This window comes from Callospermophilus lateralis, chromosome 10 (assembly GCF_048772815.1).
Source record: "Callospermophilus lateralis isolate mCalLat2 chromosome 10, mCalLat2.hap1, whole genome shotgun sequence".
Classification (NCBI taxonomy): domain Eukaryota; kingdom Metazoa; phylum Chordata; class Mammalia; order Rodentia; family Sciuridae; genus Callospermophilus; species Callospermophilus lateralis.
The window spans coordinates 1,885,307-2,165,953 of NC_135314.1; the positions used below are offsets into that span (position 1 = coordinate 1,885,307).

Genomic DNA, 280,647 nt, shown 5'->3' on the forward strand with positions numbered 1-280,647 from the left:
AAAACCCGTGGCAAAGGCTTCGGTGTCTTAGAAACGCTTGGCCGCACGGAGTGGACCTGAGTCGGGCCCCAAGGCTTCCAAATGCTTCCCTGCCCAGCCTGATTCCGGGCCTCCACTTGCCGGACCGGGCTGGGCAAGAGTGTGGTTTTTCAGGTTCTCTGGGGTGGCCGTGATCTGTCCGCCCCCATGAGGTGGGCTCAGAGAGGCCCTCCTGCTGTGGCTGAGCTGGCCGCTGGGGGACGCAGTGGCAGAATGGAATTGAAAGAAAACCTGCAGCCTTCAGGACGTCAGGGAGTTTGCAGGACCCTGGAGGACTCTTGCCCACGGGCAGCCCCTGGGGAGCTCCTGGCTGAGGTCTGGCACTGCTGGGAAGGTCAGTCATGGGGTGGGGGGTCTTCCAGCCACGCGCAGAGCAGACGGCCCTGCCCTCAGCCGAACCGGGGGTGCTAAGAAAAGGTGGCCCTGCCACCAGAGTCCCTGCTGAGGGCCAGCAGGTCAGTTGGCCAGACACCACTGGAGTCCCTGGGGACGGTGGGTTGCCTCTGGGTGATGATTACATGCAGCGTTAACGAAAACTGCTGGCTGATCTATGATGTGTGCCTCTTTCTGTTTATCATGTATTTATTTACTCCCGCGCTCTGAAGTCCTGGGGCCTGTTTGCCTGGTGCCTGCCGGGCAATGACTCACCACGGAGCTGGCATTCCCAGCCCTTTTCTTTTTTAAATAGGGAATCATAAGTTGCTGAGTCTAGCCTCAAACTTCAGTCCCCTTTCCTCAGCCTCCTAAATTGCTAGGATCACAGGCCTGCGCCACCGTGCCCAGTTGGTAAGCGCATTCTTTTACTTAACATTCTGCCTTGGCCCACCTAAAGACTGGAGACACAGGAAGTGGCCAGCTTCCCTCTCCTGTCCTTCATTACCGTCAGGAAGAGCTTGACACACATAAGCCATTTTGTTTTGTGTTTTTCCTTTTCCAGTGTTATTTTGAAGATAGCATTCGCTTTTAAAATTTGTTCTTTTTAACTATACATGACAACAGAGTATACTTTTTTAAATATTTATTTTTTTAGTTGTAATTGGAGACAGTACCTTTGTTTTCTTTATTTATTTTTATGTGGTGCTGAAGATCAAACCCAGGGCCTCACATGCGCTAGGTGAGCGCTCTGCCACTGAGTCCCAGCCCCAGCCTGACAATAGAGTATATTTTGACACATTTTTTTACAAACATGGAATATGTTTTATTAGGATCCCAGTCTTGTTGCGCATGCTGTGAAGAGTCACTGTGATACATTCACATATGTACGTAGAAAACTTATGTCACATTCATTCCACTGTCTTCCTATTCCTGTCCCCCTCTGTAACAGGGGTCTATTTTAGGCTTTGAGTTAGTTAGCCCTTGCTGTTTGGCCACTGCAACTTTTTTTTTTTTTTTTTGTGAGAGAGAGAGAGAATTTTAATATTTAGTTTTTAGTTTTCGGCAGACACAACATCTTTGTTTGTATGTGGTGCTGAGGATCAAACCCGGGCTGCACGCATGCCAGGCGAGCGCACTACCGCCTGAGCCACATCCCCAGCCCAACTGCAACTGATTTTTAAAATGGTCATTTTGGAAAGCACTATGGAGATTTCTTGGAAAGCTGGGAATGGAACCACCATTTGACCCAGCTATTCCCCTTCTCGGTCTATTCCCTAAAGACCTAAAAAAAGCATGCTACAGGGACACTGCTACATCCATGTTCATAGCAGCACAATTCTCAATAGCAAGACTGTGGAACCAACCTAGATGCCCTTCAATAGACGAATGGATAAAAAAAATGTGGCATTTATACACAATGGAGTATTACTCTGCATTAAAAAATGACAAATCATAGAATTTGTAGGGAAATGGATGGCATTAGAGCAGATTATGCTAAGTGAAGCTAGCCAATCCCTTAAAAACAAATGCCAAATGTCTTCTTTGATATAAGGAGAGTAACTAAGAACAGAGTAGGGACGAAGAGCATGAGAAGAAGATTAACATTAAACTGGGATGAGAGGTGGGAGGGAAAGGGAGAGAGAAGGGAAATTGCATGGAAATGGAAGGAGACCCTCAGGGGTATACAAAATTACATACAAGAGGAAGCGAGGGGAAAGGGAAAAAAATATAAGGGGGAGAAATGAATTACAGTAGAGGGGATAGAGAGAGAAGAGGGGAGGGGAGGGGGGATAGTAGAGGATAGGAAAGGCAGCAGAATACAACAGACACTAGTATGGCAATATATAAATCAATGGTTGTGCAACTGATGTGATTCTGCAATCTGTATACGGGGTAAAAATGGGAGTTCATATCCCACTTGAATCAAAGTGTGAAATATGATATATCAAGAACTATGTAATGTTTTGAACAACCAACAATAAAAATTAATAAAAAAATAAATAAATAAAATTTAAAAAAATAAAATAAAATGGTCATTTCTTCCTCTTCCTCTCTCCCTGCTTCTCCCTAATCTCAAGGGAAACAGGGTGACCTTCCCCACCCTAGGCAGAATATCTGTCCCTGAGTACACACCCCCATGAGATTGAAGTAATCCAGGCTTGGGGATGGCACCAAAAGATCTCAGAAAAGACTATTTCCCAAGTTAAGGAGTGAGTCACACTCCAACAGAGAGCGCTTGGAAGGTAGCCTGAGTCACCTCTTTGACAGCCCCTACTCCTGCTGAGGGGCAGAATCCCAGCCCTGGGTCAGAAGTCCCTATGTTTCTCCTTTGCTAGCAAAGCAATAAAGAGCTCTTTTTCACTTTTCTCAACACAGTCCTCATTATTGGGTTGGCATCAGGGACAAGGACGAGCTTTCAGTAACACAACACCTCCCTTCCCTTCATTCCCCTGGGTCTAATTCACTGAACTTCCATCTTCCCCTCCCACCGCAGTTGTGTTAGCAGCCACCTATCAGAGAGAACATTCCGCCTTTGGTTTGGGGGGATTGGCTTATTTCCTTCACATAATTGTCTCCAGATCCATCTACTTACCAGCAAAAGTCATAGTCATTATCACTGAGTAACATTCCATCACGTAGGTACACCACATGTTCTTCACCCGTTCATCTGTTGAAGGGCACCTGGGTCGGTTCCACAGTTTAACTACTGTGAACTGAGCTGCTGTGAACATCGATGTGGCTGCGTCACTGCAATGTGCTGATTTCAAGTTGTTTATGTATAAATCGAGGAGTGGGATAACTGGGTCAAATGGTCGTTCCATTCCAAGCTTTCTGAAGAATCTCCACACTGCTTTCCAGAGTGGTTGCACCAATTTGCAGTGCCCCCAGCAGTGTATGCGTGAACCTTTTCCACACATCCTCACCGCATTTATTGTTACTTGTATTCTTGATTGTTGCCACTCTGACTGGAGTGAGATGGAATCTCAGTGTGGTTTTAATTTGCATTTTTCTGATTGCTGGAGATGTTGAATACTGTTTCATATATCTGTTCACCATTCATATTTCTTCTGTGACGTGTTTGTTCAAATCCTTAGTCCATTTATAGATTGGGTTTTTTGGGGCTTTTTAATTTTTATTTTTTTCGTTGTAGATGGACACAATCTCTTTGTTTTATTTTTATTTATTTTTGTGGTGCTGTGCATCAAACCCAGTGCCTCATGCATGCAAGGCAAGCGCTCCACCAGTGAGCTATAACCGCAGCCCTGGTGTTGAGTTTTTTGAGTTCCTCATGTCTCCTGGAGATAATGCTATATCTGGGGTGCAGGTGCCAAAGATGTGCTCCCATTGTGTAGGCTCTCTTCACGCTCTGTTTCCTTGACTGTGACGCTCCTTCGTTTCATACTATCCTGTTAGTGATTCTTGATTTTACTTCTTGCACTTTAGGAGTCTTGTTGAGGAGGAAATCAGTTCCTAACCTGACATTATGGAGATTTGGGCCTGCATTTTCCTCTAGTAGGTGCAGGGTCTCTGGTCTAATGCCTAGGTCCTTGATCCATTTTGAGTGGATTTTTGTGCAGAGTGAGAGACAGGGGTTTGATTTCATTTTGTGACATATGTGTGTTAATGACACCTTGTCTAGTATGAGATAACTGAATTTGTGTAAGTTTGTCTCTGTGTCTTCTATTCCATTGGTCTACATGTCTGTTTTGGTGCCAATACCATGCTGTTTTTGTTACTATAGCTCTGTAGTGTAGTTTAAAGTCTGTTATTGTGATTCACTTTTCTTGCTGAGAATTGCTTTGGCTATTCTGGGCCTCTCATTTTTCCAAATGGATTGCTTTTTCTATCTCTATGAAGAACATCGTTGGAACCTCTATAGGAATTGCATTAAATCTGTATAGTGCTTTTGGTAGTATGGCCATTTGGACAATATTAATTCTGACAGGCAATGCCAATCTGAAACACATCCTCCATTGTAGAAGAAGAGTCACATCAGAGTCACTCTGACTGAGCCGGGCCTAACCCCAGAGACAAAGTGAAGAGGGCTCAGCCTCGTGGGCCTGTGGGCAGGCAGTTTAGTCCTGTAGACCTGTGCTCCTGCTGAGCTGCCTCCCCTCCGTCTCCCTCCTTTGGTCCTTCCCTGCAGTTACCCTGTCTTCAGAGCCTGTGAGCAAGCCTTCCTAGGGTTCAACCCCACAGACGCAGGCCACGTCGAGGCCCTTGTAAGACTGGTGTACCCCTGGCGTCAGGTGGGCTCACTTGGGAGCAGTCGTCCTGCACCTCCAGCTTCCTAGCAGCTAAGAACCACGCAGGTCCCAGGAGGTGGCCAGAGCCCAGCTGTCCTCACCACACAGCAGGACAGGTAGAAAAAGGAACTTCTGCAATTGAGATCTGTCAGAGTCAGATAAGAATCTGGGCCCCTCCCAACCTCAGGTTTAGAAGCAGAACAAAGGCTGGAATGTGGAAGAGCCCTGGACCTCAGTGCCCTGAGGCTTGCTGCCCAGGATGGACCTGGCCCTGCCCGGGTGGGTGCACAGCCTCTCTGTGGAACCCCAGCACCAGCCTTTCCTCCTGCAGCTCACAGTCAGGGCCCACAACTCAGCAGCCCCCTGGCAGGGAGCATTTTTTAAAGACCCTGCGTGACTCCACCCTGATGCTTGCTCGCAGACCTTCAGGTTGGGCATGTTTGCCTGCGGAGAGGCGAGGGCTCCGCCTCCCTCCCCTTGCTTGCAGCCTTGCTGTTGAGAGTCACAGCCATCCCCAGGCTTTGGCACACAACTTGATGTTCCTTTCCAAAAGAGGCAGAACCTCTGGGTGTAGTGGCTCACGCCCGTAATCCCAGCAGCTCAGGAGGCTGAGGCAGGAGGATTTCAAGTTCAAGGCTAGCCTCAGCAATTTAGCAAGTCCTTAAGCAACCTACTGAAACCTTGTCTCTAAATAAAAAATAAAAAGGGCTGAGGATGTGCCATAGTGGTTTAGCGCTCCTGGGTGCAATCCCTAGTATCAAAAAAATTTTTTTAATAAGTGGCAGAACCAACTTTTCAGAATGTGTGAACCCCACAACCAAGTGCCTCCTGTGGTGGGTCTGCCTCCCAGTGCTGACTGGGCACCTGGGCTTCTACCCAGCTTGGCCTCCGTCTGGGACATGACCTGTGTACCAGCTTCTCATCCACCAGGACGCCCTCTGGGGGCCCATGATAACTGCCCTCATGCCCCTGGCTCGTGGTCTGTGGGGACACTGGAAACACAGGCCTCGGGAGGAGCTGCAGAGTCGGGCAGGGCTCTGCGAGGGGAGGAGCTGGAGGGGCTGTGAGCCCTTAGGGATTCTGCCCTTCCCCCTGCAACATGGAAACGCCCACGGGTTTTGTTTTTGTTCTTGGCTGTCTTTCCTTTTGCTCTGGAGAATGTCACGTGTGTGCCTAAGTAGAGCAGGACCCAGGGGGCTCAGGGCCCCTCCCCACCCCAGCACCTGTGAAGGTCCCTGCAGGACCCCACAACAAGCAGTCGGGAACACTATGAAAGATGGCGGGACTGGGGGTCACTGGGAGTGCTTCCTCAGGCCAGAATGGGTGTCCCCTGTTGGGGACTTCCTCAGGGTAGGGCCAAGGATGACCTTCACCTGGGCCGCCTCTCTGTGGGCCAGTGGCTCTACCCACCCTGCAGCTCAGAGCCAGGGTGCAGGTGGGCAGATGTAGGGAAAACTCAGATGGACATCAGAACCTGAGGCTCAGTCTGCCCCGCCCTCTGGGGCTCCGGTCCTGAGAGCGCTTGGAATCTGCAGACCTGGCAGAGGTCAACAGACTGAGGACTTGGGAGCTCAGTTACAGGGCAAGGCTGACAAGTATGCTCTCAGGCCAGCCAACCTTCTTAGCCAAGAGTCCAGCCCTGCTTTGCCATCTTGACTCTGATGATCTCCAGAAATAAGTGAGTTTCCTTGAGCCCGATGGGCTGGCTGACGTCCTCCAGATTCTCCAAACCCAGAACCTGACGGTCCCACATGGGTCTTGGGCAGGATGATAATTGCTCGTAGATGATTGACACATCTGGGCTGAGACAGCTGAGCCGGTGGCCTGGCCCACAGTGGTCTCCTGGGGTGAGAGGAGTCCTGTAGGCCTCATGGGCTGGACTGTGTCCACTGTGACAGAAGCACTCACAGTGCTGGACCAGGCAGACTTTTTCCTAGAGGGATACTATGGTTTGGGTCTGGAAGGTTCCCAAAGGCCGGTGTGTCGAAAGCTGGTCCCCATGGAGCAGCGGGCAGAGGGGGCTCTCGGGAAGTGTGGGTCCTGCGGGCTCCGACCTCATGGATGGAGTGATCCACTGATGGATCATAATTTGACGGCATCTGGGGAGGGGGTGGAAACTGTGTGGAGGTGAGACCTGGAGGTACCTCCCCTCTGCCTCCTCCCTCCCCTCCAGCCCACAGTGAGCTGCTTCCTTCTGCACCTTCCACCGGGAAGCTCTGCCTCCCTCAAAGCAAGGCACCAGCCAACCATGAACTGAACCTTGACCCAAATCAGAGCTTTCCTCTTCTGCGCTGCTCGGACCAGGCACTTCTCCTATGATGAAGGCTGCCACCCAGGGACCACTGCAGTGGTGTCTGCAACAGAGGCAGGAGAGGACACTCAGCTCCAAACACACAAGGACCAGCAAGGACTCGCCGCCCAGGAGCAGGGGGCCGCGGCGGGAGCTCGCTCAGCAGAGAGGTCAAGGGCAGGGTTCTGACCAAGCCCAGCTGACAGCCCTGCTGAAGGCAGCAGTGGGGGTCAGATTCCAGGTGTCAGACTCCGCACTGCCTGTGCAGAGCTCTTGCTAAAACTGGACTATAGGCCAAGGACAGAGCCCAAGTTCAAGGCCAAGTCTAGAACTCACAAGAGGCTGACTCAGGTGTGGTCCCAGAGAGTCCCAAAGCCCCTCAGAATGCAACTATGGAAGATGTAAGATAAAATGAAGCCACTGGGTGGGCCCTAATCCAATCAGAGGCCTTTTAAGAACAGATCAGGACACAGAAATGACAACCCTGTGGGGACACAGGGGGACATCGCCGTCTCCAAGCCAAGGAAGGGAGGCCGCCTCCCCGACCTTGATTTCTGTGTACAGCCTCCAGAATGGAGAGAGATGGGCACCTGGGACCCGAGGCCCTGAGGCCCTGAGCTGTGGCCCTGGGCAGCTCAACACAATGGGCCACCGGCCACAGGTGGGGGGTGGCTCTGAGATAGACAGCCTGCAGGTCCAGCTGGTTCCACCTCGTGGGCACCCGCCCGGGGCTCAGTCGCAGACACTGGGGGCTGTCGCGGGCAGACCTCCTTTTGGGCTCTGGATGGTGGATGGACAGGCAGGACAAGTAGACTCCGGACACCAGGGGCTGCAGCCTGGAGAGCGAGCCAGGGCTGCCCAGCCGCGGTCCTGCCTCAGAGTCAGGAGGCTTGGGGGTGGGGGCTTTGATTTCTCTTTTCCTTTTTCCAGTGCTGGGGATGAAACCCTTGCCCTTGCAGATGTTAGGCCAGGGCTCTGCTGCTGAGCTGCTCCCTCAGGAGGCTTGGCTAAGGTGACACTATTATGCAATGAGGGACATTGGCCACCAGCAGTAGGGGACTTCCAAGAGCAGCGAAGTCCATGAGAGGGCCCCCGCAGCCTCCCTGGCCCAGGGTCCAGAGGGGGTGTCACCCTGCACCTCCCTCCACGCATACCCTGAGCAGGATTCGTGGGGTTTCTCACAGGACTGAACAGTGCTGGCGGGGAACCCCAGCTGGCCTGCGGAGCCCACTGCGGCTAGACTCAGAGAGGCTGGGACTCTGCTGGGTCCCCTGGAGCAGCAGGCTGCATGGAGGAGACAGCACAGGTGCAAGACAGCACAGGTGCAAGACAGCACAGGTGCAAGACAGCACAGCCCCAAGAAAGGGGGGCACTGGGCCCGGGGAGGCCCACCCAGCCCCCGCCGACAGAGGAACTTGGGGAGCCAGCTCTCCGGTGTCCCCAGGGCCCCCAAGTGAGCCCCAGTGGAGCCAGCCCTCCCTGAGCTGAGAGGAGGGCCAGGCACTCCTGGGAACGGGCTGGAGGGTCTCCTGGGCCGGGGAGGGTAGTGTGGACACTGGTGGACAGGACTACATAGCTCCGACCTTCTCCATGGCCTCTCCATCTCGCCCCCAAGGCTTGTGAAGAGAGGTGGCCCCTGGGGGTGGCGGACTGAGTGTCCTTTTGTCACCTCTAGCTTTGGCTCCCTTCCTGAGCCCTTCCAAGGCAGCACAAGGACACAAGCCATGTGGCCCACATCCGGGCACATGTCCCAGCTCCGCACGCCATGCATGGCGAGGCCTGCAGGCCCTCCCGTCCCTCCCAGGGTCTTTGATCCCCACCTGGGCATTCTGTCACAGGGTCTGCAGGTGGGACGTCACCAAGGTTCTGTCATCACCTCCACCTGGGGATGTGTCCAGGAACTGGGCGAGGTCCTGTCCCGAGCCCATTCCCAGCAGGAGTCAGACAGAACCAGGACTGAAGTCAAGTGCCAGGGCAGGCACTGTGATAAAATAAGGCACAGCACTGGCCCCTTGTCCCCGTCCCCATGGCCAGCTGGGCCCAACCCATAACCTCGTGTCTGTCCTGCAGACAGTCCCTGCTGGCTCCGGCAGGGCAGGCCCCCTCCTTGCTGTGCCCAGACGGATCCACCGTCCCCATTTCCTCTCCCCTCCAGGGAGCTCCAGCCCAGATCCCGTCCTCTCTGGCCCTGCCCTGGTCTGTGCTTCACAGCAGTCACCCGGGTGAGGTCACTGCCCTCCACCAGAATCCCCCTCTGGGACCCCAAGGCCTGGGAAGTGTTCTGCACATAGAAGGTGTGCACACAGGCTTCTCGCACGAGCGAGCGAGCGAGCCTCCAGGTCACCAGCCCGCTCAGAGCCCCAAGGGAGGAGACCGGGCGGAGAGCAGCGCCACACAACCCCCGGCTGCTCTGAGCTTGGCCATCTGAGTTTAGGAGGGAGGCCTGGGGCACCGGGAGGGTGCTGGGAGTGAGGTAGCGTGTGACCGGCCCCATGGGCCTCGGGGGCCACACAGGGCCTAACGTTGCTGCAGGGGCACAGGAGCTGTTCCCTTCCCTGTGGGCTTCTGCTGGGACTTTCCAGCCGCAGGGCCTGCATTGCAGGAGCAGGAGTCCACCCCACAAACCAAGGCAGTGCAGCACCTCCAAGCCCCACAGAAGCGGTTTTATTTTATTTTTTTTTTATTTTTATTTTTTTAACTTTTAACAAATCTTATGAGTTTTATTGAGTAAAGAAGATTGACAATTCTGAAAAGGCTGTTAAAAATACTTCTAATAGATGTAACCAACATACATAGCTCAGAGTACTTGATAATTTTTAAGAGTAGGAAACCGTGTTGAGGTCTGCTGTTACAGTAGATACAAGCATGGAGTCTAAAGCTTTATTGCTTGGGTTTTATCTTTGCTTTGTTAGTAATTAGTTGTGACTTTTGACAAATTACTTAAATTCTCTGTTCCCAAGTTTAAATCAGGTGATAATAATAGCAAGGACTTTCTGAGGATTAATAAATAAATGTAATGTACTTACAGCATTTCCTAGAATATGCATGGAATGGTTTGATTTTGCTATAGTTATTACTACTGAAAATAACTATAGCAAAACAGTTGGTATAGTATAGTGCTTCACCTACCTAACCTAATGCTTTCCCCTTTCTACCTCCAGTGCCATCAGGTACAATTTTTGTTTAAATTAGGGTTTGGTATGCATTACTTAAATGTACACATTTTCCAGAAACTGTTCTGTACAATGCAGTGGTTTTCTTTCTTGCACAACTTTTGTTTTTCCAGAGTTAATAAGTACTTTTTTTTCCTTTTAATCTACTACATATCTCATTTCCTTACTTGACAAAAACTGTGAACCTTAAGAGTCTATCAGTCTTCTTTTCTTCTTGGAGTCTTGCCCTTTTTGTCCTGTCTGGCTTGGTTGCCATCTAGGCTTGCTGGACACAGAAGCGGTTTTAATTTCAGGACACAGGATGGTCTTGTGTCTCCCTTAGGCTAGCATGGCCAGCACTTGGAACTCTCCAGTTCTTCTTGGCCCCAGCCCGGCCTGCACATGTGCCCCTCTGTCCTCTGAGAAGAGCCCCCCGGTGTGAGTGCAGGCTCAGATCATCCGCCATGTGGTCACGGGGTCCTGGGCTCCCTGGATCAGGAGAACGGGGGCGCCTCGGCCAGCGGGCGGGACATGCTCTGTATGGCCCACTGCAAGATGCCCTCGAAAGAGTGCTGCAAGACAACAGGCCCTGGTGGGTCCTCAGAGAGGACTGCCCGCACCGCCCCACCCCGAGTCACATCCTCTGACCCTCTGGGTCCAGGGGAGGGAGGAGGGGCCCTGGAGACTCCTTGTCCAGTGCTCCTCACTGAGCTCAGAGCAGGGCCTCCACGACTGTTCTGCCTCTTGGGTGGCCTCTTCCCTGTGGTGAGGCGGGGCCGGTCCCTCCTCATTCCGCTCAGGGGTCTGATGCTCCAACAGGACTGGGGAGTCCGGGGAGGCCCTCCAGTTCCCCAAATATCTGCCCCGCCTCAGAACTATGACACCCTCATCCAGGGCCTGAGTCACCTGTCCCTCTCAGGACCTGGAGTCTCTAGACATCTGCAGTGTTGGGGGTCTGCCTGTATATGACCCACCGCACAGGGCAGGTGGGTGGGTGGAAGCCTGAAGGACCAGGCTGACACTGAGGAGGCCATGTTGGCCACTTGTGGAGAAGGAGCAACCAGAGGACTCTGTCCTGTAAAACAATGAGGCACCTGAAAAACAGGCTCTTCCCAGGAACCCTTCCTGCTCCTCCTAGGAAGCAGCGGGCTGAGGGGAGAGAGAGGGACAGAGGCGCTGGGTCCAACCTACCCCGGTGCCCCGGGGAACAGGGTGGGCTGCAGCACCGTGAGCGGTGCTGAGAGCCCGTGGCCATGGGCCTCTGGGTCCTGGCTCTGATGACCTAGTGTGCCTGCTGGGAGTGGGAGGGGCCCAATGTGGGGTGGCAGCCCCGGGCTCCTGTGTGGGCATGGCAGGGCCAGCGCCCTCCTGGAGGAGCAGCTGCAGGGGCAGGGACGACCCTGATGTCCACTCTGGGGAGCCCTGTTGCCTGCAATGCTCCTACTGCCCACGTGGGGACTGAGGTCCTGGCTGAGGTGGGGGCAGTGGGGAAGTAGTGGGCATCTCCCAGGCCAGGTGACCATTACCTCACTCAGGAGGGACTCCAGGTCATCCCTGTGCAGAACCGGCTCCTGACCTGCAGAGTCATCTCCCGCCTGGAACCCGAGAGGGGGAAGAGTCAGCCCCACCCTGCAGCTTTGCTGGGAACACAGGAACAGGCTTCCTCAGAGGGTTGGCAGGCCTGGGGGCCAGGGGGCGCTGCCGCCGGCGGGCACAAGAGCAGATTCTAATGCTGAACCCTTGGGGCAGCAGCATGCGGCAGGGTGAGCAGAAGTGAGCTCAGGGCTGCCTGCCCCCAAGGGTTCCACAGGCCTTCTGGGACTTTGGGAACTGGCCAGGAGACCCAAGGCCCAGAGAGAGAAAGTGGGGTCTGGTGCCAGCCGGTCACTGGCCTACGAGCATGCCAGGCCCGTGGGGATGAGGCCCCAGCCATCCCCAGGCTTATGGGTGAGGCAGGAGAGGGCCCCACATGATGCTGAATCATATGAAATTGCTGGGTTTGTAGCTCAAAATTGCTGAATCTCAGCTCTTCCACACTGTCTGGTCTGGTCTGGGAATACAGGCCCCGAGAGGTGGGGCTGGCCCTGGGTGGTGGAGCAGGAGCAACCCAGGGGTCTGCATGGGGACTGTTCCTGCTGCTTTCCCCTGGTGGGAGGGGACCCAGGAAGCAAGGGCCCAGCAGGCTCTATGGTGTCCCTGAATACACCAGTGCCCACGCGTGGGACAGGAGACTTGTAAAACAGCAGGGAGCTGGCCCAGGCCAGGGTTCCCCTGGAGCCCTGGGGGTCAGGGGCAGAAGCACTGCAGGCTCCTGTGTAGGCCTCCTTGTGCATCTGACATCACGCGGGGCATGGGGACTGGAAGAAAGAGCTGCTGGCTGGGACCTCGGGCACTGTGCCCTCTGAGCGCCCTGGCTACAAAAGGCCCCACGTTCTGATTCCGTGGACGACTGGGGTCAGCACCAGATTCGCGGCCTGTTTCAGCCCCAACCCAGGACCTCCTCCCCTGTCCCTTCACCCCTGCCCTGGGCAGCCCTAGGGGCCGAGGGCTCGCAGGCCCTGGGCCAGCTCTGCATCCAAGGACTTCAAAATCGCTATTTTTTTAGGACGTTTCTTTTTAAGTAGATTTAAATTATCAAAAGAGTCGATTTATATGAAAAATACTTTATGAAAATAACTAACACACGGTCAGTGGGTACAGCGTCTCCGCTGAGATGCGCTCCCCTCAAGGTACCGCCCCCCACCCGCCCCCGACCCACTGACCTTGGCCGGCCCAGCGGGCGGGCAGGCGGGGCTGGGGGCTGGCGCTCCCTCCCCGGCGGCGGGGCCTGGGTCTCCGGAGCAGGATTTGCAGTGCAGGCGGGTGCTGGCGGAGGGGAGGAGAGGCCTCTGCGGTGGGGGCCACCGACCCTCCCTCCCCAACCCTTGCGTCCGGGTCGGCCGCGCCACTCACCCCAACTCACCCCAACTCACCCCAACTCACCCCAACTCACCCCGGCCCGGCGGCTCCAGCCGGGAAATGGCAGCGCCAGTGGAAGGCGGCGGCGCAGTGCGCGCACCGAAGCGTGTCCGTCCCGTCCCCGCACACTCCACACCGCGCGCCGAGCGCGGGACCCTGCGCAAGAGCGATAGAGGGGGGTGGCTGGGAACCCGGGCCCTCCACACCCTGCCTCGGGACCACCTCAGGGTTAGATGGCAGGTCAGTCTCCACGGGACCGGGGCGCCCAAGGGAAACTGCAAGGCTGCGCGTGGCAGCTGGAAGATAGTGAGTTTGGCGGCTCCCACATCCCCAGGGCGCAGGAACAACCTCAGCACCTTCAGGCTGTGCCGTGCAGACACCAAGCCCCTGAGCTGGCCCAGAGCCCCTGGGTGGGGGTGCGAGAGGGGCTGCGGAGGGGAGGAGCCATTGGGTCCTCACCGCCTTGCCTTCAGAGGGGCGCCTTGGTGATGTCCCGGCTCCCGAGTTGGGGAGGGTGTTTGGAAGCAGGGCATGTGTCGCCCCTGCTGCACCCCCTCTTCCACGTTCCAGAGCGCCTGTGTCTCCCAGCAGCCTCCTCCATCGTCCTCCCCTAGCCGCTGTGCTTCCTCCTCCCTCCCCAAACCCTGAGCCCCTCTGATTCCTACTCCAGTTCTCTCAGGTTGGAGGTGTGGCTTCACTGTTGGCATAATCCTCTCTCCTGTTTCAGGTTCATCCAACTGCCCTGAAAGTTCCTAGCCCCCTGAAGACAGTGCCCTGCCCCCAGTGCTGCCCCTCACTCACCTGCTGCCCCTCTGGGTTGACACGCATCAGGGAGGGGCACAGGGCAGGAGGGTCCAGCACTGGCGGGGTGACTGTGGGAGTCGGGGCAAGCAGGTGTGTGTGGGCGAAAGTGGTGTCCACAGCAGGGAGTGGCTCCCTGGGCAGGCCTCTCACCTCCTCTCCTGCTGGCCGCAGTCCCAGAGGGGCCTGGAACCCAAGAGTCAGCACTCCAAGGGCCGCAAGACACTGCTCAGCCCCTTCTGGGAGTCAGTGACCCGAGGGACCTTGGAACTTGGGCCTGGGGAAGGGGTGACGTGGTGGGAAGAACCCCATAGTGGGTTCTGGGATGTAGAGACCTGGATGCAAGTCCAGGTTCCGTGGCCCTCAACAAGGTCTTTGGCCCTTTCCCCACCTGAGAACAGGGTGCCCTGTAGCCTTAGGGCCCCAGAGAAAACACTGGGCATGCACAGGGCACGGTCATAGCCCTCAGGGTTTGCTGCACAGAAGGCTCCGAACACCTTTGGAGAGTGTTATCAGTGGTCACAGTGAAGCCCCAAGGGTGCTAGGGGGACGGAGTTGAGGCCCCCAGTCAGAGCAGGGTAAGGGTAGTCTCCCACGCCCTGGACCCTGCAGGAAATTCATGGAGAGTGCCGACTCTAGGGTCAAGTTGATCAGACAGGGGATGGGCCCAGTTCTACCCTGGGGCAGGCCCAATGCAGGGGTGGCCAGGAGGTAGGACTCCAGAGGGGCAGGACACAGGAAGAGGTCACTCAGCCTGGGGGCAGGCCTGGGCATACCGTGGGCTCTGCAGGTGGCTCTGGAGGCCGGTGCTCCTCAGCCTGGGGCAGGCCCTGCTGGACTCTCCCTGGGAGGCAGCATGCGCACCTCCAGGTGCCGCTGCTCGTGTGGCCACCAGTCAGAAGCATGCAAGACAAAGCAGAGACTATAGATGGACTCCCAGATCCACAGGCAAGGGAGGCCTGGCCACTCTGCAAGCCAGGTGGGGAAGTGGGGCAGGCTGCAAGTGCTCCTGAGCAGGAGAGCCCAGACGTGGGATAGACCCCTAGTGGGATAGCCTTGGCCAGCGTGGTCAGGGTGCCCTATGAGTGCTTCTCTGATGAACCCCCATACTTTCCAATGCCCAGTACCCTGCAGTGGTCTGTGCCTGTGTGTCACAGGGTGCTCAGCTGGTGGGCCCCCCTCAGCTGGACCACCCACATTTCCACAAGGCGATGGTTAGGGGCAAAGGGGAGAGGAAGAATGTGAGCGTCGGAGGGGTGGAGGGAGGGCCTGGCTGGACCTTCCTTTCAGAGACAGAAGGGCTCAGAGAGACCCAGCCAGGAGCGCAGGGCAGAGCTGGGCTGGGTTCCCTCGGCCACCCCCCAGACTGCTCTGCTCAGACGTGGACTGAGAAGGCTTCACACCCCACCAAGGTCAGGGTCTCATGGCGTGGTCAGTGACACCAGCCCTTGGAGGTAGTGTCAGCCCTTGGGGACTGGGGCTCTGTGGCCTCTGTGTCCCCCAGTCCACCTGGGAGCAGGACTCTGGGGTGCCTAGGAAGGGGGTGGATGCCCCTAAGGCAAGAGGGGATGGGATGGCCACCTTTGCCTTGGGCCTCTGTGCTTGGGGCATTGCTGCCCTCAGGGGTCCTGTTGACCTGGGTAAACTATGTGGACAAGCAAGGAGGCAGGTGACCTGGTGTGAGAACCCAGGCCCCGCTCGCAGCCAGCCCCTGAACCAAAGCCCCCCAGGAGGGCCTCAACGCCCCCTTGGATCCAGAGTCCTCTGAGTGTCTTCTCATTCAGGGTCAGTGGATGGCAGTCTCCATGATGCCGGGCGACGCGCTCACCTGGGGATTTCTCGCAGTGGTGGGGACAGGCAGGCCAGGTGGAAGGCCCGGGGGCAGCCGTCACAGCAGATCAGCTCCCCGCCGTCCCGGCACACGGCACACTCGTCCTCGTTCTTCTGGCGCAGGCAAGAGTGAGCCATGCAGACCCTGGAGGGGGCACCCTCCCCGAGATTCCCTCCCCTGCAACGGCCCCGCCTGCAGCGCCTCATCTCTCAGGACTCCCAGGGCCCTCCCAGCCTTCTTGCTGGCCCACAGCCTGTCCACCTCTAGGGTTCTAGCTCTGACACAGACCTGCCAGGACATCCCTCATGGAAGAGGCCCTTTCACTCGCGGCCCCTGGGCTCCTGGTGGCCCCCTGGCCTGTACTCCACCCTCAGGCAGCCCCTGAGGAGGGGCCCCAAGAAGTCTCCTATCAGCCCCAGGCACCTGCTGCTCCCTCCCCTGGGCCTCCACCCTCCCGGGCCTCTGCCTGGGTAGGGTGCCTCCTGCGGCCAGGAGTCGGGACAGCACATCCTCCAGGAGCACCAGGCCACCAGGCTGGTCCTGCAGTGGCCTTCACACTCAAGGCAATATTCATGGGCATGGGACAGCCAGGACACTGCTACAGAGCAGGACAGGACTATCCACCCTGGATGCCCAAGGCCAGCAGAGCGCCTGGAACCCAGTGCTGGGATTTGTGACCAAGGATGGCAGACACTGGCCACACCTGTCCACCTCACCAGGAGGTAGTGCTGGGAGCCAAGGACAGCTGGACATCCCTGAGGACCCTCCAGCTCTGCCTGGCAGCAGTCCCGCCACCCGCTAGCCGAGAGACGCTCACTCAGCCTGGGCCAACACTGATTTCAAAAGTCCAAGAGGATCTCACTTTTCAGACTCACTTGAAACTTGTGTTTTATCAGAAAAACCCGCAGCCGGGAAGGGGAGGGGCATGGGGAGGAGATCTTGGCCTGGGCAGAGCTCTGGCCTCTGTGCTTCTGGCACCCAAGTGCCCAGGACAAGCGCAGAGGCCTCGGGGAGGCGTCTCCTCTCACGGCCTAGGGCGTTACCTGGTGCAGCTGGGGCTCACCCGGGAGGGCTGGAAGGACTGGGATCCTCTCTGGCTGCATAATCCTCTGCTCACCTCCACCCTGCAAGGAGAAGAGGCCAAGTGGGGGGACCCTGGGCACTAAGGGGCACCTGTGGCCACTGGCACCAGGTGCGTCTTGACAGCAGCCCCCAGCTGCCTAGCAGAGCCCAGGCCCAAGGGCAGCCCGGTTGCCAGGTGGGGAGGGGGACGGGTTCCACCCCAGCTCCCCCAGGGCCCAGCCTTCCTCAGGGGGTCAGGGCAGTGCTTACGGGGACAGCGCCCTGGGCTCCCTTGGCTCGGACCAGAGGCTTCAGGCCCCCACCACTGCGCGTCTTGCTCTTCCCACCTCCGCCAGGGTCTTCAAACTTGCTGGGAGTGTAGAACTCCCCCCCAACCTGGATGCACTTCTTGGAGCCCCCTGGGAGGAGATGCCAGCTGTCCTGGGCTCACAGCCTCCCACCGCCCAGCCACTACTGGGGGGGGTGTGGCAGAGACGGGCTGCATGAGCTGTGACTTGCTGCCCCTCTGCCACCCCCTCCCATCCCAGCCAAGGCAGGTCCCCACATCCACTCGCACCCAGAGCCTCACAATAGAACCCCATCTGGAAATAGGGTCTTTGTAGATGTGATTGATAACATGAGGTCACCCTGGATCCTAAACCCAATGGCTGGTGTCCTTATCAAAAGAGAGACAGGGAGAGGCCATGTGACACAGGCAAAACCTGGGGTGAAGCCACCACAGCCCAGGGCTACGGGCAGCCCTAGACAGGAGGGACCTCACAGAGCCCGCAGAGGGTATGGCCCTGCCCACACCTCACCCTGGGGGTCTGTTGAGGCCACCAGTCTGGCGGTCATTGTAACAGCCCTAGCTCACTCATACAGGGCCCTTGGGACCACCCCTGATGGGGAGACCAGGGCTGGCATCTGCTCCCAGGCCCACTCTGGCCGTCCTTGGTGTCCATAGCCCGTGTCCAGCTCAGAGAGAACTCTGTGGCAGGGACAGTGGAGTGGATGACGCGATGGCTGGTGGTCTGCCACCAGTAGGCCCTGCTGGGTCCTGGTCAGATGACACACTGGCTCCCGATAGCCAGAAACTGGCTGCCTGGTAGGTAGGTCACTCGCTAGCTTCCTGGGGCTCAGGAGAAGGGCCTGGCCAGGGTGGGGGAGGACTGGACACCTCGTCACTGGCGGCACCAGAGCAGGGATGGAACCGGGGGCAGCAGGATGTGAGGCTGCAGGCCATCCCCAGTGGAGAGTGAGGTAAAACTGAGGGTGTGACCTGTGTCCCAGCAGGACCCATCTGAGGAGAGGAGGTGACCTGGGGCGATGGGCATCCTGTGCTGGGGGTGGCCTGGACCGCTGGCTGGGCAGAAGTCCCTCCCACTCAGGGAGGTTCAGCGTCTCAGCCCCTCCAAAGCCCACGGAGCCAGTGCAGGAAGCTGGCTGCCTCCTCTCTGGGACCACCAGGGAGCAGAGGGGAGGTCCCCGTTCCATCCTGGGACCTGGGGCCCAGCCACCCTCTCCCCACCCCGTGCATCTACCTGACCCAAACACCTGCTGGATGAGGATCCCCTCCACGGCCCCGTGGGCTCCTGGGATGTCCCCAGAGGACACAGCCACAGTTCTCTGGACTGAAGCAGACATGGTCTGAATTCCTGGGGAAGGGACCACCCAAATGGGGGTTGTCGCCTGGAAAGAGGGTCCCTGAACCCCACTCCATCCTGGGCAGCTCTGAGCACAGGGCGTCTGTGGGCTGCTGTCCTGGGCAATGGGAGAGGAGCAGGAGGTTTTCCTCACACATGGGTCTGGGCCTTGAGGATGGGACCACAGGAGGGCGGGGGGGGGGGGGGCTAAAGGAGGGTCCCAGTGCAGGACAGTGTGGAGTCCCTGGAAGGTCACGCTAAAACCCCAGGCGTCCCCTCTCTCGACATGTGCCTGCACAGGTTGGCCCGTAGGGCGGGAAGTCAGGCCAGCCTGGCCCTGCTCCCAAGACAGCCCTTCACGGGTGTGAGCCCTTCCATCCAACCCCAGCCCCCCAGCTCCCTGTTCCCCAGCTCCCTGGGCCCCGGCTCCCTATTCCCCAGCTCCCTGGGCCCCGGCTCCCTGTTCCCCAGCTCCCTGGGCCCCGGCTCCCTGTTCCCCAGCTCCCTGGGCCCCGGCTCCCTGTTCCCCAGCTCCCTGGGCCCTGCCTCCCTGTGTCCCCATCTCCCTCGGCCCTGGCTCCCTGTGTCCCCATCTCCCTGTTCCCCGGCTCCCTGTTCCCCAGCTCCCTTGTATCCCCAGCTCCCTGGGCCCTGGCTCCCTGTTCCCCAGCTCCCTGGGCCCTGCCTCCCTGTGTCCCCAGCTCCCTGGGCCCTGGCTCCCTGTGTCCCCAGCTCCCTTGTATCCCCAGCTCCCTGGGCCCGGCCTTCTCACCGTTCCCCAGCGGGAGGCGCTGTGGCTCCACGTGGCCCTCTGCCTTCTTTGGCTTGGCTTTCACCTGGGAACCTGGAAGGAGAGCTGGAGGCAGGGGGCTTCCAAAGGGGCAGGGGCAGGGGCAATGCTGGTGGCCAGGTGGGAGGGCAGCAGGTGGAGTCAGGTGCTGGCCCTGACTCCCTGTGGGCTCCTTCATGGTACTGGGCTCTGGTTTCCTCACCAGTAGAAAGGAAAACGAGACCCTTCTGCTCCTTTACCACTTAAAAACTCAGACAGACCCGTCCAGGGTATGGCTCTCAGTACCCAGAGTGGCCTCTGCAGCCTGGACAGGCTGCTTCTGTGCCCAGGCAGGTGGGACAGATACTCTGGAGCCAGAAAGGGAGCGGGGTGGGACTCCTAGGGGAGACTGTGACCATGGCCGTCTCCCACTGGATACCTGGGCTGGAGGTGCCCCTTGGGGCCAGGGCTGCTGATGGGGCGGCTCGAGGCTCCTCGGGGGCCTTCCTCTTGACGGGGGGTCTGGGTGGCAGTGCTGAGACTTTGGGGCTCGTAGGAGGCTTCCTCCCCTTCCGGGGCTGGCTGAGGTCCACATCTGCAGTTCATGGGCAGGAGCAGGGTCTTAGAGCCTTTCCTTGGTATGGAGGACAGGACTGGACATCCTCAGAGCAAGGTGGGCAAGTCCTCTGCCTTTGCCTCTTAGAATCCAAGAGTCCTCGAGGGTCACCAGGGGCCCCCCCAGACACCCCGACACACACCTTCCACCTCACACCAGCTGCCCCAGTCCCCCAACAAGGCTGAACCCAACCAGGAGCCCAGCCCAGGGCTGGGCACACCTTTGGGGAAGCTGTCCAGGATGGGCCGCAGTCGACCATAGCGCTCTAGGTTGTAGTCCTTGAAGAGAACCCTCCAGAAGTCCAGGATGGCCGCAGTGTCCTGGGTCAGGAGCCAGGACAGGAGGGCATGGAAGGCCTGGGAGCAGCCCTCCTTCTCCTTCAGACGAAGAGTCTCCTGCAGCAACAGCCAGGTGGGGCCTCTGAGTGCTGGCTGCTCCCCTCAAGCTGGGAGGCAGCCACGGACTGCAGGAGGTCTGGTCATCTGGGGCCCGCCCCCCGCTGCTGGGGTCGGTGGTCCGGGGGCATGAGGCTGAGGGGCAGGGCCACCTGCACCCAGTCCTGGAGAGTTCCCCTGGCTCCTGGGGCAGGTGGCAGGAGGGCTGTGGCTGGGTCCACACCTGGCTTGTGGGCAGGGGGAAGGGGAGGCTGGGAGGGCTAGGGCAGCGATCCTGGGCACTAGTCCTGGGGTCATCTGCTGGCGTGTGGGCGGGGCCCACCTGGAACTTGTCCTCAGGGACCACGTCGTGGTCGGCCAGCGCATGCAGCAGCGGAAAGGTGCTGTCCACAGCCACCGCGATCTCGGTGCGGTACAGTCTCAGGAGGCGGCGCAGCGCCGAGTCCCCAGCAGCCCGAGTCTCGCAGGCCATAGGGCCGGGTGGGGGGTCCCAGGGCTGGGAGGCTGGCAGCCCCTCTCCCCACCACAGTGTCCCTTTGCTTCAGGGTCCCTCTACCTTGGAGTCCCTCTGAGCTCCTGGGCTGTCAGAGGCGTCTGCGTGCCCGCCTGCGCTCCCTGCCGAGAAGCCCCTGTGGTCAGGCAGGGAGAGCTGCCAGCTCCAGAGAGCCCGGCAGGCCCGGCCCAGGGGCTCTGTTATACTGGCCCACCCTGGGAAGGGCAAAGGCCGCTGCCCAGGAGCCAATCAGGGCAGGGGCTTTTGCTGCAAGGATTGCAAATTGGCCTGTGATAAGGGAAGGTGCCCAAGGCAGCCAGGTGCCCGCCTCCTCTCCCTGGAGGGCTGCAGGCCAAGCCCTGGACCTACCGACCTCAGGGCTACTGCCTTGGGGCCTGGTGCAGCAGAGGAGCTCAGGGGAGGGCTCCGGCTTCCTTCTGTCCTGGGTGAGAAGTCAGGACAGTGCCCCTAGCCTCTTCTGAGCTGGCCAGACATGGTGGCACCTCCAAGTGGCACATTGAGAAACGTCCACGGGGGTCGGTGCTAGATGGGGGCACTGACCCCCGGGGACCTGCACACTGGTGGACGGTCCCTCCTCAGTGTTCCAGGTCTGGGGCTGTGGGGATCAGGTGGAAGGCCCCAATTTGATGGAGGAGTGGGGTGGGCTTTTGAGCTTTGCCCTCCCTGGGGTGACTCCGGGCAAGTCCACTCCTTCTCTGAGCAGCAATTGTGAAGAAACAAGAGGTGGACACAGGCCACCCTCCTGCAATCCCAGTGACTGGGAGGGAGGCTGGGGCCAGAGGATCGCAGGTTTGACGTCAGTGAACCTCAGCAAATTAGAAGATGGGTCCTCAGTGAAGGGAGAGAACAAAGGAGAAAGGGAGGAGGGAGGAAGGAGGGAGGGAGGAGGAGGAGGAGGGAGGGAGGGAGGGAGGAGGAAGGAGGAGGGAGGGAGGAGGAGGGAGGGGGGAGGAGGAAGGAGGAAGGAAGGAGGGAGGAAGGGAAGGAGGGAGGAGGAAGGAGGGAGGGAGGGAGGGATGAAGGAGGGAGGAGGGAGGAAGGAGGGAGGGAGGAGGGAGGAGGAGGGAGGGAGGGAGGGAGGAGGAAGGAGGAGGGAGGGAGGAAGGAGGGAGGAAGGAGGTGGAAGGAGGAAGGAGGAGGAAGGAAGGAAGGAGGGAGGGCTGGAGCCAGAGAACCTTCCGGAGTCTGGGCTGGGAACAGGCCCTTTGCCACCCATCCCAGGGCTCTGAGCCCAAGGCCAGTGCTGTGGGTCGTGGCTGTGGAGCTGGGTGACGCCCTGCACTGTGCCTGCCGCAGACACCCGCGGACGCTTGGCCATGGCCCACTGGGCTGCCCCTCCGAGAGCAGGTTCTCCTCCACAGCCGAGGCGGAGGCTGCTGCCTGCTGGCTTTCCTGCCCTCTCCTCTGGCACACGGGGTAAAAGTGTTCAAGCATGAGCTGAGGCCACTCAGACCCCCATGGCCTGTGGCTCCTGCCCGTTCTGGGACTTTCTGCTCACTTTCTGGAGTGTGTGCCCAGGTCTGGCCGCAGCGAAGCTCACTAATGGGATCCCTGGGCCCGTGGGCTCCAGAGCTCACACAGGAAGGCCCACGGGCCGCGGTGTGCTCAGCCCGGCCCCCTCCGAGCACCAGCACCCCCTAAGGCCACCCCCTCAGCCTGGTGGACTTTCCCTCCCAGTGAGGAGGCCCCAGCCAGAGGAGCAGACAGAGGAGAACTGGAAACTGCCGCCAGGTCCGGGTCTGCCTGGGCTCTCTGGGAAGCCCTGGCCTCCTGCAGGTGCGGCGGGCCGGGGCCTGGAGCCTATTTTAGTGGGCAGGTGCCACCTGGCCTCCGGTTGGAGGTCAGCACAGCGGGCCCTGTAGAATTCTGGACTTTCCACTCCCCTGTGGGGGTTTCCGCCACCCTAACGGCAGGACTGGAAGCCTCCAAGGCCGTGTGGAGGAGGCCTCGGTGACCCAGACCACAGTGGGCACACACGAGGGGCCTCCATGGGACGGGGCCTCCATGGGACGGGGCCTCAGGTCTTCTGAGAGGCCCCAGAGCAGGTGGGCTGCCATGGAGCCTCCGTTTCCTCACCTGGGGGAGAGGTGACAGTATGAAGGGACGGGAGGTCCCACCTGCTCTTGTCCCATGAAGAGCAGCTGCTTCAGGGCTGGAAGGGAAGGCCCTGAGGTCCTGGGGGTTGGGGTGGAAAGCACCAAAACACCCCTGGGAGCAGGCAGGGAGCAGGCAGAGAGGAGGCAGGGTGGAGGCCAGGGTGGAGGCCAGGGTGGAGGCCAGGGAGGAGGAGGGAGGAGGCAGGGAGGAAGCCAGGCTGGCCTAGGGTGTGAATGTCAACAACATGTATACTAACTTCAGATTAAAAATAGGAAATAAGGGTTGGGGTTGTGGCTCAGTGGTAGAGCGCTCGCCTACCATGCATGAGGCACTGGGTTGGAAACTCAGCACCACATAAACGTAAAATCAAGATATCGTGTCCCCCTAAAACGAAAAATAAATACTAGAAAAAAGAAAAAAATAATAAGAAATATTACAATGCCAATCAAAACAAAATAACTAGGAATAAAGATAAAAAGAAATCTGCAGGGCTCTTTTTCTTTTTCCTGAAGTATTGGGATTGAACCCAGGCAGACTTTGGCACCAAACTACAGCCCAACCCTTCTCTCTCTCCCTCTCTCTCTCAACCCTTCTCTCTCTCCCTCTCCCTCCCTCTCCCTCCCACCCACCCTCTCTTCCTGGTACTGGGGATTGAACTCAGGGGCACTCACCACTGAGCTATACCCCAGCCCTATCTGGAATTTTATTTAGAGACAGGGACTCACTGAGTTGCTTAGTGCCTCGCCACAGTTGAGACTGGCTTTGAACTTGTGATCCTCCTGCCTCAGCCTCCCAAGCCACTGGGATTACAGGTTTGTGCCACTGTGCTTGGCTTTTATTTTATCTTGAATCAGAGTCTCACTAAATTGGTGAGGCTGGCCTCAAACTTGGCATCCTCCTATCTCAGCCTCCTGAATCCCTGAGCACTATGTTGCTCAGACTGGTCTTAAACTCCTGGACTCAAGCCCTCCTGCCCTCAGCCCCCAGAGGAGCTGGAACCACAGGTGCATGCCACCTCACCAGGCCAAGCACTCACGTTTTTATAAAAGAAGAAGGAAACAACAGTCCTGGACTTAGCTTCTCAGAACACAGGTTATTTCTTAACGAACTAGACAGCAAACGCAATTCCAATAAAATCAACAAGGACACTTTTGTCTTTAGCATGGGATTCTCACATTCTTGTGGAAAACTGCACCAGATAGCCCGATGCAGCAGAGAGCAGGCAAGCGCAGCAGGAAGGGCGCTGAGAGGGGTCTCTGACCCAAGCTCGCCAGGGCCTGGCGGGAGGCACTGCCTCTGGAGGCTGAGAAGGCGCTGAAGCCTTCCACAGCAGCCTCCCCAGAAGACGGGGCACCATCCTGCCAGCACCAGCAAACAGCCCCCCCCACACACACAAAGGGTCTCGAGGACGGGAAGAGAAAATCAGGCTAAGATGCTAAAAGGAAATTAAGGTGAGTGTGCCCATTACCTCGGGGTGGAGAGACGGGAAGAGTGGAAACCATGGGAGCAAAGAGCAGCACAAGGCATATGTCCATTTAAACACCACAAGACATTAAAAGGGTTGACAAGCTGAAGGAAGTATTGGTGACACGGATGTCAGAACTATATGTCTTAGTGTCTTTACTACAAAAAGAGCACTTTCAAATCAATAAAAAAAAAAAAAATACCCAAGGGCTTAAAAAGAAGAAGAAATAGAGAAGACAGACTTAGTTTATGTGTGTGTTTGGTTTTTGCTGGGTATTGAACCAGGGGTGCTGTACCACTGAGCTGCACCCCCAGTCCTTTTTTTAAATTATTTTTTACTTGTTCTTTCTAGATATGCATGACAGTAGAGTGTATTTTGACTTATTTTTTATAAATATTTTATTTTCTAGTTGCAGATGGACACAATATCTTTATTTTACTTTCATGTGGTGCTGAGGATCGAACCCAAGGCCTTGCACATGTTAGGCAAGCGCTCTACTGCTGAGCCCCAGCCCAGCCCATATTTTGACTTATCATACATACTGGAGTATAACTTCCCATTCTCGCTGTACACGATGTGTTTCATATATGAACATAGGAAAGTTTTGTCCGGTTTATTCTACTGATCCCCAGTCCTTTTAATTTTTTATTTTTTGGGGGGGTACTGGGAATTGAACTCAGGGGCACTCAATCACCGAGTCACACCCCCAGCCCTATTCTGTATTTTATTTAGAGACAGGGTCTCACTGAGTTGCTTAGGGCCTCACTTTTGCTGAGGTTGGCTTTGAACTCGCCATCCCCCTGCCTCAGGCTCCAGAGCTGCTGGGATTACAGGCCTGCGCCCCTGTGCCTGGCCTGAGACAGGTCTTTCTACGTGGCCCAGGCTTGCCTCGAACTTGCATCCTCCTCCCTTGGCCTCCCGTAGCTGGGATCACAGGTGAGCACCACCTAGTTGGAACTTAACTTTATTCCACAGCACAGAGGCTCGGGGGCTGGATCCAACACCATCTCTAGGGCTCTACTTTCCCAGTTTTGATTATTGGACTATGGAACGGTGTAACTCAAATAACAAAACTGGCCTTTCATAGAACAGCCCCACACGGTGCTTGTGAAATGTACCACGAGGTCGCCCCGGTAGGCTCTGGTTGGGTCGCGTCACGATGGGTGGTGGCAGGATGCTCGGGGCTTCAGCAAGGCGCCTCCAGTTGGTCTGATGCACCCCAGCCTGGGGCAGCTGCAGGTGGCCAGCGGTGGGAAGGGCCTTTGTACCGCTGCATCCTGGGTCTCGCCCAGGGCAGCAGGCCCAGTCCAGCCAGGAGATGGCACGGCCGTTGAGGGTGGCACTGTGTTCTTGTCTGGAAGCAGTATCTCTTCACTCACTTTGTCATGGTCACGATTTCACGTGACTTCCTGGGTTCCCCCTAACGTCCCCTCCCGGACCCACACGACCTGCCAGGTCTCCCTGTGGCTGCTCCTGGCTGGGGCTGCTGCTCAGAGGCGCGTTGTGACAGGGACCTTGGCTTCAAAGGACCCTCACTGGGATTTTCGAGCTTTTCTCGGGACTGGCGGGGGACAGGGCTGTGGGGAGGCCCACCAGGGAGGGGCCCCTCACATCCCACGCATGCCTTCTCACCAGGAGCCGCCAGGGCCTTGCTGTACAGTCACGCCCATCGGTACCGGGTGGGCTCAGCCCTCCTCAGGTGGGCGCTAGGCTGCCGGGACCTTCCCCCACTGCAGGGCCACTTGAGTTACCTGCGGCTACCACCAAGTGGTGCTCTGACCCCCAACCTGGACCCATCGAGGCCCCTCCCAAGGCCTCCCTCAACTCGCCCAGCCCCCCGCCCCTTGCTCCCCTGTCCTGTCCCCAGTCCAACCTTAACCCACCCCCAGCACCACCCCAGCTCCCCAACCCCCACTCCTCAGCCCCCACTGCGGACCCAGCGCCTCTCCTACCCGCTCCCACCCCCTCCCCTAGCCCCCCACCTCCACCCAGCTCTGAGCCCTGCTCCCGGAGCTCCACCCCCATGCTGCCCCCACCCCAGCCCACCCTGCCCTGGAGCCCTCCCACGCACTCAGCTGCCCAAGCCCCGCCCCCAGCGCCCCGCCCCCGAGCACCCCGCCCCCACCATCACCCCGATCCTGCCGGGGACCCCCATTCTCCAGCTGCTCTTCTTGAGCTCTTAATCCCACCCACTCTGGAGACCCCTCCCCCCAGGAATCTCTCCTGCCCCCTAATTCCCCAGGGGGTCCTCTGTGCCCTGCAGAAGCCCCTCACCCCTCCCCATACCCCCGTGGCATCAGGCCCGAGCCCACCCCTCACACCTATTCTCAGCTGCCCACCGCCCCTGGACCTGGGTCCTGGACAGTCCCCCACCTACTGGGAGGCGCTGTGGCCTGACCTCATGGCCTTCTCCTCCTCTGGGACCCTGACTCCAGACAGCCTGGGCTCTGACCCGGACCCAGACAGACTCCTGGACGGGGCGCAGTGGCAGCAGCCCTGTGAGACCGGCGGGCCCTTCTTCCTCCCGGCGCCATCAGGCCTGGGTGCAGGCTGCGAGGACTGTCCCAGGGGCCCCTGGCTGGGGCGTGGGGACACTGGGAGGCAGGAGCATGGGGTCCCTGAGGGGTCAGAGGCAGCCCGGGGCTGCAGGGGATGTTGGTGCCTTGGTCCCTTGGTCCCTTGTGAGGAATTGGCCCAGCTGGGCCAGTGAGGGGCACCCAGGGGCCACCCAGCTGGCTGGCTGGGTGGGTAGGGGTCACAGAGTGGGGGGTGGCTGGCATGGCTGGTGCTCTGTCTCCCCACCGCTGGGCCGGGCCCACTGGGGCTCCCGTCAGAGGCTCACACCTGATGGCTTTCTCCTTCTCCCTGGCGTCTGTGTCCCTCCCCACGGTGGCCCTAGTCCTGGACCTGGAGGCTGAGCACAGTATGGATGTGATCCTGGTGGGCTCCAGCGGGCGGTCATCCCCCTCTTCAGTCCAGCTGGGCAGAGGTGAGGGCTCGTCCACCTATTGGACCCTCCCCGTAGGGTGCTGCCCCCAGGCCTGGACCATCTGGAATATCCACTTGTGGTTTCTCCACCCAGCTGGGCGGGCCTGGCCACAGGAAGGCAAGGGAGGGGGATGAGGTGGCCACAGTAAGGCAGGGGAGGGCGGGTGAGGTCCTTGGCCCCTGTGACTTCCGGAGACACCTTAGTGGCATTCCTTTGTGGCCGCACCCCATAGGAGATAGGAGGAGGGAGGGACCACTCTTGCCTTCTTTGCAGATCTCATTGCCTATGAAGTCACTGTGAACCAGCGAAACATAGAAGGTGAGCTCCCCACCGCCTGCCGCAGCCGCAGGGAGGATGGGGAAAGGCGGCTTCGGCCTCTGGGGCCTCCAGAAGAAGGCTGGGCACTCTGAGGGTGCTGCGTGCTTCCCCCACCTGCCCCCCAACTCCTGCGCCTCATGAAGCCGCACAGTGGAGTGGTTCCAAGGGTGCTGACAGAGCAGGGTCCTGCAGCCTCCCCACTGCCTAATCTTAGAGCATCTTCATCATCCCCAAAAGAAAACCTGTCCCTGCTCCCTGTCCCCGGCACCTCTTGCCCTGTGGATTGCCTATTGCAGATTTCCTGCATTTCCGTGCACATTTCAGGATCAGGTGTCAAACTCTGCAGCGCAGCCAGCTGGGGTGTTGAGATGGGCCCCCACCTGGCCTCTTTGTAACATTAAGGCGTCCGATCCATGAACAGGGTCGCCCTCCCCTGGGCCTGCCGTCCCTCCCCCTGTCCGGGTCCTCACTCTGCCGAGGGCCGAGCCCCTCGCTCTGTTTCTCTTTAGACATCTGCCTCTGCTGTGGAAGCTTCCAGGTGCACACGCAGCACCCCCTGTTTGAGGGGGGAATCTGTGCCCCGTGCAAGGTAAGCGGGGGTCCAGCAGGGGCCCCACCTCGGGGAGGAGGGGGATGCCAACAGCCACCTCTGCCTGCCCAGGACAGGTTCCTGGAGGCCGTGTTCCAATACGACGAGGACGGCTACCAGTCCTCCTGCTCCATCTGCGGCTCGGGGGAGACGCTGCTCATCTGCGAGAACCCGGACTGCACACGGTGAGGCTGGCCCGGGGGTGGCCAGGGCGGAGCCTCGAGCACTGGAAACACCTGTTCTTCTTCGCTATTCCCGTGGGGGGATGGGGCCTCCCAAAACAGTGCTCCCCCCCCTTTCCATGTCCCTCTCAGACACCTCCATGGCGAGCAGCCGTGGCACGTGGACTGGGGTTCGGAGGCCTCTGTCCCAGCCAAGACGCTGCTGTTCCTCCACTGACCATCTAGAGGGTCAGGACAAGGGCCGCACAGGGGCATGCTCACCCCTGCCCTCCAGCCTGGGCTGCACCCATGCTCCCCACCTCGGGTCTGCGAGGTGCTCTTCACCCCCTGGCCCTGAGTTCTGCTCCGGAGGCCAGGCGGCTTAGGGGGTCCTCAGATAACTGTCACTGTCTCTGGACCTTGCCGCCCTTTGTCACTTCAAGTCCCCGAGAGGACCAGGGTCCCTTCTAGCCTGTGGTCTCACCTCCCCCACGCAGCACAGTGGGCAGGGCCGTTTGTCTTCTCAGATGTGGAGGGAGATCCCTCCAAGGCCCCCGGGGGCAGCGTCACCTGGGCCACCGCGGCTTTCTGCTTTCCCTAGGTGCTACTGTCTGGAGTGTGTGGACACCCTGGTGGGCCCGGGGACCGCGGGCAGAATCCACGCCATGAGCAGCTGGGTGTGCTTCCTGTGCCTGCCCTTCTCGCGCAGTGGGCTGCTGCAGCGCAGGAGGAAGTGGCGTGAGCGGCTGAAGGCCTTCCAGGATCGCGAGGCGGTAAGGAGCAGGCCGCTGTGGCTTCCACTGGCTCCACGGTGCCCATCAGTTCGGACAGGGACAGGGACAGGGCTCAGGCTTGGTGCCACCAGACGGGCCATTTCTTCAGAATCAGTGAAGCATGGTGATTTTGTTTCTTCCAAGCAAGGATGAGCCTTGCTCATCAACAGTCACGAAGGAGGGACCCAGGGAGCCAACTGGCAGCCATCTGCAGTCTCTGAGCCCTACAGTGGATGCCAGCTCTGGGCCAACGTGGGCTCCTGGGCCAACCAGGACAGCGAGCCAGATGCAGCACTTCCCACAGTTGAGGCCAGAGATACCAAGCAGGCAGGACCGTGGGCTCATGGAAGGTGCAGACTTATGTCCTCAAAGTCCTAAACTGGGTGCCTTGAATGCAGCCTTATTCAGAAATAGGGTCTGATGACATCTGGGGAAGGATCTGAGGATGAGACCCTTGTGGATTCAAGGAGGCCCCAAACGCATAGACTGGAGGGATTCCAGAGACGAAGAGACAGGAAGAGGCCCCGTGAGGACAGAGGCAGAGGCGGGTGCCCGTGTCCGTGGGCCCAGGTGTGCCCAGGGCCACTGCAGCCTCCTGAAGCAGAGGTAGGGGCTGGGGGGCTACGGTGCCCCCTCCCTCCAGCCTCCAGGGGGAGCCAGCCCCGCTGGGACCTTGAGCAGGACTCGGCTGCTGAGCTGTGTTCCTGCAGTCTGTCCTGGTTTGTTGCTGGCCCCCAGCAGCTCCCCTGGAAGGGGCGAAAGTCTCGCGGGGAGCCAGCAGAGAGCGGGGTGCAGCCCAGCTGCTCGACCGACCTCGGGTCCTCATTCCTGCTCCTCGGGGTTGAGGCCGCCTTTGCTTGCCCGCCAGGCGCATCCTATGGAAGAGACAGGGAGCAGGGGCTCCTGGGAGCAGCCCCAGGCTGGCGCCACCATCCCCCTGCCCAGCCTCGGGCTCGCTGGTGGGCTGGGGTGCCACAGGCCAGGAGGGATGTGCACTGATTCGGGGTGGCCTTGCCTACCCTGGGGGTCCTCCTCTCGGGGGCCACTCTGGGGCTCTTTTCTGCGAGGGTCTTGAAGCTGTCCAGCTGAGACCAGGCTCTGCAGGTGCCAGCTGCCCTATGCCGTGCCCACATGCGCGCACACCGGTGGCACACGTGTTCCAGTCTCATGGATGCCATGTGGGTGCAGGTGTGCCTTGCTCGTAGTGGTGAGCAGGTGTCTTAGGTGCTTTTCAGAAAGCAAGGCAAGCGTGTGCCTTATGGAGCTCTCTTTGGTACCTTGAGAGCAGAAAGCTTTCTTGTCCCTATGATGGAGACCCCTGGGCTCAAAGGCTGCAGGAGGGATTTCACACACACGCACCCACACAAATGAAGTGACCTTCATAAACGTGATGAAATGCCACCTAGGGCATGGAGCCAGGGAAAGGCGGAGGTGGCTCCTGGGGTCAACCCTGGGCAGAGGGGGCAGGTCCCCAGGCCTTCCCTTCCTCCAGGGTCCCATCAGCTGCCACAGCTGTGCAGTGCAGACACGGAGCCGCCCCTCCTCCTCCGAGGGCAGCCCAGACCCCCACTGCCTACTTGCCGCCTGATTGGACGTCCACATTCCTGGATGTCCCAACACGAGCCCCGGGTCCCTGCTCCACCCTGTCCCTGATAGTCCTGCATTTGACCTTGGCCAGGTGTCCCCACTGGCCCTGTCCGTCCCTGGAAGGGGAGGGCAGGCCTTGTGCCCCACACACCACACACAGAGTTTAGAGACGTCTGTGTCCTGGGTCCCCAGCATGGCTCTTCTGCGTCTGGACTCAGGGTGCCAGTTCTCAGCTCCACAGATCACAGGCAGCAGGTCTGGGCCTGGGGAACCCTCACCTCCAGCAGCTGTCACGCTTCCCAGCCCTCCGAGGGCTTTCTGGCCCGGGGTCCCCACTGCTGTGCAGACTCTCCCGGGTCTTGGAACCTAAGAGTTAGAGCGGTCTCTGCAGGGACCCCAGCTCCCTCCTCTGAGGTAGGGACAGCCCCTCAGGCCTGCCTCCCCCACCGAGGGGGCAGGACCTGGCCTGCAGCAGTGGAGGCCTTCCTGGGGCCAGCCTCCGCCTGGCAGGTGTGTCTCAGGGGCCTCCTCCACCCTGGAGCCTGTGGCTCGAGGCGCTGGGACCAGGGGCTGATTGACAGCCTTTTTACCAGGCGAGTCCCCAGGAGATCTATAAAACCGTGCCAGCCTGGAAAAGGGAGCCAGTGCGGGTGCTGTCCCTGTTTGGGGACATCGGGAAAGGTGAGTGCCCTGACCTGCAGAAGTGGGAGGAGGTGGGGGGGTGGGGGAGGGAGGATGCGGGGACAGAGGTGGCTGGCAGAGCATGACGGGATGCCCAGTGCTGTGATGAGCAGTGCACCCAGCCGCAGACGGCCAGCCTGCACCCAGAGGCCCCGGCCGGCCAGCCTTGTGGGACCCTCCCTGCGCTCTCCTCCTAGCCCTCCCGCCCGCCCTCTTCAGGGTGTGCCCCTCTGGCTGCAGCTCTGCCAACCCCCCAGCGGGTGCCCTTGGAAGTGCCACCTGGCAGGTGCGGGAGAGCCCCAGAGACGGGTCGTGGTGGGTGGGTGCCCCTAGGATAAGAGCAGCAGAGATGCCGCGGGGGCCTGTGCCCTGGCTGCGATCCTGTCACTGACCTTGGGGACATGCACCTGAGACAGACCAGCAGTGGCTTGGCTGGCCCAGGCTCTCGCTGCTGGTGGGGCCGCAGGAGCTGGGCCTACTCCCAGGGTTACTGGCTGGCCTGGTGGTGCCGTGTGGACTGCGGCAGACTGCTTGGCCTTGAACTCAGTACTCTGAGGTCTGCTTGTTTTCCGCGGTCACCGGACAGGAGAGATCCCTCCTCTCCTGGTGCCCACAGATGGAACCAACGTTGCTGGGCTGAGAGGAACATCCTGGGTGGGACCTTGGCCCACTCGGCTCCCTGCAGCTCCTCTGTGCCCTTGTCTGTCCCACTCCAGAGCTAACCAGTTTGGGGTTTCTGGAACCCGGCTCCGAGGCGGGAAGACTGAGGCACCTGGAGGACGTCACCAACATTGTGCGCAGAGATGTGAGTAGGCCCTGCGCTCCCAGACCCCGGCTCAGGGAGGGCAGGGGACTGAGGCCAGGGACAGCAGGGCCAGGTAGGGGGTGGGGAAGGCCAGGGTCAGGGGAGCCTCCTGGATGCCACTCTGGGGCCTCCAGGCCAGGGAGGGCTCTGGGCCCAGTGAACGGTGCTCCCTGGCTCCGTGGGCCTGCACTGCCCTCAGCACAGAGCCGGGCAGCCGGCCAGACATCCTGAAATCCAGTGGCCCGTTTCTGCCCCATGATGGGGTGCTGCCCAGCCAGGGGCCTGACCCCCACTCCACCCTCTAAATTAAAGAGGCAGGGTCTGGGACCCAGCAGCCGCCCATCGTTTGAAAACCTCCCGTGGGTGGTGGGACCTGGGCGTCCACGCAGGGGCTTCTCTCCGGGGTGAGTCCCACTCTGCACTGGCGGCTGCTCCCCAGCGCTGGGTCCCCTTCCGCCCCATCCTGCTGGGCGGTCATTAAAGGAGGGCACAGCCTCCTGCCACAGAGCTGGGTGCCGCAGCAGACCCAGCTGTCCCGCCCCCCTGCCCTCCTCTGTTGGCACCCCAGCCTCCAGGCGGGGCCCAGGACAGAGGCAGGAGGAGCAGGAGGGCGGCTCAGGTCTCCCTGCTGCCCGGAGCTGTTTGCTTGGGGGTGCCGGGATTGAACCCCGCCTGTTGCCCCAAACGCTTCTCTGCCGAGCTGAACCCCAGCTCAGGGTCCACTCTGGATTAGGCTATCAGAAAGTGGGGTCCAGTACCCGGTGTCTCTTGACCCTCTAGGAGAATGACGCGGGCTGGGTTGTCGCTGACGGCGGGTGGCCCTCTGAGTGCCGAGGCGCCCTGGGCTGTGGGTGAAGAGCTCCTTCGTCCCCGAGGGGGCAGCAATGTGGCTGGCTTGACTGTGGGGGGGTGCTGGGGTTGTGTGGACTGGCCGCTGCCCAGGCAGCACACCAACCTCTGGCGGGGAGTCCGTGGTCCCAGGGGCCCCAGGTTCCACACAGGAGCAGTGGCCATTCTCAGATGGCCCATGTGCCGGGCATGCCCCAGAGGGCATGTGGCTGCTGAGGACTCACCCTGTGGGCTCCTCTGCTCCTAGGGATCCCGGGAGGGGTCACCACATCCTATTGGACAGGGCATCTCGGCCCCAGGGCTGACTCATCGCCAGGGCTGAGTGCTGGGCTCTCAGTGACCACTGTCCCACTAAATAAGGACATTCTCCAGCGAGCGTGTCCTGCCCGTGTCCTGTAGGTGGAGGAATGGGGGCCCTTTGACCTCGTGTATGGCTCGACGCCCGCCCTGGGCCACACCTGTGACCATTCTCCTGGTAAGATGCCCTCGAGAAAAGGGCTGGGTCTGCTCCCCGCACCAGGGCGTCTGTCCCCAGCCCGTCACCCCTCCTCTCTCCCACCCACTCAGCGCCTCAGGGAGGGCGGGAACTGTGAACTGTGTGTGAACAGTAGAGGGCTGTCACTGACGCACGGCAGGTCCCACAGCATGTACAGCGGGTCACCTGTGAACACTGCCATGACGAGAGAGCGGGTACCGTCACCCCGAAGGCCGCCTCGTGCCCCCTCTAGGCCCTCCAGCCCACCAGGTGGCCTCCAGGTCAGGCAGGCTCTGGAGTCCGGGGCGGAAGGCAGGGTCAGTGGTCAGTGTGGGCCCGTCCCTGTCCTTGCTGAACCTTGGCCTCTCTGGATAAGGTCGGGACATGTGAGCCTCTGTGGCCCTGGCCAGGTGCTGCTCCTGGGAGGGGGACAGAAGTGTAAGGGGTGGGGCACCCAGGCCCTCAGCCCTCGCCCACCTCACAGCCAAACCGCCCCCCGCAGGGTGGTACCTGTTCCAGTTCCACCGCCTCCTGCAGTACGCGAGGCCGCGGCCGGGCAGCCCGCAGGCCTTCTTCTGGATGTTTGTGGACAACCTGCTGCTGACTGGGGAGGAGCAGGCCATAGCCACCCGCTTCCTGGAGGTACGTGCCCGGCCTTCCAGGGGCTCACGTCCACCCAGCTCCCCAGCTGGCCTCCCCCCGGGGGCCACGCACAGAGGCGCAGACAGGAGCTGGACACCCACCCCACGCCACCACCGCGCTCTCCAGACGTGCCCCTGTGGGTGCCACCTCCTGCCCTGCCTCCCAGTGAGCACATGGGACACACTCATACCTACACACACACACACCAGGACTCACACACACACTGCACACACACCAGGACTCTCACACACACACTAAAACAACACACACAGCAGGACTCACACACACACACACAGCAGGACTCACACACACACACACACAGCAGGACTCACACACACACACCAGGACTCTCACACACACACTAAAACAACACACACAGCAGGACTCACACACACACACTAGGACTCTCACACACACACTAAAACAACACACACACCAGGACTCACACACACACTGCACACACACCAGGACTCTCACACACACACTGCACACACACACAGCAGGACTCACACACACACACCAGGACTCTCACACACACACTAAAACAACACACACAGCAGGACTCACACACACACACTAGGACTCTCACACACACACTAAAACAACACACACACACCAGGACTCACACACACACTGCACACACACCAGGACTCTCACACACACACTGCTCTCATACACACCAGGATTCACACACACACAGCAGGATTCACACACAGACTGCACACACACACACACTGCACACACACACCAGGACTCACACACACACTGCACACACACACCAGGACTCACACACACACACTGCACACACACACCAGGACTCACACACACACTAAAAAAACACACACAGCAAGACTCACCCACACATACATTACACACACACCAGGACTCACACAGACTGCACACACACACACTGCACACACATACACACACCAGGACTCACACACACACACTGCACACACACACACAGCAGGACTCACACACATATCACACACACACACACACACCAGGACTCACACACACAGATACTGCACACATATACACTGCACACACACACACCAGGACTCACACACACACGTTACACACACACACACCAGGTTTCACACACACACTACTCTAATACACACCAGGATTCACACACACACAGCAGGACTCACACACACACACTGCACACACAGCAGGACTCACACACACACTGCACACACACACACTGCATGCACACACACCAGGACTCACACACACTGCATGCACACACACACCAGGACTCACACACACACATTGCACAAACACACTGCATACACACACCAGGACTCACTCACACACACTGCATGCACATACACACCAGGACTCACACACACACTGCAAACACACACCAGAACTCACACACAATTGCACACACACACCAGGACTCACACACACACACACACTGTGCACACACACACCATGACACACACACTGCATGCACACACACACACCAGGACTCACACACACATACCACACGCACACACCAGGAATCACACACACACACACTGCACACATACATAGCAGGACTCACACACACACTGCACACAAACACACACACACCAGGCCTCACACAATTACACACATACACACACACCAGGACTCACACATTCCACATATTACATGCCACACGCACGCTCCCTCTGTACATCACAAACGTGCTCACCCCACACACCCATATAGGCAGGGGCACCACGGCCTTGCTCCTCTGTCCACGCGTCTGAATCGGCACCACCAGAGCAGCCCCGCGGGCTGTGGCCGAGCCCACGCGGCCAGATGTGGCGGAGCTCTGGGAATGGCTCTGGCAGGGGAAGTGCAGTGGAGTCGCGGCCACCTGACCTTACCCAGGAAGGAGTTTGTCATGCCCCGTCCCAGAAGGGATGCGACAGGGCGGGGACAGTGTGGCCAGCCACGGGCGCAGCGAGGGCAGCTCCCACTGCCGGGGTTTCGCAGGTGGCTTGAGGGTGAGCCAGGCAGGCAGGGAGGGGCACCCAGTGTTGGGGCTTCGGCTGGGGCAGGGGGAGGATGTGCAGAAGCACAGGCTCAAGTTGAAGGTGTTGCTTTAGTGGGGATTTTTAACACCCAGACCCTCCCGTGGACCCTTCCTCACAGGTCAGCCTGGCCAGCCTGGTGCTCCTCCCACAGGGCGCCTGCCCTCGTCCAAGGTCCAACACGATAGGAAAAGCCCCCTGCAGCGCCCTGCTGCTGGCACCTGGCCTCCCAGCTCCAGTGGCCTTCCCTGGCAGCAACACTCCTCCATCTTGTCCCTGTGCTGCGTGGGTCCCCTGGGGTGGTGGGCGCAGGTGGCTGCTCCCTGTGGGTGGGTGACCAGGCACTTCCTGCCTCTGGCTCTTACAGAGGTGCCGTCCGTGGCCAACTCCAGAGGGGCTCTCTGGTCAGAGGGTGAATGTGGCTGTCACAGGTGTCACCGACCACCCTCGTGGAGCGGTCCCTCAGCAGTGGGCACAGTGTGGGAGTGCTCCCTCAGTCCTTAGCGTACCCCAGGGTCTCCTGCCTGCTGCTCCTGGTGGCCACCTCCCTCTTGGCCCTCCAACTGGCTGGGTCTATACACATGGAACTGGCCTCTGTGCTGATGACCCCCGCTGCCCGGTGGCTGGATGGCCACGTGGGCTGAGGGTTTTCACTCGATTCAGTGAGACTTGCTGTACGTGTGTTCAGACCAGTGACGGTGACAGTTCTCCTCCTGGTTTTATACCTGCGATCTCTTCTCTTCTCTCATGGAGCTGCCAGTCTGGGGACCATGGCCGTGATGGGGATACCTCGTGTCCCCCTGCCCGCCACAGGGCAGGGACCCTGGCTCTGAGGCCGAGGCGCAGCGTGCTGTAGGCTGAGGGGAGTTTCTGCTGATTCTCGGTGGTCTCGGGTGTCTGGGGGTTACCTGGGGAGTCTTGTCATCGAGAGTGACTGAGAGGACACAGTGTAGAGCAGACTTCTAGTGGTGAGCGCCTGCACTGTGGGAGGGCACGCCGGTCAGGTTCCACCCACAGCGGGAAAGGGGTTGTGGCGGTTCCCTTGTCCCCTGGCGGGCTGTGGTCTCTATGTTGGACCTGCTCCCTAAAATAACGGAGGCAGACGGCGTTCTGTGACACAGACAGCTGCTGCTTCAAGGTCTGTGTGAACGGTCTGTGGAGATCTCCTGTCTCAGCGGTCAGTGTCGGGAGGTTACGTTTTCCTAGAATATGATCCATTTAAACTTTTAGGAAATCTGAGCATTTAAAAAAACACCAACATAATGTCACATATCAGCAGTCGGGATCAGATTGGTACATTGCATTGTTTTATCAAAAAAACAACAAACCCTAATTCCTGCCGTCAGTAATTGTGGGCCCAACTGAAACACCACGCTGCTAAGCCAGGCACCCGTCAGGACAGACAGAGGGCTGCAACAATACCGCTTTCCCTTGTTTGGCCCATAGGTTGGTAGTTCAGAGTTAATTGGTCCCAACTCCAAAGTAGCACGGAAGGAAAGTCCTGGGTCGTCCGCCATCTCCACCCGGCTGTGGGCCTCATTCTGCTGAGGGCAAGAAACCTCAGTGTGGCTCTGGCCAGCTCGTGCACCCTTGTGACCCTGGTGGGCTGCTTGCTCCCCGGGGAGCTGTCGGATCAGGGGGGTGGAGTCAGGTCACCAGAAGGGCCTCCCGCCTCCGATTCTCCCTTCTTTGGCTCCCCCCGCCCCGTGGCACACGCCGGCTCTGCCTCCCCCTGCCTCCCCCTCTCTGGGCTTCTGCAGAGACCGTGACCAGCCTTAGAGACAGCCTGTGTGACTGCTGCCAAGAATAGGAGGGTGGACACGCTTTGGGGAGCCCTTGTTGGCCAGCAAAGCCTCCTGATCCCTGAGGGACTGCAGGCCACTGGCCCGTGGGACCAAACATCTGCCGGTTAAGAACACCATGACCCTGCTTCTCTTCTCAGAGGGCAGTTTGTAAGGACAAAGGTCTGTCAGGTAGAGGAGGCACTGGGCAGACGTGCTAGCCTAGACCTGCAGACCGTGGGGACCCACGGGGAGGAGGTTACTGGCTGTCAGGCTGACTGGTGGCCCCCTCCGTCCCTTAGACAGAGCCGGTGATCCTCCAGGACGTCCGTGGGAGCACCCTGCAGAACGCCGTGCGCGTGTGGACCAACATCCCCGCTGTGAAGAGGTACTTCCTGGGCCGTGAGGCTTCAGGCTGGAGGGACACAGCCGGCACAGGGCTCACGGGGGACGCGGGCTTGGAGTCAGTGGGGTTACCAGCAGAGCCGAGCTGGGCAGCCCTGGGTCGACGGGCTGAGTCCAGCCAGGCCTGGGGCCACCCGCAAACCTCACACACCCAAGCCGCTGGGTGGTCTCTGCAGGTTCAAGTCTCTCTCTGCCCCAGCACTTCCCAGGGTCTTGCCTCAGGACCTCAAGGTGGTGCCCGGGCCCCAGAGCAAAGCCTGATGCTGGGCAGAGCACTTGCTTCATCCTTGAGAATGTGCTCCATGTGGCCCCGCATTCTGAAGCCCCACACCCTGCACCACCCCCCAGGACACCTGTGCATGCTCAGACACACACACCTGCACACTCACACAGGCTCACAGGCACGCGCTCCAGGATTAACCTGCACACCTGCACACTCACAGGGTCACACGCACTCCTGAAGGACCAGCCTGCACGCCTGCACACTCACGCAGGCTCACACGTGCTCCTGGTGGATTGGCCTGCACACCTGCACACTCACACAGGCTCACAGACACCCGCTCCTGGTGGACAGGCCTGCATACCTGCACACTCACAGGCTCACAGACACCCGCTCCTGGTGGATCAGCCTGCATACCTGCACACTCACGCAGGCTCACACATGCTCAGCCAATGGGACCACACCTCCTAAGACTGCTAAGTCATGTCTCCTCCGCCCAGGAGTGAGTTTCTGGGGACTTCTCCCCACTCCCCTCCAGCCTCAGCATTCTCCTGGCTCCCAGCCGCTGCACAGCCCCAGGGCCCGTGCCTGTCAAGGGAGGTGCTTGTGGCCCCTCCCCACCCCACGCCCTCCTGGCCCTCCCTGGCTTTGTGCCAAGGTGAGGTGAGCCACTTTTCCAAACTAATTTTTTTCCGGGAGCCTGCTGACTACAGCCCCGCCTGCATGCCGTCCACCACACCACATCAATATCTGGTGGTGGCCAAGCAGGTCCCTCCCTGGTGTCTGTGTGACTTTGTGGGTCCAAGTCCAGCAGCAGGGCACGGGCGTCGCTCGGGCCCAGAATGGCCTGCAGGGGGAGCCAGGCTGCACTCCTCGCCAGCCGCTCACCCAGGGAGCAGCAGTGGGGTAGGAATGACACCTTAGAAGTCACATGTGGCCAGGCATGGTGGCACACGCCCGTAGCCCCAGTGACTCGGAAGTCAGGCTGAGTCAGGAGGATTGCGAGTTCCAGGTCAGCCTGGGCAACTTAGCAAGACACTGGCTCAGTATTAAAAGTAGAAAGGTCTGGGGATGTGGCTCAGGGGTGGGGCTCTTTCCCAGCACGCGTGAGGCCTGGTTCAATCCTCCCACTACCAAAGGAACACAGGACCACCCCAAACGGAAAACCAGCCCGCGACAAAACAGAAGTGACCTGTGGCAGGTGCTCCTGACCCTGGCCCACAACCTGCGGCATTTGGCCCCCTTCCCAAGCTGTCCAGAGGCGCCTGCCAGGCTTTGCCGTGGACACACAGCTCTCTCCCTCCTGGGCCCAGTCTGGCCCCTTCCTGAGCCAGGCACCACGGGCCCCTCTGGGTCTGGCCCTTCACTGTCGGATCCAAGCCCGCAGGGGTCATTGAGGGCGGGGAGCTGCTGGACGCTGTTCCTGGGGTCGGCTCCTAAGGAACCAAGAGGTTGTCCAAGCAACCTCTGCTCCCAATGGCCTGGTCATCCTGGGACAGCCAGACAGTCCCCAAGGAGAGGAGAGGGAGAGTGAGGGCCCACTGAGGTGCAGCAGCTCCTCTGTGCCCTCACCAACCCCCAGGCAAACTGAAAACCGCTGCCATCTCCAGTGTGGCCTGGGCCCTGTTCCCTCCCACGGCCCCCGTGTCCAGGACTGGCCTCTCGGGCGCCACAGGATGACCTAAGTGTCGGCAGGTCTCTGCTGCCAGGGTCCCTGGGACACTTGGGACACCCAGCTCTGATGACCCTTGGCCCTGGGTCCTGCCCTTTCCTCCCAGGATGGCAGCATCTGCTCTGTGGCTCCCAGTCTCTCCTCCCTCTTCACACTGAGAGGAGAGCCACCAGCTGGACCAAAGGGACCCTGCCTGGCCTGTGACCAGCTCCTCACAGAAGCTGGCGGGCCCCAAGGCCATGAGTCCTGGGGAGAGCTGAGAGCCCCGCCCAGGGAGCAGGTGCTGGTCTGTGACTGTGCCCCTCTCCCTGGCAGCAGGCACTCGGCCCTGGCTTCTGAAGAGGAGCTCCTGCTGCTGGCTCAAGATGGACAGCGAGGGACGCTGCCCGCCCAGGGCCCATCTGCGCTCGTGAAGAACTGCTTTCTTCCCCTACGAGAATATTTCAAGTATTTCTCTCAGAACGCACTTCCTCTTTATAAATGAGCAAGGACTCTCCTAGAACCTCCCTCTTCTACCTGTGTTCTCCTCCAGTTCCTCTCACTTGCTTGGCTCTGGATGTGCGGTGATGCACAGACCCACCTCCTGTTTGGCTCGAGTCGCAGGCTCTCCTGGGCTCCGTTCTGGGTTTGGGGAGAGGAGCAAGGTGCTCCTGTGGTGGACGGGATCCTGATGTGACGGGCACCCGAGAGCACACCTGTGTTCAATAGATGTGTCACTGGAGGACTGCTGGTCCTATTTTGGTGTTCTGTGTGTAAGCAAAGCCCCCCAGGTACCAGGTGCCCACCCTGTGCACACCTGTAGATGGGATTTTCGTTGGTTTGATGGTTGAAATCACCCACCTATCAGGCTTTCCCGAGCGCCCCAGTATAGAACATTCCCACTTGGTAGAAAAGCAAGAGCCAGTGGAGCCAAGGGTGCTCGGGCCCACCCAGATGGCATGGCTTGCTGAAGCAGGATTCCCCAGGGCCCTGGGCAGTGCCCAACACAGAGGAGTTTAACCCAACAGAGGGCGTCGACTGGAGCCAGCCTCACACGAGAGATGAATCTTACAGGATTGTTTCCCAGGTAGCTAGAACCATCCCATCCCCTGAGTCCAGACACAGCAACTAAACAGAGTCAGATTGTCCTGGGCACCACAACTGGGACTTGGGGACGCTTTCAGTGGTCTGTACAATGCTTTGAGGAAGAAAGGGGGTTCAAATTGGACCTGCTGAAGATCCTTAGAAACACCTTGAAGTAGAGTGAGGTCACCCTTGGATCAGTGTAACAGGGCACTTTCTCCATCCGGGAGGACAGCCCTGCCCATGGACAACACTGGTATCGTGTCCAGGGCGGACTCAGGAGGGCTGTGATGGAACCAGGATAGAGGGCCAGAGGCCCCGCAGGAGAGCAGAGCTGGGCTCAGCCAGGGCAGACAGACCCCTCCTGGCAGCCTAGGCTCTGCAGCCCACACTACCCCGACAGCTGGCTGAGCCGTGCACAGGAGCCTGTGACCACAGCTGCCCAGTGGGGGATGACAGCGCTGCGCAGGGCCGGTAGCGGCCAGGCTGTGTCCACCCAGGTAACTGTGCAGAGAGAAAACCCGGGCCTGCTCTCCACCTCTTTAGAGCAAGGAGGAGAGCCAGGCTTCAGGTCTCCAGACACGCTCCGCGTCCTCTCCGCACTCTCCAACGTGCACACAGCAGCGTCCCCACCTGGAGACCCTCCTGTGTACTTTAACCCTCCCCAAAGGCCCTACTCATGATCCCTGGAGTCGGCTGTAAATCACCCCCCAAAAGATGCCATGACCGACTCCCGGAGCTGTGGGTGTTACCCACACGGCAGAGAACGACCCCACTGCCTGAGTCGACCTGCCTCCTGGGTTACCCAGGGGGGCCCATATGCAATCAGAGTGGGGCAGAGGCAGTCTTGACCTCATGCAGAGGGGACGCCATTGACCAGAGAGGCAGAGAGACTCCAGAGCTGCAGCTCAGCTAGGGGCACCCCAGGGGGTGGAGGCAGGGAGGCGTCTCCCTTCAGCCTCCAGATGAAGCAGTGACCTCAGACTTTGGCCTCCAGGACTGTGTAAAAACGATGCCCCTGCTGTTTTTAAGCCCCCAAGTCTGCGGTGACTCCTTGCAGCAGACTCAGGAAATGAGCAGACCCCCAAGAGAAAAAATCGGCTTCCCCAGCCCGGAATCAGGTTCCGAGTGTCAACTGGGATGTCAGAGGCACAGTGTGCTGTGACTCTCAGGGGACTGCTTCCCGTGTGGGGGAAAGACCTGAAATTAGGTGGCGGCAGGCCTCCCATCAGTGGGACTTGGGGCCCAGAGCCCTGCTGCTCCCTGGGTGCAGCTGGGGTTCAGGGGGCAGGTTGGGGCACCCAGACGATTCCATACCTTTCCCGGGAACCTCGAATCCAGGCTGCAGGAATGCAGTTCCTCTGGTTCCCAGTCCTGATGGCCTGGGCCTGTCCCACCCAGCACCAAGCTTCCCTGCCCGCCTGCAGTCCTGGTCGAGGGAGCCACAGCCACAGGAAGGAAGCCTCCCAAAGGGTTTCCTATTTCTCCTTCATCTCAGAGTCCTGTTTGGAACCTTTTGCCTACAGGGTGTGCATTAATTTAGGACAGTCGCACAACTGTACTCGCATGCATCACCTGGTCACTGAGCCACGAGGGTGTGATGAGCTGCACTTCACAGATGGGAAACACAGGCACAGAGGGGCTGACTAACTTGCCTGGTAATGCACAGTTCCAAGTCTGGGATTTCAACCCATCGTGAGCTTACCATCTCTGGTCTTGGTTCCCCTCCCCCACAGCTGCCTGGGTGCTGCCCACCGGTGCCCCCTCTAGTCCAGCTGCATTCTGTGTCACTTCCCTACTGTGCCCAAGGAACAATAGGCCCCTCCATCCAGAGTCTCTGCTGTTCAGTGGGCCCAGTAGCAGTGTTTTTTGAGACCTCTGTGAGCCCTGGCCCCACCCCCTTGTGCCACCCGAGCATCTTGGACCACTGCCCCACTGCCGTGAGGCAGCACAGCACCCAGGCCTGGCTTGGAGGGCTGCAGGGTGGAGGGGGATCTGGGTAGTGCTAGAAGGGGCGTTGCCCCAACCCAGGCATCAGCCAATCAGTACAGTGCAGGCCCCTGGGCTTCAGTGATAGGCCCAGAGGTGGGCACCCAGCCCAGGCCTGCCCAATCAGAGACAGCCCTGTGTGGGCCTCAGGGACTCACCTAACCAAGGGGAGGGGAGTGGCAGCAGTCTGGCCTGGGAGGAGAAGGCATGGGTGGTGCCAGCTGCCCAGCCCGACTGACCGCTCTGCTCACCTGGCCAGTGATGCTGGGCTGGTCTCCCCAAACTCAGTCTTCTGCCAGCTGGAGCCAAGCTGGGGCGGGGGAGGGGACTGAGGCCACCAACATCATCTACCTCTCTATGCTGGGTGTGTAAACTGTGTGCCCCTGAAGAGGCCCTGGCCACGTGTGTTCCAGCCCACACTGGACACGGTTCCTGGCTCCTGGAGCTGGACCCATCCCGAGGCACACGATCTGGTTTATGCGGCACCCTGCTGTCCAGGGACAACATTCACCTTTCCTTCAGGACACTTCTCTGGCTCCCCATCCCCACCCCAAGAACAGACCCCTTCATTGGACCCTTGAACATGGGAGGGGTCCTCTAGTCCCTGAGCTTCCTCACCAAAAGAGAAGATGGCCCCTCCCTGAGGAAGTGCCTCTAAGTGCCCACTCCACTCCTGCTCACTGTCCCTGCTCTTTTCCTCGGGAACTTCCGTCACCACCTGGCACTCACCTTTTGGCTGTCTTCACTTGGTTGTCCCACAGCTGCATGGGGACGTCCGCGTCCAGCTGGCAGAGTCTAGAGCCTTCTTTACCGCGTGCTCTCTGAGAACCTAGCCAGTGCCGGGTGCTCATCGGGTCTTCCTTGAATGAATGAAATCTGCATGGGGACTGGCTCCGGGAGCTCTCCTTGCACAATGGCACAGGGACAGGCTCCCAGCTTTCTGCCTTCACAAAGGCTGCCCCTGCTCCACCATCAGCCTGGGCAGCAGGCCTGGGGTGGGGCAGAACTGAAGAGAGAGGCTACAGCCCTGGGCTGCTCCCAGGGGATCAGGACCTCCGGACCTGCCACCTACAGGGAGGGAAGCCTGTCCCCTCCTGGCCCACCTCCTCACCAGTCTGGCAGTACCTCTGTACCTGGCCTGGGGAAGCAGGAAGAGCACTGAGTCAGCAGAGAGGAGGGCCCAGTACTGTGTGTTGGGGGGGGGGGGGAGCAAGGGGGCCTCCACCACAGCCCAGAGCTCAGCACAGTCCTCCCCAGACCAGGTGCCAGACAACACTGGCCAACACAGCAGCGCAAAGTCTACCCAGGTCCAAGCAGTGGGCTTCTCAGAGCCTCTCATATGCAAAGATGCTGTACCAGGGGGCCCATCAGACCCCACAAAGTTTAGGGGAACAAACTGAGTGTGCAGGGGGGGTCAGTTCAGGCCTGCCCTCCTGCCTTCGGTCCAGTCCTAAACAGTCATCGGGTGTGGTTCACCTACTGTCCACCTGGAGAAGCCTACTTTTGGCCCCTGGCTCAGATCTGGGGCTTCTCATAACTCACCCTCAGGGAAGGCGGGGCTAGAACACTGGGCCAGGGGTGGGGACCAGTCTGGACAGCGGTGGGGAAAGCTTAGTGTCCTATGGCCCAACCGCCCCATCTCTGACTGCTCTGTCCCCGGCTACCCTCCCGGGACTTCCCCGGGCACCTACAGCCCTGGCCCGTGTTCCCGTGACCTGGAGGACCTGGCCCTGTCCAGCACTGGGCCGACTGGAGCGCGGGCCTGGGTAGAGATTAACTCTGTGGAGCCAGAGGGCGACCTTCCTCTCCGCCGCGCCCCGCCTCCTCCCGGGGGCGGTCACGGTCCGGGAGGGCCGGGCCGGGGGCGGGGACCAGGGCTGCACCCAGGCGGCCGCGCGCTGGCGCTCAGAGCCTCCGCGGCGCCCTGGGAACGCAGTTAGGACCGGTCTCCGCTGCCCCAGGTCTCGGCGGCCCCAGGTCTCGGCGCCCGAGGTCTCCGCGCCCCAGGTCTCGGCGCCCACCATGCGGCAGAGGTGAGCCCGCCTACGGCCGCGCCCTGCGGTGCGAGGAAGGGAGCGCGGCAGGGCGCGGTGCCCCCGCCCGAAGTGGGGCCGACAGCGCCCCGAAGGCAGCGGTCCCGCGCGTCCCCAGCTCCGGGCGGCTCCCACGGGGCTCGCGGGCCCACCTGCAGGCCCCCGAGGGAAGCGCGGGTACCTGCGGTTGGACGGCAGGGGGCGGCTTGGGCCGGCGGCGGGCACCGGGGCGCGGGCGGGGCGTGGGCGTGCCAGGCGGCCGTGCGCAGGCAGGACGGAGTAGGCTGCGCGCCGAGCGGAGGCGCACCCCGGCGTGGGCACCGCGAGCCGCCATTCTCCGCCGCTCCGCTGATTTCCCAGAAGGAGGGAGGGTGCGACACCCTGTGACACCTCGGAGGCCAGCAAGTGCCCACTGTTTAGTGACGCGGCCTCTCCCCACACACCTGGGATCCCCCCTCCGCGTTAACAGTTCCAAACCAGGGACGGGGGTGCCGCGGACCGCGCAGCAGGGGGCGGTGGGAGCCGGGGCGGCAGCAGCTTCGCAGGGCCTCCGCGGCTCCCAAGCCTTCTTTACTCACTGTCGTGGTGGTCTGGGGGTCTGGGCTGGAAGCCCTGAGGTCTTGCTCTGCGGGGCAGGGAGGTGTGGCCCAGGCCCCTCTCCCTGAGCTCCCCGTGCAGGGCAGCCCAGGACCTCTCCAGACGGCGAATTCACATTTCTGTGACGGAGCCAGGGCCTCCCGTGGGCGGACCCCTGCTCCTGGGAAGGAGAAGCGGAGACCTGCAGCTCACCTGCCTTCCCTCCTTTCTGTTCCAGTCCTGGCCTGTTGTTGCTCCTCCTCAGTGGCCTGCAAGCTGGTGAGTCAGTGCTTAATGCAGGGTGCTCTACCCAGCCAAGCCTTACCCAGCCTCCAGACCTCATGCAGAGCTGTGAGAGCCTCACACCCAGGGCCTCCGGAGGTCCTCACCACCTCCTGCCAGGGTGCTCTGGGCCCCACACCCAGGCTGGCGTGCAGGACAGAAGGCCGTAGAGGACACTGCCTTTCCAAAGGCCGTAGTTCTTTGATTTCATGCTCAGGGTAGGTAGAATGCGGTTCCTAAGAGTCAGGGGCTTCCTGTCCCCCCAGTCTCTCTGTCCCAGGCAGCCTTTCTGAGGTTTGAAAAGAGCCAGAAGCAATGATGTGGCCCTGCAGCAGAGAGCCCAGGCCCCACCAAGCTTCCCAGTCTAAGCCAGGCAGTTAAGTGATGGTGCCAATGGTAGTACCTCTGTATGTCGCGTGAACTTTTCTCACGAGCACAATGACTTTATCATGTCGAGAAAGTGTTCTCTTTTGCATGCCAGATTTTAAAAATAGTGTAGAACAGCCCAGGCACCCTCCCTGGCTTCTCCCAGTGGTGGCTTTGCGTGCCAGCTGTGCCCTGTCAGAGCCAGGTATTGGCCTTGGACAACAGAGCCGGGTGGCTCACCATCCAGCATCTGAGCTGCCACCTGGGCCCCTGGCCCTCCTGGGTGGGGCTTATCAACACATTCCTTTTCTGCTTGAATGTGTCAGGATCAGTGTCTGAGCCTTGTAACCCAGAAGTCTGGGTGACTCCATGGGCTGGGAGTCACCCTCAGAATATCCATCTCGTCTTTGGACTTTGCAGTTATTCAAGCAGAGGACGTCAGGGCCATGGTGGGCAGTGACGTCAAACTCAGCTGCACCTACCCGGGAACAGATCGTTTCGACCTAGACGACCTGTTTGTCTACTGGCAAGTCAGCGAGTCAAACGCAGTGGTGACCTACTACCTCCCCCAGAACAGCTCCACAGGCCTCGAGGACAGCCACTACAAGAACAGGGCACACCTGTCACTGGACAGCATGCAGCAGGGGGACTTCTCCCTGCACCTGCGCAATGTCACCCCCCAGGACGAGCAGAAGTTCAAGTGCCTGGTGTTTAGGAAATCCTTAGAGCTAGGAAGGATCTTGGAAGCCGTGGTCACACTGCACGTGGCAGGTGAGGCTGCAAAGCAGAGCACAGGTCTCACCCAGCCTCGTCCTGGAGAAGGTGCTCCCAGAACCCAGCCAGGGCCCAGCGGCCTGCTCCCTTCAGACTGCTCCTGTCTTGGTTACTGGGTTTCTCCCACCGGTGAGGCAGTGGGTGAAAACTTGGTCAGTTTTAGGACTTCAACCTGAGACCCCCTGGTTTCCCAGAACCCCCAGCCTTGCCAGCTGCCTTGAACTCTTCAGCTCGAGCTAGATTTTTCAAAATGAATTAGAAGACAGTGCTATAAAACACAAAATGAGATGAGAATTTAAGGATTTGGGGGGTTGAATGCAGGGGTGCTTAACCCCTGGCCACAACCCTGAACTCTCTCTATATATATATAAAATTTAGAGACAGTCTCACTGAGTTGCTTTGGGCCTCACTAAGTTGCTGAGGCTGGTTTTGAACTCGTGACCCTCCTGTCTCAGCCTCCCAAACTGCTGGTGTTATAGACATGTGCCACTACGTCCAGCAGAATTCAAGGAAATTTTAAAGATAACCACGGTCAGGGCACAGTTCAGCAAGGAGATGGCAGTGTCACCTGTGAGAAATACTAGATCCAACGAGGGGTCTGAACTGGCCCTAGGTACAGGACACTGCCTGCTAGGCTCAGTGGCTCCCCAGTTGGGTGTCCATGCAGGCCTATGCTGGCAGCTCAGACCACAGCCCTGATCTGGCCGCTCTACCAGGGTGGGCCACAGGGGCCACCTTCCCCGGCCCTGGCCCTTGGCACCTGCACCCTCCTCATCTTGAGGTGCAGAACCTGGCCTTCCTCACCCCCCTTCCCTCCCCTGCAGCCAACTACAGCATGCCGGTGGTCAGCACGCCCAGCCGCCCCTCTGCAGAGCAGGAGCTCACCTTCACCTGCGTGTCTACAGACGGCTACCCGAGGCCCAGCGTGTACTGGATCAACAAGACGGACAACAGCCAGCTGGACAAGGCCCTGCATAACGACACGGTCTCCCTGAACCAGCGGGGCTTGTACGATGTGGTCAGCGTCCTGAGGATCCCTTGGGCGCCCAGCGTGAACGTCGGCTGCTGCATAGAGAATGCGCTTCTGCACCAGAACCTCACAGGGACAGGTGAGGCCTGGGCGGGGGGTTGTGGGGACTGGAGCAAGCCCTACAGGGACCCTGCAGTGGCGTCAGAAAGGTGGCTGAGAGGAAGGAAGGTGAGGGCAGGTGGTTGTGATGGGGAAGCCCAAGGTTTCAGAGCAGAGGACGCTGCCCCGTCCTCCCCAGCTTCAGCTTCACCTGCAGAGCTGCGTGGCCAGCAGGACTGAGGCTCCGGAAGGACTGTGTGACACTTCAGAAGCCACACAACTAGGCAGCAGCTGGCCAGGGTGGAGCCACCCCTGTGCAGCCCCAAGCCCTCTTCCTTGGGCACTGCCCCGAGGCCCCTGAGAAGAATGAGCCCCGCACGGGGAATTGGGCTGGGCCTTGCTGCTGGCCGGGTCCTCCTGAGCTTGGGGTGCAGGCTCTCGCAGTCTGTGTCCCTGTCACCACTGTCAGATGGGGCACAGAAGGTGGAGGTGGGAGATGCGGCAGCCCAGACTCTGTGGGCCCTGCCAGCTGCAGGAAAGGGGTGCCACCAACAGGATCTGCTACGTAACCTGCAGGTTCAGTGGAAGTGGAAACGCAGGTGCATGTCAGAGCAGTGCAGGCCGCTGAGTGGGCCTGGGCTGCCCAGGCCCAAGCTGGTGGAGCGGTCCTGACCACCAGCACCCAGCAGGCTCTTCCTTCCTCCCTCAGAATCTGGCTGCAGCCCTTGGACTCATGCGTACCACCTGGGCCCCCCTGGAGCAGGATGAGGGCAGCACCAAGAGCTTCTGGCCGCTGCCCCCTGCCAGGCAGCCCGGGCAGGTGGAGCCCAGGGTTCGCGCAAGCTCAGTTTCAGCTACACAGTGGGTCATCTGGAGCCTAGCCCGGACCCTGGCATCTGGCAGCAGGACAATGTTTTTTTGTTTTGTTTTGTTTATGGTCCTGGGCATTGAACCCAGGGGTGCTTTGCCACCAAGCCCCATCCCCAGCCCTATTTTGCATTTTATTTAGAGACAGGGGCTCACTGAGTTGCTTAGGGACTCGGTAAGTTGCTGAGACTGGCTTTGAACTCGTGATCTTCCTGCCTCAGCCTCCTGAGCTGCTGGGACTATAGACTGTGTTTTTTAATGTGAGACAGGGTGTTGCCCAGGCTGGCTTCAAGCTTGCCACCCTCCTGCTCAGCCTCTCTAGTCTTTAGGATTATAGGAGTGTGCCACCCCATTAAGACAGTGTTACAAAGCTTCTAGGTGACCCTGAGTCACGTTCAGGGCAACCTGTGGTGGAGGGCATCGTTCTCTGGTGTTGGAGACACATTGGCATCTGTATCCAGCGCCCCTGGATGGCATTGCTGACTTCCTGTGAGAACCACCCTCTGACGGGCCAGGACGGCGGGCAGGGCCTCGTGCACTGCTGACGAAGGCAGACTGGTGGCCAGCGGTTCCATTTCATATCTGCCCAGGACAGGGACTCAGGCGAGTGCCTGTGGACGCCCAGCACGCTTCACAACAGCTACAGGGCCCCAAGCACCCATCACAGATGGCTGGCTGGACACTGTGTGGCCATCACATGACGGAGTGTTACTTAGCTGTAAAAAGGATGAGGTGTGACACAGGCTGCGTGTGGTGAACCCTGAGGACAATGTGCCCGTGGCCAAAGCAGGTCCGCAGAGGCCACACGTGGTATGGTCTGTTCACAGAAAGGACCCAGAGCAGGCGGTGTTCCGTCAGGGGAGTGGAGGGGCCAGGAGTGGGCACAGGGGAAAGCAGGAGGGGCTGCCCGTGGGTACCAGGTTTCCTTGGAAGGCTGCTGCCCCCTGCCGTGAGCACTCGACAGCACTGACCGCCCACTGTGGAAGGGTCCATGGAACGTGAATTTCACCTCCATTTAAGAAGCCCCTCTAGGGCCCTGTGTCAGGGCTGGGCCTGCGGGAGCCCCACTGTAAGGGACAGCTGACCGCCCAGGGCCAGTTCCTGGGAGCACTCCCCTGCAGGGCTCACTCTTAGGGTCTCTCGGGGACCTCCAGCCATGGCTGTTTCTGTCTTCCTCAGAAACCTTCATTGGACCTGAGGCCATGGTGACAGACAGCCCAGCGCGTCCCCACCAGGAGGGGAGTGCCGCCGTCGTCAGCGCCCTTGCCATCCTGCTGGTGATGGTGATAGTGGCTGTGGCCACAGGCTGCCTGTGCAGAACCAGGTGTCCCCGTCGCAGCTATACAGGTGCGCACCAGGCCCAGCTGTCCACTTCCAGGATTCGGAGATGTGGGTTTCATTTAAAAGCTTTACCCAACCCCCAGGAGGTGGGTGAGAGGCTGGCGATCTCTCAGGGGCCGTGTTCCTGATAGGGCCAACCCAAGGGGCAGCCGGGAAGCCGCCCCACTCCCAGCTGCATGGGGAATGACGGATTCCAAGTTAGAGACTGCGATGGGGTTGATTTCTGGGAAGGCTGACTGCGGCCACCAAGTCACTGGCATGGCTGGCTGGCTGGGTCCTGTGCTGCGGGAGGAGAGATCCCGAGGGTGAGATGGAGTCGCAGAAGCTGCAGGCCACAGTACTGCCCCAATGGCCACATAGAGGCCCTGCCTGCTCGCCCAGGAGGGCAGAGGAAGGGGAGATGGTTAGTGGAGCCCAGTATTGGCCCCATGAAAGAGACCCTTGCAGCTGCTTCCAGGGGTTCCGAGTGTGTGGCCACCCGAAACACTTTCCATGCCCACAGTCCCCCTGCTGGCCCAGGCAGGCTGTCACAGCGCCCCTGAGCCAGGACACACATATGCCCTGAAAGAGCATCTTCCCTCAAAAGCAGGGGGCCTGGGAGCCCCTCACCTGGGAGTTCACTCCCTGCCCAGAGCAAGACCTGGGGTAATGTCTGGGCAGAGGGTGGGGCTGCTGTGAGCTTGGGCCTGGGGTCTTTAGAATGCCTGCCCGTCCCGCCACGCCACCTGGGTCTCTCTGACTCCTCCCACAGGTGCAAGGTTCGTGCAGTAGGAGGAAGAACCCACAGGTGAGTTGCCCCCAGAGAACACAGTTCGAGGGACCGCCAGGCGGGCATGGCTGGGGCACCTTCACGCACTCAGAACCTCAGTTGTTTGCCCTAGCGCCTGATGGTCCTGGAAAGGCGGGGACCTCAGCGCCAGGACCTGTCCCTGAGTGTGCTTCCTGACGCCACACAGGACAGAAACTTCCAAACTACACACAGGCAGGGTCCAGCCAATGACCCTGGGTCTTCCCTACCCCCTGGACTGCCTGGAGTATATGTGTCCCTGGCCCCTCCCTAGCTGGGACTGTGGCCTGCAGGCAGCTCTGTGGCCCTGGACCTGGTGGCCCTGGTCTCAGGAGCAGCAGTACAGGTGGATTCCCAGCTTAGGAAGAGCATGGTGTCGTGGGCCGCAGCCCCAGGCAGGAGCTTGGACCAGGGTCCAGGGGCTCTGCCTGAGGTGGTGGCTGCATGTCTCCTTACCTGGGTCTCTTACCCAGGGCCCAGGGGCCTGAGCTGTGTGATGGCTGGCTCTGCAGGGAACCCCAGGCTGTGCCGAGCAACTCCAGGTCATCTTGGAACAGAACTTGCCAGAACTCTAAGGCCACTCGTGGTGTGAGCTGCCTCCTGAAGCAGCCGCCCTCAGTTTCCAGGGTCTTCCTGGGTCCTGGGGAGATGGGTCTCTTTGCCTTCAGGATGAGAAGGAAGGCTGGGCCCGGGCTGGTGGCAGGGTGCCTGCCTGGCTCGTGAGAAGCCCTGGGTTCTGTCCCCAGCACTGCGAGAAACCAGCGGAGGTGCCAGCGGCTCACGTCACTCTCTTCTCTTTCCCTCCAAGACCATGTTTGACAGGAATTCACTGCCCAGGACGGGGACAGGGCTTCTATGAGGTGCCACTGGGTGGACATCATACACAGCTTGGTGACAAAGGGGACAGTGAGCCACCTGCCCATGTTGTCTGCAAGGACAGGATCCACCTGGCCAGGAGGGGCCCAAGAGGCTGACCCTGGGGAGACGCCTCAGTCACTGCCCCACCCGGAGCGAGGTCCTTCCCAACAGGGCAGCAGCACAAGTGCCCAGGAGCCCGCTGAGCCTCTGCGCTTCAGCACCAGGCTCCTCCCAAACCAGGAACCAGGCACAGGCCTCGCGGGGCACAGGGGTTCCTGAGAGCCAAGGAGGAACGCGCACCTGCCCTTCCAGGATGACCTCTGTGACCGCCGGAGCACTGAGGGTGTTTGCAGGAGACCTGACCCAGGGCCTACCAGCTGCCGCCCTGCCAGGAGCTCCTGCGTAGTGTGCGTTGTGTGTGCACACCTGTGTGTGTGGGTGCGGGAAGTGGCCATGCCAGAAGCCCCGGGAGACCCTCCGGACTTCGCTCTCCTCTGGGATCCCTGCGGAAAGAACACTGGATCTTGCCTGTTTTGTCAAAGGCGCCATCGTCCTCCTCAAGAGACACGTGTGGGATTTTGCCCAAAGGTGGTGTGCTCCAGGGCCTCCGGGACCTGTCGCTACGCAGGGTACAGGGACCTGTCCCTCTCCCCTCTCCACTCAGCACTAAAAACACACGAGCAGCAGATGTGGGCTGCACCCCAGTGACCGTCAGAGCCCTGCAGGAGGGGCTGTCCAGTGGAGGCCAAGGTCCCCAGCCAGCCACGAGGTCTGTCACATTCCAGCAGCAATTCCCTCGGAGTTCCCCCGCCTCCCCGGAAGACTCCACAGTGTGAGGCCTCCTGTCCAGTGCCAGTTTCTGCAGCCCGACAGGCCACTCCACGACAGGCATCAGCCCTGGCCAAGCCTCCCAGGGCAGCCTCCGTGTGGCTGTCCAGAATGGATACAGCAGGCCGCTGTTGCCGGGGGCCTGGGGGCACACCTGTGTGTGTGTGTGCACTTCCAGGTGAGCCAGGCATGCACCATCCAGGGAGAGGCATGGCTTCCCCTGAGACACAGGTCTGACCCCTGGCTGTGGGCAAATGCCCGCCCTCCTCCTGCCCAGAGCCCCCCAACAGCCCCCGTGGTCACGTCCACGGTCGCTGGGTGCCAACAGGTGTGTGAGGGGTGCACTTCTCACCCAGGGAGAACAAGACCTCACACTTGTGAGAACTAGGGTTTTTCTGTCCCCACCCCACCCCCTGGTGCTCACAGGCCTGTCACAGAGCATGGTGACGGAGCCACCCACACTTCACCAGGAGCCTTAGGGAGTGTGTGTCCACTGTGAGAGAATAAGGTAGCCGGGTGCGGTGGGACGCCTTGAGCTCCATGACTCGGAGGCTGAAGCAGGAGGATCCCAAGTTCCAGGCCAGCAACTTAGTGAGACCCTCTCTCAAAATGAAATAAAACGGGCTGGGGTGCAGCTCGGGGCAGAGCCCCTGCCCAGTATTGCAAAAAGAGGTGACGATGTCTTCATTATGGCAGGTCGACTCCGGGCTGAAGCACAGAGCTGCTGGGGGTGGAAGGGCTGTGGGGAGCTGGGCCAGTGCCCGTGCGTGACGGAGGGCTCTGGGGAAGATGCCCGGGAAGCTGGGCCTCTCTGCAGCCTTGAGCCCCGCTGGCCTGTCCTGAAGGAAACCCTGGGCGTCCCTAGAGAGGCTTGAGGGCCAGGGACAGGTGGTGACGGTCAGCAGGCAAGCTGGGCCCCGATGGCTGCTCTCGCCCGAGCCTCTGAATTCTGCCTGGACCCTGGGCTCTGGGCAGAGTGGTCATCGTCTCCCTGCTGCCCGCAGGCCCTGCCACCTGAGCCCTCCCTCTCCTCTCATCTTCCGAGGGCTGCCCCTGGGTGTCTGGGGATGGCCTAGCACTCTGTGGGAGGCCACTGGCCACCCTTGCCCCTCCCGGCCTCAACATGGCTGTTAGCGCCTCGTCTGGGGTCGCCAGGCTGGTCCCGGTGCCCTGACCTCCAGAAACTCCACACCAGGGAGGCAAGGTGCCAGCTGTGCCCTCGCCCACAGCGTTTGTCAGCCCAGCTGTCTTGAATCTGGGCAGAGCTGGCCTTGTGTCCCTGTCACTGCTCCAAGGGCCTGGCCCCTGCACTGTGGCTCTGCTCCAGGGGACAGTGGGTGGTCGCACAGGGGATGTCGCTGGCCTCTGAGGAGCAGCAGCCGGGGTGCAGCCCGACTGTCTCTGACAGCACAGTCCCTGTTCCCCGGGTCTCCTTGCCGTGGTGGGCAGGGCAGGAGGGCCCTGCGGCCTCAGGGGCCTGGTGGAGAGGACCTGCCACAGCCAGCGCTGGGGCTGGGGAGGTGGCATGGTTAACAGCCGAGCACAGGCAACGTCCTGGGTCAGGGGGCCACCTGACCCCCTGCCTGGAACCTGGAGCCTGGGCCCCTGGCATCATCGCGTGGAGCTCAGAAAGAAGCTGGCCCCGGGGCCCTCCGCTGCCCTCTACCTTGGAAAGCCCCACCCCTGGAGGACGTCCGTGGTTCCTGCGCCAGCAGCACTGCCCTGCACGCAGTAGGGGTGCAGAAGCACACAGTAGGAAGGTGGCGCCGTGGCTGGCCAGGGTGGTCCAGCCCAGGGCAAGACGGAGCAAGCCCTGATGGCCCTGAGTGTGCACCACACCAGTGTCATGAAGCAGGGTTCCTGGAGCTGGGTGCAGGCACAGAGGCCGCACCCCGGAGAGCAGCCGTGGTTCTGGTACACTGGCCAGGCCTGGCACCTCAAGAGAGGGCTCTGCCCCTCCTGACTCTGCCCATAGGTGGGCTGGGACTCCTGCAGTTGGCTCCCTTGGGATCGCTCTGGGCCTGCTTTATCTCCCTCCAGCCGTCCTTCAACAAGAGGGCTGCTAAAGAGGAGGCAGCTGCGCTGCTGGATTAGGGAGTGACCTTGTCCTGGTACCCACCCCGGCCACCTGCATCAGCCAGCAATGCCAGGAGCCGAGGGTTGTGGCCTTTTGAGGAATTCTGGTCAGCACTGTGCCAACTCCAAGGGTCAGAAATCCCTGCTGCCCTGCCCCTTGGGAGCTCTCAAATCCTGGGGTCCCTGGGGTGGCTGTGGAGGTGCCCCTGCTGGCCGCCTCCTGGACAGTCTTCCAGTGGCCCTGTCTTCATCTGGGGAGTGACGACTGGGCTCTCGTGAGAAGGTGTGGTGGAGAATGACCCCACGTCCCAGGGGAGGTGGGTCTGTGGTACGAGAATCCAGCAGCTGCTTCTCCAGGTCAGCTTGTCTTCAGTGCCACGGGCGGGCCAAGTCCTGGGAGGGGGTTCTCCTGCCACCATCCCCCTTGGAGGGGACAGTGCTCACCCTGGGGAGGCCTCCTGCAGCGCCAGCCTCCACCTGAGGACATGAACCACGGTGCAGAGTTGTGAGGAGATTTCTCTGATCCCAGGGAGGATGGACGTGGCCAGCTGAGGTTCAGAGGAAAGTCGCTGCGGGAGAAGCACAGGCCGCGAGGCCCTGCTAGACAAGCGCTGGCCATGAAGGGCACGCAACATGAGGGGTGTGGTGGTGCTGGGGACTGCCCGGAAGCCCGTGCGAGACTGGGCAGGTGGCAGGGGCGGGACCCCCGGGTTACCCCATAGGACCTGCTGGGTGGGCGCTGCAGGCAGGTGGGGTCCTGGAGAGTCCCTGGAGTGTGCTCTGGGGTTTGTATTTTGTCCCTGGTGGGCAGAGCGCTCTGTCCCCTGTGGCCATGTCCTGAGCTGCTGTCCTCCACCACACCCTCTGCCACGAGGCCAGGCCCAAAGCCGTGGAGTCAGCCGACCACGGACGACCTCTGACTCTGTGAGCCAAGATGGGTCTCCCTCCTCCCAGTGTTCTCCTGGGCCTTGGGTCACAGTGACGAAGAAGCCAGCTGAAACAGGTGGCATCCAGGCGCCGTGGCCCACGCCTGTGACCCCAGCCGCTCTGGAGGCTGAGGCAGGATGGCGAGTTCAAAGCCAGCCTCAGCAACTTAGTGAGGCAACTTAGTGTGGCCCTACTCAGAACTGAAAAGGGCCAGGGGCAGGGACATAGCTCAGGGTGAAGTACCCCGAGGTTTACTTCCCAGGATCAATAATCAGCCAATCAATCTGTTATGGTTTGATGTGAGGGGTCCCTCAAAAGCTCGTGTGTGAAACACGTGGCAGGGTCTGGCGGAGAAATGACTGGGCTGTGGGCCTGACCCCACCACTGATTGGTCCCTGATGGGATTCGCTGAGTGGTCACTGGAGGCAGGGGGTGTGGCTGCAGGAGGAGGGCCCTGGGGGGCCATGGGGTATAGATCGGAGCCTGTCTCTGCTCCTGATCATCATGTGAGCCCCTTCCCTCCACCTCACTCTGCGGCCACGATGTCCCCCTCATCTTGAGCCCCACGGAATGGAGCCTGCTGTCTGTGGACGGAGACTTCTGAAACCCTGAGCCCCTAAATGGGCCTTTCCTCCTCCACAACTGCTCTTGTCAGGTCTTTTGGTCACAGCAGCAAAAACTGACCAGACACGATCAGCAGGAAACAGCTGGGGAATACCGCGTGCAGCAGGCTCCCCGGCTCTGCCCCCGGCTAGGCTCTGGCCTCGGATCCAGAGGGCCCATCCAGCCCCGTCCAGCCCTGCTCTGCCGGACGCCACCACCTCCCACCCACGGCCATCCACCCCCACAGCCCCACACCAGCAACAGCAAGGAGCCTTGGGGCCACCTGCACCCCAGCCACAGAGGTCAGCAGCCTGGCCCAGAGGGAGAGTCTCTGATGCAGACTTGATTGCAGACCGCAGAGCCTAGACGTTAGAGCCCCTGGTAGACTTCAGAGAAAAGGTCACTCTGGAAATTAGACCAACTGTCAAAGCAACATGGACTCAAGGAGGACAGGGCCTTGATTTGACCGTCCCTCCACTCTTGTCAGTGAAGTAGGACGTCAGGACAGACGCCCGTACCTGGCGCCCTAGGAATCAGGCTCCAGGAGGAGCCCCTGGGGGAGGGTGGGTGTGTGGGGAGGAGCCCCTGGGGGGAGGGTGGGTGTGTGGGGAGGAGCCCCTGGGGGAGGGCGGTGTGCTGCGGGGCCCTGGAGGCCCAGAGCCAGGGGGCTTCCGTGGTTGGGACTGTGAGCTGCACTCCAAGGGCCACAAGGCAGGGGTGTGCTGTGTCGGGTCTTTGACCCTGGGCTGCTACGGCAACCACCCAAGACCAGGACTACCAGGTTGGTGGCTCTGGTGGACTGGGCCATAGCTCTGGAGGTCCAGGTCTGGCTGCTGTGACCACCTGCTATGGGAGAGAGGGTCACTCGATGCTACTGTGTTGTTGTGTGAGACTGGGGACTTTCCCAGGGTGCCCTCCCCCACTGCTGCCTCGCAAGGTCACACCAGGCCGTCGGCACAGGGTGCAGCACCTCAGACTTCCAGTGGCGCCACGGTCTCCACCTGCGGGTTCATCAAGTCCTGGCAGGCTGGGCTTTCGCTTTGATGAATGCTTAGCCTCTCTGTGCGCTTTCTGGTAAAACTACCTCATTTGAAAGGAAAGAAAGGCTTCCCCAGGATCATGGCGCCAGGTTTAGGAAGAGGGGAACCGTGTCCAGGTCTTTACCTGAATTTGTCCTCTGCGGGGACCAGGAGGGAAGGGGACAGAGTGGGTGTGTGGAGTGCAGCTGGGCCCTGGAACACCAGGCCTGGAGCTTCCTGTGGGCAGCCGGAGCACACGGCCGGGGACGGCTGGCAGGGCGCCACTCCTGACGGAGTAAGGGCCTGCTGAGCTCCCTGGGGCAGCAGGAGCCCCCGAAGGCACACTGAAGAGCCGTCAGTCACGGAGGCCGGGCTGGGGCAGGGCCAAGGCTTGGGTCACAGGGAGGCCACCAGGCCCTGTGTAGGGAGTTGGCTTGGGTTTCTCATGATGAAGAGTCAGGACTGAAGTCCAGGACCATGAGCGTGGCACCTGCCTGGCGTTTCACATGGGTCTGCTCCAGGCAGGCCGCTGGCCTCGTCCTCGGCACAGCTGGGCTGTCCACTCAGGAACGTGTGCCAACCAATCTGCCTGTGGGGCAGGGTCCTGGGCTGGGGGAATGTGGTCCTGGGCCTCCGGGTGGCAGAGGCTGCTCTGCAGTGGGCCTTACCCCTGGTGGACATTCATGTGGACCAGAGTGGTCCTTGACAAGCACCCACCAGCCGCCCCGTGGAGAACCGCGACAGAACCCGACCTCTAAGAGGAAAAAGCAGCAGACATTTAGTTAGGATGACGTCCTGACTTCCTGTCTGCCTTAGGAGCCTAAAAGAGGAACCGACACTGTCTTACCCAAGCAGCCGTCACCCCAGGACCCCGTGGAGAAGGTTCCACGGAGGGCCCCAAAGCCAGCAGAGGGGGAGACAGGCAAGCCCTAGGCCCCGCACGCAGGGACAGGGACCCACGACCCCAAGAGGAAGAGGCCCCTCCGTGCAGACCAGGCAGGGCCACACTGACCAGCTCAGAGAGGGCCCCAGAGGGGGTGCTACAAAGTGACGGTGGCTATGGAGGTTGATGGGGCCGAGCAGTGGCCACGTTCCCAGCCCCCTGCTGTCTCTGCATCCCTTGCTGAGGTCTGCAGAGGACAGATGCCCTGGGGCTGCCCACACAGGCCCAAGGGATGGCCTGTCCAGGAGGTGCAGCCACATTCTGGGCTGTGGGGGAGACACCGCTTCCCAGGACGGGTTGGCGGGTCAGCCTGTCCGTAGGGTCACCTACAGACCGTGTGCATTAGCAAGCAGGCCGCCAGCCAGTGCCCAGGCAGAGCTGCCCAGTGGGTTAAGGTTTAGATGAGACCATGGCCCGTCACAGGATGTGGCTGAGTCAGTCAGACTGGATTTTTAATTGTTTGTATCAAATTCAGAAAAGCCTGCAGCCCCACGACGGCGGGGCCAGCGATCCCCCTGATGTCCACAGACCCACCATGATCTCCCTTCTCACAAGAGACGGAGCTACTCAGGTAAGAAGGACCTTCGAGAACTGTGCCCAGGCCTGCCCTTGGCCTGGGCGGAGGAGGGAGGACTGAGCGTTCAGCTCACGCCCCAGCAGGCAGCTGTGCCCCTGGGCAGGCGACCCCTCCTCCCCATGCAGTCTGACGGCTCTGTCCCTGTGGATGCCCCAGCCTCCTCCATTGAGCCTCCAGGTCTTCAGCCACACGCCAACCTGGGCATTTGGTTTGCATGGCATGGTGGCGGGTCCTGTCCTGCAGGCTGGGAGGCACAGAGGTGTGGCACCAGGGCCACTACTCCACCCATGCCCCGTGGCACAGTGGGGTCAGTCCTTTCTGAGGGATCCACACCTGGCCTCTCCCTGCTAGGTCTACCTGCTGCTCGGCCTGGCTCCAGGTGCCGCCAGCTCTGAGCAGGAGAAATTGCCAGGACACACTGGGGTCATTTCAGGACGACCTGGGGGCTTAGCAAAGCTTCACCCCTGCACAATACTGAAGGTCCCGAGTGAGACCCGGGCATTGGGAGTGGGTACGCTGTGCCCACTCCTGGCAGACCCAGAACAGTGACCATGTGGGCTGGGCTTCCCACGATGAGCGTAGGCCCACCCCTGAATTTACTGACCAGAAGTGAGTTCGCCTGACCCGTTTGTGACCCAAAGCAGGAACCGAATCCGGTCAGACCAGAGCTCGGTGAGAGTGTGAGACCAGCGCGGCCAGAGTCCTGCCATGCTCAGCCTGCGCCTGTGCCTGCGCCTGCTACAAACCAGGTGTGCTCTCCCCGTGTCTCCTTGTCCTGCCCTGCCCGGAGCCCGAGCAGTGACACGGAGACACCGTGTGTTCCTGAAACAGCTGGCAGCTCACAAATTCAGTACAGGACCGTGGGGAGTGGCCCACAGCGGCTGGCAGACCCGCAGACCCTGCAAGCAGGGTGCAGTGTTAGGTTGGGTTTGGAGAGCAGGGTCCAGCGCAGGCTGCACCCTGGCCTTGAGGCCCAACTCTGAGCCCTGGACCTCTCCAGGTCACCTGAGTAAGTCCTGCCCCATGGAACGCTGTCTGTCCAGAGTCCCCAGCACAAGGCGGCTGAGGGCATTTTCCGTGAACAGCAAACTTTCCATGGGGCCGTGGCTTATTGGCAAGGTCTGCGAAGGAGGGGTCCACATCCATGGGATTTTTTTTTTTTATTTTTTTTTTGGTACTGGGGATTGAACCCAGGGTGCTTTACTACTAAGCTACGTCCCCAACCCTTATTTGTTTTTAATTTACAGACAGGGTCTCACTAATTTCATCAGGGGCTCACGGAGTTGCTGAAGCTGGCCCAGCCTCCCAGGCCACTGGGTAACAGGCGTGCACCACTGCGCCTGGCAGTCTCTGTGTTAGCGGCTGTTGAGTGACTATTTTCCAAATGCTCCCCAAAGCTGTGCCGCATCAGCCAGCCTCCAAGAGCTCCCTGGCCTTGTGCAGTCCCCTGGGGGAACTGCCAGAGCCTAGCAGCCCTCAGCTCTGGACATGTAAATCTTGTGGCTTGGATCACATGGCTCCTTTTAACAAAGAGAATTTCGCCTGGTTGGTTAAAACACTTTTTTAATGGTGTCTATTGTCAACACTGTCATCTGGGGCCCCCACATTGGTCGTATGGGCCCAGGACCAGGCACACCTCCCTTCTCTGAGCGTCCTGCCGTGGCACCTGACCGCCCCTCGTTGGGCAGTGCCCCTTGCTCTGCAGCCATTCATCATGCAGCGCTCAGCCCTCGCTCAGAATGCCGAGCAGGCGGCAGGGGCAGGTCGAGCCAGGCAGCAGTCAGTCACACCAGGTGCTGTTGGGGACCAGGCTCTGAAAGAGGACAGACAGCTGGCGGGCTGGGGGCTGGTCCCCCGCATCCCTCCTTCATTCACTCACGCCCCGTCTGGGGTTGGGAACACAGGTGACGGCAGTATCCACACTCCTCGCCTGCAAGAGAGAAGGGCATGGCATGTCAGACGTCGTCACCAGAAGAGGTGGCCCTGGGGGGTGATGAGACACTGGAATGTTCCTCCCCAGAGCAGGGCAGGCCCGTGGAGGGTGGGAGGGCAGCCAGGGCAAAGTCTCCCATGGCAGGCAGGAACATGGGCCCATCCACCATGTCCCAGATGGGGCCAGGGACTCCTCCTAAGGTCTGTGGCCAGTGATGGACGGAGCTGGAGAAGGTCATGCTGAGTGAGATAAGCCAGACCCAGAGAGTCAAGGCCAGGCAGAAGGCTGACCAGGGAAGGGGAGAGTGGGCAGAGCGGCACAGAGGGGAGATCATGGGACAGAGGGAGGTGGAGGGCAGGGGAGGGGAGGAGATGCAGAGGACCGTGACAAGACCTGGCTGTGCACGTGTAGACGCCCTCCCTCATGCACATCTGCAAAGCACCGACCAAAGCAAATACGTAAACGAGCGGAAGGGAGAAATCTCAACCTCCCTGAATCGATGGAGGTGCCCATTACCAAGGAATGCTCCTTCCTCTCCTCTACTTCCTGTGGGAGGGGGGTGCACCTGGAGACGCTCTTTCTCCAGGTGAGGATGCTGCCGTGGGCTGCCAGGCCCTGGCTCCTGCGGGCCTCGCCCCACCCGCGGACTTGTCTGCACAGGTCTCACTTCCCAGGCCACACGGGCACCAAGGGTGTATCCTGGAAGGGTGTTGGCCAAGGGACAGGGTGCCAGGCAAGCGGAGCCCTGCTGTCCTGAGGAGCAGCCTGGGGGCAGGATCCTCTCCTGAAGTGACCACTACTCCCAGCCAGTGGGCGAGCCCAGGGCTCCGTTCTTAGTGGTCTGAGACCTGCCAGCTGCGGGCTGTGGGTAACTGCCACCAGTGTGGGCAGAGGCCTGGGCTCTGAGTCATGCCCGTTTCCCCTGGAGGTGAGTGGGTGGCTGACCCTGCAGGTGGAACAGGATGGGGAACCTTCTTCCCCGATCTCCTGACTCCTGAGTGGTCGGACACAACTCCAGATGACCTGCCAGAGTGTCCGTCCTGGGAAGCACGGGTGTGTAGGAGGGCTTCTGCACGCCCGGCCTCCCACGGCTGGGCCTCCTCTACAGCCGGCCTCCACTACCCACCCCATCTTGAGGATCCCGGCTGCCTTCCTCATTCCCAGTCCTCTGCTGCCACCTCTTCAGGATGGGGTCCTCGTCACCTGCCTGCTCCAGCCTCAGGTCAGCTGCCCAAGGTGGGCCCTCGCCCATCTCCCTTCCTCAGTCCAGCTGTGCATGGCCCATCCCAAACCCTCCAGGACCATTCTTGGCAGGACAAGGCCAGTCTGTCAAGGTCATCCAACTGGCCCATGCCCACTGCTCCCTCCTGGCCCCTCCGGACCCTCCCTTCTCCCTCTCTGGCTCTCTGAGAGGCCCTGTTCTGGCCCTTCTCTGTCCATTCACCAGCCTTGGTGGCCCCTCCTCTCAGGCACCCACCCAGCTCCCAGGGCCTCAGGCCCCTTGAAGCCCTTGTCTCCAGCAAACCTGCCCTGAGGCCCCAGCCCTTCCATGCCCGAGGCTCGGGGTCAGGACCCAGGGCCTCTGCAGGAGGTCCAGCCAGCAGGGAGCCCCATGAGTCTCCAGCCTGACATCCTTCAGGTCCTCAGGGCTAGCAGGTGTGGTGCGGAGCTGGACGTGCACCCTGATGTGGTCACTAGCACCGTGTCCCCTGGGGTCCGTCCTTAAACTCCAGGAGCAAGCCTGGGCATCCCAGGACAGGAGGGCAGGAGTCGGAGCAGGGATGGAGGAGGGGCACAGAGGACAAGAGCATGCAGGTATGAGCAGCGTCCCCACTGCCGCTGGACTGGAGTGACAACGTGGAGTGTCTCTGGAGTTTGCCAAGTATCCTCTGGAATTCAAAGTCACCAGAGGTGAGAAGCCCTGGTCTGAGCCATGCCTCTGTGTCCCTGGATGCATTCTGTGCCTGAGCCCTCTGTCCCCAGGCTGCAGGTGGTGGCTGTTCTACATGTGGCCTGGCTACCGTTGCCTCCCAAGCCTAAGCCTGACAAAGGACAGGAGGAGTGACACCTCCGCGGCCACAGCTCCCTGCTCAGAGAGCCCCATCTGCCCCATGCTTTCCTGGGGGTGAAGAAGCCCCACTGTGGAGACGCCCCCAGAAGAGCGGAGCGGGCAGGTGTGTGGCCGGCTCAGGGGAAACAGCAGCCACAGCACAGATGCTTGGCCAGCCACCCGCACACTGTTTTAGGCCACCCCCTGCAGGTTCAGGGGTGCTGGGCTCAGAGCAGCAACTGCTAGATATTTGGGTGGCCAGTCCCTTTCTGACCAGGATGCTCGGTGGGCTTCGGGAGGCAGGGGTCAGGGTGAGCAACTGCTCATCGGCCTCAGGACACCAGGCCTGCAGCTGAAGGATGACCGAGGCAGTCAGTTGGACATCCTGAGACAGGCGTCCTCGAGAGGAAAGGGCACAACCCCGGGCACCGAGGCGCCTGCAGGGCCCCCCCAGCCCAGCCTGTCACTTGGACCCTAGAATGGTGACTGCTGTTGTTGCTGTTGCTGGTGCGAAGGGGCGGGGGCTGGCTGTGGGCGTGAGGATGTGCAGGCTGGCACAAGGCCGGGGGCTGGGATGACCAGCTACAGGGGGCAGAGCCTCGGCTGGCCACTGCCCAGGACTACAGCCAATAGGGAAACAGGGGGCAGCCATGGCGCAGGGTAAACTCACAGCCACATCCTGAAGGGACTCGGACTGACCCCCATTTGCAGTGGCCTTCCGGTGCCGGCACCGCTGTTTCCTGAGCTACCCGTGTGTGTCTCCTCCACAGGCCGCACATCCGGGGCCCCCAGACCAGAACCCGCCTGCTCACAGTTCCCTTTTGGTTTAACGCTGACGCGCCTTGTGGGACCTGAGCCTGTTCCTCTGCGAGCACTTTGGCTTGTTGACTTTGTGAAATCATGAGTAAGTAGGACTGGGCAGGGGCGCAGATCTGCTCCAAGGGGCCGCCTCATACCCAGGAGCGTTCACGGTCCCAAGTCACGCATGCTCAGAGGTGGCCTGTGAAGGGATCAAGTCATGACTGTCACACAGAGAGAAGAGGATGGCACGTGTTTGGGGGGAAATCGGTCAGATGTTGGCGAGGTCAAGGGAGAAGGAAAAGGCACGAGCGTACGTGGAGCAATGGCCCTTCAGGGACGGGGTGCCTGCTCACGTTGGGGTCCCCGCTGCCCCCCACGCCCTCCTGCTCGGAGGCCGCCATGGCGTGGTGTGCTGCACTGCCGGGACCTGTCCTGTGCCCCTGTGTCCTCTGCAGCTGCCACTGCCCACGACGTGCCCATGATGGGGCCTCCCCCACCCTACCGTGCACCTCCAGTGAAGACCCACAGGCTCTGTCCTTGGGGACGGTGGGTCAAGGGTGTGTGGGGTGCAGAGCCCGCACACAGCAGGCTCCTGGTCTGATGGGTGGCAACAAGCCGCCCACTTTACAGAGGTCCACAGGGGTACGGGCTCGGGGGCGACCCCAGGTTGGTAGAGGGCAGAGGTGGGGGCAGCCTGGTGGGGCAGGGAGGGAGGCCGGGGAGGCGTGATGTGGTGGGGGGTCACCTATGGAGAAGGATGACATCAGAGGACAGGGCAGCAGCTGGATCCCGCAGATGTGGGCAGGTACACTGGGCTGGCCCTCCCCCCACTGGGTACCCTGGTCCTGTGGTGCTGGGCAGCCGGTGCCCACCTCCTGGCCACTCTGCAGCAGGGCCAGCCCTCTGCTGTGCTGTTGGGGAGCAGCTGTGTCCCAGGGTCCTGAGGAGGTGGACCCCCACTCAGGCCATGAGGGTCCTGGACGGCATCACGGAAAGGAATCTCAGGACAGGGGAAGGTGAGGCCAGGCTGACCTCCCTGAGAGAGGGAGCTCGCTGGGGGGGTGCAGTGTGGGCGTCGGCAGCGGAGCGGCGCGGTCAGATCAGCATGGCAGACAGAGGCCGAGGGGTGCTTCCAGCCCGCCCCTGGGCTGCGACGGGCAGGCTGTCCACAGGCTGACTTCCTCCTTGCGGATGTGTTCTGCTCTGCGCACACCGTCCCTCTGTGCTCCTGGGCGTGAGGCCTCGTGGTTGACTCAGTTGCTGTGTGTGACTGAGCGTGTGCGCGTGCCTGGAGGTCTGGGTTGGCGTGTGGCCCCTCTTGGTGGCCCCACAAGCCTCCTCTCCACCCGTCCTGAAGTCCATCCTCCTTCGGTGCAGCCCTGGGGCCTGCAGCACCTCCTCAGTGGGCAGTGGGCAGTGTCTTGACACTGGCCCATCCCCCGTGGCCCAGGCTGGAGCCCCTGCCCTCTGCTGGGGCACTCACATGGCCTCAGGTGGTCTCAGGGCTCAGCAGAGTCTGACTGGGGTCGGCCATGGCCCCCGGGGCTGGGCATTCTCTCGGGCCTGGGCTGTAGCGGATTGGGACCTCTGACCCAGGGATTTTCAGGACACCCATGTATGCTCCTTCTTCCCCAGCATCTGCAAGGCATGCAGGAAGCCCCAGATGCTGGGAACGCTGGGGCTTATTTTCCAGAGAAGCACATTCCAAGTCTGCACTCTTGACTGTGGCTGAGGGGTCAAGCCCTGTGTCCATGGCTCCCAGCGAAGCAAACAGAAGCAATCCCTCCCCTCGGCACGGGATGCCCACCTGGCCAGCACTCGCCAGCCGAGGTCCTGAGGGCTTTGGCCATCCATCTCTAAGCATTCATTAGGCACCTACTACATGCTCCACAGGGAGACCTAGAGCAGATATCATCCCTCTGGTTCAGAGAAGCCGCTGGGTCCCATGATGAGCTGAAGAGCCCCTGCTACCTACCCAGCACCCACAGCTCCCACGGCCCCACGGCCTCCACGGCCCCCATGGCCCCTGACCCCCACAGCCCCCGGCTCCCATGGCCCCATGGCACCCAAGGCCCTCTCAGCCCCCACAGCCACGGTCCCCACGGCCCCCATGTTCCCCCTCAGCCCCCACAGCCCCCACGGCCCCCATGTTCCCCCTCAGCCCCCACAGCCCCCATGGCCCCCAAGGCCCCCTCAGCCCCCACAGCCACGGCCCCCACGGCCCCCATGGCCCCCCTCAGCCCCCTCAGCCCCCACGGCCACAGCCCCCACAGCCCCCATGTTCCCCCTCAGCCCCCTCAGCCCCCACGGCCACAGCCCCTACAGCCCCCATGTTCCCCCTCAGCCCCCTCAGACCCCACGGCCACGGCCCCCACAGCCCCCATGTTCCCCCACAGCTCCCACGGCCCCCTCAGCTCCCACGGCCACGGCCCCCACGGCCCCCTATCCCCCCTCAGCCCCCCCTTGCGCTGGGTCATGCTGGATTCAATGCAGATGTGCAGGGGCAGGAGGGCCTGGGAGCAGACCGTGCCTACACCCAGGGGAGCGGGCTATTAGTCACCCTGGTGGAGAGGGGAGGAGGGAGGGCAGGGCAGCCCAGCTGGAGGCGGCCAGGGATCCAGGGTGGAGCGCAGTGAGGACTTCCAGCCCTGGCAGCTGGACAGCCGTGTCTGTGCCGGCCAATGCACAGAGGCACTGGGAGCGCTCCTCGCGACACCCCTACCTGACGTTTCCTGCGGCCTGGAGCCCACACTGTGTTCTGGCCTCCTGTGCTGGCCGCACAGATGGTTGTGTCCAGCTTGGCCAGAGGGCAAAGGGGCTGGTGGGAGGCCAAGGGACAGGGACACTCTGGGTTCTGGCACAACCCCCCCCCCCACGGCCTGGGGTCTGTTCTCCAGACCCCTGCTCTGTCAGGCTCTGCAGGTGGCTGCAGAGGTGACCGTCCTGGCCTGGCTCAGGCGGCTGTCACAAAGCATGGCGACGTGGGTGGTTCTGTACAGAGCTAGGGTCTCCCACACACTGAGGCAGCTCAAGGACCGTCCCCTGCCCCGCCTCAAGCCCTGCGTCTTGTGACCAAGTCAGAAAGATGTCAGGCTTGTCACTCAGAGTAACGGGCATGAGTTTATCAAAGGGGCAGAAAAAGGGAGCGGGGACACTCTCAAGGGAGGGGGGGCCTCTCAGAGAGGAGAGGGACAGCGTGCCCCTCCTGCCCTCCAGTTTTATTGGGGCAGTCCAGAGAAGTTTCCAGAGAGTCCCACCCAGGTCCACCTCTTGACTGTTGACTGACAGCAGGTGACATCGGACTTTCAAGTCCCCACTGCCTTGGCAGCTCTAGTCACCTTGTCTCACACTGACCAGTAGTGACCGGATCTCCTTTCTGGGGCGGGGTACTGAGGATTGAACCCAGGGCACTCAGCTGCAACCCAGCCCTATTCTGTATTTTATTTAGAGACAGGGTCTCACTGAGTTGCTAAGTGCCTCACTTTTGCTGAGGCTGGGTCTGAATTTGTGATCCTCCTACCTCAGCCTCCTGAGCCACTGGGATTACAGGCATGCGCCCCTGTTCCTGGCTCTAATTGGATTCTTAAATCATTACAGATTTTATGGTGAGGAAGAATCATCCTTAATATCCTGAGTTCCTAGATCTGGTCACAAAAGCCCTTCAGGGTAGGCTTAGCGACATGATTCTGCGCCTGCATTTCTCCAGCAGATAACAGTGTGCTGGGGACCGTGTCTCCTCAACGGGTCCCCTCCAGCCAGGCAGGGCTGCAGGTAAGTGCTTCTGACAAAGAAGGCTCGGTCAGCACGCGGGCCACTCATAGAATGAGTCCCTCCCTCCTGCCCCCACCCTGGCACCTGTCCCCTCGCCGTTCAACACCAGCAACTGTTTCTCGTGGTTCTGGACTGGACGTCCGAGGTCGAGGTGCCAGCGGGTCCGTGTCTGGGAGGACTGTGGATGGCCGCTTTCTCCTTGTGCCTTGACGCAGCAGAGAGAGGACAGCTCTGGGTCTCCATCAGGATTCCACCTCGTGACCTCGTCAACACCAGCCCCTGGGGCGTAGATGCCCGTATGTGAACTGGGGACGCAGACATTCAGTCTATAGTGGCGGGTTCTGATTCTGAGTTGAAGGAACACGTGCTGCGAGGCCACCCATGTTCTAGAATTGAGGCCTCTCCTGCACCCCAGCATTGTGTCCCTAAGTCTCAGGGGATCCTCGTGGTGGTTCCAGAGAGCAGGCCACCTGTGAGTGCCTGGGGACATGAGGCAGCCGGGGCGAGAGGGAAACTATGGACCCTGGAAGAAACAGGCAGGTCATGGGTGGACAGTGCTGGCCGTAGCGCCCTGCTGCTCCCGGCTCCGGAGGAGAGGCTGCCCCACCCCGCAGCACAGGCCCAGGACAGAGCTGGAGACTCAAGTGCAGCCACCATCCAAGCTCAGTGGACAGGGGGAGGTAGGGACAAGGGCGTCTGACAGAGAGGACAGGAGGCCCGACAGGCAGAGGCTGGGTGTGTGGCCAGCGGGACCCCAGCCAGAGAACCCAGGCAGGACGCGGCAGAGCGCTGTGGTTTGGGGGGCTTGGGTGTCCCCCATGGCACCCTGCTGAGATTCAGTCACCACCGTGAGGTGCCAGGAGGATGGAAAGGCCACCCGCTGTTGAGCGTGGGGCCTTTGGAGGGATCAGGATTAGACAAGGCCACAGGCTGGGGCCCCTATGACTGGGTCCTGGTGGCTTTATACAATAGGAGGGAGACCAGAGGACACACACACACACTCTCACACACACACACACTCACATGACACGGGATTCTCTGTGCTGCCTCAGGACTCTGCCAACAGGAAAGCCATCACCAGAGGCAACCCCTTGACCTTGGACCTCCAGAACCATGAGCCAAAATAAACCATTTTATAAAACAGCCTGCCTCGGTGGTTTTGTTATAGTAACACCAGGCTGCCTGACACCAAAGAAATAACCAGAGAACCGAACTTTCTGAATTGAAGGGATGTGGATTTTCAGGCCAAAAGGTCCAGTTGAAAAGGAGCCACAACCATGAATAGTAAAAATGAATTGAAATAGTGTGAATTTCAGAACATGAAAGGGAAAAAAGGGAGACTCTTAAATATTTCTGAGGAACATCTCCCTCATCCCTGAAAACGAAGTTGTCATCGGGCTCCCCCCCACGGGCAGGGGGAGCTGCTGGAGCGGGTGGGCAGCCCCAGCCCTGCCCTCAGAAGGTTTTCTGCTGAGGATTTCATCCCCAGCCAAACTGTCCACCAGGCCTGGAAGTGGGTGGCAGGTCTTCAGGCTCCCGGGGACTGGGAGGCATGCCTCGTGCCTCCTCCAGGACATGCTTCAGCAAAATGAGGAGGACCCCGAGGAGCTGAGCGGGGTGGGGCCCCAGCAGGCTCTCCAGCTCTCAGGACCAGGGGAGAAAGTCTGGTGGCCCCCTTCGCCGCTGCAGAGAGCCAGCAGTCCAGAGGACAGCGGGAGGGCTCTGGAGAGGGAACCCTCCATGAGTGAGAAGACATGTTGGGGTGGAGTTGTGCCCCGGAGATCAGCTGAGGTCACAAATGCCGTGCCTGAGGCTGACTCCCTGGGAGGTGGAGTCTTGCGAACGCCATCAACCTAGGCGCCGTCACAGGATCAGGGTGGCCCTGGTCCAACACAACTGGCGTCCTCAGAAGAGGAGAAGACAGCCACAGGAGAAGGGCCCCATGACCCCAGGCTCCTGGGCAGAAGGGGGCTGTCAGTGGCTCTGAGGGTCTCTGGCTCCTCAGCCCCTCAGGATGGTGCCGAGTGCCCCATCAGGCCCAGGGACAATCCGTGGGCGCTGCTCTGCCTGGGCCTGGGAAACTTCCCGCCCGACACCATGTGGGAGATGTCCATCTTTTGTTCCGGGCCATCGGGGATCAACTTTGTTTTGCTGTGAGATGCAGCAAGAATGGTAACAATGACCCCAACCACCGCTGACATTCAGTCTATAGTGGCGCTTCCAAGGGGCTTGCACTGAGAAGGAGCGAACCCAGAGCAGTGTGCTCAGCTCCACCCAGGCCTGCGGCCGCCCCCTGACTCCTGCAGCTGAGAGGCCTGAGGGGCATGGGGAGGCTGTGTGCCTTGTCCTTGGATAGGACGTGGCGGGGACTGTGACACCCAGGTGCTTCTCGGGGCTCCCTCCACCTGCACACACACGTCCTGCAAGACTTTGGTTCCCTTTGCCGGGACTCCACAAGCCCCGGTGATGTGGCGGGAGGCGCCCGGGCCTGCTCCCTGCCTGGTCTCAGGCCCTTCCCGGGGCAGCCATCACCATGGGGAAGCAGAGGCCGCAGTGCTTGGCCGGGAGGGGTTCGCTCCACAGCTGCCAGGAAAGCAGAGCCGTGTCGAAACCTCCTCCGCAGGGACCAGAGAGGGCTCTTGCCCTCTCAAGTGGCCAAATAAATATGGGCTTCAAAGCCCTGGCTGGGGGCCATGGCATCTGTCAGGATGTGTTTTGCAAGCTGTGGTTTAGTACACAACTTGAATCATCAATCACTCTGGCTCTTATTTAGCTTTCTTTAAACGTGGGCTTTTAAGAGGCCTGAGAGAAGACGACCCCTCCAAGGCACACCCCAGGGACAGCCTCCCTCCACTTGGGCTCAGTCGTCCATTCAGCCAAAGCGGATTAATCCACTGCTGAGGTCAGGGCCTCGTGATCCAATCACTACTCCCCCCGTCCCCAGCACACATGAGACTCTGGGGGACATTCCAGATACAGCCCAGCACATTCCATCCCTGGCCCCAGAGTCTCCTGACAATCGCACAGTGCACAGTGTGTCTAGTCCATCCACATCCCGTCCATCTAGCCCACCCCGCAGTCTCAACAGTTCCTCCACTGCTCAAATACCCAAGTCCAAGGTCTCCTCCGAGACTCAAGGCCAACTTCTGGCTGTGAGCCCTAGAATCCAAAGCAAGTTACTTAGATACAACATAAAACGGCACACAGAACATTCCCACTCCAAAAGGAAGGAATAGAGGCAGGTCAGAAAGGGCGGGGTCAAGACACACCGAAACTCAGCAGGCAAACACTGAGTCCTGTGGCTGCACGTTCGGCTCCACGGCCCTTGGAGGTGGAGTGTGGGGCCCACGGGGCTGGGGAAGCCCTGCCTGTGCGGCTCTCTTGTGCTGGCTCTGCTCACTGCCTGGCTCTCCTCTGCAAACAGTCGGCCTTCCCGCACTCCCAACTTCTTGGCTTCTCCATCTCAGCCTCAGTTTTCAGCTTCACACATCACGCTGTCGGGGACTGCCAGCGAGGACCCTGAAACACGGTGTCTGCCCCGCAGACCTTCCTTCAAAATCTCAGTGGAAGCCTTCGTGGCCCCCAAACTCCAGCGTCTGGCAGGACCAGACCACATGGGCGATGCCAAGGTCTGTCACCAGCTCGAGCAGCAGCCAGGGGCCCTGGGCAGTGCCTGGGGAGATGACCTCCTGGCAGCACTGGTGCGCTCCTCTCCGAGAGAGCCTTTCAAACCAGTGGACCCTTTTCTACCTTGGAGCAAGTGGGTGTGGCCTTGATGTTTGAGTTGCCCTCTGGGCCACTTTCCCACTGTCCCTGTGCCACCTTCTCGGCTTCTCTTGACTCTCCTGAGCACCTGCATCCTCCTTGGCCCCAACTTTGGATGCTTTTCTGGCCAAACAGCTGATTTTTAAGCCTTTCCCCTCTGTTTTCTGCTTCCAGTTCTCATAGTGAACCTGGCCCAAAGCTGCCCACATTGTCTACGCCAACATCTCAATGGGTGCTGCCTTGAAATCTCCCCCACTGATGTGTCCATCACCTTAAATCCACCCTCACAGAAAGTCTCAGAACAAAATGGAGAGAAGTCATTTTCCAGAATGTAACAAACGGCCTCTGGTCCAGTTCCCAGCAGAGACCTCATCCGTTCTGAAGGTCCCTGAGCACAGTCTTACGGCCTGCGTTCCCACTGGCATTCTGGATTCTGGGATCCCGTCACAATCGCCCACTAAGTTCTCCCTACATTGGAAGGAGAATCTCCAGCCTGCATCTCCGACTTTTCCAAACTCCTCCTACAAACCAGTTCCAAAGGCTTCAACCACAGCGCCAGGGGTTCACACGGTCACAACAATGATCCCACTTCTGGAACCAATTTTCTGTATCAGTCAACACTGGGTCACTGTGACCAAGACACTTGATGGAAACAACTTAGAGGAGGGAAGATTGATTATGGTTCATGACTTCAGAGTTTTGGTCAGATGACTCCATTGCTTTGAACCTGAGGTGAGGCAGAAGGTCCGAGTGAAGAGCAGCCGGGAAGGAGAGAAGTGGGGGAGGGCGGAGAAGACGGGACTTCCTAGGGCTTCCCAAGGCTGACTTCTCCAACTAGGCCCCAGCTCCAGGTCCCAGCCGTCCGTGGTGAATCCACTGCTGAGGTCAGAGCCCCGTGATCCAGCCCCTTCCCCAAAGCCCCCTCTGCACCCAGGAGACTCTGAGGATGTTCCGGATCCTAATCACGACGGCAGCAGTGCGGCTCCCCGTCTCTGGCCTCTGCTCCTGCCTCACATCTCCGGCCTTCCTCTGACAGGGACCCTGTGACGACCTCAGCCCACCAGGATCACCGAGGCTCATGTCCCCATCTCCGTCCCTAAGTCAGTCCCACCTGCAAAGACGTCCCAAGGTGTGGGGCCATATTCACAGGTTCCAGGATGGAGCTGTGGATCTCTTGGGGGCCATGATTCAGCCCACTACACAGAGATCTTGTCAACTCATATCAAAGTTTTCTAGTGGAATGGGAAGTATCTGAGAATTAAAGAAAATAAACAATAGCAGAGGTGACCCGTGGCCACACAGCCAAGGACCTGGCAGTGGCCCCTCAGGGCGGAGTGGGTGCAGCCCCAGAGGGCTTTCTTTGTGAGCTCCTCACTGTGTCTTTAGAGACGAATCGGAATCGCCGTTATTATCACTAGTTAATTAAATAAATGATTGGATCACCACAAAGAAAAGATGGCTGCTGGGTGTGGTGGCGCTCACCTGCCCAGCTACTTTGCAGGCTGAGGCAGGAGGATGGCAACTTCAAGGCCAGCCTGCATAACTTAGCAAGACCCTTTCTCAAAATCAAAAAGAGCTGGGGGTGCCGCGGATGTGGCTCAAGCGGTAGCGCGCTCGCCTGGCATGTGTGCGGCCCCGGGTTCGATCCTCAGCACCACATACAAACAAAATGTTGTGTCTGCCAAAAAAAAAAAAAGAAACCTAAAAAATAAATATTATAAAATTCTCTCTCTCTCTCTCTCTCTCTAAAAAAAAAAAAAAAAAAAAGAGTTGGGGACATAGTTAGTGCAAGAGTGCCCCTAGGTTCGATCCCAAGTGCCACCAAAAAATAACTTATTAAATTAACTAAAACAAGATTGCCATGTCTCAGGTGCCCAAGACCCTGGCCCTCTGGGGTGTGCTGAGTTTAAAGGCTGTGATGTGGAGACCCTGCGTACAGCAGGCTACGCTGTGGTCAGGTGAGCAGCGTGGGGGCGTGGGGGGGAGGGGCTCAACCCAAGGTTGGAGGGGGCTCGGGGCTGGTGGCCTGGACATGGGGGCAGAGAAGTACCCAGCACTTGCCCCGGGGAGGGGACCAGGCTGGGGACCAGGCACCGAGCCTCAGCTTCCCAAGGGGTCTTGCCAAGAGCCTGTGGCACCCAGTGCTCCAGCCCCATCTCTAGGTCCCCCCAGTGACCAGCACTGGCCACAGTACATGTCCTCATTGAGGATGAGCCCACCCTGGCCGGGGCTCTGTGGGTCCTAGCAGGTGTCACGGGTTCCCAGGTGACAGGGTGGGGTTTTGCAGAGGGCAGTGGGGCTCCGGAGCCACAGGTGAGCAGGGTGTGGCGGCCCGCCTCCCACGCACAGGTGAGCCATCTCAGCTCCTCTCCACCGTGCTGCGGAGGGTGATGGGCAGGGAGGGACGGCACAGGCCAGCAACTCGGGCACCGACAGGTGTGGGGACAAGGTGACCTGCTCAGCGGAGGTCCCAAGCTGCCCAGGACAAAACCCACATCTTACTCAGAGAGTCCACTAACAAACCCGCCAGCCCTTCCCTCCCGCTGGGAGACTCCCAGGGGCTGCCCACGTGGTCTTAGCAACGTTCCCAAGCAGGGTGCCAGAGTGCACCCACTCACACACACCCCCCACACGTGTACACACTCTCGCACACTGAACCCCAGGACCCCGACACTCATCGACTGCCACTGAAGACGGGAGGGAGCCAGGGGACAGCGCACCGCCAGCTCCGCTCACCCTGGCCACACGGTGCCGCCTGGTGCTGCCGACCCTGGTGCTGCCGCGGGCCTGCTGTGCAGACGGCCTGCCACGGCTCCTGGGATCCACTTCCCACGCGAACACAGCAGGCAAGCCCATCTGCAGCTTCTCTGAGAGAGACCTTGAGGGTCCACCGCGTGGGTGAGCGCCATGGTGACATGCCCCTCGCGAGGCCGTGGAACCTGGAGCTCCGTGTTTGTCAACCAACGTGCACTCAAGGCAGGGGATGGCCTCGTACCGCTGTGCGGCGATGCCAGGGGAGAGCCCGTCCCGGGAAACCATGAGCTTCCCCGCGCTGCAGAGCAGTCAGGGCAAGCCGGCCGCCGCGGGTGCAGGGACCCCAACAGTGTGGCCACCGCCGGGGGCTCCTGGAGGCTTCCCGGAAACCATGCCCGCTGCACGGCCACACGTGTCAGGAACTTCCCAGGACTCTGAGGACAGGGCAGCTGAGCCCACCTGGCAGATCCGCCTCGTCACCTGTCACGGGGTGTTTGGAACATGGCTGGGAAAGGACTCAGAGGCTTGATTTCTCTTTCTTTCTTTTTCTGCTACCATAAAACTCCGTTCATTTCCAGTTGTAGAACCAAGGAGAGACCCAGCCATGCTGAGCTCCGGTGATTCTAGCCATAACCAAGTCCAGACAGTAAGGAAAAATAGGCCTTGCTAGGAGACGCTTCCCCAACCATCTGCCTCTCACATTCAGACATCAGCCAGCGGTGGAGGCGCCACCTGTAATCCCAGGGGCTGGGGAGGCCGAGGCAGGAGGATCACAAGTTCAAGTCCAGCCTCAGCAACTAAGGCCCTAAGCAACCAAAACCCTGTCTCAAAAACTAAGAAGGACTGGGTATTGTATGGGTATATAACTCAGTGGTTAAGCACCCCTGAGCTCAATCCCCAGTGGGGGGTTATTTATCTAATGTTGATATTTCCTGGTTGTTTTCATCAAATGCATATTAATTATTGCACTGCTTGTAACTCAGAAAAAATCTTACACCCGGAGCCGCGTGGTGACAGTGAACGTCTCTGGCTCTGGTTCCCCTAGTGTGTAATTTGTTGCAGAAAAGTAAGACGGCGGTCAGGAAAACACATTCAAGACTAGAATATATCAGGGTGACTCTAGCTCTGGGAGGAGAGAATGAGGTGAGGGAGAGGAAGAGACAGAAGGCCCGAGGGGCGAGGAAGCTTGGCTCACGGCTTCTGAGTGTCAAACCGCGGAGGCATTGGGACACGTGTACAAGTGTGAAATCACAGTCACTTTTTAAATGCCGGATTTCACAATATGTCAGAACTTATCTCCTTTACAACTACTTGATGATGGGAAAATTCAGCTGTGAGAATCTGAAAGTACGAATACGGATTTCCAACCCACACTGGCCCATGTGCCCAGAAGCAGCCCATCCTCCCCTGTGGCCAGCCCAGAAGCCAGCCCATCTCCAGCCCGGGCTGCCGACCGAGTCAGGCCTAGGAGCTCCAACCCCCGTTCGGCCAACCCAGTAAGATGTGCTCCTGTAACAACTGGCCCAACTGTAGGCCCCTCATTAGTAAATAAAATAATCAATAAAAGCAATTAATTAGCTTTCTTGGTTTCTGTCCCCACTTCCATCTTAGGACAACTCTAAGGAGCCAGACACATCCCTCAAATTGGTCAGCAGCAGCCTTCAGTGTCGAAGGCCCACAGCCTCGACCAGCTTCCACCCCCCAGCGGCTCTGCACACCAGCCTCTGGTCAGGTCTTTGCTTCTGCTTATTAAGAGTCCTGGGCCACAGGGTTTCAATTAGGGGTGTGTGAACCGAGTTTGGGGGCCTGAGCAGGGCTGGGGGGCAGTGTGGAGGCAGGCAGTGGGGCTCCAGGCTGCTCAGCACCCAGCTTCACCCTGGGCCCGTCGGGCTGCTAGGGAGCTCAGAGATGGAGGTGCCAAGACTGGGTCCCTGCTAAGATCTCTGCCACAGTCAGGTGGGCATCAGGGCGTAGCCTTCCCCCTGACCTCAGACTCCTGGTTCGGGGCCCGAGGAAGACCCCCATCCCCAGGGAAGCCGTGGGGGTAACAGCATGTCAGCAGCTCACCCAGGGCAAGCCCATTTCTCAGTCGACTCCAGCGCAGTGTCCCACCTCACGGCCTTGGGGCTCCAGCCCCTGCCTCAGGTAGAGCCCTCCCGACAGCAGGTGAGGGACGTTCCCAGCGAGAGGTGCCTCGTCCGCTCTTGGACGTGGGGCTGCACCAAGGGAGGCTCAGAAGGCAGAGAGCAGAGGGACACAAGGCCCCCCTCGATGGTGACCGTGGAGACTGCAGCCATGTGACACAGCAGCTCCAAGGCCACTGTCCTGGGCGAGCAGGACACAGCTCAGTCGGCTCGTGGACAGGCAGGCCAGGGCGGAGGAATGGCTATACAGCCTGATGTGGACAACAGCAGAGTCAGGACCCAGGCACTGTCCCCAGGTCCCCAGTCTGTACTGAGGAGAAGAGGAGCAGGAGGCAGGACCCTCTGTGGTCGGACTTTGGTTCTCTGCGGTCTGGACGCCGGGCCATCTCCAAGTGCATTGACTTGAGGGTGCAGGCAAGCTGGACAGATGCACTGCACTACTGCTTCCCTGGATTCCGTCTCCACAGTCGCCAGCACCTCCCAGCCAGGGCAGAAAAAGACAAGCACAGACCACAGGACCAAGGCACGGCTGGCTCTGACCTCGAAAGCCCTTCAACTGCCCACCCGTATGCAGAGGAGTGGAGCTGGACCCCCGCCTCACACCACGTGCAAAAGCCAACTCCAGGGGGGCAGAGACCCTCTTTAGGACGAGGGGAAAAGGGAGGCTGGGAAACATGGAGCAGAAACCTCCTGACTCCGGGTTTGGCAGAGATTTCTTGATGTGAGGCCCAAGCCCATGCGACAAAAGAGAGAACCAGAAACACTGGACTACAGGGAAATGCGGGCTTCTGTTCCTCCAAGGACGCTCTCAGCAGAGCAGACAGGCAGCCCACAGACCGGGAGAAGGCATTTGCCGATCACATCTCTGATAAGGGTTAAACGGGCACAGGAACTGAACAGAAATTGCCCCAGAGGAGACCCAGCGTGGCCAAGAAGCACAGGAAAAGACGCTCAGCATCACCCGTCACTGGGGAAATGCAAACCAAGGCCACACACCCACTGGGAGGGTGATCACCAAAACAACCCAGCACTGGCCAGGATGTGGGGAGACAGGGCCCTGCGCCCCTTGTCCTCCCGCATGGAGGTGCCGTGGCCGGCCGTGGGGAAGGGGCTCAGAAGCTCCCCAACGTGGGTGGGTCTGACCTAAGAGGATGGGAGGCACAGACGGAGCCGACACGTGTACCCCGTGCTCACACAGCAGGCCAAACACGAGGGGACACGGGAGGGAGGAGACCCCAACGCCCACTACTGCTCAGATGAACCCCGAAGACCCCAGGCCGAGCGGGAGTCAGCCACAGGGCAGCACAGGACACCACCTACCAGGTCCCGAGCAGGCGGAGCCACAGCACAGGCTCACGGTGCCAGGGGCCAGGGGAGGCTGAGGTAAGGTGGAGTCACAGGGGCGGGGTTCCGTTGGGGAAGGTGGAGAGATCTGGGCAGCACGTCCCCTTCCACGTGAGCCAGGCAGGCTCTGCAGGGTGCTCGAAGGCAGAAACCAAAGCCAGGGGCAGGCGGGCGAGCTGACGCCGCGGACGGCAGGACCTTCATGACACCTGGGTGCTCTCAAAGCAGGGAAGGTCCAGGGGCTCTGGTAGCGGGCTGCCTGCTGCACAGCCCGGGCCTGGCAGGTCCAGGGAGGATGGGCTGCCACAGTCTGGACACCAGGCTGTTGGAGGCCTCCAACGGCAGGGAAAGGCCTGTCCTGGGGCATGAGGGCAGCAGGGAGCCTATGTCGGAGCCCAGGCCAGGAGCAGTGGGCCCACCCACCTGGACTCTGGTCCCTGCTTCCCCAGAGACTGGACACCACCCTGTCGCTTCCAGTCCCCTTGATGGAGTCCCTGGGACTGGGGCTGAGGCCGTCTAGTGGCCAGGAACCTCCAGTCCCTCAGCAGAGGCCTGGAGCAGGTGGGCTTAGCTGCAGACTCTCAGCCTGAGGAAGGGGTCTGACCGGCCTTCCTGGGCCTGGCGCCCACCCGGGCCTGAGGTCAGGGACGGCGTCCTGTGGACAGGAGCCGTGGGTCAGGGAACAGCCCTCCTCCCCATATCCCCCGCCCTCAGGAGAGGTGGGGAGTGTCACCCCAGCACACCGCACGTCACACCTGGGAGGGCCTGGAGACAGGAATGTCTGCTGTCCTCGCTTCATGACCACCAGCAAAGTGAGGCGAAGCTCCCTCCACTGCCCACCAGGGCCCGTGTGTGTGGCCTTCTCCTCACACCTGCCCACCAGGTGCCTGTGTGTGTGTGTGTGTGGTCTTCTCCTCACACCTGCCCACCAGGTGCCTGTGTGGCCTTCTCCTCACACCTGCCCACCAGGTGCCCGTGTGTGTGTGTGTGTGTGGCCTTCTCCTCACACCTGCCCACCAGGTGCCCGTGTGTGTGTGTGTGTGGCCTTCTCCTCACACCTGCCCACCAGGTGCCTGTGTGGTCTTCTCCTCACACCTGCCCACCAGGTGCCTGTGTGGCCTTCTCCTCACACCTGCCCACCAGGTGCCCATGTGTGTGTGTGTGTGTGGCCTTCTCCTCACACCTGCCCACCAGGTGCCCGTGTGTGTGTGTGTGTGGCCTTCTCCTCACACCTGCCCACCAGGTGCCCGTGTGTGTGTGTGTGTGGTCTTCTCCTCACACCTGCCCACCAGGTGCCCGTGTGTGTGTGTGTGTGGCCTTCTCCTCACACCTGCCCACCAGGTGCCTGTGTGGCCTTCTCCTCACACCTGCCCACCAGGTGCCCGTGTGTGTGTGGCCTTCTCCTCACACCTGCCCACCAGGTGCCCGTGTGTGTGTGTGTGTGGTCTTCTCCTCACACCTGCCCACCAGGTGCCCGTGTGTGTGTGTGTGTGGCCTTCTCCTCACACCTGCCCACCAGGTGCCTGTGTGTGTGTGTGTGTGTGTGGCCTTCTCCTCACACCTGCCCACCAGGTGCCTGTGTGGCCTTCTCCTCACACCTGCCCACCAGGTGCCCGTGTGTGTGTGGCCTTCTCCTCACACCTGCCCACCAGGTGCCCGTGTGTGTGTGTGTGTGGTCTTCTCCTCACACCTGCCCACCAGGTGCCTGTGTGTGTGTGTGGCCTTCTCCTCACACCTGCCCACCAGGTGCCTGTGTGTGTGTGTGTGTGGCCTTCTCCTCACACCTGCCCACCAGGTGCCCGTGTGTGTGTGTGTGGCCTTCTCCTCACACCTGCCCACCAGGTGCCCGTGTGTGTGTGTGTGTGGCCTTCTCCTCACACCTGCCCACCAGGTGCCCGTGTGTGTGTGTGTGTGGCCTTCTCCTCACACCTGCCCACCAGGTGCCTGTGTGTGTGTGTGGCCTTCTCCTCACACCTGCCCACCAGGTGCCCGTGTGTGTGTGTGTGTGGTCTTCTCCTCACACCTGCCCACCAGGTGCCCGTGTGTGTGTGTGTGTGGCCTTCTCCTCACACCTGCCCACCAGGTGCCTGTGTGGCCTTCTCCTCACACCTGCCCACCAGGTGCCTGTGTGGCCTTCTCCTCACACCTGCCCACCAGGTGCCCGTGTGTGTGTGTGTGTGGTCTTCTCCTCACACCTGCCCACCAGGTGCCCGTGTGTGTGTGTGGCCTTCTCCTCACACCTGCCCACCAGGTGCCTGTGTGTGGCCTTCTCCTCACACCTGCCCACCAGGTGCCTGTGTGGCCTTCTCCTCACACCTGCCCACCAGGTGCCTGTGTGGCCTTCTCCTCACACCTGCCCACCAGGTGCCCGTGTGTGTGTGTGTGTGGTCTTCTCCTCACACCTGCCCACCAGGTGCCCGTGTGTGTGTGTGTGTGGCCTTCTCCTCACACCTGCCCACCAGGTGCCTGTGTGTGTGTGCGAGTCCTTCTCCTCACACCTGCCCACCAGGTGCCCGTGTGTGTGTGTGGCCTTCTCCTCACACCTGCCCACCAGGTGCCTGTGTGGCCTTCTCCTCACACCTGCCCACCAGGTGCCCGTGTGTGTGTGTGGCCTTCTCCTCACACCTGCCCACCAGGTGCCCGTGTGTGTTGTGTGTGGCCTTCTCCTCACACCTGCCCACCAGGTGCCTGTGTGTGGCCTTCTCCTCACACCTGCCCACCAGGTGCCCGTGTGTGTGTGTGGCCTTCTCCTCACACCTGCCCACCAGGTGCCTGTGTGTGGCCTTCTCCTCACACCTGCCCACCAGGTGCCTGTGTGGCCTTCTCCTCACACCTGCCCACCAGGTGCCCGTGTGTGTGTGTGTGTGGTCTTCTCCTCACACCTGCCCACCAGGTGCCCGTGTGTGTGTGTGTGTGGCCTTCTCCTCACACCTGCCCACCAGGTGCCTGTGTGTGTGTGCGAGTCCTTCTCCTCACACCTGCCCACCAGGTGCCCGTTTGTGTGTGTGGCCTTCTCCTCACACCTGCCCACCAGGTGCCTGTGTGGCCTTCTCCTCACACCTGCCCACCAGGTGCCCGTGTGTGTGTGTGGCCTTCTCCTCACACCTGCCCACCAGGTGCCCGTGTGTGTGTGTGGCCTTCTCCTCACACCTGCCCACCAGGTGCCTGTGTGTGTGTGCGAGTCCTTCTCCTCACACCTGCCCACCAGGTGCCCGTGTGTGTGTGTGGCCTTCTCCTCACACCTGCCCACCAGGTGCCTGTGTGGCCTTCTCCTCACACCTGCCCACCAGGTGCCCGTGTGTGTGTGTGGCCTTCTCCTCACACCTGCCCACCAGGTGCCCGTGTGTGTGTGTGGCCTTCTCCTCACACCTGCCCACCAGGTGCCCGTGTGTGTGTGTGGCCTTCTCCTCACACCTGCCCACCAGGTGCCCGTGTGTGTTGTGTGTGGCCTTCTCCTCACACCTGCCCACCAGGTGCCTGTGTGTGGCCTTCTCCTCACACCTGCCCACCAGGTGCCTGTGTGGCCTTCTCCTCACACCTGCCCACCAGGTGCCTGTGTGGCCTTCTCCTCACACCTGCCCACCAGGTGCCCGTGTGTGTGTGTGTGTGGTCTTCTCCTCACACCTGCCCACCAGGTGCCCGTGTGTGTGTGTGTGTGGCCTTCTCCTCACACCTGCCCACCAGGTGCCCGTGTGTGTGTGTGTGTGGCCTTCTCCTCACACCTGCCCACCAGGTGCCTGTGTGGCCTTCTCCTCACACCTGCCCACCAGGTGCCCGTGTGTGTGTGTGGCCTTCTCCTCACACCTGCCCACCAGGTGCCTGTGTGGCCTTCTCCTCACACCTGCCCACCAGGGCCCGTGTGTGTGTGTGGCCTTCTCCTCACACCTGCCCACCAGGTGCCCGTGTGTGTGTGTGGTCTTCTCCTCACACCTGCCCACCAGGTGCCCGTGTGTGTTGTGTGTGGCCTTCTCCTCACACCTGCCCACCAGGTGCCTGTGTGTGGCCTTCTCCTCACACCTGCCCACCAGGTGCCTGTGTGGCCTTCTCCTCACACCTGCCCACCAGGTGCCTGTGTGGCCTTCTCCTCACACCTGCCCACCAGGTGCCTGTGTGGCCTTCTCCTCACACCTGCCCACCAGGTGCCTGTGTGGCCTTCTCCTCACACCTGCCCACCAGGTGCCCGTGTGTGTGTGTGTGTGTGTGGCCTTCTCCTCACACCTGCCCACCAGGTGCCCGTGTGTGTTGTGTGTGGCCTTCTCCTCACACCTGCCCACCAGGTGCCCGTGTGTGTGTGTGGCCTTCTCCTCACACCTGCCCACCAGGTGCCTGTGTGTGGCCTTCTCCTCACACCTGCCCACCAGGTGCCTGTGTGGCCTTCTCCTCACACCTGCCCACCAGGTGCCCGTGTGTGTGTGTGGCCTTCCCCTCACACCTGCCCACCAGGTGCCTGTGTGTGTGTGTGGCCTTCTCCTCACACCTGCCCACCAGGTGCCTGTGTGGCCTTCTCCTCACGCCTGCCCACCAGGTGCCCGTGTGTGTGTGCGAGTCCTTCTCCTCACCTGCCCACCAGGTGCCCGTGTGTGTGTGTGCGAGGCCTTCTCCTCACGCCTGCCCACCAGGTGCCCGTGTGTGTGCGAGGCCTTCTCCTCACACCTGCCCACCAGGTGCCCGTGTGTGTGTGTGCGAGGCCTTCTCCTCACACCTGCCCACCAGGTGCCTGTGTGTGTGTGTGGCCTTCTCCTCACACCTGCCCACCAGGTGCCTGTGTGTGTGTGTGTGTGTGTGGCCTTCTCCTCACACCTGCCCACCAGGTGCCTGTGTGGCCTTCTCCTCACACCTGCCCACCAGGTGCCTGTGTGTGTGTGTGGCCTTCTCCTCACACCTGCCCACCAGGTGCCTGTGTGTGTGTGTGGCCTTCTCCTCACACCTGCCCACCAGGTGCCTGTGTGGCCTTCTCCTCACACCTGGCCACCAGGTGCCCGTGTGTGTGTGTGTGTGGCCTTCTCCTCACACCTGCCCACCAGGTGCCCGTGTGTGTGTGTGCGAGGCCTTCTCCTCACGCCTGCCCACCAGGTGCCCGTGTGTGTGCGAGGCCTTCTCCTCACGCCTGCCCACCAGGTGCCCGTGTGTGTGCGAGGCCTTCTCCTCACACCTGCCCACCAGGTGCCCGTGTGTGTGTGTGTGGCCTTCTCCTCACACCTGCCCACCAGGTGCCCGTGTGTGTGTGTGGCCTTCTCCTCACACCTGCCCACCAGGTGCCCGTGTGTGTGTGTGCGAGTCCTTCTCCTCACACCTGCCCACCAGGTGCCTGTGTGTGTGTGTGTGTGGCCTTCTCCTCACACCTGCCCACCAGGTGCCTGTGTGTGTGTGTGTGTGGTCTTCTCCTCACACCTGCCCACCAGGTGCCTGTGTGTGTGTGTGTGTGGCCTTCTCCTCACGCCTGCCCACCAGGTGCCCGTGTGTGTGCGAGGCCTTCTCCTCACGCCTGCCCACCCGGTGCCCGTGTGTGTGTGTGCGAGGCCTTCTCCTCACACCTGCCCACCAGGTGCCCGTGTGTGTGCGAGGCTTTCTCCTCACGCCTGCCCACCAGGTGCCCGTGTGTGTGCGAGGCCTTCTCCTCACGCCTGCCCACCCGGTGCCCGTGTGTGTGTGTGCGAGGCCTTCTCCTCACACCTGCCCACCAGGTGCCCGTGTGTGTGCGAGGCCTTCTCCTCACGCCTGCCCACCAGGTGCCCGTGTGTGTGCGAGGCCTTCTCCTCACACCTGCCCACCAGGTGCCTGTGTGTGTGTGTGGCCTTCTCCTCACACCTGCCCACCAGGTGCCCGTGTGTGTGTGTGCGAGTCCTTCTCCTCACACCTGCCCACCAGGTGCCTGTGTGTGTGTGTGTGTGGCCTTCTCCTCACGCCTGCCCACCAGGTGCCCGTGTGTGTGCGAGGCCTTCTCCTCACACCTGCCCACCAGGTGCCTGTGTGTGTGTGTGGCCTTCTCCTCACACCTGCCCACCAGGTGCCCGTGTGTGTGTGTGCGAGTCCTTCTCCTCACGCCTGCCCACCAGGTGCCCATGTGTGTGTGGCCTTCTCCTCACACCTGCCCACCAGGTGCCCGTGTGTGTGTGGCCTTCTCCTCACACCTGCCCACCAGGTGCCTGTGTGTGTGTGTGTGTGGCCTTCTCCTCACGCCTGCCCACCAGGTGCCCGTGTGTGTGCGAGGCCTTCTCCTCACGCCTGCCCACCAGGTGCCCGTGTGTGTGCGAGGCCTTCTCCTCACACCTGCCCACCAGGTGCCTGTGTGTGTGTGTGGCCTTCTCCTCACGCCTGCCCACCAGGTGCCCGTGTGTGTGTGTGTGTGTGGCCTTCTCCTCACACCTGCCCACCAGGTGCCCGTGTGTGTGCGAGGCTTTCTCCTCACACCTGCCCACCAGGTGCCTGTGTGTGTGTGTGGCCTTCTCCTCACACCTGCCCACCAGGTGCCCGTGTGTGTGTGTGCGAGGCCTTCTCCTCACGCCTGCCCACCAGGTGCCCGTGTGTGTGTGTGTGTGTGGCCTTCTCCTCACACCTGCCCACCAGGTGCCCGTGTGTGTGCGAGGCTTTCTCCTCACACCTGCCCACCAGGTGCCTGTGTGTGTGTGTGGCCTTCTCCTCACACCTGCCCACCAGGTGCCCGTGTGTGTGTGTGTGTGGCCTTCTCCTCACACCTGCCCACCAGGTGCCTGTGTGTGTGTGTGGCCTTCTCCTCACGCCTGCCCACCAGGTGCCCGTGTGTGTGTGTGCGAGGCCTTCTCCTCACACCTGCCCACCAGGTGCCCGTGTGTGTGCGAGGCTTTCTCCTCACACCTGCCCATGAGCGAGGGCTGTCACATAGGTGGGGAAACCAGGGCAGGAAATGGCTGCTCACTGTCCGTGAGCCAACCACTAGTTGCCTAGGAGACCCGGCTCCTGAGGGCACCCCATGGCCAAGCCCACCGTCCCTACCCTGGCGGGTAAGGACAGTGCAGGGTAGAGTGGACTCCAGCAGGGAGACAGGAACGCTCAGAAGTGAGCCCACCCACACTCAGCCACGGAGGAAACCTCAGATGACATGGGGCCCTGGGTCTCAGCAGAGGTGAGGAGACCAGCCCGGGACCCCTGGCCCCTCCAGTGGGGGCCTCAGACCAGTGCCCAGGGGACTCGAGGGCCCGGGGCTCCCCCGTTACAGGCCACAGCCCCCCTCCCCTGCACACCGGACTTCTGCTTCCTGCTGGGTCACGGTGGGTCACTGTGGTGTGTGTCCAGGCAACAGAAAGACATTCTCAGCTGCACAGTGACTCAGAAGCTGCCCGAGGGACCGTCCCTTCCTGAGGAGACAACTCAAAATTAACTACCCCAGGAGGTGACTCAAGATCAGGGCCCAAGAACAGAGCGGCAAGGGGCGGCCGGGGGCCTGGCGAGGGCTGAGGGCAGACCAGTCGCAAGTCAGCGGACTCACAGCAGAGGTCAGCAGAGCCGGACCCCTCTGCTTCTCTAGGACAAGCCCGTGGGGCAGGCCAAGGTCAACCTCGGCACTGAGGTTCAAGCGGTGATTTAAAGTCGGGATGTTGAAGTTTGGCAAGATGATTAAGTAAAAAGGAATCCCCGGGTCACTTTCTTTCCCAAGGAAATGGCTGTGTAACCAGACAGCCATCATCTGCAGGGAGGGTGGGGACCCTGCCCACAGCCCCTCCTACATGTCACCAGCAAATGTCAAGCGTGAGGGGCAGCAGGAGCCTGTCTGAGCCCAGGCCAGGAGCAGTGGGCCACCCAGGGAGCCAGGCCAAGGCCATCTGTGTCCCCCCTTGGCAGCCCCTCCCTTCATGCCTCCCTTGCTGGCCCCTGGACACCACCCTGGGCCTTCCCACCCACAGCCACTCGGCCCCCAGCGCATCGTCTGTGTAGCGCGAAGGCAGAGAAGTGTGAAAGCCAGTACTGAAAAGGTGCCACAGGGCTGGCAGGGCGCCAGGCGCACCCTACCGCGCTTCCCCAGACCCCATCCCTCACTGTGGGCCTCGTGGGCAGGGCCGTTGGCACCCTGAAGCACATCAGGGATCCCCGCCTCCCAGTTCTGGAGCAGGCTGCCCTGCGCGGGCCTCACCCAAACCTGAGCCAGCGCCTGTGTCCCAACGGGAGCCCGGGTAACCAGTGCCACTTCTCAGAAACCTGCCGTGGACATGGCTCTGTGGAAGGGACAACAGGGCACGTGGGAACAGAGTCCTGCGGTCAGTGCTGCATCTCGGTCATTACATTCAGGTCAGAGGGACTGGGAAGGTGGGTCAGGGTCACTAATCAGCTGACCTTAGAACCAACAGGGAGGAGGCCTGGACAGGCCTCCCGAGACACCTGTGATTGACAAGCAGTACTTCCTCTGCCGGGTAGAGAAGAGAGGCCAGAGATCTCATGTACCACAGCTGGCTCCTGGAGGGACAGGCCCAGGAAAGGCCCGAGAGTGACCCCCAGCACAGGAGTGCAGGCAGGCAGGGGACCTCCATCCGGCATCCACACTCTGCTGACCCCTGAATGAGTCAAGAGGGGTCCTGAGCACCCAGAGAGAGCAGACTGGTGACATTTGGGGTCAGCCCCTGATTCCTGAGCAGAGGACCTGGCCAGAATTCTGACCCCAGGCTGGGATCTAAGAAAGGGTGCAGTTGTCGCCACTTGCTGGTAGATTTTTCGGGAAGTAAGATATACCGAGGACGTAGAATCAACTGCTTAACATTTTACAATACACAGTTCAGGGCACTCTCACTATTGGGCAACCACTGCCCTCTCTAGTTCCAGAACATTCTCCCCTCCCCAAGTGATGGCAGTCAGTCCACATCACTTCCACCCCCAGGCCGAGAGACCACCAGCCCACTTTCCTTCTCGGGGGTTTGCCTTCTGTGCTTTCTGTGTGGGCGGGACTATGGCATGCCTGGCCCCTCCGTCCACCAGGACTGCCCAGGCCCCCTGGAGCATCAGCGTGATGATGCCCTCCCTTCACTTGTCAGTAGACGCTCAGGCCATTTCCGCCATCTGTCAGCAGCCTGGTGCGGGCTTTTGCCCGGCCGCCTGTTCCCATTTCTGTTGTGTGTGCCCATCCCCAGGAGTGGACGTGCGGCTTGCTGAGGAGCCCAGACGGGTCTCTGCACAGCTGCTGCACTTTGCCTGCCCCTGCAACACGAGAGGCAGCCCTGCTGTCCACGGCGCGAGGCTGTGCAGGAGGAGGTAGGAGACAAGCTCAGGGCCTGGTCAGGCTTGGGAGGTGGGTAGCGACCCTCGTCCCAGGCTGCCAGCCTCCGTCCCGCTCACTGAGCCCCCAGATGGGGTCAGAACAGCCCCCAGGGCCATGGCAAGACCCCAGCACACAGGGGTGACAGGTCTGACTGGCAGACAGCAGGAGGACCACACTGTGGGCAGCTGGACCAGTGGTGGAGCCTAAGCCCTGCCCGGCTCTGGGTGAGAAGTGCCCGCCAGTGCAGGTCCCCTGAGCCAGTGAAGGTGCCTTGTTTGGAGCTAGGAGCTGTCAGTGTGACTAGCTGAGGATCAGGAGGAGCTCTTCCCAGCAGGCAGCGGACCCCACGCCCAAGCTCTGGTCCTAAGAAAAAGGCTCTCAGGCCACAGGAAAGGAGGCCAGGGCAGAGCGCAAGGCTTCCCAGCTCCGAGGGTGGACAGCCTCCAGCCTCCAGCCAGCCCCAGCCTGCACACCCCACTCACCCAGCAGGGCCTGGAGGGGCGGGAGGGGGAGGAGGGGCTGACTCCAGGACTCAGCCCAGAGAAAGTCTGTGGTCTCCCAGGAACCCCCTCCGGCCCCTGGCTCCCGGCCTCGCGGCTGTGGTCTGCAGTAAAGCCCCCAGCAGGACTTTCTCCAAGCCAGGGAAACCCCGCTCCGGGGTTTTGGACTCACTTTCAGGAGCATGTTCTACCTCAGACCTCAGGCAGGAGGAAGTGAGCTGACCTTTCCCCAGGCCCAAAGGTCTCAGGTCTGGCGTCTGGCAGGAGGAGGAAGAGGCTCTGTCCTGCCAGACCTTGGACAGCAGGGCAGCAGGTCTCTGCCCAGGATGCTCCCCGGCCTCACAGTGGCCACTCTGCGGCTCTGAGAGTTCTCCAGGGCAGCAGGAGCGTGCGGCAGGAGTGGGGCTGGGTTGCAGAACTGCCCCCTTTGCTCTGGCCCTGTCGGGAGGCTGTGACCTCCCCAGCTCCTGTCACAAGGTCACCTCTGACCTGCTGGGCCCCATGGAAGTTTCCAGCGGAGGAAGCCTCCCTCCTGGAGTAGGGCCTGCTGACGTGGCCTCTCCTTGCCTGGACTGCACGTGTGCACACCCGGGCACACACGCGCGCACACACGCACACACACGTGCATACACACGCACACACGTGCATACACACATGCACGCACACACGCGCACACACACGTGCATACACACACACACACATGCATACACACACACGCACACACACACGCATGGCAATGTGAACAGGAGGCAGTGAGCCAGCCACAGAAGTCCAGCAGGCAGGAGTGAGGAGCAGAGGCGACTGTTCCCACAGGGAACGGATCAGGATGGCGGGGGGAAGGTTTTGGGCCCTCCTGACCTCTCAGGAAAGGGTCTTGTCCTAGAACCTTCTTTCTGCCCATCTGAGTACTGGAAATGCCGTGGACCAGTCTGCTCCCTGCCCACCGTCTGTGGCCGTGGCTTCCTTGCTGAAAAGTGCCTTGAACTGGCCTGGCTGTGGCCTCGGCCGGCCGGCCTCCCCCCTGGTGGTCCAGTTCTGCCCACACCTGTGCAGGTGGCCTTGCTCGGCAGGTCTGCAGTGGATCGGGAGAGGCGGCTGGCTGGCAGCTAAGGGCTCCAGGAGCCTCACTATCCCTGCCCCTGTGGACCAGGGCTGCAGGTTCAGGTGTGGCCACCATGGGGGTAAAGGGAGGAGGCTGGGCACCAGGGCAGGGCCCAGCGTCTGCCACCCTGGGACCAGGTCCTAAATGCAGATTGCATGGCTTCTACGAAAACAAACCAAATATCTGATTAAACAGAAATTTGGAAAGTACAGAACAACACGGAGAAAAATCTAAAACCACCAGCCCACTCAGGCTTTAAAAAGATGTTCCACTTGACAGAACGGAGCAAGTGACACAACAGAGAGGCTTAAGTGTGCACCCCACCGTGCCCACAGGAGTCTCGAGACGCAGTGACCGCAGTCCACACCTGTTCTGGCCCTGGGGACCACGTGCACACAGAGACATGGCCAGTGCCAGATGGGCAGGGCCAGGGTCCCAGACTAAGGAGGCAGACTGGGGTCCCCAGCGTGTGGGGAAGGTGTGGGGATGGCCGACGGGGCAGAGGCGGGGGGCGGGAGGTGGCTGGCAGTTTGGCTGTCTGGGCTGTGGGGCCCCCAGCTCTGGAGTCCTGGCTCTCCCCCAGTGCCCCTGCAGCACCTCCCCACCTGGTCCTGCCATCCTGCCGTCCCGCCGTGGCCTCTGGAGCAGCTACCAGACCCAAGGTGGTTCCTTCAGGACCCTGGGTGGTCCCATGTACAAGGACAGCTCTCCAGTCCCCAGCGGGCATGGCCCCTACCCTGCACCTGCCCTCTTGCTCAGCTGGGCCTGTGGAACCCCACAGGAAACGTCCCCAACATGGCCACCCCCTCCTGCCCTCACCCCTCGGACTCACCTCGGGGCAGCGCCCCACACTCCACCCTCACCAGCAGCCAGGATCCGGGTGCCGTGGGCCAACCCAGATTTTGTGGATCCCAAACCATGTTATCAGTGGCCATTTTTGAAGAGTGCACAATGAAGAGGTGAGTGTGGGTGACAAAGTGGGCTGGTTCCCATCTGCTTCCTAATCCAGGATTATTTTCACAGAGTCCATGTCCCTTGTGATGGGAACCAGACCTGATTATAAAGTGAAGTTGTAAGAACATTAGGATGAAGAACCAGAGCCCGGGGGAGGGTGCGCTTCCCCTGCCCGATTCAGCCTCTCTTCAGGGAGCCTGATCTCGGCTGGTAGGAAGGGCGCCTCCCCAACTCTAGTGTGAATCGTGGGTCACTAGGCCAGTCACCGCCGTCCCAGCTGTAACCTGGCAGGCTTAGCTCTCAGGGAGGTGAACTCAAGCCTGTGGTCACTGCTGTGGGCCTGTCGCCCACCAGGTGACATGCTGTCCACTCGGGCCCCCAGCGGGAGAAGCCGGTCTGCAGGGCGATGCCATCTCTGGCTCCTGTGACCCACGCAGAAGACCCAGGCGGGCGTGATCAGCACAGGAGCCAGGGCGCAGGTCTCCAGGACAGAGGCAGAACCATTCAGGCCCTCACGGCCAGGCACCCAGCAGGCCTGGCTGCCGGGGAGACCGGGTCAGACCCACCCAGGCAGGCTGGAGGGCACAGAGCCTTCCAGAGCACTCAGGCTACAGGAAAGTCACCTGCCAGGCCCGGTAGCAGCCGAAGCAGCGCTGGCTGACCAAGCTTCCTCACCTTGTTTGGGAACAGACATGAGCCTGGAGGGGTCACCCTCCTGAGACCCGACAGAGGCCCAGCCTGCTCCCTGACTTCCTCCTTATCAGAGGAAGGAGGACTCTGGATGTCCCCTGGATGCCCTGCTGCTAGGCTGGGAGGGTGGTGGACACATACAGGGCAGGGGGGATCCAGGTCCCGGGGGCGGGGGTACCAACAGGCTCACTGTCCACCCCAGCAGTCCTGGGCTGCAGTCCCTCCAGGTGTCCTCTGCAAGTGGTATCAGAAACTGAGGGCCAGCCGGGTGGGGGAGCCAAGCCCCCAGGCAGGAGCCAGGGCAGGGGGGCTGAGCTCAGGGATCGCGAGGCGGATCCCCACCACCCGGCACCGAGGTGTGTCCCCTGGGTCGGGCCAGTGGAAGGTTCTGGGAGAAGAGCTCACTTCCTCCCAGCCCGACCTCGCCCTGGCAGGCAGCAGCTCCAACCTGGAGAAACCAAAAGTCGGGCAAGTCCCACTGCTTCCCAGGAAAGTCCCCACAGAGTCCCCGTTCCTTCCCAACGCTTGCAGCAGGAAAGGGGATTTCTTTCCCTGAGTCTCGAGCCACACGGTGCCTGTCACATGTCCTTGGTGTGTCTTCTGGCTGTGGTCCAAGCCACAGAGCTGTGACACCTCAGGGAGCGGAAGGTTCGGCTGAACCGCTGGACCTGGAGGGGTGAAGTGGAGACGGGTCTTGCCCATGGGCCGGCACCACCCGCCCACAACGAGCGGCTCGGACACTCTTCCCGGCCACACGTCAGAGCCTTTGCCCGCTCTGGGGGGTGTCTGCCAACGCCTGAGCAGGACGCCCCTCCCACCCACCAGGGCCCACAGCAGAAAGCCAGGAACAACTGCCCGGGAGGTGGAAGCTCCAGAGCAGGGACGCACCCAGCTCGGGCCAGGAGCCCCAGGACCCAGAATGGGGCAGTCCCAAGGGAGGAGTTGAGCATGTCACGGGGCCCCACCCCACACCCCTTTCCTTCCTCTGCTCCCAACTCCAGGGAGGCCGTGGCTCCCTCGGCTTCTAGTTGACAAGCTGAGGTCTCCCTGGGCCCTGGGCAGTGGGAACAGATGGGCAAGGCCCTGTCCACCAGGCCACATCTTTGGGGGACACAGAAGAGGCAGAGACGGAGACATAAGTGTGGAAGACAGCAGAGGCAGGTGGGCAGCAAGAGAGCCTCACCAAGCAGGTGACACAGGAGGCGGGACCCAGAGCTGGGAGCCACCTGGAGCGTCTCAGGGAGGACACGCCTTTCCCGGCAGAAGCACAGCTGTGCGAAGGTCCTGGGCAGAGCTGCTCAGACCTAGTAGAGGGCCTGCGGTCAGAGAGGTGGGAGTCAAGGTGGGCTGGAGGTGGGAGAGGCCCTTGGGGTGCAGCCGCCCTCCCAGCTGTAAAGGGGCCCTTTGACCCCAGCAGCTCTTCCACAGGGCACTGTCCCGTGCCTCCGCTAACGGGCAGCTCCACTTTCACACACACACGGGGTTTCCCGGAGCCCTCCCAGTGGCAGGGAGTCTGTCCAGGAAAGCCCTGGACCCGGAGTGAGACTCACGCTGTGGCCAGGCCAGTCCAGGGTCTTGGGCTGCATGGCTCTCCAGCCCCAGGCTGGGGGCTGGCCCCTTCCCAGAAAACACCCTGGAGGACCTGCAGACCCCAGCTGCACACGGGCTCTCCCCAGGGACAGCAGGACTCAGCAGTACTGCCCCTTCCCTCCTCTCCACTCCAGTCCTCAGGCACAGGGTCCCCGCTTCTCATGCCACCGGAGGGCAGATGGGGAGGGGCAGTGGAGGGCAAGGTCATAGTGGGTGTGCCCCAACAGCTGGCCCCTAGGGTGAGCATGGTGCAGGACAATGGAGTGGTGGCAGAAGGCAGGGACTCTGGCTGGACTCTAGGAGCCCATGCTGCTCCCGGGGGTCTGGAGCCAGCAGCCTGGGCAGGCAGGGACAGAGCATGGGGCTGGGAGTGGACTGGGGGAATGTCTGGAGGGGCAAGGAGACCAGGCTGAGCCAGCGCACAGGCAGAGAGGGGACGCGTGGGGCCCTGAGGGAGGGGCTGCGTGCCTGGCCTGGGCTGAAGCGGGCCCTGCCTGCAGAGGACCCCTGTGCACTCCAGCACGGCTCCGCCTCCCTGGGTCCTGCCCAGCAGGGCTGCTCCCCCCCACCAGGAGCTCCCTAGGGTCTGCGTGGACACAGGGCTGAGCCTGTGACTACAGATCAGGGGCGAGGCCGAGGCAGGGGAGGCCACATGGACAGGTAGTGGGGGCCAAAGAGGGGGCTATAAGGCCACAATCCCAAGGCCTCTGGTAAAGGTTGGGCAGGGAGACCATGAGAAATCTGTCTGGAAGCAGCCCATACCTGTCACTGGGAATGGGGAGGGCGGGAGGAGGGCGCCTGGGAGTGTCGCCGGGGCACACTTCTCCACCCACCTTCTCCACTGGCCTGAACACACCTGGGCCGGAGCAGGAGGACACGTCCCTCCCGGCAGACTCAGCAGTGTGCCTGGCCAAGAGCCCTGTGGCTCTGCTTACAGGGCCGCTGTGTCTGCAGGGTCACTGAGGTCCCCACACCAGGCCATGCCGGAGAAGGCCCATTCCCGCCTGCTGAGGGGTCGAGAAACAGCAGGGGCTGACTCTCCCACCAACAGCCTGCTTCCAGCTGCCGAGCCCAGGGCCTAGAAAGGGGCCAGGGATGGGAGAGAGGGCAGGCAGCGTCCACGGGAAAGGGCTCCAATCTGGAAAGGTGAGAAAGCTCTGGAAGGGTGGTGACGGAGGCACAGCACCGTGGTGTCGTCACTGTGGACCGAGACGCTGAGGAATCCACATCCTGAGCCGTCTGTGACCACAAAACTTTAGTATTGACCTAAAATCTTCTTTCACAACAAAACGTTGGGACGGACTCCCACCATCCGGAGCCCCAGCTCCAGGCAGCGGAGTGGGCTTCTCTGTACGCCAGAACCTCTCTGAGGGATCCCAGCCCACACCTCCCAGGCAGTGTGCCCTCACAGGAAGCCGTGTGGGGCGGGTGGGCCGGGAACTGGCTTCGGCTGCTTCTGTCCTAGATCACCTGGAAGGACCACTTCTGGCCAGCTTGGTCACCCTGAGAGCCAGTCTTACGCTCATCACCCCTGCACGTCCCGCACGCACGTTCCCAGGACATGTTTAGCGAGAGGGGCTGGGCTGTGGTCTGGGATGCTCGGGGCCAGTGACCCAGCTTCCAGGGGTGGCTGCCTCGTCAGGGAGCCCCTGGGGAGCTGGGGTGGGGGTGGCCCAGGCTCCCAGAGCAGAGCCCAGGGTGTCCCAAAGCTCTGAGGGAACCTGAGGGAACCATGCAGCTCTTTGCAGCCTGAGGGGCTGACAGCAGACAGGTGGCCATGAGTACAGGTCCTGGGAGTGGGCCACCTGCCTGTGCCCAATTACTGACACAGAGCCCAAACCCAGGGGCACACCCACCCTGTGGAGGACCCTGCCCTGGTCCAGCCCAGCTGACTGGGGCCTTCTGCCCACTGTGCTCCTGCTGGCCTGACACCACACTGCCGACTGGCACTCAAGAGAGGGGCCTACCTGGGAGCAGCTGCCCAGCACCATGTCACTCCCTCCCCTGGGCCCCAGGGGAGGAGGACGTAAGCTCCTTTCTCCTCCCAAGCCCAAGTGTCCAGAAGACCTGCAGCAGCTGGCCACAGCAGCTTGGGAGAGGGGTCGGTGGTGCAAGGACACCCCCCAGCTTACAGACACGGGGACATGTGGAGGACACTTCCTCTGCAGATCCCCAGGGAGGGCAGGGCAGAGTGGCCTCACAGTGCTGCAGCCTGGCTCCTGGTGGCAATGACCACAGCATGACAGCTCATAGCGGCCAGCGGCAGGAGCTTCAGCAGTGCACTGCGGCTGAGCACGTACAGCCCTGGCGGCAGGACCCCGCTGCTGAGAAGACTCCCTGTTCTTCCGACTTTGCTTTCACCAAGAACAACATCAATCCAAACAGAACCTCCCAGGCTACAGGTTATAATCACAATAATATATACATATATATTATATACAATAATAACAGTAATGATCCCCACAGCAGAATCATTACAAGTAGGCAAGCTGTCCACTCCCCCAACAGGCAGGTGCAGACTGCAGCCCCTGGGCTGACGGGGTGTGGCCACACTCTGCTTCTGCAATTTTCTCCTCGATGATGACAGGATACTGAGCACAGAGCACTCCTTCCCCGCCTTCCCCGCCGGCTGGGAGAACCGTCTGGGAGTAACTGAGGCCTTTCCAGTGGTCATCAGCACCTCCACTGCCCACAGCACCCCAACCTCACCCTGAGGCCCCTCCCATCCTGTTCCCCAGGGGCCCAGAGAGGGGGTTGGGCAGCCTCACTTAGAGGTGTCAGGCAAAGTCCTCCGCAGAGAGGGCACTGAAGTCCAGGCAGTGCCCACCTCTGGCCCCGGAAGGCAGGACGGGGTCAGTAGAGACTCTGAGGCCACGCCCATCCTGGGCTTTCGTCTGGTTCTGCAGGGCTGGGATGGAACGCGGGAAGCTGGCCCACGCTAGGCAGGTGCCCCAAGCTGAGCTGCAGCCCTGCCCCCTCTGGTCTTTGCTTAGGTTTGTGCTGACTTTGGCAAGGGGCAGAGAGGAAGCTGGTCCATCCTGGAGACACAGTGTGCCCGGGGTGTGACGCATGAGGGCCCCTGGGCTCCTGCCTGCGTGTGCTGGGGAAGCAAGTCCTGGTCTGCTCCAGCAAGCCAGGGCTGGGCCACGGGCAGGCTGTTGGGAGGCAGAAGGCCAATAAGGCCACCCTTCACCGTCCCTTGAACCTGGACAAACCTTCCTGGCTGCAGCCCTGGGCACAGCTGGGGACCTACACTTCTGTGGTCTGTCTCTCTCCTTTTCTCTCTCTCCATCTGTGCCTCTGTCCCCACCTCTGGTGACACGTCTGATAAGTACAGCTCTTCAATCACTGCGCCCACAATAAAAACGGTGCCTGGGCTGGAAATCCCCTGAAGAGACCACTTCCTCCCCAGAGTGCGATGACTGTGGCAGCACCCCGTCACCTGCTCTTGTGGGCAGGTGGCACCTGCCCTGTGCTGGTCCCTTCCATAGGAACTGCTGGGTCAGGTGAGGGGTCAGGGGTCAGGGGCTGCCACATGTGTGGGAGGCTCATGGGAGCCTGTGGGCCCCTCGGCCCTGTCCTCCACGTGGCAGTACAGTGTCCTGGCAAAGCCACACCATCTGCTTCCTGACTAGGGAGGGTACTGGGAGGGGTGACGTCCTCCCCGGAGCCCAGGCTCCTTCTGGCCCACACCTGGCCTGTCCCTCGGTGGGCACTGTGGAGCCAGACAGAGGAGGGCTCCTGGGACTTGTGCTCAGGACCACAGACAGGAGGCCACGGAAGCCCTGCCTGCCCTGTCCACTCACCCCAGGTCTCCTGCAGGATCAGCCAGAACCCAGAGGGCCTGACCTTTCCACTGCCCCTCTGCACATCCTTCTGCAAGCTGCCCAGCTCGACTGGCCTAAGTAACAATCCAGGACAGCTGGCCTGGCTGGTCCCCCTGCTGGGGAGCTAGGCTCAGAGAGGAACCCCCATGGGAGCTCAGAGAGCCAAGAAGCAGGAAGGTCTGGGGCGTCAGGGGGACCCTGCAGGGACAGCTCCTGCTCGGAGACACTGACCCCTGGCTGACATCCATGGTCTCCCGGATGCCTGTCCCTGAGCCCTGTGAGTGCTCATGGATGGAACTGAGGTGCATCCCTGCTCCCACGGCGGTGGCGCAGAGCTAGGGCCTGAGACTCAGGCGGCCCTGGGTCATTCACTTCTTCCTGAGGACCAGACAGGAGGTTCCCATCAGCGGGGGGTGTCGAGGGGTCCTGCAGCTGCCTGTGAAGACTGTGGGCCTGCTGAGCAACGGGAATGGCCAGACGGGAAACTTCATGCTGTGCGCGCCTGACCCCGGGACCTCAGCACGTGAGTGCACGGGAGAGGGGGCTTTCAGGGGGACAGAGGTAACCTGAGGTCACTGGGGTGACCCTGATCCGACCCATGCCCTCGTAAGGTCAGGGCACAGACGCTTGCCAAGGATGACTGTGAGGACACCGGAGAAGACATCGTCTACAAAACCATGGAGAGGGCAGCCCTGCGGCACCTGGATCTCAGACTCCCAGCCCCAGGGACTGAGACCATGTCTGGGTCCCCAGTGTGGGGTGCTTTGTCATGGTGGCCCCAACACATGAACGTAGAGCCCTAACTAATTAGTACAGAGGAACACGGCTTTCCCCAAGCCGCTGCCAGCCCAGGTCGGTTCAGCCATGCCTCCCAACCACAGGGGTCCCTGTCCTGCCTCCCCCGTGCTGGCCCCTGCTCGGAGCCCGCAGGTTGGGAACACCTACTTCCCCGCCGCTAAGCAGGTCGTAGACTTCCGGCAGCAGGCCGCGCAACTTCCTGTTTCAGGCCCCATCAGAAACACCATAAGATGCTTAACGAGAAAGATTTCAGTCCTTCTGCTTTTTGGCTTTGGCCAAAACCAGGAAGTCAGGACTCTGGGAAGTGAGAACATGAAAGAGCATCGAAACAGTGGGCTGCGCTGTGATCTCAAGGCACCTCCACGTAGCCTTCCCGCCACTGCGCCCCTTCTCTTTCCTTCCAGAGCCAGGAATGAGGACCACGTTCACCGGGTCCACAGGCCCCCGTGGCATCCCAGGCCAGCTGAGGGCAGAGGGGCCGAGGGCCAGGCAGAGGGGCCAAGGGCCAGCCCGAGTGGCTTCCTGTGGGAAAGGGTAAGCTGCAGCTGACCCCTCTCCATCTGCGGACCCCCTCTCCATGCTGGGCCTGAACCAAGGGGCTCACGGGATTCCTCAGACTCAAATTAGGACATGACCCAACCCAAGGACAGGGGTGGGTGCCTGAAGGGCAGCCTCCTGCCGCTCCTCCACCCAGAGCTGACGTGAGCACAGGGCAGCAAGCGGGAGGAGCCACAGCCCTGTGAGAACCAGTCATGCCCGGTCTCCTCCTGAGAACAGGATCGCTCTCCTACTGAGGGGCTGAGCCACGTCCTCACAAAATTCCTGCGTTGGAGGCCTCAGCCCTGGGACTGAGGTGCCCTTCTCTGGAGGCAGGGTCTCTACTGAGGTGACGAATGAACTCATGGTCAGGGTACTTGTGAGAAGGGAGTTCTGGGCAGAGACGGTCACGTGATGACAGAGGCAGAGACCTGGACAATGCTGCTACAAACAAATCGAGGAAGGCCCAAGAGGACAGCAAACACCAAGCTGGGGACAGCCTGGACCAGCGCTCCTCAGAGCCTAGAAAGCCCAAGATGCAGAGCCTCAGGACCCAGGCCTCCAGAACTGGACACTCTCATGTTCTAAGAACGTGGTGATTAGGGCCGGGCGAGGCGCACACACCTGTAATCCCAGCAGTGTGGGAGGCTGAGGCAGGAGGATCAAAGCCAGTTTCAGCCTCTGCGAGGCTCTTAGCAGCTCAGTGAGACCCTGTCTCTAAATAAAATATACAACAGGGCTGGGATGTGGCTCAGAGGTAAGTGCCCCGGGTTTAACAATGTGGTGATTGGGAAGACGCTGCCCAGGGACAGCAGCGTGAGGGCTGCAGCTCAAGCCCGTGTCAGAGGGAGGCCCGAGAGGCCCAGGCTGCTGGGAGGAGAGCAACGGGGTCAGGATGGAAAACCATGAACCACGGGATACATGGAGGGGAACCCAACCTCTGATATCTCCGCCAGAAAACCGGGCACCTCCCAGAAGCAGGAAGGCTCCAGCTGACCACAGAGGCACACCAGGACCCAGTGCTGCTCTGCGGCCTGATGGACGTCCTGTGGCCCGTCTGCACCTAACAGGCCCAGTCAGCCGCTGGCTCGCCAACGGCAGCGCTCCCTGGTGGTGCTGAGAATGGAACCCAGCGCCTCAGCCGTGCTGGGACGCCTCCCACCGAGCCCCAGCCCAGCCTCCCCTTTCTGACTCGATGCTTCTTCCAGGTCTGAGTTTACCTGAGCGCAGGTGGCCTGAACTGTGAGACCTTTACCGCCACGAGGGGTGGACGTGTGGCCTCGTTTTAGGAGGTCTGTGCCCTGTCCTCTTGGCTGCCAGAGAGGGGAACACCCCCACCCGCTGGATCAGAATTTCTGAGCCTATCTTCAGGAAGACGTGATCCCTCTGATTTTTTTTTTATTTACAAGTCTTATGTTTATTTTTAACATTTGAGACATAGATTATCTTTACAATTATATTTTTGTGTACATATTTGCTTAAAATCAGTGGATTTTTAGGCCACATTTTGGTAACTGAAGGGCCTTTGTGAGTAGTTCACATGGTGAAGGCAAGGTCTGCTGCACGCAGTCTGAAGTCAAAAAGAATATGGCACTTGGTCACAGCAGTGACCAACACGCCTACTTTGCAGTCTGTAGAGACTGAGTTAAAGTACGTGTGGTGCCTGGCATGTGGTGGTGTGAGCAGCAAGGCTGGAAGGTTCCAGAAAGCCTACAGGATGGGAGAAGAATGTGGGCCAAGCCCTGGGACTGACCAAGGAACCAAGAAGGGGCCTGAGCCAGGGCCCAGCAGGTGCAGGCTGGGCCGACCCCCACACTGCCGCCCAGCACCCCATGTCCAAGTACCTCCAGCCCGTGGCTCGGGGGCCGAGGCTGGGCTTTGAGGAGACAGAGGCAGGACGACTCCCAGCTCACGCATGACCCTCCATGACCCCAGGAAAACCGGAGAGCAGGTTCTGGTGGGGCCCACGCTGTCCCTGCCGCACCCTGCTGACGGAGCCGTCATTCACGTGAGGAGGGACATCGCTCACAGCCTCACCACCCCCTGGGCTGTGGGGTCCTGGGGGACCGTGCCAGCCACCACACTCAAAAGGGCCTCAGAACAGGCACGAACCAGAACCCAGCCCCAGGGAGGGTGACCAGGGTCCTCACTTGCCACACTAGTAGCCCCAGAGCTCATCTCGGGTCCTGCTGGTCAGGACCTTGTGGTTTCATACCTGAGCACATCTAGGCCCCGAGACCCCTCTGACCTCCAGGTGGACAGTGGGGAGTAGTACCGCAGAGCTGTCCGAAGCCTCTCTGGGTGGCCACAGCACCAAGGCCAGCAACCAGGTAAGGACTCAGCCCAGAGCAGCAGCCTTCTCTCTCCTGTCTCCCTTGCAGGCTCTGCTACCAGTGACCATAGGGCACTGGGTCCACCTGAGGGTCAGCCCGCTTGGCATGCACACTCCTGTGGCTAAGGTATGTTCTAGGAAGTCAACTCACGCTTCCCTGACACACCAGGGCCTGGCTGGTGGCCCTCACCCCACATGGCCCCGCAGACACCACACAGCTCCTCACCCCCACATCATAGTGTCCAAGGCCAATCAGCCATGTGTGCTGTGGGCTGGATCTGGAACTGGGCCCCGCTGGCCGGCGGTGCCTCCAACCCCAGATGGGTTTTCCCTGCCCTGAAGCCTCCCATGGCGGCCACAGGGCAAGCGCCTTCACAAGCCACGGAGAAAACCTGCTGCTGTCCTCCTGCTTCTGTTGGTCAGGCGGGCGGCAGCAGTCACCAAGCACTCTCCAGCTGGCCCGGAACCACCAGTGTCAGAAGCAGACATCCACGGCCGCTCAGATGTCCACAGCCCTCCCTCAGGCCTTGTGAGCAGCTGTCCAGGATGCACGGGCAGGACCTGACGATGCCCCTGACTGGCCGGTCTGTCCTGAAAAGGCCCCCAGCCTGGTGGCCCATCCCCGGGGTGACCCTGTCCTGCCTACACAGCGCTGTGTCCTCGTGTTTTCCAGCAGACGGGCTGTGGCTCGGGCCTTGGAGTGCCCAGCACACACGGCGGCCTGCCCTCTGCCTTTCTGCTGGTGCATGAGGCAGGGCTGTCCTCATGTCCACAGGGCCCTCCCAGGTCCAGCTCAGGGCGGCCCAGAGCAACTGCTCCAGACATGAACGAGGGTGCTCCTGGGGCTCCTGCACTCCCCACAGCAGTCCAGGGTGGGCAGCAGACCGCCAAGAGCAGCTCCCTGGGAAGGGCCCTAGCCACGGCCAGCAGGAAAGCACCACAGTGGGCAGGACGGCCAGGGGTAGCTGGTGCGTGGGGAGTGGGGGAGGCAAAGGGACACGGCCCGCAGCCACACTTCTCTCCCTCACTCCAGGGGTCAGGGAGACACCCACACACCCACGTTCACGAGAGCCACTGCGGGCGTGACCCAGGTGGCCCTGGCTGCATGAAGGGCAGAGGAGCCGTGGCTCACGGTGGAATGTCACTCAGCACTAAAGGACTCCAACACCACTACCCGGTGGGTGGGCCCTGAGGACGACCATCCACACAATCCCACCCATGGGAGGTCCCTGGAGTGGGGGTGCCCAGGCTGGGAGGGGAGGGGAGCTGTGCTCTGGACTGAGCCTCAGCTGGGAGGATGGAGACCTGGGGATGGGGGGTGGCAGGGGCTGCACAGGTGCTTAATGCTGCTGAACTGTGCTGCTAAGGATGGCTAAGGGATGCCTTCCATAGTGTGTGTGGTGCTGGGAGTGAACCCAGGGCCTTGTGCACGCAAGGCAGGCACTCTACCAACTGGGCTTATCCCCAGCCCCTCATGTTGTGTATTTAACCAAAATATAAAAGCAAGTAATCCAGGTGCGGTGCACCTGTAATCCCAGCAACTTGGGAGGCTAAGGCAGGAGGTTCACAAGTTCAAGGCCAGCCTCAGCAACTTAGTGACATCCTATCTCTCTCCGGGTAGAGCACTTGCCTAGCATGTGTGAGGCCCTGGGCTCAGCTTAATCCCCAACATGGAAAAAATAAAGCAAGTCTGACAAGACAGGGTGGTAGCCCAGCCTGAGCCTCCCCACCTGGAGCCCCCCCCCCCACCCGCCAGGAGCCCACCTCTAGCCTGGGTCTCTGTCTTGGCTGACGGATCCTCTGGAACCCCTTCCCTTGGTGCCTCCTCCTAACACATGGCTGGGGTGGCCACTGAAGCCAGGACAGACCCTGGCCACCTAGACAGACGTGTTGCTCACACAGGTTCCCAGTGCTCCGTCCAGCCCAGGCCTGCTGCCCAGCCACCCTCTCTCTTCTTTTTTACACCTGCCTGGACAGGCAGGCAAGGGGTGACCTGCTCACGCCTGGCCCTGGCAAGGCCAGTGCCCCAGGGCTACCCAGGGGGCTCCAGAGAGCCCAACCCCCATGCCGTTGCCCTCCCCCAGCTCCCAGCCCCTCCACCCAGGGACAGAGGAGAGCAGCCCAGACCTGGGGAGGGAACGCCTCCCACCCACTGGGGCCAGCACGTGTTCCCTCCAGATCACAGGAAGTCGCTTACCCCGCAGCACCAGGCAAGAGAAAGCCAGGGCTCCCAGCCAGCTCCCTGCCTGCTTGGGTGCCCTGCCCTGGGGCTGGCCCTGCCCTAACTCAGAGCTGACTGGAAGGGACACTGTGTCAGGAAGCCTAGAGCCAGGTTCAGAGCATGCCAGCTGCCGGAAGTCAGAAAGACAAGCTGGGAAGGGGCAGGGAAAACACCCTCCCTGTAGGGAGTCCTAAGAGCCCACAAGGACACAGAGGAGAACACCAGCCAGAGTCCGCCCGGGGAGCTCAACCTCCAAGGGAGGCAGTTTCCAGGGAGAAGGAAGGCTGCTACCGCTCAGACCTCAACCGGAAGAGCCTCGCGGGGCAAGGCGGGGTCGGGGCGGGGCGAGGCGAAGGCGGGGGGGCGGGGCGAGGCAAAGGCGGGGCGAAGGTGGGGCGGGGTCGGGGCGGGGTGAAGCGAAGGTGGGCGGGGCGAAGGCGGGGCGAGGCGAAGGTGGGGCGGGGAGAAGGCGGGGGCGGGGCGAGGCGAAGGCGAGAGGAAGCGAAGAAGGTGAGAGGAAGGTGGAGCGGGCGGGGCGAAGGCGGGCGGAGGCGAGGCGAAGGTGGGGCGGGCGGGGCGGTTAGGGAGAAGGCGGGGCGGGGCGAAGGCGGGCGGAGGCGAGGCGAAGGTGGGGCGGGCGGAGGCGAGGCGAAGGTGGGGCGGGCGGGGCGGGGCGAAGGTGGGGCGGGTGGGGCGGGCGGGGCGGGGCGAAGGTGGGGCGGGCGGGGCGGGGCGAAGGTGGGGCGGGCGGGGCGGTTAGGGAGAAGGCGGGGCGGGGCGAAGGCGAGAGGAAGCGAAGAAGGTGAGAGGAAGGTGGAGCGGGCGGGGCGAAGGCGGGGTCGGGGCGAGGCGAAGGCGGGCGGGCGGCACCGTCCCCACGCGAGTCGGCCAGTTGGCAGCCAGGGCAGGCAGCACGAGTCTGAGCACACCTGCCCTGTGTACCTGTGCGCACAGGAGCGCCCTGGGCGCGGCACGCCAGGGGCCGGAGGGGCCCGGGAATGCGTGATTACTGACAGATACTGAGGCCACCCCCGAGTGGCAGTGTGATTGAAAGTGGGTAAATGTGTGTGCAAATCCTAGGGCAAACTTTGAAAAAGTTAAAAAATAAGTAAAAGTGGTGCAACTGATATGCCACAAAAGGAGGGAAACAGAACCAAGGGCCGGGCATGCTCACCGCGAGCAGGCCTGGCTCGTCCTCGCCTGAAGACACAAACAGACCCACAGCGGCCAGGGAAGAGGGGACGACAGGCGCAGAGACCCACGGGAAGACACAAGGGGCAGTGGACATCAACCCAACTCGCTCAGAAACACGGAAACGACCAGGTCTAAAGGCACCAAATGACGAAGGCACCAGAGTGGATCAAAAACCAGATCCAATTATATTTGCTTACATGGACCCCACGTTAAATACAAAGGCACATGCAGAGTTGAAAATAAAGATGGGCTGGGTGTGGTGGCTCAGAGGCTGAGGCAGGAGATCACAAGTTCCAAGCCAGCCTCAGCAATTTAGCAAGACCCTGTCTTAGGAAAAAAGGCTGGTGATGTGGCTCAGTGGAAGGGTGTCCTTAGGTTCAATCCCTGGTAAAAAAAATAAATAAAACAGAATAAAATTAAGCGATAGAGAGAGATCCTACACAGTCATCAGGAGAAAGGGGGAAGCCGGAATGGCTCCAAGCAGCAGACTCGGGCAAGGAAGCTGACCAGGGACGAGGAGGGTATTGCCTGGTGACAAAGGACACCAGAGGTGGCTCCATGGTCGCTGGGACAGCAACAGCTGTCAGCAACCCCAGACCCACAGGCAGGATGGGTCCCCTGGGTATGATGGACAGCTACAGCTGCCCCATCCCACGAGGGCAGAGCCCACTCTTGAGCGCCCACAGACACACCTTAGGTACAAGGGAACAGAGTCACACAGGCCTGCTCTCAGATGGCCAAATGGAACAGACCCGGAATCAACAAGAGAAAACTGGACACCCCCATTCAGACCAGAGAACCGCTGAGGCCTGCTGCACTACGGAGAACGCGCTGACTCAACTCAACCCGCAGGGAGATGCGGTGAGAACAGTGGCCAGGGGAGACCGACAGCAGGAACCTTGCATGACAGAGGCCAACCTGAGCTTCCACGGCAGGCAGCCTGGGAAAGAAGAGCCAGTTAAACCCACAGAGAGAGGCCAGATGACGGACGGGGAGAGAAATTAACAAAACTGAACACAGGCGCTCAACACAGAACTCAGTTCTTTGAAAGGGTCAGTGAAATGGATGAGCCTCAGCTAACTGCAGAAGACATGGAAGACGCGAACCATGAACGTAACAAATGGGTGTGGCCAGAAGCACAGCCTTGGGCTCCCAGCTGCCCCAGGAAGGGAAGGGACCAGCTCCCAGAGACAGCAGGCGACACCCACGAACCTCAGCCACAGATGGCCTTCAGTGGAAAGCACCGGGCGGGTCACTGCGAGCCCAACAGCAGCTCTCCAGGTCAGAGCAGAAGGAACACATCCGAATCCATGCTGTGAGGCCAGCATTACCGTAACCAGACACAGAAGTCCAAGAAAAGGAGACTACAGACCATGATGTTCTCTACTTCCATCCGCTTACCCACAAATGCCATAATTTTATTCTTCTTTATGGACAAGTAATATTTCATCATGTATGTACACCACAATTTCTTTACCCAATCATCTGTTGAAGGCCACCTGGGTTGGTTCCATAGTTTAGCTATTGTGAACTCAGCTGATATAGACATTGATGTGGCTGTGTCACTGCAGTGTGCTGATTTCAAGTCCTTTGGGTATAAACCTAAGAGTGGGATAGCTGGATTAAATGGTGGTTCCATTCCAAGTTTTCTGAAGAATCTCCATACTGCTTTCCAGAGTGGTTGCCCCAATTTGCAGTCCTACCAGCAGTGTATGGGTGTGCCTTTTCCCCACATCCTCACCAACACTTATTCCTGCTTGAATTCTTTTTTTTTTTTTTAGTTGTAGATGGACACAATACCTTTATTTGTTTTTATGTGGTGCTGGGGATCGAACCCACTGCCTCACATGTGCGAGGCAAGCGCTTCACCACTGAGCTACAGCCCCAGCCTCTTGCCTGTATTTTTGACAAGTGCCATTCTGATTAGAGTGAGACGAACATCATTCTTAGTGCTGAGAAACTAGGACCATTCCTGCCAAGATGAGGACATGACGAGTACATTCCTTCACCACTGCTGTTCCACCTCATACTGGAAGTCCTCGCCAATGCACAAGACCACAACAAGAAACAAAAGGTATGCAGATTGGGAAGAAATAAAACCATCTTTGTTTGCAGAAGAAATAATTGTTTATGTAGAAAATCCAAGAGATCTGGCAAAAATACCTCTTGGAGCTAAGAGGCAATCATTCCAAGGTGGCAGAATACATGGTTAATACACCAAATTAATTGCTTTCTTATACACCAGCAATTAACAACTGGAATTTGAAATTAAAATTAAAAATATCTGCATTAGAATCCCTAATGTGAAATATTAGGTATGAATCTAACAAAATGTGTATAAGCTCTATGAAAAACTACAAAACTCTGATGAAAGAAATCAAAGATCTAAACAAATGGAGCGAGATTTCCTTTTCATGGATAGGAAGACTTAGTGCTGTCGAGACATCAGTCCTGCCCAACTTGATCTGTAGATTTAACACAATTCAATAAAAACCCCAGAAAATTATTTTATGGATACCAGCAACTGGTTTTACAGTTTTTATAGCAGCAGGGCATGGAGGTGCACATCTGTAATCCCAGCAAATTGGGAAGCTGGGATTCCCAAGTTGCAGGAGAATTGAATCCAAGGCCAGTCTCAGCAACTTAGTGAGGCCCAAAGCAACTTAGTGAGACCCTGTCTCAAATCAAAAGGGATGGGGATGGCTCAGTGGTAAAGCATCCCTGGGCTCAATCTCCAGTGCCAAAACAAGGGAAAACAACTACAACTTACATAGCAAGGTGTAGTCCCCAAAGAGTCAACACATAACTGAAGGGAACAGAGTTGAGGAAGCAACACTACTGGACTTGGAGACTCGCTGTGAAGTCTAGTAACCAAACGGTGGAGAAGGGCTAAGGAACAGAGGTCTGTGGAGGAACTGGGCCCAGACATGGACACAGCCAGCCGACCTTGACAGGCGGAGAGGGCAGTACCCTGGGGCAGAGACGGCCTTTGTCAACACAGGTGCTAGAACAACTAGACATCCACATGCAGAGATCAGGGAATGAAGAAGGGGAGCCAGACACAGACCTTCCACACCCAACCACTGCCAGGAGAGGTTGAAACCAGATTCTTGCTCTGAGAAGACACTGTCAGGAGACATGGGACAAGCAGCTGAGTGGCAAAGAATGGCAAGAGATGGGGGCTAAAGGACAGGCAGCTCAGACTACAAAGAACTCCAACACTCCACAGGAGGGAATGGACCCTGATTAAAGATGGGTGAAAGTCCTCGACAGACACCTGCCAAGCAGGTCCACAGGTGGCAGGAAAGCACACCGCACGTCCCTAGGGAACTGCAGATTACAATGAGAAGCCACTACACGTGCATCAGAACAGCCAAAGCCAGCACACTGCATTCCTTCCATTCACCCACAGGAGCTGACCACTCACTCCACAGAAAAACCCGCACGGCAGTTCACCTCCTGATGGCTGAAGGTGAGTGCGAAGTGTCCTTCAGCAGATGATGACAGATGGTGTGTGTCCAAGCAGCGGAGCAGAGTGCACTGCCAAATAGGAGCGAGCTGTCAGCCACGAGCATACAGAGAAGCCAGTCCACAAAGACTGGGCAGGTAGGAATGAGAGCACCAACCTTCTGGACAAGGCCCAGCTGTTGGCAGGGCTGGGGGTGGGTGCAGAGGATTTCTGGGGCAGTAAAGCCATTCTGTGTGGCACTGCAGAGGTGGACATGACATTGCACTCTTGTCTAGGCCCCAGAACATGTGGCTCTGGGCGATGACATGGCAGTGTAGGCTCACCCACCAACAGATGGGCTGTCTGGGGGGACGGTGGTAGTGGGGGAAGCTGTGGGGTTGGTGTACCTTCCCCCACCTCCCTCAGTCCACCTAGGAGCAGGGGCCCAGCCAAGATGGCTCTGCAGGCCCCCTGGTGTGGAGCCCCACACCACAGCCCCTCCAGGGCAGTGCAGGCCTGGCTCCAGGCAAGCAGCCCCAACTTCCCGGCTGGCTCCTTCCTCCACAAGGCCTGCTCCCTGTCCTGACCTGTTCCCAGCTCATCCACAGGCCCACCCCTGCCCATGGTGCCCAGCCCTGAGGGGCAGTACTGTCACCTAGAAGAGTGCACGCAGCAGGGCCTCAAATACTGTCCAACAAGTCACTGGCTGAGGCCTTGGTTCTGCTCTGGCGTAGCCCCACCCTGGGCTCCCCACAATCCAGAACACCTCTACAGTAGGGTCCTAGTGCTGTCCTGCCTGGACCTGTGTTCCCCTCGGCCCCAGCCCCCCAGGAACTCCGTGAGCAGGGACAGTGCAGGGCACACCAGCAGACATGGTGACTGCAGGTGTGCTCTGGACACACTTGCCAGTTGGGTGTGGCCACACTTGGCCACTTCAGCCTGAGGCCAGAGAACACGTACCTGGACACTCTAGACTGGACCACCAGCTGCACACCTGAGCACAGACGGACAGTAACATCTGTCCACAGGGCCTGTGCAGACCTAACTAACTGCTCAGTGTCTGGGGGCCTCTCCCAAGTCCTCACTTCCCTCAGTGGTTAACTGCCCTTGGGTGGCCACCAAAGGCCACACAGCTTCTCCACTACTGCCGGCCCATCTGTTGGTGGATGAACCTACATTGCCACGTCATCGCCCAGAGCCACACGTTCTGGAGCCTGCGCAGGTGTGCAATGTCATGCCCGCTACTGAGTGCCATACGGGAAGCGGCCACTCCCTGAGCAAGTGGGCTATGGACGAGGTGCTCACACCAAGGGCTAAATGAAAGGAGCCATCCTCAAGTGGTCAGCGGCTGGCAGGATGCACAGGGGACTCAGGGTCAGCACTGCCACTCTGGAGACCAGTGAGCGCATGTGTAACCTGTGCACTTCTCCAGATGCCACGTGTGAACACGTGTACACCTGTGTAGTTCAGCACACACGTTCAGGAGGAAGGGAGCCTGGACCCTGGCCTCCTGACTCTGGATAGCCCAGGAAGGCTCCTTGGCTGCCTCACACAAGGACCAACCTGCTGCCACCCGGGGCTCAGCACTGGTGGAAAGACAGGCCACCAAGAATCACGGTCCCATGGAGAAGAACCTGAAACTGTTTTGCAGCATAGGGAGCTGCAGGGCCCCTCCCCTCAGCTCTGCAGGGCCTGGCCAGGGCCAGAGGCACTGTGGTGGGAGGGGGGCTGGGGGTGTGCAGACACTGCACAACCAGGGCCCCGTCTTGCTCTGCATAGGGCCCACGGCCGGGTCTGGCTAGTGCCCCCTGCACACATGAACAAACAGCGCTCTACCAACCAAGCCCAGGCTGCAGCCACTGCCCCCGCGGGCCCGTCTGTTCAGGCCCACAGAGCAGAAGGACGTCCAGGTGAAGTATGCAAAGGCTGGGACTTCCAGCTGAGAGAGCCCCTCCCCAACCAAAGTCACCCGAAGGACACCAGCACACAAGCAGCCTTTATTCTCCCCCTCCACACACCTGTGAGCTTCTGCCACCCGGGAATCCACAGTCCACCCACCCGGTCACAGAGGGAGGCTGAGTGTCAGCAATTTCCCCCTACTCCCCAAATTAAGAAAACTGAGGCTGATTTAAGAAACCTCATGGATACAGCCCATTCACCAATTCCAGAAGGTCCAGACGTCCCTGTCAGGAGTTTCCAGTTTGGACAGGAGCCATGCTGCAGCTAAAGGACTGCCTGCTACAGAAAGTCCCTCCCTTAATCAGTGTCCACTTGAGACCAGAGGGTCTCTACCCATCAACATGCACTTCTGGTCTCCTGATTATCAGAAAACAACTCGTTTCTTCCAAACCTAAGCATCCCAAATCATCAAACCCAGACTGCAGCATCGTATTTCCCTTAGGGTCTCTCCTGGACAGGGACAGTTGCTGAAGGAAATGGCGATAGCTTGCTCCTCAGGGGTGGACAAGAAATGCTCAGCTGCCCCGTCAAGGTGTGGCTGGCCACCCTCCTGCGGCAAGGAGCCTCAGGCCAGACCCATCCCACAGCAGAGCTCCCTGCTCAAGCAGAAAACATGAAGTCAAACAGAAAAGCAGCTCTGGCCCTGTGCCCAGCTGGTCACGGGTGGCCGCCGGCTCCGCGGCAGATGGGGGCGGCCAGGCGCAGGAACTGTCATTTCCCTGTGAGTTCCAGCACCTTCTTCACCATGGCCCCGATCCCGTCGTGGATGTGGTGGAGGGCGGTCTCACACATGAAGGCTGGGGTCGTGACCACCTTGTTTTTCTGGTCCACGTGAGCTTCGTGCGCTAAAGTTAAGGAAAAATCATCACCCAGCAAAACCAGAGGCGGCGGCAAGCCTCAGCGGGCGCAGACTCTCTCCCCAGGTGCCCTCCCTGCCTCGGGGCCCCTGCTGGCCGCCGGGACCCTCAGTCAGGTGGAAGACTGGTTTCCAGCTCCTGTGTCCAAGAGGACAAGGGAAGCTTGGGAGCCCAGGGAGCAGAGAGTCGCTTCCAGAGGCACCGCTCCAATGTGCTCCAACACGCTCCACCCAGGACCGAGGCTCTCCACGGCTCCAGCCCTCCTGACCACTGGGTGGTGCCTGGGCCCCCAAGGTCCCCACGGGTACCTCCCCTCAATGAGCTCAGGACCACAGACCAGGCAACCCAGGGTGCTGCCGTTCAGGGGACACTCACTGACCACTCAGCAGGTGGGCAGTGGGCATGGACACACGGACCTCCCTGGCCGATGCAGGCCCATCCTCCAAACACATGGCATTAGGCTTGCCCTCCTGGCCGAGGACATCCACAGCAAAACCAGCAAGTACAGTTCTTGGGGACGAGGCCCTCTGCCAGGGGACCCTGAAGGGCCAAAAGAGAGTGTCCCATGTGTACCATGTCACCACAGAGGCCACAGCCACCAGAAAGGATATGGTCACACCCTTCACACAGTGCTTGGCGCCCAGGGCCTTGATGGCCTCAGCAGTCCCTGCGTAAGGCCACTTGCCACCCTCTTCCTGCTCATGGCCCACGGTGACTTCAACACCTCTGAGCACTTTGGCCGCAAGGACAGGCGCGATACAGCACAGGCTGAAAAGAGAAAGCCCCCGAGTGAGCACAGGGACTCTGTGGAGCTGGGGCACTGTCCATGCCCCGCAAACCGGTGTCTTGCAGGTGGTGGCACTAGGTGACCCGGGGCTCTCCATGAGCCAAAAGACCCCTCAGGGCACCCCGGCACTGGACAGTCCTGGGAGAGCCAGCCCGTGAGGACCAAAGGGCACAGTGAGGCCAAGCTCCCCCAAGCCAAGTGGCTGCCAGCCGCCCAGAGTCCCTGTGACGCCCAGAACCCTGGCGTTCAGGAACAAAGACGTCCTCTTACTGAGAAAATGGACGAGGCCACTGGCCTCGTTGATGGTCTTCACCCCTCAACAGGGAACACATCTGTACCCACTGCTCAAACCAGACCCTGTCTGGGGGCATGGCTGGCATGGGGACGCATCAGGTTCTGCTGGCAGTCTTGCTTGAGCTCTGACCTGTGCTGTGACCTTCAGTTTGCAGAGCCCAGCTGGTGTGCATCAGAGGGCCCCAGGTGCAGAAGGCCAGGGGCTGTGACAGCCCCATCCACCCCCAGAGCAGAGCCTACAGTGTTCCTGTGGTGGCCAGGTGCCAAGGACAAGCCCGGTTAAGGCACCAGTGCCTGCCCTAGGGGACCTGCTCTGCTCTCCACCAAGAGCTCTGACCCCAGTCAGCCAACGCAGGGAAGCCCCAGGCCCCTGGGTAGACTGCCGCAGTGCTGGGGTCCCCGCACAGCCCGCACCCTGACCACTCCTCCCATAGCGCACCTGGGCTTGCTCTGCTCCTCAGGGGTGCCCAGCCCAGGGCCGTCTCCAGGGCAGAGCCACCTGCCCCACTGCACCGCCTCCAGCCTGGGAATGAGCTGCGACAGGGCTGGAGGACTGAGCAGCAAGTGCAGTGGCAGCTGTGGGCTGCACTGGGACGAGGTCACGTGGGACAGAGCCTGGGCTGCGTGGGATTTCCTGAGGGAGGCTCGCAGCACTGCCCGGCCACTGTGACCTGGCCCTTGACAGAGCTGTGACGGCACCAGTGAAAGAGTGGGGGGTGAGCTTGCACAGGCTCAGGGGCTGCTCTGATGGAGGACAGGGACACTGCTGCAGCCAGGATCATTCTGAAAGTCCCCACCAGAGGGGAGGAGCCCCTCCTTCCTGGTCAGTTCTCAAATGGACTCCTGAGGACGACAGAGTGAGTGGTTTGGGAGCCCATGTGGCTCGGGGGGGCGGCTCCCAGCGGAGGCCGCCCAGCCCGCGGGTGCACCTACCCAATGGGCTTCCCAGCTGCGTGGAACTCCTTCAGGACCCGCTCCACGTCCTGGTTGACTCTGCAATCCTTCCCGTCGACAGCGAATGTGCTCCTGCCAGAGGAGAGAGCCTTCTCAGCGTGGCATGGCAGGCCGTGGCGTGGTTGGCCACGCATCCACACTCCAGGTGCGACCCCACCCCCAGGGCCACCTCAGCCCACTAGCAACCTGAGCAAGCAGTGTGTGTGGATGTGCAGGGCTGCACGGCTGCCCACGCCCACGTGGCCACAGGCACGTTCCTGCTTCCCATAGAGCAGCAGGAAGGCAAGAGGCAGCTAAGAGGCCGCCAGGCATGGACAGAGCCAGTCTGCGACTACACCCAGCTCCAGGGTCCAGGCACAAGCCCCGAAAAGTTCCAGAAAAAGAACTGCAACTAGCCTAAAAACAGCAAGAGATGCTTGCTTCACCAAAAAGGACTGAAACGACATTTGACAAATGTCTACTTTCCTGCCTTTGAGAGCAGGCCACCGGGGAGGCCTCTGCACTGGGGGGTGTACAGCTGGCAGAACCTTTCACACTCACAAGTGCACGTGCCCTGCGCCCTCTCCATGCTCTGCCTCCAGAACCTCGGCCTGCTCTGTGTTCTCCCACTCTAGGTCCTCACTTCTGGTGGTGAGGGACACTCAGTGTCCTGTCGCAGCCACTATTCCAGAGGGTACATAAGTGTGCTGAACTTGCCAAATTCACCCTTTAAATGTGTGCACGTTAACTGTAACTCCAAACACCACTAAAAACAAACAACTAGAAACACCTAGGGACCACCAGAAGGGACAACCTATCCTCCCAAGCAGGGCTACGCTGGACAGCTTACAAACCAGCTCTGAATTAGACCACGGACCAGTGGGAACACAAGCACAGAGCAGGCTTCACATGCTCCTGTCCGGCCACCTTTGGACCTTCCCAAGTAAACAGGGCGCTGGCAGTGGTGGCCAGAGAGGGCCTGAGGTCAGGAGGGGGAGGGGGACTGGATCCCCACCAAGCCTCTGTCACTGCGGGACCCTGCCCTGCAGGCCCAGCGGCAGCCATTCTATGGAGGGCCTACCTTTCTCCTGACAAGGTCACAAAGAACAGAATGGCAATCAGAAAGACCGCAGCATCTCCCAGAGGGGACCGCGAGCCCAGACAACAGTGTGACGGAGACCCACGGTCCTCAAACACCAAGGACTGCCCCAAGAGTCTACTTCTAAGTTAACACAGGGGACACCAGCAAGCCACACAGGAGACATGAACAAACCCTACCACTGGCCTCTCACCCATGGGGCAAGGTGCTGATGGGCACCTTTCAGGGGAACACTGGTCCCGTAGGAAGCGGAAACCCAACTGACTATGCGCACACCCTGCTGTCCCCAAGACCAAAGGACATGGGAATCCAAGAAAGGCACGTGCCTGCTGCCTGCCCAGGGGGCACTCACCAGCTCCCCGGTTTGGGGACAGGGAGTGCATGTGAGGCAGGACAGTTCCTCGACGGAGAGCGGTGTGGGTGCTGCAGCAGGGGTGGGAGTGGGAGAGCCCAGGAGCCGAGTTTCTGTATCAGGAAGGCCCAATGGGCCTGTCCCTCCCTTGTGGGTCCAGAGCGCCCAGAAGGTGAGTGGCCAACAGGTTGCTGTGTCGTTGCCAGCAGAATAAATGTCAACTTGTTATCGACCACACTGGGAAAAGGACAATCAGCGGGCACCCGGCCTCAAGGCAGCTGGCTGCAGCACCCGGGTGCGCCCACTCCTCCCTCCCGCACAGAGTCTTAGGGCCTCAGGAGCTGGTTCAGCGGAGGCCAAGGCAGTGGAGGAGAGTCGGCTTTCAAACATTCAAATGACTCCTGCTGGACACGTGGGTCAGGAAAGCCTCATGCCTGCGACCCAGATGTGAATGCCACATGCAGGGGGAGGACACACGGGGAAGGGCAGCCAGGTGGGCTTGGGCAGCACGAGGGGCACCGAGAGATCAGCAGGCGAGGGGCGGGCGGCCCGGGCTATGGGGGGGCAGCACCAGAGGGCTACACATGGGGCAGGCAGAGGTGCAGGCAGCTGGACTCTGGCTCCCACGGGGCACCATGGCACTTGATAGCACCAGGGAAATGGCCTGGGGACTTGCAGAGCTCTGTTCAAGGCTCTCCCAGGAGAATCAACATTGCCATCTCTAGGCTACAACACACCCAGGTCAGCCCCAGGAGGACTTCCGCGAATGCACAGGGACAGAGAAAGGACCTCTAGCGAACCTGATGAGGACCTCCGCCTAAGACTCTGGCTGCATGCCACGCCCTCAGTCACCACGCTGCTTTCTACACAGTAGCCCAGGAGGAGAGCAAGCAAGGCCCTTTCCTCCCGGGCTACAGAGACCAGTTTTCCCTGCTAAGGCTCTGAGAGAACTGGTCCCGGGAGGGAATACGCACTCAGTGGCTGATTCTGCCCAGACGAGACCCACCAGCATGGAGCTTAGCTAAGAGGGCCCCAGACCACCCTGTCAGCCACCAGGTGCCACAAGAGCTCAGAGAATTCAGGGGAAGAGACACGCCTCACTGAAATGCTACCTGGGCCCCAGGCCAACGTGGCTCCCTGAGCTGGACACAGGCAGGCACACAGCCAGACCTTCAGCTCAGGGCAGGTGTGCATGCTGCTTAGACCCTGAAGCTTAGATACGCACAGATTTTTGGCAGCTCCAAAACCTCCAGGGAAGATGGCAGCATCGTGGTTGGCTGCACTGAGCTGAGCCAGGTCAGAGATCTTGCCTCGGGCGATCCTGGCTGACTCCGTCAAGACGTTCCTAGGACAGAGCACAGAGGGACACAGAGGAACAGTGTGCAGTTGGGAACAGAAAACAGGTACCCATGGGGACGTGTCCTGCGTGCAGCTTGCAGCACAGAGGGACTGTGTTCGTGTGTGAAGACTTGATGCTTGTCAACCAGCACTTAGGATGGCCACCCAGAAGAGGTGAGAGAATTCCAGTGGCCCTAAATTTATGTCAGAGGTTGGCCCTGCCCAGGAACTTGGAGCCAGGAGCCACCAGGAGTGGAAACTCATCAGGAGGTAGGAGAGAGGAGGGCGGGGAAGGCTCCACTACTCCAGAGGTGTGAACCAACCAAGGCTCAGTCACGGCAGGAAGCAACCGCCTGCCCAGGCCTGTGGGGCAGGTGCAGGCTTCAGGGGCCAGGTCTCAGGAGGGGGAACGACAGGGGTCCTAAATGGGGCTCCCAGGAAACACAGCAGCAGCACCTGAGAGCACCACCTGTATGGAAAGGAAGGCGTGAGCACCTGGAGTCACAGGAGGCAGCACGCGAGGTGCTCCCACTCTTCCAGAAAGCATAGTGGGTGGGGAATATCCCGAGCAAAGCAGGTGCTCCTGGACACACCTGCTTTCACTCTCAGAAGGCTGCCCCTTGGTGTGATCAACCACATGCATCTGACGGACATCAGGGGCAAAGATCTGGACCTCAGCCCCGCCACGGCTCAGGTGCACCAGGATCCTACAGGGAGAGAACCACAAGACAACAGCTTGGGGCATGCCCAATCCAGAAGATTCGTGTCAATGTGCTTTTGAAAATGGATTTCAGCTAAGTGACAGACAAAAATTCCTAGTGTTTATGGATACCATATTTGCTCTGCAAAGTTAGGGTCACTTTGCTAATATCCCAAATGCCAGTGGTGCCAACTCACCTCCCCCTGGTGGACCACAGCAGAACTGCAGAAGCTGGCTTTCAGACAAAAGCGGGGGGGGGGGGGGGGGGGGGGGGGGGGGGGGCAGCCGGGTGGTGAATGGATGGGCGTCACAGCCCAGAGGTATTCAGGTTCCTAGGCACCCTTCATTCACTCAGAACCTATCTGACCTCCTGTAGGCTGCCCACACGAGCCTCCAAGTGTTAGGGGACAAGCAGAAGAGAATGGTGGGAGCACAAGTTTAAGAAAATGATTCTATAAAATGGGCCCACTGTGCTGACCCCCACATGCTTTCTTCCTTTTTTGGTACCAGGATTGAACCCAGGGGCACTTAGCCACTGAGCCACATCCCCAGCCTTTTAAATTTTATCTAGAGACAAGGTTTCACTGAGTTGCTTATGACCTCGCTATGTTGAGGCTGGCTTTGAACTCACAATCCTCCTGCCTCAGCCTCCTTAGTCACTGGGATTACAGGTGTGTGCCTAGCCCCATATTTATTTTCCAAGAATCAATTTACCTGAAGCCCTGCCTGGCCTGAGTGGACAGGCTATGTCACATATTTCTCAGCAAACTACCTGCAGGAAAGACGCAGGACTGAGATGATATTGATGGAGAAACCCAGGTTACCCTGAAGGGGAGACTTCTGTGAGCCTTTTCATAGACCAGATTCTGAAACTGAGGGACCTAAGAATGATTCTTCCCAACTATAAAATCTATAAGAATGTGTGGTTAAGAATCCAATTAGAACTGGTCAGCATGGGACAAGGTGACCTAAGTTGTCAAGGCAGTGGGAACTTGAAGGGTCTGATGTCACCTTGCTATCAGTCAAAAGTCAAGAGGTGGACCTGGGCGGGACTCTCTGGAAACTCTTCTGGGATCCCAAATAAAACTGGAGTGCAGGAGGGGTACTTTGTCCCTCTCCTCTCTGAGACTTCCCACTCTGTCCTTGAGAGTGTCCCCTTTCCCTTTTCTTACCCTGCAGTGAACTCGTTCCTGTTACCCTAAGCAACATGTCTGAAATCTTTCTGACTTGATCACAAGAATGGGGTTTGGAAGGGCGGGCGGGGGGGTCTTTGTGCTGCCTCGGTTCCCTGGAAGGCCCCAGCCCTGTAATAGAGGGGACAGCAGCAGGTATGCAACACAGAAGAATGAGGGGCCTCTGGTTACCATTTAGGAAGTCCCATTCCTCGTCTCCCCAAACTTTCCTGCCTGCATGAGTAGTGGGGGAAAGGTGCAGAGCTACATAGGAACAGGATAGAAGGAGGTCCACCTCCCCAAGGGCACTAGACCACAGTGGGGGCAATACTGGAATTGACGAGGGTTTTCCTCTGTCTGCCACAACTCCAAATACCAACAAGTCCAGGTTCCCTAATCCTGCTCAGAATGCTACTCTGACTGCCCCCCCATACATAGAGGAGGAAACTGAGGCAGGAAGGGTAATAACTTGCCCGAGATCACACAGTGCCTGCAGATAGGATCTGGCCCTGGTCACCTTAATGCTTCAAATAGTGCCTTGCCAATTAGCCCAGGACCTCCCCATTCAGTTCCTGTCTCATCCGCTCTTTCTATCCATGCCCAAATTAGGAAAGGCGTCAGGCCCTTTAGTACACCAGCTCAATCCCTCAGAGGCTCCTTATGTCTGGGCCAACTCCAGGCACAAGTTAGCACAGAGGTAGCACCCTCAGGGTGGCTGCCCTGCAGAGCCACAGCCTTGGGCTCCTAGTGGATGATGTTCCTTTCTAACCTATGAACCAGAAGTGAGGTGGGGGTTCTGCCTGTGGACACTGAACACCCTACTGCCTGCCTACCTACCTTTCCAGCAAGGCAAAAAACCCACAGTCACTACCTCAGCCACTAGATTACCTTCTGCACCCCACCACAAGATGAAGTAAGCTTCCTTGCAGAGAAAACACTTACCAAGTGCACTAAGCCTGATCCCCATGTTACTATACGTACTGAAAAGCAAGTGAAACGTCACCGAAGTGGACAACTTTTGCCATTTTTAATGCAAGAAAAGGTATGGACAACAGGAGCTTTTCTAAATCGCTGGAGAGCTCCCGTTGAGGACTTACGCTGAGGCTTCGTGGATCTCCGATCCGTCATAGACTCCGCAGCCCGACAGCACCTGCGGAAAGAGGGGAGCTGACCAGGGGGCGGGGACCGTGCAGGGCAGGGGGCGAGCTCGGCCGGCGGGGACCGTGCAGGGCAGGGGGCGAGCTCGGCCGGCGGGGACCGTGCAGGGCAGGGGGCGAGCTCGGCCGGCGGGGACCGTGCAGGGCAGGGGGCGAGCTCGGCCGGCGGGGACCGCGCAGGGCAGGGGGCGAGCTCGGCCGGCGGGGACCGTGCAGGGCAGGGGGCGAGCTCGGCCGGCGGGGACCGTGCAGGGCAGGGGGCGAGCTCGGCCGGCGGGGACCGCGCAGGGCAGGGGGCGAGCTCGGCCGGCGGAGCCGCACTCACCAGCGCGACCCTGGCCCCGGGGCGCGGCGCCGAGCCGTGGAAGGCCGCGCGCGGGGAGGAGGCCAGCCCATAGAGAGACAGCGGCCGCAGGAGCTCGGGGAACGGCGCAAACGCGGAGGCGACCACCAGCCTCGGGGCCACTAGGGCCCTCACGGCCGCCATTACAGCGCAGAGACTTCAGGGTCGGTGGGTCACGCGTGGCGGAGCCCTGCGCAGTAGCTGGAGCTGCGCAGCCGCGCCGTTGGGCGGATCCCGAGCGCGCCTGCGCAGTGGCCAAGCTCCTTCGCCCTCCACTCTGAGCGCGCGCCTGCGCAGTGGCCCTGGGAGCGCTGCTCCGCCGGCTTTAGGCCGTCCACTGGTGGTATCCGCTTGTTCCTGGGCACGGGTCACTGTCTTGTAACGTTTCAGCGCCGTGCCCAGAGTAGCCGCGCACACCTAGTTTGTGCCCACCCACTCTCGCGCTTGCTGCCCGCGTCTCCCAGTGGTGACCCCGTTGAGTCCCCGCTAGTGGCCGCTTTCCGCCGGCCCGCAGTGGATGGCGGGGCAGGTGGGCAGCAGCCTTCCTCCTGGATTTACCAGATGCTCGCTGTTGGAGGACTCTGCAGCAAGTGATTTCACCCAGGGTCCTTCCTGTCCTAAAGTGACCGTCATTAAGACTTACTGTTAAACTCTACAAGATTGGGGGTCTAGAATAACAAGCAGGAGGCACGGGGGACATGCCCTCGGAAAGTTCCACTCCTTACTCCTGGGCCTCTGTTCCGACTTCCTTATTTTTGGGGCGGGGACCTGAAGAGCCCCTTGGAACCTTCTCCTGCTGCTGGGGAAGGTTCCCTGGAGTGTGCTGGCTTCTTATGGCTCCTAGGGCACATGACACCAACTGCTGGAGTGTTGATTTCATTTAGGGTCCCCGGATGGAAGGCACTCCCTTTTGTGATTAGGCAGCCAAACGCACATAAAGATTATTACAAGTGCAGGGAGAGCAGCCCATGTGGAGTCAAGAGTTGTGGCGAGGGCCACAGACTTCCGTCGGGGGCGTTCAAACTGGTGGCTTAAAGCAAGCAGGCCAAAGTTCCGATTGCCATTGTGGCATATCTGCCCAGTTTATACAGGGTGTGGGGAGTCAGTGGGGCCAATCAGGCAGGGAGGTGGTCACTAGGGAGTAGCAGTGTGAGGCAGAGATACCTGGATAGATCACATTGAAGAAAGGGGATGAGGGAGCAAATAGTGGAAATAGTCCTGCTCCTAGGAATTAAACTTCAAAATGCATCCATTTTGGTTATCACCAGGAGAGGGGTGCAGCTAAGAGGTAGAGTGCTTGCCTAGCATGCATCCATGCCTAGGATGGCCCTGGGTCCCATTCCCAGCCTTATAAACAAAAAAATAAAAAAGAAAAAAGAAAGAAAAAGGAAAAAAGATGAGGTAACCCAGATGGCAGAGTTCACTACCACATATGGGTGCTAAGAACTGGACATGTGCAAGGCAAGGCAGACTTTGATTCAGTGGGTCTGGGAGACCAGCGTCCCACCCACAGGCTTGGGACACAGGGCAGAGGCTCCTGGGCCCTACTGCTGAGCTCCACCTCTAGCATGTCACCCAGAGCACTGCTCAGCTAGTCACTGGACATGGATATCACCAAAAGCCTCAGGTGAGGAGGGAGCCTAGAAATCCTATATAGGGCAGGTAATAGCAAGGGACCTTATTTTCCAGTCTGTGTTGCAGAGATTATATAGGAGCAAAACCGTATTACCAGGCCTGAGCGCTTTGTTTCTAGTCTGCAAGCTTCTGTGTAAGTGCAGGTGACTGAAGCACTTGGGTTAGAGCACCCTGTGAGTCTAATGATGGTCTGGTGGTAGCAGCTCCCAGCACACTGGGTGTCACATGAGCCATCTTCCCCAACCTGTGGTGTGGCACCAGCTGGAGGCAGGTGGGCATGTTATCAGCTCCAGCAACTACAAGAGGTGGCTTGGGTGCACCATCCACTGACCTGGGTCTCACTGCTGGCAAAGAGGCTGTTTGGTCCTGGTAGACAGCATACATATGCTGCAGGGGTGAAGCACTGCATGGGGGAATGGTGCCCCCTTCTGTGTTGTGGGGAGACACTGAATGATCATGCCTTCCAATACTGATGCACCAGGCTGACCAATCACTGCACTCGTTGTGGCTTGGGTGTTGACCCAGCTCGGATAGCAAGGCTGTCTTCTTTGTGGGTGTACCCCTGGGGTTGAGTTACACTCACCTGTTCCCTTGTAGTCCTGCCCCTTCTGCCCATTTATGGATAGAACCTTCTAAGAATAGTGTCCCCCGCAAGAATTAACATTCTTTCAATGTCTTTCTCATCTTTCAACATCTCTCTCTCTCCCTCCCCCTCCCTCCCTCTCTCTCTCTCTCTCTCTCTCTCTCTCTCTCTCTCTCTCTCTCTCCAGCCTCTCATGACTTTCTCTTCTTCTCCCTTTTGGGGAGACTGAGGTCAAGAGCCAGGGAAAGTGTCCTGAAACTTGTGTAAAGGTAAGTTGTGTCTGTGTCCCTACAAATTCACACAAGTGACCTTAGTTCAGCTGCCCATGCTGGTGGGGAGTGGCAGGTGGTGCCCGAACAAATGTCCCACATCTGGAGGGGGTGGTGAATTTGGAGGTAGACTTGGGTGAGCATGCTTTAGAAATTCAGAGAATTGTGGTGTTTTGGGGTTGAGAAAAAAGCAGACAAATTGAGAGCCAGGGACATTTAAAAATTATTATTGGCAATTGCACATCTTCAGAAAGAGATTTATCTGATGATCCTGGTCACTTTAATTAACCAGAGAAGGAAATAGGTCAAAAGGGCCCAGCTGGCTCAATTCCTAAAAACAGTGACATATGCCTGTGGTTTTGTGAAGAAGATTCACCAGATTTGCGTACTTGGGAAAGGCCAGGTAGAAAATTGCCTGAAGGCTGCCTCTCTGCCAAGCTATCCAGGGGCATGATAGAAAATATTCAAAAAGTCTTGACTGCTCTAGAAATGTGTCTTTTTGATAACTGACAAAGACCAATGGTTTTTGGAAGATTTGTTGAAAGGGCTACAAAAAGCAATTAGAAGACTGGAGCAAGAAAACAGCCCACAACTGCTCCCAGGCGGTTTTCTCTATCTGTAGCAGAACTGAGGGCAGAGTAAATTCTTGCCCAGTCTGCAGCTCACAAACCACAGACCGAGGGCCTTGGGGTGAGACCAATCATTCAGTCACAGCTGAACCAGACAGAGACAGTGACTCACCAGCGGCCAGCAGAACTCATGGGTAGGGGCATGCGCTAGAGAGGAAACCAGCCCTGATCGGGTTTCCCTGAGGCTGATCCAGGATGGGGGGAAGGAAAATGGACAGGAAGATACTGATGAAGATTCCCAACCAGAAGGTGAGACTGAGCTGGAGGAGGGCTTTGGAAGGTTATGTTTGACGGGCCCTGCGTCCACCATTCTGATCTGGCCACTCTCCTCCAGGAGAACGAGGTTCAATAACTATTCTGTACTGGCTGTAGCCACACTTTTGCCACTCCAGTGTGGCCTTAGGACAGCACTGGAGGCGGGGAGGACGTTGCAGGTTTTCAGCTTTTCCCAGTTTTTGAGCAGGTTAACAAGCAAAACCAATGTGTCCACGTGCACGCTGTGGTTCCTTTTAAAACTCTAAAGAACTAAAAAATTCTTGCTGTACTTACAGTCTAAATTCAGCATTTGTTCAAAGCCTGCTTGAGTCTTTATGTAGTGAGCCTCTGCCCCTGCATGACTGGATTACACTGGCTAAAGCATGCCTTTTGCGGGGGCGATTATTTATTGTGGCAGTCAACTGGACCAATTATTGTACTGAACAGGCTGAGAGAAACTGCAGGCAAGGCTTTGAAGCCCCTCTAGAGATGTTAACTGGAACTGGAGATTTTGCGAAGTTGAAAAGGCAGCTAAATTATGATCTGCCAGTTCACGATCAGATTAGCTACTGTCGAATACGCTCATTTATCTATTAAGCTATAATCACACAATCAGAAAGGGGGAGATGGGACTAGAACCCCCCAAATAAACTCAATTATGCTCTGTTTGTTTTAAACTTTCTAAACTGTGACTCAGAAGGTCGCACTGCAGCTGAGCAACACAATAGGCCACAGCAATAGGCCCTATAAGGAAGGGTGGAAGGACTGGCAGACTGGCCAATGGAGAGGACCAGATCCAGTGACTATGTGGGGCATGGCTCATGTTTGTATGTTCCCAGAAGGTGCTTTTCTTTCTGTTTGGGTACCTGAAGGTGCCATCAGGCATGGAGGACCTAGAACCAAGATTCAAAGATTGAAACAACTGAGGATCAATCCAGAGACACCAGACCTGTCTCCCGCCAGTAAGAGGAATTCAAAAGAAGAGGGGAAAGAAGATGGCCCAGAGACCCAATAGTGAGGCTACCCTTGTGGAAGCAGCTAAAGAATCTGATGCTGCAGGCTGAGCAAATGACTCCACAGCAAGGAAAAACTAGGTCTCTAACTGTGATGCTTGTCACAATACTATCTCTACTGAGCCGTGAGGTAAAGGGGTATCAGGAGGAAACCTGTTGGGCATGTTTTCCAGATCCACCTCTTGTACACCCAGTGGTGTGGACTTGATAATCTATCCCAGTATTTACTCATGACTCATACACGATGGGAGGATTTACAGACACCCATATTACTGTCACCCACGTGACTGGATTTACTTAGTCTGGCTATAGTGCTCAATTTCCTAGGTGTTGGTCCCATGATAAACATGCTGGCTGTCCAAAAGTATCCTTTGAGGAAAAGATAGCAGTTGGGGGACTTAGACCAGCTAACCGTACTATCCCCAGAGACTCAAAGCATCAAATCAGATCAGTTATTAAAATGGAACTTTCTCATAACAAGCCAATCATTTCAGCAGAATGTCCATGAATACCTCACTGTCCTAACTGTTCTGCGATACAAATTGGCATCTTTCCTAAGTGGATGGATTGTAGAAATACTTTCCCAGTACAGCATAAGGTGTCTAGAAATAGACTGACCTCCTAGATTTGACAGAAAGCATTTACACAAGGGTGCTGCCATGACCCCCGGAGAATTTGTTAGTAACATCTTGACCTTCAGAAAAGGTGGTATTCAGAAAGATGTCTGGTGCTTAATTGCTGCCTCACCATTTTTAAGTTTTACTGACAAATCTTTACCAGACTTTGTAGGCAAAAATTGTAAGGAGGGCTCCTGTTATGGCCCTTGTCAAATCTCCTTTAATTACTGGAAATGTGAAAGTAAAAGAAGAGATATCCTGTAGCATGTGATAACTGTGATCCAACTCACTGCATCACCAGATACAGTAGAGGGAAAGGAGCGCAGGTACGATACGTCATCAGCCCTCTTTGCTCTCATTGCCAGCTAATACTTCAGAGCCAGGGTACGCTGAGACTGATTTCCAAGGCTTACAACAAGCACAAGCCCAGCTAGTGAGACCTAATGTGCTCTTGGACTCAGAGTATTGGGTGTAGTTGCCTTAGTTTCATTTGTTGCTTCCATGGTCACAGCTTCGGTGGCCAATCTCAAAATATTCAACATGCAGATTTTCTTAATAATTTGTAAGAACACTTCCAAAGCTCTTCATAATCAAACAAATATTGATAAAAGGATTGAGACTAAGCTAAATGCCTTCGAGGTTACTGTCATAAATATTGGTAATGAGCTTTCAGCTTTGAAATTCAAGGAAAGGCTCAAACATCACACTGTGTATTAGTACTGCCAAATACAGTGCTCCCCAATGGGATTGGGAGAAGCTAGAAACCATTTGTTAGGTATTTGGCAGAATAATAAGAGCAGCTTGGATCCTACTTCTTTAACTGATCAAATACCTCGAGAGTTAAGTGGCTTTAACCCTGGAAGCAGGGGTAAAAGGACCTCTTCCCAAAGGAACAGTAGGCTTATTATTGGGACACAATTCTACTCTAAAAGAATTTATGATAGTCCTGGGGTAATTGATCCCGATTATGAAGGTGAAATAAAAATTATAGCCAGTTCTCCAAAGGGTATATCAGTAATTTCACCAGGAGATAGAATAGCACAGTTACTAATAATACCTAGCCTACATGATAAATTTTCCAGTTGTACTGTAGAAAGAGGTTCCAGGGGATTAGGCTCCACAGGTGTAGATTGGGCTATGCTTTCTTTAAATTTAGATTCTCGCCCCATGCTAAGACTAAATATTCAAGGACATGAATTTAATGGGCTACTGGATACAGGAGCAGACCTTAGCATCTTCTCTCATCAAGAATGGCCAAAACATTGGCCATTATAATAAGCCACTCAAACACTTCGAGGCCTAGGAGTGGCGACTAATCCCCATAGAAGTGCAATGGTATTAGATTGGAAGGATCCTGAAGGATGTGAAGGAACTATACAGCCATATGTATTGGATCATCTTCCCGTAAGTTTATGGGGACAAGATGTCCTAGATCAATTAGGACTAACATTAACAAATAGCATCAATCCAAATGCGCCCACTATTATGACTAGAAAAGGTTTTAGGAAAGGAAAATGATTAGGAGAACAAGAACAAGGTATAGCACAGACAGACATGGACTGGATTTTCAGGAGGGGTCACTGAGATAATAAAAATTACTTGGAAATCAGAAAGACCAGTATGGGTTCCTCAGTGGCCCCTGACTAAAGAAAAGATACAAACAACCCATGACCTGGTCAAACAACAATTAGCGGAAGGACATATACAACCTTCTGTATCTCCCCATAATACTCCCATTTTTGTCATCAAAAAGAAATCTGGTAAATGGAGATTATTAAAAGATTTAAGAGCCATTAATAATGAGATGGTTATTATGGGACCTGCTCAATTGGGGATTCCTCAATTGTCTGCTTTGCCTAAAACCTGGTATGTTTTAGTTATAGATATTAAAGATTTTTTTATTCAATTCCAATTCATCCTGAGGATAGTCCACGTTTTGCATTTACTATCCCTGCACTGAATCATGAAGGTCCTGATCAGAGATATGAATGGAAAGCACTCCTTCAAGGGATGGCTAACAGCCCAACTATGTGTCAAATTTATGTTAACAAAGTAATCCAGCCACTTAGAAATCAAAATCCTGAACTACAAATATTTCACTATATGGATGATGTATTATTAGCACAAAGATAAAAACACATTGCGGAATGTTATGCCACACTTACAAACTTATTAAAAATTATAATCTAGAGATAGCAATAGATAAAGCACAATTAAATTTTCCAATTAATTATTTAGGAGTTCTATTATCCTCAACCATGGTCCGTCCACCAAAAATTCAAATACAAGTAGATCAACTCAAATCTCTTAACAACTTTCAAAAGTTATTAGGAGACATAAATTGGATAAGGCCTTATCTAGGTATACCAACAGGAGAGTTGGGACCTTTATTTGATATCCTAAAAGGTCCATCAGATCCAAATTCACCCCGAATGTTAATGCCTGAAGCAAGAAAGGCATTAAAAATCATTGAAACATATATGGAAAATATGCATTTGGATAGAACTGATATAAGTTTGCCTTTATTATTTATTGTACTACCAACAAAAAATATTCCTACAGGAGTATTTTGGCAAGAAGGTCCATTATTGTGGATACATCTATCTTATTCTCCTAACACTATTCTTACTAGGTATCCTGAGGCTGTAGGACAATTAATACTCAAAGGAATAAAAGCATATACAAAAAAATAAAAGCAGCGAAGGGAGTGTTTGGAATTTCTCCCAATAAAATTATTACTCCATATACTATGGATCAAATTGATGAGTTAGCTAATGAGTTAAATACTTGGGCAATAATCATGTGCAAATCTAATGTTTCATTTGGTAACCGCTTACCATCTAATCCTTTATTGTCTTTTTGGTCATTGCATCCTGTAATTTTTCCAAAAATGACAAGAAAAACACCTATCATGAATGCTCCAAATATATTCACTGATGGGTCAAATAATAGTACAGCAGCAATAGTTACACCTGATCAAACTTTTACATTTTTAGTACCCAAACAATCAGCTCAAAAGGTAGAGCTTAATGCAGTTTTACAAGCTTTTGTGATGTTTAAAGATTCTGTATTTAATTTATTTTCCAATAGTCAGTATATAGTTAATGCTATAGTATCCCTTGAAGATGCTGGTAGGATTTCCCCTTCCTCTATTGTTTTCTCTTTGTTTTCCACTATACAAAGTCTAATATGGGACAGAAAAGATCCATTCTTTATAGGACATATCAGGGCACATACAGGATTGCCTAGAGCCCTTAGTTTGGGCAATGATTTAGCAGATAAAACTACACATGACATACATATTTTCTCTACACTAGAAGAAGCTACAAATTTTCATAAAAAGTTCCATGTCAAAACTAATACTTTACAAAAGTTTTTTTTAAATAACTAAGGAACAAGTCAGACAAATAATAAAACAATGTCAAAATTGTGTGACCATTTTACCACAAGTTAATCTTGGAATCAATCCTAGAGGACTGATACCTAACCATATTTGGCAGATGGACGTCACACACTAGCCAGAATTTGGAAAATTAAAATATTTGCATGTTACAGTTGATACTTCTTCCAGATTTTTGATGGGCTCCCTTCATGCCGGAGAAAAAACTAAAGATATTATAGCTCACTGCTTACAAAATTTTGCCACTGTGGGCCTTCCAAAACAGTTAAAAACAGATAATGCCCCTGGTTATACTTCTACCTCTTTTAAACAATTTTGCTCATCATTTGGCATTACTCATATAACAGGAATCCCATACAATCCACAGGGACAAGGCATAGTTGAAAGAGCTCATCAAACTATTAAAATGTACTTATTAAAGCAAAAAGAGGGAATTGGGAAGGGGTATATATTCCCCAAAGATAAACTTAAAATAACCCTTTTTACTCTAAACTTTTTAAATTTGGATTCATCAGGATTTAGTGCTGTGGAAAGGCATATGTGTCCAAAAAATGTACATAAGCCCAAGGTACTTTGGAAAGATATTCTAACAGGACAATGGAAAGGTCCTGACCCAGTGATTGTCTGGAGTTGGGGGTCTGTTTGTGTGTTTCCACAGGAAGAACAGCAGCCAATTTGGATTCCACAGAGATTAACTAAGGTCCTAACCCAGTGATTGTCTGGAGTAGGGGGTCTGTTTGTATATTTTCACAGGGAGAACAGCAGCCGATTTGGATTCCAGAGAGATTATCTAAAGCAATTTCTACAGACCAAAAAGAAGATGATTTGGCTCAAATCCATAACAGCTGATATCCAAAACTCCAGTATGGCTATCCTTACATCTGCGACAGAACCAGAATGCTTTTTTCAATATCTATTTTATTATTACCCTTTCCCACATAATGAAGTTCTATTTTGTTTTCTGAGCTCATACAGACCTAGGATAATGTTTTGCTGATCAGTTCTATTTTTTGACTGTGGAGTTTTTAAACATTGCAATGGAGATTTCACCTGTAGAAAGTTATAAGGCCTTTACTATTATGTTATGTGTTGTATGTATTATGTGTGCACATTTGTGTTTTATGTTGTATGTTTGTATGTCCATATATCATATATGATGAGCGCTCTTGAAAAAATAGATCCAAATAATTTTTTTTATTCACGTGATTTAAATGGTTTAATTTAAATTGGGTAAACAGCTATTGAGGATTATTTTAATATGTGAACAAAAAAGTAGGTTAACAGATCTGTTTGTTTACTTTCACCTTTCCTTTTTATTATATTTAATAATTCTGTTCAAGATAATGTAAATTGTTAAAAAAATTGTTTTCCTTTAGTGCCTTCTGGAATGTTACATAATTTTTTCTTTAGTCATTATTGCCAGAATTCCTATCTTCATCCCAGTGCTGGTGAAGACAAAGATAAAACCAATCTACAGCTTCTGCAATAGCTATCACTGAACTGCTTGCAGAACTTGCCTGAACTATGTATCACTTGTATGCACTGTGAACTATCTGCTGGTGCAGCGACTTGTGGTAGTGTTGGGGTATTTTTGCTGATGGTGTCATCGGTGGTACAATTTCTCCAAAAGGAGCCATCAATTGGCTTGGTGTATCTTCCTCCCTTCTGCTTGTGATGGTCGTTCAGCTAAAATTTGGGGGCCAACAGAGGTGAGGCAAAGAACCTCACCGCCCCCCCGCTGGTACAAAGACCTATCCACAGGTGTGGCTGTATGCTGGACCTGTAGTCAATGATGGGTAAGATCCAATTGCAATGGTACCAACCTAAGACAGGAGGCTTACGCCTTGAGGTCAGCTCATCCGATAACGGGTAAGGACCATATGTAGTATTGGACAGCCTAAGGCAGGCTCAGTCCCTAAGCCACATGCTTGTTGTTTAAACAGAGAGGGGGAGATGTTGAGGGCCATAGCCGAAGGGGCCCCAGCAAACTTGCAGCTGCCAGCTGATGATTGGCTCACAGCGGCCCCAGCAAACTTCTAGCTGCCAACTGATTGGCTTATCTGCGGTGATGCTCATTGTGCTGTTTCCCCGCCCTTTCAGACCACGGAGCTGCTCATTGGGGACTTTTTTTGCTCCGCCACGTGACCCAGCCAATCGGCCTCAAGAGCAGGAGTGGGGGAGGTTGAGAGGCTTGTGGCAAAACACTCTGCATGGTACATCCTTGTACTGTTCTCCTTACTACTAATTCTCTCTTGTAATCATAGGATGTCGTGCCTTCAGGACAAGAATCCAAGGACTAGAGATAGTGACTCATCATCTGCTTTTTCAAAGAAAGAAGGGGAAATATGTGGGGAGCTGCAGCTTTGAATGACCACACCTTCCAGGCCTGCTGCACCAGTCTGACCACATTTGTTGTGGCTTGGGCATTGACCCAGCTGGGCAGCAAGACTGTCTTCTTTGTAGGAGTGCCCCTGGCATTGAGTTACACTCACCTGTTCCCTTGAAATCCTACCCCTTCTGCCCTTTTATGGATGGAACCTTCTAAGAACAGTGTCCCCCCTAGAAAAGCTGACTTCCGAACGTGCTCGCTTGCTCTCTCGCCAGCCTCTCGCGACTTTCTCTTGCTCTCCCTTTTTGGGAACCTGAGGCTGAGAGCCAGGGAAGCCATCCTGAAGCTTGTGTAAGGGTAAGTTGTGTCTGTATTTTGTTTTATGTCCCGCGCTAGTCGGGGGTGGCACTGTGTGGCTGTGCAGGCTGGCACAGTAGCTCTGAGCGAGCTCCCCCATGTACACCCTCCAATGTCAGCGTTCTGAGGGGCTCCCTGCCCTGACCTGTGCAGACAGATCACCTGAGCACAGGCCCACGCAGGCGGCCACTTGCCCTGCCTTCCCTGCCTCATCCCGCGCGTGCCGTTCAGCTTCTCATACCCACTAACATATGTTAACACATTTCCACAATCTCATGTTTCTAATCCCAAGTTTATCTTTAGGACTTTGTATTAAAAATATAAATAACTTCCATTAAGTTTATATGAGTCCACAAACATGAACCTATTTACATTTTGTGAAGGCAATGTTAGAAAGTCCTACTGTGGGATCCTGGCCCATGGCACACAGGTGCCTGCCGGGTGCTAGCAGGTTGGCTCGCTGTCCTGATGGGTTGTGTGCTTCTCAACGGAAAAGGGAGACCCTGTGACAATATCCCAGCACTCTGGATGTACTCCCATGTCCTGGGCCCAGGTGACAGAGGTTCCATCCCTTTGGAAGGTCTCAACCAAGACAATCAGGAGCTGCAGTGTCAGTGGGCTCATCTCCGGCCCCTCCCAGCAGGTGCAGACTGTCCTCATCGGATGCTTCCCCATCATCCTCAACTCCTGGCAGGTCCAGGGGGCGTTTCACACCCTGCTGCTTGGAGATGGCCAGAGCATACCGCAGGTTGTAGCGGTTCCAGTCACAGCTGTGGGTACAGGGCATCACGTCAGTTCAGGCATCAGCTCCACTCCACCAGCACCCTGGCCCACCTGCTCCACAGGATCCTCTGCCTTCCCTGCCCAGATCTGGGTTCTGCCCAAATGAACAGCCTCCCTGCCAGGCCCTCGCACTGATTGAGTCAGTTGGTCACATCACACATTCCTGACACCAACAGCTCCCAGGAAGGTAGCAAACCGACTCATTGAAGGATCACCGGGGCAACGGGCTGGCTAGGCAGGGTCCTCCCCCAGACCCACAGTCGGGGCACACCAGCAAATCAGCAACAAGCCACCAGATGAGGAATGGCACCCTAAAGCCCCAGCCTTCCTGCAGGGAAGCCTTGATGCCAAGGAAGCAGAGGCATTTGAGGAAGGGCTTGTTCTAGACTCTGAGCCCCATTATAAAGACGGGGGACAGCTCAAAGATAGAACACCACTGGGACCAGACTCGAGCCTTGGCCCAGGGACTCAGAGAGGGCAGGGAACAGACCTGTCACCAGCCCAGATGGGCACCAAAAAGAAGCAGACATCCTGACAGGGCAAGCTGGGAGACGCAGTCAGGTTGTCTAAGCAGAATGGGTGGCCTTGCAGAGTACCTTCAGTGTCCAGGCACTGTCCAAGCCCCTTACATACACTATCATCATCAACACTAGGCACCCTGTAACAGCCAGCTCCTACTGCTCATGCAGGAGACATGCAAATCCACAACAGACAACCCCATCCTAGGACTGTGACAAACGCCCTGAGGTTGGAGGTTCAAGCTATACCTCAGGCACACCCCTTCTTTGGCTCAGCTCCTTTAGCACCAGCTGCACCAAAGCTGTGCTTCAAACCCAGCATGGGTGGCACTCTCTCCAACACTGGAACCTTCTGTGCTCAGGTTAGGTGGTGCAGGGAGCAGTCCCAGGCACAGAACCCATGACAAGAGCTTGAACCCCACCCTACTGCCAGCCCCGCACGTACAGCTTTGCCAGATCATCCAGGTGCCGCTGGAGGCTCTTCTGAAGGAACTGGACGGCAGGCAGCAGCCGCCCTGCACTGGAAAGGAGACACCCTCAGAGTGCAGTGGTTACTGGGGGGCAACACCAGGCCCCAGTGAATGCTGCTCTTGAACACAAAGCTCCCCATCATCACCAGGATCAGCTGGCCATGTGAAAGGTCACACCAACAGCAGGGAAGCCCAGCATACCTGGGCTTCAGCTTCTGTCCATGGGACATGAGCAACTTCTGTGTCCATATGAGGTAGAATTCAAGGTGACGAGACACTTCAAATGAGGAAGCTAAAAACTCAAGTGCCCTTTCTACATACAGCTCAGGAAGAGAAGCACTGACAACTTCAACTGCAAAAGAAAAGCTACGCTTATTCTGTGACGAACCAAAGTAGCAAAGAGAGCAACACCTCGGGCCCCTGAGCTTCCACCCGACCAGGCCCCTGCTCACTGTCTTCCCGCGGCACGGCCTCCAGGACTTCTTGTATCAGCTTCTTCTCGTTGAGCCGGAAGGCCATAAGGATGGCCCGAGTGAACTCCTGCTGGTGCAGGGCCTCCCGTACCCGCCCAGGGGTGATGCTGGTGTCCAGCTCATATGGGTCGAAGAGCATCTGGGCATCCAGGGAGAAGATGAGGAGCCCTTCTGTGCTGGTGGCTGCCCAGCAGCGCCCTGGCGATGAAGAGTGAAAGAGATTTCTCAATCTTTAAAAGAAAGGCAAGATGTTAAATACATGCTCACGGTCCAAACACCGAAGTGCAGGAGGGCACCGGGACATCTTCCTTTTGCCACCCTGCCCCTGGGGAAGGAACTGCCTGGGTCACCCTGGTGGACGGCACCCAGGCCTACTGCCTGCACAAGGACACACGTGCCTGTTCCCTCTGCTTGCACCAGGAGGCTGTAAACTTTTCAGTATGAGAGAAGCCAAATGGTCCCTGCTGCAGCTGCACAGTGCCTGGGACACGATCACAAGTGATTGTCTCAGGAAAACCTGAGCTACAAAACTAGGGTGCTGGCCGGGTGTGGTGGTGCATGCTGGCCATGCCAGTGACTGTGGAGACTGAAGCAGGAGGATCGTTGATTTCAAAGCCAGCCTCAGAAACTTAGCAAGGCACTTAGCAATTCAGTGAGACCCTGTCTCTAAATAAAATATAAAACCGGATGGGAAATGTGGCTCAATGATTAAGCACCCTGAGTTCAATCCCATTACCAAAAAAAAAAAAAAACCCCTAGGTGGCTGGGCAGAAGTGGCCCTGGGGGCCTCTGGTTCACAGGATGCAAGGCTCATGAGAGGTTCTGCACCTGGCTTTTTGCTTCATCCATTTTGGAAAGTGCTGGCTGATGATCCTCACCTTGCTCTGCCCAAGGGGACCACGTGTTCCTGAAAGGCCCAGATGGACCCTCCTGCACGCCTGAGTGCGCTTAATAGGCCTGAGGAGGCCACCTCCCAGGATGGCCCTGAGCCACCACATACCAAAGGTTAATGTGCCTGGGGCAGGACCTCTCAATAGCAGTCCCTTCTCAGGGACAAGGAGACCATATGGCAGCAGGGTTCATCACCATATTCCCACCTGTAAGGGACACAGTGCAGTGCAGAGCCTGAGGGCAGCTCTGACTGACCTCGTCACTGGGAACACAGGTCATGACACGTTGGGACCAACAACCCTTCACTCAGGACTCACCAGTGGGAGAGAAGCGCAGTGAAGTCACTCTGATTTCAGGTTTAAAGTGGCGAGAACTCATGTCACCTGGGAAGAAAAGAACGACTGCAGTTACTGGGGAGCAAGTATATTCAGATTGCTCCCCAGTAATCAGAAGATGCACAGGAACCCCTGATCCACCCTGTACCCCCACAGGGCAGAGTGGCATAGCTGCGTGCAGCAACTCACAGGACAGTCTTTTGTGCCCAGCAGGGATGGTGGCACCAGCACCCCACCTGCTGGGTCTTCCCCAGGCACACACCCCCACATGCAGCAAGACACCAAGATGCAGTAACTGCTGACTCCGCAAACTGCAGCCCCAACCAAGAGAGCAGAAAAACTGCACAAAGAAGACCAGGCGACAGGCAAGACACAGAAGGGGACCTCTGCTCACCTTTCTTCACACCTGGCAACGGAATAGCAACCCCGTCCTCTTCCCCGGCATCTTGGTCAATGAGTGCCAGGTTGCCAAACTCCGTCATCTTTCTTCGATTCAGAAATTCCTAGAACAGCAAGAGCCATGAACACCTTCTCCTCATCTCCCTCTCTTGTTGTATGCCAAGCAGACAAGCCGCCCACAGTGGATGAGCCTCTAGCCATGAGTGGAATGGAGACTAGACCACAAGTGGGCCCTGAGAACACAGGACAAGACCAAGGGGTGCTATTCCCGGTCCCCAGTCTTCCTCCAGGGCTGGCTGCACAAAGCGCAGGGTGGAGGCCACTGGAGCCGAGTGTAGGAGTCCCACTCACCCTTGCACACTGGACACCACTGCCACCATTACAGGGACAGGCCCTCGCCCACAGCGGACATCTGCTTGCACATGAGGGCAGCTGCTCCCCGAGGGAAATGTGGACACTTTCTCAGGAGCAGGAGGGTGGCTTCTGGCACCACAGAAGGCCCTCAACTCTGCCCAGAGGCCTCGGTTCTCCTCAGTCCACACCCTGCACTCCTGTGAGACCAGGGCACAAGGAGCGACTTGGACCACAGTCTGAGGTGTGCAGAGGGCAGGCACCTGTGGACAGTGGAGGAAGAGCCCTCCCACACTGCAACCAGATGGATGGCCCAGGTGCAGGCAGCCCACCAGCACCTTCCACCCCGACTCCTTCCCTTACAGGGCTTAGTGTATGGCCCAAGCCAGTGAGTGCACTGGGCTTCCAGCCCTGGCCACCCGCTCAGGTGAGGTCAAACTCTAAAAGTGGGGAAAGTGCCAGGCCCTGGCAGGTACTGCAGGCATGTGGCTCAGGAACCCGCTCAGCCAGCCACAGCTGTATGTTGATGCTGACCTCACAGCTTGGCTAGGGCCCAGGTTGTCAGAAGCACCTATGTCAGGGCCCACACAACTGCTCACCTCCATGGCGTCCAGAGAGAGGTTGCAGGAGAGCTCAAACCGCTTCACCAGGATCTGCTCCCGGACATGGTAAAGGCACACAAACCTGGACATGCCCCCCGCCAGGATACTCTGGCCGTCTGCAGAGTAGCACAGAGTGGTGAAGGCCCTGGGCAGAGGACAAAGGCATTCAGAATCACACCAGGCCTCTTGACGTGCAGCTCTGAAGAAGTCAGAACCCCACACCAGCATCTCCAAAGGTGAGCTCTCTCTCCTCTCCAACGCCCCTGAGGCTCCCTGCCTGACCTCACGTAAGACTCTCACACCCACGGCCTCCAACAGTGTGTGCACCCACTCTGTCAGGAGAGAACCAAACACATCTGCCAGGAGAGAACAGGATCACGTGGCTAAAACCAGGTCCATGTTGGCACATACAGTCACCCACCCACCTCCAGCTCTCCCACAGTCCCTTGGTAGGTCTGCAAAACGCAGCAGCTATGCCCTGACTGCCTGGGTGCCAAAACAGGGAACAATGGCCTTGGGACAGCAACGGTTTCTGAGATATGACACTAAAAGAATAAGGGACAGCAGAAAAATAAAAAATAGAAACTGGATGCCACCCAAATTTGTGACACCACCACAGAAAGTAAAGCAACTTAGAAGAGAAGGTATCTGCAAATCCCCACCCGCAAAGGCTTCATGCCAAACGGGAAGAACCACCACAGCTCAGTAGACACCCGTGAGTGCGCAGCAAGGCCCTACCCCTCCTCCACGGAGGGCAGAGCCAGCAAGCGCACCACCTCTGCTGGGCAGAGGAATACCGGCTCTGGACACCAATGCACCCGAGCAGAGTGGCTCTATCTAAGGAAAGAAGGTTGGTGACAACACAGGGAAAAGGGACCTGGTGCGTAACTGGTGGGAATGCAAAACAGGGCAGCCACTGCAGAAACAGCCTGGTGGTTCCCCACCGATACAGAACCAGGCCCGGTGGATGCCTGCCAAGCCCCTGGAAGGCAGCTGGTGTACAGAGGCTGGGTCTGCTCTCGTGCAGGGCAGCTTTGGGCCTTTTTGTTTTAAACATCAGACTGATGACATCATTGGAGAGAGGGAGGTTTGGAGTTGGTTCAGACTTTGGGCTGTGCACATTCACATTCAGCAAATTAAGACTGCCTCCCCAACCCCTTTCTCCTGCAGTGGTACTCTCAAGAACTAAGAATTACACCAGAAAGAAAGTGGCTGTAGGGCTGGGTGTGATGGCGCAGGCCTGTAATCCCAGCGGCTTGGGAGGCTGAGTGAGGAGGATCACGAGTTCAAAGCCAGCCTCAGCAACAGTGACATGCTAAGCAACTCCGTGAGACCCCATCTCTAAATAAAATACAATATAGGGCTGGGAGTGTGGCTCAGTGGTTGTCTCTGAGTTCAATCCCTGGTACCCCCCCGAACCCATAAAAAAGTGGCTGTAGGAAATTGGTCCCAGGGTCCTGGTTGGGGGAATGCCTCAGAAACCATCAGTCCCTACAAGCTGATAGCCAACAGGAGCATGCGAAGCAGCTCTGGCCTGTGCCCTGCTGGCACTCACTTGCCCTTGGCCGAGTGCTTGGCCGTAATCTTGTCCAGCTCCTTCCTGCCTGTCTTGAGGTCATGTCTGCCTTCGATGGAACCCGTCTGTATCGCATTCTCAGGGTCCCAGAAGGTGATCTGTGAGTTTAGCGTGGCCACAGCTAGCTCTGCACCATCAGGCCGAAAAGTCACAGCTAGAGCTAGAGAAAAACAAGCCTCAGCTCTGAGAAAGACCTCCAGCTTGGCCGACAGGCCGTGCTCCACACCCCAGGAGACCCACAGCCCCTCCAGTGCGCAGGGAGGTGCCAACGCCAACATGCAAGGGAACTGCACACCTGGCTGGGAACAAGCTGGAGGGGGCAGGGAGACGCCCAGGACCCCTGATCAGGTTGGACTGGACAGAGGTGAGGCTGGCAGCTGAGTCACAGAAAGACCACTCAGGGGTAAATGGACAGGCCAAGTGCAGAGAAGACATGTAGGAGAGGGCTGCAGTGCTGAGCCTGGACTAGGGGTGGGGGGTGAAGCACGGCCTAAGGCCTGATTCAGGAAAGATGAGGGGTGGTCAGGCATCCCCACAGCGGGCTCATTCCCAGGCGCATCAGCAGTGCACCAGCCACTGACTGGTCAAGCACAGCAGCAACTTTAGAAAGCAGGGGGAGCAGCTGCCCCTGGGAGCCCTGTGTGCAGCAGACTGGGAGCCCAGGTGAACCCCCCCAGCCCCAGGGGCGTGATGCTAGAAGCACTGCCGCCCGGTGTTGCCCGGGCTGCCCTCCACTGCGGGGTGTAGGCTATTCTTCTCACCTGCTAGGCTTATGTCACACACACAACCAAGAGCCAGGCAGACAGAGGGACGAGATGAGACCAGAGCTAGACAAGAGCAAGACACACTATGGCCCCGGGTCACTGTCTGCCAACCCCAGCTGCAGCTCACCATCGGACGTGAGGGTCAGCGTCTCCTTGGTTCTCCAGCTGTCGAACATGTCCCACAGGCGCACCGTCTTGTCCCAGGAGGCACTGGCCAGGATGGACTTCATTGGATTAAAACACAGACCACTGATGGGCCCCTCGTGGCCAGATAAAACCTACAGAGGCACAGAGGTGTGAGAAGGGCTGACACGGTGCTCCAAGAGCTCCACACCACACGTGAGAGGGAGGCCAGCTCCACCCCTGCCCTCTGCCAGGCCTGCAGGAGAGGGCCCCACGTCCCCAGCCCGCACGCCAGTGCTCTGGGGGCCAGACCAGGGTGGCCCCTTCCCCATCAGGGCATGGCCCAGGGACACGCTGGCTCTTACGTCAAGGAGCCTGCCCGTCTGCATGGACCACACGAAGACCTCAAAGGAGTCCTGGGCCCCGGCAGAGACGATCTCCCCGCTTGAGTCGACGGCCACACAGGAGAACTGGGCGGGGCGCGGAGAGGTGAAGGTGCGGAAGTTCCGGTACCTGTGGGGACAGAAGCCAACGGCTGGCATTACAGGCCAGTGTCAGACACCCTCGCCTGTACGTGGGCAGCCACACCCACGGCAGAAGCCTTCACCTGTGGAGGTCGAAGGCACGCACGGTGCCGTCCAGGGAAGAGGTCACGATGACAAAGCCGGTGGCAGTAAATGCCACACCAGTGACTCCACTGGAGTGTTCCGTGAAAGTGATGAAGCAAAAGCCACTGAGGGTGTTCCACACCTTGACCTGCAGCGGAACCCAAGGGACAGTGTGAGCACAGCCAGCCACCTGCCTCCAGGTGAGCGAAGCCTAAGGCAGAAAAGCAAGCACCTGGCCACTTCAGACCCAGCTGGGGCAGAAATGGGGACACAGGGACACCCCAGCCCTCGCCATTCAAATTCCTGTACATGTCCCCAATCTCCAGAAGCCAGCAGGAGCCAGCCACAACTCTGCATGGATGAAGGCCCACCCAGCTGCCTGCTGTCCAGTGCTGGCCAATGCTCACCTTGCCGTCATCCCCACCAGTGACGATATACTGCCCGTCCGGGGAGTAGGCCAGAGATACCATGCTGTTGAAGTGGCCTTGCTGCTTCAGCACATAGGACTCGCTCTGCCATTCCCACACCAGCAGCTGGCCAAGGCCTGTGGGTACAGGACCACAAGTCCCTGACTGATCCTGACCCCAGGTCAGCTGGGCCTAGACTGCCCTGTTCATAGGCACTGCACACAGCACAGACCCAAGGACCAGGGCAGAGAGCAGCCCCTGCCTGGCAGGTGGCTGGAGTGCAGGCCACTAGCCACGACTGCAGACCTAGAGACTGAGGCCAAGAGGCCATTCAAGGAGCTATGGGTAGGACAACAAGTCAGACAAGAAACCCCAGGCCCCAGACAGGAGAGGAGCAATCACCCTGGAAATCACTCTCCTGGCCACGTAAGCCCCTGAGGAGCTGTTCTGCTCACAGCCATGGCCTGTGCCGCGTGGCCTGAAGCCCACGACACCGAGGGGCCTCAATGGAGCTCTGGCAGACTTTTCTAGGACATTCGATCTCTACAGCTCGGCATGGAAACAAACCTGAGCAGCCAAAGGCAATCCAGTCCCCAGAGCTGTTGATGGCAACTGAAGTGATCCTCTGATCCGAGATGCTGAGCAGAAAAGGGTAAGAAGAGATGAGCAGAGGAGTGCCCGTCAACCCAGGGCCGCCCCTCTCCCTGCAGCATCCTCAACCGCACTCACTTGTGGAACTAGTATTTTAATTTTTTTCTGTTTCAAAGATGAAGAACAGAAGAGAAAAACCAAGGATAAAGAATAAAAACACCAACTCTGAGACCAAAATCCAGGGCCACAACACAGGCTACAGGCCGGGGACTGTAGCAGGCTCCCTGATGGCCCCCCAGCAATCACTAGGCCCCGGGGCAGGTGCACGAAAGCCCAGTGAGCAGAGGATTCACCTCAGTGAGTGGATGAGGTTGAATTCTGGGAGCTCATGCAGATGGAAGATTCCAGAAGCAAAACCTGTGACCAAGAGGTGAATCTTCTTGTGATATGCCGCAGCTGTCACGCTGTTGAAGTCTCCTTCTTTATTGAAGAAGTACCTGGATTGATAGGTGGAGTACTGTAGAAGGAGGACCATGGACCTAGCTGGCAAATCACCCTGCTCACCTCAGATGGCCACACCCCAGCTGCACCCGGGCACCGGCTCACTCAGCTATGTTCTGAGCTCGGGACCAAGACACCTCTTATTGTGTGGATATGAAGTGCCCCCCAAAAGCTCCAGCCAATGCAGGGATGTTCACAACTGGACTGTGAGAGCAGTGACCTTACAGCCCAGCCCAGTCTGAATGGCTGACTGGGTGCTAATCGTGCAGCAGGAGAGGGTGGTATGTCTGGAGGAGGGCCCCTGGAGGGGTGCCTGTTCTTCCCTGCAGCCTTGGCCCCACTCTGCTTCCTGACCTAGCCAGCAGCTGAGCAGCTTTGCTCTGCTGGGCCCTTCCACCATGATGCTGCTGCCTCACCATGGACCCAGAACAATGGAGTCAGCCACCTATGGACTGAGACCTCTGATATCATGAACCAAAAACACACTCCTCCTCCTGGAGGTGATCCTTGACAGGTGTTTTGGTCACAACAACACAAAAGTAAACAATGCCTCTTAGATGGTCTCCCCTCCTGCCCCTTGCCAAAGAGGGTAAGGTGTTCACAGGGAACATCACCTACAGGGAGCCAGGGGGTGGGTGCCCATCACTTCCTGCCTGTACAACCAAGGTGACCCTGATGACACCTCTGGCTTTATGTGATCTAACCCATTCCTGGCTCCACATATGCACAGCACAGCTGTCCTCACCTTTCCCTCTTAAGGTGACTGATGCCAAAAGGGCCATCCCCCGCACTCTACACTGGTGACTGCAGTCCCTGCCATGAGTGACCCTCACTGGACAGTGCCTTGCAGCTCCTCCTTCCTGGGGTCTCCTTCAGTCCTCACCCAACTCCTCACTCCAGCTGCACTGTTCTGAGACTCCCACGGGCACCCAAAGTCCAGCCGGACCTGCTCCCCCATCTCCACCTCCGTCTGCCCACGGCCCAGCACGCTCCCTCCTCTCACATCCTAAATTCCCTCTTAGCCCGGCACCTCCAAGGCCAGTCTAGTCCAGCTGCACCAGCCCCAAGGTCCTGCCCTTGTCCCTCCCCAAGGTCCACTCCCCTTCAAGCCAGGGAACCTCCAGAACAGAATTGAACATGAACACCCCCACCCCATGGCCTAGCATGAGGCCACCTGCTATCCCACACAGCCACACTACCACTGTGCACCTCTCATTCTGTCTGCCTCTCAACTGGGAGGGGGCCTCGCTAGACAGAGAATAGGTCCAGGCCAAAGTAACTGCCGAATGGAGACATCTAGGCTAGTAAAATACACAACAGGGCAGGTTACAGGGGATGCATGGTCCTCAAGTGACCACAACCTACCTAGGCCCTGTACCCTGACTCTAGGACAGTTTCTCAGCCACCCAACAGACCTGGTTTGGAGAGGCCACAACCCTAGTCTGTGAGGTCCTGGTCACCCACCTGGGTGTATGCTGCTAGAGAAAATGAAGTGCGTGGAGCTGCCCAGCCCAGCCGATGCAGGGATGCTCACAACTGTGAGAGCAGTGACCTACAGCCCACCCCAGTCTGAATGGCTGACTGGGTGGGTGCTAATCGTGCAGCAGGAGAGGGTGGTATGCCTGGAGGAGGGGCAGCCCAGACTCTAGGGGATAGGAGCCAGAGAACCCAGCTTTCACACCCAGCTAAGGTCCACCAATGCGTCCTCCTCGCCTTCGTCTCATACCTCATCACCTCAGCCCAGCTCTTGCTGAGCGCTCCATGGACCCCTTGTCCCGAGGCAGAGGAGGGCTCCTGCACTGAGCAGTGCAGGGGCTGGCAAAGCCACAGCATTCTCAGGCACACCTCCCTCTCTGCCCCGCCTCTAGGTCCTGCCCCAGATCACTACGGCAGTGGCCGGGGCTCTAGGTCCTGGGCATGGTCTCAACACCACAAGTACTCATGGGGTCTCAAACCCAGATCCAGACTAAGGTCTGTCCTCTGGACCTCCATGTGAAACCCACGTTTACATCTGAGGGTAGGAGACGCCACCACCACACAAGTACCATACCAAGGCCACCACTGCCCTCAAGACCTACTTGGCCAGACGTGAGTACTTCACTTTTCCCTTCTTCTCCTCCTCAGCAGGTGTGGCCTTCCCCCGAATGGTGATCTCTCTCTGTCCCTCCTCCTCCTCCTCCTCCTCCTCCTCCTCCTCCGCCTCTTCTCGCTGCAGCAGATCTGCCTTCCAGCCTGTGGGGGCTTTCAGCCTCAGGCCCTCTGGGGGTGTGTCACACTGCCACACACACAGGGCTCCATCCTGGCTGAGTGAGTACAGCTGCAAGGGAAGCACATGGCTGGGCCTGAGCCAACCCACCTGACCCAGGCCAGCCACAAGCCTCTACAACCAAGAACCCCCTCTCCAGCTTAGCTTCTGGGTACAGTTCCACTCAAGGCCCCTCTGAACTGCAACCCTAAAGGTCTCCCCGACAAACAGGACAGCCAAGCAGCAGCTCCGGGAGGAAGGACCTGCAGCCTGCCCCAGGGCACTCCCCCATCACTGCTGGCCTAGGGATCTGGGGCCCAGGGCATACATCCAGGCTGTTGGACTCGAAGAAACAGGCCACGATGGCATCCTTATGTCCCCCCAGTGCGTAGTAGATGAGGTTGTCCCAGCGTTCAGCTCCAAACACCCAGGTGGACATGTCTTTGCTTCCAACCACAAAGCACCTGGAACAAGACAACACAGCTCCTCAGCGTTTGTGACCAAGTGCCACTACCACTACAGCAGTCCATGGCAATGGAGACTCATCTGCCCTCCAACATGAGCTGTGCAGAGACGACTGATCCCCTGTGAGGGACTGAGAGGTGGTTCGGGTGCCTGTGGGCACAGGAAAGGCTTCCCAAAGCAGCCCTGTCTCCTCTCTGGAGCTGCTGCACCCATCATGTGCCTTTCCTGGGAGGCCACCTCCTTATACCCTCCAGGTGCACTCAATTCCGTGCACTCTGTATATGGCACAAATAGTCATACGCATAGGACTTAGGGGCCCTTGGTGGAAGGAGGACAGCCACAAGGTACACCTGACCAAGCCTGACCCACAGTGTGGGAAACCATCCTTACACGTGACTGAGTCATACTCCCTGGCTGGGTGCTGAGGCGCTCAGTTGCAGGAATGTGGCAGAGCTTTCCCCACCCTTCTTGGTTGCGAGGGTCAGTGTCTCGTGCATGGGTGTGTCTTGCTACGGCCCCATGGGTGGAGCTACGCTCACCTGTTCCTTTGTAATATAATCCCTTCCCCTGTTTAGGATAGAATCTTCCATGGAAGTGCCTTGTGTGTGTCCCCTTCTCTCACTGTGCCCTTGGGTGTGGCCTACCCAGGTGTCAGTCAACCTGCTGACAGTGGACGACATGAAGATACTCAGTCCCCTGAAACCTGACCCCTTGCCTCATTTGAATAGCTTCTCCTCAATAAAAGGGGTCAGCGCGTGCTCTCGCTCTCTTTCTGCAGACCCTTAAGGTCAGAGGAGCCGTCACAGCAACCCCAAAGAAAAAGGTATTGTGTCTCTTGTGTGGTTATTTTGTGTAGCCCAGTCAGCCCAGTTCAACTGGAGTGACCCCCAAGTCTTTTAGTCTCGAGAACAGAAACCCGGCACCACAGGATACTCAAGCATGCTGGGTGCATTCTCCCACACTGCAAGCCTGTCCTGGGTGCAGAACAAGGTGGTCCTGTGAACAAGAGCCATGCCACCTCTACCAGCTGCTGACCCAATCGAATGCAAACTATCTTTAGGAGGCCAGGAACTCCCTGGTCACCTCTGGAGCAGGAACAGCCGTGGACACAGACTTGCTGTGGCAGGGCCTCAGGCAGTCAGCCTGCACATCATGACACCAACTCCTGCAGCCCAGCTGCCTAGGGTGGCGGTGACTCAGACTGAAACTCAATTCTCATTCCTCGCCAAGATCCAGATTCTGTGGTCTGATTTCCAGTAATAAAATGCCACATCACTGCAGACCTGACCAGGAGCTAGCTGCCCGGGCCTAATACTGTGGGCCACACCCACACCACACAAGCTCAGGTGAAGACATTTCAAAATGCAACCCTGGGGGGTGAGAAGGAAGCTGTCTGCTACAGAGATTGGTCAAAGGCACCTCAGCCCCACCTGGAGTCATCGGTCCAGTCGATGCATGTGGTCTCATCGTATGGCCCAAAGTAGGTCTTGTCTAGGACGAATGCGTTGAATTCTCGCTTCTTCCCAGGGGCATGGTACATCTGAGCGAGGTTGCCCTTTGTGATGACAAACTTTCTATAGGAGATAGGGGCACAGACAACACTCAGAACCAATGACAGCCCTGATGCCGCAGAGCCTCAAGACACAGCTTGACCTGGAGGCTGCGGGGTGGCCATGGGAGGGAACACGAAGAAACAGAACCAAGTGGCATCCTGCAACACAAGCCTTCTGCTTGCAGGACACCAGCAATGCTAGAGGACCTAGAGCCCACCTTCCTCTGCCTCGCGGCTGCCCCTCCCTCAAACAGATCAGGGGTTCCTGTGCCCACTGCTGCTGCACGCTGCTCATTTTTTATAGAAATAAGAAAATGCAAAGAAACAAAAAAAACTAGCAGTAATGACAGAGTATGCCTCTAAGTGTCAGAGCTAGGTTCTGGGCTATGTGCCCAGGTGACCGCCCTGAGCCTGAGTGGGAGGAAGTGGGCAGGTGGGCTGGCGATCCAGCCACCCTTACCTGCCATCCGGAGAGAAGGAGATGCTGTGCACAGAGCCCTTGAAGTGGTAGTGGTGCAGCACCGACCTGCAGACCAAGCTGACCAGGAGTGCAGCACCCCCTGCAAGAGGCCAAGTACAAGCCTACTGCTACCTGGGGATCCCCAGACACCACACATGCCTCATCTGCAAGGTCAAACCATAGCAAGGTCCTGTGCTAACCATGACCCCTATGTGACTAGACTTCTGGCCCCAGGGGAGGTCACAGAGGATGCAGAACCCATCCTTGGTACACGTTTGTCCTAGAGACCCACTGAAGTGTACAGTAGATGTCTCAGTCCCTGGCCCACCCTCAGCGGACCTGGTGTTTGCTTTATGCCACCTTCACACCCTAGTCCTTCCTCCCACCCCCTTACCTTCATCAACAATGATGGCGAGGCGGCCATCTGGGGATAGTCCCACACACTTGATATTGTACCTAGTGGCCAGGGGTAGTGTGTCAGACTTGTTGCTGAAAGAGACAAAAACCATGTTGTGCAGTGGGTCTGTGTCATCAGACAAAAGGAGACAGGGCTGGCTTCAGACCAGAAGCCAACCCTCCCCACATGGCCTCGTCTCCATGCCAATGATTCTGCACAGAGTTCATCTCTCACACTCCCCACAGAGGAAGAAGGAATGGCACGGTCCCTGGAAGAAGCTTGGCAAGACACACTAAAACCCTTAAAAACAGGTTTTGGTTACAATCAACTTTGCCTCTAGACTGATATCCAATTAGATTCTGTAGCAGTTCAAAGTCAGGAAACTGGAAACAAGCTGAGTGCCCATCAAAGGGTCCCACCACAATAGCCACATGTTGGCACACTGCTCATGTTTTCACAGAAACAAGAAAATGCAAAGAAACAAACAAAAAAGGAATTAGCAATAATGATAGAGTATGCCTCTAAGTGTCAGAGCTGGGTTCTAGTTCTGTTGTTTTATTCTTAGTGAGCATGTTCTCCTAACTCTGGAGAGCCCCTCATTAGATGTTATTTAAACAAAACAGTCCTAACAACATAGGAGCCGACCTGACCCAGGGGTCAGCGACATCCTTCACCAGTTACTGCCTGCAGGCAAAGCAGGTACCACTGCCATCTCATCTTACAGATGCAGAAACCATGGCCCAGGGTCACCCACTTGGAACAGCCTCAGAAACAAAAAGATGCCACTCAGACCATTGCGGAGGGTTGGCCCAAGGACTTTCCAACACTTCCGGGAAGGAACTGAGTGCTGCCTGTAATCAGACAGAGGGGAACTATGCACATATTCAGAAGAAACATTTAAACCTGAGCAACCAAAAATGGTCTCCAGCTGCCAAACTGAAACTGGATACCATGGGACTGTCCATCCAACTAGGAGGCAAGGCCACCCAGGAAGCCTCTGAGCAGGGGTTGCTCCCTCAACCAACATCTGGCCTTAGGGAACTGAGACACCTCCACCAATGGGGAGGTACTAACCTTGAGTCATACCACCTGCCTGTACCTCCATAGGAGAGGCAGGGTCCTTTCCCATGTTACTGACCTGAGTGACACAATTAAAGATAATGTCAGCCTTGTAGACATTAGGGGCTGAGCTAAGACACTAGAATACAGAACAAGGAACTGGGCAGGCAGTTCCACTACTGACCCTACTAAATCCTTGATCTGTCTCAGGCCACCTAACTAATGGGTGTGCCCTAAAAGGCAGGCGAGAAAGATGCCAGCTGCCTTCACACACAGGTTACCACTGTTATCAATGTCACTTCAGCATACTTACTTCTTAAGGTCGAATATTGTGACTCTATTCCCCACAGGACTGATAACTGAATTTCCATCGCATGTGAAATTTAAGTTTCCACGCCGATAAACTGTACCCAGCAAATTTGAGAACTGAAAGGAAAATAAAGCCTTCTTAACAACAACAACAACAACAACAAAATAGCCTCAACTCCCTGAAGGGCAAAGTGAGGGTACTTGACAAGAGATGAAATCGAGGGCCAGGCTGCAGGGCTCCTGCTCATGTCGGGGGCATTTCCTGGGCAAGAGTGGAAAAACCAATCCTCAGGACCTCAGGGCTCCCCCAAAAGGGTAAGCTCCCAAGAGCGGCGGCGGCCTCTGCCAGGGGGAGGCGACAGAATTCACATTTCATGAGAATAAAGCTACAACGGTGGACCAGGGCGAGGAGCATCCAGGGTGCAAGATCCCCAACAGTGTCACAGGACAGCACTGGCCGTACAGATGCTGTCCACCCCGCAGACCTGGACCTCGCGTGCCGTCTAGAGGGGCTCAGCGCACACACAGCGACCCCCAGCGGCTACTAGCAAGGTGGTGGGGGGCTGCTTCAAGGGGCCACCGAGCGGCGGTCTCTGTGGGCAGGAGGGCCATCTGTCGCCGTTCCAGGGCCCTCGGACCCTGTGGGGGCGGGCAGGGTTGGGGCCCGACGCCTCGGGGACACACCGCCACGCCTGGTTTGCACTGCTGGGTCCTGCTCCGGCTGCGACTGGTGACACAGGGAGCGCTCGCAGGGACGGGGCCGAGCACAGTGCGACCCTGCCTTCCTCCGCCTCGCGGCCGCCCCCTCCCTCAGGCCGACCAGGGGTTCCCGCGCCCACTGTCCTGCTCACCCGGTACGCGAACTTCATCGCAGCCACCACACGTGCCGCGCCCCAGTCCGAGCGCCGACCTGCGAAGGTGGGTGCACACAGTGCACTTCCGGGGCGGAGCCAAGACCGACTTCCGCCGCGGGCACTTCCGGGGGGCCGTGGGAGGCTTCCGCCCAGCGCTTACGGGGCGGGCCGAGGCCGGCGCCCGCCGAGCCTCGCAGCGCCGGCTGCCCCCGGCCAGCCGTCCTCCCTCGGCCTCCGAGGCGCTGGGGCCGTGGCGAGAGCGTGCGGCCCGGGGCCGAGAGGGCGGGAGCGCGAGGCACCGCCCCCGGAAGGGGGTTCAGAGAAGCACGGTTTGTGCAACTGGGTGTTTCCAGAGTTTTAATGCTTACATTTTAAACGGTTTGATACAGTGGCTGCAGCCTGACAGTGTCGCCGAAGGGTGTGAAGATGACTTTCCCTGGGAAGCTCGGGCGGACCCCGCCCTCGGAGCGAGTCCCGCCCCGTCCAGTGGGGGCGCCGCGGCCGCGGGCGGCCTGGCCGCCTGTGCTGACCGGCGACGGTAGAGCCAGGAGCGCGGCGACGGACCAGACTTCGTGGTCGACAGTGGAGCAGAGCAGCGCAGCTATAGAGAAAGCAGCGTGACTTTTTATCTTAAATTAAACAAGCCTGGTGTTTATTTCATTTTAAAATGCAGTTTATTTTATACACAAACGGTGCATAAAGCCTTGTGGGTCTTTATGGGATTTCCGGCCTCGGGACCGCAGACTCGGTAATGCAGGAACCCACCGGCGGCGCCCACGGGGCTGAGGCAGAAGTCACCCATCTCGGTACAGTAATTCCCACAGGAGAATCAGGAGTTATAATTTTTCCAATCATAGGAGAACCCATGAAATTCACAAAAATTATAACCAGTTTTCTTTTCCATTTACATGTTCCACAGGTTCCCTGTACAATGGCCACGTATTCTTTGTTTTTGATACACACATCGCATTAGGCTTCACAACTGTTCAACAAAACCAGCCTCCTCAACACAAAACCTTGCAACAAAGATCCAGTGACAGCCTCTTGGTTACTTGTATGGTGAATTAAAGAGACAAAAGATGTTTTTGTTGTTGTTATTGTTTGTTTGTTGTGTTTTTTTTTTTTTGAATGACATTCTTTTGTCAAAAAAAAAAAAAAAAACAAACATTCATCTTAGTTGGCTAAAGATCTTCTAAGTGATTGGGAGAAAATTGGTTTCACTCATTTTCCAGATCAGAAGAGACACCATAAACATTTTGAACCTCCCCTTTGTTTTCCTCCTGTAGATATATGGAATTAGAAAATTCAACCAGAGAACGCAGACGCCAGAAAACCGAATTAGAATAAACTAGACACTGAATCCTGCCCCTCTCCTAGAGGGTAAAACAGGGGAACTGCATATCAAAAAGCCCTGTTTTTTTGGCTCTAGGCTAACAGAGACCTTTGCTCAGGGTCTGGGCAGGATGGCAAGCCAAGCATCATTTATATATATATATAATTAAAAAAAAAAAAAAAACTCGTTGGAGACCCTGGACTTTAGCGCCTGGAGTTCTAATTTGCCTACCTAGTTTGACCAAGTTTATATGAATATCTTCTTTACACGCTTCTCCAATTTCTAAAAAATCAAAAAGGGGGTAAAGTCACACCACCTTTATTTAACTGAATGAGTTAAACGCCAACGTACAGAAGTCTGAAAATGACTGCTCGGTTGCTTGGCTTCAGTCTGGGCTCTGTGCTCCCTGTCCCCTCAGCCTCCTGAGCGTGGCACCTGCTGTGGTCAGCCTTGCTGAAGAGGCTCCTGATCTCTCAAGTTAACCAAGGCCCCACCCTCTGCTCCCACTGATGTCGACAAGTTCAATTCTAAGCACACTGTACCGGTGAATTCAGAGAACTATTTCATATGTACAAAAATACATCGCTTTGGAGAGCTGGAAAAGGTTTAATACATACAACACTTATTTACAAGCTGTAACTTTCACACCAGTAAAAACAAACATTTATTTTGTCCTTGATTTTTGGTGCAACTTATACATAAACATTACATTAGTTAGTCTGTACTTTTAAAAATAATAAATCAACCATATATACAATTAAATTTACAACTGAAAGTAAATTAACTTGTTGGTATGGTCTGACTGCAACTGAGTGGACCAGCAGAAGTTACCCCAGGCCCTGAGTCCTACACACAGCCTGGAACACACCAAGAAGACCCCTCTAATCTGTACTTTAGATGGAGCATCTAAGCTTCTAAGACTTAAGGTGCAAAAGAAAGATGCTGATTATACAGTTACAATTACATGTACAGACTTTAAAAGTGAGAAAAGTAAACAATATTAACCCTCACATATGTAATGACAATTAAATACATATTTAATTCCAAGTGCATATGATATTCAATCAACATTAGGGGAAATGGGTCCAGAAACATTCTTTCCTAAGAGCTTCCAATGCTGCATTGTTCCTTATGCCCTGTTCTAGACTTCCTCAAGTACCTTTAGCAGGCTCAGCCGTGGACCTCCCAGTCAGCCTGGCTCTGGCATCCCAAGGCACACAAGGGGTTTGCTCCCTCCCAAGCCCACCCTGCACCCCGCCTACCTGCCCTAGGAGGTGTTACTGTAGAAAAGCACATAGTAGTGGTCTGGAAGGAAGGGTTGCATTTCACCCCTTAGAAGACTCACAGTCCTCCCGGTCAGGAGGCCAGGCAGCTGTGTGGCCAGAGGGCACACAGATGTCACAGGAAGACTGCAAGGCTTGCTGAACTTCCATCTGAAAGTCAGATGGGCCTGCACACAGAACCAGCAGAGGGAGGCTGTGGGGGAGACCCAGGGTAGGTGTGTTAGGAGCAGTGAGTGGGTAGGTGAAAGAAGCTGGGGTTCTGGGCAAACACTGGACACCAGCACGGGGAAGGGGAGGGAAGACGACAAGAAATCCTGTTCCAAAGACAACACAAAGGATGCTCTTTCTCCACTGACCAGCTGACTGATGCCATTCCCCGACACCTCCCTGGCCAAGCAGAACAGCCAAAGTCTGGTTAGCACTAGCATGTTACACCAGAGAACAGTCCAGGCACGATCCCTCAAGTGCACTCACAGCCAGTCTGCGGTGCCGGCCAATCCGCAGGTTGTCATGTCACACTGACTTCTAGGACATGGTCATCTTGACTGGGAATGACCAGGACCTGCATGCCCATGCTGGAGTTGAAGACCTGCCCGGCAGGGAGCGCCTGGAGCCGGGGCATGGGCAAGCCCTTGTGCTCGCTGCTGGCAACTGAGGCCACACTGCCTCTACTCCGCACACTGCTGCAGTCCAGCTGGTCGTCTGGGTGCTTGTCCACCGACAGGCTGTCGTTTTCTATCCAGCTGTCTGCAGAACACACAAAAGTGAGACCAAGCAGGAGCACCAGCCCAGAGGGGCAAAGCTGCCCTGTGGTGACCTGTGGGTGTGAAAGAGTGTCGCCCCAGGCCCTGCCTTAACAGAACGCTGTGGATAGAGAGAGGCTCAACCCTCAGAGCGAGGCCAACTGTGACCAGGGACAAGGTTCTGTACTGTTCTATCAGCTCTGAAAACAAGTTGATTCTCCAGTCTGCCCTGCATACGGAGAGCACCTCTCCATGAGAGGCTATAGCCTGCTTACTGACCTGACACGGACAGTCCCTTCCTTACAATGGTTCCACCTATGACCTTTTCCGCTTTCCAAAGGAGTGAAAGCAGTACACATTCAGTGGAAACCACCCTTCAAATTTTGAATCTTAATCTTCTCCCAGGCTGGTGACATGTGGTCTGACCCTCTCTTGAGAGCTGCAGCAACCAGCAGCCTGTGATTACCAGGGGACAACCAGCCCCAGGGTACACCGTGGTGCCAGTGTCTTCTGGGTACTGCGTTTTGAATGCTCTGGAACCTGCACTTATCTGTGCTCATGAGCTTCAGGTTAGAGGAGTCTGCCCTCCCACAGGCTAAGGACTGTGCTGAGCCCCTGAAGGGAGGCCTGGCTAACCAGATGGCCAGTGGGTCAGGCATAGTGGAGGTATTTCCAGCTTACGATACTCTGGCCTGATGGCGGGCTGTCAGATGGCCTGTCATAGGTCAAGGAGGTCTGTGCCCTCTCTCCCGAAGTCCTTACCAGCATCCAGCTGTGAGGAGTGTGCAGAGTGATGAGGGAGGTATTTAAACAGCCGGACGTCAGGCAAGGGCAGGTAGCCCGCAAAGAGAGGCATGACTTCCATGTGGACTCTGTGAGTGGCCTGAGCAGCCACAGGCATGGAGACGACACCACAGCTCTTCCCGCACACAGCCCAGTTGCTGCTGTTGTCAACAACTGAAATGAGGAGACACAGGCCATTCAGTACTCACGCCAAATTGAGGACCACCATACATTAGCCCTTGCGCCCCTGACAGCGGAAGCTCCAAACGAGGTGGCCGCTCCTGAAAATGCCATTTGTGCTTCCGTGGCCAAGGTCAGCATTTCTGCTAGTCCAGCGCTCATCAGCCCCGGTTCAGACTGGACCACACTGGCGCGCATAGAAAAGCACTTTTTCCTTCTGAATAAAGAATGGTTAAAACAACCAGGGGCAGCAGTACAGGTAGCGGTTCTCTCTGATGAGCAGCAGCATCAAGACCAGCGGTCTGGATCCAGGCCCTGCCACTCACACAAGCCTCCCAGGCCTCAGGTGCGACCACCCTGTAGAGGCCACTTCCTTAGAATGAGAAAGGAAGATGCACAGAAAGCATGCAGCTCCACGCTGGGACGCAGCAGAGTCCCAAGGTCTGACAGCTGCTGTCATCAACAGCAGTGCTCAAGACAACCTGTACTGGCTCAGCCAGGTCTAGCACCCCAGCAGGCACTCAGCAGGACCAGCCTGGGAAGGGACAGTAGCAGGGTGGAACCTGGGGACAGGAAGGCAAGCAAGACAGGACTTGGCCTCAAGAAGGAGATGCAGCAAGTGGGCTGCAGCTCCCCATCCCAGGGACATATGGAGGCACAGACTCGCTCAATCCTGACCTCCCTGTTCTTCACCACCATGGACCTAGAGGAGCAAACTGCAGCTTAACTAAAAGCATCCACCACGAAGCAGCCACCACTGTCAACCCAATCAAACAGGGAGCCTGGGTAGGCACCTTTAAAAACCACGGAGGTTTGTGGGGCAACAGTGGGAAGAGAGTGAAGCCATCACCAGCGCCCACCTGTGCCACCTCATGTAACAACAGAATTCAGACCCTGGGCAATAGTGACCAGACCATAGCCCTCCTGGGATGCCCAGCTTCTAGAGGTACTTGTGGCCTGGTCTGCCTTTGGGTACAATTCCACAGCATCTGCCCCCATGTGGAATCAGAGACCAAGCACCACAGCGCAGGCACAGAACCGTCTGCTATCACTGTCACCAGCCCCCATTGCCTCCCCACCCACACTGACCTTGTCCACACTGACCCCCTCTCGCTCCCTGTACTGCTGTTGTTATGAGAATATCACAAGGGAACGGCAGCACCTAGTTGGCGGGCTTGTCAGACTACCCAGGGTGCTCAGCCCCTAGGAGCTGAAGGACACCAGGGTCCCCAGGTCCTGAGCACTTGCGCTTTCACCACCTCTGGCCTCTCAGGGGCTGTGTGCAGGCTGCGCTGTGTGCTGGGCTGGCTGCTATTCCCAGGGAACAGTCTTCTTACTTGAATCAGTGACAGAGAAACACGAGTGGTCTTGGTAGTCAGCAAACATTTCTTGAAAGTGGACCATATGAGGCAGTCACTTCAGAGAAAACCAAGAGTATTTGTTGCCAGTGATAGAATTTAAAACTTCTTCAGGATTTGGAGAAATCTGCATTTACCACTGCAGCCTGGCAAAGGTAGTGCTCAAAGACTCACCAGGTGAGCTTCCAAATGTGGACTTTCTTTTGGTACCAGGGATTGAACCCAGGGGCTCTTCACCACTGAGCCACATCCCCAGCCCACACCACACACCACACACTTTTTTTTTAACTCAGTGAGACAGAGCCTCACTGAGTTGCTTAGGTCCTCACTAAGTTTCTGAGGCTGGCTTTGAACTTGTGATCTCCCTGCCTCAGCCTCCCGAGCTGATGTGATGTGCGCCACACGCCCAGCTCAAATGCAGACTTCTGAAAGTGTGGAGTGGAGCACGTCAATGCTAGAAGATCTGCCTGTTTTCCCAGTGGCCAGTGCATGGCTTCACACAGGGAGGGCCAGGCAGAGATTCACTCAAATGCAGCATGAGCTGAAGGGTTTACAGAAATGAGGGCCACAAGGGCACCCATGTGAGTTCAGACTCCTGGCACACCGGACCTTAAAACCACAGCATCAACAAGAAGACCCAACAGCTGAGAGGCTGCTCAGGTATGTCCCTCTCCCAGCAACAAGTCTGAGCAGCTGGAGATGCTTCGTGTTCTCCAAGTAATCAACCCATCACCTCAGAGCACAAGTGAGCTTCAGTGGCTTCTATTAGGCTAGACGTCTGAGGGATTGCCATGTCATTCTTCTCACTGTTTTGGGGAGTTACTTTCATGAAAAATGCCATGCTATGGGGTTACTGTTGTTGTTTTAAAGTAAATATGTACATATTTGGCTCATCAGTCACATTTACAGTGGCTCTGAGAACTTCTGGACTGCGGAAGCCAGGGCCTCGGTGGAGGAGGGACGAGAGGGCCTGGGAGAGAGCAGTATGGGAGACGGGCAGGCGTGTGGTCCTGGAGCCTCAGCAGCTGAGCAGTGGGGAGCAGTGGTCAGACCCTGGGACCCAGGTAGGCAGGAGTGCCACTGTATTCTCCATGTAAGCCCTGAAACTGCCACATAAATCCTCACTAAAAAGCACTCCAAGTAATGAAGCTCAGCACCCGGGAGCCCAGGCTGCACATGAACCTGTCAGTCGGCACTTGTCATTCTAGAACACTCTCTCCTAGGACTCCACTGTGAGGGAAGGGGTACACCTGATGCAGTGGACTGCCACAAGACAGGAAACCGCAGCCCTCGAGACCTACCTTCATACATAAGCTTTGTCGAAAAGTACTCATCAGACTCTGTCAGAGCTTCGTCCTTGTCTACCTCCAGCAGGTTTGCGAGTCGTGTGATGGACACTTCCAAGGAGCAGAGTGAGCCTGTTCTGCAATATTCTGCCCCCACTGCAGGGGATATCTCAGCCTTCACGGTATACAGCGTCTGGGAAAGAAGGGACAGAAATGTTCAAGGGAAATATACCCAAATGACCTGAAGAAACGCTGCTGGAGGCCAGCACAGAGCTCCCCACACGCTTGAGAGCAGCTGAGCAAAGCGGCTGCCTGCTCAGCCAGCTAGGAGGGCGGCTGCACCCTTGCCCCACACAGCTCCTGCTGGAGACACCATGCTCAGGAGTCCTAGTTCCAGGGTCTTGATGCCTTTTTCTAATATTATGGGCATTTCCAAGCATAAGAAGAAAGGAGAGTACAACAGCTCTTCATGTGCCTCCCATCTGGATTCAGAGACTGGCATTTTGCTTTGTTTCCCCTCTGTACAGTCATCCATATTTCTGAATATGCCTGAGGTATTTTGAGGCAATACTGCTCACCCTGTCGTTGCACCCTCTGTGTTTAGCATGCGTTACTAACAAACAGACACTTTCTTACTAAAACACAATGTTATTACCACAAGAAGCAAAATTAACATGAATTCCTCAGTATCATCCATTCAGTTCACAAAGAAAATGGCAAGAGGCTCATTCAACACGCCCAGGGCTGGAGGAACCTGCGGGGGAACACAATCCCATCTGAGGAGGCCCAGGGGAGCACACCTGGTCCTGAATGTTCCTGAGCCCTGGGAAGGAGATAGGTGAGCTCACCCGAGCGTGGAGGGAGCTCAAGTCAGAGTGGTGATGGCGAGTCTGCTCCCAAGCACGTGTCCCTGGCCACCTCTGGGAAGGAGGAGTGTGGACAAGGACCAGCGGGGTCCTTCAGAGAGGAGCCAGGCAGCGCCTTTTGCTGGACAGCAGCTGCTGAGGCTGCGGCACTGATCAGAAATCAGCCTCTTCGGAAATGAGCTCCAACAGGCATGGTCATCAGATTCCTGACAAGGGTGTCCAAACCACCCGATGGGCAAGAGGTCTTTTCAATCAGTGGTATGAAGACAAGTGATGAGCCACCTGGAAAGACTACACGTGGGCCCTCCCTCTCAATACGCAGAAATTAAACTAACTGCACACCTAAATGGAAGCATTAAGACTATAAAAAAACTCTTAGATGAAAATGGAGGAGGAGAGCTATGACCCTGGGTTAGGAGATGATTTGTTAGATCCTATACCAGAAGGTCAAGCAAAAAAAGAGAGAAACTAGACTTCATTAAAATTAAAAACTTCTGGGCTCAAAGGACACCATCAATAGGGTAAAAAGACAACTTACAGAATGGGGGAAGTATTTGCAAATTATACATATGGTAAGGAACTGATACATGGGATATATAGCTTATAATTAAATAACTGTGGGGTTACAAAGAGCTCCATTTAAAAATCAGCAAAGGATTTGAACAGACATCTTTCCGAAGAAGACATTCAATGGTTCATAAGCCAAAACATGTGTGGCATCAGTAGCCACAGGGAAATGGACATCACAATCATGAGATGCCATCTGCATCCCCAGAAATGACTGCACTCAAAAGGAAACAGGAGGGCTGGTACACAGCTCAGCTGGTAGAGCGCTTGCCTCGCATACACAAGACCCTTGGTTCAGTCGCCAGCACCACACCAAGGAAAGGAAACAGAAGCTAGAGTTGGTGAGAATGTGTGGGAATTGGAGCCGCTGGCTTGCTGCTGGAAACAAGAGTGGTAAGCCCTCTTCCACGACAGTTCACCCCCAAGGGGTTTACCCAAGAGACCTGAATACATCTGTCCATGCAAAAACCAGCACACAGATTTCCCCTAAGTGGAAATACCCAACCCCAGCCACTGGTAAATAGATAAACACATAGTCTATCCACACTGGGGACTGTCAACCAGCCACGAAAGGAAACAAAGTCCTGACGCATGCTTCAAAATGAATGAACTCTGCAGGGCACGGTGGCACACACCTGGGATCCCAAAGACTCAGAGGCTGAAGCAAGAGAATCACAAGTTCAAGGCTGGCATTATAATAACTTAGACCATGTCTCAAAATAAAAAATAAATAAATAAAAAGGGCTGAGAGTGTAGCTCAGTGGAAGAGTATCCCTAGATTTCACTCCCCAGTACCAAAAGAAGCAAAAAAAAAAAAAAAAAAAGAACTTTGAAGACACTATGCTATAAAAAGCCAGTCACAGCTGTCACACCTGATATGATCCCGTTAATGCATTAATGTAAAAGGTTTAGCAGAGGCAAATGCAGGGATGCCAGGTCCCCTTTCCTGGCTGGGTGATACCCGCTGTGTGAGTGGGCCACATAACCACCTGTTTATCTACTTGGCGGCGGCTGGAGTCTGGTGGCTTCACTTTGGGGAAATCTGGGTATCAGCTTTTACATGGACAGATATATTTGACTCTCTTGGATAAACATCTAGGAAACAATAATCTGCCCACAGATTATAGATTTGCCAGGGGAAGAGAGAAGGAGGAGAGAAAGCATCTGCATCCCCACTGATAGGTGCCGTTTTCCTGTGGACTGATACAGCATTCCAAAGTATGACCAGACCCGACTTGTGCACTTTAATGGGTGAACTTAACGGCACATGGGTAACATCTTAATAAAGCTATTCCAAAAACAAGTGGTCCGATATACATTTCTGGTCTCAAAACTCCAATTTTGAAAGTAGCAATAATTACCAAACACTTTCCTCTACCTTTCACTCAACCTCCACAATTCCCCACAGGAAACTCTGCTCTCTTGACCTGAAGAGGAAGGAAAGCACAGAAAGCACAGTGACAGTGCTGCCTAGTCACAGCCATGTGTGCACACCACACTGATTCCACCGCAGCTTCTCACAGGCCACAAAGGCACCTGTCTGCTCCAGAAGGACACGCTGTGCCAGTGACCACACGTGGCTCCAAGGCAGACCAGGCAGCTAGAGAAGCGGGGTGAAGGCTTCCTGCCAAGGACTGCAGGCACAAACACCTTCCCAGCAGCCTCGAGTCGAGAAAGCAGGAGCCATGAACTGAGCGCTGCCTCTGGGTCGGCCCAGCACTCAGCCACGCAACCTCCTGCAGGGATGCGAAACCCACTGGCTCGCTCACCCAGCTGAGTGCCACGTCCACACCACACTCAAACCGCCTTCTACCAAAAGAGGCAAAGACGGTAAGAAGATGTGCTATGTTCCACAGAAAATTTTCTAAAAACATTTTGGCTTTTCATCTAAAAAAACTAGACATGCCTTGGAAAGCCATGCCCTCTGCCCCAGGAGCTAGCGATCAAGATGGAATGGCTCCAACCAGTGTTTCCATGGAGTGCAAAGCACTGCGAGGAAGAGAGGGGCATCTGTGCCTCAGGTGTGTGTCCCCCTTGGGGTTGCCACCTGGGAAGGACCTGGGTTCCACAGTAAAGACAGCCAGTGACTCAGTTACTCCAATAACTGGCCATTTTCCTTGAGTTGCTGCTTCATAACACTGAATAATCAAACAACTTGAAATCTTGAGGATATTAAAAATACGCCACCTTGCTGGGTGTGGTAGCTCATGCTAATCCCAGCATGAGGCTGAGGCAGGAGGATCTCTAGTTCAAGGCGAGCCTGGGTAACTTAGCAAAACCCTGCCTCTACTAAGCAGGGGATATAGAACACTAGTCTAGATGCAAGAGGTCCTGAGTTCAATCCCTAGCACCACACACACAAAAAAAAGATGCCACCTTTTGCTTTCCCCTCCCAAATAATACATTACATACAAAAAAGTTTTCCATTTGAAATTCGTAAGTGTAGGGCTTTAAGGAGATGGACAGCCGTTCCTCAGAAGCTGGGGAGAATCCAACGGAGAACTGGCAGTGCAGGGCTGGGGGAGGCTCCCGCGTCCACTGTATCTCCCAGACAAAGAACACCGACTGCTTGCTGTGGATGTGCTGCAAAGAGAGCCATCGTTGTGATGTCACACAGCACAGGGGACACAGAGGACCAGACACTGCACTGCACACAAAGGGACCTGTTGTGCCGGAGCCTAATCACCTGCCTACACATGCTGCCCGTGGCCCTGTGGTGCCACTGCCACCTCGGCCTGGTCCCACAGGACTGCACAGGACTAGAAGAAGGTGCTGAGGGCTTAGGGGCCCAACTTCACAGCACCAGTGATCACAAGAAAGGAGCTTCAAGAGTGTGTGTGAGTCTGCAGTACCCCACACACCTCTCGCACAGAGGATGCGCTAGGTGTGAGCATGTCACGTGTCCGTGGGGAAGCCCTGTGGAGATGCTGCAGGTGCAGACATCCACAGGAAATACACGAGAGGGCGGACGGCTGCGCAGCGCCCAGTCAGACAGGGAGGCCCTGACACGACCTCACAGAACTGCACCGGGACCTGGGGCCCTCCTCCCCAGCACAGGCAGTTTTACTTAGAGGCAGAAGGGAGCCATCTCCCAAGGGAGATGCAAGCACAAGCCTGCATCTGCATAGGCATTTATGGAGCAGAACAAGTTGAAGAGGAAATTCTCCCAAACGCGAAGTTACAGCTGTTTGTGGTCCATCAGCTGCATCCCCCAGCCTACCCTAACAAGCCCGATACCCCACAAGGGTGCTCACACAGCACTACGGCGTCTGAGAGGCACCTTATAAGCTCCTCCCGCTCCATACAGGGACTCTTCTCTGCAATCACAGGCTCTGCCTCACAGAATGCCACGCTGCAGCCTGACATGGACCACTGCTGAGAGCCGGGCTCAGCCCCCAAGAAGCTTACCTGCTGGCACCGTGCATTCAGTGGAGCCAGCTGCAGGTCAGCAGCATTGCCGACGTCCATGAGGCTACTGTCTGACAGCTGGAAGTCCAGTTCTGACAAGTTCTGGACACACACCTGAACATACTTCCTAGAGCAGAGACAAAATGTGACTTTGACATCTGAGAGTCTTGTGAAATACATTTCATCTCTGTTAGGAAGACCCTCACTGACTAGGGAGTCACTACACCAAAATAAGAGAGAGTTGTTGCATATATTTTACTTCAGATTCCACACATAAAAGTGCCATAAAAAATAAATCTTTTAAAACAAGTTATCTCGGAGGCAGAGGGATGGTGCACCAAGCTCATGACGCAGCCTCTCTAGCAGACAGCAGACTGTGAGGAGGGCCAGGAAGAGCAGCTGCCTCCTCCCGGGAAGCCCAGGTCGGGGCTACCCCAGCCCCACCCCATGGAGCTGTGAGACAGCTCGTCATCAACTCTCTAATGACAAGGTTTCTCACATGTGCCACACAGCGCCGTGGCTTCTATGTAGCGCACTGAGCTTCCAACCATTAACATCTACAATTCCCTTGCTAATGTCATTTCAATTCTGACACTTTCGTCTCCAATTTACCCAAATACCATCAATGGATAAACAAAAGAGAACCACACAGTGAGAGGCAGGCGGTGCCCGAGCCCCGTGATCAGCGCAGCACCATCACTCCAAGCAGAACAAGCAGACGTGTGCCTCCCCAATGGTGTCCCACGTCACCTCCAAACTCTCGTGTCCCTCCTGTCTCTATAGAGGCTGAGCAGCCCCTAGAGCAACAGGGCCTGAAGACGTGTGGGGTGGGGGAGGACTGCTGCTGGCACCTAGAGGAGAGCCTGGAGACGCTGCTGAATTCCCTAGAGTACACACGGGGCAGACTGCAACAGGGAACCCTCGGGCCCAGGCCAGGTTCTGGAAATCCCTCTCTGGAGACAACTAGCAACTGACAAGAGATCCAGGAACAGGGAGCCGAGTTACCCAAATATCGAGGACACAACCAGCCAAATCCAGAGTCAAAATACAGGAGGATAGGTAAGAAGAGCTACGAGATGGGCTTTTGTGGACTCCAGATCAAATAAACCAACTATAAAATGTCACTTGTGAGACAGGCAGGAAAATCGGAGCAGACTGGAAATCTGTGCCTCAGACTCAGTCCCTGCACTACAGGGCGTGGACCCCTGAACGAGCAGGCTGCACAGCCTGTGTGTGGAGAATGCACCTCACTCTCACCGGAGCCGTGCTCTCAATCAACAACCGTCCCTCAGCAGAGTCCTGGGCCTCCTTACCGTGTTCCAGAGGAGAGCAGGGAGTGCGTGGTCCTGAAGGGCACACTGAATGTCAGTGCAATGACAGTGGAGTAGATGGACCATGGGCAGTCGATTGACACCTGTGGAGGGGACACAGAGGGGCTCACTCAGCCTGCCTGCCCACCAGCACTCCACCACCACCACCTGTCCAGCTCTGCAGCGCTGCTCATGCCCTGGACATCTCACTATGGCTCATTTCACTCACTTTTCAGAAGGCCCATTTCTATCAAGCACATGCACAAACAAGCAAGCAAGTAAGAAGTAAATCACACAGACAACAAAGACAGATCAGGCAGGCGGTGCGGCTCTGCAGTGTGGCCTGAGGGCTCCAGGCACCTGGCAAGCAGGGAGCCTGCCAGTTGCTCTCCCACAGTGGAGCTGAGACCTCAGACACATCTAAGGACACCATCTAGTCACCTTGTCCAAGTGCTGTTGCACAGAGAACTCAGATGAGGGCAGGAAGGGAAGTGGCCTCGAACTTCCTTGTGTCCCCACATGGAACAAATGAATAGACCAGACACAGAACATGCACCCATCCAGTACCAGCCAGGCCTCCTGCAAAACACCACCTGCACCTCCCAACCTCATGAGGTGAGGAGAAAACTTCCTCATGTGCTCTTCTCAGATGCTGGCTGTCTGGTACCTTGAGCCCCTGACTCTTCCAAGTGACTATGTCTGTCTTCCTATTTGGCGCATGTGCTACAACTTGCGGGCAGTGGAAAAAAACCCTCAGAATCAGTCCCTGCACTACAGGGTGTGGACCCCTGAAGGAGCAGGCTGCAGGCAGCGTGGACCTGGGACCAGCGTTAAGGATCTCTCCAGTAACTGTCAGCAAACAGCAGCCCCAAAGCCTGCCCACAGAGTTCCTCCTGGTTGAGTCTCACCGGACATAGCTGCTCTGCCGCTCACAAGATCAGCAGACTCCCCTCACTCCCTCAGTGTGGCGCCTGCAATGCGGCCAGGAAAGGGACACTTCACAGGCACAAACGGGAGCAGAAGCCACCTCACAGGACAGGCAGACGGAGAGAAGCTGCCAAAAACACAGCCAGCCTGCAGTCTCCCTACCTTGTGGTCTGTGGTAACCATGCAGTGACCAGTTCTCTGTCTGTCCTTCTGCTTCCTGTGGATCTCCGGTGTCCCTTGAGTGCCCCTCTCCCCCATAGCTGCTGAAGTTGAAGGTAAAGACAGAACCTCTAGCTCAAACTCGATCACGTGGTACGCAGGAGCAGCAGGCAGACCGATGCTTGTGACCTTGTCAGAGGCCTGGATCCGGAGCGAGGCAACAGAAGACTCCTCTGTGGGGGGTGCAAAGAGCCCCCTCAGACACACGCATCCCCTGCCAGCCCCTCTTGTCAGCAGGTGGTGGGCCCTGCATGAGTTCCCGCTGTCCTGTGCACCACAGGGAAAGACGACGGGGCCAGCGGAAAGGCAGCAAGTCCAAGGAAAGCCCCAGGACAAAACGGGACAACAGGGGAGTCGCAGGGTGACCACTGCTCCCAGGCTGAAGACTTGACAGGGCAGGTCTTTCTGCGTGGCCCCGCATGCCTGTTGCTACATGCCTCCAGTGGACCACGGCCTGCCCAACAGCAGAGCAGGCCTTCCCGTCGCACTCCACGGGTGGTCTGTGGGCCCTGAGCATCCTCAAGGGCTCTGACCAAGGCCTACAAAAAGCTTTCCAATGGTCGTGGTCGGGGGTGTCCCTGTGGAGTGGCATGGCTGTGAAGCTGCACCGTGCATCACCAGCAAGGTCACACCACCTGGCACCAGCCCAGGAGCCGGGTCAGTCCACTGAGGAACCTCCATCAGATGCCCGTGAGGACAGCAGGGGCGCTGGGAGGCATCAGGCATGCTGACTGGATGGTGGGACATGGGTCACTTTCCTATGATCCACCACACCACCCACCTGCCTCACGACAGGTGGCACCAGGAGTCTTACCTCTTGAGTTGGAAAAGATCGTGGCTCTGTTCTCGGTCTGGCACAGGATCAGCATGGCCTCCACGTTGCTGAGCTGGAGGCTGTCCCCATTTTTTACTGTATAATGACCAGTAGTGACAGTGAACTTGACCTTCTGAGGAATACCTGCCAAAAGGCTATCTGAAAGGAACGAGATGGCAATCAGCATCCCTCCCCCAGGGAGCAGAAGCTCACAGCCTGAGGGGAGGCCAGAGGAGATGCTGTTATCCGAGACCTGTTCACTTGGTCTCTGTTCCCTGCTGCCCTGACTTCCTCGCAACAGCTAACTGCAGAATCAAGGGGGACCTTGCTGGGAACTGAGAACTGTGCACCTGGTCACAGACGGGGGGTCTCAAAACCCACCTGCCAGTCAGTGAGAGAGAAGCAGACAATGAGGCTCAAAGACAGATCACAGTAACAGAGAGGCCAAAGCCATTCAGAAGGTCCCCATCTTTGATTCAGAAGTAGCCTAGCAAAATGGCTGGCCACTGCTCATCCCCCGCCAGAAAAAGGGTGAAAGTGGACTGGAGGTTCTTGAGGAAAAGGCAAGAGACCAAGAATGAGAAGGAACAGATGAGTCCAAGAGGCCATGGCTGAAGGCTGGAAGGACAGTGAGGGGCTGGGGGCAGCCCTGCCCAGCTGCCGCTACTTGGTCCCTCAAAGGAGCAGAGCTCAGCCTGTCTCCTGATCCTTCTGTGTGAAAAAGCCCCTTAAGAGATGGACTGTTGACTGTTGTGTGTGGCATCTGAGAGCCTCTGCTGGTGACCCTGGCAGAAGTTTGAAAGAATAAAAAAAAAAGGCTTTCCTTGGTATTGTTTCCAAATGGAGGAAACAAGAACCAAGCTAAATGACTAAGACATCCATTCACCAGTGTTTGAGGAAGCACCCTGTGGTCTTCAGTCATTTTGAAAACCAACATCTTCTAGTTTTAGAACTTATCTAAAAGGACAGTAGCTCCGAGTTTCTCAAATGCCATGCAGAGGGTGAGGCTTTCACAGCACCTCTGAAGGAGAAGGCTGGCTGTGAGCATGGAGCGTGACTACGTCCAGCTGGGCCCCTGCAGCTGACCCTTGCTGACACTGGCTGACTTTCTCCTTTCTTGTTTTCAGATACACCACAGCTACCATAAACATGGAAGCCAGCAGTGATAGGAAAGCAAATATTCTGACCAACAGCAGAGTGACAATGGGTTAGTGCAGGCACATTTCCACTGTGCTACCAGGGTGCTGCTTGCAGACAGACACGGCTAACGGACGTGAGAGGAACCTCTCGGCACTGCCGCAGCGGCCTCCTCCAGGGCTGCAGGCCACTCACCAGCCAGCGGCTCCACGTGCAGCTGGGGCTCCTGAGAGTACACGTCGTACTGCACGATGGGGTAGATGTGCGGAAGGACGAACCACACGGGGCCCAGTGAGGCACACAGCTGGCGGAGTGTGTATGTTCCAGGTTCCTTGGCCTAGGGTCAAATCAGACATTTGGAAAGATAGCCTTTTGATACCAGTTTTCTAGTAAGGCTGGACCATAATCTCTTCCAAATGCTTCTCCTTCTCCCTTATAACCCTCTGCCCTGCGCATCCACGCCTACACTTGGGCTGTTCCAGGGTGCCCTCTGCATCTCCCATTCCCTGATTTTCTGAGCTGATGCTTCAGGTGGACTCCACACTTCTAGTAGGGTCGTTCCAACATGAGCCCCTACCATGGCACTCTCTGTGACAGCATTCTGTGGACATGCCCAGTAGACCTACTTAGCCCACGGGCAGCCAAGTGCCGCCTCCTCCTCCAAGCCTGGCCCCTTGGGCGAGCGAACTGTACTGGGCATGCCGCGTCTAAGATGAATCTGAGCAGCCAGAGGCAACTGCTTTCACACTGAGTGGCCACAAAAGAAAAACAGTTTGATGTGAGCATGCCATCTCCTTCAAAATCTTCTGACAACAAACAAGCATTTTAATACTCAGGGAAATAGCTAAACTCCCAAATAGCTACACAAAGAACTTCACTCAGAATTTATCCACAGCTGAAAAGCTGTATATATACAGAAGATTTTTTAAACACCAGTGTATCTTTCCTTAGGGACAAGACTAAACAGGCGAGCCAGGCAGGGGGCTCCCCTGATTCTCACACTTGACCATCCCCCTCCACCACCCCCACATCCACTCCCCAGTCAAGCACGTACCTGGGTCCTGAAGGCTACCCTGTTGTCCCCAGGCTGCAGAGTCACACTGCTGCACCGTAGCACGTGGGCCCCGTCCTCCAGGGCCACCCCCGAGGGTGTTTCTAGAGAAGAGCCGCCTTCCTGCTTCCTCAGGAGCATGTGGACATTTCTGCAAATAATCCCTGTTGTGTTCAAGGAATTATCAGAAGGGCTTCGCTCGAACATCTCCGATAGCTCCAGCGCAGGTGAGCTGTTCTGGGACACAGGGAACAGTGAAGTCTCGGCTGGAAAGTTAATAATCCCGTTGGACGTCTTGTGCTTGGTCAGCCACTCAGCAGTCTTCCGGTAACTGTTTTTCTCTATGTTGAAGTGGACATTGACAGCAATCTGGTCCATGTGGACGGGGACAGGCATCTGGCTGTACAGGGTTATCTCTACAGAGAGAGCGCCACCGGCGTGGACCACGGCATTGGAAGGGTCGAAGTGGAGATCCCTCAGTTGTGCAAAGGAGTGCATGGGCAGCAGGATCCTGTGACCTGTGAGCACACACCACCGCTGCCCCTGAGCCCAAGGCACGCTTCCTCTGGCACCAGGAAGCAGGGCCTGGGCACGGCCGGGGCGGAAGCACTGGCTCAGCAGGAGAAGCGGCAGTGACCTTCGGGGAGAGCAGGGAAACCATCTCCTGCCATCTTAACCCCTCAGAAGCACTTTGTCAAAAGCAGAACATGAACCGATGCCCAGATACTTCTGGGAAATTATAAAATCAACCAAAATTCGGGTTTACAAATGTGCTCCAGCAAACTTGAGAGAAATAGGTCAACTAACTTCTCAGTTTCAAAACAAACTCTGTCAACAGTCTAATCCCTAGAGTTGTTTTCAGGGGATCCCAACTCCTTCTCTTGATTCAAGGTATTCTCAGGCCCCTGTACACCTGCAAGTGAGCACCAGTGTTTGCGGCCTCTGACCAGAACCGCAGCCAAGGGTGGCTGCAGTCACCCTGCTGGACGAGAACCTGCCATTCCGGCCTTGCAGCCTCCTTTCTACAAGCACCCTGGTGGGGAAGGCTGAAGAGACCACCACTCATCAGCCTCAGGACAGGGCTGGGTGCTGTCCAGTGGCCTGGACTATGTGAGGCTCTGGCTTCCATCCCCAGCTCAAAAAAAAAAAAAAAAAAAAAAAAAATTTTGATTACCTAAAGGAGCCCTGCTGAGACAGGTGGCATAAGAGCACGTGGTAAGTACCGATGGGACGCCCTTCACACAGGGTGCCAAGTGCCAACATCACCTCCCACACCACAGCAGACGTGGGCACCACACTACAACCTGGTCAGGCACACTAAATAAGGCTACACAGCCAAACCATTGTCCTGTCGCTCCTGAAGCCCATCCAGATGGCCCTCTTGAGGAAACCCATCCTAGCTGTCAAGGATCATGCAAACCTGGAGCCAAAGCCTTTGGAAAACTCAGCTTTCACGTGGTGAGTACCATGAACGGAGCTGTGCCCTGAGACGTATGTGGTGAAGCCCTGACGCCCTGCATGTGGAATCTGGAGATGGCCCTGTCAGGTTAAAGATCAGGCTGGCTCAGATCAGGAGGGTGGGACCTTTTGATGGCAAGGTGCCCTCTGAGACAGCAAGGGACACCAGAGAGCTGCTCTCTCCTCCTCCTCCAATGAGGACACAGCGAGAAGGCAGTCGTCCACAAGTCAGGAAGAGGCCTCACCAGAACCTGGCCCTGCCGCACTGACCTCAGACTTCCGCCTCCAGAACACGGAGAAAACAAATGCTCGTGGGTACGACTCCATCTATACTATCTTGTTACAGCAGCCTGAGCTGAGCGTAGAGTGCCCAATTTAAAAGGTGCTCCTCTTGGTAAGCTCAACATAAGGAGTTCAACGTTATGATAAATTTAATCTTGCCACACAGCATCATCATAAAGTGTACTTGCCAGAACATTTAACCTGGGTTCAATTCCTGGTACCAAAAAAAAGTCAACCTGCATTCAAGCATTGCAGTCTCACTTCCATTTAGGGGTAACCTTGATGAAACACTGAGACAATTCCAGAAGGTGGGCCAGTCTAGGGAACAACTGGATCAGAGCATGGAACACTAACAAGAGACAAAGCAGGGTCACATGGGCTTGAAAACACCGAATCAAGCCAGGTACAGAGGCCAGGATTCTGTGTGGAGCACCCAAGATCGGTCTCGTGAGACAGGAAGCAGACTGATGGCTGGCAGGGACTGGGAGAGCAGCAGAGGGACCTTCTGGGACAAGGACAGTGTTCTGCAGTGGCCTGCAGTGGTGACTGCACACAGCTGTGAACAGACTCAGCTGCTGAGTAGGGCACTTGCAGCGGGAGGGCCACAGGCACATGCACTCTACCCCCACAAGCAGAAGCCAGTGTTTGGACAAAGAAAGAGACGGGAGCAACCGAGACTCACAACCAGATGCAGCACGTGATTCCTCACTGATCCTGCTAATAACTCATGACAACGAGAGAAACCTGAACACAGACCTTAGCAGAACCCCTTGGGTGTGGGTAGAGACCATCCATCTAAACTGCTCTCAGACTGAAGCATTACACCATGACCTGGAGTTTCTGTGAAGTTCAGCAAAAGTGAAAAAGGCAAAGAAAGACATAGACATGCGCTTGCTATACACCAAAACGTTGACTGCTGACTCTGGGAGGTCAGTGTAGCTTGTGTTATTCTTCTTACTTTCCTCTAGTATTTGAAAATATCCATAATAAAGTTTAAAATGTTAGTCTGGGGCTGGGGATGTGGCTCAAGTGGTAACGCGCTCGCCTGACATGCGCAGGGTGCTGGGTTCGATCCTCAGCACCACATAAAATAAAATAAAGATGTTGTGTCCACCAAAAACTGAAAAATAAATATTAAAAAACTTCTCTCTCTCTCTCCTCTCTTAAAAAAAAAAAAAAAAAAAAGGTTAGTCTTACCCGGGCTGTCCACCTGTTGCTGGGCAAAGCTGAGTATCTCTTGGCAGAAGTGTGCCCGCTCCTCCTGGGTGAGGTGACAGTCGCTGGCCAGAAGGCTGCTCGTCTGCAGGTAGCTGAAGCAGAGAGTTAAGGGGCCAGAGGACCTCACACAGGGAATGCTGCAGGCAAAAGGGCTTCCAAAGTCCTCTTTGGCCTTCCAAGTATGGCCCAAAGGGCATCCTTCATTTTTTTAATTGTGATTGTTGTGTTTTTAATTATCAGAAACCTGAAGTTAGAGTTTAAAAACCAGGGGCCAGGCATTCAGTTCACACTAGGACGCTTGTAAACAACCTTCCTCTAAGAACAGAAAGCAACAGTCCTAGTCCAGAAAAGGATACTTTTCGATTTGCCCAAGGTGCTTCTGGCACTCGGCCAGCTGCTTCCTGGTGTGAGTGACGGGCAGGGCCCAGCCCTCGGCCAGGTAGGTTTTCAGAGCCCCCTGCAGGTGAGCTTCAGCCTTCTGTGCAGACCTTTTCCTCCTGGCAAAGTCAACAACCACAGCTCTTGTGAGAAGGGGATATGCCCTTTCTGGGGGCACCTGCTGCCCCTCACACCCTGTAGAACACAGCACCACCTCTGCTTAGTCCTGGCTGCTACCCGTCACAGGAGAGCGCTCTAGCCCAAGATCCACCCGGGGCTGCCAGGCGAGGGCTGAGGAGTGGCTGGCAGTAACAGGACCACCTCGCTGCTGCCAGCGCCAGGCATCGTTCACCAACTTGGGTGAGAGGTGAGAGCAGAAGGGACTGCCAGGGCTGCCCAGCAGTCATGCCACCCCAGACACATGCAAACAGAGCCCTGAGGCCCAGTCAGGAGAGCTCGGGCAGAGAGTCACAGAGAGCCAGGAGGGATTCAATCAGCAACACGTGTCATTAGGAGGAACCTGCCCAGTCCCAGGGAAACTGAAGAGGCTCAGAGTAAAACCCAGAACAGTTCAAGGTACAAACCACTAGGGTCTGCCCAGTTCAGAAAAAAGCTGGACCCCCTCCTTCCCCACAGGGCTGAGCTAGGGGAAGGCCAGCACTGCCAAGCAGGCTCCAGGGCACCAGGGGACATTCCCAAGTCCGTCAATCTACTCTGGAAGTGGGAAGAGTTCACCTTTCCTAATTACACACTTAGGGTTAGGGTTAGGGTTAGGCATGGTCTTCCTGCTCAGGTAACAGGCGCACCAGAGGGGATTCAGGAGAGCCTAGTGCTAGCCTTGGCTCTGCCATCGATGTTCCGGAAAACAGGAGGTGCACTCGGACCACCCACCTGTGAGCCCCTTCCCAGCCGCTCACATCAGCTCACACACTCTCCTCTCTTGCTTCAGCTGCTGAACTTACTATAAGCACAGATTTCAAGACCTCATTTCAAACGTATCTTTTTTTGAGAGAACGTTAACGAATAAATGGCCTTTATGTCTTTTCCTTATACTCTATATCTCTTTCCAACTGAAACAGCAATTGCACGGCCAGCCAGGCTTTCTTCTCTTCAACAGGCTGGTTTTATCAAACACACTAGAAATAGATTAAATTCGTGGTCTTTTCTTTGCACTCAAACTGCAGCTGGAACAGGAACAGAAATTCGTGTGCTATCTGAACACACTTAGCAGTCACCTTGGATTGCCCTCCCGCACACGCCCAACACACGCAGCTGCTCCATTCCCATCCTTCTGAGACGCGAGGGAGGCACTAGCGGACACTATAGAACAACACTTCAGTCCACGTTCCATTCCCTCAGGGAGAAGATTCCCAAATACCCCATACAGATCTTCAAAGTTACTTATAATATTGTGTGTGTGTGTGTGTGTGTGTGTGTGTGAGAGAGAGAGAGAGAGAGAGAGAGACAGAGAGAGAGAGAGAGAGAGAGAGAGAGAGAGAGAGATTAAATAAAAGAACTTCAAAGACCAATAAGTTATTAGGAATAACAAGCTAAAAGCCTCTCATTCACTTTTCAGAAAAAATTAAAAACCAAAATGGCGGTAGCTGAAGAACAGATTCTACATTTAGGTACTCTTGACATTAACTCCACACCCAAATCTTCTTTCACTATATATGTGAAATGTTTAAAATTCAGAGAAAAGTTCAAGAGCGATTACATGTAGAATTCTGCTACATCTTTCCCAACGAGTTTGGCAGATCGAGTCCTCCCGATGCTCGTGTACATTTCAATGGTAGCATGGGACAGATCCTGTGGAAAAGGAAAAGGAAAAGCAGAATTACATGCTTGAATTTGGTTTTCTTTTGTTTTTTAGAACTGAGAATTGAACCTAGGGGAGCGCTTAACCACTGAGACACATCTCCAGCCCTTTTTTAACATTTAGAGACAAGGTCTCACTGAGTTGCTAAGTGCTTTGCTAAGTTACTGAGGCTAGCTTTGAACTCACGATCCTCCTGCTTCAGCCTCCCAAGCCACTGGGATTACAGGAGGGTGCTACCATGCCCAGCAAACGTTCTTGAATTTTTATTGCTAGACAAATCCTATGTGTATTTATCCAAAGCTATAGCAAAAGACATTGTTATTAATAGTAACATCATTTTTTACTTGGCATTTATTTTTGTGTTGTTTTTCCTGTAACGTGTAACCAGTATAGTCAATAACGTGCATGGGTCCATACATATACATAAATAATGAAGGACGATAATAAATGCCCATGAATTTGTTCATCACAAGAGTAACTTTTCAAAGTCCTTTTGTCTGAGGATGCTCTTTCTCTTCTTTTTTTTTTTTTACAATTCCTAGAGCAGGCCCTTAAACAACATTTCTGAGGGTTCCCACCCATCTGTATCCCAGGGGACACGCTCAGAACCTGAATTACCCACAACCCAGGAACCAAGTGGATCTCCCATGCCGCTATCCATGCTGCTTTCTGAAGTCTGCTAATCAAATCTTGTAAAATCAAGCATAATAGCTCTACCCAACAAATGGTTCCCTTCATAATTTCTACTTATTAAAGGGGCAAACCCATTTTGAACAAAATTGTAAGTATTCAAAGATGCATCCATGCCTAATTATGGCACTGAGGTATTAATAAACATTTGATGAACAATCATTCCATGTTTTGTCCACAGTTCCCAAGGATGTCAAAGAAATAACCCAAGCACATCCCAACTCCAAAGGTCAGGCTAAAGGGCAAGTCTCCTACAGGCGGAGCCGCCCCACGGGCTCAGGGAGCACTGTCAGTACTCACCAAGTAGTGCTTTTCAAAAGCTTCCACCGAGGACAGGGCTTCTCTGAGCTTCTTATAAGGGCTCTGAGCTGTGTTGGCTTAAACCAAGAGAGACAAGATCCTTACTCATCTGCATTCACATTTCCCTTCCAACAGGGCAGAGCTGCATCTGACTCGGTGGCATTACGGACGCAGCCAGGCCCACCAGAACTGTACTGTCAAGGCCAGCATCCCTCTGCCTCTGCCCTCCGCCCCCCTGAGCTCTTTCCAGCTAGCACACTCGTGAAGTAATCTAACCCCTTCATAACCTCTCGCTGACCTCTGAGGCCAGACTTTTCAGAAACATGCATTACAAACACTCCAATGGATTAAATTATTAAAATGATCTGAGACGGCCTCCAATCCAAACAGTGTAATATTGATACTATTCATTTTTTCTGAATTCCACTAGTAGGAGTGCTCTCAGTTCAGCAGGTGTTCCTTACCGTACTTCAGCAACAGTAGTACCTGTTTCAGGTCGCTCAGCTCCCAAACCTGCCAAGAGATCGACTGTCCTATTGAGATCTTCTGAATTAGGTCCTTTCTCTGACACGAGTCCACAGAGGTAGCCCAAGGCTTTTAGCTGTTGAGATAAATCCACAATTTCAACTGATTTCTCTTAAGAGTCAGTAGAAAATTCATGAATTCAAAGATAAGAGATTGAAATTCAGCTTTCTTATCCAAATGACTCAAATCTGGATACAGAACATACCATTAGGATCATCTCAGACCCAGACACTCCCTAAGGTGGTCCCTGGCACAGCTCTGAGCCAGCTAGCCTCTGGTTCCACCCTCCATCCCCTGTACCAGCGGAACTCCCAGTCGGCTGCTCCCCTGCTCCCCAGCAGCCCACCTGAGTGCCCTCTTCTGCCTTTCCACACCAGGTGGTGAGCTCCGCCCTTCTATCCACCCCTTCCTCACCTGCAGCCCCATCTCCAGCATAAGAACAGGAAGCACTTGCTATCTACTGGGTAAACTCACAGCAGTAGGGAGCCCTGACCCCAGAGCCATCCAGGCACTGCAGGCTACAAGAGCACCTGTCGCAATCTCAACAAGCAAGACTGCTCCAGACAGCTCAGGGCACTTGCCACACAACACCATGTGGACGTCGGGAGCACTCCGCACCCAGAAACAGTACCTTTTCTGTGGCATAGCTCCACAATCCCACCGTGTGGGCAATGTTGGAGTCTATCTGTGCCCGGTCGCAGCAACCTTCTATCCTCTGCAACACCTCCAGACAGCTCAGAAACACCCAGCAGTCCAGAGCGCCAGGTGGCACGGAAACCTGCAAGGACACAAGTGCAGGCAGGTGAGGGTGCTGGGGAGAGCAGAGACCCACATAGGCCACCTGGGTGTTCAAGACTTCCAGCCCGGTAGCACCCACCCAAACTCAGGGCTGCAGCCTGCAAAGCTGCAGGGAAGAAGTGCCACTGCAGGGTCACACAGGGAGAAAGGACGGAACTTTCCAAAGACGACTGTGTTTGTTATTTGATGTTATTGAGTGACTCAGCTGGGACATGACTTTCAGTTATACAATTAAAAAACTTAAACAAGCTGGGAGTGATGGTCACACCTATAATCCCAGAAACTCCAGGGGCAGAGGCAGGAGGATCATTAAGTACGAGGCCAGCATAAGCAACTTAGTGAGGCCTTCTCACAAAGTACCAAATAGAAAGGGCTGAGGGAGCAGCTCAGTGGTAGAGCACTCTTGGATTCAATCCCCATACTGGAAAAAAAAAAAAAAAAAATATATATATATATATATTTGAAACCATATTAAGAAAAGAAAGGCTTCCCAGAGGCCAGTTATGCTCACTTACACTCAGCATGGGACCTGGCAACTTCTCAGTTTGAAGGGAGGACTTCAGAAGACTGGTCACATTAAGACAGACTACACCCACAGCAGATATGCGATGGCTCCCAGGAATGACCCAGGGATGCTCAGCCATGATCAAGGCGTGTGGGGATGTGGGTACTAAGGAACTCCTGTCGCTTAGCTAGCTATGTACTAGAATGTTCCTGACAACTCTAATGCAACATCCAGGGTGTGCCTGGAAGACCGTCTGGGGGATATGGATGGGCACACAGACTGGCTGTCACTGGAGCTGCTGCAGCTGCTGACGGAAACCAGTAAGTTCCCTCGACTATCCTCTCTAATTCCGTGCTTATTCCCTTTCCACTTAAAAGACAAAAAAGTTCTATTATCAGAAATGCAAAAGCATCCACTGTACGTATGGTAGATGATTCTAAGACACTGCCCCCCATCCAGCCTCTCTGAAACAGGACTGGGTCTCCCCATCGACCTTCACTTACAATAACGGCAACGCTAGCTTTGGTCTTGGTGGCACTAACTTCATGGAGTACCTTAGTTCTGGTGAAATAGGCTACTGGGTAATACTCAAATGGGAACGTGAGTTCTACCAGGTTCCGCACCAGACCTAGGAAGAGCTACCTCAGGTGGAGGAAATGGTCACCGAAGGTGTCCTCGAGACACCTGGGAACAAACAACACAAGGACCGGGAATCAGCTGGAAAGAACCAAAGAGTGTCTTACAGACGCTGACCTGCCCAGCTCTGAAAGACGAGAAAAACCATTAAAATCCTTTCAAATAAAGCAGCATAGAAAAATATGCACCATCAGAAGCTCTGTTCACAAAGTTGTGAGACTCTCTCAGCAGACAGCAGGCCATGCCAAGGGTATGGCCCCAAACAGCAAGACCTACACCCATCAAACCAGGGCGGAGCAGGGCCCCTTCACTCATGGGACATTGCCACCCTGTTCCTGACCCCCTGAGGCCTTCTGTAAACAAGCCAACTTACCTGGGCATGCACTGGGCACAAAAGGACCTCCTGAGAGAATGACGGGCTTCTACAGAGGACGCTACACGACACTTTGTGTGGAGTCTCTACACAGACAAATCCAACGAGGGAAACACAGCACTGGAGCCAGAGAAGAGGCACTGGGGCCGCGGCGCACATCAGTCCGAGCACACAGGGGCACGCTGCATCAGCACCTCTGGCCACAGCTGCTCTCCAAACTCAAGGTCAGGGCAAGAGCAATGGAGAACCAAAGCAACACAAGGGACAACAGACGCCCAGAAACGACCCAGAGGCCGCACCAAGGTGGGAGAGGGCACCGTGAGCAGACAGATATTTCCTTGGTGTATGTTTCTGCAAAGAGCAAGCCCTGCTTTGGCAAGCCTCAACGACAGAGTCTAGAAGCCACTGACAGAGCAGCAGCTGCCTTCCTAGGGGCAAAAACGATAACCCTGGGGCGGCCACGGGCAGTGAGACCCACACCCACCGAGGCACAGGGAGCACACAGGGTTCGTTTCACCAGCTCAAAGCTGGAGCCTCCCACAGCCCTGCCGCTTGGGGCCCAGCACCCATTGTAAACAGGTTTTACTGAAAAAAAGCAAAGAGATACGCATGCTCATTTGCCAGCCAGGTGGTGTCTTCAACTCTTGGCACTTCCTTTTGCCTCTCAAGCTACTGAAGCTCTAAGGGTAGCTGTGAGTGCCCCCCAGGGCTCCAGCAAGATCCCAGCTAAGCACCCCAAAAAGGGGAAGGCATCCTTTTTCTCCTCCACACATTCCAAAGGCCTGACGGAAATGGCTGTATAGCATATCTCTCCTAAGACTTTCGGGAACTTTAATGAAACATATTATTAAAAATACAGTTGTAGTGATATTCCCTCATTGCTTTTAAAAAATAAATTTCAAAGCACATACACTGAGATATGTAAAGAGCACAAATTCTAAATCTAGACCTCAATGAATCTTTCCATATGTAAGCACCACCCAAGGAATAAAAGCCTTCTGTCTTACTAGAAGGTTCTCTCGACTCCTTGCCCCAGTTAGTATCTACTCCAAGAGGTAACTAGTTCTGGCTTCTGGCTTGTCTTTGAACTTCAGATGCATGGGGTCAGACACTCTATCCTCCCTAGCATGCATGGCTCCTTCTTCAGCATCATGTCCTCAGGACCCTGTCGGTGACTTCTTCTCATGCTGAGCCTGATAGTCTATAAATTCATCACTGCTAAGTAGGGGGTGCTTCCTGTCCACTCTGGGTAATGCCGTTTGCAAGGCCACCTCACCTCCTGGGGGAGCCTTCACACACTCAGAAGCTGTACCTGTGCTCCGTCCACTAGAATGGTCCTGAGGCTCAGGCTCCTCCCCGCCATGCCCTTGCTGTGTGTACACTGAGAGGAGCGAGCTGGCGGCACAGGAGGCTCGCTGGCTCCTCCAACAGTGTCCCACACAGCCAGGGTGGTGCTGGGAGCTGCCCCCAAAGTAGGGCCTCCCAGCAGCCACCTGTAGGCACACATGACCTCTAGCTAAGCATCAAAGCCACCGTGCCCAGGAACACATCTGCACACTGCAGAGCCGTGAGATGAACCAACACTGATTCCCTCACCGACGTACAAACTTCCAAGTGAGTCCTTTTGCTCGTCTTATGGCCAGACACGTTTTTCTTGGGGATATACCCGGGGATAGAATGATTGGGTCAAAGGACAGGCTATCTGAAGCATCAGTCAACGCTGGCAGAGAGTTTTCCAATGTAGTGGTAACACACCAACACACACAGCATCTAGCTCATGGGAGTTCTAGTTTTTCTATGTCTTTACCAACATGTAGAACTTCAATCTTTTCTTAAATCTCATTTAATCCAGAATGGTGGGACTTGAGAATAGAAAAGGTCCCACAAACTTTGGGGAAAAAAAAGATCCCACAGCCACAGTTTTAAATCTGTCCAAATGAGCATCTGCCCCCTCCCCTGCAAGGTGGCTGGTATGGGAGGGTGTCAGTGACAAACATGCACAGAGGCGACAGGACTCAGTCTTGGCCTGCATCCCTCGGTGCACCTGGAACTCCATGCCACCCTGACACAGGACTCTGCTCTGCTCTAAAAGGTGGGCACCTAAGTAGCCCAACTGCAGCTCTGGGGCTCACCTAGGAGCCAGTGGTGGCCTCATCTGTTCCCACTGGCAGGACGCTGGGCAGCCCCACAGACTCCCGGGACACTTCACTCTTTGTCTTGTGTGAACAACACACTTCTAAAATGAATTTCTTAATATATATATTCTGTAATTTTTGTTAAAGTCCCTCCTTGTCTCCTGATTCCTGAAAAATAAGTAATGCAAAGAGCCACTGTCATATTTTCCAAGCATAAAATCAAAGCCACTCCTGTCTTCTTTTTTGTGAATACAGCCTAAAGAATATGATGCCCCCAGGGTGTCCACCCTGGATAGAGACTAGAGCAGCAGCCCTCAGGAGCTCCGAGCCTGTCACCCTCCCTCCGTAAGTCCTCAGCTCGTCAGAGTGGTCCTGTCCACAGCGGAGCTCGGCATGTCAAGAATCCAAAGGCATGGTTCTTACGAGTCACACATGGGGCCACTCATTCCCATGCTCTACTTGCTTCCTTCATGCTGCTCCTCTCTGCATGACCACCAGGACAACGTCGTCCCTCACACAGGGTGGGAGCTTGGGTTTTCCCCATGCCAGGCCGTGAGTCAGACCTACGTGTGTACCTGCCTGGTGGTGGTGGGCACGTGCCTGCCTTGCTGCATCACACCTTTCCACATGGGTGTGGCATTCACACCACAGTAAGTGCAAACCCTGCTCTTCTGTTGGCCACCACTGCTGAGCTGTCCGTTGGTCCTGGCGGTGAGCACGCATGCTCTTCACGTGCCCAGAAAGACTGAGTGTTGCTCACGCCTCCCGGCCAAGGCTGTCCAGTGCCTGGCAGCTGGTCTTTGCCCTGGGACCCACGGGAGCTCTTCCCACCCTACCCAAGGGAGCTCATCCTCTCCTGACGCACGAGCTGCCACTCTCCTGCACCACAGATGGCCTTCCACTGACCTCATGTGTGCTCCTGAGAAGCACCTGCCCACCTCACACACACTCTCCCACGCTACCTCCCAGAGCTGGCCTCTTCCTCTCATGTTGAGTCGCAGCTCCTCCTGGAACGCACTGTGTCCACGGCTGAACTACGGGCACCCTTTATCTGCGGATGCCCAGTGGGCTCAGCGCCACTCATTGGATTTCTCCAATCCATTCACTTAAAACCTACCCCGGCAGTCTTACCTCAGAACCTCGCCCGTGCCCCTGGACCCCGGCACAGGTTTGTACACTCTTCTGGCCTCCGGCTGCACCCTGCTCCTCCTGCTGGGGCCCCCAGCTGCTAAGGCTTCTGTGGCACGTGGCTTCAGCCTAAGGGGGCACCTCACTAGCTGTGGCGCACAACGCACCCCGTCGGCCTCCCCTGCCTCCCCTTGAGCCTCCTCTGCAAGCACACCTGCCCCGATGCACTGGCCATGCTGAGCTCTTTCACAGCTCTTCAGGGACACTGTCTGCTCTGCCTGAAATCCACTCTTACGAGCGGTCACCTGGGGAATGCCCTCTCACTCACTGAAGTACATGGGCCACAGGGGTAGTGTCATGGTTGGCTCTGGACTGTCCCCCACAGGTCCATGTGTGGAAGCCTTGGTCCCCAGGGCAGCAAGCCTGGAGGCTGGGGTCTGGGGAAGCGATGGACAACTGGGAGGTGGTGGGAACTGTAGGCAGGTGGGGTGCGGCTGACTGGAGGACACAGGTCAGTAGACTGTGCTCTTGGGACTGTATCTTGTCCCTGGTCCCTTCCTCTAGCTCCTCTTCCCAGGCGCCAGGAGGTGAGCAGCTCTCCTCCCCACGCCCTTAAACCGTGATGTCCTACCTCACCACAGGCCTGAGCAGTGGAGCTGGCCGACTGTGAACTGAACCATGAAACCATGAGCCAAAATAAATGGTTCCTTCTTTAAATTGTTCTTGTCAGTATTTAAAAGCTGATTCACACAGGTGGGTGTGTTCTCTGCTGAAAAGAGAGCCTACAACACTTGGCACAAAACACGCCCAGCATCGATCAGTTGGAGGAATGACTTCTAAAATGACTCTTCCAGAACCTTCCCCATCACCCAATATGTGCTGCGTGTAGCGCACCCTCCCCACTTCATGCCGGAACCACGTCGCTGCCCAGCATGCTGGGCTCTAGCAGCCCCAGTGGGCTGACCGTGGTTCTTGCAAGGGGTAGGGCTTCCTCTCCACTCGCTGCTCTGTCACCACAGTGCTTGGCAGGCAAGCAAACGTTGCCCGACTGTTCCCGAGGGTCCCCTCTCTCCCAGGGAAGAGACCACAGCCAGCCTCTCATCAGCTGCCACCCTCCAGTTCTGGTCCCCCTGGCTCCATGTCACAGCCCTAAAGTTGCACTTGTCCCACAGGACTAGTGTGTGCCACCACAGAGCCTCCAAGGGAGCTCCCCACTCAAGGGACTAGTGAGGTGTCCACTGTGCAACGCTCAGAGAACATTGCTGGTCATGTGTTGTGCCAAGTGTTGTAGGCTCTCTTTCCAGCAGAGAACACACCCACTGCTCTGCCTCTGCCAGGCGGAGCCCGCCGCCAGCTGGGACTGCACCCTCGCCTCTTTCCACACTTTGACCTGGGATCCCAGGCTGACCAGCTGATCACAATGATGTCTCATGCCACAGCCTGGCCACCACACCTGTGACTAGCCGGTTCCTCTGAGGTCACAGGGGGCCCTGTCCCATTTGGCCACACTGTTCCACAGCAGAACCTGAGCTGGCAAAGGTTAAACACCACAGAGAGAACACAGTTCAAAACAAGCAAACAAACGCTTGAGCCATCACCGTGACAGACACACAGTGGCCTTCTGGAAAACTCCTTCCTGTAGCCCTCCATGCCCCTTTGGTTAAAAAAAAAAAAAGACACACGTGTCATACTGTTCCTGTGCCAAAGGCACTGCTGGTGTGGCTGAGAATGAGGAGGGCCTTCTAAAGGCCACTGGCCATGTGTTTCCCTGGCCTCACAAGTCCACCTGTACCAATGTCTTCCAAAAATGTGTATATAGGACACACACTGTAACTCGAGGCTTCCGGACAACGCAGCTCTTCCACGAGCAAACAGGAGCCCAGGACTACAGCTCAGCAAGCACAAGAAGGCCCAGACCAGAAAGGGACCCACGAGGAAAGACCCCTCACAGGTGCTTTTGTATGCTGTCACACAGGGAATATATTCGCTTTTGATAAACGGAGGGAAATAAGACACAGCTGGAGGGAAAAAAAGAGTAGGGGGAGGCCCTGTGTAGACACACGACTCTTGTGGGACAGGTGCAACTTCAGGGCCACCCCAGCGTGTTGCACAAGGTGGCACCATCTCCCATTTTACACATTTCCATCAGGTCACTGGCCCAAGGCTAGGAAGTGGCTCCCCCAGGTGGGCACCCCCAAGTGGAGGACCACTGTGGTACTGCCACAGCGGCAGGCTGATGCCTGACATCCGCTCTGCTGCCTCCCATTCTCTGAGAGCCACTTTACATCAACAGGCTGACTAAACAGGAGGCTTTTGGGACATGGTGCACAAGCCACAGAAGTGCACACAGAGTACCTCCTGCTGCGGTGACCTCATAAGTAAGGAGCTTGGTGATGGAGGACTGGGTCACAGCCCAGCCGCAGGAAAACACAACAGTTGCCAAACACCTTCATGCAGGCTCTGTGTCCCTGTGTGCTGACAAACACAAGCCTGAGGAGCCACACGCATGCCAGCGTTGCTGCTGAACAAGCCCCGCCTCTCGTCTCCCCGGCTCAGCTCGCCAGGCCCTGCATGTCAGAACTCAAGGCTCCACACCAGCTTTGTGTTTTGTTTTGGTACCTGGAATTAAACTCAGGGGCGCTCAACCACTGAGCCCCATCCCCAGCCCTATTTTATATTTTATTTAGAGACAGGGTCTCACTGAGTTGCTTAGCACCTCACTTTTGCTGAGGCTGGCTTTGAACTTCTGATCCTCCTGCCTCAGCCTCCCGAGCCGCTGGGATTACAGGTGTGCACCACCGCCCAGCTCCACACCAGCTTTTTGACCATGGACATGAACACAAGAAACAACCCACAAGAAAGCTAACCCAAAATGGTAAACAGCTTTGTTTTTGAGAGTAGAGGCAACTGTCTAAAAAAATTAAATAAGTTTGTGTCTTCTGAATCTTAAATCTTTCTGCAAAAATTTAAAAGAAATTATAATAAGTCTTTCAAGTTACTTACCAACTGCCAAACTTACTTAAGATATAATAGCCTCCTCCCTGCTAAACAAACACAACCTCACAGAAAGACCCCACCTCAGGCGTGAAGGGTGGAGATGACCTGGTGACAGGCCCTGCATGCCAGCCAGCACCAGCAGGCTCACTGAGACCCCCGAAAAAGGCTCCAAAGTGCTCACCTTGGGCCTCACACAATGCAGGGCTGGGCGCTAGGCCTGACACCATACCACCCTTCCCATGCCCCACCTCACTCAGTCCTCACCACCCAAAGGACAGCTGGTCTTCACCTCCACCTCAAGGGTGAGAAGAATGATACTTGGGGGAAAGGTAAGGGAGCCCTGGTTCCCAGCAGAGGCAATAAGTCTGCACCCAGCCCACCCAGGTCTCCTTGCTCAACGGTCATGTGAGAACCTAATTCTCACACAACTGTCAATGGGGCCAGACGACCAGTACACAGTAGAGCCACTCCTGACCTGCAGGGGTCACCACAAACAGTGCCCACCTCAGTGCTGAGAAACGGGCAGATGGTACCAAGGGGACTGTGGGTACCTCAGCAGTAGGGGCAAGTGAGTGGGTCAAGGAAGGTACCAGGAGTACCCATCCATGTGCTGGGGAGAAGCAGGAACCAGAAGTAGGTCACTGGGAGGGAAAAACTGCCAAAGGGGACGAGGGACAGGGTGGCACACCCTTGTCTGGACCCAGCATGCAGCTTGGTCTGATCCTCCTAAAGGGGACACCTCACAGCTAGAAAAGTGCCACCAAGTGCCATAAACATGACTCAGAGAAGGGAAAGTCAAGACGACAATGACAATTCACTTCACAGGGACAGGCGGTGGGAGACCCACAGTGGACAAGAAGCACCTGAAACAGTACACGGCAGTCAAAGGCCCAGTGCACTCCCCCACCAGCAGAGGAGGCCGGGGGGGCCACTCCCCCCCAGCAGAGGAGACGGGGGACCACTCCCCCACCAGCAGAGGAGATGGGGGGGGGCACTCCCCACCAGCAGAGGAGACCAGGGGGGCCACTCCCCCACCAGCAGAGGAGGCCAGGGAGCCAAGGGCAGCATGTGCTCAGGGCCAGCCCAACACTCCCCTGGAGGCACGGAGTCCTCATAACCTCACAGCCCTCTCTCCAGGGATCAGGGGTAGCTGACCGGCTCCTTCCCCGCAGCCAGAGGCGCTGCAGAACTCAGCGCTGCGCAGCGTTACAGAGGCGGGAGCATATTGCCTAGTAGTGAATGTCTTCCACAGCCACCGCACACTCTGCAAACACCACGGGCAGAACGGTGGCACACTGGAGGCCAGAGCAGCCTTCAGAAGAAGGGCCGCCAGGCCACTCCCTCTGTAGGTCACAGCCCACCTCTCGGCCACTTCACACCCTCCCTACTGGCCCTGCTGGGGAAGCTGGAGGTACTCATCAGTGCACTCGAGGCCTCCCAGCGTTCACAAAGCCTGGAGCACATCAGGGACAGGAAGACAAGGACGCAGTGGCAGGCACCTCGCTCCTTCCCTGAAGAGCTGCCTGGGACCAGCAGTTCCCTCCCCAGAGGCCACAGGCAGCTGGCTCACACACTGTGGGCTCTGCCCAGGTCCCACCTGGCTCTGGGCGCTCGTCCCCTCCTTTGGCAGGCTGGAGGGTGTGTGCATTACTACTGCGCTGGGTCCGAGGCACAGAGAAGATTTGAGGAAGATGGTTAGATCTTGGAGTTTTGACTGGGCCAGAGACTGGTCTACACCATCCTTCCAGGCTTTCCAACGCTCACCCCAAACAGGTCACGGCCCTGGGCTTGTGCTGGTTTCCATGCCACGTCTGAGCCCCCTGGGCTCTCCCCTCAGTGATGAGACCTCCATCAGGTGCTGACTCCTGCACACATGGGCCAGGGAGCCCTGTTCTACCAGGCACTGGGGCCCCAACACCCAGAGGTGGGCACCAAAGCAGACTCCCTACAGCCATTCAGTCCTAGGTGGCCAAGGATATCTCATTTCAAGGTGAAAAAATGATTGAAAAGTGGCATTTTTCCTCATTTGCTTGACTTACAAGAAAAATACTTGGATGAAAATTTTAAATTCTTGAGTTTGTGACTCAGCTGAGGCTCTGAATTAAGAATTTCTCCATTAGAAATTAACTAAAATAATTTCTCTTCACTTAGGTTAAAAAGTATTTAAGTGCTGGGGTTGTGGCTCAGTGACAGAGCACTTACCTAGCATGTCTGAGGCCCTGGGCTCGATCCTCAGCACCGTTTTAGAAGTAATAAAATAAAGTTATTGTGTCCATCTACAACTAAAAAAAAATTTTTTAATTTTTTGAAACTTTTTTCAGTTAAAGATGGACAGAATGCCTTTATTTGTTTTTTGTTTGTTTGTTTTGTTTTAATGTGGTACTAAGGATCAATCCCAGTGCCTCACATGAGCTAGGCAAGCACTCTGCCACTGAGTATAGCCTCAGCCCCTGATTAAATCTTTTTTAAGAGGATTTCAAACTAAGTATCAGGCCTGTTATTTAGTATTCTAGGGTACAAAAAATAAGTCATTCTATCATAAAATACCCTCCTGCCAAACTTTTAGTCAATAGAGTAAATGCAAGCTCTGAGACCTTTCCCCAAGGGTTTGACAACAGCTGTGTCCCCTGGGCACCGGGGGGGCGGGGGGGGGGACCTCCCATGGTGGGACTTAGTTGGCCTGGATGCTGGCTGAGTCCAGTTCCTAGACCTGGGGAAGTCACCTCGCCCACTCAGAGGTCAACAGGGCAATGGGTGGGGATGTGTGTGAGTGCTTAGAACGGCAGGTGGCACTCCACATGGGCATACCTGTGCTCTTCTGGGTACAGAGGCTTACAAAACCCTCTCACACCACAGCCCATGATTCCGTGGCAGGGAGGGCCCACAGCCCTGTGTATCAGCACAGGTGATCAGTCTAAAGCCTTACTCTTCAACGCACATACACACACCCCTGTCATCCAGTAAGCTTTATGTCATTGTCACCAACATAGCTTGCCAGGTCACTCACGCCCTGCTACCCACACATCCATGCCCATAACCAGCTATCTGGGAAGGGCGTCCTGAAACAATGTCCATATACAAAATCCAGCGAGTGCCCTTCAGGTGAGTGACATCTATCAGGGAAGGCTGCTCCCCTGGTGTCACCACAGTCACCTTTCAAGCTACACGGAGGCCCCGACCTGAGAGGCTGACTTGGCCAGCGTGGACGTCACCACGGGGAGAGTAGAAACTAGACTTCTGAGCAGTTGATCCAGGCAAAAAGTGACTAAGCAGACAATCAACTAAAAGTCAAGGACATGCAGAAAAGGCAGCCGGTTCTGCAGCAGGGAGAGTCTGGGGAAGGCCACAGTTCAGAGTTTCCTGTGGGGAGAGTCCAAGGCAAGTAAGTGGGGAGAGGAGCTAACTCACTTCCAAGAGCTTCAGCTCCTGCACACAGCTGTGCAGCAGCTCCAGGGCCCGCTGAGCCACCTCCCACGGCCGCTGCAGGAAGAGGAGCAGGGTGCACTGGCGCGAAAACAGGTAACTGCGCAGGTCCAACAGGGTGGCTTCTTGCCTCTGTATCAACTCCCGCTTCTCCATATCTATGGGCTTGCGGAGGACCAGTCCATTCCAGCTCTTCACCGGCTGGCAGAAAAAAGTCAGCCAGTTGGCACCATCTAAACAAATACACATCATGAAAGTTGCTGACCACAGGTACCTCACCTGGCTGAGGTTCCTGCTCAGGACCAGGAGCCCACGTGGAAGAGCAGGCAGCTTTGCAACCAGTTACTCTCTGCCAACACACCATACACCGGCTATGGCCTCAGGATGGGGTTGTTCCATGAGCACAGGCCTCTGGGTCCTGGCTTCCCACGGCTGAGCACAGGGTCTGAGAGTCCAGGCAGCAAGGCACACCATCTCACCAGGCCCAGGGGGTCCTAAGTGGGAACAGAATACCTGGGCAGCCAGGCAGAGGCTGAGAGGTCGAGTTGGGAACACCACAGGCTCTGGGCCAGTCAAGGTGAGGCCTTGGGAGGAGCGTGGAGGCGGCCTCACCTTTACCTACAGTGCAGCCTGCTCACCTGACCATCCTGGTGTTTTGTCTTCATTACTCATCAGGTTTCCCTTGACTTATTTCCCTAAATCAACCACATCAACTACTAAGTGCAGCTCCCAGAGGACAGGAGAGCAGGCACGGGAGGAGACAGCAGCAACAGAGGGGAAAAGCCTAACGAGTCAACATGTCAACAAGGCTGCCATTTTAACTCACAGCCCTGAGACTCAAATACGATCTTAAACTAAATGTGGAGCTCTACCGTCATTCAATCTTTTATATATATATATATATTTTCTAGTTGTAGTTGGACATCATACCTTTACTTACTTATTTTTATGTGGTGCTGAGGATCAAATCCAGTGCCTCGCACATGCCAGGCGAGCGCTCTACCGCTGAGCCACGACTCCAGCCCCAAGTCATTCAATCTTTGAAAAACTTGTTTAATCTATTTCTCTCACTCCAAAAGAGAGGTGTGTTTGCTCCTGTAAGGAACGGCTGACACTGGTGTGCAGCACTACTACACACCTGACCAGCTAGGCTTACGGCACCTTCACTCACCGCTGCCAACTCCTGCTTGGGCTGGCGAAGTGCACCCTGGTGACTGCCCACTCGGCAGCACCTCCTGCCAGATCCTCCCCCAAGGGTCCTCATGGTCACTCCCACGTTCCATGTAGGTCTCTGTGTCCAAGTGACCTGCCCAGAGCAGCTGTCCCAGCTGCCTGTCTCAATGTGTCCCCTCCCATGGTCTTTGCTACTGTTATTTATCTTCTCTTCCATGAATGCTCCATGAAGGAGGCGACGAGCTCCTCACTGTACTAGAACTGTGCCTGGCATGTGGAGACTCTCGATAGTGTGGTAAAGCAAGCTCATCACTCGGCTGCCACGCTTGGTCTGGGCTTGCTTTGGTGTTTTAAATTGCCCTAAATTAATTAATTAATAAATATTTTTTGGAGGGGCGGGTGTTTACCAGGGATTGAACTGAGGGGCACTGAAACAATGGGCCACATCCCCAGCCCTATTTTGGATCTCACTGAGTTGCTTAGCACCTCAACCAGTTGCTGAGGCTGCCTTTGAACTCGTGATCCACCTGCCTCAGCTTCCCAAGCCACTGGGATTACAGGCGTGCGCCACCACACCCAGCTACTTAAAGGTTTTTAAAAGACTGATGAATGCCCATTACGGTGGTCACATAAAATTCACAGCGATGGGCTTCAAGTACTACAAACCAAACCAAGAGAGACGTCCACTTGCAAGGTAATAGGAGGTTTGCAATCAGAAGCATCGCCAGCAGGCAGCTAAGCTGTGGAAATAAGACTTCACACCTGAAAACAGCTTGTTAAGTGCTTTTCCACTCTCCTAAAAGTGAGAATGACCAGTTCCTACTCCTCCTTTTACACCCTGAGGAACTGTGAGACCATATCCTCTGTAGTTTGCATGACAACCATGAACAGTGACTGAACGTGGGGTAAGCAGACTACTTGGGAGTGAGAAGACTGAGGAGAGACTCACTGCAACATCTACTCACCCCCGGCCCCGAAGTTGACGACATACTGCGAGAACAGGGCATCCAGCTCATCGTACTGCACCAGGGCATCTTCAAACTGCTGCAGCATCTCAAAGACAAAGGCGAGCTCCTCCTGTGCCCAAGAGACGTCAGTCAGCTTTCTGAAGCCACACATGGCAGTGAAGGGCAGGAGAGGAGCACACTGCGCATAAGTGATGCTTCCCACCAGAGCAGAAAGTCCCCTGGTGACGCCAGGGACAGGGACCAGAGAGCAGCAGGGCAAGAGGAGGACACGCACGCCACCATGTGGCCCTTTTCGCCTGTCACACGCCACCCGCATCTCCCTGCCCTTGTGCTGCAGCTCCTGCTTGCGGTCCCTCTGGTCCCCTCAGGCTCTCCGCTGCAGGTCCCCCATGCTCCCTCTACTCCCTTCTGGTGAGTGTACCAGGGCACGGCCTCACACAGCACTATGCCTCAAGAAAACGCGGCCCCATCTGCGAGCTGAATACGTCTCCAGGGTGCCCAGCAGACCTCACGCCTGCACGTCCAAACCTGACTACAGTCTTCCCACCCTGACCTCCCAGTGTCACCTCCGTCACAGCCACCCATTCCATGTGGAGGAGTCCCGAGTCTGTGAGAGATTCCCAGGCCCCAAGGCCAGCCCCCGTCCCTGCACCACCCCGGGACCTCACTCAGCACCACCACAGCTCCCTCGTCCCCACACATCTCCAGGCCTGTGGGACTTCCTCACGCTTCCTTCACATGCCCATGAGGCCTGCTCTGCAGCTTCCTCCAGGTGTGGCCATTGCCGGCTCAATGAGGTGCCCCACACCTCCTGCAGCATGGCCATCCTCCTCCGAGCCTGCCCTGGCCCTCCATAGCCAGCTCTGCTCCCAGGGCTTGCATCCCTACCAGTGTGTGGGCCACGAGCTCACCAAAGCTGCATATGGACTTGGCCCTAGCTCTAGCACAACCTGCCACGCACTGAATGGAAAAATGTACAGAGACAGGCAGGAAGGACTTTTTTCTGATTTCCTCCACGGCAGGTTTAAGGCGGAGCCAGGAGGGTGTGCACACACACACAGACACACACTGGCACGGTCCACAGGTGGGATCCAGCTCCACCCTGTGCAACGACTCCAAGCCCCGGGGCCGGGTTGTGCTGGAGGTCCTGAGCAACGTTCACAGCTAGGTACCACTTTCCAGCTGCAGCTGGGCTCATGGCACCCTGGGCTGAGGTCTCTGTGGGAGGGTTAGAGTTCTGTCTGTAAGGCATGCACAAGAGGCCCAGCACGGTCAGCAGGCTTCAATGCCAGCTGTGACGCTCCACCCGACCTGACCTGCTCCCTACAGACCCAGCTCTGTGTCCTGCAGCCCTCCACACACAGGCGGGCGTGCTCACAGGGGACTCCTCTGGCACCCTGCCCTCTCTTTCTTCTCTTTGTGAGGTCCTCCTGAGAATGAGCACTGCAGTGTTAATTTCAATAGTGATGACATTTCCCATATCAATCCTTTTGACTGTACAGTTCAGCAGTGCTAAGCACATGCACACCGCTGTGTGACCCATTTCCAAACAGAAATTCTGTCCCCATTAGACCACGACTCCCCAGGGCCCCCAGCTGCTGGCACCTTCCCCTAGTGGCCACAAACTGCACTGGTCCGTCCTCAGCCAGACCGTCTCCCAGTGTCTGTCCTCGCGGACTTCCTCCACTGAGCACAATGTCCTCAAAGCCCACTGGCCACAGCATGGATCAGAGGTTTCTCCTTGCTCATCTGCACCAATGAACTCATTTTAGACTCACAGAAGTGCTGCCCCTGAAATGCTGTCCATCTCCATCCAGCCCGTCGTCCATTTCCCAAAACGTCAACATCTAGCAGCAGTTCCGTGATCACACACAGGAATCCCAGCAGAGCACCGTCCAGCAGGCAGCCTCTTTTGAATCCTGCCGGCTCTCCTACTAGCAGCCCTCGTTGTGCTCCGCATCCCACCAGGACTCCACAGGGAACCCGGCTGCCACTGCCCTAGTCTCTGCGGTCCTTCCTGACCATGGCACCTTGGAAGAGGCTGGTGTTACTTTGCCTAGTGTCCCTTCACCTGAGTCCATTTGGTGTTTTTCTGTGACTGCCACGAGACTGTTTCAGCAAGGACGATGTGTCTTTCTCACCCTCCTAACAAGCAGGTCACGGTGCTGATGGTCTCACTGCAGGCACTGCTGGCCTGGACGGGTTGGTTCAGGGTCTGCACTGGGCCTCTCACTGTGACATGACAGACCTGCTCCTGGCCAGGGTGCTGGAGGGAAGAGCTGAACCTCCTGCTCCGCTGACTTTATAACCAACTACATACCCCCAGGAACACGTGAGTGGAGGTGGACTCTGCTCCCTGGGTCACGCCCAAACCTGTCCTCACCCACGCAGCCGTGGCCTTCAGCAGCTCCCTCGGGTGACGCCTATAGCCTCTGGAGCCCTGTCCCTTTGTGTACTCCTCACTCCCTGGTATCCAGGACCCTCCCGTGTATTGCCTACCCTAACCCAGTTATAAACCACTTCTCCAAGGAGCTCTGCTCCCTGTTACCTGAGGATGGAGTTTAGAAACCAAGGTCTGGGCACTACGTGTGCCCCTTGCTTCTGCAGTACTGCTGCTGCTGGGCCTCTCCCAGGCCAGAGAAGGAAATGCACACATGCACATTAACCCTCACATAGTCCACGTTTCTGAACCCACCCATCCACCCATCTATCTCAGGGCTCACACTGCACCTCCATCCTAATCCAGCATCCTCCCTTCTTGTGGCCTCTCTCTTTCCTTTATATTCCCCAGAGACTATGACCAATAAGCTTGAAGAGTGAAGGGCCAGGACAATCGGAATGGTTTGGAACATAGCGATCACTCAAAGCATTGCTAGCATGCTCAGATCCCCTTCCGCGTACCAAGTTTTCACATATCCCTAAGACGTAAGCCCCGGAATAAAAAATAACATTCAAAATTGTTCATCAGAATGGGTCCTGTACTTATTCAAAGGGCACTATTTCTTCAGTAACCAACTAAATTATATCTACAAGTGAAACTCGGGCTTTTTTCCTTAGGAGATGCTGGACGAGAGCACGGAACCCTGCCAGCAACACCTGTCCGTTCCACAGTGTCAGGAGGGCTTCCCTTCCCAGATGCAGCTGCTACACGTCCTTGAGTGGAAGAGTCTTCTTAACAGGGAATGAGAACTGACTAGAAACTACGATTTTAAAATCCCAAACATTTTAGCAAATTAGAATAAAGCTCCAGTTTAACCCAAGTCTTTATTGGAACCCAGGTAATAAAACAAAACCATGGAGGACACGTTCACAGAAGCCATCCCTAGTCACAATGCCCAGGCACAGCAGGTAGGGAACAGGACCTCCAGCTCAGGCCCCACCCCCCGGGGCTGGGACCCTCCACCTGCTTCACAGAGACACCCAGAAGGCCCCTAAGGCCAGACAAAAGCTCATCTTGGAAGCAGTGCTGAGCCCCAAGGCAGCAGGACCCCTGCAGGCACCATCTCCACCCTCTGCTTCCCCAACCAGGAATGGAGTGTCCGCTTTGGCCACTGTGCCATCTGGTCTTAGAACCAGGCCCATGACAACCACCCGGGAGGGCTGCCTCACTCAGGAAGGGGGGGCATGGGGTGGGAACCACGAGTCAGGTACCTGCACCATGAAGTACTCGCAGAAGCTCCAGCCCGGCTCAGTCCTCTTCTCCCTCAGGGTCCGCATGTCATCCTCAAACTTGCCTAGGTTTTTGGTGAAAGACATAAGAAGCAATGTCCTGAGTTTGGTCAGGAAGGCATTCCAGGATTCCTGAGTTCGAGAAGAGTCCTTCAAAGGGTCGGACAGCACAACACACCTGCAAAGACACCGGGGCCAACTGTGAGGCTTCCTCCATCCCTCCTCCTCACACCAGTGAAGACTGGCAGGCAGGGCCAAGCCAGCCTACTGCCACCAGGCAGTCGGACTGCAGGGGTTCCAAGGACAGTCTACACACAGCGAACTAGAGGGGAGAGGGACTCCCAAGGGGCCCTGGACCTCAGACCCACCGGGGACTTCATCAAGTATGGTGACCCAGTCCTCCTTAGCTTGCCCCTCGGGATCCTTGGCTCCTCACAGACAGGATGAAATCTGCATCTCTCCACCCAGCAGAGGGGACCAGGGCCCACCTCAGCATCTGGTCTCAATTCCTCTCACTGCAGCCCAGGGCCACCGAACTTGTTGTGCCCTCCTGTACCCCTGGGCACCCTGCTCACCCTGAGGTGACTTCAACTAAGCCTACTCTGCTCTTTGGTCACACAGAAGGGCCACAGGTAAAGCTGCCCTGGCCACAGATCTGCCCCTACCATTAGCCTGAGCTCCTCAAGGAGTGTTGACAAACAGGCACTAAATCACAGCTTCACACAGGCCTGAGGCATTTAACTAGAGAAGACGGCTCTATGGTGCTGAAATGCCCAGGCACTACCGTTAGGAGAGTTCCCGGGGGTTGGAAAGGCCAGCGTTCACCCAGTAGGAGAAAAGGCTCCTCTACTTAGCCTTGCTAACATCATCTTTCTTCCTAAAGAGGAAACCTGAACCTAAAAGTGATTTTAAGACCTTGATACTATGAGTGTCAACATCTCTGGTCAATATTTTATGTGAGCTATCAACAAGGAGCAAAATGAACTGCTGCTTGGATTCGCATTCTCTGTGCCCCAGCACAGCCCTGTGGGAACTGGCTGAACCCACGCTGTTACCCACCAGCGGGCAAAACAAAATGGGGGAACAGCACCAGTCTACACGTCCACCCGGTGAGTCATCAGAACCAAGAACACCGAGTCATCCCGGCCACTGTCCCCGGGACACGGATCCTTCCCTAAGAGGTCCCCAGGAGTTGAAGTGTCTTTATTCACTGTACAAACCGTTAGTCCCTCAGTTCAGCAATGCATCCTTAAGGTATCCCCAGGGGTCATAATTATCAACATCATTCCTGACCACACAAGAACTCTCTTGCACACCAACAGTGCGACGGAACGGACACGCTGACCACCAACAGCCTTTCCTTTGGTGACCTGTGCGTATCAACCAGACAGGAAAGAGTCACTGCGTACCAACCTCAATTGAGCCCTCCAACTTCCCCTATCTCTCGGCCCTCACTGTTTCAATAAAAAAAGAACTAAACTTCAGAAAGTCCTCACCAGCCCAGAGGGTGAACTGGAAAAGGGTGAGCCTAGAAAGCTAAGGGAGTCCGGGATGGACAGCGGACCAAGAAGGCAGCAGCTACCAACCAGTCAGACTCAGACTCTCTAGCTTTGCCCAAAGTCTGAAAAATACACAAACCTTTAACTAAGCAATTTTCCTCTAAGGAATTAACCCTAAGGAAATAAGGATGTTCACTACAGTGAGCTAGAAAGATGTTCATAACAATAACAACGACCTGCAGACCCAGAGGACTAGAAATAATCTATGGTACATTTAATACTATGGAATATTATACACTCACTAACAGTAAAAGTACAGAAACACATTTATTGTTCATGGAAAATTTTTACAATGTGTTAAGTGAAAACAGCAAGTATAATATGTATAGTTTGATATCACCTTAAATGTATAAATGCATAATGAAAAAACCTGGAAAGTCCAATGACTACCAAGAACATTTAACATAATAAAAAAACTAAACACATGTACAAAGCTAAAAACACGGTAAGCCACTTCAGGGCCACATTTTCAAAGAACAGACATTCTGCTGTTAAAAGACAAGTGTCACTAGAGACCACTATCTTCAAATTTATGAGAATCCAATCCAGCTTTTATGTTTAAAAATATAGATAGGTCAGGCTGGGGATGTAGCACAGTTGGTAAGAGTGCTTGCCTCACATGCACAAGGCCCTGGGTTCAATCCCCAGCACTACACACAAAAAAATACACACACACACACACACACACACACACACACACACACACAGAGTTTTGTTAAAGGACTGTAATTTGGCTGGGAGCAGTGGCACACACCTGTAATCCCAGCAGCTCAGGAGGCTGAGGCAGGAGGATCACGAGTTCAAAGTCAGCCTCAGCAACAGCAAGGCCCTAAGCAACCCAGTGAGACCCTGTCTCTAAATAAAATACAAAAAAGGGCTGGAGATGTGGCTCAATGGTTTAGAGGCCCTAAGTACCAAGAGAGGCGGGAGGGAAAAAGAGGGAGAAGGGGAGTTGCATGGAAGATGGAAGGAGAACCTCATTATTATACAGAATACATATATGATGTTGTAATGAGAGAAAGAAAAAAAAAGTGTGTCACATTGGATTGGATAGAGAGAAAGGATGGGAGAGGAGGGGAGGAGTGGGGGGATAGGAAGGGCAGCAGAACAGAATAGAAATATGATTGATGTATGTACATTCCATGTATGTATTGTATGTCAAAATTCATTCTGCTGTCATGTATGACTATAAATAAATAAATAAATAACTGCAATTTAATGCAAATCAAAATGGAATAAGGCATGTTTAACTTACAGAGAATGAAATGTTAAAATTTCAGTAAGTAGGGCTGGGCTGGGCTGGGCTGGGCTGGGGCTGTAGCTCATTGGCAGAGTGTTTTTCTCACATGTGTGAAGCACAAGGTTCAATCCTTAGCACCACATAAAGATAAAAAAATAAAGGCATGCTGTCCATCTACAACTACAATTTTTTTTTTTAATTTTCAGTAAGTTAAGTTGTAAATATAAAAGAACAGTCATCAAAAAAAACAAGTTATTTTTAAATGGGCTCAGTAGAAACATACTTTTGGCACTTAAGTAAAAACTGCAAACATGATTAACAGTAAGCAACAGGCACCTTGGAAAAAACATTACACAACTGCAAACTGGCTCAGTCCGACTGATGGCCTCAGCGTTACTCTCCACTCAGACCCGCGACACAGACATTCCCTTGGCCGTGTAACGCAGCTTCCTTGCAGCTGGGCTCTCAAGTCCCCATTGCGTGCTCTGCTCAAGACATCCGTGAGCATGCCTGAGCCCCCTGGGACGACGCTCAGCTACGGTGCCTGAGAATGTGGCTAACTAGCACCAAGTACTCCTTAAGAAAACCTCCCGTGAGCGTAGGCTGCGTGACACTAAGTGAGACGGGTCTCCACACGGCAACGTTTGATTTGAGCCACATATTCATCAAGTCTGAACGTGACCATGTGCCTGGTTTTGTGTGGAACGTGAAAGGCATCCAGAATCCCAGCTCACTGGGGTACCGTCGACACATGGACTGGCCCTGGCTGGTTGGCGCTCCAGACCGTTCACCCCTGCTCCTTCCTTACCCCCCACCATGCTGCGCTACAGGGCCTCCTGCCCCAGGACCCCTCCCTGAGTAGGTAGGCTTCCCCTCCCACAGCTCGCATAGCACCAGAAACCGCCTTGGCAGCCCCTGCCATGTGGTAACCATGGAATGGTGACCTGTCACGCCAGGCAGAGAACAGCTCAGCACTGTGGCCAGGGAGGTCAAGGGCCAGCCTGGGACACATGGCCATCAGTGGTACAGCCAGGTAGAGAGGCAGCAGCATGCAGCCAGGACGCAGGGGCAGCAGATGGGAAGGTAGGCCCTGGGGCAAAGGCGCACTTACAGCTCCCTGTGTGGGCTCTTCACAGGATTGACCACAGTAAACACAAGAAGGCAGTCCCGTAGCCTTAAAAACAAAAGTTTAAGGAACGCTGCTCGACACAAAAACTGTGAGACGTCTCACTGTCAGGCTGCAGAAAGGGTCCACCATGTGAGCTTCCCAGGGCTCAGGGCCAGGAGCCTCTGCTCCCAGTGGCACTTGGGGGTGACCGCTTATAGCTCCCTGGCCTGACGGGAATTTCAGAGGGTGGGATCAGTGCTCCCCATTGTTCCCCAAACCCTGATGGTCGACATTTGCTACCACCCAGGAAGCCAGCAATCATCCAGAACCAATCAAACGAGGAAAATGTAAAGATACACTTACCTGTCACTCTGTTTATTACAAAAATCATTTCTTATTTTGTCCACAATAGAAGTTCGGGGAAGGATGTTCGTTTTGTTTTTTTTCTTGGCATCATTTTCAACCACCACTATTAACCAGTCCACAGAGCTATGGGCCTTCAAGACGTTCTGCCACTTGGTGAGGTCATCTTTTACTGTAGCTTTGTACACTTCTGTATCCTAGAAATGAACACGCCACTGTGAGAGTGGGTTACTCCTTCAGTTCACACAGCACATGTGTTAGATGACAGTAAGTGGCCACAGCGTGCTAGCACACTGGAACGGGATAAGAGCCCAGGACACCAAGCTTGGGTGCTGTGCACAGCTTGGCACCTGTCCCAGAGCACTCTCCCAGGACACCAGTGGCCTGCGGGCAGCAAGGGCTTGTGAGCCGGGAAGGACACCAATGGCAATGCTGTCCACAAAGCCACCAGGGACGTTAAAGCCCAGCACCACCACAGGGGCTCTGTGCCCATCACCACAGGACTGCCACACTGCCCTGTGCTAGCCAGACCCCTGCGGTATTCTGTGCCTACACTACCCCAGGGTGGCCTCCTGTGGCTGCCCCACAACCTTTTTTCTACATAAGCCCCTAGACCAGCTCCAACCTGCAAGGCCTTCGTAGCCTTCAGCACGGCCCTCAAGGCCTTCCAACTTGGAGCTAGCGAGGAGCTGCACTGCTCTCACAACCGGTTCTTCTGCCCCCTCATGTCCCACACTTGAGCATGCACCCTCCTACAGAGAAGCTGCAGACAGTTCTCTCCCAACCCAAACCAGGAAATCCCACTCTCCTTCTTAATGGTGATTTTACCTGTAACTGCTCGTATGAGCCAAAAATCCACTCAGCAGACACTAGTTCCATTTACTTTCAGAAAATCTAAAACCAAGACGTATCTCATTTCAAAACTGAGCATATAAAAATCTTTGGAAACAATGGCCATATTCAAATACCTACTTTCCCCTCATTTACTATTTACACATTTACTTTTGTGGTGCTGGGGACTGAACCCGGACCTTGCACATGCAAGACAGGTGCTCCCCCACAGAGCCAAACGCCAGCCCTACTTTCCCCTCTTCAGCAACTCCTCCATACCATCCCACCCCATGTCCCCAAGAACATGAACAGTGCTGGCTTGACTGATCACAAATGAGTCAGATCTTAAATCCTATATCTAGTGCCATCTTTGGCTAAATCACTGAATAGCAAGTACCAAAAGGCAGTACTGATCATTTCTACACTGATTTAAGAAAATACATCCTGGTTTAAATTAGAAACAAATATGACCCCAAAAGATCTTTACTTAAAAATTAAGAGGAGGGCTGGGGATGTGGCTCAAGCGATAACATGCTCACCTGGCATGCACAGGGAGCTGGGTTCGATCCTCAGCACCACATAAAAATAAAATAAAGATGAGTCCACCGAAAACTGAAAAATAAATGTTAAAAAAATTCTCTCTCTCTCTTCTCTCTTTAAAAAAAAATTAAAAGGAAAATCATCTTGCAAAAATCTATATTCTTCAGAAGGAAGAATGAGGCAGGAGGGTTGAGAGTTCAAAGCCAGCCTCAGCAACAGTGAAGCCCTAAGCAACTCAGTGAAAGCCTGTCTCTAAATAAAACACAAAATAGGGCTGGGGATGTGGCCCAGTGGTCAAGTGCCCCTGAGTTCAATCCCAAGTATCCCCTCAAACAAATTTGTTTTCTGTGAGTAAATATGCAGTAGCACCTTAATCATATGCGGCACATTCTCCTAGGCACAGCAGGTCTCAGGACTCAGTCTGAATTTCACGTGTACCAAGCACACTGTTTCTGGAAGGGAGACCCAAGGCCAGAAGACTGCAGTCCAGGACTGCAGTGCATTACCCGGCTCCTGGTCCTCTCTGTTCTGCTGGAAAGCCCACAGGTGCCCCCATGGCTACCCCCACCTAGTTCCAGGCTGGAGGTGTCTCTGCACTAGAAGGAGCAGCTGCACCCTGAAGGGACACCAGAGCAGCTCTCAGTGCCAGTTTTCAGGGACTCTCCAGAGGTGACCTTCCAAGAGAAAGAGCAAGACAGAGGAGGAATGTAGTGTTCCAAACAACCCTGAGGCGAATCAGCTCACTCTAGACAGCTGTCACTCCTCACAGCGAGCAAAGAGTGTTTCCAAAGTCACTCAGGGACCCTTAGGAAACCAAGTTGAGGCAGGGGGGTGACAGGAACATAAACACTGAAGAGCCACGATCAGGGAGGAGAAACATATCAGGACAGGAGATGATGGGGCAGCAGCCCAGGGCAGGCACCAGGCCTCTGTGGACCGGGAGGCCTCCACAAGGAGGAGCCACCCCACCCAGGGCCAGAGCTCAGCTGTGTAAGGAGGTATGCCCAGGTGGTAGTAGGGGAGATGTGTCAAACTGTGGGACTCCAAGTGACATGAGACACAGGGTGTCAGAGACCAAGCAGGGCAAAGAGGGCATCCCTGCTGGAGGTGACCACAGATCAAGCAAGGCATGCCGAGGGTAGGGTCCAGCATGCGATCAGCCAAGTGTAGGGCTGGGGCATCACCTGAGGAGCAGGACAGCAGAGACGGGAGGAGGGTTAATCACCGGGTGACTCAAATAAGCAGACCCTCAGCGGGAAACACATGCCAGGTTCTCCCAGGGGAGCCAGGAACCGGCACGGTGGGAAAGTTGCACTGGCTGAATCATGGTCAACAAGTGCTTGCACATGGACAACTACATATGGACATGAACAGCAGAGGAAACGTGCCCGCCTGGGTGTGCACACGTGTGCACATGACACGCTCTCCAGCAGAGCTGGTTGAGAGTACCTAGCACAGAGCACACCTCACTCTAGATCTTGGGTTCTTAGCACTGTTTTCCAACAAGAGGACCCCAGAGTCGTGGACCCCACGATGAGACAAGGGGAGGACGCGATGAGCTTGAGAGTAAGTGCACTTCCAAAGCTCACAGGAACCAAGTCAGAGACAACTGAGTGTTCCAGTTTACAAGGACAGTAACAGAATACTCTCCATTGACAACCAAGAAAGGGAGTGCACACAGAACCAACCAGGAAGTGGGGCCCTCCTTCCGGCAAGGTGGGGGGGGGGACCAGATACACGTGGCATCTGACACAACCGAGACTAGACCAAGAAACACAAGCGGGAGTCGACACTCTGGCAGTAAGGGACAGCGGCTCCTGAGAGATGAAGAACAGACAGGGGCCCTCCAAGTGTTCCAGCTAGCTACGGTGGACATCCCCACCCTCGGCACAAGGGAGGGGAGCGGAGGTAAAGGCGGACAGACTCCCCGGGTACAGGATGTAGAGTGAGAGTCCAGGTGGCCAGACCACACTGGCCAGCAAACAGACGGGGAGAGTACCCAGCACAAAAACCCTCTGTGTTCCCAGAGACCCATCACAAGCACAAGTGAGGACTGTCCAAGGCAGGACAAGGCCATCAGCCAGCACCCAAGGCACAGTGCTGGGCACCCACCCAAGGGCAGGAGCAGGTCCGTGCCACAGATGAAGAGCCAGAGAGCTTGGGACAGCCTTGCCACAGCAGTGAGAAATGGTCCTGGATTTGGCTGCTGCAGTCCCAGCAAGGCAGAAGCTACACCCAAAAGAACCAAACTCAGCAAACGATTTCAACTGAATAAAGCTCCAGAACATCTAGAAGAATATAACACCCAGCTCCAACGAGATAAAGTCCACAGTGTTGTCTAATAAGAAGTGGCAGGCAGACAAAGGAGGAAGGGCACGCTGCACAACAAGGAGACCACTCCCAAGAGGCAGGTCCCAGAAGGACCAGAGCACCACACACTGTCCCCGCAGCATAGCTCACAGGCTCCAGGAGCAGAGGGCTAAGGTGGGAGAGAGAGACCCCTGGGCACCCTTTAGAGACAAAAAGTATGTCTGACGGAGCAGTGCAGAAGAAAAGACGAGCTGACAAGACGGCAAACAGAAGAGACTGTCCAAGTGAAACGGGAGTAGGGGTGGGGGGTCTGAAAAAACACCAGCGTGATCCAGAGAACTACTGTGGGACTTTCAGGCCAGGGGCCACTCCATCAGTCGTCACCGACACTCTCCAACTCCGTCCAAAGGGAGAAGAAAAAATACTTAAAGAAATGATGACCAAAATTTTTCCAAACTTGATCAAAATTATAAAAGCCCCAAAACCCTTCAGAAATATGAAGAAATCTACTCCAAAGCAGATCATTAATCAAACTTAAAAACCAGTGATAAAGTAAAAAAAATCTTAAAATACCAAAAGAGAAAAATACACTTTACATACAAAGCAACAGAAGCAAAAGTGAAAGACTTCTCAGAGAAGCTCTGGAAACCAAAGTCGGAGGTTCCTGGGCCAGGCAGGGCTGCTGCCAAACCAGAAGTCCCCATCCTGTGAAATTACCCTTCAGAAACAAGGCGTAGTAAAGAGCCGGGACCTGACCACCAACAGAGCCGCACCGACACACCAGTGAGATCCCACCACTCCAGAGGGGCGTGGAAAGCACGCAGCAGTCACCCCTGCGTGAGGGGAAGGTGGTGTCCGTGTTGTACTCTCCTCTAACAGCGACAACACACAGACACCAAGCCCAGGAGGCATAGCAGCACCATCCAGGCTGGAGGGACATGCTGCACACAAGCAGAAAACCCTCCCGCAAACAAGAACATACCAGACTGGGGACTTGCTGGCTGACCTCAGGCAACCACTGCCTACACACAATGTCACGTGTGCTAAAGCCCTTGACACTGCCAACTGACTCTAGGCACCTTTGTTTGAGGTGAGGGGGTTACCAGGGATTGAACTCAGGGGCACTTGACCACTGAGCCACACCCCAGCCGTATTTTGTATTTTATTTAGAGACAGGGTCTCGCTGAGTTGCTTAGCACCTCCCTAAATTGCTTAGGCTGACTTTGAACTCGCAATCCTCCTGCCTTAGCCTCTAAGCCGCTGGGATTATAGGCATGTGCCACTGCACCTGGTATAGGCACCCTTTTTTTTTTTTTTTTAAAGAGAGAGTGAGAGAGGAGGGGGGAGAGGGGGAGAGAGGGAGAGAGAGAGAATTTTTAGTATTTTATTTTTTAGTTATCGGCGGACACAACATCTTTATTTGTATGTGGTGCTGAGGATCGAACCCGGGTCGCACGCATGCCAGGCAAGCATGCTACCACTTGAGCCACATCCCCAGCCCAATAGGCACCCTTTTAAAAAACAAAAGTCAAGATCAATTAAAAAAAACAGGCTCCCTATAGAATGTAATTTTAAGGAAAAAAATCTCATTCACAATGACGACAAAAATAGCCTAAGAATAAAACTGCAAAACTTTGTGCCAGGCACAGTGGCCCACACCTGTAATCTCAGTGGCTCAGGACGCTGAGGCAGGAGGTTCGCAAGTTCAAAGCCAGCCTCAGCAACTCAGTGAGGCCCGAAGCAACTCTGTGAGACCCATCTCTAAATAAAATATTTTTAAAAAAAAGAAAAGAAAGAAAGAAAAAGGGCTGGGGATGTTGCTCAGTGGTTAAGCCTCTCTGGGTTCAATCCTGGTACCAAAAAAATGCAAGACTTTATGAAAAATGTTGTGACTAAACCTATAAAAAAAAGGCACAAAGCGTGGAGAAGCACACAGACTCAAGAAGACTCCCAGCTGCTAAGATTCTTCTGAGAAGTCACAGTGATGACCTCAGGCAAAACCCCTCCTGCCCCTCTTTCTTTCCCATTCCAACCACAGTGGCTCATCTCCACCCCACTGGTGGCCACTGCAGGGTTGCAAGGCTGGGCCAGGAGGCCTTCCCAGGGATCCATACCCTGGCGAGCTGACCTCCCATGGCAGAGCAGCTGGTTCTGAGAACAAGGGGCCCATCGGAAAGCACAGCATGACTTCGGGTGACTTCTCTGCACATCAGAGGCCACCCAAGTTCAACCTGAGGGGCAAAGACCCACCCTCTCAACAGAGAAGAACAGGCAGGACAGGACACTCTGGTTCAGCCTCGCTCAAAAGTACATTTTGCGCCTTTGCCATGCGGAAGAGAAAATGTGTACCAGCCAAGAGGCTTATTTTAAAAGAAGAGATATCAATACATATTACTAAAATGTAAAAATTAAAAGTCTGATTCTAGCCCAAACTAGACAATGATCAACAGAAGTGTCCAGAATATTATACAAGCAGGGTGCTGATTTAAAAACTGAGTTGACATACCTAATGCATAGAAAAAAGACTGTTATGAAATATTGTAGGGCAATTTGCTGCCCACTTAAGACCAGAAAATCAGACCCTCAACTCCACAGCTCCTACCTACAGAAAAATAACTTGAAGCTAACAGATCAAACATAAGCCACAAGTTCTAAACTTATTAAAAGGAAACATAGGAGAAAATCAGTCACTATCCTCAGGCAGACAAGACCTTCCTAAGCAAGATATACCACGTAGAAGCCTTGTTGGTAAATCACATATTTCACAAATCACGCTAGTCACAAATATCCACATACCAGACAACACACACACACGTCTCTCTACAGAAGATGCAAGAGAAATAGAAACACCCACCACCCGGAGATTGCCACGCCACCGCCTACTGAAGACAGGCCAACTGGTGGCAGCCAAGCCAGCAACGCCCCAGCAGCACAGGGAGGAGACTCGCGACAGCGGCTTCAGCACTGCAGGCTGAAGACAAGAGGACACACCCAACATACGAAGTGTCCACAAAACTCATCCTGCATTTGGTCCCAGAGAACAATTAAGTGCCATAAGGCAAAAACACCTTAAGAACACTTCTGATCACAATGCAAGAAAATCAGAAATTTGTTAATAAAAATTTAAAAAAATTTTTTTCTTCTAGAAACTAAAAAACTTTCTATTAGACAACTACTGGATAAAATGAGAAATACAAACAAAATACAGAATTTCTGAAAAATAAGGACAAACCCTATAATATATTTAAACAATTAATTAAAGGAACATTCATGACTTTGAGGACTGATATCAATGGAAACCTAAGAATGAGGCTGGGGACACAGCTCACTTGGTAGAGGGCTTGCCGTGCCTGCATCTGCCTGGGTTCAATCCCCAGCACCACCAAAAAAAAAAAAAAACTTAAGAATGAAAATATTTCAAACTCAAAACAACTAGAAAAAGAATAAAGAAACCACAAGACAATACAAAGAAGGAAACAACATAAATGAAAGCAGAAATTAATGAGGTAAAAAATAGACTAATAGTAAATCAGACTAATAAATAAAAATCCTGGCTCTTTGAAAAAAAAAATCAAGGAACTCCTACTTTGAGGAAGGAAGAAGGAAGAGAGCGTGAGAGCACGCATGAGTGCACAACACAGAGAGGTAACGGGAAACCTGGCCACATTTTCAAAGTTACAAAACAGACTTCTTTGTATGTGCACCTCAGTAAAAATAAACCTTAACCGAGATGCATAGTTTCTAAGGAAAATCTAACTTATTAAAATGAGTAAAGGGCTGAAACAGACCAACTTCCCAGAAGGAACCCAGAAAGTTACCAAGGAAACACTCTGTAAAAGGGTGTGGGCCCGGGGCCCAGGGTTGGGACTCAGTGACAGAGCGCTTGCCTAGCATGTATGAGGCACAGGGTTCGATACCCAGCACCACATTAAACAAAAAGGTACTGTATCCATCTACAACTAAAAAGTTAAAAAAAGACACGTGGGCCCAGCCAGTGGGGCGGGATCCCAGCACACCTGAAGACCAGGCAGCTCCAACATAACAGTCTGTTCAGAAGCACAAACAAGAACTCGCAGATGCCACTCAGGAATCCGGTACAACACTGACACCTGCACCTCATACAGACAACACAAAACAAAAGGTAAAGACCAGCCACCTGTGAGCACAGACTGTAGAAGCCTTAAATAAAACGCAAGCCCACTCCAAAGCCAGGCTAAGAAAATAAGACCCTAGCCAGGTGGACTCACCCAGGGATGCAGGCCACAGAGGAAACCCACAAAAACAATTCAGGACATCAGAGACGCCAGGGGAAACAGGGTTGTGTCCCCCCAGTCTGACAAACCCTTTGACAACTGCAACTCGTATTCTTTGAGAATTCTTGAGAAAATGAAAATGGATGGCCACACGAACACATTCCTCTGTCCTTCAGCCAGCACCCACTATGGGAACTGCGACAGGCATTCCCACAGAGGTCAGGCACAAGGCAGAGACAGCCACCATCTCCTCTGCTATTTGACAATGTCAGATCAGAGATAAAATTCCAGGCACAAAGACTGAAAAAGTAAACTCTCTCCCTCTGCATATGGCAAGACAGAAAGTCCCAGGCTTCGGGACCTAGAGAATCAAAGTTAAAACTGATTTCCACAATCAGAGAAATCGGCAAGGTTACTTAATAAGGAAATCAATCAACAGCCTCACATACACAAAAATAACTAGACAATACAATGGGAGCAAAAGCCCCATTTACAAGAGCAACAAAACCATACAGATTTAACAAGAAATACAGCAAGTGTACAACACAAAAGCAAGCGTGCACAAAGCCAAGAGCCCTTGCTCCTGGTTAGGAGGCCCAGACATCAGCAAGTCACTTGTTCTGCACATGTACAGAAACGTTCTGCACTTTCCAACCTGCGAGCGCAGCTAGGCAAATGCGGGAAGGATGAGCTGGGGAGGACTTGGCCAGCCAGACAGACTCCGCAGCACTCTGTCAGGCTAGAGAAGCACAAGTGCACAAAGGCTTGAGCTCCACTCGGACTTGTTTTCACCGTGGTGTGTGTAGCAGCTCTGAGATTATCCTTCGCATATTATAGGAATGGGTGGATAATATCCACGTTGATGCTGTTGAGTGAGGAGAAGCAGATGTGGAAAAGCTACAGGAAGAGCCTGAGGGTGGAGGCCACGCTGGAAGGCACTGTTATTGACTCACAGTCTGTTGGACACCTCCTTCTCAGCTCTGTCTACCGAGAGGCCAGAGACAGCAACATGCCCGTAGGTACCCAAGAGCACACGTGCTGCCCAAGGACAAGGACTCCAAAGAAATAGCTGTGTCCAGCTGGAATAAAAGCTACAAGAGGGCTGGGGTTATGGCTCAGCGGCAGAGCGCTTGCCTTGCACGTGCAAGACCCTGGGTTTGATCTTCAGCAGCACCACAAAAAAATAAATAAGTGAAATAAAGGTATTTTGTCCTACTACGACTAAAAAATAAATATTAAAAAAAAAAAATCTACAAGAACCTAGAATATCTTGGTACGCATAAAAGTTAGAAAGTGCTTGAAAGGACACAGAAGTCAGCTGAAGTGACTCTCACACTGGCTAAATCTAGACCAGCCTGGGCATCAGAATAAGCACAGGGAAGGGGCCATAACCCCTGAATAAATGAACACGCACTGTGTCTTCCTCGGGGTAGAGGATGGCGGGGCAGATGCTTAGGACTCTTGGTAAAGAGCGTCTCAGGAAAGAACCGCCACTGGAGGCCAGATGTAAGTGTGAAAAGGCTGGACAGGAAGCAGGGTACTGAAGTCTTGGAGTGGCACCCCAGAGACGGTTTACTAGTCATCAAGGGAGAAAGCAACAGAACTAGGAAGAAATCAGACAACTCTGGGCAAATGGGCAAAATCCAAATTATAATCAAAACCCAGAATTATGTCCGGGTCAGAAATATACAGCTGCAAAACACCCAGGTTCTGGAATTAGGCATGAGGGGTCAAGAAGAGGAGGGTTTGCCTGGCAGGCTGGGAAGGCCATTCTGCCTACCGGGCCTCTGGCTACATCTGGAACCTGGACTGTGGGGGGGTTTCCAGCAGCCTGCAGCACGAGGGCCTCAGTGGGCTGATACTGTGTGCGTGCACAGTGGGTTTATGCCAAACACCTGCTTTGCTTCTGGAATTTTATAGGTGCCAAGCAGAGGGTTTCAGGTGACTGACTTCAGTAAAAACCCTGAATGCTGAGTGGCCAGTGAGCTCCCCCAGTATGCAGTGCCTCACACACACTAGCATGTCGCTGCCCACACATGACTCTGCTGGGAACAGGCACATGGGGTGAAGTGCAGGGGAAACCAGGCACAGGTCTCCAGAGTCCAACACAGTAAACACACAGCCCAGCCTACAGGCTAAAAGGTCCCCTGGTGATGACGTATGCGCCTTGAATGATGCTAAATGCGTAGTAGAGTCCACATAGCAAGAAAGGACCCAGAATTATGTCTGGGTCATAAATACACAGCTGCAAAACACCAAGGTTCTGGAATGCTCCCTCTACAGCCACCCAGTCAGTGAAAGAGCTCGTGGCTAAGCAGATGAGATGGTGACGGTCACCAAGGACAGCACAAGGTGGAGGGTCACGAAAGGGGCACTAAAGTAAGAATTAACCACAGCTCAAACAGATCAAACCTGATGGCCCCAAGGCACCATGAGACTGCACCAGCAGGGAACATGGGAACTGAGATGTACTGGGATCCCAGAGTGCTGCACACTGGCCAGGAGCAGAAACACCCAAGGACACAGCCACGCATCTCGCAAAGCAATGAAGATGAGAGAGCACAGTGCAGAGGCGACCTGAAAGGCAGACTGGACTTCCACACCCACCCACGGGGCTTCAGCCCACTCCCAACATCTTCTTCTCCCTGAACCAATACTTACACAGCATTCTGTCCAGTAGATATGAAGGAAGGGGAAAGTGAGCAGAGCTTTGTTTCCTTCCTTGGGCAGCAGCTCCTCTTTGAACTGAACAAAGTTTGATTCCAGGTGAATCATCTTTGGAGCCCGGCCATAGGATCTACAAACAATTTTTAAAAAGTAACTGAAAAAACAACTAAAACAAGGTTCAGCAGGGATGCAACAATAAATAATTCGATCCTATCTATGAGTTCAGAAGCAAATACAGTATGAGCATGACCAATGCTCTGTGCAGAAGCACTGGAAGCACCTCACACACACCCACGCTCCCTCCCGTTAAGTGCTGCTGCAGAACACACACAGCAACGCTCCCCTGACGGGTCCCACTCCACCAAGGCCCCACAGCCCGAGACAGTTCTCGCACAACAACCACCCCAAAGTCACTGGGAAAGAGGAAACGAGGGCAGCTCTACAAGTCAACTGCACCAGCACTGGTGCTCGGGGGCAGCCTGTGTTACCCAAGGAGCAGAGTTACCTGGTGACAAAGAACAGGCTTTTCTTGCAGAGCTCAAATAAAATAGTGGCACAAACCTCCCCTTTTTCCTCAGCCCAAGAAAGAAGCCAAAGAGAGATCCCATGAGTCACACAGCTAACCTAAGGTCCTGAGAGGAGGCTGCTGTGCTCATGCCTAAAAAACAAATTAAGCACCATGTGTCTTTTCCCTGTGCAGTTTATTTTCCACCTCGGTAGCTATGTTTGAAACATCTACAGCTGGATTTTTTTAATTCAGTCTAGGGATGCTCTGGGTTTAGTCAGTTGAAGCCGATCATACTCAACACAGTTACACTTCTGCTTGAAAGGGTGCCTTCACTATTTGCAAGCTCTCCATCTTCCCCGTCCTTTGTGGGGATAATCAAGTTCTCTTCTTCCATTCTTTTGTTCTGCCAGCTTCAAAGTTTAGCCATCTATTTCTATTTTCACTTTTGGGGGATTTGGGGTGATAAGTTACCAGGCTGGCCTCAATCTTGCAATCCTCCTGCCTCAGCCTTCTGTAACTGGGATCATAGGCATGGGTCATGGTGCATAGCCACGGTGTTTTCCTTCAACACTTTTTTCTTTTCTTTTTTGCTGTGCTGAGGGTCAAAACCAAGGGCTCATGCACACTCAGCAAACGCTCTACCACTTAGCTATATCCCCACTCCAGCAAGTTTTTACTTTAAATATTCTAACACACCACATACACCTTGTCTACAGTTACATTCTGAGACTAACACTGGTGTTCTTTGTGGGACGTAACCTCGAGTTACTCCAGAGAGGCTAGTACAGCTTCTGATCTTAGAGAAGTCTGTGAACATTGATGCCTACTGCAGTACCTCTCCACTAAAAGCAGAGGTCCCTGGGGTCGCTCAGGGCCAGGAGCAGGAGACCCTCAGCACGAGACCTCGAGAGGCTCTGGCTCAGCTCTCTCTCTCACTAAAGCAAGAACGATGAGCCCTAGTTCAGAGCATTTTCCCTTACCACCTCAAGACGACTGCTGTTAATTTTGGACCCACGCTGCATTTCAGATGCAGTTAGAGACTACACATCTGGCTCTTCCTTGCTTTCCTCCAGTCTTCTGGCTCGGTGTTCATTTTCTCTTCAACTATGTGACATCCAGGGATTATTGCAGAGTCCTGGTCTGCTTCTGGGACACTCCTGGTACTGGTTCTGCCAGTCTCCCCTCCCTTCTTTCCCAGCTGCCCTCTCTACTAACCCACCTGTGCAGCATGGGCCATGGTCTTCCAAGCTCCGTCTCCAGCCTGCTCACTGGTCCTTCAGCTAGACAGCTATTGTGCATCTGATAAGGTTTGTTTCAATATTTTTATTTCTAAGATCTAATCAATTCCCATTTTTTATCAAAGTTATATGTGCATAACATACAGTATTAAGCTTTTGGAAGACTCACTCGCGCGCGTGCACACACACACACACACACACACCCCCTACGACGGCGCTGCCTGTCCTGCCGTCTCTGCCTTTCTTCTGTCTGAGTTTCCTAGCGCTGCTGTAACAAATTACCATGGAGCTGGGGGCTTTGAAACAACATTTGCTTACTGCCTCACAAGGAGGCCAGAAATTTCAGGAGGCCAGAAATTCAAAATCAAAAGTCAGCAGGCTTAGCTCCCCTGAGTCTATGTGGGAGGTTTCTTGTTCCCCTTCCAACTTCTGGGGGCTGCTTGACAGCTCTGGGCATTCCCTGGTTTGTGGCTGCATCCCTGTACCTCCATCTCCACCTCCCCCATGTGCCTCTGCATTCTTCCTTTCTGTCTCTTATAAGGACACCTCCTGGATTTGGGGTCCATCTTAACACAGGATGATCTCACAGTGAGCCTTATCTTACGTATACCTTCAAAGACACTTACTTCTAGTAAGGTCCCATTCCGATGTTTCAGGTGGATGTCCCTCATCTAAGACTCCTGAGTTTGATGGGCACTCCATCGGTCTTTCCCAGGCCACTACTTTTCCTGAGATAAACTCTCCACCTTCTTGCCCAGGAGCGGTCTGGCTGTAGACCTCCTGGCCCTGGGCTTGAGCTGTTCAGAACTTGGCTGCTAGTCTTAGAACGGCCCCTCTCCCTGACGTCTGCAGGGCCTCACATCCACGGGTCGGGAGCCTCTCTGTCCACTGAAGGTCCTTCAGGCCTCTGCAGGGCCTCACATCCACGGGTCGGGAGCCTCTCTGTCCACTGAAGGTCCTTCAGGCTTCCGCATGGCCTCACATCCACGGGTCGGGAGCCTCTCTGTCCACTGAAGGTCCTTCAGGCCTCTGCAGGGCCTCACATCCATTGGGCAGGAGCCTCTCTGTCCACTGAAGGTCCTTCAGGCCTCTGCAGGGCCTCACATCCACGGGGCGGGAGCCTCTCTGTCCACTGAAGGTCCTTCAGGCCTCTGCAGAGGCAAGGCAAGAGCCATCTGCATGGATGCCACTGATGGAGGGGGGTGGGCGCCTGGGTCGTGCTCCTTGTCCACACCTCTGCCAGCCTACTTCCCAGAGTGGGCCTCGCCCTTGCCTGCCAAGGCTCTGCATTTGGTCATGCATCATGAACCCAGGCTGGGGCTCAGCCATTTCGGCTTTTCTTTCCCAACCTTTCCATCTTCCTCCTCCTCCCACAGATGTGTCCACATCTCTCAGCTGCTGTTGTCCCCTCTCTCTCTCTGCTATGGTCTGTACATGTGCACCACAGTTCATATGTTGGAAACCTGCAAGAGTGTGAGGAGGTGGGACCCTCAAGAAGAGCTTAGAGTAGGAGCCACTGCATGGGACCAGACAGTGCCATTATCTGGCAGCAGTTCCACTGCTACAGGTGTGGGTTCCTTAGGAAAGAAGAGTCTGGCCCTCTGCCTCTCCATCTTCCCTGTGGGATCTTTCCACCACATTAGCACAGAGTAGAAGGCCCTCGGCAGATGCCACCCCTGATCTCAGCCTTTGCAGCCTCCAAAACTGTGAGCCAAGTGACTTTCTGCTCGCTGTGGGAGCTGCAAGCTGTGGCATTCTTCTGGTAGTACTAAAGGGCCAAGGCACCATCCTTGTGTGGGTCCAACGGTGCAGTCCTTGGCTCTCATTTAGAGGGCTTTCAAGAAGGTGCAGAAATGGCAACATATGCAGTCTAAGTAGCTTCTCCATTCAGTTTTCTTTCCCTCCTTACCTCCATCTGTCTTCACGAACATCCCTTTCTTCTTGTATCTTCCTGAACGTTCAATAACACATGCTTATTTGAAATCCTGCACAATTACTCCGCTTCTTTAGGCATTAAGTTCTGCACTGGCTGAAGTGTTCTCTCTCTCAGCCACTGGGCCTACCAGCATGTGAACGTACTTTCTCTAAGAACATCCTCTCTCACGCGGCACTCCTGATGCCCACAGTACAGCTGAGGCTCACTAATACTGAGACACCATCATCAGGCACAGAAACCAGACTACATGCCTGAGGGCCAGGGCAAGTCACCCGAGAGCCCTTCACATTAATAGGCAAAACCAATGGTCAGAAAGGAACACCACAAAAAAGCCACAGTGACAGGGACAGGGGAACAACAGGAGGTCAGGATGCACCCTGACTACATCAGGTTACCTGTACTGATGTGTAAAAACCCAAACATTTCCACAAATAATATCTCACCAGGAAGATTCCCAGCCAATGACTTCCTCTGGACAAGTCCGTCGACAATGGGACCTGTGTGTACTCAAGAGGCCAACTACAGGGACAGGTGACCGGGCCTCTCTTCTATTTTTCCTTCTAATTTCTAAGTAACATCTTTTCATATAGCTTCTTATCCTTAAGAAAAGTACACGGGTGCTTGGTGAGAAGCTCTGGTAGCCCAGCTGCTAAGGGGTATATGTCTCCCCAGCAAGCTGCCTGTACCTTTAAGATACTGTGATTCACCAGAAAGAATCACAAGTCATTCCTAAAAACATTCGTCTTTAACTTAAAAAAAAATTGCCATCCAATGTCTCATTAAGAAAATCATGCTGGAGCTAGCTAGAAAGCATAGCCCTTGCTTAGAATGCTCAAGGATGAAGCACCCCAAAAATTACAGAGCATCGCCCAATGCCTTCAACAGTAAGACACAGCTCAGGGAAGCCCTTCCATTCTTGACGACAGAGGCCCTCGCTTGTGCTGCTTTGCCTGCACCCACACCCAGAAACTGCAGGCGAGGCTACAGCCCAAACCCAGACACTGTACCTTCTCCACTCCATTGGCTCTCTGGGAAGCTGCTGGGAAAGTGTCGGATAAATAGAGGTAAACAAATTCTGATCTCCAGCACCTACAACAGAATGAAGAGAAATCCAGTTATGGCACTTGTAGGTGGGTAAATATAGACAAAACATGCTTTTATCAAACTGTATTGTTGGGCGATTTTTTTCAGTAAAATGACATCACAAAACAATCTTGTTTTGTGTCTCTAAATGACTAATCTCAAGAAAATCCAACACTTGACACATATAGCTGAACTTAACCTCTCAATACCTCCATGAGATGGCCAGGGCTCTCCACAGGAGAACAAGGATCAGGAAGGCAAGAGGCCCGCCAGAGGCCATGAAGTCAGGAGCTGCTCAGCCCCCAGCCCTGTGCTCTCCAGCCTTCGGAACTGTGTAAGAGCCAGAAAACTCCACATGGGAAGGGAAACCCAAGGGATGAACATGGACGCCTTCCTCCAAGTAACTCCAGCATCCCCCAATGCCAGCAGGAGCTGCAATGCACACACCCCCAGCCTCTCTCCTGGCCCTGGCCAGGATCTTCTGGGAGGAAACAACTCACAGACAGGAAAGCAAGGTTGGAGAGGTGGCTGTGTCGGGGCGCAAAGCCAGCCCACAGCAGGTATGGTTACAGCAGGGATGTGCAGGTTCACACTGCACACCCAGCTCTTTCATCCTAGCTTTACAGAAACAAAAAATCCATTTACTTCTCTCAAGAAATGATGGCATAACCTTTTAATGAATGCTAAAACTGTTACACTCTGAAGGTCCTCTTTAAGCAAAACCATTTTCATAACTGCCTTTATACTGATCTAAAGAAGTCATCAGAAACTGATGTAGACCATTAACACACTTGCTTATTTTGTGATCATGAACCTAAAAAAACTCTTAAAAAAAAACCACATGATGATGTCAAGTCACAGAGAGAAAGCTCATTTCTTTCTTTTTTTTTTTTTGTTCTTTTTAGTTATACCTGACAGTATTTTGACATACCACATATAAACAGAGTGTAACTTCCCATTTTTGTGGTTGTACACGATATGGAGTCACACTGGTCATGTATTCATGTACGAACATAGGAAAGCTATGTCCACTTCACTCTCCTGTCCAGAAAGGTCATTTCTCTGTATATGAGTGGAGTGGTTGGGGTGGCACTGGGAACCTCACTGTCCAGTCCCTGTCCTGCTCCTCCACTGACCATCTGCCTAAGGGTCATGAGCTAGCCATGCCATCAAGAGAGACAGGGCACCTCTGTGTCTTTTCACAATGTCAGAATTTACTAAATAAAAATAGATTCACATACTCAGTCCGTTTACCCACTTCACTGAACTGGGTACTCGTGATCTCACTTGGTAACAGTGACCCCAGCACCACAAGGTCTTCATTCCATTCCAATCTTAACCTCTATATCAATACACTCAAGTCATGCATCACACTTCACTTGATGACAAACAGGTCACAGAAAGGCTGAGAAAGGCTAAGACAGCCACAAGATTCAAAGACCTTGCTAGAAGTGAAGGCAGGGCTGACACAGATGCAGAAAGTCATGCAGGTGACCACACACGGTGCACAGGGCAGCACTGAGGTGTCAGCTGTAAGTGGGCTGTGTGGCCGCAGGGGAGACAGGCTGAACTGAAACCTGGGAGAGGTGGCTCTGGCCATCTTCCTGGGCAAGGATCCTGAGGAGTGGCCATGTGACAGGTCCACACCTGCCACGCTAGCGTGAGGTACTCTTTTTTTACACAAGGGGCTACATCTGGTGTGGCTGCCAGCTCTGTGTGTCTGATGGGACCTGACATGCCACATGCCCAGGGACTCCTATTTAATAAGTTCACCTGTACAAACAAGGTGTAGTAAAGTTTCTACCTTGGCACCTGTTCTCAAAATGTGGTAACATGGCAAACTGCTGCTTTATAACATGGAGTCACTTGGGGCAAGCAAGGCCTGAAAGCCGCCGTCTGTACACCATGGGGTCACCCGGGGCAGGGACAGCCTGAAAGCCGCCGTCCTGTACACCATGGGGTCACCCAGGGCAGGGACAGCCTACTCTCCACAGTAAGCTTGGGGATTTAGTGCCTGGGGATCAGACGTAAAGCAGAAATTAAAAATGGCTCCCTAGCAAGGCCACAGTGCGAGTGAGCAGTGGATGTGCAGATACAACCTAGAGTAGTGGTAAAAGGGCTGCTGCTGTTACATTTTTATGGAGATAAAAATAATCTTTATATTTTCACTTAGCACTTTCATTTTGTTCATTTATTTGGCAGTCATCTCAGAAATCAATTCAGTGAGAAAATCTTTAGCACCAGGGTATGTAGCTCAATGGCAGAGCATTTGCCTATCATGCTGGGGCCGTGGGTTCGATCCCCAGCACCACCAAAACAAAACAAAACAGAAACCAAAAACACCTCTTCTGTTAGCTTCAAGTTTATTTTTTGCCAATTTCTATAGCCTCATTAAAGGTTTCCACAGATATATAAAAATCATTACTATTCACTAGATGGAAACTAAGCCAACCACATGGAAGCTTTCTCTTTGTTTACTTAGCTTTCCGTATAACATCTCACTCACACACACGCGCACACGACCCCTGCAATGCAGTGTCACATAAGTACACAAGGAACATGTACACAGAGTCTGATAACCCTCACAAGCTTGCCCCATACAGAAGGAAAGGGTCGACCAGAGCTCTGGTCTGCGACAGAACCTGCAGAGGTGAGAGGCAGCAAGCGTTTCACATCTGAAGCTCTTGGCCAGGGCTGGGTGAGCCCCTGATCGGGACTCAGAGAAGCAGTGTGGTGGTGGGATCAGGCCTAGAGTGACCCCTCAATAACAAAGAGCAGAATGAAATATGTGATCTATCTAACACGCGCTAAACAGCTACTCTTCAAACTGCTGCTGAACGCAAGCCGCGATCCAGTTTAGGTTATGTCCTCAAGTTTGGAAACATCACTATGGAGGGCGCATCTTCAAGCCCAAGCCCGACCCTGCTTGCTCAGAGACCACACGTTCATTAACTGCTCCTCATCAGCTTTCGGAAAGACAGAGTTTCAAATAAAATAAAATAAAAAAACTCTGAGGTCACAAACTGGGAAGTTGTCTCAGCCTGTTCAATAATGTACAGTGGATTTGCTGTAATTCATGCCCAATGTCAATACCATAATGAAAATTAATCTTTCAAACCAGGAATTCTGTCATGGGGAAAACTAATGTTGAACGCATACTATGGAGCAGGGAACCCGCACACCAGCGTCCTCCTGAAGTATACATATGAAAGGCTTCCACATCTGGGGCTGGGTGGGAAGCAAGGAGAAACAGCGCCTAAAAAACGGATCCAGACTGCATGAGCAGGAAGCAAGGCCAAGTCACCCCTGTCTCTTGCACAGACACTGCCCTACTTCACTGGAAGGCTCCTGTGGAAGAAGAAACGCAAGCCCTCCACTGTTTAAAGAAGACCTCATTTTAAGAAGCCATTTGCAGTCAGTGAGATGGGGATCTTCTTCCCTTGACTGCCTGATGTCATGGACCCCAGCCTCAGGTCTGCTGGAATGCCACGATGTTCCATCACATGCAGGGGAATCTGCCCGGTTGTCACTGGCTTTAGTTATGTATGCCCACCCACCTGGCCTTCCTCTTGGTCCTTACATGGCCTCTGCTTCTCCTCCAGATCCTCAGCCCTGCATACACACACACACGCGCGTATATTCTCTCTTCCTCCCTCTGTTCTTCTCTCCCAGGGGTGACCAAGAGAAAACTGCACAGCACATTAGTGCTCATCGAGTTTATGCTATGGGAATTTGCAGAGAAGGGACAGACACATAAAGACGAGACAAAGATATAAAGTCCCAGCTAGGAGTGGTGGTGCAGGCCTGCAATCCCAGAGGCTTGGGAGGCTAAGATGAGAGAATTGTAAATTCAAAGCCAGTCTCAGCAAAAGCGAGGCACTAAACAACATAAATAAAATACAAAATAGGCTGGGATGTGGCTCAGTGGCTGAGTGCTCCCAAGTTCAATCCCTGGTACAAAAAAAAAAAAAAAAAAAGATATAAAGTCCCCAAACCCAAAGTTCTTAATTATTTATTTAGTAACCAGGGATTGAACCCAGGGGTGCTTAACCACTGAAACACATCCCCAGGTCCCCAAAGTCCTCTCTCTTTTAACTTGAGGGACAACTGAGCACACATGCCAAGGAGGTTCAGAGGTCCATCCAAGGAGATGACCATCATCTTCTCCAGCCCTCTAAGACCAGACTTCACTCTAAAAATTTTCAAAAGAAAAAGATTGGATAAATGTTCCCGAACTGAAAAACACCAAAGACTCAGTATTCAACAGTTTACATAGATTTACACAAAGGAAAACAGGAGTATTGTAGCAGCTGGAAGGAGTCGGGACACTGAGGAGGCCCCACCTGCTCCGGGTGTGCCCTGCTTTGGGCTATGGACAGACACATCTTCAAACCACTGTATCCAGATTACCCTTGACCTCCCGGCAGTTTCCTAACAGTACAGACATTAAAGAGGGGAATTTGGCAGTTTAGCAAAATAATCTTAACATTTACCACAGACCACAGCCTTCTTACAGGGCTCTATCCCAAGGCATGCTAGAAGGCAGCTGCCAGCACAGGCCGTCTGACACAGGCACTAAAACAGCGAAATGAAAAACAACTCAAATGTACCAATGGGGACTAGCAGTGTGGACCTCATAACTGCTACAACACGGTGGAGCCCTACACAACTGTGAAAAGGAGTGAGGAAGACCTCCACACACTACCAGTGTGCCACACAGCCCAGCACATGTTGAGTGCAACGTGGGGCAAGGCATTTGGGCGGTCGTGTGGCACCCCACACGGTGGCTCCCTGGATCTGCAGCACAGTCATCATCTGGCCTTGGTCACACACTGGTCAGACCCTGCTCATCCCTGCTCCTGCAGAACTCCAGGCATCTAACAAGTCCACCAGGGGATTCCAACACAGCTCAAGCTTGAGAACTTCTAATCACCCCAAGTCCCTCGAGAGCTGAGATTTTCAGTGCACAAGAAAATATAAAAGACAGCATAGTTCACTGAAACCCCAATCTTTGATTTTAATTTAAAATACTGCTTTCCCTAAAAGGAACCAGGGCTCCTTGCCCAATCAGCGGACTTTGGACTGGGGCGGGAAACGTACAAAGTGAGCTGGGGCATTTGCCATGCCAGGCAGTGAGAACCAGCCTCTGAAGCCAGCCTGAAAGAGGCTCTCCACAGCCAAAGATGCGACAACATGCACACAATGAAGCAGCCGCCACCACAGCCTCAAGTACACCCAGCGCTTCTGTGACCCTTTAAAAAAGCCACCCGATCACCACTGCAGGGTGCTAGTGAACCAGCTCATTTTGGGGAAAGGTCAAGTGTGCAGCACCACTGCACTACTGGGTGAGCCAACACTGTAAGCAGTAAGCATGCATGTATACATGCATGGGTGCGTGCGTGCGCACGCGCACGCACACACACACACACACACACACCCTTTCTGTAGCAAGATTCCAACCAACAAATGAAAAACGCCAAAATTACAATATAACCATCTTGCAACACTTAAGGACGGAGTGGAAAACCAATCAGACACACCACCACTGAACAGTGTGAAGAACCAAAAGGAACCCAGCAGCAGCGGAGCAGCCGAGACAAGGTGGCCTACAGCACATGGCAAGCCACAGAAGGAGCAGGGAACTGACTGCATAAAAACTGTGTCTGAACGCTAGTTTACAAAGTTGGGAAGGTTAAGGCAAATGGGAAATGTAAACATTGAATAGTTCACATTAAGAATTATTTTGGGTATGTTAAAGGTTGGTAGTGATGTCTTGAAAGTCCTTATCTAGAGACATATTCTAAGCTCAAATGCCATAACAAAGTGACACAGACAGGTGGGCTCAACAGCAGAAATGCACTTCCCACAGTTCAGAGGCTGGAAGTCCAAGCCAAGGTGTCAGCAGGTCCACTTGCTGGGAGGCCTGCTCCCTGGCTTGCAGATGCCCACCTTCTCACTGCATCTCACCTGGCCTTTCCGTGAGATGAAGTAGTAAGAGTGGGAGACTCAGCACCTCATCTCCTCTTCTTACAAGGCCACCGATCCTATCATGAAGGGCTCCCACCCTCTTAGCCTAATGTAACCAAAGGCTCCACCTCCTAAATGCCATCATGTGGGAGCTGGGGTCTTAGCATAGGAGTTTGAGGGGGCACAAACATTTAGTGTACAACAGATACAGTTATCATAAACATTTATATGAGGTCTGAAATTTGCTCCAAAATAATATAGAATGAGGCAGGGACTGCCCAACTCACTGGCTGCTAGGAGGAGAGCTCTGTGAGAGTTGGACCTTTACTCACAGGTAAAGCCCCACCAAACACCCACAATAGTGCCTGGCATGGAACAGGGGCTGGTACAGTTTCAAGCGGTGAAAATGCCTCAGCACTCATGTGACACACCAATCAAACCAGGACCCACAGGATAGGACATTCTACAGCAGGAGTAATGGCAAATTTTCAGACTCCAAATTGCATTTTGGAATGAGTAAGACTACTAAGAATTTCTAGTGTAAGTTTGAGTTCTTAGAATGCTCAATGAAATTTATTTTATTTTATTTTTAACTTTTATTCTTAAGTTTTTTTTTAGGTGGACACAATATCTTTATTTTACATTTATGTGGTGCTGAGGATCGAACCCAGTGCCTCGCGCATGCTAGGCGAGCACTCTACCACTGAACCACATCCCAGCCCCTCAATGAAATTTAAAAAGTGATTTTCCATTTTACTTAACTCTCTGGAAAAGGCTGTCTCTGAGGGCTAGTTTTAGGGACAGACCTGCCTGTGCCTGTGGGCAGATGGAGTCTGACTTCCCTGAGCACTGGTGAGCCCATGCTGGAGGAGAGCCAAACCTCTCGGAGCTGGCCCTTGTGGTTACTCAGCACTGATAACCACGGTCACCCAGAGCACAACTGGCCCTCTGCTCTTCAAAATAACTTGAAAATAATCTCAGACAGCCCTCCCATTGTCAAACTTGATGTTTAAAAGCTTATTTTTTAAATCATCTCTATTTTTTTAAAAGCTTAATGACTGGTCCAGGTGAACTAAAATGCCCACAATTGGTGTGCTCCAGATTTTATCACCCAAATGGGTTGTTCTCAGTCCTCAGGCTTTGCTGAAAACTTCAACTCTGAAATGTATGCAATGACCTAAATGTTAACTGCTCTCAGCTGAAAACAGGAACACTTTCCAAACATGCAATGCTCTCAGGAGAAACCAAGGTCTAAAACTGATACTAGTTTCTTCATTATTTCCCTACTCACGTATTTTTTTTAATTTGCAAACAAGGGTCTAAAATAATATTGAGAAAGGAAATATCGTGTAATAGATATTCAAAAAAGGCCAAACAAAGGCATTTATTTCCACAGGGAAAAAGTAAGAGCGTGCAGAAGGGGCTGCTCTTCTTCTCAGAAGAGGCAATTCTACTCAGTGTCAACACCCAGAAGAATCCAAAGCCCCAAAGCCGGGAACCCGTACTCTTGGTCAAGAGGTCGGGAAGGAATTCACAGAAGCAGAAGAAACATGTAAAACTGACACCTGGTGTCAGAGGGGGCTGAGGGGCGGACCCTCAGAGCTGGGTGTCCACATGACCTCGTGTGGAGACGCGATCAAGTTCAGGGTGGTCATCCCAGATCACACAGAGATACATACTGTCCTAGGCCCTGAATCTGATGACAAGTGACAAGTGTAGGACAAAGAGAAAACACAAGGGGAAATAAACAGGGAGAGGAGGTGGCCATGAGATGACAGAGTGACCAGCCACGGGTCGGGGATGCTAAGGGCTGCTGGGAGCCCTGGGAGGTACAGAGGCTCCTTAACTTTAGCCATCCACCTCCAGGATGGGGTGGGGATCGATTTCTGTGTTTTAAGCCACCCAACTTGTACTGCTTCTGTTATGGCAGCCCTAGGAAACTGATACAAGCAGGATGAATACAGAAGAATAGGCACGCTTTCTCCAGTGCCCTTCCAACTCACCAGGGCACGTTTCTCCTCACCTCATAAACGTTAAGGCAGCACAAGTAAACAGGTAATCCAGAATTCAGGAGACGTCAAACTACTAATAAATCTATAAAAAGAACCTCAAGGACAAAAGATACATACACACTAAAATAATTATGATAACACTGGGTTGGACAAAGAGTGTTTTTTGGTTTGGGTTTTATTTAGGGGCAGGGAGGGCACTGAAGATTGAACCCAGAAGTGCTTTGCCACTGAGCTACATCCCCAGTCCTTATATTTTTTATTTTGAGACAGGGTCTTGCTAAGTTGCTAAGTGGTCAAGGCTGGCTTTGAACTTGCAATATTCCTACCTCAGCCTCCCGAGTCATTGGAATTATAGGCATGAGCCACTGATCCTGACCAGAGAGTTTTTATATATGACATGAAAAGCACAATCTATAAGAAAAATTAAGAGTTTGTCAAAAATTAAATAGTTTGCACTTCAAAAAGACACAAGGAAATGAAAGGGCAAACCAAACTGGGAAAAAAATCTTCAAATCATGTCCAAAAAAGGACATATATCCAGAAAATTAAATGAACTTTTGCAAGTCAATAATAATGCAATTAAGGGCTGGGGCCTTAGCTCAGTGGCAGAGCACTTGCCTAGCATGCGTGAGGCACTGGATTCAATCCTCAGCACCACATAAAAATAAACAAATAAAATAAAGGCATTCTGTCCATCTACAACTACAAAAAAAATTTTTTAATGCAATTAAAAGATGGGAAAAAGACTTGAATAAGCATTTCACTGAAGAGAATACAGCATTCAGGGAAATGCAAATTAAAACTTAAAGCAGATGCCACTTTATATTCATAAGATGATGATAGTTAAAAAAATAAAAAGACAACTTATCACTGAGGATATGGGAAAACTGGAATCTTTGCTAGACTGCAGGGGAATGTTAAGCAGCAGGACAGCCACCTTGGAAAGTATATAAATAAATGAATAAAATAAAGATCCACCAACATCTCAAAAAATATTTTTTTTAAAAAGTTAAACATAACCTTATCATGTGACACAGCCATTCTCCCCTAAGAATCTTCACATGAAAAATGAAAACGCAGGTGTACATGCAAGCAAATTTTCATGGCAGCATTATTCACAAGGCCAAAAAGTGGAAACAATCCAAGTGCCCATCAACTGGTGACAAGATGACCATGCTGAGGAACAGCCATAGAGTGGAATCCTCCTCAGCAATAACAGAAGGCATGCTGACAGCAGTGCATCGCGTGCACCTAAACTCCGCAGGTGAAAGCAGCCAGATGCAAAGACCACACCTGCATGGCTGCACTGCGCACAATGTCTAGGAAACCAACCTGTAGACGCGGAGCACGGGGTGCCCCAGCTGGGGCAGAGCAGGGATTAACTGCTACCTCTACCAGCGTTCTTTTGGAGGTAACAGGCTGAATTGTCATGATGACTAGAGAATTCTAAAAACTTACCAAAAGTAGTGTTCAATTATAGTATGTACATTAAAGTCAATAAAGCTATTAAAACTGAGTTTTTTCCTACCAAATAATAGTTGGGTTTTTATCCCCACAACCCATCAGCCTGTCAAAAAATAAAAAAGATGCATTCTCCCCTACCCAGTGTAGGGGAGTCAAACCTGGGTATAGCTTTTCACAGGGATCATTTGGAAGAAAGTTTCACAAGTCAAACTTCTCACCTTTTGATCCAACAATTCCACTTCTAGATTCCACACTTGATAACAAAGATGGACTGATGTTCTCCTAGTGCATTTGTAAGGTTTCAAGTTCAGTTTTATAGAATAAGAAGTGTATCTTTGTCCAAGGCCCCCTCCAAACACCAGACGACCTCTCCTTAAGGGTGCTTCAGAAGACCCTCCTGGGCCCCAAGAGTACCTTGGTTTTGGTCACATAGTTATATTTTACTGACTTGAGGTTTAAAAAAAGCCTAACCAAACACAGCTCCTAAGACCTTGCAAATCTGGTCTCCAGATGGGTGCAGCGGCTGTGGCACACGCCTGTAACCCCAGCAGCTGAGGTAAGAGGATCACGAGTTCAAAGCTAGCCTCGCAACAGCGAGATGCTAAGCAACTCAGTGAGACCCTGTCTCTAAATTAAAAAAAAAAAAAAAAAAAAAAAGGGCTGGGGATGTGGTTAAGTGCCCCTGATTTCAATCCCCAGTGCAAAAAAAAAAAAAAGGAAAAAAAAAAACTGCTTTCTGGTCAACCAGTTAGCTCTATTTGTTTTACTGGATTAATGGGATCCTCAATTCAAAACATCCAAACAGAGAATGTGCCTGTGTCAAAAAGCTAAGGGCATATAATTTACCTAAAACAAACCAGAGAGATCAGGATTCAAACTCTCCAAGGATTTTCTACAAAGCTCTGTTTGTACTTAATAATTTTATGGCAGCAAAACCTTCTGTCTTGTGGAAGCAAGGATGACATACAGCAGGGTTTTCCCTTGGAGAAATGCTCACTCACTCATCTTACTTACTCAGCACCTGCCCATGCCAAGCACTGTGCAAGGTGCCAGAGTACAGCAGTGGCCAAAGAGACAACATCCCTCTAGTCATGAGCCTCACACCAGCCAGGGTTAGGGTGGAGAGACAATGAACACAAAAACAAGCACTGGCATCAGGGGTTGCTGAGCCAAGATGGCGAAATCAATGGGACCCCAAACCTAAGTGGTGTGGGGGAGGTGGTCAGAGCAGACCTAGAGTTTGGTGACATTTGAGCAGATACCAGAGGGCAGGCAGGAGCCACCATGTCCCAGGAACTCAGGAGAAGAGAAGGCAGAAAGACACAGTGACAAAGGCCAGAGGCCAATGCAGGTTGCAGGGGTCCCGGGCACAGCAAGGAAGGCAGCAACAGAGGTGGGCTGTGTGTCTAAGGGGTCTTTGAAGATTGCTCTTGTTCTGTTTTTCATTTTTGCTTCTTTATGCTGGGGGTAAACCCCTGGGCCTCATGAATGCTGGTAAGAGCTCCACCACTGAGGTATACCCCAGTCCTGTGGAGGTTCCGGGAAGGTAATGAGCCACTGAAGGGGCGGAGCAGAGCGCTCAGACGCTGGGACTTCTTGGAAGGAGGCTAGACGGAACAGGGAGGCCAGCTGGGAGGCCACAGCAGTGTCCTGGGAACATGAAAACGCGGAAGAGTTGGGAGCAGCAGTAAAGGAGAGAGAAACAGCCAGACTCTAGACATAGTTCAAAACTAAACAGATTATATGTGCTGACCACTGAATGTCAGCTATAGCGGGATAAAAAGGGATTCATGAACAACTCCAAAGTCATTGATCTGTAATTTAAACTCAAACATTCTCTAAGGCCAAAGAACCGTGAATAGATTTACAGTTCACGTTAAGAACGGACCCAGACGAGTAATGACTAGGGAAGAGGAAGGACAGCAGAAAGGAAGGCGGGAGTAGAGAAGGAAAGGACAGAAACAGGAAGCTGGCAATTATGGACCTGTGGTCCCCATCCTTCTGGTCTGCAGATGGGCACAAAGCCAGTAAGAGAGTGGGCCCTGGAGATCCACCTGTATCCTGTGAGATCACACACACTAAGTCACCTCATCCCATCAACTGGCAAAGAATATTCCTGTACAAAAACTACACGGCAGCTGTTGGGATACAGTGCTTAATAGACCCAACTGCTTAATGAATGCAAGCCCCAGGTATCCCCTTTAACCTAGAGGTGGTCTGGAAACTCACTGACTCCCAAGGCATGTGAGCAGACAGTGAAGGGTCTCTTCTCAGCAGCTGACTTCCTGTGCACTGACTACCTCCCAGCCACTCTCTCCAGAGCTTCATACATGCTCCTTCTTTTAAACTAGTCGACCCAACTGTCCACATCACAGATGAGGTCTGCAGAGATCAAGTGCGGCCAAGGTCACTACCTGAAGACACAATTGCTCCTAACCAGCCTCAGGCAGAATGCCACACCTATAGAACAAGGTGAGCACTCTGGTGATACCTTTACTCCTGCCTCCACACACACACCCGAGAGCAGCCCAGGATCTGGAGGAGGACAGTTTCCCCCCTTCTCAATCATGATTCAGCCTACATGATTCAAAACCTACATGTGTGTTAACCAATTAATAAAAAAAAAAAAAAGTTCCTTAAACAAATCAGTGGAAAACAATGCTTCCATCCCAAGCACCACACCTCCAAACCTGGAGGAAAATTATAATGTTCAAGTGCAAAAAGGTTAGCCTGCAAGGGAACCCACACTCCAACCAGGTACACACATTTACATCCCTGCTGCCTTTCTTCCCCTGTCAAAATGGAAAGATTTGGAACATCAGATCTGGAACCCCAAAAACAGATTCAGAAAAAGGAAACAGGCAATGTAAGATGTTACCAGCAAAAAAAGATCATCTGGATGGAGAGAACTATTATTTTTTCAATATTATATAACTCCAAGTTGACAGCATGTGCTATCTTAGGCACCGTGCCTAACAGCGAACAAAGAAAAGTCACAAATCAGTGGAAGGATGTTGACTTTGTCCATGAATGAGACACCTGGAGAAAGAATAGGTCTTTCCTAGCAGGAAAGGACAGAAACTTAAGTCTTTATTCTGAAACAGAATTGACCATATGGTTGGAGTGGGGTGGGGGGAATCTAAGCTAGAACTTAAATTTAGATCAAATGGATTCCCTGGATTTGTTTCAGTTCATTGAGCATTCTCATGATTAATAAATTATACAATAGATATTCAAACTGCTCTGACTGGGTGATTCATCGCCCAGCCCACTGCAGAATAGTTTCAGAAGCATTCTTCAGTATTTACAAGCTCTAACTAGCCTTAGTGCCAAGTGGATCCTCTCCTGAAGTAGTTAGTCTCTCCTCACCAGAGCCTATTAGGCAAAAATTAACAATCTTTTAATGATGGATTAAAATGTATTAAAACTTCCAGGCAGCTTCAAAATAGTATTTAAATAATTCAGCAAGGTTTAAAGTAACAATCTACTCTATTTACCCCTAATGTCTGGGAATCTCTCATTCTTCTCATGCCTATGCATCTGCCTAACAATGTTGGTACCATATGTTCCTAAATTTACCTGAACCAGTTACTTTTCAGATACTTCTCAAAAAGGTAAGCACAATTTTTTTTTCACGAAAGCAAAATCTTCCAATTCTATGGAAAAAACTGATAATAAGCATAAACTGTTTTTATTTTAAAACAAATACAGCCCCCATAAGAGTTCAAGGGCTGGCTAAGTATTCAAGGAGATGTGAAGTAAGAACATTGCAAATAAGACATAAATAGATATTTTAAAGCAAAAATGCTTCAAACTAACATAATATGTACATAATATTAAAAAGGCTGTAAACTGGCCCCTGAGTAGAATTCTTCAGGCATTTCCTACTACCCTTGTCTGCACTGCTTAGGCCAGGTCCTCCTAAACAAGCCGCTGAAAGCCAGAGGACGACAATGGGATGAAGTGAAATCAGGACAAATGCTTCAGCCTCAGACATGCAAGAATGGAATCTCAAGCATGAACCATGAAGTCAGACGCTCTACATGTTTAAAAAAAAAAAAAAAAAAAAAAACTCTACTGCCAGGTGCAAGGGTGCACTCCTATAATCCCAGAAACCTAGGAGGCTGAGGCAGGAGAATTGCAAATTCAAAGCCTGCCTCAGCAACCTAGCTCAGTACTAGGCAAATTGGTGAGACTGTCTCAAAAAAAAAATTTTTTTTTTAAAGGGCTGGGGACATGGCTCAATGGTTAAGTGCCCCTGGGTTTAATCCCTGGTACTAAAATTAATTTATTATTTAATTAATTAAAACTCTACTTTCAAAGAGATCTGTTTTACTTTTCAAATGAACTTTCTCTGAACATTTACTGAAGCCACTTTCTTTTCTGAGATTCCAAAGAATGAAAGTTGCCCTTCTGAGACAGCGGTTCCATCAGTACAACACTTCCTCCTCCTGCTACTCAAACACAGAAAACATTCCACCAATACACCACATCCCAAGAAGCTGAAGGAAAGGAAACTGCACCCCACAGCTGCTTGTCATGCATACCTGTGCAAAACTGACCATCAAACTTTTCTCAAACACTGACTACAGGATAACAGATTCTAGCCCTTAGACCTGGCAAAACCTAACAGAGTAGGAGCTCTCAGACATTTATACAATGCCTGTGGAAATTCTTCCCAAACTAAGAGGAGGAAATACAATCAGGTATGTAGATGCCCCACCAGCAATGAACACTTATGCAGCATTCATACTTCATGCAGCACTCCATGAGAAAATTTTCCATGATTTGGAAGACACTGAAACTGAACGTGAACTGAGCTCACCTTCCCTGAGGAATCAAGAAGCACCTAGGAGTGGCAAGGCCTCCAGACAAGCTCTGACACGTCTATCCACTCCAACAGAATGTGCAGAGTCCAGCAAGACTTTCAGTTAACATTCTGAGAAGTTACAGCAAAACTATGCAAGACTCCAACTTTAAATCAGACAGTCACCTCTAAAAGAAAACCCATTATGTAAAGAGGAAGCAATAATGTAAACTTTATACAATTTCTCAGGCATCCAACAAGAGGAGTTTACAAGGATCATGCTTATTCATAGAAGGAATGAAGGGGGAAAGAGGAACAAATAGAGAGAGCAGAGTTCTGGAGACCTACAGAACACTGGGCTCTGGCCTAAGAACCAGGCTTTGCAACATAGGAGAGCTTCTGCTTCTTTTCAAAGCATAGAAAGAACTTGGAAAAAGTTAACTGCACAATGTCATTAAGATATAGAAAATACATGCTGTCAACAGTCAAAAATCCAAATACTTGTAGCTGAAAGCCTGCTCAGCAAGTCATCAAAATGTCAGTCAACATCTCAACACTTCCCACAAGCCCCGTTGTTTTTTAAAGTTTTTATTTCTAAAGTTATACTTTAAAATTAGAGTTAAACTTTTCCTGTAACAGAAAAGCATTTCCTTTGGGTGTGCATTTAATGTAAGGAAAAGAACCACAGGCACAGAGATAGCAATTCAGCTGTCCTGAGCTGGGCCTGTCACGTGGAACAACTCCTCTGACCACCAGGCCTAGGATTCTCCTCTGAAAAAGTGCCCAGCACTTGCCCAGAGGGCTGCAGGAAGCTTCAATGACAGGGAACAAAGCTGTGTCAAAACGGGGTTGCACTGGTCACCTGCAACTCTGGCTACCTAACACTTACCGGGAACAACCTGTGCTCTGACTCCCTGTGCGCCTGCAACTGAGCGGCTTGCCACAAGCAAGCTGACCCAGCCCACTGGAAAGCCCGCCCCCCTCCCGGCCAGTGTGTCTGCAACTTGGGGCAGGTCGGCCGAAAGGGACTGGTTGGGGGCCAATGGGGCACACAGCGCTAGTCGGAGAGCAATCTACAGGGGCCGACAGGGGGCTATACGGGGCCGCAAGGGATGCCGGGTTGCAGTGGGCAGCAAGGGGTGACTAGGGGATGACCAGCTGGGCGCTGGGGGCTGCACCGGGTGACCAGGAGCTGGCCGGCCGGGCTGCTGCGGGCTCATGGGGTGACATGAGTGGCCGGCTGGACTGCTTGGGGCTGCACCGAGTGACACCCGGCTGGCCGGCCGGGCCGCTGGGCGCAGCACGGGGTGACCAGGGGCTGGCCGGCCGGGTCGCCGGGGGCTGTACCAGGTGACACCCGCTGGCCGGCCGGCGTGCTGGGGGCTGCACCCAGCTACACTACTCTAGGCTGGATCCCGCGGCCCCGCTCCCCGCCCGGGTCCTGGCAGCGGCCGCCCGGGGCAGTCGCTGTCCCACGGCCCGGCGAGAGGCGTCCCCGCGGGTCGCAGGTCGCCGGGAGCGGGAGGCCGCGCCGCCTCCGGCCACACCTCCAGGAAGCGGCAGCCGGGCGGGTGCGGCCGACAGAACCCGAGTGGCCGGGATGGCCGGGGTGGCCGGCGCCCGGCCGCGCCCCCCGCCCGCGCCCGCACTCACAGGTGACGATGGGCTTGTTCTCCATGGTGTAGATCACCGGCGGCAGCGGCTCCTCAGGGGCGTCCATGGGCGTCCGGCTCACCGGCCCGGCCGCCCGCGCCCCATGGGCCCCCGAGGCCGCGCCGGGCCCGCCGCGCCCGAGCCCGAGCCGCGCCGCCGGCCCCGAGGCCGCTCCCGAGCTGGCCGTCCGCCGCGCCGCCCGCCGCCGCCGGCCGCGTCCACTTCCGGCCTCGGCGCCGCCGCATGACCACTTCCGGGGCGCGCGGCTTAAAGGGGCGGGCCTTCCCTCCGCCTGCCCTCCGACGGAAAGGGCCCCGGGGCGCCGCGGCCGTGCACCTGCGCGCGCCTACGCCCCAGGCTCCGGCCGGCCTCCGCTCGCGGGTTTCCCTGGGCCGCGAGGTCACGTCACTGCCAGGAGGCGGGACCCGAGGGACGGCCTTCCCGCCACCGAGATCCCGGCCCGGCTCCCCACAGGCCGGAGGCCCGCTTCCCCTGGCGCGAGCCGGCCCTCGGGCGTCCCCGCGCTTGGCTCCCGCCGCCGTCCGCTCCCTAACCGCTCCGCGTGTCGCGGCGGTCCCTTTGTGTCCCCACCCTCACCCTCGCCTGCCACGCTGGGCCTGGCGTGGTACGTGTTGGGAATGCCGCGAAATAAAGCCTTGCTTTTCACGGCACGGAGGGCGGGTCTGCGGACCTTGCAAGAGAATGACCGGGGGCGAGTCTTGCGGACGCCCCTGCCGAGGAGGGTGCCGGTTGCATCCTGGGTGCGAGGCTGCGGGGCGGGAAGCCGGTGGGGACCCCGGCAGCCTGCTGAAGGAGAAGGCCTCGGGCGTCCCGGAGGCGAGGGCTGGGGCTGAGCTAAGCGCTGTCGGCCGAGACCCCACGGTGCTTCTGGAGGAGTGGCTGTTAGAGATTGGACTGCACTGGAGCAGTGCTGCAGGGAAGACCTGTCCATGCCATTAACACATCTGGGACATTTAACTGAGCTAGAGATTAAGGACCTGGTCCCCAAGGTGCCAGCAAACTTGTTCTGAAAAGTCACAGAGTTGTACATGCCACAGTACAGATTTTGTCAGACTCTTTTTTTCTAAAACAACTTTTAAAGAATATAAACAACATTCTTAGCTCAAGAGCTATACAAAAATAAAGGTATTGTGTCCATTTAAAAAAAAAAAATGCATTCACAGGCCAGGTGTGGCCTGTGAGCCATATGTTGCTGACCTTACCCTAAAATAAGGCCCACTCTACACATGACTGAAGAAACCCTAAGCAAACCCTGAGAGATCCTCCTGAAAGAAGGAGCTTGGACATCAAGTTCTGCCATTTAGGGGGGCCAGAAACACCCCAGGCATTCAGCAGACCCAATGGCAGCACAGAACTAAGCCTAGGCCAGCCCACAGGGAGAATGACTGGACTGCAAACTGGAACAGACTCCTGAGAGGAAGATAATCTAGAGTCTCTGACATTTGTTATTTTCCAATGTCCAGTACACCCTAGAGAATTACTAGACACGCAAAGAAGCAGGAAAATATAAGCCACAGCCAAGACAAAGGGCAACCAACAGAAACCAACCACCAAGGGCCCAGGTGAGATTGACCAAGACTCAAAATGCTCTCCAATAAGTACATTCAAAAGGCTAAATGAAGACACAAGAACTCACAGCAGAGAAATAGAGACTATTTCTTAAAATGACCATAGAACTGAAAGGACACTAACTGAAATGAAAATCTAACTGTATTGATGGTCAGCAGATAGGACGTAGCAGAAGGTGGAGTTGGCAATCTTGAAGACAGATGAGTTGGCATCACAGAATCTGAAGAAGAAAAAAAAGACTAGAGAAAAATGAATAGAGCCTCAGAAACCTAGGGGACAGTATTAAACGGCCTCACTCACATTACAGGAGTTCCAGAGGAAAATAAAGTAAGAACAGGGCAGAACATTTTTTTTGAAAAATAATGGCCAAAATTTTTTTAAAAATGGTGAAAAACATGTACTTACAGATCAAGAAACTTAGCAAAACCTGAACAGGATACATACAAAGAAAATCACATGCAAGCACATCACTGTCAGAAAAAAGAGATACAGAGAATAAAATTTTAAGAGAAAATCTTAAAAGCATTCATCAAAGGCCAGTGTTGTGGCTCAGTGGTAGAGTACTTGCCTAGCATGCATGAGGCACTGGGTTCAATCCCCATAACCTCATAAAAATATACAAATAAAATAAAGGTATTGTGTCCATCTTAAAAAAAAAAAAAAGCATTCAGCAAATTAAGACATGACCATGACCTTCCAGGGAAGGACAGTAGGGGTGACACAGACTTCTCATCTGATACAATCATGGTCAGAAACAATGGTAAAAATATTTAAAACAGCAAGGTTTAAAGCCTGTCAACCCCAAACTCTGTAACTTGCAAAATTGTTTTTTTTAAATGAGGGCAGAAAAAGATTTTTTTCCAATGAACTAAAATTGAGACAATTCATAACCAAAGGGGAGGGCATTCACAAACCATTGCAGGGTGCTCTTCCATGAAAGGAAATGTGGGAATTGGTGTCAGGAGGGAGGGAAGAGCTCTGGACTTAACGCCAAGTGGTAAACATTAAAGAGTATGCCTTTTCCTCTTGAATGTATGTAGAGGTAAAGATAAGACCACGATAGCATGAACAATGGATGGAGAAAGGATAGCAGATTTTTAGCTTGCTACATGCATGCAGTGTGAAATTTCAGGTACAGAGTGGGAAACGGGAAGGGCTGTGTACAAAGAGGGAAGAGTAGAATGTGATGTGGTGAGGACTTATTTTCTGCCTTAGAGCAAAACCACTAGAAAGTAAATAAATGAAAGAGGTTTGGCTAAGAAGCCAATAGAGGAAAGAAAATGAAGTAATGGAAAATATTTGATCAATCCAAAAGCAGTCAAGAAAAGAATAACTGAAGAATAAAAAAAAGAAAGGAGGCTGGGGTTCAGCTCAGCGCAGAGCACCTGCTTAAGCATGCACCAGGCCCTCGGTCCCACCGCAAGAAGGATGGACAGAAAGGACAAACCCAAATGACCAGTTACAACAAGAGAAGATCTCCACATCTATTAGACGTGAGGGTGCAGATCAAAGTGCAGTGAGGGTGGGCTCAGGGGTGGAGGTGTGCCTGGCATGTGTGAGGCCCGGAGATCCCCAGCACCACACACACACACACACACTGCTACTACTAATAATAATGATAATAAAGCCCAACTATAAGACGCTACCTCACATCCACTCAAATAGCTAAAATGAAAATTTTCAAATTTTTTCTACACTTGGCAAGTGTAGACTCCTAGCCAAGGAATCTGTGTGTCTTTTACATCTTCAGTCTGTTCTCAAAGAGAGCTAAGTTCAGATATTCTGGAAAAGCAGGCCCTAGCAGCTTCCCGAATGGACGTGCCTAGGTCTGGCCATGGGACAGCGGAGCATGGGAGGGCGGGAAGGCAAAGGCCGGTGGTCTCTCACTCTCTTCCAGGCAGCTCTCTGGCTTGGTTGCTGGACAGGAAACCACTGAGACCCACTAGAGTCTTGTTATTTGTTTTTTGTTGTTGTTATTTTTTAACAGGGAGCTCGGGAAGTGCTCAGACTGAGCGTAAACGCTGATGTAGCAGTTCCTGTTCATAATGGTGAACACGGTGCTGCTCCCTCCATCAGGGTCCAGGCTTCTTCCCAGTCCCTTTTCTCATGAGAGAGCGCTTTGGTTTGGTTGGTTGGCTTATTTGTTTGTTTGAAAAGTTGCTGGAACTTGAGCTCAAATGCTCTTTCCTGGTACTTTGCCTCCAGTTTGCAAAGAGCTTGCTGCATGGTGCGTGGGGACACTGTGTGAGCTACATTGAAAGGGCGGCGCACAGGCATTGCCTAGACCCTCTCCACAGAGGGCTGAGCCAAAAGTGATGGCAAGTCAGTGAATATTCATAGCACTCTGTTCACAGTGACCCAGGACAGGCCCAACTCGGACGCCCTGCAGTGGGTGAGCAGCTAAATGAACTGGCACATCCACACCTCGGAGCACTACTCAGAAAGGAAAAGGAAGGAAGTCCTGGCGCAAGTGAGAGCCTTAGGGGGCCTCCTGAGAATAGGGCTCAGTGGACAGAATCTGATGCCAAAGCTTATCGACTGTTGCTGCTGTTAATAGAACCCTCCTGAAGTAACAGAATCATAGCACTGGAGAAGAGGTCCGTGGTTTTCAGGGGGCTGCGGCATGCAGAGAGCAGTGAAGTGGGCATACAAGGGCAGCTGCCTGGTGGGGAAGGGCCATCTATCTTGACTGTATGGACATCAATACCTGGTGTGACACTGAGCTGTTCTGCAAGGTGTTACCGCTGGGAGGAATTGGGGAGGGCACACCAGATTCCTCTCAACTGCTCATGAATCTACGTTATCTCAAAATTAAGTTTTGTTTAAAAGCCAGCTGACCTGAGTGGTGTCGTGTGGATTTCCTGAGTTTGCCAAAGGCAGCCACATGTTGCTGTTACTCTGGACCCTGACTTAGCTCCCCATCCTGGTTGTCATTCCTGCAGGCTCCAGGTGCTTGGGGAGGCTCCCCGAGGCCCCCAGCCCCGCCCTCTGACGCAGATGTTTCCTGATGGGCAGTCTCTGCACACGTTCAGCCCGTCCTCCTGCCCAGAAGCCAACAGTCCACAGTGGGGGAGGGCCTGCCACAGTCTGGCTGGGCATGAATAACCGGAAGGTCACGAGCCACTTGTAGAGTCAAGCAGGAACGAACTGTATTCCAGAACCCACGCAAACTCCACGGGAACTCAACGGGAATTCAACAGGAACTCTGCAAGAACTCAAAAGTAGCAGGCACCCGAAGTAGCAGGAGCCACCTTATTGCCAGACAGCAGAGGTTTATATACACAACTGAATACGCAGCTTGTTTCAATTTAGCATCATCCAATTACAGCCATCAGTCATGATCTTAATAATTATGCACAGCTTAACTTAATCATCATCATCTTAATGGCTCGCTGGCGTTACTTCTCAACCACTCCTTCTGGCAAAATGCCAGGCACCATCTTGACTTGGTTGTGGCTCTCAACAAGGCCCACTCCCTGAGAAGCAGGAACTCTGTCCCTGTGCTCCTTGATCCAGTGACCGCACCTTGAGTGTGCTCCAGGGAAGGACCCCCAGACCTCGGTGAATAAAACCACGAGTGGCAACTAGCTTGCGCCAGCCCTCAGCAGCCTGCCCCCCTCTGCTGGTCTCAGTAGTGCTCAGCACGCTCAGCCATCAGTGTCCAGAGAGCCCAGTGTCCAGTGCACAGAGCAGCAGTCCTTCCTGGGCTTTCTTCTGCATAATGGGATTTAAATAAGCAGCAATAATGTCATCAGACCTGGCACCGTGGACGGTGTTTCCGGACACTCTGGTCCATGCTCCTATTTTTAACACAGCTGCCTTTTTCTTTGGCCTCCTGACAGTCTGGACTCTCATGCCCTCTCTCCAAGCTGAGAGGCCTCCCCGAGACGCCTGCTGTGCTCCTGCCTCCTGTCCCCAGTGTATATCCCGGCACAATGTGGCAGGAGCCGCGGCCCTCCTGATGCTCTCATCTGACTCCACACTGTATTAGCTGTTCTCAGGACCCAGAGAGCCACCCACTGCCCTGGGGGCCACGGCCATCTGTCACCTGGCTTAGCCACAGGACGAGGCCAACTTCTCTCACATCAGCTCCTGGCACATCAGATATCGGGGTGACATGACAGAGGGGGTGAAAGGAAGGGCCAGGGGAGAGCTGAGCTGCCCAGGATGCCAGACTCCAAGGGCACCCAAGCTTTGTGGGAGGAGGCTGGAAGGGTGGGTCAGCTACCAGAATTCCTGTCTGACCCACATCACTGGGACAATGGAAGTGGCCCAGCCCTGGTGACCAAAATGGCAACAAGACAGGGGTTCCTGCAGTACACATAGATGATGGCAGACACATTGGTGTCCCAGGTCCCTTGAAACCCAGCTCATTTTGGTTCAAATGCAGAACCAGAAGTTCACCCATCTGAGATGATAAGGACCCCACATTTTACCCTAGAAAGTCTAGAAACTTCTCCAAGGTTAGAGGAGCAGACAGGGGCTCTGGGTGGGTAGATATCTGGGCAAACCTCCCTTTGCTCAGAGGGGCTTCAAGTTCAGGAGAGAGCCCAAGTGGGACCTTCTCAGTGACAGTCCCTGTCACAATCACCTGTTTTTCTCTCCCCTCCCCACCCTCCATGCCCAAAATACACCACCTGCACCTGGGTCCCTGCTCACTCTCAGGACTCACTGTTCTGTAATGGGGCGTTTCCACACAGGCTGCTGTCCAGCCCAGCTCCAGGGCTGCCCAGCACTACAGAAGAGGTACCTCCGTGGCCTGGTGGCCTGGATGGTAACTGTCCAGCCCACACCCTGGAGGGGCTGTAAGGCGAGTGCAGCAGTAAGGGCTGCCTTTTGAGCAAGAAGAGCTTCTGCTTATTGTTCACAGAAAGCCCAGTTTCTCCTGTACCCTTTCATGTTGGAGCTCACAGGCCAAAGAGGGCCGAGTGGCCATGCTGGCCAGGCCTTAGCCCACAGGCCCAGCACAGTGCCAGTGGCAAGCAAGAACCCTGAAAGCAATTGGCCAGCTATCCCTGGCAGGATAGGACAGGGATGGCATGTGTGCACAGAGGTCCATCTGCCCTGTTATGTCCAGGCTGGCACAGGGACAAGTGGGCTTTCTCAGCAAAGACTTGCTTTTTTCCACTTGGCTCTTGCCATTGCCTGACCCCAAGGGCTGCTTCCCAGGGCCGGGGCCACTCTGCCCCCTGGGCTCCTTTTCTAGCCTCTTCTCCTGGAGATGTCTGCAGAAGCCTTGGGCAGACACATGTGACTGAGCAGATGCCAGGGGAGGTTGGCAGAGTGCTGGGAAGGAAGGCATCTGCCCTCCCAGGTGGCTGACGCACCTGACCCCAGGAGAAGGCAGGTCTTTGTTTAGGGTACGTCCTGGAGCAGGGCACAGTGCAGTGGCATGTGAAAGGCCTCGGGTCTAATCCCCAGGCTCAGAAAAAGAAGTGAATTTAAAACATGCACCCTCCCAGCAGAAACAAGTGAGTGACCATCCCAACTGCTCAGAGGGGAGTCCAGGACGGAGCAGGTGCCAGGCAGGGCCTTCCCGGGCCCCGGGCAGAAGAGAGGCGCACTTCCTCTTCCCCCAGCGGAGGGGACATTCCTGAATGCTGTCCTCATGCTAGGCCACCAGGAAAATTTCTGTGAGTTTCCACCATGTTAAGGGGACATTTTCTGATAATGATACAAACACACCAGACTTTGACAAAACTGGAAAAAAAAAAACAACAACAACAAGGAAAAAACCCACGACTTTACCTGGAAATCTACAAATGTCTCCTAACTCCTGGGTCAAAGGGCACTGCACGATCCCTAAAAATCAAACCCAGCGAGAACCCGCTATGGCAGGACGGTGAGCAACGCTTCCTGGAAAACACATCCTGAACCCCAAAGTCCACTTTGTTAAAGGAGAAGTGAAAATGAGGGACTTTGCAATGACTGAAAAGGCTAGAAAATCAAAGGCAAAATGAACAATAGGAGAGTAGAGGAACGAGTCACAAGACAAAGCAGAATCAGTGATGAGAGAACAGAAAACAGCAGAGACGCAGCACTCTGGGTGAGGAGGCCAGGGGGTGCAGAGGGGGAGGAAGCCCGGACACAAAACCCCGACAAAGACAAGGTGAGAGCTCGCCCAAGAAAAGATGCTCTTAATCCAAGTGACTTTTGCATTTTAAATCAGGATGAAATATGATCATCTAGGGAAATCTCACCTTGGAACAGACAGACAGACCCAATGGAACATTCAAATTATTGAAGAGCCCTTTCCCCTCCCTCCACAAAATCCCACCGACCAGCAGCTTCCCAGGGAAGGTGCAGCAGCCTTTAGCCCCCTCCCCAGAGCTCCAGGAGAGAGTGAAGACACACCGCTTCTTATCACACAAGTGGGCCTGACGCCCTGAGACAGCCTGCACACAGAGAGAAACGCATAGAATATCAACAAATGACCTGGCATTGTCACTTAATTGGGTTTACTGCAAAATGAAGAGATGAGGTCGTACCGGGAAACGTTCCTGGAACCCATCATATTGGAGGACTTACAGGGAAGCCTCGTGGTTACTGCTGTGGTCTGAATGTGGCTCCCAAAGGCCACATGCGGGAAACCTACCCCCGTGCACCACTGTCGGCTCGTGAGCTCCGGAGAGCCCCACCGCACGCAGAGAGGGCTGGAGGCTCTGAGCTCACCCTCTGGCTCTTGCTCTCACCCTCTCCGCCTTTCCCATTCCACCATGGATGACACACCAAGAGGAGGCCCTGGCCAGATGCCAGCACCTGGACCTTGGACTTTCCAGCCTCCACAACCACAAGGAGCAGATTCTTATTGTTACAAATTACCCGGTCGGTGGCATTCTGCTATGGTAGCACAGAACGACTGAGGTAAGCCCTTCCAGGGAAAGCGTTTACTCGCCGGGTAAGAGGCGCAGGCCTGTAATCCCAGCAGCTTGGGAGGCTGAGGCAGGAGGATCACGAGTTCAAAACCAGCCTCAGCAAAAGTGAGGAGCTAAGCAACTCAGTGAGTCCCTGTCTCTAAATAAAATACAAAATAGGGCTGGGATGGGGCTCAGTGGTTGAGTGCCCCTGAGCTCAATTCCATTTACACAAGTTCCACACACATTCTTGATTTTTTTAATGCCCAATAAAATGGGTATCATTTGAAATGGGATGCTTTCTGAACAGGGCAGCATATGCAGCATTACACACATATAAATGCCAGGCCAAAGTCAGCAGAGTTTTTCCCATTAAAGTCAGAAAGGAGACGGGAACAATACCATCACTATTACTTCACATCGAGTCCAACATTGGCCAATGAAACTGACAGGACTCAGAAACTGGAAGTGTGAAGACTATCACTGTTTTGGAAATTAGATCGTCATATGAACACCATTAACAGGAGTACTCAGTGGACTACTTATAACATCATCATTAATGGGTGAAAAGCAATAGCATTCATATTATATATATACATATCTATGTCATCAATTAATAGTAATGATACTACATCAATAACTAGAGAGATGTGTGTGTGTGTGTGTGTGTGTGATATAGAAGAGGTGATGGAAGAAGGGAGTCACAAGAGCCACGTGAAAGATAAAATGCCAGGAAACCCATGTCCCAAGCAAGGTGTGACACAGGAAGGAATCCCCGAGAGACCCAGACCGACCTGAACAAACACCGGCCAGGAAGCTGACCGAGTCACACTTCTGTCATTCCTAAATCTAATGAGATCCTTATAATAAAAAATACTAACTGGTGTAGGATTGCTGCAGTAGAGAAGGTGATTCAAAAAAAACACCCACAAAATATAAACAGAGGAAGAGCAGGGAGCCCTGCCCACCAGGCCGCAGGGCGCTCTGCAGAGCCTTGCAAAGAGGGCACCCACATAACAGAGACAGCGCAGTTCAGGGCAGGCTCCGCGCTCCTGGGAACTTCAAGCTGAAGGGAACTAAAATGGACTTTCCATGAATATTTTGGAAGTATTAGAAGAGAGCAGGAGGAGAGGCATTGAATAAAGAAACACAAAACTGTGTTTCAGTCCTTTTACTGCCATTTTAAAAAAAGGGCTGATTTAGTCGGATGGATGATTTATGCCACCACTGTTGTCACATCCGCCACCATCACCATGACCATGACCACCATGACCACCATGACCGCCACCATGACCATGACCACCATGACCATCACCACCTTGACCATCATCACCACGACCATCATCACCACGACCATCATCACCACGACCATCACCACCACGACCATCATCACCACGACCATCACCACCACGACCATCACCACCACGACCATCACCACCACGACCACCATCACCACGACCATCATCACCACGACCATCATCACCACGACCATCATCACCACGACCATCATCACCACGACCATCATCACCACGACCATCATCACCACGACCATCATCACCACGACCACCACCACCTTGACCATCATCACCACGACCATCACCACCACGACCATCACCACCACGACCATCACCACCACGACCATCACCACCACGACCACCACCACCACGACCACCACCACCACGACCACCACCACCACGACCATCACCACCACGACCATCACCACCACGACCATCACCACCACGACCATCATCACCACGACCATCACCACCACGACCATCATCACCATGACCATCGCCACCATGACCATCGCCACCATGACCATCATCACCATGACCATGACCATCACCACCATGACCATCACCATGACCACCACCACCATGACCATCATCACCATGACCATCATCACCACGACCACCACCACCATGACCATCACCACCATGACCATCACCAACATGACCATCACCACCATGACCATCACCACCATGACCATCACCACCATGACCATCATCACCATGACCACCACCACCATGACCATCATCACCATGACCATCATCACCATGACCATCACCATCACCCTGACCTTCATCATGACCAACATCTCCACTGCCCCATCACCCATACCAATACCATCACCACCACTATTACCACTACCACCATCATCTATTACCAATTCCACATCACCACCACCACCATCATTACCAGCACCTTCGCCATCACCAATGCTGGGCTTGAACTTGAGATCCTCTAGCCTCAACCTCCCAAGTGATCACAGGCATGCATCACCATCACCATGCCATAAGATGTTAATATCCAAAATATATAAGGAACACAGAGAATTCCACTGCAAGAGAACAACCTGATTTTTCAAGTGGCAAAGGAACTGAATACACGTTTCTCAAACTAAGACAGACATATGGCCAACAGGTATTTGAAACAACACTTAACATCACTAGTCATTTGCATCGCAGGGAAATGCAAATTGAAAGCATGGTGAGATGTCACCTTACACCTGCAGAATGGCTACTCTAAAAAAGACAGAAGGAAGCAGGGGTTGGTGAGGATAGGAGAACAGGGGGGAAGGCCAGCCAGCACGGCCGTCGTGGGGAGCCGCACTGAAGCTCCTCAAAGAGCTGAAATAGAGCTGCGAGGAGACCCACAGTCCCACACCCAGACGACAGCAAAGGAGAGGAAGTGGGCACAGGGAAGAGTCCTGAGCACCGTTCACAGCCGCCTAGACAAGGAATCAGCCTAATGATAGACCCAGCCTGATTCCCTCTTAAAAGTGGGAGCCATCTCGCCACTAAGACATGAAAGCTAATTTTGGCTTTCCTATAAATTACTGCAGATTCTGAACCTGCTTGGAATGCCTGCTGTGCCTTGAACTCGCCCATGCCTGGCTCTCCAACCAGACAGCAGCCCTCTCTGAAACTTTAGAGACGCCTCACAAATCTTGGCCTTCCCTGGCCAGTACTGACCCTCTCTGAGGCTCTAATGACCTTCATAAATTCTGATGTCGGGGCCAGCAAAAATGTTATGCTCGTCGGAGTTCTGTCATCTGTAACCCCCCTTTGTGTGACTTTCTGGGCTATAAAGCTGGGCTGCAGGAAAGCTGCGGTTGCTGCCTTGTTCCCGCGGTTTTGGGTGGGAGAGGCAGCCCAGCCAGTCAAAATAATAAGCTCGCTTTAATTTTATTTTAATTGGAGTCAGTGGTCTTTTCTTGCGTCCTGGTCTAACACTAAGCGTCTACCAACAGACGAGCAGACAGAGAAAATATAGCGCTTACACACAGTGGAGTCCTGTTCAGCCCTGAAATGTATAAAGTGTGAGATGCAGGGAATTTCTCACCTGAACTTCCTATGCAGTCAGATGTAATGAGTAAATCTGGGAGAGTCGGGGCTCTGTTGTAATACAGAGCCGTCTGGCCTAGTGCGTCAGGCTGCTGGAACAGCACACCATGAACCACCTGGCTCATCAACAACAGAAATGCGTTTCCCACAGTTCATCGTCCAGGTGAGGGTTTTTGTCCTGGTTCAGAGACTTCCCCTTGTGGGTGGGTGGACTCTCTGGATCCTCTAAAGGACACTAACCCCATCACAGGGTCCCAGCTCATGGCCCAACTTGTAGTATGGTCACATTGGACGGTAGGTTTTAAGATGTGAGTTTGGGGGGGCAAAGACATTGCAAACGGTCCACAGGAAAACTTGGACAGTGGCAGCATCACAATATCCAAAATGTGGATGCAGCCCAGATGTCACCTATGAAAGAATGGGTAAATAAAACGGGTCTCTCCTGCAGTGGAATAGTATTCAGCCATAAAAAGGAATGAAGCACTGCCACATGCCGCCCTGCAGTTGAACCTGGAAAACATCATGCTCAGAGAAAGCAGCCAGACACAAAAGGTCAGGACTGCGTGGTGTTGTTGCAGGCGTTGTTCAAAAAGCGGGGTAGTGATTGTCTGGGGCTGGGGGATGAGGGGCCTAACTGGGTCCCAACAGCAGCTCCTACGGACTTTTCTTTAAAGTCAGCCCTTTTCTCCAACCTTGGGGCCCCTGAGTCCCTGGCTGGGACTGTGATGACCACCAGCAGCCTGTCCCTCTCCGCGGGTGAAACATACCCAGAGACTCTGGGGCTCCCAAGACATACTGACGTGTCCGGGAACAGGTGCAGGGACGTGTGGCCGGCTCCAGGAACACCCGGCCAAGAAGCCGCCCAGAGCCTTCCTTGTAGGCCCCAGAGGGCTGTGCCCCCGACACAGGAGCAGCGCTGCCCGCCATGTGGGCAGAGTGTGCAGGGGCTTGATGTGAGCCGCCAGCTACGGAAAGTCCTGCAGGGCAGGGAGGGCTCAGAGCTAGGGGCCGTTGGAAAGCAGAGGGACGTGAAGAGGCTCACTGGAGCCTCGAGACCCACTGTGTGAGTCAGCTGGAGCCACGGGGCCGGGAGCGAGTCCACACCAGGAGACAGCCCGGGCCAGAGCTGGGAAGGGCACCCACGGGGTTCCTGAGGCACCTCCTGCACTCAGAGCCGGGCACTGGCCAACCACAGCCGTGGCCAGCGCAGACGAGGGTCAGTTCTTGATCCCGCAGGACACATGGAGACCCTGAGCCCCACTGGGCGGAGAAGCCGTGAAGTTGGTAAGACCCATGATCAAGCTCAGGAGAGCAGCTCCTGCCCCTGGAGGCACAGGGAAGGTGGGCAGCGCCAGAAGCAGGGGCTGAGCCAGGGCTTCCTGAGCCTGTTGGACTCCCCAAGATGGATCCTCCCAAAGCAGAGGAGCTGGCAGGAGCTGCCTCATGCATTTTTAAATGGCCATCACTTGGGGTCACCCTCTAAATGGGTTGTGTGAACCTCAGAGGCTCCAACCAGGTGGCAGGAGGCCCCGGAGAGGCTGCAGGGCAGGGTTACATCTCCACCCTCAGTGGCCTCCTGGCAGGAACCCAACGGGGCACCAAGAACAGGCCCCCTGCTCCTCCTTGCTCTGAGACCGACTGTCCCAGTGGCTCTCAGCCCAGGCCAGCAAAAGCACAGCCGCAAGGCGCCAGGGTGGTGGGGCTGGGTCCGGGTGCTTCCTGAGGGCTTTCTCCAGGGCCCTGGAGCTGACCCCCCTCCCTGTGCGTTTGCTATTGACGGTTCTAGGCTTTTAAAAGAAAATGATCAGCTAGGGCGACTCCGGTCCCAAGCCGTGGTGACGAGGCATTTCTCTGGTTCATGTGAGAGGGGTGGCTCAGGCAGGGCACAGCAGGTGGGCTTGAGGGAGGGTACCCAGTCTGTCCTGGGACCACCTGGGTCAGACTCATAGGGATCTGAGAAACCAGCAGATTTCTGAGCCTGAGCCGGGCCCTGAAGCCGGGTCCATCATGGGGGGCGAAGGTGGAGTGAGGCTGACCCTCATCCACTATGGGCTAGCTCGCGCTTTACCCTTCTCTTCGTGGTCTTTGAGAAATAATGGTCTCGTGCATTTTGTTGTTGTGGAGTTCTCCTTGGGGCTTGGGCCTGGAATGTCTGCCAGAAGCCCACGGCTGGGGATACAGCCACACACGCACTGAGCACCTGGTTGAGTCTGGCTGGACCGGCGACTGGGCAGTGGGCCCTGGCTGGAGGAAGTAGGTCTTGTGGGCATGCCGGAGGGTTGATCTGCCCCCTGGCCCTTCCCTTTTCTTTTTGGTTTCTGGCAGCCGCCAGGCCTTCCACCATCAGTTTTCTGATCTAAAGCTGGCTGACCAGGGACAGAACCCTCTGAAACCGTGAGCCAAAATAAAGACATCTCTCCTCCTCTCAGTTGTCCTTGTCAGCATTTGGTCACAGCAGTGAGAAGCTGAGCAGCAGTTCTAGATGATGTCATTATTCGACTAAAACTACTCTGTAGCCTTGGAGGACGGGCGTTCTACTACTGACTTGGGAGCAGGTATTGTGCTAAAAGGGAAGTCCAGCACGGCAGCGAGGTGCCACTTCACACCACAGCGTAGCTAGACTCAAAACGTCAGAAGAGCAAGTGCTGGTGGGGCTGGAGGGGGCCTCTCTCCCAGCGCTGGTGGGAGTGCCAGATGATCAGCCCCTGCGGAAAGCACCGAGCACTGAACTCCTGTATGGCCAGCAATTCCATTCCCAGAACATTGCAAACGGTCCACAGGAAAACTTGGACAGTGGCAGCATCACAATATCCAAAATGTGGCCCAAATGTCACCTAGGAAAGAATGGGTAAATAAAGCGGGTCTCTCCTGCAGTGGGATAGTATTCGGCCATAAAAAGGAATGAAGCACCGCCGCACGCCGCCCTGCGGTTGAACCTCGAAAACCTCATGCTCAGAGAAAGCAGCCAGACACAAAAGGTCAGGGCTGCATGGTGCTGCTGCAGACGTTGTTCAAAAAGCGGGGGACGGGGGACGAGGGGCCTAACTGGGTGATAGATAAAAGGCCTGAGGCTTGGGGTGGTGAATGTCACCTCATGTCACCTGGTCACACTCCGCAGCTCTGCGGGAGAAGCCACAGGTGGGACACTGAGGCGGGTAAACTGCTGATGGCCGTCTGGGCGCCCTGCAGTGCGAGGGACGCTGCGTGCTGGGAAGGGGCGGAGGCTCCAGAAGGTGCGGTCAGTGCTCCCCACAAGGCACCCCTCACTGAGGCAGAGGGCTGCATGAGCGATTGGCACTGCCGTCACTAGGGCCCCAGAGTGACCGTCCTCAGGTGGCCAGTGCCACGGTTGGATGGTGGCATTGAACCAGCTCCCTGATTGGTGGCAAAGGCCCCGACAGGAAAGCAGCCTCTGACCTGGGCACTCAGTCGCTGCCACCCTTCCTGCTCCAGGGAGCCAGACCTGTTTGAAAGCAGCCCCTGGGACACCACTGGGTCCTGGTGGGTGAGAGGCCCCGTGGAGTAGCAGGTGACCTGGTGGTTGAGCCGCCCCGCCCGAGATGGTGTGTCCTACCCGCTGTGTCCCGGTTGGCGGGGCCCCAGCCGTCTGCCACCCCAGCAGGTCAGAGGCACCAGTGAGTCGCACGGACGGACGGTGCTCCAGCCCCTCCTGTCACCTCCACTTCCTCTCTCAACAGACACCTGGGGCCTCCGGGGTGTCCCCGAGGCCTGGTGGTGGGGAGGGCATCGTGGGTCTGTTTCCCGAGTGGCTCACTTGATACAGCAGTGTGAGCTGCATCCCAATTCAGGGTGCCCCAAGGCCGGGGCGAGGGGGACCTCCACTGGGTAGGGGTAGGGAGGGACATCTTGTCTTTCATTTTGTGTGAGGACATGGCTGGAGGTCACACAATGAAAGGACTCTGGGCAGTGGCAGGTGGCTCTGGCTGAGGGTCAGATGCCAACAAGCAGCAATGCCGGAAGATGAGGGTCACAGAGGTTTGGGAAAGAGATGACAATGGGAGCCTTTGGGACAATGGACTCATCTCAGGGTGTCCTGTCAATGCCCACCAGAGGACAGCCAGGCGGGCAGGTGGCACGCCTGGTGGAGCCCAGCTCCCTCCCTCCCTGTTCTCCATGCCCCGAGGGCGTGATGGCGGGCTTCAGGTGAGCACCGGCCCAGCAGCAGGGCTCCCTCTCAAGCCGAAGGGGCTGGGACCAGCCCGCCCAGAGGCCTGATGCTGCCCTGGTATGGACTTTCTCTCGAGGACTCCACCCACCACTGGGGGCAGAGTGGTTCCAGGAGGCCCGGTGCCCTGGCGGGCAGGGCTGAGCACTGCAGGGCTGACTGGGGGCCAGCTGCAGCTAGGCCTGCCCTGTCCCCTGCCTCTGTCACCCACTGTTTCGGGGCTGCTGTAGCGCTGGGCTCACCCACGCAGAATCCCACAGTCCATAGCCTCACGAGTGACTTGTGGCAAAAACTGAGACCACAGAAACTACTCAAGGGCCAGCCAAGGCGCCACCCTGTGGGGCTGGTGCTCGGCTCCTGGATGCGGGTGTACCGTCCCAGTGACCCGATGCGCCTGGGAACCAGCCCCTCTCACCGCCAGCCCCAGAGGCCACTTGCGGAGCCCATGCTTCTGGTCCCTGCGGCCTTCGTTCTGTGGAGCAGAAGCTGAGGATCAGGAAGGAAGGCGTTGAAACAAAGCCATGGTGCCTCCAACATCCAAGGGAGGGGCCACTTGTGGCCAGGAGGGAGTGTCTGTAGCTCGCTGGGGACATGCAGTGGTGACAGTAGCTTAAACATCTCTGGCTGGACCCACCTCTAAACATGAAGCCATGCTCCCTGCACACGTGCCACGTAAGCATCGTCTGACGGTGACTCTGCACAGGTTCTTAGTGTGCCCGTGTTTTCACTGTGACTGTCACATGAGGCCTGTGTGAAATGTTCCACTTGGTGCTCAAAGCATTTCAGATTTGGGAGCACTCTTCAGATTTTGATGTCCAGGTTGGGGATGCTGAGCCTGTACTGAAGGGAAGAGGAGATACCTGGGGACAACAACAGGAAATGAGCTTTCAGACTCAGCCGCTTCAACAGGGGGCACACAGCTGCCCAGAGAAGCTGCCGACGGAACGAGGATGGGAAGAGACCGGAGGCCCGAGAACATGGGGCAAAGACACAGCATAAGGCACGGGACAGGCGGCCGCTGTGACATGCATCTGACTGGAGTTACGGGGGAAAACAGTTCCTGTGCTTCTGCGTTCTCAGAACCGGGAACTGTCGCTGAGTCCTCGGGTTTCTCTCACTGGTCCATTTCTGCATTTTCTTCTTGCCTCTGTGGGCTTTGTAGCAATACCATGGGAGACAGGAAACGGCAAATGTCCTCAAAGTACTGAGAGAAAGTGGTGGCAGCTGGTGGCCATTGCCACGGCCGAACTGTTTAAACCAGGGCAAGTAAAACCCCAACCCCCGGCAAAGGACCTGTGAGGGAGGCCAAGTCAAGAAAGTCACCCAGAGGGAGCCAACAGGGGCCTAAGTAAACTGACCCCTGGCCGAAGGGGAGGGCATGTGGAGCTTGCTGGGAGAGGCCACGGAGGGTGGCCACTCAGAGGAGAGACGGCGTGCAACGTCCTGACCGCTGGGAAAATGGGGGAGAAGACTGAGAAGAGAGAATAGGCAAGAAGAAAATACAGAAAGGGGCCAGCGAGAGAACCCGAGGACTCAGCGACGGAGGTGGACGTGGGTGGGGACGCTCCCGGGTTAAAGGTCTTTACTGTCTTACTGGGTCCAAACCAAAATTGGCCAGCTCCCTTCCAAGGGAGCTGAGAGACCAAACCTGAGGGCCCGGGTGGCCTCAGAGGAAGGAAGGACAGTCTACAGACCAGACAGGAACATCACACAGAATCATATTGACTTCAGGTCGAATAGACTTAGAGTCAAAAGCATTTTAGAAATGAAGACCTCATCAAGAGAACAGACCGCTGCACATTCACATGTGCCTAGCAAGACACAGTAAAAATGGATGGGACTTCAAGGAGGACTCACCAGGAGATTTAATGTCCCCTCTTGGTGATAGATTAAAGCAGGGGGAAAACAATCAACAAGTAAAGACATAAGATTCCACAAATAAAAGTGGCAACTTGATTTAACAGACACTCATTAAACCCCACAGTTCAGAGCCGGTGGCTGGGTACTTCTGCACAAAGGATGTATAGGATCTGCACAGAAGAATGGCGACTTCACTGGAAGGCACGAGAAGACCTACGTGGAAGGAACCCCAGGAAAGCCCCCCACCAGGGGCGACATTATAAAAAGGCAACCGCCCCAGTTAAATCATCTCTTGATTCCAGCTGAAGTTTCAACATTTAAAAACAAAATGAAACAAAAACAAAAACCACTTAGCCAGACACCGTGGTGCACGTGTGTAACCCCAGCAACTCAGGAGGCTGTGGCAGAAGGACTGAAGTCCAAGCCCAGCCCCAGCAATTAGTGAGGCCCTAAGCGACTTAGTAAGACCCTGTCACTAAATGAAAAGGGGCTGGGCTGTGGCTCAGTGGTAGAGCGCCTGCCTCGCACAGGCGAGGCACTGAGTTCCATCCTCAGCACCTCATAAAAAAAATAAAGATATTGTGTCCATCTACAACTAAAAAAAAAACCCTCCTATCTGTCTCTTTTCCCTGTTTTCTCACCACACTAAAAATAATAGATAAATAAAAGGAACTGGGGATGTGACTCAGTGGTTAAGTGCCCCCAGGTTCAAACCCTAGTAAAAAAATAAAAAATTAAAAAATTAAATGTGTGCCTTATTCTAAGATCTATTTGAAAGAATACAGTTCAAGAGTAACCAAGAAAATTTTGAAGAACAAAAGGTGGGGGCTTGCCCTACCAGATTTTATTTTTGGCCATGAGGATGGAACCCGGGGCCTCGTGCCTGTTGGCAAGGGCTCTACCACTGAGCCTCGCCAGGCCCAAGGAATGTCTTCTGAAGCCCCAGTAATCAGGAGAGTGTGATTTTGTGCAGACAGACAAGTGGACTGATGGCCCAGTCAGCCCCCAACACGTGCTCCAGGAGGGCTCCTCACAGCACGGGGAGGAGGTGGTGGGCAGCTCCATCAGCCGCCCTGGCCAAGGTGCTTCTCAGGCAGGAAACGCTGCGGTAAAGCTGGACACACCTCCACGTGCCGTGCCTCTGATTCAGAGGCGAAAAAACTGCATTTCTCTTCTGAAAGTCTTTGTAATGAACAAAGACTTTCAGAAGAGAAATGCAGGAGACTGATTCTATGACTGGAAACAAGAAAGGATTTCCTAGCAAGATATGGACATGAAAAACATAACAGAAAAATCCTTAAAGTCACTTTCATTAAAATGAAAGAAGTCTGTGCATCACAAGATACGAAAAAGGGAAAACGCAAGCCAGAAATGAGGAATTTTATAACCAAAAGATTGACAGAAAGATCAGTGCATCCCAATTATATGCAGAATGCTTGTGAATCGATAGGAAAAAGGTAAACGTGCCATAGGAAAGGAGGGAAGCTGTGGAGATTTCGGGAGAGGAAGCCCCAGCGTCCAGCACGCTCGCTCGCTGGCCACCTCAAGCTGAGACAGACCCCCCTCCACACCAGCAGCTCACGTCTGACCACCACTCTGCCCACTGCACCATCACCCTGATGACCAGCCTCCAAAAGAGAATCCCACTCCCTGGGGAGTCAGCATGAAGGACGGAAGAGAAGGGCTGAGTCCAGCTCCCCAGGTGAGGGGCAAAGGGGCAGGGTAGTCGGTGGGGCCCGGGGGGCAAGTGCAGGTCTGTGCACAATACACGTGCAGAAAATGGCAGCGTCACCCTGCTCTGGGGTGGACTTTTGGACCCCTGATGTCAAAGTTCAGCCATCTGACACCTGTGCAGTCCCCAGGCAAGAGTGAGTGATCAACAAAAGCAGCCTTCAAGTCCCTGAAAAGCAGCCTGGGCAACCATTATCATCAGACCCACATGACCAGGGACAGAGGTGTCACCTACAGCAGCGCTACTGGGTGGGGTACATACTGCAGCTGCCTGACCTCCAATGTTGGTGACTTTAAAAGTCAGCTAAGTTGGTGTGGTCACACACACCTGTGATCCCAGCCACTCGGGAGGCTGAGGCTGAGGAGCACAGGTTCAAGGCCAACCTGGACAACTTAGCAAGATTCTCAGCAGTTTAGTGAGACCCTGTTTGAAAATGAAAGGACAGAGTGTGGCTCGGGGTGAAGCACCCCCAGGCTTGCTCCCCTGCACCAGAACCAAAATCAACACGAAGAGCCACCCGACTGCAGCAAGCAAGGGGGGAGCAAGCCCAGCCAGAGTGGGAGGGTCCAGGGAGCAGAGCTCACCTCTTCCCAGGTGCAGTGATTCCTCTCTCAGCCTGCACCTCCGCATCTCACCTTGAACTCTCAGAGGTATGTGTGGGGTGGTCAGTGGCTAACCAGGAAGCTGCAGTCCCACAGGAAATGCATGGACTGTAGTGACACAGCTGTGAGGATGGACTTGGGAACCAACCCACTGAGTCCTGGCTCTGAGAAAACAAGATCAACCCCTTGATGGGATTCCCTCGTTCTGAAAACCATGGGGCGCCACCCAGGCTGCAGCAGCTGCGCAGCGCCCTCTTTGCTGTGGACGCTGGCACCAGGCTGACCAGCTCAAGGCCAGCCTTGCCACTCAGGTCACTGCGAGGTGAGTTGATGGTCGTAGCGGCCTGAGGACGCCGCCAGGGACGCTCCTGCCTTCGTTATGGTTTGGGGATCAAGATGCCAGCCGTGGGAGGACTGGCATTCCTGGGCTCACTCTGTCAGATCGGGCGGGGCAGGCAGCCACCCAAGGAGGCAGAGCTAGAAGGGCCGCTGAACAGGCTTTACTGAGATATCACTCCCGGGCGGAACTGGATCAGACCCGCAGAGGGGACAGGGGAAGGGTCTGAGGAGAAACCGCGTGGGAGCTCCACCGGACTGGACTTTTATGGGGCTCACAGCAGGAAGGGAAGGGCCTGGGACAGGAAGAGGTTTCTTAGGGTCCCTTGTCCCCTTGGAGTTGGTCAGGGAGTTGGCTAACTCCAGGATTGGCCAGGGGGTCCTGCTGATGGACAGGCGTTAGTCAGGAGACCTCGCGGATTGACAGGCGTTTCCGCCAGCATCTGATTGATGTCCCCGCCCCCACGGGCTGCTTTGTTCTAAGTCGCCACCAAGTCACCACCACTGACCTAACACACCCCATCCCTGGTGGGACAGGGGACCAGGCGGTAATGGGCAGGGACTCCGGGCCCCCAAGCCTCTGGGAGGTTTTCATTTCTAACCCTGGTGTGGGCACGTGAGTGTTCGCGCCCCTTCTCTCCTCTGCCCGCGGGTTGGTGTGCTGCTGGGGCAGGTTCTTCCTGGAGCCCCCCACTTCTCTGAAGGCCTCGTAGCTCTTCCTTTTCACTCCCCCTCCGGTGCTCCCCAGGCCTCCAGAGCCATGCAGAACAGCACCCGGACAGAGATGAGCGCCTGGGAGCTTCCAGCAACACTCCCCTTGGAAACCCACCTGCCCCCCTTCCAAGACCCCTTCCCGCAGTCCCTCACCCTCCACCCCCTCCCGCCCTGCTTCCCGGCTCTGTGTCCCGAATGGCCACAACCACGGGGTGTCCTCGACCCTGTCCTTCAGCTGGCTCTGGCGATGGGAGATGAGCAGGACATTGGGGGAGGCAGCCACTGCCCCCTTTTCATAGGGCAGTGGCCTCGGGCTGGCCCTGTGAGTCAGGCTTCTTACAAAGCCCTGGCAGGTGGGTTTGACCACTGAGCCATCGCCATCATGAGAGTCTTTTGGATGAACTGACACATCTTAAGACAGTGTGTGGAGCCTCTTGTCCTGAAAGTGATGAGAACCTGGGGACCTTGGGGACAAGTGTGCCCAGAGGGCTGCCTTCAACCAGAGGCAGGATCTCCCGGGGAGCTCTGTGAAGACCACCCCCAGCTCTGTGCACCTTTGCTGCCTGATCTGACTTCCTGACTCAGGTCTCTGCAAACAGGCTCCTTGGTGGGACGCTGCTTTGGGTGTGGTGTTCTCCGCCTGGGCAGGGGACTGGGGCCCCATCCCTGGCTTCCATGTGTTGCTCTGGGCAGTCAGGTCATGGTGTGGTTGGCCAGGTGCCCACCTCCTTGTGTGCCTGAGGCCATTCTCTCGTGGAGATGGACGCTGTTGGCCACGGTGCTCCGCGCAATCATCTCTACCACAGCAGCTCAGCACGTCACAGTGGACACGACGGAGGCAGGGACCTAAGGAAGTGTCAGGACACACTGGGCTTGGAAAATATGACACAGAGGAGGTTGAATGGAGCAGAGGAGCTGTGTGAGGTCTGCGGGGAAGTGTCCAGAAGCCCGCCACCGCCACAGTGATGCCCTCTCCTCCCTGGAGGACAATGCCCTTGTGCAGGAAGGAGCCCTTCTGGTGGGGTCACTCCACCTGGCCATGGCAGCTGCCCAGGCAACGGGTCCAGAGCAGGACACCAGGTCTCTAGTGAGGCCCAGTGCTCCAGCGTGTGCAGATTGCCAGTCTGCGACCACTCACTTCTTTTGTTCAAAGTTCTTTTACAGACTGGAAACTCAAGGGCACACAGGGCAAGTGCTGGGCCATTCTGGCAATAAGGAGTGTGTTTTGGATTACAATTCAGAGGCCTCCAGACCCCGAATCCAAATCCTTCCCCCTACGCCACCACCCTGTCCCATGGAAATACAGCTGCTGGCTCTGGCTGTCCAGAGGAATGGGGAGTGGTGAGGCGAGCACTAGACAGGTCGGGCAGAGGCAGAGCAGGCTGCTTTGCAGGCAATTGAAGCTATGACAGATTTTTGACGGAAGAATCTTTCTGGTACTTTCTATGCCTGAGCTTCTAAGGCTTCGGAACGACTCCATCCTGGCAGGTGCTGTGAGGCCAACACCCACACAGGGGGCTGCAGAGACTCTCGGAGCCCTAGTGAACTGGTCCTCTAGCGCCTGCACTGACCGTTCCCTGTCCCTGGGCTCAGGATGGGAGTCAGGTGGTGTGGGTGCACCCAGGTGGCCCACTGACCACAGGCAGGACAAGTCTGACAGCGAGCTTCCCTGGCCTGTCCTGGCCCAGACAGCAGCAGGCCTTGAGCAGGAGGAGCAGTGTCTGCCGCAAAGCGGCCTCCTCCCAGGACTGCAGGCCATCTGGGAGCGTGGTCTCAGTGAGCTGCCTCCCCGTGCGCCCACTGCTGCAGGGACCTGGACGTCAGGGCTCAGTCCTGGCCCTGGAGGAGGCATGCTCGTGAGGACGCTCTCCAAAGTCCGTTTCCTAGAGGGGCTGTACTTGGAGGACCACTCCACTCTGGATGTGTGTGCCCTTACCTGTGCTGGGTCACACGGCACGAGTGCGTGGGTGTGCGGTGTGTGCACGCGTGACAGACAGCGCACGGGTGGGACTCTCCAGAGATCCTGACTGAGCCCTGGCTTCCCAGCCTCCCAGGAGCCCAAGTGGGCAGGCCGCTGTTGCCAAGGCCACCTGAAGGAGGCCCCAGACAGAGAAGCCTGTCCATCAAGGGGCTGCTCCCAAGAGCAGGACACCCAATTCCTTCAGTGTGAGTTATTTTGGGGCGACAAATGAGACCCTGGAGTAGCTTTCAGTTATAATAAGATTTTGGTTTTGAATAAAGAAGAAAGAGGGGTTTTCCTTGTCTTCTCCACAGAATTTGGTTTTACAAAAAATTAATTTTTAATATTTAAACACCTGCTCTGGAAAACCCCTCATCCTTGATGGCCTTTAAAGCCCGGCCTGGACTGTGGGTCCCTCAGGACACACGTGCCACTGAGCATCCTGGTGCTCTCTGCCACGTGACCCCTGATTCCCTTCCAGAAAGCAACCGGCGCAGCAGGGAGAGACAGGGCAGTGCCCTGAGCTGTGTGGCTCCCAGGTCAGGGCCAGGGCACAGGGACCGCCCGGTGGTCCTCTGCCTCCCCCCTGGAAAGATCTGTGCAGACCAGAAATAAAGAAACGAAAGGAGGCCAAGAGTCACTTTCTCTTGTATTGTGGACATTTTCTCTCTCCTTCACAGCAGCATTTCTAACAAACAAGAATGATGCCTGCAGCATTTATCCAGAAAATACCACCGCACGAGAGCTGAGCGCCGCTCACGCAGCCTTCCATGCGGCCCTGCAGACAGACCTCTGCAGAACAGCACCGCCAGTCCTTGGGGACACGGGCCTATGAAGTCTAAGTCACCCCCACCCCGAACGACAAGTTTCCACACACCAAAATACCTCTCCTGACTACATAAAGCTCGTGAGTAGCAAAACTTGTAAAAATGAAGTATACAAAAGGAAACACCCTATAATACATTTGCACCCTGTATACAATGTATCCCTTTGAAAGTGGCGATGACATCGGGCATGGCAATTTTCCAAGGATAGAAAAAGAACCCCAACGTCTGCCACGCGGCACTGCAGTCGTGGTTTGCGTGGTTTCCCAGAGATGTTCGTGTGCAGTCCGCGCTTGCTGGCAATCCTCAGGATTAAGAAGCCAGTGGCATCTCCTGGCATGGAGGCAAGGAACATTTGATTGTCACAACATACAATTCTGAGACAATAAATACAACTAGAGCAGATGCATGTCTTCATTGGATCAAGTAACTCCAGTTTAATTTAATACGATTTAGTGCATTTCAGTATCTCATTCACAGTTCAATTGCTGTCTAAATACTTCTGCAACAAAAAGTTAATCTGAAAAATTAAGGAGAAAAGAGAGCTCCAGGTGACCTTGTCAGCACAAAGCAATTTGCAACAACCCGTCATCTGTGAAGGGCCCGTGTGGCTGCTGCCCAGGCTGACTCACGTCAGCTTCTCCGGTGACCTCCTGGGCTCCCAAGAGTGCTCTCGGAGCAGGTGAGGAGAATGCTGCCATTTCCCCCCGAAGCCGCAAATGCTTGGAACAAACCTCACTCATACATGCCCACCCCTCTCCAGCAAGCAGATCGCAGGGTGACTTTTTACCCAAAATCTGTCCCTGGCCCTGATACAACAGAATCTGGAGCCCATGTGTCAGTACCCACTGGGCAGTCCCCAGCAGTGTTCTGGGATAAAGCCAAAGCCCAGATCGGTGGTGCACCCCCCAGGCCCAAGCTGCTCTGGGGTGGCTTGCCTTGGGCTTGGGAGCCAGCCCACTAGAGAAAGGGGCAGGCCCGGGGACCAGGGACATGCCGTTTCCAGAAAGAAGGTAGGCAGGTGCATCAGACTCGCTGTCTTAACCCCGAGCCTCGTCACACTGTAGAAGGGTCAGAATCTGCCACGCCACACTGCTCAGCACGAGAGATGCATGCAGGGACCGCATGCAGCCGGCCAGCGGGGAGGGGTCTGCAGCAGCAGGTATGCCTGGGTGGCACGATCCAGAAGACAGTCAGCAAGGCTAGGAGGGTGTCACTTGGCCTGTCCTATAAGGTCTCAGGCAGAGACAAAGCAACATGCAGAAAGAGCCACTTATTCATCCCCCGGAATCAGATTTAGCTGGTACTCCCCAGGGGCACGGTGGCCTCCTGACATCTCGTAAATGACACAAGAGCGTGACACACAGCTGGGTCCGGCCACTGCCTTTTCTTCAGCGTCAGTGCTCAGCAACACCCCGAACAGACCAGGGCCAGCGGGGTTCTCCAGCCGGTGCAGAGGGGAGGATGGGGCAGACAGGCAGATTCAGAACTGGCAGGTGGTGATGACCGGCACTGTTTTTTTTTATAAGAAAGTGCTTTACGGTGCTGGTTGGGTTGCTCAGTGGTCTATCTATTCAGAGCTCAATTCCTCAAGCCAGCTCTGCTCCTCGAGGACAGGGACTTCACAGCACCTCACCAGGCTGGGCCTTGGGTAGCCACCACCAAGCACAGGCAGCAGTGTGGCCCCCTCCTCTGGGTTAGCGGCTCATCAGTGAGAAGCCTTTTCAGACTTCCTCAAGGCCTTTGTTGGGAGGAGTGTCCCCATTGAGGAAGTGCCTTCCCTTCTGACCGTTCAGCTGTCCCCAGCTTCTCTCCCTGAGCCCTGGGGACAACCACTGTTAGGACACTAGTAGAAAACCCCTGGAGAAGAGCACAAGGTCCCTGGACGCTGGCAGCTGCACAAAGGCACTGTGACATGCCAGGCATCACACAGCTCCCTAGAGAGGCCCAAAGAGCTGGCCGCTTCCTCCCTGCTCCCCACAGCATCAGAGTCTGCCTGAGCTGGCTTGTGGGGGCGACTCCACAAACTGGCCGCAGCAGAAGGCTGAGGATGGAGTCCTCAGGGCACCTGCTCCTGGGCCGGAGCAGACAGCCCATGAGACCATGTCCCAGGTTGAGCTCAGCCGGCCAGGTGCCAGGCTCTGGAGGAGCACCATGAGCCACAGGGCAGCGGGCAGCACCTCCCTACCTGTAGCCCCGGAGGACATGAGCCACTCGGGGCCTGGGACGCTCCCCCACACCACAACCAGCACACGTGTGAGGGCCGCCGGACTGCTTCTGTCCGAACACAGCCTGAACTTGGACATGACATCAGAAACGAGTGGATTCAGAAGTAGAGCGTGAAGGAAGAGAGAAAAGCACCGTGCAGAGACTCATTTAATTTAAAATCAAGGGGCTCTCCTCCCCTTTCCTTCTGAAGCAAATGGAAAGCAAAATCCAGTACCCTCGAAAAACAATACAAAACCCCCCAAACATTCACGGTGTAGTTTTTATTGCTCTCAGAAGGCTCATATTAGATGTGCACGCTGGGCTGCGGTCATCACCTCTCCACGGCAGAGGTAAAGCCTGTGCCTGGATCCCTCACGGTTCGCTCATGGACTCAATGCGGAATCTATATTATATATTGATTTCCAAGGGAGGGAGACTCTCTGGGAAGCCAGAGCTATTGATTCATGGCAGAATGGGAGACTGGCATTCCTGGGGCGTGGACGTGCAGGTAGTGCCCTTGGCCTTTCCCTGGGGATTTCCTAGGTGTCAGTGAACTAGTGACAGACGCAGACCTAACCAGGGACAGAGAGAGGAGCAGCCAGCACGGAAAGAAACCTCAGGGTGGGGCCACCCAGTGGGCACCCAGCTCTGTGCACAGGAGAAGGCCGGGAGAGACGGGTGAGGCCGAGGGAAGAGGTTCAGTGTCTCCTCTTGTCTTGCTTGGTTTGCCCGCCACCCTCACAAGGAACGTGCCACTCCCTGTCACTCACCCGCCCGCACAGGCCCACGGGGGCTCCCCTCTGCCTTCCACACAGACCACACGGCTCAGAAGCGTCCCCCAGAGAGGAGGCACCACCCCGCCCAATCTCCCCCAGCACTGAGGGCCGAGGCACGGTCACTCTCACTCAGTCCGTAGTCTTCTCCAGGCCTTTCCTCCATTCCTGCCTGTGTTCAGAATGCTGGTTACAATGTATCAGAGAGAACACCCGTTTTTTCCCCCCCTTGCTAAAAAAGATGAAGGGAGTGTGACTTTAAAAGAGCCAGTTCAAGGTTCAAGACAAAAGCCCAATGCAGGTGGTGGACAGGGTGGACAGTAGCCAAGGAGGCCTGGGTTCACTGGAAGCCAGGAGGGGCCTGAGACACTCCTGTCCACCCAGCAGTTGCCCTCACCAAGCCCAGCGTGCATTAACTGTGCTGCAGGGGGAAGCATTCCCGGTGGGCCCAGGGGACCTCGGTGAGAACACCCTGTCCGGTGGGGACACTCAGGGATGACACCAAGGTGGGGGCGGGGCACTGTGGGCACAGGCCTGGTGAGATGACATCTGCCTGGACAGAGGCAGGCCCTCCCTGGGACACAGGGTGCCCCTCGTGGAGGGGGGAGGCCGCACCCTGACTTCCTCGGGAAAGCCAGCCAGAGGCCAGCTAGTGAGAGCAAGTCAGCCCACAGGTGGGCACCAGCTGTCGCCACGTGCCTCGAGAGGAGGGCCACCTTCCAAGGCCCCACAGGGCTGGCTCTTAATCTGTGGGCCCTGCATGACCCTCTAGCCCAGCCCTGGTACAGGGGGCTAGAGCCTGGTGGCATGAAGACAAGGACAGGGACAGGACAATGCAGCTCTGGGAAGAGGAGAACGCTGCACTCCCTGGAGCTGTCGGGAGCCCACTCACTTTAAGAGCTGGAAGGCATTTCCACACAGGTTAAGGAGGAGGGGCAGACGGTGCTGGAGAACACAGCCGGGCCCTGGGGAGGCAGGACAACCACGGGACCTGCTCAGAATCAGTCTGATTTACATTCAGTGTGTGCTTATCACAGAAAAGACTTTCTCTTGGGGGCCCTCCCACCATCCAGAAGCCAAGGTGCAAAGCGGGTGGGATGAGTGAGCTCTGGGGCTGGGCCCGTCAACCCACACCGGGAGGACAGCAGAAAGTTCTTTAAGAGCCAGTGTCTGGGGGCGCAAAAGAGGGCCAGGGTAGGTTCCCGAGATGACTGATAAAAACCCAAAACCTCGACCAAAGTTTAACAAGACAGCAGCCCAGGCCCCTCTTGGAGGTGGAGTCTGAAGAGCACACCCGGAGCCTCCTCCATCCTGCCAGCCTGAGGGGCTCCCGGGAGGAGGGACTCGGGAGGGTCCTGCACGTGGGAGCTGGGAGCGCACACCTTCACCGCAGGCCTTCTGAGTGCTTTGCTCTTGGCTCAAGTTTTATTTGTTAATATTAGTCACCAGTTAATAAGAAAAATAGTTTCTAAGTGTCTCTTTCCCCTCGCTCTGTGTGTGTTGTTCTGTTTTTAATTGAGTTAATTTGATACCACGTCGGGTTATGTGCGTTCAATCACAGCCATTAATTATTCCTTTTTCTTAAACTCTTGGTTTCCGTAGCTGGAGCCTTTCTCTATTTCAGTCACTCCTATCAGTCTGCGGACTCCAAAGGAAGCTTGAAAAACAGGAGAGAGAAAGAAGAGGTCAGGCTGAGCTCTGCACTGAGCCGCGAGGCTTGGGCCCCCTCCTCTGCCCAGCCCTCTCTCCTGCCCCACCCAGGGAGGCCACTGAGGGGGCTTCGGCTTCTCCCTGAGCTCAGAGCTGGGCTGCCACTGGGGGCAGGCAGGGTCTGGGCTGCACTGCCACAGGTGAGGGCTGAGGCATTTCTCTGGCAGGGGCAGAGGCAGCCCACCTGCGTGGTGCCCAGCCTGCCCGTCTATAAGCCTTGGCTGCTCTGAGCAGGGCCTAAGAGGTGGGAACAGACTGGCCTTACAAAACCCCAGCAGGTGAGATGGACAAGCAGGATGCTCAGATGAAACCAGCCACGTCCTGTCCCCTGAGGGCAGTCCCAAGTGAATGTGCTGTCCCATGGCAGAGGCCAGTCACCTCTCAGGACCCCCCCCCCCAATTGTCCTGAAGGAGAAGCAGGGCACGCCAGGAGCCAGCCTAGGGAAGTGGGCCTGGCAGCTGAGGGGCAATGCAGGTGGACACTGTGTCCCTCCACAGAAGCCCATCCATTTGCAGGGACAGTCCACAGGGGCACATGCACAGTGGGTGTCCATTTGCCAGCCAGGCCAAGTCCAGCAGGCACCTGGCGATGCGATCCAGGACAGCACACCAGGAGGATCGCTAATGCTCAAGAGGTGGCCGAATGATGAGAATGTCTCGTGTGGACTTCAGGCCACCAGCCCAGCCCACCCCCCAGGCCTGAGTGCAGACACAGACAGCTTCAGTGCAAGTACCGCGGCGTGGGCCGAGGACACGGCCCCGTCGACTCCTTGACCCTGCAGCTTAGGGGCGAGAGCCACAGCTCCACAGGGCCACCAGGATGAGTTGTCCAGTCCTGGGCACCGAAGCCGGCATGCGGGGACACTCCCACACGGTGGGCTGTTACCGTAGTGCTCATTACCTGCTCCCACAAACCCCAGGAAGGTCAGGATCAGGAGAGGGGATCCACTGGCAAAGACGCCCAAGGCAAAGCTGAGGAGCGGGGAGAGGAGGACGGTGGCCCAGCACAGGAAGTTCAGCAGGGTCCACGGCCGCCGGGCAGGCCGGATCTGCTCCCCGGGAAACACGCCCTTCTGCTTGTACATCTCCTGCAGCGCATCCTGGAGGCAGGGAGAGAACAGGGTCAGGCTCGCCCCGCGCTGCGCTCAGGCAGGAGGACTGTCCACAGCGAGAGCTGACTCTGGTGTCCTGCCAAGCGATGGCGCCACTGTGGTCCTAGAAACCACGCAGCCCTCTGACCGGGAAGCTGCCAGGAAGCAACCTGCCAAGCCAGAGAGGCTGCCCCGCAGGACGGCAAGTGGGGGGCTGGCTGGGAGGGGCACGCCCTGCAGGGCCGCCACTCCACGGGAGAGGTGTGGGCAGCTGTTGGGACCTGCTGGGGTCCTGGACCTGGAATGTCTTGCACTACCACCAAGGGGTGCTGCCCCTGAAAGGCCCTGGTTAGCAGAGAGGCGTTCTCTGCTGATGGAAGGGCGGAGGAGGTATGAGGTATGAGCATGCAGGTGCAGCTGGCCACAGCTGATCTGCCAACAACACTGTCCAGGCTCTCTCCACAGTGACAACGGGGGCTCACTGCACACAGAGCTCGGCTGGGGGACAAGCTGCAGGTCTGCCACAACAGGTCCCTGCAGCCAGCACACACTGCCAGGTATTTTGACAGAAGTTTTGACAGAAGAGGTTAAAGTGCCAAACAATGCCCTCGAAATTACAGAATACGCATGACTATGAGCGTGTGTAGTCCTGAATTTAGAAAGATGCAGCACATGTCAGTAATTGCCTGGGAGTGTGACACCATACACTTTATTTCCTTTTCGTTTTCAATTCGCATTCAATTTTATTCTGTTGTATTTTGTGGTATAGAAAATGGGGGGCGGGGTAACAAACACGGGCTTGCAGTTGTGCCCATTCCCGGCCGCTCATGGAGGCCCTGCATGGCCAGGAGCAGCTGTGCTGGACACACATATCAGCCTGGCACTGTTCTTGTTAGGAGTACAAGTGGCCTCAACATTCACAGACAGGAAAAGGAGCCACTCGAATGGACACTGCTGCACGTGGAGCCTCCCGGCTCCTACAGGCAGGAGCCGAGTCTGTCACTAAGGAAACAGCAGCGACCAAGAAGAAAGAAACAAAAGACTGCCACGGACACTGTGTCCCTCTGTGATGCAGTGTCCTTGATGCAAACCTCAAAACAAGGACTTGAGAATCAACTGAGGGTGCTGTCACTGTGCATCACACCTTCTGGGAAAACTGCAGGTGACGTGAAACCCAAGCCCGGGTCACTTGTCAAAACTCCCACTTGCACTGGCCTCAGCTTATTCTAGACAACAGATGCCAGAGGGGGAGGACAGGGCTGTGCCCGGCTCACCCGCGTCGCCATGAACTGTGTGCATGAACAGAGGTGCCCGGCACTGCCTGCAGGTTCCACAGAGTCCTGGGAGCTGGACACGCTGCGAGCATCCCGCAGCCTGCTTTCTCACAGGCACATTCCCAAGATCCAGCTGTGCTGAGAGCACGTTTAGTTCATTCATTTTAACTATCAGGTCACATCAAACGGACAGACGAACACGACGTAACTGTTCCCGATCATGAACTTCTGGGCTGTTCCTAATTTCCTGCTGACCAGTACTGCTGCTGGCAAGCGTCACTCCACTTAGGAGTTCCAGAGTCTCAAATCGTGACCTGAGACCAGAGGCACTTTTCTTAGCACTTGGTGCAACCAGACAGACACAGCGTGCAGCTACAGGATGCAGGACACACTATTTCCATCTGTCTTTTCTTCTTGTGAGAGTCATGCTGCTTTAGGGGCCCACACTTGGTCCTCACATTTTGGAGGACACGTGATGAGTGCACATGGTTATGGGCCGCAGAGTGAGGTCTCAGTACATGCATGCAGTGTGTGACGACCAGCTCAGGAAATGCACACCCGTCACTCAAACACTTATCATTTCTTCATGGTGGGAACAGTCAAAACCCTTTCTACTACTGACTGTGAAACACATAATCAATCACTGCTGTGCTGGTGGCAAGGTGTCTCTTATCCATCTGCGCGCATCCTCTCTCCACCCTCCTTATCCCCTGCCTCTCTAGCATCTCAGAACTCTCAACCTCTGAGCTTTCTGTTTGAGCTCACATCTGAGTGAGAACACATGGTATTTGTCCTACTATGCCTGACTTTTTTCAACTAACACCCTGTCCTCAAGTTCCATCTCTGTTACTCAAATGAGGGTTGTAATGGTTTTTAGGGTGAGTGATGCTGAGCATTTTTTTCACGTACTGTTGGTCGTTTGCAGACCTTCTCTTGAAACACATCCTTTCAGATCATTTGCCCATTTTTAAACTGGATTCTTTTCCTCGTACTCAACTGCTTGAATGACAGTATTGTGGATCATCGATCCTTCTCAGGTAATAGCTGGAATATGTTTTCTTCCCTCTGCTGATTGTTTCCTTTGCTGTCCAGAAACTTTTTAGTTGAATGGAATCCTATTGTCAAACTTTGCCTTTGGTGCCTGGGCTTCTGGGCTTATGTCCAAACCAGGGACACGCTCAGGTCATTTTCCCTGTATTTTCCTGTAGCGGTTTCAGTTTCGAGGCTCACACTGAGGCCTTCAACCTGCTCTGAGTTGGTGTGTGGTGACAGGGGTCTGCTTTGAGTCTTCCATATGAGGAGAGCGCTTTGCCATGACCACTCATTGGCGAGAACGTCCTTCCCAGGGGAGGCCTGCGGTGAGGGCACTAAAACACGGGGACTTATTCCTGGGCTCCCTGTCCTGTTCTGCTGGCCTAGGGCCCGTGTGATTCCTGGACCATGCTGTCTGGGTCCCTGGGACTCTGAAGGGTGCTTTGAAGTTAGTAAGGCCTTGCAGCCTCCACCTTGGCCTTGCTGGTTTGTGCTGTGGTCCCACAGGAATCTTGATTCTCCAGCCCGTGAACATTGAACGTCTCTAGTTTTTGGCGTATGTCTCTAATTTCTTTCATCAGTGTTCTACAGTTTTCATCGTAGTGACTCTTCACCTCCTTGGTCAAGTGTATTCCTAGGTTTTGTTTGTAGCTGTTGTAGACTGGGCTGCTCTTGGGATTTCTGTTTCAGTTAGTTCGTTTTTGGTGCATAGAAGCAATACTGATTTCTGTACGTTGATCCTGTATCCTGTACCTTCACTGAATGCATCAATCTTAACGGGTTTGATAGTGTCTTTAGGCTCTTCTCTCCATGAGGTCACACCTTCTGCAAATGGGTAGGCCTCCCCCTCTCCTTGTGACGGCTCTCCTTTCCTTCTCCGACTAAGAGCTCGGCCAGTCTGGGAAGGGCGGTGAGGGTGTGCCTTCGCGCCTCGTCCCAGGCCTGAAGGCACGTGGACTTCCACCTATTCAGGATGATGCTCCCTGTGGCTATCGTATTTGGCCTTAACTGTGTTGAGGAGCATTTTTATCATGAAGAGAGGTTGACAGCAATGATGTGCTCTCTCCAAGTTCTCAAGCACACGGCACAGAGTCCACCGCACTCCTCCCTGCTCTCCTTTTACATTCCTGTTCAGTCCACAATCTCAATAACTCTCTTGCCTAAGGTTTTCTACTTCATTAATATTCCTATGGAAAATGCTTTTGGTGTATCTCACTCGCTTTTCTATAGCTTTAATTTCTGTTTAAATAATTCCTGCCGTCGTTTTTGTCATTTTCTCTGGGTTTGCTCTATCGTGCATCTGTACATAACGAACATGTAAATGTGTGCACATGTGCATGCTCAGCATGGGGAGCCTGGACACGGCTCACGCCCGACCCGTGGCTACCCCTCTGGCCGCTTGCCGTTCCTCTGCTTGCTCTCAGGCCTTCCCATGGCCCTTTCCCTCCTTTCCCAGGTCTCGTCCTCCCCCTTCCCTTCTTTCTTGTGCTTCTCATTTTGACACCCTCCTCCTGGGGGCTTCCCCCTGCTCGCCCGTCAGTCTCTGTCCAGCTGGGCTGGAGGAGGTCTGGCTCTCCCAGAGCCTGGACTGGGGTGAGGAGCTCATCTCTGGAGTCTCCTCGGGCGAAGCTGGACAGCGTGGCTTGGGTCATACTCCTCCGGTCTGGTGCTGGTTTCTCTCAGCAACTTCAGGGGATTCTCTTGGAATCACTTTTTAGGCTTCCAGAGCTGCCTGCTGGCCCAAGTCCCACGCCCAGGCTGAGGGCTCGGAAGTCAGGTTGTACCATGGTGTGTGGGCTGGTCACCCTGGTGTTCAGTTCTGTCTCCCTTTTGGGTCCCCAGAGATTTCCCTTACTTTCTTAAGAACCTATCAGGGCATTTATGATGCTGTTTTTCAAAGGCTCCAGGAATTTCTCTAGTGACTACCGAGCACATTGAGAACGGAGACCAACATCCCGGGTACTGTGTGCTCAAAGTGCATGGGAAGCGGGTACGGGGGAGGCGCTGTGGGGGATGGGAACAGGACATGGGTGGTTCCCATAAGAGCCTTCTAGCATTGTCTGTATCTCATCCAGGACTTGAGTGTCTCTGTTCCGCACCTAGAATTTGTTTTACGTACAAAGAACAGGTGTGACGAGACAGTCTCAGCATGCTTACGTGCACGTGATGTCATCCTTCTCCTTTTTCTCTAGTTGACATCTCAGAAGTTGAGGAAAAGGGAAGAAAAAAGAGGAGGACCAAAAGCCCGTGAGGAGCGTGTGCTCTGTGCCGCCGGCCACCCTTCCTCACCGGCCCGACACCTGCTCAGGAGACGGGGCCCAGGGGAGCGGATGTCCTTACCTTCTCCTGGTACAGCCTGTGGAGCCACTGCGCTGCCCCCTTCTCATCCTGAGGGATCTCCTCCACCGGGAACCTCCTGTTTCATTGGGACCAAGAGCAGAGTGAGTGACAGGGGACGCCGGTTCTTAGGCACACACTGTAAGTCCACTGCAGTCTTGACTCTGCTGGGCACCCAGAGAGGCCGAGGGATGCCTCTAGGCTTGGGGACAACCACAAGTGACCCAGCCACAGAGCATGAGCCTGTCCCCTGTGAAGGCCACCTCACATTAACCCAGGAGGCTGAGTCTTCCAACAAGCCCCCCCATTCCCCGCCTTTTTTTGGTACTGGGGATTGAACCCAGGTGCACTAAGCCATGTCCCCAGACCTTTTCTATATTCTATTTAGAGACAGAGTCTCACCCAGTTGTTAAGGTCTTGGTAAGTTGCTGAGGCTGACTTTGAACTTTCAATCCTCCTGCCTCAGCTTCCCGAGCTGCTGGGATTGCAGGCGTGTGCCACTGCGCCCAGTAACATGCTCGTTCTTTGAGTGAAAACATCTTTCATTAGAGAAAGAAGGTCACTTCTTCTCGAGGGGAACCTACTTGCTTCAAATGTGGAAAGTAAAAAAAGGAGCAGCTTTGAACTAGCCTCCCAACAGCTGCTTCAGATGGAGTCTTGACCTGCTGCATCCAAATCTACACCTGCGTCGCCAGCCCTGGGGCCGTTTGCAGGGGAAGCGGGGTACGCAGATAAAGCCTGACAATAACTGGAGAAGTTTCCATATGTGACATACCACAGCTCCTATGTTGAAAGTAAGTTGGACGTTGAATAAATAGAAAGCACAAGTCACTGAGATCCCATTAAGACCGTTCAGTGCTTCTGCCTTCGTCAGCAGGAGGAGCAGTGACCAGGGAAGCAGAGACACCTGCCGTGGGAGCGGCCACACCTATCTCACCAGGGCACAGGCAGGAGGTGCCTCTGCCCCAGGACTGGCTCCCCCTCCCTCTGGGAAGGTGCACAAGTCCTTGCACACAGAAGGGCAGCGGAGGAGATGACCCGCGTCACTCGCAGGGGGGCAGCTGTACTCTGCTCAACTCCGCCATAGCTTTGCATGGTCACCTGGCTAAGGAAGAGCAGCACTGAAGCCGCATGTGGGGACAGGTCAGCTGCCCTGAGAGCCAACCAGGCTCAGGTGGACTTAATGGGGGCCAAATCAGCTGTATTGTAGCTTCAAACTAACGATGAAAAGCAGAAAGCAGAGAGAACAGAGGCCCTCAGGGCCATGGCGATGACCAGCCGGGTCCGGCCACAGCTCCCAGACTTCAGCCCCTGTGGGGTGAGAGGGAGGCGGAAGGCCATGGCATGAAGACCTGGGCCATGCATGGCGGGGACCCTGGACCGCTGGATGGAGCTGCTCTGAAGGACGACATGGCCAGGACAAGCCCACTGAGCCCCGGGGCTCTCAGGACCCAGCTATTGAAGTGGGACGGCAGAACAGACCCCGCGAAGGGCAACAGGCAGACCAAGGCGGCCTCTCCAGGCTGAGCCCTGGAAGGGGCGACTGAGCAGCTCTGGCCCTGGGCAGCTGCCCAGACAGTCTCTGCCACTTATCCCCCAGGGCTCCTTGCGAGGGTGACAGAACCACCAAGGCTCAACCCTCGTCTGGGCTCCAGCCTAGAGCTAGGGCTTGGGTCTCGAGTGTCTCCCAAAGACCCAGCTGTCAAGGTGTGGACTGCAGGGAGACTGTCGGGAGGTGGGAACCTCATGGGGCTGTGGGCGGCCTTTGGTCACGGGGCCCTGCCTCACAGGGGGCGTGGGGCCACGAGGCGCTGCCTCCCCACGGCTGGAACAGCGGCCCACCAGGTGTGGGTGAAGACTGTGGTGCAGCCGAGCTGAGCCTCTCCTCTTTATAAGGTGATGAGCTCAGGTACTTGTACGGTGACACAGAGCTGATGCGCACCTGGCCACGTGGACTGACTAGCGCCCTGGTGAACTACTCTACCTGTGCCAGAGATCAGCAATACAAGGAGGAGTGACCGGCTCGCACCCCTTGTGCACCCCCAGGGTGCAACGAGACCCTAACCTCTGCTTAGCCTGCCAACTGCCAGGAAAGTCATCGAGCCTGTTGTACAGGTCACGAGTTGCCCCTGGGAACTTCCCAGGGACACAAGAGCTGTTGGCATTTTTTTTTATTAACTCGCTAACATGAAGGCGGCAGGTGTCGCCTCCCAGGTCAATGGACCAGGACGAACCCATTAGAAAAGGCTGGACAGCCAACAGGAACCAGGAGAGCGCCAGGCTGGGGAAGGCCAGGGGCCAGCGAGGAGAAGAGGCAGAGCACTGTCCGGCCCGCCTGCCCCCTCACGCAGAGGAGAGACAGATAAGGAGGCCCACAGGGACCACACCTGTGGCTAACTCAGACACACCTAGGCCTCGAATCGGGGCTCGGGCGGGTCACCTTCTCTTCAGGAGCCAGAGAGACTGGGGGCACCAAGGAGTGGCGATGGCAAGCCTCCTTCCTGAGCCTCACAGGACAGCCCGGGCACAGCGCTCTGAAGCCCTAACACCCAACATGGCATCTGGACAGGCCCTGCCTTCCTGGACCCTGCTGAAGCCCTCCCTGGACTGGTGTCTTCAGGGTCCAGGTGTCCACCAGAAGGCTCTGCAGGGGCCCCACAGCCCGCCAGGGAGGAGACCTGGCTCTCGCCCTTTCACGGGAGGTCAGTGGTCAGCACCTGGGGCTCCAGACCTGCAGCACACCAGGGAGGGACAGGGAGCTTTACTCCTAGGGATCCACCTGGGCTTCCCCGGGTGGAGGGAGGGGCAGGAGAGGAGCCTTGTGCTGGCCCAGGGCAGACACAGCTGGGGATGCACAGGCCCCTCTGTTCCTCCCTTTGTCCCACGTTCTCCAGGGGATGGCCTGAAGCCCCCAGGCCTGGACATGACAGGGAAGGCCTCCCGCTCGGGTAGGACAGGGGCTGTTGCAGAGTTCTGACACTGTGATGTGCCCTGCGGCTTGTGCAGCCTGGGCTCCTGGCAGGAGCAGGGGCGGGAGCGTGCTCACCTCACACACATGTCTGCCTCGTACTTCTTCCCGTAGAGGATCCCTAGCAGAGACGGGTTCTTGTTTCCTCTGAAGTTCAGGGTCACGTCATAGACAGCTGCAACTGTAGGAAGAGAAACAGGTTGGTGAGCGGATGGACAGGGACTCTGCAGGGCGGTGCTGCTGCCCAAGGGACAGCGACTGGGCAGCTCTACCCACAGAGCATGCAGCCTGCTCCCCACTGTGGCTGTGGGCTCAGATCCCCGCCTGGCTCCAGGGTCCCTACTGTCTCCCTTTCCCTCCAGCCTTTCGGATCATCTAGACACACTGCTACTTAGTCCTCCTGCGTGAAGTCTGCCACCACATACATTTTCTTATTGTTTCATTTTATCATTTTTTATTAAAGTTCTTATGATTTTGATTGTTCCCCACTACCTAGCACCTCATCACCTCAGAAAGTGACCTGCAGACCAACGACCGCTGACCCACCTACTCCATTCTCCCCTTTAGGCTCTGGAGTCCTGTGTTTATAGGAAACACGCTTGTTCTGAACGAGTCCCTGCTCGTCTGACTGCTCAAGGGACCCGAGGAGGCCGTGACGGGCAGGCTCTGCGTCGGACCCTGGGGCGCCTACCTGTGCCCCGCAGGCACTGGACCGCGGTGGTGAAGCCCTTGGTCCGAGGCAGCAGGTGGTGCTTGAGTGGGGGCAGCCCCTTGGAGGCGGCCACTTCCATGCTGACGCGGTGCTTGGTCTCCGTAAAGCGCGTCCCTTCACAGTACAGGAGGAACTAGGGCACGGAACATGGGGGCAAGAGGGTTATGCCCGGGCATGCGGCTGGAACAGAAGCCCGGAAGTGTCAGGCTCAGCATGATCCAGGTCTCAGGCGGCTTGAGCCACAGCGAGGCACTTGCTGCTGACTTGGTGGAATCAGACACAGAACCACTCTGGTGACAAGCCATGGTGTTCTTTGAAATGCAATGTTATTTTAGGGCTGCACCCTGCCTTCCAGCTGCAATGGAATGCAGCCCAGCTTTCCTGAAAGAAGTCTCCAGAAAGAAGTGAAACTTGAAAGCATCTCTGGGCAGCAGCCTCTGAGCAGGGTGGAGAAGGTCTGTCCACCCTGACAGCACGGGCATTAGACATACTAAATAGGAGCCAGGCTTCCAAGAACAGACCAGAGGGAAGATGTAGAAAAAGAAAGGGCACAGGCTGAGCGGGGCCTGCGGGCTTGGGGAGGGTCTTGTGGTGGGTGGGGTGGCGGAAACCACACCCCACCTCCCTGGGGAAGCCCCCAGGTCTGCACCACCTGAGGCAGGAGGTCCCCTGGGGCCTGACAACCATGATCTGGGCTGCTGGAATGAACAGGGGCAGGCGACGAACGCCAACTGTCACCAGCCAGGGCAGCCCCTCGGGAGCCCCTGCCCACCAGACACTCACCCACATGTACTCGGGGTAGTCAGCCAGGCGCCTCAGCCCCTCGATGACCGTGTCCCGGTCCTCCTCCCACTTCCTCTTGCAGAACACGATCTCCAGGAAGTACCACGTCCAGCCAATGAGGGGCACGTACAGCAGCTCCTTCTTAGCGAGGACTTTGGAGCTCTGGGGGGGGGAGGGGTTGATGCCATGGTGTACATGGGGTAGGGGCAGACCGCAGGGCAGCATGAGGCCAGCTGCAATCCTGCCCCAGGGACCTGCTCTGCAGTTGTGGCTTTCCTGATTCAAAGTATGTGCTATTCATGGGGACCCTACCTTGCAAGTGTATGTGACTTGAATCAGTGTCACCTGGAGGCACAGATGTGCCATGGCTTCCTGAGACAGCCACAGGCTTTTGCTACAGTGAAACCCCCTCATCCTGCCTCAGTGGTGTTTGCGTTTGTCTGCAGCCACTCAGCTAGTGAGAGCAATTCCGTGAGCTCAGGTGCCATCGTCCAATAGGAGAAGGTAACCATGAGAAATGAGCTGACAGCTAGTTCCAGGAACAGGTGGGGACTGTGGAGGGCATCCTGCAGACAGGCCCTGCGAATCGGCCACTCACTGCCTAGCTCTGAGGAATCAGGGTTGAAAATCTCCAAGGAAGGAAAGCCCACCCACCTTACTATTGCTCACCCCCCCACACCTCCCTGGGACCCGCTGCTCAACCCCCCACCCCTCCCTGGGACCCCGCTGCTCACCCCCCCACACCTCCCTGGGACCCCGCTGCTCATTCCCAGGGCCTCCCTGGGGCCCGCTGCTCACCCCCAGCACGCCAAAGCGTTCACACATGGTCCACCCACAGAGGAAGTCGATCTCAAAGTTGTGATTGAGGATGATGACCACGTGCTCTTTCCCGAAGTGGTCCACCGTGGCCTGGTCGGTGAACAGAGTGCACTCCGTGCAGGACCACCACTCCAGGAGCATGACCAGTTCTGGGGGCAGAGGAGGGAGTTGGCACTGCGCAGCCCTGACCATGGGCAGGGCCGCCTCTGGTGCAGGCAGCCGTGTCCCCCGCAGTCTCTGGCATGCTCTGGGAGTGCCTGCAGGGCCAGTATTTTCACTAGAGGAGAATCTTCTGCCCAAACTAAGTTTTGAGGACTTATATTAACAAGTTTCCCAACCCAGCTTTCTTAAGGTGAAAGGTGATGGGCAGGCACAGCTGCACGGCTGCTCACAGGGACCACACCAGCCTGCAGCGCAGAGGCGGGACCAAGGACCAAGTGGAGCCCAGCCCAATCGCTGGTGACAGCCGCAGCCCCACCCCCCACCCACAGGACCATGGAAAAGCAACCCCTGCCATGCTCTCTGGGTCCACTCTCCTGTTACACTGTGTCTCTGACTTGAAACAAAGAGCAACAGGAGTTTGCCGGGTTCTTTCCTGGGCTCTGGGCGGGAGCACTGGAGCAGGCTCCCAGAACCTGGGCGGTCACCGTCACTGAGAGCTCCACGTCCACCACGTCCTGCACAAAGCCTGCAGGACGGTGGCTGCTTCAGGACAACCCAGGCGTATGGCATCCACCGTGTCTCCTCCTGGAGGGCTCATGGCATGCACACATTCACTCTCAAGAGAACTCGGGGTCTAGAGAATTCTGTGGTAAGAACCCTGCATCTGTGCAGCCCGGGAGGGGTGGGGGGCAGGCACTCGTCTGCACATGGGAGGGCAGCTGGAGCCAGACCCACAGCCAGTTGTCTGAGAAGGGTGACCTCAAAGGACCAGGACAGCTTCCAGGTGCAGGACTATCAGAGGACGGCCGTGTGTTTCTGGCACGGGATGATAACTGATAGCTCCCAAGGGAGCCACCGCGGACTCCCCTGCCAAGAACCAGCGGGACACAGTCCAGAGAGCACTCACGGCCACAAAGACAAGAGCAAGTGTAGGCAAGGCTGTGGGGACTGGGACCCTCGTGCACTCATGCTGGTGACGTCAAATCGTGCAGCTGCCTTGGAAAGCAGCGGGTGGGTCTGCAGCCACGGTACCCAGCACACATGACCTAGGCCAGCAGCTCCACAGCCTGTGGCCGACACCCACACCCCGCTGCTGTCCGGGCGCACGGGCGGAGCTCAGCCACAGCAAGGGTTGCGTTCTGAGGCTGCTGCACCTACTGTGATTCCACCTCGTGACACGGACAGGCATACCACAGGGACAGAAAGCAGTGCAGGGCTGCCTGGGCCAGGGCGGGCTGAGGAATGACCCTTAAGGCCCCAGGTTTCCTTCTGGGCTCAGGCAGGAGCCTGGTGGGGCCCCACTGGGGGCCATGCACTCTAAGTGGGAACGTTTAACTCAGTAAAACTGTCTGAAGAGAAAACAAGGTGGCCAAGGTGATGGCTGGCTTGCACATCTGCGAAGGGCGCTGCTGACCGGCTTCCCCTCTCCAGCAGGGCCACCTGGGGTGGACACGGACAGGACCTGGTGGCATGGCTCTGGCTGTTTCCCACCAGCACACTCGGACCTAACTGGGGGAGGGCCCCCTGGGCCTGGCTCCTGGGAGTGCAGGCACACGGGCTGGGGGCTGCTGTTCATGGTGCATGCTGCTAGACGGGGACTTTTTCTTTTAATTGCAGTAGGAACTCTCCACCTGACATCTGCCCTCTTACTGCACGTTCAAGTGTCTAGTGCAGCACGGCACAGTGGGCACTGGGACCTGTCACGCACCCCGATCAGCTACTGCCCCTCCCCTCCTCAGTGCACACCCTGCTTCCTGGCACTTGAGGTGCGCAGCATTTGTCCTCCAGTGACGGCTTACTCACTACACCACATCCTCAGGGTCACCCACACTGCCCCCCACCCAGGAATTCCCTTCCTATCTACTGCTAGCAGCACCCCATCACCTGCCGCGCCTTGTCTCCACCCCTCCAGCTGCTGGTGGCTCTCAGGCCACTGCTGCTGCTTGCTCCTGTGAAGGGAGAGTACAGGTGTCTGGGGCGGGCGTTCTGCAGAGCTGGCCTCCCTTCAGTTTGAGAGCCGGCCACGGAGATTCAGTCAGCTGACTTAACGTCCCCCTCATTCAAATGGCTGCTGTCCTCGAACAACGACCAAGCCGTCTCTGCATGTTTCACCACAGTGCCCGATAGTAGTAGGGGTCCCCTGACCACTGCAGGACAGCTGCTCTGTGTTCCTTTAACTCCACCACACAGCGGAGTGGGATCGGGTCTGTTTCACAGATGAGAGGTTTGGAGCTGAGGTTTGGAGTCTGCGTCCTGCTGTGTGATGCTTCGCCCAGGGGCAGCAGGAAGGGCTGGGTCAGCGCTGGGGGCAGCATGGAGCAGGGATTAGGCCCCCAGTCCATGCTGTGGGCTGTGCCCACATGAACATTATCAGAGAGACGCAGACAGGAATATCCCCCACTCAAGTCAGGTGGGGCTGGCACGACCCTGTGCTGTCTTCATCTCAAATATCTGAGGATTTGACGCTGATTTTCTTGACTTCTGCCTCAATGATTCTTACTGTTGGGCTTTCTTGTCTTTTTTTTTTTTTTAACTGTCTTGTCTTCTTTTAAACCAGGATTTGTCTTTGTTTTCTTAGTCCATCTGTTTTTTTTTCTTAATAATTTTTAATCATACACGGGCAAAATGTCTTTGTCCTTTTTTGTGCAGTGCTGAGGATGGAACCCAGGGCCTCACCCATGGAAGGCAAGGGCTCTGCCCCTGAGCCCCAGCCCCAGGCCATTTCGTCTTGAGTCTCGCTGTGTTCCCAGGCTGGCCTTGAACTCCAGGGCTCAAGGGATCCTCCTGGGCACCCTGAGGACTTGGGGCCACAGCCGAGCACCAGCTCGATCCACCCTTGTCCAGACTTTGGGAGTCCTGCTGCTTCTCGCTGCCCTCCCCCCAGGATAGTTGGTGAAGTCTCCAGGTAAGACTCTCACCCGATTCCTGACCAGCCCGAGGCCAGGCAGGGTCACCTGGCTTGCCCTCCCGAGCAGGCTGCCCAGCACAGTTCCATCCGTTCTACCCTCTGGGCATCACTGCTGTGTCATGCGACCGTCTGGAGTCACCTGTGCCAATGTCTTCAGCTGCCATTCCTTCTTGGGTCTCAGTCCCTATCTCCAGGACAGTTTGTTCTTAGGGAAACATGCTCTTCAGAAGACACTGGTGAGACTCTGCGGTGTCTCCTTTGTCTGTCTACATGTCCACCGTTATTTTATCTCATTCTTTCTCCTGAAAGGCCGTTTGCTGATGCCAGGTGAAGGTGAAGGCAGTTTGGCCTCTGCAGACGGAGGACATCGGGCCCTCCTCCTGCAGTGCCGTGAGGCCCTGCCTGCCCTGACCGGTCTCCCACGTTCCTCCCGGCACACTGAAGGCCCCTCTATCTCAGGCTGGTGATTTTGCACCGATGTACCCAGGTGCACGTTTGTGTTTTTTCCTGCGAGGTCTGAACGTGTTTGCTTCCAGCACCTGCAGAACCGTCTTCTCGTCATCATGGGGAAATTCTCAGCCACCACCTCTTCCTATGTGCTCCAACCTGCCCCCCTCCTTGGGATGGGAACCCGAACCCCGTGGCAATGACATTCACGCCATCTCTTTTAATGTCCTTCCCTACTTCCCATCTCCAGCCCCTCTGCTGTGTCTGGATGGTACATTGTTGTTCTGTGGGACTCACGCAATGTCCAATCAACCCATCAAGTTTTCACTTTTAAAAAGTCTAGTCTACGATTTTCATCTATTTAAGTTCTTCTTGGTTCCTTCTCAATTTGGTCTTGGTAGTTTCAAGTCTGCAGTTGGGGTCTGCCCTTGATCATGAGTGTGAACTGCATCCTCTCCAGCCGGCGGAGCCCGCCACCCACTCTGCGGAGTCCAGCGCTGGCGACCCTCTGTGCATGCCCCAGGTGGTGAGGGCCCCACTCCATGGTGGCTGTCTGCTGTCGGGGCCTGAATACAAGCACCCTCCTTTAACCCGACTCTCTCTGTTTCTGCCGAGAGGGCTCCTCTCCTTAAAGATTTGGTTGTTTTATGTTCTGCTTCTGACCGTGGCTGGAAATGGGAGTCTAATTCAGTCCTCACTAATGCTGCCCTTCTGTGTGCATTTCTACCAAGCCTACTCACACTCATTCACAGGTGCTGGACAGCAGGTTCCTGATTCTCCCTTCCCACAGAGGAGCCGCGATCTCTTATCTTGAAGGGAGGGTGAGGCTGGGTCTCTGAGGCAGTGGATTGGGGGGCACTGCTGGCTCCTGAGCAGGGTGGGGTGGAGGCGAGGCCAGGAGACGCGTTCCCCCTGCGCACGCTCAGACACGCCTGCCCAGACACCTGAGGAGCAGGCCGTGCGAGGGAGATGAGAAACCCCTCCGGCGCCTCCCCGAACACCTCTCTGGTGGTGTGTCACGCACTCTGCCACACTCACACGCACACCCACACACGATGACTTAAAAAACCACAAAACACAAACGGCAGCACACCTGAACTTTGTGGTGAACCTTGCTTTCACTTAGTGTTTGGCAGATAGCTGCTACCAGCAGAGGTGCTGCTGGTGTCCATCGGGGCTCCCACTGTGGGGACAGCCACGTGCAGTCCCCACCAAGGGCACCAGGCTTACTGCCAGCTTTGCACCCAAATGAATGTGGTGCCACGTGGGCGCCTGTCCGCACAGGTACTCCTGCAGATCTCCAGCCTGTGTGCCTATTTCGTGGAGTAACTGGACCCAAAACCAGCCACCAGAGCTGCCAACAGCACTGCATGTTCCCTGCGGGGACGTGCCTGCTGGGCGCCCCTGGCGTGAGCAGCTCTCTGCCATCCTGCAGAGGGCGGGGGGTGGGGGTCTGTGCACTAACACGTTCAGATGGACAGATGGACACCCCCACACACATTATTTAAGGGCAGTCCCATCCTTTTCTCTTGGTGACGCACACTGCAGTACGCTCAGGAGCGTGGCGTGCCTGAGGTCCGCTCCGCCAGGCTCTGGTACTGGGCAGCCAGACCAGCTGCGGGTTGGGAGCTGGGCTGGGAGGCTGAGCTGACGGCTGTCTTTACTTTTCTTTGAAGACACCCCTAGCACTAAACCAGGTGGATCGGCCTCGCGGGGTCCCGATGTTCCCATGTGTGGACACAACATGGTTCAGCCCAGCAGAGGCTCGCACTGAGATCCGCTGCCAGGAGTGACTCGGACAGCACGGAGCAGCCCCTCGGTCCCTCCGCCGGAGAGGGCTCAGGCCACACCTGCTCTGCTCCTCAGGCCCAGCCTCAGGGAGGGGCGGAGAGGCCAAAAGGCTGTGCGGACCCCTAGAGGAGAGGGCGGGTGGACACTCACGGCTCCAGAGTGAGTAGGCCAGGCGGCAGTTCAGGCGGCGGTACAGCTGCTTGTTGATGGGCCAGAGCGCCAGCGTGCACAGCTGGGTGAAGTTGATGACCAGCCCGCTCACCACGAAGACAAAGCCGATGAGCAGGTGCACCACGAACTGGGTCTTCAGGTAGGCGAGCAGGCCCATGGTCGCTGCTCAGGGGCGGGCGCAGGGTCCTTCGCTGAGCACAGCAGTCCTGCAAGGACAGGAAGCGGTCAGCACCAGAGAGTGGACACTGTTCTGACTTTCCCTGACAGTCAGTGAACTGAAACACAGAAAGGTTGGGTGCCTTACTCAGAGTCACACAGGAGCCTGGCAGGTGAGCCAGGTCCCAGTTTAGGCCATGAGGTCTGAGAGTCCACGGGCACAGCCTGAGGTCCAGCAGCCACCCCCTGAGGACAGGGGTCCCTTGGGCAGTCTGGAGCACAACTGGCAGGCCAGGGCAGCTGTGCAGCCATCATGGAGCCTGACTGGCTCTCTGGCCCCAAAGCCCCAGGGGCTGGGCTGTTCCACTTGGGCCAGAATAATCAGGTCCTAAAGCCAGCTGGTACACCGGCACAGCTGCCCTGATGCCCTGGAGTAGGCTCCGGCTCCGTACCACTCCTGCGGTTCCATCTCCAGGTCCAGGAGCCTGGCGGTGGGCCAAGCTATACATGCCTGGAGCAGACAACTCGTCTTACCGTAGACTCCGCGTGAGAACCCCGCCTCCATAACCCACCTCCTGCTAAGCACACCTGTGCGGCCATGCGCAGTGGCTTTTATTCTTGTGCAATCTCCCCTAACCTGGGTTAGAACTGGGTTATTCCGACCCACTTCCTCCTCTGCCTGTGGTTTTGTGGTGGTCTGAGTTATAATAGATGTGTTGTAGCTCCTGCTGGGGGCTGAAGGGCGCAGAGGCCACTTGGTTGCTGCCCTTTGGCCTGTCAGAGAGTAAGGTTCCCTGCCCTGCTTCAAGGCTGAGCCGGTGCCTGCCCTCAATAGCGTCCCAGCAGCCTGATGTGGAGCCAGCACCTGGAGGTGTGGCTCACACACACATCACGCTCACTGCGCGAGGTGCAGTGTGGTGAGTTCCGACAAGTCCAGGCGCCAAGAGCCACCACGGTGAGGCCATGGGCTGTGCTGTCCCCTTTGGTCTCCAAGCTAGCAACACCAAACAGGCTCCCGACAGACCAACTGTTCTTGTTTTGCAAAGGCTCAGGGGTCCTGGCCTGGCCGTCAGGGTGGCGCAGGCCTCACCTGCAGCCCTGGGTGGCCTTCCCAGGGCTGCCACCATGCCCCACCTGCTGGGAGCCCTAGGCTGCAGCCAGCCTGGAGATCACGCCCATTTGCATCCCAGGGTCTGAGTGGACAGGGCTGTCACAGGTGTCCCCAGCCCTGCTGTGTGGAGGCTGCCCCCAGGTATGTGGCCCTGAAGGACCACCTGAGCCCCTGCCACCCCCTCGGTCCCTGCTCTCACAGCCCAAGTGCCGCACCCCACTCCTTTCTGCTGTCTGGAACTCGGTGCCTGGAGTCCAACTTCAAGGTCACAGTCTCCGAGGCTCGTGGGAACCTTGCCGAGGACAGACAGGCCCAGCTGGCTGCCCAGCTGACCTCAGCCCGGGGCCTAGTTATGGCGGCAAGGCCACCCCAACTCATCCACCCCAAGCTGAGATGGTGTCCTGCCACCTGTCTGCCAGGCTCCCGGCCACCCGACGTGGTCCCTCACCACTGACCCCCTGCTGGGCATCAACCTCTCCCCCCAGTGCTCAGGTGATGACTTCACCATGTGCTGTGGCCAGACCCCGAGCTGGGGGACATCTTCTGTTCACCTGCTAACTTCAGCCGGCTGCTCTCAGGAGCACCTCCACCTGGCTATCCTAAGACACCTGCTGGATGACCGCCTCAGCCATCGCCACACCGCGCCCCTGCCAGGGGGGTCTGTTGTAGCTGTCAGACCCACTGGGTGCCCTGTCCCACCTCTGGCCTCAGTGGCTCCGACCTTGATAAACACACCACCTGCAGCTGCCTCCGCACAGAACACCTCTGCCCCTCTCAGCCCTCACCTGCCCGTCTGTCTCCCAGCTCCTCTGGATGGCGGAGCAGAAGAGCATGGGGAAGGGTTTGAACTCCACCCCCAGGAGGGTCTGCTCCGGTGCCCCTATAGAGCAACTTCCAAACAATGTTCTCCCCGATTTTAAACTGACTTTCACATTTTTAAACTCAAGTTTAACAGACTATAAGTTCAGGCCCTTCTCACCAGGAAGACCACTCCTTCCCTGCTCCTGGCTGACCAGGCCCATGGGCCTTCTGCTCCAGGGTTTAGGACGGGATAACTCTGAGAGTCTCTTCTGCTGGAGGCTACCCACGAAGGGCTTATTGAACACTCTGACCTACTATTCTGCAGCTCCCTTTATGTTTCTCCTGCACAGGCTCCGGCTCAGTGTCTGGCTGCAGGGCACTCCACAGCTGGATGTCACCCTCTGTCCCCAGAGTCAGGATGATCTCAATGGCACCCAAGAACCTCGGCACTGCCGTGACAGCAGCACTCAGGGCTCCATCCCCACGGAGCCCACCGAGGGTCCCGATGACATTCAGGAGCCCTCCCAGGATTCCAGGTCCTCTGCCCCAGGTTCTGGGCCTACGGAGTGGCCGTGGAGAATGTCCCCCCAGCTGACGTGCCTGCGTCCCCAGCTGCTGTAGGCTCGACATTTCTGGAAACTCTACGGGGCGCTGGGTACTCCCTGCACCATGTGTCCCTCAGGGTCCCCGCCCAGCCAGGGTGGAAGCTGCACCACTAGCCACCACCAGTGGGAAGCTGGTGGCTGCTGAGCCTCCAGCAGCCTGACCAGGGGCAGTCTGGGCTGAGCCCATGTTCCATCCCACGTGGTCATCAACACAGGCAGCACTGGGACACCACCTTCCTGCCTCATCCCTGAAGACCTTCCTGAGCAGTCCAGCAGAGCTCGTGCCCACCAGGCAAGGAAACAGGCAGCCACAGGCCCAGGTCCACCCACGCTCACTGAGTCTGAGGTCTCGGATGCCACGCGCGGCCTTCTAGTGCGAAGAGCACAGCAAGACAGACAACGGGCACCCACCGGCCCACAGGGCACAGGCCAGACACCTGAACTTCAGGCCTCTGACCGTTGTCCTGGCTCAGCCCCGGCTGAAGCCCCTCTGCAGCACTGCGTGAGCTGAAGCTCCTCCCACGCTGGACAGACCCTGCCGTAGGGGCACATGTGGCCAGCCTGCACCCTCCAGGGAGGAGAGGCGCTGTGTCTTTGGAAGGCACGAAGGTGCCCAGCATTCTCCTTGCCCATGGTGCCCAGGGAGGGCCCAGCGGGAACCAGTGTCCACTGCTCTGCAGCTTGCAGAGCTTCCTGGGCCACAGCCGCTGTGCTGCACAGCCCACGGTGTGGTATCACGAGGCGGGCGTGACTTCTATGTTCCTGCTGCTGCGATATCATAAGGACCCCAAAGCGGCCAGTCCTGAGGTCTAACTCCCTGCACTGCAGATGGGAAGCCAAGACCAGAAGGGCCAGAGCCGAGCTCTGGGGCGCAAAGCCCTCCTTTAGCTGCATGTCTGACACGTGAGGATGGGGTTCATGGGGGTAGGGTCCTCTTCACCCGCTCCCCACCCTGGGTTCCCGTGGACACCCCGCACATCCCCAGAGCTGGGGCAGGAACTACCAGTGGCTTCTTCCCACCCAGGAGGGGAGTCACACTGGGCGGGACCTAGGCCTGGGATGACCTCCAGGCACTGGCATGACCTCTGGGGCCCAGAGTGACCCCCGAAGCCAGCGCTCAGCAGCTGGAGGTGGATACCCAGCCCACCCTACCCACGTGGCACCTTCCAAGGATGCTGGGGGGCTCTGAGTGCACCTGAGTGAGTCAAGCCCACCCAAGGTGACCCAAGGACCCAGAACCTGACCGTCTGGAGATGGGGCTGCTGCAGAGGTGATCAGGGAGACGTCAGGGCTGGGCCCGGTCCAGTGTGACCGGGGCACTCATGGAGGGTGGAGACTGCAGGCACGAGCCAGGGAGAGGAGACCAGCTCTGCCACGCTGCCACCTAGGGCTCCCGGCTCCAGAGCCCTGGTGGGTGGTGCTGCTGCAGCCCTGGTGAGCTCACATGCCCCTCAGACACATGGGCCTCCTCCGGCTTCCTGGATCCCGCGACCCCTGCCCCACTATGCCAAAGATGGGGCCCGGCTGCCCCAATGTCCCCTGCCTTCCCAGACACCAGCCGACCTAGCCACCCTCCCCTACCTCCGAGTCCATCGCCAGGTGCCTGTCTCCCTGTCAACCCCTCACCAGTCCTGCTCCCCATGGTTGGTCCCTTCCATCTACTTTCTCAAGAACCAGCCAGCCAGAGGGCCCCTGGGGGTCACCTCCCAGGCATGCCCCTCTCTGCCAGAACCCCACCTCAGTCTCTGGTCCAGCTCCCTTTGGCCACCAGTGACGGCCAGGGCCCCGAGACTCTGCTCACGTGAGACCCTGCTGCCCCGCTCTGCATGCAGAGGACTGTCTGGCTTCCCTGAGGGGTGGAGGTCAGCCCCTCCGTCCAGAGCCCTCTGGCTCTGCAGACAGCCCTGGAAGGGCCACCAGCTTCCTCCAGCTGCCTCCCACTCACCCTCAGCCATGTCTTGCTCTAGGTGACCTGCTGCCCCTGGGACCTGAGAGTCCAGCGAGAAGGTAGCAGCCCTGATGCCACTCTGGGGACCGCACCCAACCCCACGACCAGCGGCGCCTGGCCCGAGGCTTTACCGAGGCAAGGCTGGCCTCCAGCCTACGTGTGCCGAGGCTTGTCTGCTGCCCACACCTACACAGGAGGCTGACCGACAGGATAAAGAGCCCTCCAGTGGTCTGCGATCTTCAGTGATGTACAAGTTCAAGGGCATGACAAAGGAGGACGGGGAAACGACTGGCCCCTTCCCTCGGCCTCACCCCTTCCCCGTCCGCCCACCCTCTGCCCATCACTGCCGTGGTCGGAGGCCCTGGGCCAGGAGATGCTGGAGAAGGAGCCCACAGGCAGCACGGCGTGAGGGACAAGGGCAGCAGGGCACTGGGCGCAGCTTCAGGTGTCTCCATCCAAGGCGCAGCATCTGCCTGCAGGGCCAGGTCTAGGGACCTGAGAGGTGCCACCAACTGGGTGCAGGAGTCAGTCGGCTCCCCATGGTAGGCCCCCATGCCCTCGGCCCCTGCCTCTCACGGCCACAGATGTCACCAGGGGCTTCCTGGCACAGCTCGTCTTTGTGCCAGGTGACCAAGGCCCAGGGGATGTGGGGGTGGGACACCGTGGCAGCCAAGCAGAGGACAGAAGCCCAGCAGCGGAGACGGCGCCCCTGGGAGGCTGTGCAGCGCAGGGGGTCACAGATCTGGTGACCATCACTAGAGAGGTCACAATGCGAGCTGTGGCCCACCCGAGCCTCTCCCCAGGGTGCGGCCTGTTCACGAGTCACTCAGCCAGTCTGGAAATCAAGGGCACTTACAAAGTATGAGCACATGGGGTAGAGAGAGAAGATGGGAGGGGAGGGGAGGGGAGGGGGATAGTAGAGGATAGGAAAGGTAGCAGAACACAACAGTTACTAATAGGGCATTATGTAAAAATGTGGATGTGTAACCGATGTGATTCTGCAATCTGTATTGGGGGTAAAAATGGGAGTTCATAATCCACTTGAATCTAATATATGTAATACGAGATGTCAAGAGCTTTGTAATATTTTGAACAACCAATAAAAAAAAAAAAAAAAAAAAGATCTTTGTGCCAACCTCAATGACATAGGAGAAATTGTCAGGAAATGTTAATAACCCTTCTGCCACCTTAATTTCTCTTTCTATCTCTTTCAATCCTTAAACACCTTGTAAAATTCCCCTGTATTAAATGTCCTCTGTTTAAAAAAAAAAACAAAAACAAAAACAAAGTATGAGCACAACTAGAAGGCTAGACGAAACAAACCCAATCTGACTGTGAGGTCTGAAGGTCGACTCAGTCCGGGGTGACGCCCACGGGAACACCTTGTCTTCCACAAGCCTGGGATAGCAGATGTGCGCGTTGGCCCACCCACCTGCCACACCTGGAACTGGCAGGAGGTCTGGGCCTGGACGGGGAGGGAAATCGCCACTCGCAGAGGGCAGACAGGGCACCCCCGAGGCCAGGGGTCTGCTTCACCAAGTGCCGTGTACACAGGAGACCCCGGGGAGCTGAGAGAGAGGGACACCCTACGGGGAGCTGGAGGCCACCCAAGGGGTCTCAGGGACCCAGAGGAGAAGCTCCCTCCCCCCTCAGCAGTTCTCGGTCGCTGACAGCTCTGTACCATGTGGTCATCTGGGCCTTGGCTGCTGGAACCTCTGCTCCACCCCATCAGACCCCACGTGGTCATCTGGGTCCTATGTGGTCACTCAGGGCCCGAGCTGCTGGCAGCTCTTCCCACGTGGTCACTTGAGGTCCTGGTTGGAAGCTCTGCCATCTCCAACACGTGGCTTCCAGCTTGTCCTGCACATTGCCTTCTGGGCAGGCAGAAAGGGGAAGCTGTGGGTCCAGGCAGAGGAGGACACAGGAGAGGGCCTGTGACCCAGCATCAGGGCAGGTGAAGGAGGAGCTCTCTGCATGCTGACGGACGGACATGAGAGCAGACAGAACGGCACCCTGTGCCCAGGCCACATGCCCCTCCCCACAGCTGCCCGGGTCCAGCCACGCCCCTGCTCCCTGAGACGTGGGGCCCACTCCCGTCCTGGAACCTGGACGGCTCAGGGCTCATCCCACAGCAGTGCTGTGGGAGTGGCATCCTGTGACTTCCAGCTGGCCTCCCGACCCACAGCCTCCTTTCTGCCCCTGGCCTTCAAAGGAGGGTGAGCCCACAGGGGTGGCCGCAGGCGCAGAGACGGACCACCCTACTGAGGTCCCCAGACCAGGCCGGCTGCCAGCAGGCAGATGACCTCAGGAGACCACAAAACCCACCCAGCTGAGCCCCATCCCCGTCCAACTGCAGCCCCTGAAGAAGGGTCTCCGGTCGCCACACTCTGAGGTCAGACTGACGCAGACAAGACCAAGGCGCCACACACGGATAAAGCTGGAGCCTCCTCAGAACACCCCAAGGTCCCCGAGCTGGACCAGCCAACGCCACATGTGAACAACCCACCATGAAAGGGGCCGAGCCCACGGAGCCCACTGACTACACCCCTCGAGTCGCCCGCGTCCCAGGGGCCAGCCACCAGGCAGGTGTCCTGTGTCCTTCACATGAAAAGTGGCTGACCGCGGCCACTGGGCACCAAGCACACAGGCCGAGAGCAGCAACAGCTCACCCGTGCCTTCTCTGAGCCTCGGGCTTTGCATTTGTTGGATTTGGATATCGCTAAAGCCAAAAAACTGCAAAACTGACTGAAATCATTACTGGGTTCTGGGAAACTTTTAGCAGCACTTATTTTCCCCACCAAGGGACAGAAAGGTGCAATCCAATCACATTCCTAAACTGCCCTCCAGCCCTCGACAGAACTCTGCTCTCATGGTGACCAGTCGCTGTGGCTCGCCGCTCCGAGCTGCCTGCTGCTGGGGACAAATCCACCAGGACCCTCCCACCCCTGGGTTCTGCGAGTTGAGCCCCAGCCCCGAGCTGAGCCAGGAAGGTGACCCATCCACTCCTGGAAGAGCTGACCTAGGGCAGGTAGGGCCAGGTCAGGCCAGGGAGATGGCGGCAGGGCCTGCAGGGCCTTGGGGGGGCTTTCGCTCTCTGAGGGAAAGCAGCCACCCCCCTGGCCCCGCCCTCAGAGTCCCTTCCTTCCTGAGGGGGGCGGGGGCCTCCCAGGGGTCTGAAGCACATAGGAGCCGAAGTTGCAGGTGGATGACCAGGTCCTGGGCACTGCTGGGCAGCTGAGGTCGTGCCGGTGGCCGGCCGGGCACACACTACGGTGAGTGGCCCGGGTGGTGCTGTGCACACCTGCGCCTGCCGTACATACACTGGGGCCAAGCTGCAGCGAGGCTTCATCCACCTGTCATCAGAGCTGACTTGACCAGTCTCCTGGAAGAGCAAGGTCATGGGAGGGCCTGGGTAGCACTTGAACCCAAAACTCCGAGAGTTAAATCCAGGGCAGGGCCATGGATAGCAGTGCCCAGGGCGAGAAAGGAGTGGCTTTGCACCCAGTGAAGAGGAAGCCCTGTGGCTCCAGGCTCACTGGGGACACTGGGCACTGTTCCAGCAGGCAGGGTCAAGCAAGTCCAGCCTGGCTGCCCGGCAGATGGGCAAGAGCCACACAGCAGCCTAAAAGGAGCCACACCAGTGGCCTGGCTCCATTCTGACCCCTCCCTAAAGTGGGTTGCTAAAGCAGCCCAGAGGCCCCAGGGAGGCAAGAAGCGGGCAGGGAGCTCCACCAGGTCCCTCGGGTGGGTGGGGCCACAGACCGAGCAGGTCGAGGGTTGATCCCGAGGTGTGGGGGCCACTGGCCATCTCCACTCTATAAACCCCGGCAGGAGAGCACAGGGGGATGGGACTGTGCAGGGACAGTGGACAGGGTTTATAGGGTACAAGGACTGTGTCCTGGTGCCACCAAGCAAGAGGGTAGCTGGTGAAGAACCCCCACGCCACCCCACTTCCCCCAATCCTCCAAGCTCCAAACTCTTCAGTGGCCTCCACAGTGTCTTGCTGGTTCCCAGGCCTGAGTGGAGGGGGTGCTGGGGTGGGCAGAGGGCTGTGCACAGCTCCAGGGCCTGGTGACTGCACAACGGGTCTGTGGCCAGCCTCTGGGTCTGTGGCCAGCCTCTGGGCCTGTGGGCATGGCAGCCTGCTCACACAGGTGCCGCCAAGTGCAGCAGAAGAGTGCTCTGTGGCAGGGCAGTCGCGGTGCTGCACGCCCATGTCTATGCACACGACACGTGCATGCAACATGTGCCCCTGCAAGATGCCCGCGTGCACACCCACACACCTACCGGGTGTGCACACGTGAGATGGTCACAGCCAGCTGACTTGGACATGGTATTCTTGCAGGGAACTGGGCTATGGTAGCGAGAGTCCACCCTCAGGCCTGCAGCAGTGCCCGTTGCAGATTGCTGCCTCAGGCTCATCACGCAGGCGCATATGTTTCTCAGGCATGGTCCTCTTCCATGCCTACAAGGCCACACGGCGGATGGAGTGCAGGTCCCCTGGGACACGGACAGCTTGGCACTCCCCGTCAGGGCAGAGGTAAGGCTGATGAACCGCAAGTCCACAGCATTTCCTCGTCCCCTCGGAGGTCAGAAGTGGCAGGGCAGGGGGCTGGGCTGCAGCTCAGTGGCAGAGCGCTTGCCTAGCACTTGTGAGGCACTGAGTTCGGTCCTCGGCACCACGTACAAACAAATGAACAAAATAAAGGTACTGTGTCGTGTCCAACCAACAAAAACATACTTTAAAAACAGAAGTGGCAGGGCAGAACCCCACCACGTGGGGAGAGGAATGGACGCGGCCCTGGGTGGTCTTGGGGAAGAGGGTGCAGCCATCTTGATGCTCCTCCACCAGGCCCCAGGCCCTGCCCCAGGTGCTCGCAGGACGGTGAGAGGGTCCTAAGGGCGGCCCTAGGCGCCTGGGAGGGCAGGCACAACAGGTCCTCAGACAAGAGCAGCAGCCTCAGGAGGGACACAGCCCTTTACAGAGACAGAAATGCCATCACCACATTCACCCTGAACAGGCATCATGACCCACAGCTTTAAAATGAATTGAACTAGGTGGGTTTCCGGATGGCCCTCTGCCGCCTCTGGATGCCCCTCAAGAGCAAGGGACACGGCTGCGGGAGCCCCTGTGGTAGCGACTGGGGAAGGCCAGGTTTCCACTGGAGTTACCTGTCTGGACATAAGTTCAGAAAGATCTCAGCTACAAAAATGCTCTACCTATAGACGTCTCCAAACACCTGACCACGTCTGCAACGCGTAAGGCTCCATGTGCAGTGTGGCCACACCTGCGACCCCAGCAACTCGGGCGGCTGAGGCAAGATGGTCACAAGTTTGAGGCCAGCCTCAGCAACTTAGCAAGACCCTCAGCAACTTAGTGAGACTCTATGTCAAAATAAGAAATCAACAGCGAGGGCTGGGGATGTGGCTCAGGGGAGAAGCACTCCGGGCTCCATCCCCAGCACCAGAAACCAGAATGCAATGTTAAGGGGAAGCGTGGCGGAGGCTGTGCCCCGAGACGCAGTGCCAGGGCCTCTTCTTTGGGGTTGTTGAGAAGGTGTGTGGTGTTCTGGGGTCTCCCCAGTGCGACCAGCTGCTTTCCCACTCCCTCCTGCCACCTTTGTCCCACACTAGGGACCAGGAAGAGCTGTGCTGATGCAGAGCTCCCACCCTGCACCCCATCCCAGGTGCACCGACCCCCTCCTGGCACCGTGGACGTGGAGCTCTGGGTGGGAGTTGTGAGGCCAACAGGAGAGAGGGATCATGGCTCTCCTGCTGCGGTCCCCAGGGGAAGGGCTCCACCTTTGGTGCAGATGGACACTGTGGGAGGTCACCTATGCCTGCCACACAGTGCCAAACCATCGCTCTGCTCCCCTTGCCCACGTGAGCTTCTCCAGGGAAAGCGACCATCTCCAGGTCTGCAGAGCCCTGTGGACCCCGCTGCAACCCTCTCCCCGACACGGGGCTGGTCTAGAAGCAGCCCGGCACCTGCGTCCCTCGCCCTCTCCTTCAACAGACTGGCCCGTGTTCTCCTCTCTCTGGCTCCCCCCGAAGTCCCAAGAGTTCAAACTAAACTGAAGTTCTGTCCACAACTCCCACTGGTAATTCCACCCACAGAGGCCAGGGCTGAGGTCCCCACGGAGAGGTGCCCCCCGCCCCTGACCGTGCCACCTGCCTTGGCTGCCAGGAAAGGCACATCTCTTGGAGCTGGGGAATGCGCCCGACTCTCTGTGCTCTGGGGACCTTCCTGTCTCCAACTCTGCGCTGCTCCAGGCCCCAGAGCCAGGCCCCTAGAGCTGCCCAGGCCCTGGCCCACGCTGTTCCCTCCTGGTGTGCTGCTGCCTGCCCTCCCCAGTGTGGCAGGGACGCTGGGCTGCGGCCACAGACTCCGTACCTGTCCTTTATCTTCCTCGTCTCCTTTAGCTCTGGGTGCCTGACCACCAGGGCACCCGGCTGGAGGAACTTGTGGCCTCCTGCCCAAGAGCAGCACAACAGGACTCAGCCAGCAGGACACAAGGACAGCCCAGGGACCACTCGGCTGCGTCCCATGAAAACAGCCACGCTGCCAAGTGGGTGACCTATCAGGCCAGCCATGGGGCCATTCCTTCCCACTTGGCCAGGGCGGGACAAGGCTGTAGAGGCCTGTGATGGGGACCTGGCACACAGCAAGGAGCTCTGGGACACCGGCCCGACCCTGGGGACCCAGAAGCTTGCGGTGCCCCTGTGGCTCCTGAGGGTGCAGCCTCAAGCAACCCCCTGGCAGCACCGTGCCCCGCCTCCAGGGGAAGAAGTCGGAGGACGCAGAAGGGCCCACGCCCGCCACCGCAGCCCCCCGCAGCCCCCACTCCTGACTCTGTGAACCTCGTTCTCCTGACCTTGCCAAGTCCCCTGCCCCTCTGCCAAATGTAGAGACCACCTCCTGTCTCTGAGCCAACTGGGCGGCCCTGGGCAGCCGGCCTCACCCAGCTGCTGGGCAGGAGGACGGCCAGCCCAGCACAGGCACAGCAGGGCTGGCTCCATGAGGGACCGGGCCCCCAGAAAAGTGGGAAGTCGGGAGCGGGAGGGGCAGAGCTTGCGGCGCTGGTGCAGGACAGAGCTGCGGTGACATGGGACAGGGGAACCTGGCTCCACTGCAGAGGGCTGGGGGCTGCGAGAGTGACCTGCTGCCACCTGGGGAGGAAGACAGCGTCCACCTTCCCAGTCCCCGCTGAGGCAGAGGTCAGGGCGCAGAGCCCAGGACTGGCCCCTGGCAAAGGCTAGTTCCGAATCGGAGGGGGGGCAGGAGGCGGGCGGCCACTCACCGCCCCCAGGGCCCGCCTCACGTGCAGACCACCAAGCCTGGCTGGGGAGAGGCCCTGATTCACATGCTGGGTGGGCAGCCCCCAGGAAGGACACCAAATCCCATACCTCACCCCCGGCAGCGTGACCACCCGTCACCGGCGTCACCTGACTCAGCGCAGGAGCGCCACATGGTGAGCCTCGAGAGCCCCTCCGGGGACACCCACAGACCACAGCAGCTGCCGCAACCATCTCCCCAGTGCGCAGCGGACAGTGACCACGTGGGGGCTGGTGCCCCTGCTGCAGTCCCCTTCCTATCCTGTGAGGGGACAGGTCAAGGCCACTCTCGGGAACAGGGCTGTCAGACTCAGGATCTTCCTGACATCAGGTCCAGCAGCCAACTTGGGCTCAAGCTCTCTGTCCCCACAAAGCCCAGCCGCCCGGGAGGCCCTTCAGGCCACTGGAGGACAGAGGCCCACGAGCCCAGGCTCCGAAGCTCCCAGCACACCACAGACAGCTGCTGGCCAGCACCAGCTGACCCTGAAGCGGCCTCAGGTGCCCTCGACTCTTCAAACAACCTACCTCGGGAAGACCAGGCTCCAGAGAAAGGGCTGAGCCACCTGGGTGTCTCCCTGCCGTCCCCGGGCTCCGAGGCAAGTGCCCGCCAGCCCCCAGCCCAGGGAAGGCAGCCTGAGGAGACCGGGGCTGGGATTCCAGGCGGCCGTGGCAGTCGGGGTGCCCAGGAGAGGGAGGCCGGGAACCCACAGCACGACCTCCAGCCACACGTGGCCGCCGAGAGCCAGCCGCGGGAGTCACTGACACACAGACACCTCTCCCTGTGCTGGGCGGGAAAGGCACATTCCATTACAAGATACTGTCCCCAGCAAGACCGAAGGGGGTCTCCTGACGATGGCCTCGGGCAGCAGCAGGTTAGGGCACACTTCTGCTCTTCTCGTTTTTGTCATGAAATGGGCGTCACTTATATGATTATAAATGTCATCAGAATCCTTGAAGTCCACAGCGCCCAAAGCCATTTACGGCAGACAGAGGTGGAAATGTTTGATAGCACCTGCTCGCGCCCTCTCAGAACTGGGCACAGAACCCAGGGTCTCGAGCTACACCTGGGCTACACCCCAGCCCACCGACACTCTGGAGGTCACTGTATCTGCCCCGTCCCAGATCAGCAGAGCTGCCCACAGAGCCCCAGCGCCGTGCAGCCCTGAGTGTGCGCCGGGTGCCAGGGAGGTGGCCTGGCTCTTGTCTACGCACTCCAGTTAACAGGCCGATGTCTGAACCAAGGTA

The 280,647-nt window shown here is 55.9% G+C and overlaps 7 protein-coding genes and 1 long non-coding RNA gene across 15 annotated transcripts in view; 3 read left to right on the plus strand and 5 right to left on the minus strand.

Annotated features, from left to right (window-relative positions):
- Window positions 1–10,597: 10,597 nt before the first annotated feature.
- On the minus strand, window positions 10,598–20,650 carry Aire (autoimmune regulator). The gene is made up of 14 exons (XM_077110434.1): window positions 20,501–20,650; window positions 20,004–20,178; window positions 19,607–19,762; window positions 19,171–19,242; window positions 18,297–18,410; window positions 17,026–17,174; window positions 16,737–16,817; window positions 15,691–15,806; window positions 14,639–14,738; window positions 13,863–14,048; window positions 13,096–13,217; window positions 12,866–12,968; window positions 11,630–11,698; window positions 10,598–10,675 (listed from the first exon to the last, which is right to left on the minus strand). Exons 1-14 carry the CDS (start codon window positions 20,648–20,650, stop codon window positions 10,598–10,600), a joined length of 1,671 nt encoding a protein of 556 aa, XP_076966549.1.
- A 6,451-nt stretch (window positions 20,651–27,101) lies between these two features.
- Window positions 27,102–40,694, plus strand: Dnmt3l (DNA methyltransferase 3 like). The gene is made up of 11 exons (XM_077110435.1): window positions 27,102–27,243; window positions 27,517–27,561; window positions 28,071–28,150; window positions 28,223–28,335; window positions 28,913–29,084; window positions 31,265–31,352; window positions 32,069–32,157; window positions 33,406–33,481; window positions 33,984–34,123; window positions 38,216–38,301; window positions 40,526–40,694. Exons 1-11 carry the CDS (start codon window positions 27,102–27,104, stop codon window positions 40,692–40,694), a joined length of 1,200 nt encoding a protein of 399 aa, XP_076966550.1.
- A 4,494-nt stretch (window positions 40,695–45,188) lies between these two features.
- Icoslg (inducible T cell costimulator ligand) lies at window positions 45,189–53,633 on the plus strand. The gene is made up of 7 exons (XM_076868033.2): window positions 45,189–45,294; window positions 46,109–46,149; window positions 46,939–47,289; window positions 48,117–48,401; window positions 50,408–50,575; window positions 51,321–51,356; window positions 52,165–53,633. Exons 1-6 carry the CDS (start codon window positions 45,284–45,286, stop codon window positions 51,338–51,340), a joined length of 876 nt encoding a protein of 291 aa, XP_076724148.1. The 5' UTR covers window positions 45,189–45,283; the 3' UTR covers window positions 51,341–51,356; window positions 52,165–53,633.
- A 54,509-nt stretch (window positions 53,634–108,142) lies between these two features.
- Gatd3 (glutamine amidotransferase class 1 domain containing 3) lies at window positions 108,143–117,388 on the minus strand. 2 transcript variants are annotated; one of them, XM_076868883.2, is made up of 7 exons: window positions 117,139–117,387; window positions 116,754–116,806; window positions 114,378–114,491; window positions 113,672–113,791; window positions 110,996–111,088; window positions 109,593–109,749; window positions 108,143–108,964 (listed from the first exon to the last, which is right to left on the minus strand). In XM_076868883.2, exons 1-7 carry the CDS (start codon window positions 117,298–117,300, stop codon window positions 108,836–108,838), a joined length of 828 nt encoding a protein of 275 aa, XP_076724998.2. In that variant the 5' UTR covers window positions 117,301–117,387; the 3' UTR covers window positions 108,143–108,835. The 2 variants fall into 2 exon arrangements, with proteins under 2 accessions (XP_076724998.2, XP_076724999.2); XM_076868884.2 differs by lacking the exon at window positions 114,378–114,491 and having other exon boundaries at window positions 117,139–117,388.
- An 11,131-nt stretch (window positions 117,389–128,519) lies between these two features.
- On the minus strand, window positions 128,520–145,052 carry Pwp2 (PWP2 small subunit processome component). Its single transcript, XM_076868027.2, has 21 exons — window positions 144,974–145,052; window positions 144,127–144,239; window positions 142,752–142,846; window positions 142,358–142,457; window positions 141,776–141,919; window positions 140,209–140,344; window positions 139,714–139,952; window positions 137,488–137,631; window positions 137,111–137,181; window positions 136,544–136,680; window positions 136,136–136,284; window positions 135,894–136,041; window positions 135,533–135,683; window positions 134,621–134,801; window positions 133,063–133,210; window positions 132,108–132,216; window positions 131,696–131,761; window positions 130,467–130,685; window positions 130,216–130,366; window positions 129,990–130,064; window positions 128,520–129,013 (listed from the first exon to the last, which is right to left on the minus strand). The coding sequence occupies exons 1-21, from the start codon at window positions 144,989–144,991 to the stop codon at window positions 128,827–128,829; spliced, it is 2,781 nt and encodes a 926-aa protein (XP_076724142.2). The 5' UTR covers window positions 144,992–145,052; the 3' UTR covers window positions 128,520–128,826.
- Window positions 145,053–145,116: 64 nt separating this feature from the next.
- Window positions 145,117–146,060, plus strand: LOC143408000 (uncharacterized). The gene is made up of 2 exons (XR_013092443.2): window positions 145,117–145,782; window positions 145,896–146,060. It is a non-coding gene; the product is annotated as an uncharacterized LOC143408000 (long non-coding RNA).
- Window positions 145,628–222,392, minus strand: Trappc10 (trafficking protein particle complex subunit 10). 4 transcript variants are annotated; one of them, XM_076867173.2, is made up of 23 exons: window positions 222,256–222,392; window positions 206,277–206,358; window positions 201,582–201,717; window positions 190,987–191,183; window positions 186,699–186,894; window positions 183,045–183,156; window positions 180,892–181,139; window positions 169,543–169,689; window positions 168,873–168,987; window positions 168,387–168,463; window positions 167,295–167,386; window positions 165,556–165,696; window positions 165,179–165,291; window positions 162,245–162,759; window positions 161,386–161,527; window positions 160,054–160,212; window positions 159,183–159,412; window positions 158,097–158,197; window positions 156,784–156,910; window positions 155,788–155,958; window positions 151,958–152,135; window positions 149,098–149,292; window positions 145,628–148,339 (listed from the first exon to the last, which is right to left on the minus strand). In XM_076867173.2, exons 1-23 carry the CDS (start codon window positions 222,320–222,322, stop codon window positions 148,101–148,103), a joined length of 3,780 nt encoding a protein of 1,259 aa, XP_076723288.1. In that variant the 5' UTR covers window positions 222,323–222,392; the 3' UTR covers window positions 145,628–148,100. The 4 variants fall into 4 exon arrangements, with proteins under 4 accessions (XP_076723288.1, XP_076723290.1, XP_076723289.1 ...); XM_076867175.2 differs by lacking the exon at window positions 222,256–222,392 and adding an exon at window positions 210,846–210,864; XM_076867174.2 differs by lacking the exons at window positions 201,582–201,717; window positions 206,277–206,358; window positions 222,256–222,392 and having other exon boundaries at window positions 186,699–186,781; window positions 190,987–191,099.
- Window positions 222,393–246,677: 24,285 nt separating this feature from the next.
- Agpat3 (1-acylglycerol-3-phosphate O-acyltransferase 3) overlaps window positions 246,678–280,647 on the minus strand; it is a 72,529-nt gene continuing 38,559 nt past the window's right edge. For 2 of the 4 annotated variants that reach the window (XM_076868773.2, XM_076868771.2), the window contains 8 exons: window positions 267,426–267,652; window positions 261,947–262,116; window positions 261,149–261,310; window positions 260,345–260,498; window positions 259,732–259,834; window positions 256,689–256,764; window positions 251,853–252,051; window positions 246,678–250,898 (listed from right to left, as the gene is read on the minus strand). In XM_076868773.2, coding sequence (XP_076724888.1) covers window positions 250,810–250,898; window positions 251,853–252,051; window positions 256,689–256,764; window positions 259,732–259,834; window positions 260,345–260,498; window positions 261,149–261,310; window positions 261,947–262,116; window positions 267,426–267,603 — 1,131 coding nt within the window. In that variant the 5' untranslated portion in view covers window positions 267,604–267,652 and the 3' untranslated portion in view covers window positions 246,678–250,809. Of the gene's footprint in view, window positions 250,899–251,852; window positions 252,052–256,688; window positions 256,765–259,731; window positions 259,835–260,344; window positions 260,499–261,148; window positions 261,311–261,946; window positions 262,117–267,425; window positions 267,653–278,242; window positions 278,398–278,461; window positions 278,597–280,647 lie in introns of those variants that run through there. The other 2 variants (XM_076868772.2, XM_076868774.2) reach the window with 2 other exon arrangements.

Excerpts from the sequence above, each read along its gene's own strand:
- Aire (XM_077110434.1), bottom strand. The coding sequence starts at position 20,650 with ATGGCCTGCGAGACTCGGGCTGCTGGGGACTCGGCGCTGCGCCGCCTC. Across the intron at positions 20,179-20,500 it reads TCCCTGAGGACAAGTTCCAG|GAGACTCTTCGTCTGAAGGA; the intron begins GTGGGCCCCGCC and ends CTGTTGCTGCAG. Across the intron at positions 13,218-13,862 it reads TCAACCCAGAGGGGCAGCAG|GGTCCCGCGCTCGGCGCGCG; the intron begins GTGAGTGAGGGG and ends GCTCTTGCGCAG.
- Dnmt3l (XM_077110435.1), top strand. The coding sequence starts at position 27,102 with ATGGCTTTCTCCTTCTCCCTGGCGTCTGTGTCCCTCCCCACGGTGGCC. Across the intron at positions 27,244-27,516 it reads TTCAGTCCAGCTGGGCAGAG|ATCTCATTGCCTATGAAGTC; the intron begins GTGAGGGCTCGT and ends CCTTCTTTGCAG. Across the intron at positions 28,336-28,912 it reads GAGAACCCGGACTGCACACG|GTGCTACTGTCTGGAGTGTG; the intron begins GTGAGGCTGGCC and ends TGCTTTCCCTAG.
- Icoslg (XM_076868033.2), top strand. Across the intron at positions 48,402-50,407 it reads CCAGAACCTCACAGGGACAG|AAACCTTCATTGGACCTGAG; the intron begins GTGAGGCCTGGG and ends TGTCTTCCTCAG. Across the intron at positions 50,576-51,320 it reads TCCCCGTCGCAGCTATACAG|GTGCAAGGTTCGTGCAGTAG; the intron begins GTGCGCACCAGG and ends CTCCTCCCACAG.
- Gatd3 (XM_076868883.2), bottom strand. The coding sequence starts at position 117,300 with ATGGCGGCCGTGAGGGCCCTAGTGGCCCCGAGGCTGGTGGTCGCCTCC. Across the intron at positions 111,089-113,671 it reads TTTGGAGCTGCCAAAAATCT|GAGCACATTCGCTGTCGACG; the intron begins GTGCGTATCTAA and ends CTCCTCTGGCAG. Across the intron at positions 109,750-110,995 it reads GCAGCTGGGAAGCCCATTGG|CCTGTGCTGTATCGCGCCTG; the intron begins GTAGGTGCACCC and ends TTCTCTTTTCAG.
- Pwp2 (XM_076868027.2), bottom strand. Across the intron at positions 141,920-142,357 it reads TCCTTCTCTCCGGATGGCAG|AAAGTTTGTCATCACAAAGG; the intron begins GTAAGGGTGGCT and ends TATCTCCTATAG. Across the intron at positions 134,802-135,532 it reads GCTGACCCTCACGTCCGATG|CTCTAGCTGTGACTTTTCGG; the intron begins GTGAGCTGCAGC and ends GTTTTTCTCTAG.
- Trappc10 (XM_076867173.2), bottom strand. The coding sequence starts at position 222,322 with ATGGACGCCCCTGAGGAGCCGCTGCCGCCGGTGATCTACACCATGGAG. Across the intron at positions 186,895-190,986 it reads TGTAATAAACAGAGTGACAG|GTGTGTTGTGCTGTCCGACC; the intron begins GTAAGTGTATCT and ends GTGTCTTTGCAG. Across the intron at positions 148,340-149,097 it reads CTCCTCACAGCTGGATGCTG|ACAGCTGGATAGAAAACGAC; the intron begins GTAAGGACTTCG and ends TGTGTTCTGCAG.